This window comes from Carassius auratus, chromosome 15, assembly GCF_003368295.1.
Source record: "Carassius auratus strain Wakin chromosome 15, ASM336829v1, whole genome shotgun sequence".
Lineage (NCBI taxonomy): Eukaryota > Metazoa > Chordata > Actinopteri > Cypriniformes > Cyprinidae > Carassius > Carassius auratus.
In genome coordinates, this window is record NC_039257.1 from 390,369 (window position 1) to 678,726 (window position 288,358).

Consider the following 288,358-nt stretch of genomic DNA (forward strand, 5'->3'; position numbering starts at 1 on the left):
TTTCTGGACATTCTTATATTATTCCTGTCCTGTGTGTGTGTGTGTTGAGATGTGAAGTCTGCTGTAGCCTTTACACAAAGACAGGAAATACAGAAATCCGGCTGTGGTTGATATTAGCTGTGTGTGTGTGTGTGTGTGCGTGTGTGTGTGTGTGTGTGTGTGTGTGTGAGAGAGAGAGAGAGAGAGAGATAGATAGAAGGAGGGGCTCGCAGACTGAACTACATGAATAAGTCATTTATATCAGCAAACCATTGACACACACTTGGACTTCCTGCCTCAGTGTGTGTGTGTGTGTGTGTGTGTGTTTAGCGGATCCAGTTGTGCGAAACTCATAAACCCGTCATCAGGTCAGAGAAGTGACAGTCATCAGATCTGCATGTGTGAATGTTTTAAAGCCATTTAATTTAAGTCTAAACCCTAAGGGCAGTCTTTGTTTGTATAGATACATTCACTGGAACTTGAGGATCATTTTCTGCATGTTCTAAGTCTGTGCTCGGTAATAGAATTCCTAATGAAATTTGTGGGTGGAGCATATTCATATTCTGACCAATCACAGCGCTCGGTGCATATAAACAGGTGTTTACCTCATTCTGTCTAGCCACAGACGCCAACTTTAATTTCATAATGACATCCTTGAGTTAACTCCTTCAATTAGAGACAACTAAAAAAAATTCTGCTTATCATTTTCAAATTGCTTCCAAGTTCATTTGAACCAGTTTTGGGAGGTAAATTCTACAAAAGGACATACTATATTCTGTATACTTAAAATAAATAAAATAAAAATAGTATATGAAACAATATACAACTCTAAATGCTTTAAACGGTAGTACGTGGTCATTGTCACATGACCACAGTTTGTAGCATTTTTAATTCAACAAGCAACATGCAATTATGACCTTAGAATAAAGCGCTTAATCCAATTTGTAATAAAAAATTTACAAAATTGCAGTCAGATCAAATTATGAGTCAAAAACGACATTGTGATTGATATGCATAGAACATCAGTTAGAGCTGCAGTGCATTGTGGGAAATAATGTATCATATAACGCTCTAGTTGTGTACAGCACAAATTTTATACTGTATGAATGTAGGGAATACATTCTGCATTTCTAGCATGAATCGTGTGATATTTTGAAACATACCTTTACTTCACAAGCTCTGCTTTCCCAGCATGCACCTGGATCTGCAGACCTCCACATACAGATGTGTTTCTTACTCACTGAAGGCAGCCATCTGTGCCCTAAAGGTTCAGGATCGAGGTCAGCAAGGTCACTAGTTCAAATCCAGAGGTGATTGATGATTTCCATTGTTTTTTGCACAATAATTCAGTTGAAATAAAAGGTAAACAGTATCAAAATGCAACTAATTATTATATTTTACACTTTTTATATGCACATTTCTGTTCTTATTATTTTTGTCAAGTATATGCAGTTTTCTTTGGAAATATGTCACGTAATGGAAGTAAAATGGTTTGAGATATAGGATCATATCAAATGTACAGTAGTTAGATTTTTTAGATTAAAGGTCTCTTAATTATGTCTGATAAACAAACTAAACCACCAGCAGACAAAATTAACAACAATCATGTTCTTACTGACCCGTAGTGGAGGATTTCCTATTGATAGCATCAGAGACCACACACACACACACACACACACAGACACACACAGACAAAACTGCATAGCAACTCCCTTCCCATCTCCACAGAGACATTTCCTGTCTCCATTGTCCTGCTAGAGAACATACTGACCATAACACACACACAGACACACAACATACCCAGAGGGCACATTACACACACACACACACACACACTGCAACACAAATACTCTCCCACACACTGAATAACAACAGAGACACACACAATAGCGTGTGCACATGACTGCAGTTCAGACGTCTACACACAGTGGCAGTGTGTGTATTTTGAGATATGGCCGCATGTATAACGCCCCAGTGAGGGGGTGGAATTTGCACTCAGCAGAATAAAAACCTCTAAAACATCACATCGCTGAGCGTTAGTTGCTTAGTTAGTTCAGCGTACAATTTGCTAAACATTTAATCACACTCAGGCCCTCCAAGATTAAGATGAGTTTGTTTCTTCATCAGATTTAAAGAAATGTAGCATTGCATCAGTGTCTCATCAATGGATGCTCTGCAGTGAATGGGTGCCGTCAGAATGAGAGTCCGAACAGCTGATAAAAACACCACAATAATCCACAGCACTCCAGTCCAGCAGTTAACATCTGAAGAAGACAAAAGCTGAAACAAATCCAGCATTAAGATGTCTTAACTTTAAACCATTGCTAAAATAAATAGTCCATAATCCATAATAGCGCCCCCTCTGGTGAAAACGTGGTCTGGTTTTGAATCAGGAGAGAAATCTGCACAGATCAAGCACCGTTTACAAGCCAAAACAGCTCTAAACAAATATATTAGTGAATTTTGATGTGAAATACAACAGGACTCGGGAGATGGACATTTTCTCTGGAAGAAGCCATTTTTAGCCAGAAGTGGAGTTTTAAAATTAAAACGTTTTCATTATGGATTTGTTCTTACAAGCATGAAGCGTCTCCAGAAGTTACTGATGGACTTGGATTGGTGTGAATATTATTGTGAAGTGTTTATCAGCTGTTTGGACTCATTCACTGCAGAGTATCCATAGCTGAGCATTTAAAAAGATAAAAGCGTGCTTTTATTTTGTTACATCAATTCACCCTATTTAAACAGATACCGTTCCTTTAAATAGCTTCACTGTATTAAGCCAGCATTTGTGAAGAGCCTAGCGCTAAAAGTGCTGCTTGACTGTTTTTCAACTACTTTAAATTACGAGTAGCTTGTTGTTTGGCAAACTTCAGCTTCACACAGGCAGACCACACAAACCACACGACCAGCCAAAATCAAAGCAGCAGCCGAATTTCAATCATACAGAAACATTCCACTAATGTTTAAAAAAAAACTGCCTCTGTGTGAAGAGAGCGAGTGAGAGAGATGTTGTGGTTTTGTTGCTCTGAGACGCATGAACCCACAAGCAGCCCGGCAGCCTTCCCAGAAAACAACTATATTTCTGACAAGCACTCTAATGCAACCACAACAAAAACACACACACACACACACACACACACACTGGAGGCTTAAGGGTCTAAAGATATCTTTGGGTTGAGGGGGGTTAACTCGCCAACAAGCTCAGATTTATGATGTGTTTGAGCAGACGTTTATCAAACAGCCACTGACACACACACACACACACACACACACACACATTTAAATTGACTTGTTTAATTGGTTGATTTAAAGAAAATAATTGATTTGATTTGCTGACTGCTTGGCTTAATGATTTGTTTTAGTTTTTATCTTGAATCACAAGTAATTTCTCAATAAAGGAACGGTTGACCAAAAAATGAAAATTTGCTGAAAATGTCCTCACCATCAGGCCATCCGAGATCTATGTGAGTTTGTTTCTTCATCAGATTTGGAGAAATGTAGAATTGCATCAGTGTCTTATCAATGGATGCGCTGCAGTGAATGGGTGCCGTCAGAATGAGACTCAAAACATCTAATGAAAACATCACAATAATCCACAGCACTCCAGTCCAGCAGTTAACATCTTGAGCCAAAAGCTGTGTATTTGTAAGAAACAAATCCAATCAAAATATGGGTCCATTATCCATAATAATGCTACCTCCAGTGAAAAAGTCCATCTCCTGTGGTCTATCACATAAAAATACAGCCACATATTTGTTCAGAGCTGCTTTGGACCATTTTGGCTTGTAAACAGTGGATGATCTGTGCAGGTTTCTCTATTGAGTCAGACCAGACCACTTTTTTACTGAAAGAAGTTTTATTATGGATTATAGACTCATATTTTAGCAAAGGTTTCAAGTAAAAAATGCCTTAATGATGGACTTGTTTCTTACAAACACACTCTCAAGATGTTACATGTTGATCAGGAGTGCTGTGGATTATTGTGATGTTTTTAATCTTCTGTTTGGACTCTTATTCTGACGGCACCCATTCACTGCAGAGCATCCATTGATGAGAAACTGATGCAATGCTACATTTCTCCAAATCTGATGAAGTAACAAACTCATCTAGATCTTGGATGACCTGAGAGTGAGTACTTTTTCAACAAATATTCATTTTTGGTTCAACTACTCCTTTAAATCCTTTAAATCATAAATTGACTCATTTGTGCCTATTTCAGTTTCTCCTAATGAATCTGAAGTTAAAGATTAGACAGAAATATTCTAACAAGAACTCCATTAAAGACTTTTCTGTGCAATAAAGTTTTCAGTTATAATTCAACAGATCAATAAACCTGTTTAAAACAACAAAGTATTTGAAGTAAATAAGCTTCAGAGTTCGTGTCCATGACAACTTCAGATAAATTGTTGCCAGACCCTGTCGCCATGGTTATGCTTCTCGGACACCATACTAATTAAACGGGAAAGTTTTATACTGCTACAGCTTGTACACACACACACACACACTATACACACATTTCATTAAACACAATCCAAACACAGTTTTTTCTCCTGTTGATTCAAACGTTCCTTCTGTTTCAACTTGGATTCCATCCAGAGCAGCTGCTACACATGCATTTACTTATCTGAATGAGGACATACCACAGACGTCTATTGTTTTATTTACAGCTGATTATGACGACTGAATGTCCCAAACCCTCGGAGGAAAACTTTTGCATTAAAAAAATGTGCTCTTTCTCAACCTGGATCCAAACACTTACTGCATGCATTTGGGAGAACGACTGAATGAACGACCGGAAAAGCGTGCAATGGTGCAAGAGAAAATCAGATTAACTTTCCAAACATGCCATTTAAAACCTAATCATCACTGATTGCTAACAGTAACAACCCCTCTTGATATAAGTGCAATTATTTATTTAATTTTCACATTTAAATGGCACATTTAGAGCATTTATGGAAGTGCATCATTAACTCCTAATGACTCTGAATTAGTCTTTTGTGTTTCACACATCCAGACAGGCTCATTTAAAGTCATTATGGCTTCTCTAAACGACACTGAAGCACTAATGTCTCTCAGCAGCAATTCTCACATTATATTATCACAGCTATTGTGTTGTACACACTGCATACTGTGCATCATCATCATTCTACATCTATCTTGATTACTAAGAATATTCACGGACAATCAGCTGAAGCGATTGCTGGGATAGTCGTCCTGACAGCATTGCAGCACAATCTATCGGCTCATTACCATTTTAATAGCTGCTCCACGGATACCAGCCTGCTTGTCTCCTTTTTCCCAGTCTGTCGTTTAAAAACTGCTAATTACTGCTGACCTCCGCCCGTCGGGGTCACTGGAGGGGGCTGGGAGCAGGCCGGGTGTTGGGCGGGGGGTTTTATTCTGATAGTTAGTGACCAGTGAGGCGAAACAGAGGGAGGAGACGCATCAATCTAACGCTTGTAATCTGGGTTCAGACCCCCAAGTCTCCGTCCAAAAGAGAAGTTTCTTCACACGGATCACTTTAATCAGAGTTTGGATCCCTGCTGCACTAGACTCATAACTAGCTTTAAGAAAACACATCCAACAGGGAAAGTTCTCAGAATGTTCCAGTAAGGTTCTTTCAAAGTTTTGTTACACTTTTTAAATGTTGCTACTTTTGTCAGAATGGCGGGAGAACATTCAAAAGAAACATTCCCATAATGTTTGTAAAATTCTAAATTTGAATGTTCCGGTTTAACCAGGAGAAAAAAGAATCATTTTAAAAACTGAACGTTTTGAACACTAGAAGAACTTTTAAAAATAATGTTTTCATAACTTAATGTAAACATTAGTAAAACTTTTGCCGGGTATCTGCTTTTTTATTACAACAACAAAAATGTATAAATATAGATGCAGTACAACACACACACACACACACACACACACACACATATATATATATATATATATATATTGGAAATTCAGTTGTGTTAGAAGGTTAAGATACTATCATGGATTGTAAGACTTTAACACACACACACACACATATATGTTTATCACACCTAATAGACAATTAGTAGACATACATTCAAACATTTGGAAAATAAACCTTGATATTTATATTTAATACTAATATTCATTTAGGTCACCTAGTGTTTGACATGAAATCGGTTAATGATTTAAAAGTTATTTTTAAAACTAAGCAAAATTTTTACAAGAGTAAAACCAAAGTATTTATAGTATTTAAGCTGATTATCCAAATAATAAATAAAAAGTGTAAAAGTAGCATAATAAAAAAAGACGAATAAAATGGGGAATACTATAAATAAAAGAACATTGGCATAAGTCATATAGGCCTAGTTTAAGGGATAACGATGAAAAAAAGAAGACCGTCTCACTTTCTGTTTTATTGTTATGGCTATTTTAAGGCCCGCCCCCATTTTTGGAGCTAACGCTCTGATTGGCTGACGGGGCAGCTGTCCCGTTTCAGTCTAGACCTCAACCGGACAGAACCCGCGCGACTCAGCCACGGACGCACCGGAGCACGCAGAAGCCACGGATCGTTACTTGTAGACAGGACTCTAAGGAAGCTCTGAAGAACGGGACTAACAAAACACCGGGACGTTTCCAGCTTTAACGGACCCTCTATCGCTCTGGCACGAGACTGCGTCTGAAGTCAAGGTAAAAGCTCGCATTGGAATTCCGCCGATAGCGTCATGGCTCGGTTCGGCTTCGGGCTCGCGCTGCTGGCGCTCGCGATGGGGCTCGCGCACGCGTTCGGGGACGAGGATGAGATGAGCTGCGATCCGATCCGCATCTCTATGTGTCAGGATCTCGGATACAATGTGACCAAGATGCCGAACCTGGTGGGAAACGTGCTGCAGTCCGACGCCGAGCTGCAACTGACCACATTCACACCGTTAATACAGTACGGCTGCTCGAGCCAGCTGAAGGTGAGAGTTCACAACACACACACACACTGTAACCAGACCCTACACTGTACTCACCACACACACATTTTAAAATCTCGACATGATATGAAATCAACAACACAAGAAAAATAGAAAAATACATTACAAAAACAATCAATTACTATGACAAATTACAATATATCCTACTATAAATAACAAAATAATTATTAATCATTATTGTGACAAAGTAACAATTAATTAAATTAACGATTTATAGTAATATGTATATTCACAATAATAAAATAAAAAAAATTAAATAATGATTAATCATAAATCAAAATTTAATAACATTCAAAACAAATATATACAATTATTAAATATTTAAAATTATCGTGACAAGGGAAATAGACAAATAATGTCCCATAATAATATCAATATTTTTAAATATTTTTATGATAATAATACTAATCATTACTATTAATATTAAAGTGCCAGTTTTGTGTACAAACAATAATGTAAAACTCATAATTTAGAATTTTACCCATAATTTGTGCACACACACACACACACACACAGTACTCATGCACTACACATTTGTGTTTGTCTTATTATACTTGTGACGACCAGATTCCTGGAATTGTCCTCGTAAATGTCTTAAAACGAACTTTTGCTGGTCTGTATTAGTGAAAGGTGTTCATAAACTGGCCAAATTATTTCTTGATACACTAGGAGCTTTCTGTAAGTGTGTATATATATTATTTATCTTAATAAGCATGATTCCAAGTTGAGTAATTCGAGGACAGTGTAAACTCCTTGAAAGTATGTGTGTGAGGATTGAAGACAGAGGCAGTTGTTGTTTTATTGATTCAGCGCGGAGAAGAAACCCCCCACTCGGATTCCCGTGTGTGTTTGCTGGAGAATCTCGTGATTAAAGCTGCTTTAGATGCTGCCCAGTTATCACAAACATCTTAAAGCGAGAGCACTTCTGCCCAAAGCTGCTCTTGGATATGAAAATGGCATGTTTATCAGTCCACAATTGCTGATTTCTTGAAAATAATGTGACCACAGCACAAGTTTGTAGCTTCCTTTCTTATGAGAGCAGTCATCTGCATCACAGAATTTCCCTAGTTATACATACACACAGCAGGGAAACCCATAACATACACAACTCACAAATACTTGGAATAGACATGAAACATGTATAATGCAACAATCCAATGTTTTCTTATCTTTTAGAGCTTAAGTAAAAATTGAAAAGCCATAATTTGTGTCGTTTAGGCATGCAATGCATGCCATCTGCACACATATAATGGGACAAACTAGTGTCTTTCTCCTTCACCGCCTCAGAAAATGTGATACTAGAATCACAAGTTTGAAAAGCACTGATTTGTGACACTTAGACACGCAACTAGGGATGCACGATATTGGATTTTGGCCGATATTCGATATGCCGATATTTTCAAAATAATTTTGGCCGATGCCGATACCGATATCGATATATATACAAATATATACTGATATATTTAAACTTTAATTTTACTGAAGAGAAATCCATGTATCTCTTCTGTACTGATTCTACCATAAATTTATTATTTTACAAATGTAGACAGACATTCACATCTGAAAAACAGGTCAATTATTTCACTTGGAGAATATCGGTTTGGCTCATCGGCAGAAATATTCATATCGGCCGATACCGATAATGGTCATTTTAAGCTTTTATCGGCCGATACCGATATTGTGCCGATATTATCGTGCATCCCTACACGCAACACATGCCACCTGCACACATACAATGCAATAAATTGATGCTTTTCTTGTTTACACCATGCAATACAAGAAAACACATAGAAAAGCACAAATTTGGGCCAATTAGACATGCAACACATTTTTTTCAAAACATGCAATTCTAGTAAACACATTTGTTGTTGCACACATTATGTGATAAAGGCTATGTTTTTCTCCATTAGACCTTCTGAAAACATGCAATACTAGAAAAAATAGGGATGCATGATAGATATAGTCTGATATTTAATGCACATCTTGTCAGTAATGCTGGTTCTGTAAATGCGCAGCTTGTCATTGAACAATAGCTCGGTGTAGTAAATGCTGCTCCATGTGAAATCAAGCATGGTAGAGATTTACTGTTGATTGTAGAACAAGCATTACTGAAAAGATGCGCATTAAATATCAAGCGATGTTTATCGTGCATCCCTAAGAAAAACATTTGATGCTGCACACATTATGCAACAAAAACAATGTTTTTCTCCTGTTGAGGTTCTAAAAACATGCAATACTAGAAAAACTGCAGATGGGACGTGTTGCATCTCTATAATGCGAAAAACAAATGTTCTTCTCTATAAGTTTACAGCTTCTTAAAACATGCATTACTAGAAAACACATCTGAAAAGCACAAATTGGTGCATGTCTCAAGACTTGAGCTGCTTATGAGGATTTAGAAGCCCTCTTGATTTTCCAAGACATATTTTGTGTTTGCAAATATCTAATCCTCTCCCCGGCTTTGCTTTCTTGCAGTTCTTCCTATGCTCCGTCTATGTTCCCATGTGTACGGAGAAGGTTCCCATCCCAATCGGTCCGTGTGGCAGCATGTGCTTATCTGTAAAGAGGAAGTGTCTTCCAGTCCTGCAGGAGTTTGGTTTCGTGTGGCCGGAGCTCTTGAACTGCAGCTTGTTCCCGCCCACCAACGACCAGAACCACATGTGCATGGAGGGTCCAGGCGACGAGGACCCACCGTTCCACGCCGTCCGGCCGATGCCGCCGCAGGAGGAGGAGTGCATGGCGCTCGGCGCCGGCGTGGAGCAGTATGCATGGGTCAAGCGCAGCGGCAGCTGCTCGCTGCAGTGTGGATACGACACGGGATTGTACCGGCGACAGGCCAAAGTCTTTACCGATGTGTGGATGGCGGTGTGGGCGGTTCTCTGCTTCATCTCCACCACGTTCACCGTCCTGACCTTCCTAGTGGACTCCTCGCGGTTTTCCTACCCGGAACGGCCTATTATTTTCCTTAGCATGTGCTGCAATATTTACAGCGTGGCCTACATCGTGCGGCTGACCGTCGGTCGCGAACGCATCTCCTGCGACTTGGAAGAAGCGGCTGTGCCTGTGCTAGTGCACGAGGGTCTGAAGAACACAGGCTGTGCCATCGTCTTCCTCCTCACGTATTTCTTCGGCATGGCGAGTTCAATCTGGTGGGTGATCCTGACGCTCACGTGGTTCCTGGCGGCAGGGCTGAAGTGGGGTCACGAGGCCATCGAAATGCACAGTTCGTACTTCCACATCGCAGCTTGGGCCATTCCCGCCGTCAAGACCATCGTCATCCTTATCATGCGGCTGGTGGATGCTGACGACCTTTCTGGGATGTGTTATGTGGGCAACCAGAACTTAGATGCGCTCACCGGTTTCGTAGTCGCGCCGCTGTTTACGTACTTGGTAATCGGGACGCTGTTTATTGCCGCCGGCTTGGTTGCATTGTTCAAAATCCGCTCAAATTTGCAAAAGGACGGGACTAAGACGGACAAGCTAGAGCGGCTGATGGTTAAAATTGGTGTGTTTTCAGTGCTTTACACAGTGCCGGCCACTTGCGTCATTGCGTGCTACTTTTACGAAATCTCAAATTGGGCTGACTTTCGTCAGTCGGCGAGGGATTCGTACATGGCGGCGGAGATGCTGCGGATTTTTATGTCTCTGCTGGTGGGAATCACATCGGGAATGTGGGTTTGGTCCGCCAAAACGCTTCACACGTGGCAGCGATGTTCCCACCGACTCGTTCACACTGGGCGAAACAATCGCGTCAAACGGACCACCAACGGCTGGGTCAAACCGGGCAAAGGCAATGAGACGGTTGTGTAATAAAGAGACGGAGGCGCCCACGCCCATGTAGCACTATCGCTCGTTCACTTTTTCCTTCGCAAAATGTTCTTAAGATCTTACACTGGACAGACCTGGTGCAGCAGTTTTTCCGTGTAAATATGCACTACGTCAAACTCTCACTGAAGTGCCTTCATGTTTTTCGGACGAGCTATTCAACCGATTCTGGGAAAAGTAGTTCTTTACTCCTCAGCGATCAGCGCCGTTTACCTCGCAACACATCACAGCTGCCTGAATGCTTACGAGACTTGTTAATGCTATGTTGTATTTGAAATGAGAAATAATGAAGCGGGAAGTAAGTGTGCAGTGGCATATGTGTAGAGGTTGCTAACTAACTTTAACTGTTGACATTTAGCTGTCGTTTTACGTCTTGCACAACAACACACTTGCTCAAGTGAGTTTCTGTGAATGGTTTTTACAGGTCAAACTCAACAAAACATGAACACATATGCAGAGATTTCCTTCACTATGTAATTAGTCTATTTTTGATATGACACAGCTATGATGGGACTTTTGTTTTTGTGTTTTTTCACTCTGAATATGACATGTGACAATCACTGAGCGTCCCGTGGGGTCGATGAATGTATTGATCGATGATAAACTCTTAAACCTTTAAAAAGTGCCTCAAAAACTCACATGCAGTTGGTACAGTCCTGGATTTCATGAAGGACTTCTGGATTGGTTTGTACATAACCTGATGTTTGTAGTTGTAATACGTGTTATTTTTGTTATGAAATGCTAATTTATCTTTGTAAAAATTAAGAAAGTGGAAAAAAAATGAATTTATTTAAGAATGCTTTTGTATCAAATGAAAAATTAAACTTTGGAAATCAATTCCAGACTCGGTGTGCATCTTTTGTTTATAGACGAATAGTTCACTATTAAAACTCCCTCTGTAGGTTTACAACTTCAGACGTCTTGTGACTCTGGAATTAAAGGATTGTTTTGGGCATTAGGTAGCAAATCTCTCTTCGCAGAATTAAGAGGCTTGACTCTTTTTTAGATCTTTTTAAAATTCCTCCACTCTGAAATGATTTGGACAAAGATTTATCCTCGAGTCCAACTTTCCCCCTCGGGGTCACCACACCCGGCTCAGGGTTTCTTGTAAGACAATGTCAGATGGTTATAGCTGCTTCATGGGTGATTAGTCTTGAAATGCTTTAATATGCTGATTAAACCAAACATACAATATGCATTATCAATATGGGAACTTTAATTGATCACATGTTCATGGGCAAAAGCAGTTGCACAGTCAGTTAAATGGTAAGTTTAGAATAAATACCTGTTTTTGTCTAATGATTGTGGATTAAAATATTTTCCAAAATGTTTAAAGTCACATCAGCCCGTTTCTAATATGATGCTGCTCCCTACAGGTCATTTGAAGCACTACAGATGCACGCATCAGACTTTTGCTGTGACATGCAATGCAATGGCCATTATTTTTAGATGCTTTGCATCCCATTAAGAATGATCAGATGATTTGTTTTCTTTCTTTATATAATAATAAGCAATAAAGTAACATTTTAAAACACTAAACAGTTAGTTGTGGTGACGGTTGTCTGAGGTTTGAAAACATAACCTCCAGAAAATATGCTCCTTTTGAAATAAAGTCAACATGAAGAGGCATTTGCAAACCGTTCACTGTCATAATGTGAAACAAAAGAAAAACTGGTACTTGATTGCGTCAAACTGAGAAAAATTTCCAAAACTTGGCCATGATGACCTTTAATTTGGCCGATCATTTTCACTTGTTTTTTGTGAGAAAAAAAAAACATATTTGAAGCATATCTTCATTTCTAATACATCATTTAGTTTTAACATTTAATTTGATTATATTATAATATAGATGGATTTAGTAGTTCAGCTCACAGCCGTCTGTCAAGTTAGATTTTTGGCACTTTGTAGTAAAACTTATAAAAATAGAAAGTTAACATAAAGCCACATACACAAACTAAAAGCCTATAAAACCTAAAACTCAAAACGTAAAAAAAAAAAAAACTCAAAACTTTACGAAACTTAGTGAAATCATGTGTCAGATTTCTCTTAACAATCATGCAAAGTTTCATCAAGATCGGACCATAGGTGGCGCTATAACAATCACAAAGGTTTCAAAAACACAATATTTCTGTGATAAATTGCAAAAAAGAAAAGTGCTTATATATTCACACAAACACTGGGTCTGGATATCTTATGACATATCTCCTCATATTGTAAACAACTATGCCTCTAGTTTCACTGCTGTCAATCAAACTGTTCTTTAAGTATTTGAGATTATATAAAAAAAAACTTCTTTTGTGAACAAATTTTAAGTTTTTAACTCAAAATAAATAAATAAAAAACATCAGTCCAGTACTATTCTCTAGGCACTCTAGGTCAATTATTATATAAAAAAAACAACAACAACAAAAAAAACAAATGTTGAACCTTTGCTTTTGGACAAATATAAACCAGTCATTTTAAGAAATGCTTTAAATTGTGTACCCAAAACCCTATTAATACTAAGAGAAAGCTCATAAATTCTCAAAACTGTGTAAAATAATGCATCATTTTAAATTAAAGAGAGATTGTGTAAAAAAAAAAAACACTATAATAGGTATAAAGGTTAAAAACTGTGTTGCAATTTATAACCACTAATGGGCTTATTAAACTCTAAAACAGTACTGCTCATAGACTTACTTATGGATTCATGCTTAAACATTATAAAATCACTTTTAAAACAATTTACATCTCATTGAGATACATCATACAGACATATACATTTTTTAAATTTTGCCAGATTATAAGTTAAACCTGAAAATGACACATACACTCTTAAAAAGAGAAGACTTTCAATAAGTTTTGTGTCACCTATCACTTTAAAAAATAAAGCTTCAAATAAATCAGCTTCAAATGTGCCAGGACAGTCCAGCATTGCTCCGTCTGTCAGGCCCGGCCTCTATACAGAAGTCAAGCCACTTTAAAGACAGTGTTTAGCTGGACATATGCCGTATTTGTCCATCTGTGCTAAAGCACTTCCACTTAACAGAATGGCGCAAATCTCCTGAGTGTTTCGTCACCCTCTTTCAGATGCTGGAGCTGTGAATGGCAGTCGCTGGTTAGAAATACAGGAATTCCATTGGTTACTCCTGGTGTCAACGTTACATGACATCATTTGTGCATGAAAGGAACAGTTCAGCCAAAAAAATTTTTTTTATTACTTTCAAATGCAAATTCAAATGTCTTAGTGGCTATTATCCATGCAAAAACAGTGCCTTGATTTTTGTGAGTTCAATTTTTGTGTGCATCTCACACAAAGTTATCAAATGACTTTGAAGGTGTGTAATATAGTGCATTAGCTGTATGGACAAGTTCATTTATGTTTATGTTCTCATTTAATTTTTTTTATAAATAAAATAATTGTATTACATCAAGTTAAAAAAAATGAAAATGAAAAATATTGCCTTTTCAATGAACTAAAATAAATTTATTTAACATCAATTTTATTTCAAGCAATTCTTTTTATGGTTTTTATTTTGATTAACTATAATTATCCTGGTATGGATTATTTCTGTTGTGAGTTTCAGAACATGCTCATTGTAATTGCAGCAATATATCATGTATTTATTCAGATTTCTCATATATATTTGAAAGAAGATGAGAGTAAATGTAAAATAATTGTTGGGTTAACTACTGCTTTGATGATATGAGAATGTAGTGAGAAGATACCTACGCTAAAGAAACGTCAAAGTCAGCTTCCTCATATCCACGCTCTGTGGAAGATAGAAATGCAAAACATTTGTTTGAAGGGTTACTAATAACTCATGTAGTTTGGTGTCTCCTGATAATTCAGTGTGTGTGTGTGTGTGTGTGTGTGTGTGCTTGTGTACCTGAGGTTTGTCGTCCACAAAAGTAGTACTTCATCACCACGACAGAAATAAGTAACAGGAAAAACACAAGCACGACGGCGATAGCTGCAATCACCACAGATGGGAAGGATTCTGTTTCACCTGAAAAAAGACAACAAATAAACACTTGTATTTACCTTTTCCTTTTTAAAGAAATATTTGTGATGCACAAGTAGTAGTTATTGGGGTTTCCAAAATCTAAGTAAAAAATAAATAAATAAATAAATATATAAATAGATTAAAATAAATTATAATATTTTAAATTGGTATAATATACATTATACTAATTAAATTCTTATACTAATAATTGGTTCTTACGGAAGTTATATTCCATGCATTAGAAATTTTTTTCTTCTTGTTTTCTCGTTATAACAACTTAATTTTCTCTTTATCTCGAAATAATGAAAGTTGTTTTCTTGTTATAACGACTTAATTTTCTCGTTATCTCGACATAACAAAAGTTGTTTTCTCGTTATAACGACTTAAATTTGTCTTTATCTCGACATAACGAAAGTTTGTTTTCTCGTTATAACGACTTAATTTTCTCGTTATCTCGACAAACGAAAGTTGTTTTCTCGTTATAACGACTTAATTTTCTCGTTATCTCGACATAACAAAAGTTGTTTTCTCGTTATAACGACTTAAATTTGTCTTTATCTCGACATAACGAAAGTTTGTTTTCTCGTTATAACGACTTAATTTTCTCGTTATCTCGACAAACGAAAGTTGTTTTCTCGTTATAACGACTAAATTTTCTCGTTATCTCGACATAACGAAAGTTGTTTTCTCGTTATAACGACTTAATTTTCTCGTTATCTCGAAATAATGAAAGTTTGTTTTCGCGTTATCACGAAATGAACGTTTTTACTGTTGCTATAGTAACGAACTCCACTTTGACAGGCATCTGATGGACACCTATGCAGGAGCTCTTATTGTAGCCTATATCTCAGCAAATTTTGCTTCGCCTATAGGTAATAACATCTACAATATGTAAATAAAGGCTGATCAATCACTGTTGGTTGTATGTGTGTGTGTAGAAAAAAACGATTACAACATTATAAAACAAAACTGAATTAAATTAGCCTATGCACTTTACATATACATCACACTTCTCATCAATATGGTTAACAATAAAGATTAATAATAAGGAAAAGAAGCACATCACAAATAGCCTACATTGTTAAATCCCGTCCTACTGTAGATAAACAGAACATCTACACTTATTAACTAACAATCATGCGCCTTAAAGAAGCACAAATAAAGATATAGGTGCAAACAGAATACAGTGACATCAACCTTGGTTTTGATAAGCAGTTATTTTATGACAAAGAACGCATTGGTGAAACTTAATACACAAAAGAATCATATTTATTAATTCAAGCATTTAACATTTATGAATGAATTAAATGTCAGTAATGAACAATACTGCACAAATTATAGCAATCACGAGGAAGGTCCACGTACAGTAAAGTGGATAGTGTACAACACCCCACCAGTTATATTCAGGTCTATAGTGCCACCTGCTGGCGCAGTTTAGTAACTTCTTGGAGAACAACTTTTGTAAAGTCAAGATAAAGAGAAATTTAAGTCGTTATAACGAGAAAACGACTTTCATTATATTGAGATAATGAGAAAAAAATAAGTCGTTATAACGAGAAAAAAAACTTTCGTTATGTCGAGATACCGAGAAAATTAAGTTGTTATAACGAGAAAACAACTTTCATTATGTTGAGATAACGAGAAAAAAATAAGTCGTTATAACGAGAAAACAACTTTCGTTATGTTGAGATAACGAGAAAAAAATAAGTCGTTATAATGAGAAAACAACTTTCGTTATGTCGAGATAATGAGAAAATTAAGTCATTATAACGAGAAAACAACTTTCGTTATGTCAAGATAACGAGAAAAAAATTAGTCGTTATAACGAGAAAACAACTTTCATTATGTCGAGATAATGAGAAAATGAAGTCGTTATAACAAGAAAACAATAAGGAAAAAATTTTTAATGCATGGCTGCTTAGAACTTCCGAGGGTCTTTTATAATGTACAGCCTTTTACATTTAAAGATAGGGTCCCTCATCGCATGAGGATAACAGCAGAATAGTTTGCCCAAAAATGTCCATTAGTCTGATATTATTTATTCACCCACATCATTAATATTCATGAGGTACATTTTAAAGCAGCAAATGGGAAGGATTACAAGTGAACAATGACTTCAAATTAACTCTGTTCAACTGCAAAACCTAAAAAGACTGATTATTGGAGATGTGGCCACTATAAATCATAATTTTATTCAAGATTGATATTTAACAACTTTTGAGGGAGTTATGGAGCAAAATCCAACAACACACTCACATATGGTGATGGTGTGGGAAACAGCGCCCCCTACGGCACAGCTGATATTAGCAGGCTGGTCACAGTTGTGCGTGATGGTTTGGTTGATGGTCCATGTTTTGGACTCGTTATCTGCTGAACTCCGGTTGTAAATGACGTTAGTCAGACTTTGATTAAGCCCCGTCCACCTGACGGTGCTCTGTGGGTATCCACCCACCACCGAGCAGCTTAACTGACAGCTCTTTCCTGCGCCGCCATCACCCGGTTTACTGCAGTCTTTCATGATTGTTGGAACGCTGTACTCAGCTGTAAAAAGAGAGAGCAGTGGAATAAGCAACATGTTAGAGATTCTAGGGGAGGTTCCCCAATCAGTGTTTCACTTCCCCAAAACCCACGTCAAGACAAATATCCCAGAATCCTTAGTCAGCAGTGAGTTTCCAATGCGTACAAGCAAGCACCCCCCCCCCACAGACAGACCAACATACACAAATAAACCAACACACACACACAAATAGCCTATTTACGCATATTCACATGATATTTCTCTGAATGGCTTCATTACACACATGAACACACAAATACTGTAGGTGTTTATCAAATGGATAATGTGAATGACTCAAAAACTGAATTGCACTTGAATTTAAGTACCTAATGAGGTGCATTCAAATTCAGGATGTAAAAGAAAATTGAAAGTGATGTTTTAACAATCCACTTCATATTTCAGTATGAATTAAATTTAGACATAAATGCATGGGAACATTTAGAGGAATTTACAGAAATACATTTGCAAAAATGCTAAAACTTCTTCAATATAAATTCAACTTTTATGTTAAACAAAGCTGGAAAATTAAACCAATAAAAAAAAATTATAATATTAATAATTTTGTACTGACAGCTGTAATTGTTTTTTTAAATTATTGAACCTAGTGTGGCGGAATGGAAACTGGTCGCCACGTGATTTATTTCTTTTTGTTGACAAATCAGAACAGATTGATAATTAGGGACACACTATTTAAAGAGCATGACGGAAGTGCACGAAATCTCGCTGCTGTGGAGATGTGATGAGATGGGAGAAGCGATGGTGCGATGGTGTGAAAAGTGAGTCGGTTTGGAAGTAAGGGAGTGAGGTGATGGACGCGAACAGCATGCAATGCAATATTACCAGTCTTCTAGTCCGTGCTGTGAACGAAGCACTTGTTGTCCACCTGAACTCTTTATGCTCCAAGCCGAAGACCAGCTGTGCATGGTATAAGCACAACGCATACACTACACACACGCCATGTACCTTTTAATTTTTTTGAACGCTGACGTTCACGCATTACACACACACGCATGCTATTAATGTTATACAAACAAACCTGTTACACATATGCATACATCTGTTTTTGATATTTGTTAATTTGTAAAATAGGGGAAAGGGCAACTGGGTTGTAATATCTAATAGTTATAAGTTTGCTATTACCAAGTGATTTTTCTTTTCTCATGATGGGGTGTAGGGAGGGGATTCATTGTGTCTGAAACTCCAGGTTGCCTGGAAGCGAAATCTGCATTTTGAACTTTATCTCCACCCCCATATCGGGTGATTTACTGAAATGTAAAACTGACTCAACATGTCTTGACTGTATCAGATAATTCTGGTGTATTTGACCTTTGGTTTTCCGGGGAAATAAATTTGCATATGAAAAGTACTGTATGTTTAATCGGTATGATTCATTTTTCCTCTTCATGATCTTCATATGTACTTTGGTAGAGTTATCCAGAGTTTATTTATTGTCTGGTTTTAAATACCCTGTCTGGTGCCCAAACCAAAGCATTGCGTTTTCTTTTTTTTAACTCTTGGGCCCAACACTGTTAAACTAGTTTAAAGGAATATTTGATTACTGGAGATAAAATATATTCTACATATCAGGTAATAAATAGGCTTAGTTGACCAAAATGTATAACGTAATTATTTTTATTTATTATTACTGTTATTTTGTTTTGAATTTCTTTGAATTGTACTTCAGTGAATTCCTCTTTCTGTCATTCTGATTCAAATTCTAATGTAATATGCTTGTCTGGTCGATTTCACGCTCATTAACTGAATATGAGCCATTTCTTAGATTCTACATTTAACTCAAACCTGTTTTCATACCTGTGACTTCGAGGAGAATCTCTGAGATTTCAGGTGTGCTGTTAATGAAAACAACACATTGATACAATCCTTCATCAGAGACAGAGATGTTTCTCATCTCCATGCTGAGCTCCATTTCATTCATTTTGGTTCTGTCCTTGTACTCAGACCACACATCCATCGGTTGGCCTTTATAAAACCCGTTGATCAACTCGTCTGGTTTATCATTTTTAACTCTCTGTATGAACAAGCCTTCTACAGGAGTGCTGTGTTTTGAAGGACATCTGAATGTAACGCTGTGACCCAAAACAGCCGTGATGTTCTGCACTGCATCACTGTCACCTACACAAACACATAACAACAGAAAAACTCAGATTTTACAAGCATTTCAATCGACACTTATTATAACTGATGGCTTATACAATATATGGCAGGTGTATTAACGTGTAAATAGTATAGAGTTTCCCATACATTGATTTATTTGTGGCGGCCTGAACCAAATTTTTTATTTCAATTTCTTTTCATTTAGCATGTAATGTTTGATAAGGTAGCGTTTTTGAGCTCAGTGCTGCTTTAAAGTCGTTATCGGAGAAAATGTTATCTCTCCTGCTCTTAAAGCACCTCCTGCTGGCAGAAAATGAATGTGCATACACATATGTATATATTGGAGCGGGGGAGCGCTGCCTCAAATAGAGTGTAAGGTTGTGGGAAACACTTTTAGTAACATGTAACTGTAGAAATTGTATACAAAAACAAATTAGCATTACATATATTTTTTGCTGGTTGCACTGCACTTTTTGCCTCCGATACCGATTCCGATATCTAGGGTTCAGTATCGGCCGATACAGATACCGATCTGATACCAGTGAAGCTTTTTTCCCATTTAAATAAATGTACAATTGATATATCTCTCTGTGTGTGAAAATGATAATCATTCTTTCACAGTCTACTAGATACAGACTAAAATTAAATAAACAATAAATATGAAAAAATATGGGCCTATGCATATTCATAATCTATGACAAACTAGGTTAGAGGATAATTCGGCAGCAAAAGTTGTTGTTTAAATAACATTGAATAAAAGAATACATTGTTTAACAATACTATTGCACATTCATTAAAACTGTATTTATTACCACTGTTCTTACATTGCTGCTGTTCATAATTTTTATATAATCCTGCATTGCATTCCTATTTATATTCTGTACATACTATGATTAACACTGTATAAAGCAACTCGACTATACATTCTGTAAATCATAGCTTCACTTACTCTGCACTTTAATGTATATAAAAAACCCTATATTCTTCCACTTCTGGTTAGATGATAACTGCATTTCATTAGCTCTTGTAATCTTAATTTTAATGTATACCATTTTTTTTTTAAATAATAGAACAACATATGATAGATACAATAGGACCAAACAAATACAGTGCAGTACGAAGCATTTACAATGTACGTATCCGGAAGGGCTGTGCTATTTGGGGAAAATATCTAATTGCGATTTTACAGATATTGCGATTGTGATTTGATTTGCAAATTCAAGCTTCAGCTTAATATTGTCAATATTGTGCGGCACAGTAACTTATTGGCATTGCTGCTGAAAAAAAACAAACAAACAATAGAAACCATTACAGAAAGTTTTATGTTTTCCATTAAAACAATAATAAAATTCCTTTCCTTTCTCTTTAAATCTCCACATTTGGCACATTATTTTGATCACTAGTCCCACTTACCAGATGTAACTGTTAACAGCAGCAAGGTCACGACCGAGACCAAGCTAAAACACACACACACACAAGCAAGAGCAATCATTAGAGACACAAAACATGAACACTCACAATCATGTGAATTAGCATACCCCCCCCCCCCCAAAAAAACCCTCACTTCATAATACTTAAACACAAATAACTGCAGAATCCAGCCTTAATCACTAAACAACAGACTTGTAAGTGGTGTTGATTACTGATCTTCACTATTAAAAAGACATTATTATTTGCAATAACATCCATGGAATCTTTCCAAGGTTCTTTGGAATGTTCTTCATACTAAGAAAAATAAACTGCCCAAGGAAATTTTCTTTTTGGAACCCAAAATGGTTCTGCAAAAAAAACGGGAAGCTTTGGAAGCTTTATTTTTAAGTGTGCATGTGTGCAGCTCTTGCTGGTTTAATGTAACTAAGCAAACGGTTCAGCATCTCACTTCCTCATAAGTAAGCATACTTTGTTGTATAGGGTGAACTACTGTGAGCAACTGAAAGAGGATATATATCTTGTGCAGCAGAGATGGATTAACGGTTTCTGGTTTGTGGATTATTATAAGGTATAAATCAACATCAGTATGGCTAAATGTTGAACTGAAACAGGAGCTCTGAATATCTGACATTATCCTGAGTGACGGAAATATTTTCACGACCCTGAAAGCACCGGAGCGCATTTTTAACAAGCAATGACCGGGAACAAAATCCCTCTAAAACAAAAAACTGCAGCACAGTGCAATTCAAGCAAAAAAAAAAGAAAGACACCTGAAGAAAAATTATTCCCTGGTGTTCTTGGACTGATCTAAATATACAAATGCAAACACATCACACACACAAGCAGAGACACCCTGAAGTTCACTTCTCTCTTAGTTTAAAAAATAAGTAATCAATAAATAACATACACTCGCTTTTGCACACAAATAAACATCTTCCAGTATGATGTTTATCTCCTAAACCCTTAAACCAACCCTCAGAAATCCGTGCACATCTTTAGATTTAAATTTGATCATCTATGAGGCTTTAAAACTAGTGACAACACTAGATATCCTCACACACACACACACACACACAGAGAGAGAGAGAGCTGTATCTGTACCTGTGAGTGTATAAGCATCGCTGTTGTAAACTCATGCTGGTGGATGTGTGAACGGCAGAAACACTTACAGAGAGCAGACTGGCTTCATGTCCTCCTCTCTGTCTCAGTATTAAACAAAGACTCGGGAAACAGGAACTACGTCAGATGACTAAACAATGCTCAAGAAAAGAGAAAGACAAACAACAGAGACAGAGAAAGGAAAGCGATTGCTTTGTGCTGTAGACAGAGAAAAACAACTCATTTAAGTGTGCTGCTTCACTACAGAATTCATTAAATCCAAACTTGTACTGTTTCACTGCAGAGAGAGTCTAGACAAACTATCTACTTGAAATGAATCTACACTAAAGCTTTTTGTGCCATTATTTACTAAACTAAAATTGACATTATTTAAACAAGAGTAAAATAAACTAAACATGTTGTTTTACCATGAAAGACATTAATCTAATCAAACTACCCACACTATTTAAGTGTGTTGTTAGTATACTTGAAAAAAAGTATAGTTGTGGACTAGTTCTGTACCCAAAGTTTACTTCTGTTACACTATATAAGTATACGTACCAGTATTGTTAAAATGTACTTCAACTTATGCCAATTGACAAACTAAACTGTTAATGCTGCTATACTTAACTTTAAACTAAACTAAACTTGTCAGCACTTTGTGTACAATAAACTAGACTAAACTATCTAATTGTAATGTTTTACCACAGAGGGCACTAGACTGAATCAAACTGTGCCATTTTATTATTTTACTATACATATAATTTTAACTAAACTAAACTAGACTAAACTAAATGGGTTGCTTTACTGCAGACAGAACTAATATAAACTAAATTAACCTAAAAAAAAATAAAAATAAAAAAATAAAAAAATAAATAAAAAAGAAATTAAACAAAGTGTGTTGCTTTACCACAGAGGACATTAACCCTCTGGAGTGAACTAACACGAATACGCATTTTGTGGTTGATTCTCCTGATCTCCTGAACTTAAATTTTACTTTCAGTTTTGATCGTGCAGATCAATAAATCAATTTAATCTGTAAAGTGTCTACTTTTATTTGTATACACACATAATAACAAAAAATAAATCAAATATTCTGGTTCTGTGTGATCTTCATTTAGAAATGCATCATTAAAATGACCTGTAACTCAGCAAATACTCTGAGTGAACTGTAAGGTAAAAAAACAACAACAAAAAAAACATTATTTTCCATATAATGTACATTATACTTTCTCCTCTATGCCCCGCCTTCTGAAAAGCATCTATCTTTACAAAGCTCATCCCTCTGAAAAGCGAGGTGTGCTCTGATTGGCCAGCTATTCAGTGCATTGTAACTGGCCGAATGCCTCAAGCGTGTGACAGAAATGTTACGCTCCTCAACACACTGTGATGGCGTCTCCCAGCACCACGTGATTCAGTCCAGCCGCTCTGCTCGTGCACATCCCATCATCGTTTCTCTTTTAGCAGTTCAGTCAATGTACTGTTAGGAGTAACTGAATAGCTCGGGATATTGGTTTATTTCATGCCAGAGGGGGTGTAAGGTATGTTTATAAACCAAATAACTTAAGTTAAGTTATCGGACATCACTAGAGTTTGACTCCTAACCCTATGGTTGTGGGTTCGAGTCTCGGGCTGGCAATACCATGACTGAGGTGCCTTTGAGCAAGGCACTGAAACCCAAACTGCTCCAGGTGTGTGTTCATAGTTTGTGTGTGTTCACTGCTGTGTGTGTAAACTTTGGATGTGATAAATTCAGAGTGGATAAATTCTGAGTATGGGTCCCCATACTTGGCTGAATGTCGTTTCACTTTCATTTCTAGTCGTGTCCTCTTTTGGAGGTCCAAACAAAGTAGTTTCGCTTTCACAATGAAACACACAGGGAGTCCCCAACATAGGGACAGCGACAAAAGAGAGAATAAACTTTAAGCCTTCTTTCTTTGTGTGAACATTTGGGAAGTGTTTTGCAAATCTTCCCACATAGTGATGTAGAGATGTGGGGTGTGTTTAAACGAGGCTTTTTAGGAGGGTGTGGTTGACACTTAACTTTTATAAAGAATATCTCTTTGGATTTGAGACTTCAGTCTTTGCAAATTCACAGATCATCTTTATGCACCAAGAGCGTGTAACACTCCAAAGAGAAAGGAAAAATTTAAATTGCATCATATGACCCCATTAATATTATACTACAGGGGCTGTTGCATATCACTACATCAAAAGATGCATCGGAATCAGCATTTATAGACATTCTGAACATTCTGAACTGTCGAAATCACTCTAGATTTAATACTGTCACATGGAATTGATGTTGATAGTGTTGAAATTATGCAGCCAAGTGATGATATCTCAGATCATTATCTAGTTTTGTGCAAACTTCATATAGCCAAAATTGTAAATTTTACTTCTTGTTACAAGAATGGGAGAACCATCACTTCTACCACACAAGACTACTTTTTAGGTTATCTTCCTGATGTATCCATATTCCTTAGCATATCCAAAACCTCAGAACTACTTGATGATGTAACAGAAACTATGGACTCTCTATTTTCTAGCATTTTAAATACAGCTGCTCCTTTACGCTTAAAGAAGGTTAAGGCAACCAGTATGACACCATGGTATAATGAGCATACTCACACCCTAAAGAGAGCAGCCCAAAAAATGGAGCGCAGCTGGAGGAAAACAAAACCAGAGGTATTTCATATTGCTTGGCGGGAAAGTAACCTATCCTACAGAAAAGCATTAAAAACTGCTAGATCCGATTACTTTTCTTCTATTTTTGAAGAAAACAAACATAACCCCAGGTATTTATTAAACACAGTGGCCCCAAAGAACTAGTTAATTATAGACCAATCTCGAATCTCCCTTTTCTGTCCAAGATACTTGAAAAGGTGGTATCCTCACAATTATATTCCTTCTTAGAGAAAAATGGTGTATGTGAGGATTTCCAGTCAGGATTAAGTCAGTATCATAGTACTGAAACTGCTCTTCTTAGAGTTACAAATGACCTGCTCTTATCATCTGATCGTGGTTGTATCTCTCTTTTAGTTTTATTGGATCTTAGTGCTGTATTTGACACAATTGACCACAAAATTTTTTTGCATAGACTTGAACACTTTGTTGGCATTAATGGAAGTGCATTAGCATGGTTTAAATCGTACTAATATGACCACCATCAGTTCGTAGCAGTGAATGAAGATGTATCATATCGATCACAAGTGCAGTATGGAGTACCTCAAGGCTCAGTACTAGGGTCGCTACTCTTCACGCTTTATATGTTACCCTTGGGAGATATCATCAGGAAACATGGTGTTAGCTTTCACTGTTATGCTGATGATATTCAGCTCTATATTTCTTCGCGGCCCGGTGAAACACACCAATTTGAAAAACTAATAGAATACATAGTCGATATAAAAAACTGGACGACAAGTAATTTCTTACTGCTAAATTCTGAAAAAATAGAGGTGTTAATTATAGGACCTAAAAACTCTGCTTGTAATAACCTAGAACACTGTCTAAGATTTGATGGTTGCTCTGTTAATTCTTTGTCATCAGTTAGGAATCTAGGTGTGCTATTTGATCGCAATCTTTCCTTAGAAAGCCATGTTTCTAGCATTTGTAAAACTGCATTTTTCCATCTCAAAAATATATGTAAATTACGGCCTATGCTCTCAATGATTGAAATGCAGAAATGTTCATTCATGCATTTATGACCTCAAGGTTAGATTATTGTAATGCTTTATTGGGTGGTTGTTCTGCACGCTTAGTAAACAATCTATACAGCTAGTTCAAAATGCAGCAGCTAGAGTTCTTACTAGAACCAGGAAGTATGACCATATTAGCCCGGTCCTGTCCACACTGCACTGGCTCCCTATCAAACATCGTATAGATTTTAAAATGTTGCTTATTACTTATAAAGCTCTCAAAGCTCAGGCAATTTGATAATACCTAGAATATCAAAATCAACTGCAGGCGGCAGATCCTTTTCCTATTTGCCGCCTAAACTCTGGAATAACCTACCTAACATTGTTTGGGAGGCAGACACACTCTTGCAGTTTAAATCTAGATTAAAGACCCATCTCTTTAACCTGGCCTACACATAACATACTAATATGCTTTTAATATCCAAATCCGTTAAAGGATTTTTAGGCTGCATTAACTAGGTAAACCGGAAACGGGAACACTTCCCATACCACCCGATGTACTTGCTACATCATTAGAAGAATGGCATCTACGCTAATATTAGTCTGTTTCTCTCTTATTCAGAGGTAACCGAAGCCACGAGATCCAATCTGTGTCCAGATCAGAGGGTCACTGCAGTCACCCGGATCCAGTACGTATCCAGACCAGATGGTGGATCAGCAACTAGAAAGGACCTCTACATCCCTGAAAGACAGCGGAGACCACAGACCATGACAACTAGAGCCCCAGATACAGATCCCCTGTAAAGACCCTGTCTCTGATGACCATCAGGAAAAGACCACAGGAAACAGATGATTCTTCTGCACAATCTGACTTTGCTGCAGCCTGGAATTGAACTACTGGTTTCGCCTGGTCAGAGGAGAACTGCCCCCCGACTGAGCCTGGTTTCTCCCAAGGTTTTTTCTCCATTCTGTCACCGATGGAGTTTTGGTTCCTTGCCGGTGTCGCCTCTGGCTTGCTTAGTTGGGGTCAGTTCATCTACAGCAATATTGTTGACTTGATCGCAAATAAATGCACAGACACTATTTAAACTGAACAGAGATGACATAACTGAATTCAATGATGAACTGCCTTTAAATGTCATTTTGCATTATTGACACACTGTTTGGCTAATGGATATTGTTCAGTTGCTTTTAAGCAATGTATTTTGTTTAAACCGCTATACAAATAAAGGTTACTTGACTTGACATAGTTAACTGTAACAACATAAATTACAGAACTAATCAAAACAACATGACAGACGATTTTGCAAAAGGAAATGCACATCAATTACTCCTTACATAATGTTTTTCAAAATTGTACTCTATATTCTATTTGCCATATCAGTGTCATTCAGAAAGCTAAATAAATGGCAAATATCATTGTTTTTCCCAGGAGTTCCCTTGCACCCCCAAATTCCTTGTTTTCTTTCATCTTCCTTTTGCTTCCAGTTATCATCCCTGTCCCAACCTTCTGTTGTATTCTGCATAAATTTCTCCCTTTATTTCAACATATCTTTTGCTGGTGTCATGATCCGATCACTGTTAATTCACCACCAGAGGTCATCATCCACAACACAGACTCTCACACTACACAGTCCACCCTGGACTACATTTCCCATGCTCGATTGCACCAATCACATTCACCTGAAAACTATCACACACAGCTGCCACCAATTACACACACAAAGCACAGTCATCAAACACATTTTAAAAGCATTGGACTTCCTCTCACACTCTGCCGAGTATTGTTCTGCGTATATCCCTCTCCTAGTGATAGCTGCATACAAAAGCCTTTCCGTGTTAGTTCTCTTAGTCTTGTCTTAGTTTCTAGTTTTCTTAAGCCGAGTTCAGACTGCATGATTTTAGCCCAGTTTTGTTAGCTCATTGAAGACCCACGGTTGCCCTAGGATTATTCGTTTCTTGCCCCCATATACCTGTTTGCCAGTATTTGACCCATGCCTGTAATGACCACGTCTCTTTCTAATAAAAGCTTGCACAATGATCCGAACGTCTCACGACTCATCTGCCCCATTACAATGGCTTGTTTTGCCAAACCATCTACCATTTCATTTAACACCCACATGAGCTGGTACCCATGTAAATTTTAACTTTACCCCCAACTGAGAAATCCTTGTCTTGAAATAAACTTAACATCATCAAGAAATGTTTCTGAAAAGATCATTTAAGAACATCTTTGAGAAGCTACTTAGGTAGTCAGAGTCAGGGAACATTGACAAACAGATTTTTATTTAGTATCCTTTTTTTGTTGAGAAATTCACAAAATAATTTAGTCATAAATTACAGCCCTCTCAAGCAGTCAGAAAGCAAAGTGCATAAGATATTTCCACACGGAAACAGATTAATTTTAATTGAAAATTAAATATCCTGTTACTGTCACCTTGAGAACAATTTTAAAGTAAAAAAAAAACAATTCAGCATGTCAGTGCGGTGCTGTAGAAAAGTAAAAAAAGTCAGTACTAGTCTGCACACATGAACAAACAGATATGGACATATCGGCGTACATTAATGCAAACGTAAACATTGCATTTTGGGGAATGACCAGCAAAATCATGTAACAGTATTTGATTTTTAGGTATTATGTTTCTTTAGCTCGTCTGAGAACTGGCTTTAAAAAATAAAGCTTCAAATAAATCAGCTTCTAGAAGCAAATGAAATGTGCCAGCGTAAGACCATTTCAACATCATATTCTTATGAACATAGACAACAGTCATCAAGACTGTCTTGGTTATTTTATCAACCATACAACTGGCCCAAATAAGAATATTTACTTCAGTCTTTAAAAAAGTTCTGAAGTGGCACAATTTGAAACACTATATGGGATTGTGAAGTATACAGAGCAAATCTAGCCATAAAAACTTTGAATCTTTTCATAAGCACCTTTACAAATCCTTCTTCCGACAACATAAACTTGAAATGTCTCTGTGAATTGTCCACTGCATCTTCAGGACGCTGAAGAAAAGATGTGCTCTTCCATATGTGAATGTCTAGAGAAAGGAAGGTAGCGTTCTCAAAAGCTTGTTCAAATGTGCCAGGACAGTCCAGCATTGCTCCGTCAAAGCATCTGTCAGGCCCGGCCTCTATACAGAAGTCAAGCCACTTTAAAGACAGTGTTAAACTGGACAATCTGCCCTATTTGTCCATCTGTAGAGCTCTGGGTGCTAAAGCACTTCCGCTTGACAGAATGACGACAATCTCCTGAGTGTTTCATCACCATCTTTCAGACGCTGGAGCTGTAAATGGCAGTCGCTGGTTAGAAATACAGGAATTCCATTGGTTACTCTTGGTGTCAACATTACATGACATCATTTGTGTATGAAAGGAACAGTTCACCCAAAAATCAATTAATATTTTTTTTATTTTTAATTACTTTTAATTGCAAAATTCTAATTTCTTAGTGGCTATTTTCCATCCAAAAACAATGTAAGTGAGTTAAATTTCCGTCTGCATCTCACACAAGGTTATCAAATGACTTCAGAAGATTATTTTATTTTATTTCATTTTATTTCATTTTAATATATCTGTATTTTATTATTATAAAGCTAAACAAAATGAAAAAGAGAAATATTGCCTTGTCAATTAGCTAAAATATATATATTTTTTATGTTAAAAAATTAACATTATTATAAAGTAATTTTTTATGTTTTTAATTTTGATTTAACAATAATTATCCTGGTATGGTTTTTTTCTATTGTGAGTTTCAGAACATTGTAATTGCAGCAATATAGCATGTATTTATTCAGATTTCTCATACTGTTTGAATGAAGATGAGAGTAAATGTAAAGTAATTGTTGGGTGAACTACTGCTTTGATGATATGAGAATATAGTATATATAATATAGAGAAGATACCTACTTTGAAGAATCACCAAATTCCCCAGCTCCAGGTGCCTCATATCCAGTCACTGTGGAAGATAGAAATGCAAAACATGTTCAGATGTTTGATGAAGATTTGAAGGGTTACTAATAACTCATGTAGTTTGGTGTCTCCTGATAATTCAGTGTGCGTGTGTGTGTGTGTGTGTGTGTGTGTGTGCGTGTGTGTGCGTGCGTGCGTGTGTGTGAGTGTGTGTGTTGTTGTGTACCTGAGGTTTGTCGTCCTCTGAAGAAGTACTTCATCACCACAACAAAAATAAGTAATAGGAACAAAAAAACAAACACGACGGTGATAGCTGCGATCACCACAGATGGGAACGATTCTGTTTCACCTGCAAAAAGACAATAAAAATATTTGTATTTACATTTTCCTTAATAAATAAGGAAATTAATTAATTAATTTTCCAAATAAAACAAATTATATAATTAACAATTAGATTAAATTAAATAAGATTAGATTAAAGTAGCTTAAAATAACTAAAAAATAAATACATAAAACCTGGTTTAAAATAAATTATTTTTTGTAACAATAAAATAAAATAAAAATAAATAAAATAAAAACATAGAAAATACACCTAACAGTCCAATATTACAGTGAGTAGGGGAAAATATATATATTTATTCTCCAAATAATATTTGCATTTTGGTATAATATAAATTATACTAATTAAGTTCTAATACTAATAACTGGGTCTTTTATGTATGAAAATGTGCAGCCTTTTACATTTAAGGATAGAGTCCCTCATCGCATGAGGATAACACCAAAATAGTTTGCCCAAAAATGTCCACTAGTCTTATATTATTAATTCACCCACACATAATTTATGTATAACCTCATTAATATTCATAAGGTCCATTTAGAGCAGCAAAGGGAATGATTACTGGTATACTTCAAATTCACTCAATTGCAAAACCAAAGACTTGGTATATTGTGTATAGACTACTTTTTATGTTTTTGTGGAGATGTGGCCACTATAAATAGTAATTTTATTCAATATTGATATTTAACAACTTTTGAGTGAGTTATGGAGCAAAATCCAACAACACACTCACATATGGTGATGGTGTGGGAAACAGCGCCCCCTACGGCACAGCTGATATTAGCAGGCTGGTCACAGTTGTGCATGATGGTTTGGTTGATGGTCCATGTTTTGGACTCGTTATCTGCTGAACTCCGGTTGTAAATGACGTTAGTCAGACTTTGATTAAGCCCCGTCCACCTGACGGTGCTCTGTGGGTATCCACCCACCGCCGAGCAGCTTAACTGACAGCTCTTTCCTGCGCCGCCATCACCCGGTTTACTGCAGTCTTTCATGATTGTTGGAACGCTGTACTCAGCTGTAAAAAGAGAGAGCAGTGGAATAAGCAACATGTTAGAGATCCGGGGAGGTTCCCCCATCAGTGTTTCACTTCCCCAAAACCCACGTCAAGACAAATATCCCAGAATCCTTAGTCAGCAGTGAGTTTCCAATGCGTACAAGCATGCGCGCCCCCACAGACAGACCAACATACACAAATAAACCAACACAAACACACAAATAGCCTATTTACGCATACGCACATGATATTTCTCAGAATGGCTTCATTACACACATGAACACCCAAATACTGTAGGTGTTTATCAAGGTTATGCATCATTCAGAATTGAAATCAGAACTGCATTTGAATTGAAGTAACTAATGAGGTGCATTCAAATTGAGGACGTAAAAGAAAATTGAAAGTGACATTTTAACAATGCACTCCATATTTCAGTATGAATGAAATATAAACATATTCCCATTCATAACATTTAGAATATAAAAAATATAAATTCAACTTTTATGTTAAGCTTACTTGGATAAATTTGTGTGGCCAAAAAAAAAAAAAATTATCGTAGATTAATTGCTGTAATTGTTTTTTACAGTATTGAACCTAGTTTAAAGGAATATCTGATTATTTGAGATAAAATGTTTTTCTACATATCAGGTAATAAATAGGCATAGTTAACCAAAATGAATAATGCAATTATTTTTGTATTGTCTTTTTGAAATTACTGGTATTTTGTTTTGAATTTCTTTGGATTGTACTTCACTGAATTCCTCGTTCTGTCATTCTGATTCAAATTCTAATTCAATTCCTGTCTGGTCGATTTGATTCTAATACAATCTCATAAACTGAATATGAGTCGATTCTTCAATTCTGCATTTAACTCAACCCTGTTGTCATACCTGTGACTTTGAGGAGAATCATTGAGATTTTAGGTTTTTTGTTGATGATAACAACACATTTATACAATCCTTCGTCAGAGACAGAGATGTTTCTCATCTCCACGCTGAGCTCCGTTTCATTTACTTTGGTTCTGTCCCAGTACTCAGACGACACTGTAACCGGTCGGCCTATATAAAACCCGTTGATGAACTCGTCTGGTTTATCATTTTGAACTCTCTGTATGTACAAGCCGTCTACAGGGGTGCTGTGGTTCAAAGGACATCTGAATGTAACGCTGTGACCCAAAACAGCCGTGATGATGTTCTGCACTGCATCACTGTCACCTACACAAACACACAACAACAGAAAAACTCAGATTTTACAAGCATTTCAATCGACACTTATTATTATAGCTGATTATAATATGCCAGGTATACTAGCGTGTAAATAATAACATGTAACTGTAGAAATTGTATACAAAAACCAATTAGTATTATATTTTTGTTGTTGTTGTTGTTGTTGTTGGTTGCACTGAGAATAGCATTATGCTACTGTGTGGATAATTACATAATTGATCATTTCCAAGCAAAACTCGGTTAAACCTGTAATTCAACCGTTGCCGAAAGATGTCTGTAAAAGTTAGTATATATAGCACACACTATATAAATACACAAACTTAATAATAGTAATAGTAACTTAATATATAGTATTTACGTATACTTTGTTACACACAATAATATATGGTATATAATTGTTTGATTTTCTATTACATATAGTGCTGTAAATTGGGTAAATAAGTAACTATTTAATCATATTCTTTTCTGAAATTAATCATAATATACCATTTAAACATACAGAACTTATTATGTGCAATACATATACATACATACACACACAGACATTACTTTTTGTTTGTATATATATTATTTTTCACATTTTATTTTTGGTTTAATAGGGGTTCCCTTTTAAACAGGGGAAACTTTGATAGCAGTGATAATGTGTTCTACATTTACATAGGTCAGAAAGTCCTGACACTGTCATCTTTAGTAAAGATTGTGGGTACAAATTCCTTTTTAACTTTATTTACATATAATGAAAGTCTCTGGTGTGTTACCCTGTAGCTAAATGTGTGGGTTTGCTTGGGTGTTTGTTTGATTCAATCGGGGTGTGATATTCTATATGACATATTTCAGTGCTTTATAAGTCCTTTACTAACCGTCCGAGTTTTGCTTCCTTGTTCTGTTTAACTCATTATGGACGTGCATTTCCAAACTCCTACAGCTTCTAGTAATTCCTCCCTATCCAAACTTAACATTTCTCTTTCAGTGTCTACATATAGCACTTTGTTTTGATCTCTACTTCTGTTCAGATCACTAGCAGCTGTTTACAAAGGTGACTGCTTCTCTGGATTTTCAAACAAATTACCATTAAACACTAACTAACCAAAAATGTGAAATTCTACAAAATCCTTACCAGATGTAGCTGTTAACAGCAGCAAGGTCACGACCAAGACCAAGCTAAAAACACACACACACAAGCAAGAGCAAGAGTTAGAGACACAAACATGAACATTCACAATCATGTGAATTTGCATTTACCTCAAACAAAAAAATTCCCATGACTCACTTCATAAAGCTTAAACACAAATAACTGCAGCATCATTAAAAGCCGACTTGTACATGGCGTTGATTACTGATGTCCACTCTTAAAATAGCGTTCTTTATTGGAACGATGGTTCGAGGAAGAACATTTATCGGAATCTTTCTAAAGTTGTAGCGTTGAAAATATTTTTTTTGGAATGTTCTTCACACCAAGGAATAAAATAACAGCTCACAGAAATTTTCTTTTTGGAAACCAAAATGGTTCTACGAAAAGAGTGCATGTGTGCAACTCTTGCTGCGTGCGGTGAGGTTTATTAAAACTAAGCAAATGCTATGCATCTCACTTCCTCATAAGTAAGCATATCTGTGTACTATAAACTAATACTTTGAGTAACTCAAAAGAGGATATCATATCTCGTGCAGAAGAGATGCATTAAATGTTTCTGGGCTGTGGACTTTGCGGGTGCAACATTAAATCAAATGACGTATAAATCAACGTCAGTATGGCTAAATGTTGAACTGAAACAGGAGCTCTGAATATCTGACATTAGCTTGGGGGAAATATCTATTTTATCATTTAGACTGATCTGTTCATGACCCTGAAAGCACCGGAGTGCATTTTTAACATGCAGCGACCAGGAACAAAATCCCTCACAGTGTACAGTGCAATGCACTGTATAAAAAAAAAAAAAAAAAAAAAAAAAAAACGCCTGAAGACAAATTATTTCCTGGTGTTCTTGGTCTGATCTAAATCTATAAATGCAAACACATCACACACACAAGCAGAGACACCCTGAAGTTCACTTCTCTCTTAGTTTAAGAAATAAGCAATCAATAAACAACTAACACACACTTTCTCTTTTGTAGGCGACATAAATAAATAAAAAAGATCTAACAAACCACATTACTTTTTTTATTATATCAATGATGTTTATTATCTCCTAAACCCTTAAACCAACCCTCAGAAATCCGTGCACATCTTTAGATTTAAATACGATCATCTATGAGCCTTTAAAACGAATGACAACACTAGATATCCTCACACACACACACACACACACAGAGAGAGAGAGAGCTGTATCTGTACCTGTGAGTGTATAAGCAGCGCTGTTGTAAACTCATGCTGGTGGATGTGTGAACGGCAGAAACACTTACAGAGAGCAGACTGGCTTCATGTCCTCCTCTCTGTCTCAGCATTAAACATAGACTCTCGAAACAGGAACTACACGCCTACACGAAGAGAAAGGGAGAAAAGTGATGTCACCATGTTCATATCGATACTGTCAGAGGGAATTCCACAGAACACGCCCTCCATCAGACGACCAAACACTGCTCAAGAAAAGAGAAAGACGAACATGACAGCGACAGAGAAAGGAAAGCGATTGTTTTCTGTTATAGACAGAGAAAAACAACTCATTTAAGTGTGCTGCTTCACTACAGAATGCATTAAACCAAACTTGTGCTGTTTCACTGCAGAGAGAGTCTAGACAAACTAGTTCTGCTTTCCTGCAATTGTTATTACTCTACACGAAAGCTTGTTGTGCCATTATTTACTACACTAAACTTGACATTACTTACATTTAACAAGTGTAAAATAGACAATAAACCTGTGATTTTATTATACTGTGGAAATAAATTCGACTTCATAATTATATTCCCAAAGTTTACTTATATATAAGCATTCGTACTACCAGTATAATTAAAATATACTTAAACTTATTCTTCAGTATGCTTAATAAACTAAACTAAACTGATAATGCTGCTATACTTTAAACTGAATTTAAACTAATTGTGTTGTTTTACCACAGAAGAGGACATTAAACTGGAATAAACTGGCTGTGTCATTTTATGACCATGGACTAAAGTAACTTACTAAAGTAAAACTAATAGAGATACCATCTAAATGAATCTAAACTGGTGTTAAACCGCTTGTGATGCCTCACTGATTTTCTGATCTGCCCGAGATAGTTCAGAGTTCACGTGTGACACATTTACAGAGAAATCAAAGCGCTTCATAAATGATCCACTAAAACTGGAACTAATAAGGAAATAAACGCTTCTGTGGACTGATCACAGAACAAGCGCTTTCAAAAGGGAAGAGAAATAAAGAGAAACGCCAGCATAGCTACTCTTTATCCAGCATATGTGTGTGTGAGAGATGAAACCAAACACACTTCACAACACACAGTCAGAGTCAGACTAATCAGACCGTGTCCAGATCCACAGAAGCCTTCACGAGCGAAAGTCAAGTGTGTGTGAAGCAAGAGTGATCAAATGAAGAAAGGTGTCTGTGAAGAAGAGGATGAAATAAGAGAGCACTTACTAAGGTTTGTGGGGTTTCCTCCCAGGAGAGCGCAAGAGATGAAATGAAACACACATATAAAACGGTTCCTTAAGATGAGACAGAGAGTGTGAGAGTGAGTGAGCAAGAGAGAGAGAGAGAGAGAGAGAGAGAGAGAGGGAAGTGCTCTTTATGGGTGAGTAACTTCACATTAAGTTTCAGAGAACTGATACACAGAGAATGATCACAAATACTGCTGGAGATTAACTTTAATAATATAAGATTATTAAGAGCTATCAGAACTTGTCAAGAAAAGCGGAATTAATGTAAACATAAAGGGAAAGTTACACACACACACACACACACACACACACACAAACATAATATGAAGTATGCTGGTAACCAATGATTTGGGGTGACATTGACTTCAATGGTACGGAGTCAATGGGAGCCAAAACAGTTTGGTTCGAAATGATGACAGAATAATCATATTGGGTTAATCTCTTTAAATGACTATATACTGCACTAAACTGGGCTAAACTACAGTAATTTATTAAATAAAATAAAACTCACTGTAAAAAAAAAAAAAAAAAATATATATATATATTTTTCTTTTTTTTACAGTGAGTTTTATTTAATTTATATATATATATATATATATATATATTCCACAAAGGCTACTTTAACTAAAAAACGTTTACAACATGTAATAATGTATCATTATATTAAAGTATCATTTTTATTTTACTATATTTAAATATAATCAAATTGGGTGAAGTAATCTCAACTTAAAATATTTATCTGAATGATTGTTTTAATTAATTTATAATCATTAGCCATTCATTTATCATTTAATCTTTAATTTTTTTTTTACTATTTATTATTATTATGTTTTTATATTTGAAATTTTTCATTAAATTCTTTGCTTATATTGCTTTTCTATCATTGCCTAATGTGTGTGAGAGAGGTTTTGTTGTCGTGTTTACATGTTGTTTTATATTACAGCTTAGTTAATTGAATAACAATAAACACCAGAGGGAAATTCCTGCATGAAATGTGAGCAAATGTTTGTATTTGTGTGCATTCAGGTGAGACGGATTCATGGTAAGCTCATTCACAGCTGTGACGTCACATGACATGATCATTTATGTTTTCACACCTGAATGAATTATAGTTTGTTTGTTTGTTTGTTCTGTGGGGCTTAATAAGACCAGCTATTCTAAAGCCATCCGTGAAGAGCTTTAAAAACATATATCAAAAGCTTATATTGTATCCTAAATTGTACTGGTAACCATCCTAAAAGAGACAATAAGGCAGTAACATGATCTGATTTCCTAGCATTCATAAACAGCCTTGCAGCAGCATTTTGTACTAAATGCAAGCGAGCAACGTGTTTAGGACATGTCCCGACATGAAGAGCACTACAATAGTCTACACGGGGAAAAATATGAACATAGATAACTTTTTCCAGAATTATGAGAACAGTTCAGTGATCACACACATACACACACACACATCACATTATCTTCTGACTTCACATGAATTCAGCCTGAAGCCACCCACACAACAATGACCCGAGAAACTGGTAAACAACTACCGAGATGTGACACCGGATGCAAATATTTTACCTAGATTTTTTCATGGACTCACTCCGTTGCATTCCCTCAGAAGCGAACCCTGACCTTGGTGTTGCAAGTGTCACGCTCTACACTTTGTGCTGCAGTGAAAAAGTGCTACAAATGTAGATTTTCTGAGAATTTAAAGAGAAATGTTTGCTTTGACATTGAGAACCTTTTGGTTTCAGGTGTATTTCCAGTGCAAATGTTTGTTTGTTTTTCAGCACAAATATCTAAATATTCTTAAATCAAGATTAATTTACTCGAGAGGCAACATTGCATTTAATATTAAGATTTATTTTCTGAAAAATATGTTAAAAAATTAAGTGTTTTTGCTTGTTTACAAAAATATATATATATATCAATGAGGTCATAAAAATGATTGTTTTCCCTTTGAATTAACTTTGTTTTTCTGACCCGCATTGGCAGGTTTTTTTCCTTTTTAAGCATAACGCTACATGAAGCAGTTTTGATGTATTTTAAACCTGTTATCGTGCTTCTTGAATGTTACGATGTTTGTACTGGAAAACATTTTTTAAAGTGTTGTTACACTGTTGTTAGCACAGTTTGAGACATTGTTCCTCTTTTCAAACTCCAGAGAAGACACATGTGAGACTCCTGGGATCTTTATGTCACTAGAATCATTTCAAAACTTCGGACTTCGGTCCGAATCTTCATTCAGTGTTACAGTAGTGTCATGAATATCAGACTTTCTGTTCATCCTTCTCTTACGAGATGTGTTGTTGTCTGATTTCTAGAGTTATTTGAGAATGTCATTGTGGTCACAGCTCGATGTTAAAACGTGGTTAATAGATCTAGTGAATGCATTCACATAATGATGAGCTGAGGAACATGAAGCTGCTGTCATTTCTTTATGTCTAACCTGATTTGCTTCTATTCTCAATATCTCTAAATCTGAATAACTTGCTCAAAAATAACTAGTTCGTCCGTCATGTCACGGCAAACCTGTATGACTCATGTTTAGCAGAATATCAAGACTGCTCTTTTCTATAAAGCATTGACTAGGATCAGTAAAGCTCCAGAAATGTCAGACTCAAACAGTAGCATAATAATAATCAAGATAAGTTATTTGTGTAGCGTCTGGAGCAGTCAAGATATGCTATGAATTATCGGAGATATTCTCATATCAGCTGTGCTTCTGAAAATGATTGCTATAAGTTGTTCTGAATGAGGGTTTCTGGGTGGTTTAATAAAATATGGGTGAACGCTAGATAGTTCCAAGCAAAGGCATTGCAATGTAATAGCTAAATTATTTCGAGTGGTTGCGAGGTCATTTCTACAAGGAATTCCATTGATTGTTAGGTGGTTTCTTAATGTCTAAAATGAAAACACTCCACCATCAAGTCGCTGAGATTTCCACTCACTATATCGCTAATGCTAGCTAAGCCGTTTTATATCCATGATAACAGAGACACTTTCCGTAGTAAACATCACTAATGGTTTCAAGTTGCTCAGGAAGTCAATGGCATGTTACCAGCAACATGACAGGAGGCAGATTCTCTTCACCTGGTCACATGATTAGTCACCAGCAGCAGGACGACACACTTTACTGGAACACAGGAATTTTAGGGCATTTCCAACTCAGTTCTTCTCAGCTCTCCTTTTCCTTTTCTTGGTCGCTCACTTTCTATTCTAACTCCACCTTATTCCATGTCCCTCCTTTCCTGCTTCCCTCAATCCTAAAGCATGGTTCTTGTTATGTATGATTAATCCGGTCGGGGTTTATGACTCAGTAAGATGCCATTGATACAGTTTTTCCCTCTCACACACAAACACAAACACGACATCAGTTGTAGTTGATGCGTGTGTGTGCTCACCATTTCTCAGCTCGTGAATATTTTAGGGAAATTCTTCCTGGACTCCTTTAGGCCTCTCAGTGATAAGTCTTCATTTAGAAAAGGGAAGTAGAAAACACTTAAAAGAGGGATTTTTAAGAGTTACCGAGGACCGGCACACCCTGATATTTGAACACTAGAAAAGATTTTTAAAAATCAGCTTGCGATGTGCCTGTGTTTGTTGTTTTTTTAATGAGTTTTACTTCCTGTTACTCAATAAACATGACATCAGGCTGGACGGCGTTCCTGAGAACTGTTCAATTACAACCACAGCACACACCCATGTCTGCGGGTGAGTGTTTGTAAATGCCGAACTGTACTGTGTGGCCTGCTGCCAATGAATGACCATCAAACCAAAGCACATTTACATGAGCGGGAATTCTGGGAAGAGTCTGCCCTCTAGTGGCCAGAGAGAGCTCAGGCTTTGTTTGCAATGGCATACTAGCATACTACAGGCACTATTTCTTCAGTAAATAGAATGCATATAGAATGCACATTTAAAAGCATATATTATTCAGTAAGACACAATGCAAAAGCTTGAACTAAAATACATTTGAATATGCAATATATTTTTTACATCTGTGTTTTGGACTGTCAAAATGTTGGTTTTATAGCTGCTCATATTCATATTTTTTTATTATATTATATTATGTTGCATACTGAGAAGAGTGAGAAATTAGCCAGGACTCGGGCTAAATGCCACCAAAAGGTGAATATGTATTCATTTAGTTACTTAGTATATCCAAATCTGTATTCTTTTAATATTTTGAAGTATTCCATAAAAAGCTGTTTGGGCTTAGATAATTGTTCTAATTCAATATGCAGGACACTACATTTTTTAAAACATTAAATATATTTGAATATATTGAAAAAATTCATATTAATTGTTCAGATTGCCGGAAGTTAAAAAATGTAAATTAATAAAATAAAAAAATAAAAAAGTGACTGCATTTATTTATATATTACATTTTACAGCTGCATGCAACTTGTCATATTAAACATTCAACAGATTAAGGGCATGTAAATATATTTATCATAGTACATTATTATTGTTTCACTTACTTAAAATGTTATTCTAAGCCTAGATAATTATTCCAAATCTTTAGATATAAATGAACTGAAGCATTTGGCACTTTTCTGTCTAGAATAGCTTATCATCCCTTTTTGGTAGTTTACGCAGTATACAGTATGTGTAGAGTATGCAAAACATTTGCAGAAATATAGAAGGTGCATTACAGACAACCAGAGCTCAATGCATGGACAGTATACTACGGTTCGCAAATAAATCTCAGTTTCAGGTCTACAGGCTGACTTTCAGCAAATTATAAGTTTTGGGTCAACGATTCCTTTAAAGTAATGGCAAGCAGCATTGTGGTACACATATGAATGTCTTTTGAGCTTTCTGAATTGCCAATGGAAAAACTACTGACAAAACTATAGCGGCTGGAAACGCGTGCTTTCACGGTTTCAATATATTTTGACGTTTGTGGGGTTTTTCTTTCCAGAGAATAAGAACTAAGTTGTTCTGACTTCTCCAGACATTGAGAAACACACACTAAACCAGATTCACCAGGGAAAGACGGCTAGTGATTGGCTGAGGTTTTTTTCACTTCCTCCATTCACTGATGACTGAAGGGAAACACTTATGCAAACATTTCATCATCCGTGATTATGGGTGTAAACAATGAACACAGACGTCAGTTGCTGTCATGGGATGATCGGATTCAGTGTGAAATCATCTGGACATGATAAATGAAATAAATCAATGAAACTGATGTAAATGCAAAAATAAGCTATTATATATTAAAACAGTAAAAATGTGATCACAGAACATACCGGACATGACATGGACATATAAGATGAACTCAGTAATGCATGACATGAGAGTAAAATGCAATTGAATGAAAACAGCTGGAAGTTTGTTGTGCAGCATGAAAGAGGGAATTAATTATTATGAAATGCATTATGTTCAGCAGGATTTTGCCCTCTTGTGGCTGATGCTCAGTAACACACTTTACGCACAGTTAAGCATTTTCTAATGTAAGTCTATGAAGGAAGCCACAGTGTCCTGCTTTAGTTCACTATTTCAGGAGTCAGACACTGACAGAAGTGGCGTTTGGGTTTCACACCCCCTGCTGGTTCCTGAGGGAACTGCACAGGGTTTAAGAGTTGATAAGAAGCTAATAAATCATAATACTAATATTAAAATAAATAACTTTAAAATAAAACCCATCAAAATGACATAAAATATTATGCATTTGAATGTTTTTAGCTGCATGTTTTGTGATCATTAACTGACATCAGAGAACGGCAAATATACAATGTATTGGTAAATTATTGAAAATTTTACTTAAAAACTTAATGTGACTATTATAGGCTGAAAGGAGTTTGGCTGACAAAAAAGAAAAAAGAAAAGAAAATGGGGAACCCAAAACCATTTTTGTGAAAAATGCAGAGCCAGCTTGAGCCAGTTATAGATACACATTAATAAACACACACACACTCAGAAACACACCACACGAGTCATACACAAGAACATCATTAAGCAGTTTCAGAACTTGTTCTGCATTACAGTATCTGATCAACACTTCTTTCAGTTTGTTTTCACTTTTAGTTTACAATAATAGCAGACACATTCTTGCATTGTATGCAAATATGCATCTGTGTTCATGTACTTGCATAGAGCAGGTGTTCCCAAACTTTCCCCAAAAGTTAATATTTCAAGAATCTAACATCACCTTCAGATTTCACAGTTTTCTTATGTTGGTTAATGGTCATGTGACATGCAAATAAATATATCAATACATATAAGTAAATAGACAAAAAACAATGACTAATAAAAATGACAAAAAATACTAAAACTTCACTAAATGAAAAAACAACATATGTACATAATTAATAAAAACTACAATAATACCTCAGTGATAAAATAACACTGATCTGTCTTAGAAACAATCAGGCTGATGAAATCAAGGTACTTATCTTTAATAACTTATTAATAGCTTAAATTATTGATCAACTAGAAACATATTAAATATGAGTTCTGCAAGTATTTTTTATATATATCTAATATGTTAGGAGCTATACCTGTATGACTACAAATTGCTGTCCGCGTTTGTTCCCAACATGTCTTTAAATAAACTAACTAACCTTGAAAAGGACATTAGTTAGTGTTTTAACTGAATTTCATGGTGCAGTACGTATAAAACACAGAAAAACAATGAGAAAAACTATTGGAGTACATTTAGAAAAAATACATTTGAATAAAGAAAATTATGGGGATTTTGTGTTTGAACGTAGATAAGGCATAAAGTGAGTTATTATTATTATTATTATTATTATTATATAAACACCTATAAACACACACACACACACACATACATATATATATATATATATATATACACACACTATATAACATATTTATACATATACTATATAAAAGTCTATCAGGGATTGCCAAACTTTTTAGTATCATCAACAGAAACAGAAACAGGAACATAACCAAATATGGGCACAAGGAACTAATAAATGAATGAGAGAAAGAACAGGGTCAATGAACTCATGAAGAATAAAAAAACACAAAACATCCAAAGGAGTGTGACACTAACATACTAATATACTACTTTTTCCATTTTTTTGTTTATTAAAATAGGTTTAAATACGTTTATTTAAAAATAGTTTTAAAAAATAGTTTTTTTTAGAACTTAAACTAAGTTGTCTTTATAACTGAAAAAGTTACACTTTTTACAATTGTATTTTATTTCAGCTATTGTGTATTTTCTGGTTACTTAAGTCAACTTTTTAATTTTTTGTTTTAGTTTTAGTTAATGATAACATTGCTATCTGTCAGACCCCTTTGAAGTCCCCCTGAGATTGTAAGTTAATATTTAGATTTGTGTGTTCGTAGTTCTCTGATTTTCTTTATTGATCACATAACATGCAGAATAATATTTTCATTGCATATTTTTTATAATATTATGAAATCATTTTATAATATATTTAGTAATTTTGCATTAACACTCAAACGAGTTCCATATGCAAATTCCATGTCCTCACACAAAGGGTCATAAAACTCTCTCATATTTCCAACATTCCGCTTGGAATTTCAGCCTTTCTCATTGGACAAACTCATCCTGAAGGGCGTGAATCTTCTCAGGCCTTAAAAGCCTCACATCAGTGACCCGAGTCCAGTCTGCGCTTCTTTCAGATCCTAAGAGGATGAGGAGGATGAGCTTGAACTCTCTTGGACCCCTAAGCACGTGCCAGGCCTCGTGCCTTGACTTTCCGTTCACCAAAGATCCTAGGATCTTAGCAGATGTCTCTCTTAGCTCTTTTTCACTTTCCACTGGGAAGAAACTCCCAATCACCATCGAGTCAGAACATCTTTGGAATTCCTCACTCTTCAAACCCGGAAGAAGATGATCGTGACTCCTACACAACCGAAACCTCCAAACCTTCAAGACTTTCATCCAAGACTGCATCCCATTCTGAGCACTGTGATTGGTTGTTACTGTTCACAGTGCGTGGAATGGAACTCTTTGATTGGTTGAGTGGATATATCGCAGTGTTATCGCTTTTGTCGTGGTTTGGAAAAAAAGGAAGAAAACATGGCCTTAGAACTCTGCGATTATCGACTTTTCAATACCGACCAGATACAATACTGATTTTGACAGAAACTTTTTTTTTTTTTTTGCAATAGCATTTATCGCGTTTTAGAACCAAACTCTTCATATATATCTATGTTTTGTTGAGTATACGTAAGCTGAATTTAGTACAGGAGAGCACGTTGACCTGACCTGTGAAATGCAGTAGGAGGAAATCAGATAAAAATAGAGACATGGGTTATGGTTTTACATCAGTTAAGCAATCTACAAATATCATCTTGTAAATACCAGCTCAAGGAAAAGAACGTCTAGTGTGCTACCACAGGAAACGAAAATACATATTTAGCAAAACATCACTGCATATGAAATATTTCGCAGAGAGTAAGTTTCCAACATCCTGTCCAAAAATCTTTTAATCATAACAAGGTGTAACAAGGTGTAATAATACTTGAGTATATGAGTAACAAAAGACAGGAACATTTTATGTGGATTTTACTGTATAAATATGAAAAATAAGAAAATTATAATAACATTGAAAATTTTCATACACCACTCTCATTTGTAACAAAGCGTAGACATGATGTAAATAAAATTAAGTAAGTAAAATTCATTGTCATGTTTCTTAAATTATATATGGATTAATGTAGGCTGTTAACATCTATAGATAAACATCTATACAAAAGGGATTCAGTTTAATAAGGTTGCATTAATTTGTTAAAAATACAGTAAAAATAGAAAATTCACTATTTGAAAGAACTAGTTTCAATTTGAAAATATTTTATATATTTCATTATTTACTCCAGCTTTCAGTGTCACACAATCCTTCAGAAATCATGCTGATTGATGCTGAAGAACCATTTATTATTATTATTATAGCTATTAAATATCTGAATTTTATGCTACTCAAACAAATTATTTGAGGTGTTTCCATTTTTCAATGTGAATTATTTTAAATTATTTAAAATTGGCACATTTTGCATTTTTATTGCGTGTGTACAATGCAAGACAGGGAACATAACATCATAAGGCATACACTGGCATGCAGAAAAAACAAAATTTGATATTTAATGGACTATAACAAAGATAAAAGTCAGGACAGTATACTAAAATTGGTCTATTTTGGCAATGAGGGACATATGTTTGAAGTACGTTCGTTGAAGTATTTGAAAGCAAACCATATTCTCACAAAATCATGAAGAAATATATATGCTAATAGTCCTCATTATAAAAACAAAATAATAATCAACTTAGATAAACAATTAGATGAAATTAGGGGCAGTAGGGATCTGGATGACAGGTAGTGGGCGCTTGCCCAAAAACGGTTGAGAATCACTGGAATACAGACTACTTTTTTATGCTTTTTGGAGATGTGGCCTGTATAAATCGTCATTGTATGCAAAACTGAGATTCAGTTATGTAGTCACATATGGTGATGGTGTCTGAAACAGCGCCCCCTACAGCACAGCTGATATTAGTGGGCTGGTAACAGTCATACACAATGGTTTGGTTGATGGTCCAAGTTTTGGACTCGTTATCTGCTGAACTACCGTTGTAAACTATGCTCGTCTGGCTTGGTTTAAGTCCGGCCCATGTGACAAAGCTTTGTGGGTATCCGCCCGCTGCCGAGCAGTTCAACTGACAGCTCATTCCTGCGCTGGCACCGTCACGTTCAAGTTCAAGTTCAAGTTCACTGCAGTCTGTCATGATTGTGGGAATAATGTACTCGGCTGAAAAAAAGGAGAGAGCAGTGGAATAAATGACATTTAAAATAAAATAAATTTCACTGCCCCAAAACCCAAATCAATACAAGCATCCCAGAATCCTTAAGCATCGTTCAGACTGTCAGCAAAAATCTGAGTTTGTGCATGTCCAAATGAAATCCGGTATAGATGACTGACTGTCAACACAGTCTGTGAGTCTGCAATGTGAGCAAGCATGCATCCCCCTGCGGAGAGACTTACATACGCAAATAAACCAACCAACAAACCAACCCCTATATACGCATATTTAAATTATATTTCACAAAATTGCTTCAATATACACCCACACACACACATGAACACACTTTAAGAGTTTATAAACATTATGCATTATCCAGAAATGAAATGAGAATGGCTCAAAATCTGAATTGCATTTGAATTTAAGTAGCTAAGGGTGCATCAAAATTCAAGAACTAAAAGAAAAGTATAATTTTTAATTACATATATACATATATACACATGCATAACATATTGAGTAATTATATAAATAATAGGCCTATGTACTAATTTGCCATAATGCTCTAATTTCCCTAATAAAATAAAATAAAATAATTGTCCTATGTTAATATTATCTTAGCCAACATTAATATGTTATTATTTTTGTATTGTCATTTACAAATTTCTGTTATCAGGTGAAATTTATTTTTAAATTGCACTTTATTAAATTCCTCTTTCTATCATTCAGATTCAAATTCTAATTTAATATTCCTGTCTGGTCGATTTGACTCTCATAAACTGAATATGAGCCGATTCTTCAATTCTGCATTTAACTCAACCCTGTTGTCATACCTGTGACTTTGAGGAGAATCTCTGAGATTTTAGGTTTTTTGTTGATGATAACAAAACATTGATACAATCCTTCGTCAGAGACAGAGATGTTTCTCATCTCCATGCTGAGCTCCGTTTGATTCACTTTGGTTCTGTCCTTGTACTCAGACCACTCATCAGTCGGCCTCTATAAAACCCGTTGATGAACTCTACTTTATCTTTTTGAACTCTCTGTATGTACAAGGCTTCTGCAGGAGTGCTGTGTTTTGAAGGACATCTGAATGTAACGCTGTGTCCCAAAACAGCCGTGATGATGTTCTCCACTGCATCGCTGTCACCTACACAAACACACAACAACAGAAAAACTCAGACTTTATAAGCATTTCAGTCGACACTTATTATTATAGCTGATTACAAAATGGCAGGTATAACGTGTAAATAGTAACATGGGACTGTAGAAATTGTATGCAAAAACTAAATAATTCTTTTTTAACTCTGGTGTGAATAGCATTATGCTGCTAATTATACAGACAGATGATTTATCATTTCCAAACAGTTAAAAACTATAAGACATTTAATTCAATATCTGCAAAAGTTAGTATATATATATATATATATATATATATATATATATATATATATATATATATATATATATATATATATATATATATTATACAGCAATCTGGTCTTTATGGCGGTGTGACTCCTCTCCTCAGTAAAGACACATGAAAACACACTTAGAATTTGCATAAAGAAAAAAAAAAGAAACACCTAAAGGACCCTCAGTCTCTGAGAAACAATATTCTCTCTGATAAACTTTAATTCTAAGCATCATGTTTGAAGGAAACCAGCTTTGCAGAGCACCATCCCAAAAGTAAAGTGTGCTGGTAGCAGCCTCATGCTTTGGGAGTAGAAGAAACGGTGAATGCACCAAAATATTGAGAGTGTCTTAATGAAAACCCAGTCTAGATCATTCAGAAGCTCAGACTGTGCAGAAGGTTCATCTTCCAACATCAGAATGACCCTAAACACAGCTAGAGTGGCTTATAGACAACTCTGTGAGTGTCCTTGAGTGGCCAAGACACAGCCTGAGCTTAAACCCATTTGAATATTTCTGGAGAAACCAGAAAAAATCTGCCAGCCCCCATCCAACCTGACAGAGCTTGAGAGTTGAAGAGAAGAACGGCAGATAATTGCCAAATGATGATGAGCAAAGCTTGTCACATCAAAAAAAAAAAAAAAAAAAAAAAAACCTTAAGACTGTAAAAGTGCTTCAGCTAAATATTTACTTAAGGGTATGAATACTTATGCAATGTCCTTATTTCAGGGTTTTTTTTATTTATGGTTTTATAAATTTACGAAGTTGTGACAATTCGGTTTTTGCTTTGTCAGTATGGTGTATGAAGTGTAGATTATATATATATATATATAAATGTGTGTGTGTGTGTGTAATACAAGTACAGTATAAGCATTATTTGGTTAGCAGAAATTAATTAATTATTCTGTACCAGATTGACGCGAAGAAAAAAGTACGAAGAAGGCTTTAAACTGCTCATGATCCAAAGCATACAGCATCATCTGTGATATATATATATATATATATATATATATATATATATATATAAAAAATCACTAGTCCTATTCAAATCACTCGTAGCTGTTTACAAAGGTGGCTGGTTCAGTTAAGTTACCATTAAACACTAACTAACTGAAAATGTGAAATTCTACTAAATCCTTACCAGATGTAGCTGTTAACAGCAGCAAGGTCACGACCGAGACCAAGCTAAAACACACACACACACAAGCAAGAGCAACAGTTAGAGACACAAACATGAACACTCACAATCATGTGAATTTGCAATCACCTAAAAAAATTAAATAAATGTTTATTTTAAATACATAAAAATATTATAATCTTTAAATAAAAATAACTGCAGCATCAGGACTTAATCAAAGCTTTGTACTTGCTGTAATTCAAGGGGTTGAACAAAAATATAACATAACATTACAACCGTTTTATAGTTATCAAAGGAATAATTGCTTTTGTCACTTGTCACTTTAATCAGACTTGATAAGATATTCTTAATAAGTGATTTTTTGCACTAAAAAATCTTTTAACTGCACTATATCTGTCATTTACCTTGCGCTGCTTTATTTAACTTTATTTTTAACTTTATTTTTAATTTTTATTATATGTCTTTTTTTTATCATTCCCTTATTGTATAGTTGTATCTACATTTTATATTTGATCTAGTTATTTTTTAGGCTTTAATGTTAATGTTATCTGTATGCACCGGGGTCTGAGAGTAACGCAGTTTCGATTCTCTGTATGTATGTACTGTACATGTGGAAACTGACAATAAAGCGAACTTGAACTTGAAAAAATATTACCACAAAGATGTTAGAAACATTATTTTTCTATGAAACTAGAAGCTGCAACCAGTGTTGGGTATAGTTACTTTGGAAAGTAGTTAGTTAGGTTACAACGTTACCATCAATTAAAAGTAATCAGTTATGATACAGCGTTACCTATTCATAAAAGTAACGCGTTAGAGTACTCATGCGTTACCAAAAATTAAAAGCCGTTTGCAGTGGCTCACACATGACAGACACAGCCCCCGGCCCCTTTAAATGCACCTAGAAGTCGTGACTCCCGACAATGAATAACGTCAGTCATCCGACTAAATTAACACTGCAGGATAACAATAACAGGAAAGACAGTCAGCAATCGGCTATTCCACATGGCGTTTTATTTATTTATTATCACAGAACATATTATTAATCAAAATTCGCACCTACCCAGCCCGGGTAGCCTAGGCTACTGTATATTATGAGCACCACAAGAAAACTCCTGATTTTTCTTTAACTTTAAATAATGCAGTTATCAAAGTACAATTATGCTTACTTGTAAACACAACCTTAAACAGGCTTGCAGATTTAAATCCATTTAGAAATGATGAACAATCAGCCAGCCAACGATCTAACAGAAATTAACAGCTGCCTGTCAAACAAAAATGAAAACAAACCGAATTAAATCCTTCACCGCCACACAGGCAAATGACAAATCGCTTAATAGCCGAACTAATTATTATTAAAGTGTCACTCACAGTCACAAGCCTAAATTCACTTTAACACAGTCCTCTTACATTTACTCTTCAAACTAGTGATTAAAACGTAGCGTTAAATTTGAGGTAGAACTTTCGGCGGTCGACAGAAGCTTTTCACCAACGCAGTGTGCATTTTACCATTATGTTCTTTTCTTTTTCGTTGACAAATTGAAAATAATGTGCGTACTTCCATAAACCAAACGCTGTCCTCTCTGCCATCTTGCCGGGAGTTCGAAAAAAAAAAACCCACACACACACACACACAGGGTCAGGCGCAGGGCACAGACGCATCACAGCCATTGACTTTACGATCACAGAGCTTCGGCTCCGCTGATACATCCGCAGGTGGCACAGTAGACCTAGGACTACTGTCTGACAAAAAGCAGGCTGCAGTCGGGATTTTCCTTTCCTTAAAATAACGGATTACTTTTTTTAAAAAATAACGAAGTTACTGATTACTTACGCACGAAACTAACGCGTTAAGTTACACATTTCAGGAAAAAAGTAATTAGAGTACTCTAACGCGTTACTTTGTAACGCGTTACCCACAACACTGGCTGCAACCATGTTTAAAAAATACTAATGATTATTTAATTACAACAGCAAATAAGAAGATAAGATAAGAACCCAAAACTTTTAATACGCCTAACAGAAATTCTAACACTGTTTAGAGATATAATTATATCTATAAATTTATACACTGACATGAATACTCTCAGGCCTGATAATACATTTCTTATAGTACAGAGAGAGAGAGAGCTGTATCTGTACCTGTGAGTGTATAAGCAGCGCTGTTGTAAACTCATGCTGGTGGATGTGTGAACGGCAGAAACACTTACAGAGAGCAGACTGGCTTCATGTCCTCCTCTCTGTCTCAGCATTAAACATAGACTCTCAAAACAGGAACTACACGCCTACACAAAAAGAAAGGGAGAAAAGTGATATCACCTGCTTGATCGCTTCATTACCCCTGTTATTTCTCAAAAAAAACTTCTATAGACCTCAAACAGAAATAAAGTCAGTCTGGTTAGTTATATGTGAAGCTGGAAATGCTGTTTGTGGAGTTGTTTAATCCTCCTTTGCTGAGATCTCCAGAGATTTAATGTATTTTATCTTCAGTTGATTTCATGTAAGGCTGTGGCTGCTGGCAGTTACTGTGTTTCAGTTTTTTTTCTGTCTTCTTCTTTCCTTCAGTGGTTTTGCTTGTAAACAAGCTTAGAGTAGACAAGCTGAGAGGACTCTATAAATAACATATGACGATTTTGTGGCACGGATAAGGTCCAGTTTGGTTTATTTCTTTGCTCTTGGCCGACATGTGGCTTTGCTATGGCCTGCTTGTGGCCCAAATCTGGCAAACAGGAGCGGTCCGCCCAAGTGCCATCATTCCATGCTACGTGTGAACCAGATCATCATTCCTGGGAGGTGTGTGTCCCGTTACATCTGGCGTAAAACCAACACAGCCTTACATAAAAAGAACATAGCAACAGTCAAACATGGTGAAGGTAGTGTGATGGTCTGGGGTCAGTACCTGGACGGCTTGCCATTATTGATGAAAGCATGACTTCTGCGCTCTATCAGAAAATCCTGAAGAAGAATGTGCAGAAGTCAGTGTGTAACCTCAAGCTCTAACACACTTGGGTTCTGCAGCAGGAAAATGATCACAAACACACAAGCAAATCCAACTCTGAATGGCTCAAAGAAAAACTAAATTAAGGTTTTGGAGTTGCCAAGTCAAAGCCCAGACTTAAATCTCACTGAGATGCTGTGACATGACCTTAAACAGTCCATTCATGCTTGAAAACCCCCCAATGTGTCTGAATGAAAACAATTGTGCAGAGAAGAGTGCGATAACAGCGATGTTATCGCAAAATGCTTGATTGCAGTTGTTGCTGTAAAGGGTGACACAACCAGTTATTATATTTTAGGGGTCAATTTATTTTTTCATGTTGTGCCAGGCAGGTTTGGACAGCTTTTTTTCCTTAATAAATGAAATCATTATTTCAAAACTGCATTTTGTATTTAATCTGGTTATCTCTATGCGATATTAAAATGTGTTTGATCTGAATCTTTTAAGTGTGATAAAAATGCACACACAAAAAATCCAGAAGACTGCAAAAACCTTTTCACAGCACTGTATACTCTCAATCGAAACTAAACTAGTGTTAAACCGCCTGTAATGCCTCACTGATTTTCTGATCTGCCGCAGATAGTTCAGAGTTCATGTGTTACACATAATGAAATGAAGAAATGTGTCTGTAAAGAACAGGATGAAATAAGAGAGCACTTACTAAGGTTTCTTTCCTCCCAGCAGTGCGGAAGAGATTAAATAAACACAAATATAACAGATGGGTGAGAGGTAAGTGCTCTTGAGTAACCTCAGATCGAACATGAACACAAACACTGCTGAAACGGTTTCTGAACGGTTTGTAAATGTTGAATAATTAAACTAAGCTGCAACGTTTATTGCTTATAATTAGGATATTGGTACATTATAACATTACATTTCATGTTGGTATTATTTCAGAATGTAGCGTAATAACATTTGATTTAGGCTTATACGTACCTTTTTTCTCTCTCTCCTCTGGAGAAAACTCTTCTGTCCGTGTGTGCAAGGTTCCACATAACGTAAAAATCATAATTGGAGGCAATTGTGTGCTCATTACATAAATATATTTCACATTGTCGGGCCCTGAGCAGTGCTGACATACTATTTGGCAACTCTTTGGAATACTTTATCTCACAATGCAAGAACTTGACCCTAGTATTTTTTTTTTTTAAAGCTGCACATATTTTGGATATTTGATTATATTTTATAGTAAATTATTTATTGTTTTATATTATATTATATATTGAGCAGGTTAGAATTTGGCTTGTTGTAAAATGCCACCAAATGATGAGATTAATTATTGATTGAGTGATTGATTGCACATCCAAATCCTTTAGCAAAAGGACATAACTTGTCATAATAAACATGCAGTTTACAGTATATATTCTGTACTATACAGTGTGAAGCATGCCTGTGAAAAAAAATCTCAGTTCAAAGGTCAGCCTGATATTATTTAGTTTATTGTATTCATGGTCTGTGTTTACATATTACCTGAAAGCTATTGTGATCTCAACATTTCGTTCATAATATTTGTAATAGCTGTTTCGTTGTGCAGCAGTGTGAGTCAACAGTAAGTGGTTTGTAGCTCATTTGTCTGGTTGTTGTTGATTGGTTCACAAGGGCAAAGATCGTTCCCAGGGATGTCTCCGGGTTCAGTGTTGGAGTTGTGTGTGGCGTGAGGTATCGTCCCATTGGCTACAGGTTGATGCAGGTGTGTGTTCCAATGGGCAGCGATAACTCCGCCCCAAATTCGACGACTTTCCTGAAAGCTCACGCAGATTGCGCAGCCCCGCCCCTTTTGTTCACAGCTCCGCCCACTTCTGTCACGTACGCTCTGGTGTCTCATTCCGCTCCGCCCCCCTTTGCTACGTTGACTGAGCGAGACGGTCTGCGCATGTGTGTAACGTGTCGCGACAGACGCCAGGTCCGAATGGGAGGAAGTGCTATCGATGAGTCTTTTCCCGAGCGCAAGTGGTCGCAGAGGCAGCGCGAGCCGCAGAAGTTTCCAGAAGCGTGAGTTGGTTCGCTCGGAGCGCGTGTCGTGCCAGCGGATGGAGGTGGAGTTGTTGCGCAGTTGCGTGATGTCGCCGCAGGAGGCGCTAATCGTGCGTCGTCTCACAGTGATGATGGGAAAACGCGCCGCGTGATGCAGGTACAAACACAGACGACACTCCAGCAGACTGATGCTCTTCTCACACAAACAATCCGAGCTCAACACCACCAGCAGCCGCCGACACGCCTGCATACACCTGAGAACCGACTCCATCAGATCTGAGAGAGAGAGAAACACACACAACAGGTGCTGATTACACCTGCGCCTCCATCCATTAAAATAATCAAAAGTGACAGAAAAGTGTCTTTGACGATTCGAAACTTTGAGAGCTATCATTCTATATTCATGTGTTAAGTACAAAGTTTGTAATCCTTTGCTCACAAATATAAAGTATGTACTTCTCAAGAGGAGTTCTTATTATTTCATCTGAGCTGCAACAGTTGAGATTTAACTGGAGTCTTGTGTTCCCTTTTCGAACGTTCACTCCCGTTATGTGTGAGAAACAAATTTTTTCCTTTCTGCTGAAGCTTGATTTGTTCACGTTTGTGTAGCTGCACAAACCAATGGCGCTTCCCCCCACCAAAAGGGGCGGACCTGACCGCTATTGAGAGGAAAATGTGGGGTCCCGTTCTCGCCTCGGCCGGAACGCCTCCAAAAACAACTCCCCTTCACTCCTCACCTCTTTGAACACCTCTGAGAGATAGAGTTTCATTTTCAGCCGGTCACGTCCTGCAAATGCAGTGCATGCCTGAATATTTTACTGCTGTGATAGCGGACTGACATACTTTAAAGAGCAAAATTCCTCCTCCTTTTGGGTTTTGGAAACAATTTCATGAGGCTACTCACTGCAGTTCGCTCGCAGACCGCCCTTGCTTCAGAATCGTTGTTCAAACTTCTGTCCCAGACAACAAAGTTATTGTTCTCTGGCAGGAGGTGCAAGCACTGCTTTCAAAAGGCACTGTAGAAATAGTGCCCCCAGCGAACAGCAAGTCAGGCTTTTTCAGCCTCGTCCCAAAGAGAGTTGGCGGGCTCAGACCAAATCTAGATCTCAGACATCTGAACAGCTTGTTTATGCACCAGTCGTTCAAGATGATGATTGTCAAGAAAATTCATTTTTACCGTTGGATTTGAAAGATGCTTACATCCACATAGCCCCCTGCCACAGACTGTTCTTGAAATTCAAGTTTGAGGGAGTGGCCTATCAGTATACAGTCCTTCCTTTGGACTGTCCCTGGCCCCACGCACTTTTACGAAGTGCATAGACATGGCTGTGTCCCCTATCAGGCAGATACGGGAATCCGTTTATTGAACTGCAAGATCAGAACGGGAACTGAACGCTCACAAAGAGCTGATGCTCAGTCACTTAGAGCGCCTCGGGTTGGTCATCAACCCATGCAAGAACCAGTTGTTGCCCAGACTTTCTGGGAATGGTTCTAGACTCCGCCCTAATGCGGGCGTGGATCTAGCTGGATTGGTCCCTGTCGCCTCCTTCTCTGGGTACAGAAAGAACTCCTCTCACTAAGGGCAGTTCATGTGCCGGGAAAGATGAACCTGGAAGCGGACATGCTGTCCAGAGGCAAGGTAGCCCCAGGCGAAAGGCATGATTTGGCATCCCTGCCCAGAGCGTGCATGTCTGGTGCCCTGACGGGAGTCTGATAGGCTCCCAGCGAGAGTAAGCAAACCATTCTTAAGGCAAGGACGCCATCCACAAGAAGGCTCTATGGCCAAAAAGGGTCATTATTCCTCAATTGGTGCTCTGCAAGGCAAGTGGCAAGCTTGGGGAGAGATAATGCCTAAGTTCCTTAGGGCCCTCATAAAAGCTCTAACACTGGGCTTGCAGAGAAGCTTGTAATGGTTGCTCGTAGTGCGGTGGGATTGGATTAGTTCCCATACATAACAAGAGTGAACATTCGAAAGGGAAAGCTCTGGTTACTTAATGTAAACCTCAGTTCCATGAGATAAGGGAATGAGCATTATGTCACTTGCCACACTACAAGCTGCATGAATTGATGATCGTCACTTTAGTTGAATGATCTGATAAATTGGGCTACGGACTGACTTCTATAGCGGTCAGACTCGCCCTTTTTGGTGGGCTGAAGCACCATTGGTTTATGCAGCTACACAAACGTGAACAAATCAGGCTTCAGATGAAAGGAAAAGGGGAGTTTTCACATACATAACGCTCGTTCCCTTATCTCAGGAAACCGGGGTTACGTTAAGTAACCGAAGCATTTTGGGATGATCATTGCCACAATGTTTTTTTTTTTTTCCAGCTTTGCCGCATATACATATTTTACAAATGAACCATTCAATTAACAAAATTAAACATCACAATAATCCACACCACTCCAGTCCATCAGTTCACATCCTGAGAAGACAAAAACTTTGTGTTTGTAAAAAACTAATACATCATTAGGATGTTTTAACTTCAAACCATTGCTTTTAGCTAAAATATGAGTCCATAACACAGCACTTTTACATTTTTAGGTAAACTATATTCACATATGAATGCCTTTTGAACTTTTTGAATTGCCAATGGAAAAATTACTGACACGGTTTCAATATATTTTGACCTTTGTGGGGTTTTTCTTTCCAGAGAATAAGAACTGAGTTGTTCTGACTTCTCCAGACATTGAGAAACACACACTAAACCAGATTCACCAGGGAAAGACGGCTAGTGATTGGCTGAGGTTTTTTTCACTTCCTCCATTCACTGATGACTGAAGGGAAACACTTATGCAAACATTTCATCATCCGTGATTATGGGTGTAAACAATGAACACAGACGTCAGTTGCTGTCATGGGATGATCGGATTCAGTGTGAAATCATCTGGACATGATTGATGAAATAAATCAATGAAACTGATGTAAATGCTAAAATATTTTTTATTTATCAAATCAGTTAAAAAATGTGATCACAGAACATACCGGACATGACATGGTCATATAAGATGAACTCAGTGATGCGTGACATGAGAGTAAAATGCAACTGAATGAAAACAGCTGGAAGTTTGTTGTGCAGCATGAAAAGGGAATTAATTATTATGAATTGCATTATAGCCTCAGTAACACTCTTCACACCTCTGATCTGAACTGAGACTTCATCACCAACGATTTTCTAATGTAAGTCTATGGAGGAAGCCACAGTGTCCTTCTTTAGTTCACTATTTCAGGAGTCAGACACTGACAGAAGTGGCGTTTGTAATCTAGGTTACTAGATAAGTGCACTACAATCTTTTTAGCTGCATGTTATTTAATCATTCATGGCCATTAGAGAATGGAGAATATGAAATATGTTGGTAAATTTTTTTTTATATTAACCTAAAATTTTTGTGTATAATTAAAGTGAATATTTTAGCTCAAAAGGAGTTTGGCCGACAAAGGTTGGGAATCCCCAGTATTGTTACTGTTAACTAAAACTATTCAAATTAATTTTTGTTAATTAATTAACTGTCACCCGTCCCCTCTGTGGGACGCCTACAGTTACTTCATTATATTAAAATTAAATCTAATCTAATCTTGACAGACTATATATCGTTGGAAAGGTCTAAGACTCCCAAATATATATTTTACCAATATTTTTTGTTAAAAATTATGTAGGAAAAGTAATCGATTAATTTATGACAAGAGTGCACCCTCAAAAATCTAAATTATAACTGGAGTTTTGACCTTTGTTTAAAAAAAAAGATTTCTTTGTTGCCTTTTTCTCTATCACTTTTTAGAAATCATCAGAAATTATATATCGACTGAAAACTTAAAATCTCAAAATTCATCCTTTAAAACCCATTTTAAAATCAGACATTGCATTACCATGTAAATGGTACATCAATATCATGTTACAAAATATTTTCATTCATGAATTATAAAAATGTAAGTTTGGATTGTGTACTACAAAGTCAATGTTCAAAAATGTGAGTAACAGTTAAGGGGCTAAAAAGTTGAAATAAAATAAAATATATGTATTGCATGAAAATGAATATTACAAAATCTTTTTAAAATACTAAATTAACACTGTGAATCCCTAATGAAAGCTTAATAACATAAGTAACTTAGATGGAAATTAGATATGTTGCCTCCACAGCCAACAGAAATACTGAAATTGAAATAAAAAATGTGTGTGTGTGAGTATTAATTAAAAACACAAAACGACCAAAACCAAACATTAAAATGGAAACTAAAAATATAAAATTCAATATACGACTAAATACGATAATAGTAGAAATCTACACTGAAAATCCTATATGACATCCACTTTTTATTTTTTTCTGTAAAACTGCTTTGAAATGATGCATATTGTGAAAAGCACTTTACTAATAAAGGCTCACAGGATACGTATACTGGTTGTCTATAAGGCACTTGAAGAATAAGGATGGATGAGTTTCTCTTCTGCCTGACGTGTGTTTTGTGTGTCGGGTGTGTGTTGTGTGATGTCCTGTAGCGGGGTGTGTGTGTGTTGTGTGTCCCTCCTCATGGGCAGCTCGAGCTGCAGCTGTTTCCAGAAGCGTGAGGACAGAGGGGCTGATTTCTGGCCCTTCCAGCTTATGAGCGTCAGTGCCAGCCCGACTTGGCGCAGCTCTTTGAACCAGATCTTCCCCTTGAACGGTTTGAACTGGATCAGAACCACCCTGAGGCTGCGGCCGTGCATCATGTTGGTCCGCTCGAGCAGAGCCCGTGTCCCGCGGACAGCGCTGCACGGACTCGCAACCACCACCAGCCGGCGGCTCTGACCCACAAACCTCAGCGTATCAGCTGTTATAGCTACACACAGATACATACACACACACACACATGTCATCAAACAGTTTAACTAACTAGTTGTACATGACACTGATTTTTGTATCATTTATATAAAATGATAGTTTTCAGTACTAATCTTTACAATTACCTTTTATTTTTACAATTTCAAGTTTCATTTTATTTTGTTAAGGGCTGTTCTCATTGTTTTTAGCAAAACTACAAGTTACATTTAATTTATTTCAGTTTTAGAATAGTTTTTATTTCTTTTGTCTTATTAAGCTTTTATTTTGATGACAAAATTTTTGCCAATTTGTGCGCCCATCATTTTCATTAGTTTTGTAATATAATTATTTACATTTAATTTATTTGAGTTTTAGTTCTGTTTTGGGTTTTATTTCATTGCCTTATTATTTTATAATTTTTCTTTAAATATGACCATTTAGGTTACATTTATTTTGATTAGAGTTTTAGTTTTTATTAGTGCTGGCAATCACATTCCAAAATAAAAGTCCAAAATAACATGTATATATTTATATAATTTATGTATAATATATATATATATATATATATATATATATATATATATATATATATATATATATATATATATATATATATATATATAAATTTATGTATGATATATACATAATAAATATACACAGTTCACACACATAATACGTAAACAAAAACTTTTATTTTGAATGGGATTAATCATTTGAGGACACTAGTTTTTATTAAAAAAAATATTTATTTCTAATTTCCAATTAGTTTGTTGTTCATTTACTTATCTTTATTTTGTAGCATTTCAGCATTGTTTCATTAAAAAAAAAATATTAATATTAAATTTGAATGGTTTTAGCTATAATAACACTGACATGTACTTGTATTTTATCATGAATTGCAAATGTTTCTATAATCACGTACTTGTGTAGAGCAGGAATTCCCAAACTTTTAATATTTCCATAATTTAAAATCACATCTGGTTTTTAATGGTTCACAATGATTTTATAATTACTTTATTTTATGCATTTAGTTATAAATGTGAAATTGTACAATTTCAAATGTTCAGGTTTATTTTGGCAGGATATCTGTAAAATGCTGTAAACATCTGTCCACAAAAAGTGGTCAGTTTTGTAAATGTGAATTAATTAAAGGTATGTGTTCCCAAATGCATGTTAAACTCTCAGCACAGATGGAGTTTGCAGCTTGTTTACAGTGAATTTAGCCGCTTTGATGAACCTCTGTTCGGGAAGCCCTGCTCTACTGTAGTCATGAGATACTCACTTCCTCCAGGAAGACTGTCCCTGTCGAAGATGCAGACAGAGTAACCGAACTCAGTCTCCAGGACTCGACGCAGCGTGGACAGAACGAACTCCTCCTCCTCACTGTTGCGAGCGTATGAGATGTACACGTCATACTGCTTATCATCTGCAGACACAGACAGAGTTCAGTCAATATTAGTGTTAAACTTCAGTCTGATCTTTGAGAGCGAGAGCAATACAAAAATGTAGGTAGCTACACTATAAAATACTAACACAAGTATGTTACTATATTAAATTTATTGCAATAATGTATTTAATATAAATGCAATACTATGTATTTCCTTTGCGATCAGAGAGTGATAGTTAACTTCAACCATAAAAAAAAGTTACTTACAATTTATATAAAATTATGTATATAGGTACACTACCAGATTGTTTTGTTTTTAAAGGACTCTCCTCTGCTCCCCAAGCCTGCGTTTATTTGATCCAAAATACAGCAAATGCGGTAAAATTTTGAAATATTTTTTCTATTTAAAATAAATAGTTTTCTGTTTTCTATGTGAATATCTGTTAAACTGTCATTTATTCCTGTGATGCACAGCTGTATTTTCAGCATCATTCCTCCAGTCTTCAGTGTCACGTGATCTTCAGAAATCATTCTGATATATTGATTAGCTGCTCAAGAAACTTATTATTGTTATTATTACTATCATCAATATTTAAAACAGTTAAATAATTTTTCAGGATTCTCTGATGAATAGAAAGATCCAAAGATCAGCATATATCTGAAATATATCTGAAATAACATTTTACACTATACCATTCAAAAGCTTGGAGTCTATATATGGATATATCACTTTTTTTGGGGGGGGGGGGTAATAGAAATGTATAGGGTTGATGACCTTCAGCAAGGATGCATTAAGTTATCATTATAATTTAATTACAAAAATATATATATTTCAGATAATAATAACAAGAGATCAATCGAGATACCGATATTTTACCGATATTTGAGCATTTTTCCATAATCGCATATCGGTTTTATAATATCAGATTCACTGACAAACGTGCTATCTTGTGGGTGTTTTGAGAATTGCGTGCAGGATCACAATTACAGAGCGTCTGAGGGGAGACGAGACAACAACAATGGCATGCAGTTACTTTATTTGCTGTAGTTAGTCAACTTTATTTAGCATAACAGCCATTTATGCACAAATTAGATGCATTACATAAATGCTTTATATGTAGTTTATGCATCTTGGCTCTAATAAATAGAGACCAACTCACGGAGATATGTAAAATAAACTTTGCCTGAATTAAATAATATGCAGCCATTAATGAGAAATAAGAAATAAAAGCGAAATAATTGAATTCTCTCTCTTTTGTCTGTGATCATCATTTGTCTTGTGAATCCTCTTTCATATTGCTGTTCACTCAGCGGATTTATGTTCAGGAAATGCTCCAGCACGGCCACTGCATTGAAGTTTTAACAAGATTCACTCATTTAAAAACGCCCTAAATTGTATCAACATTTACTATATAACCATTATTTCGTTAATAAACATCTAAATAAATACAACTGTATATAATACAAAACTAATTTTCAACACATTTTTAAAAAGAAAGATGACTGAAAAGAGGAAGAACCAAAGGGAAGTATGTTCTTACTTCACTCAGTCATTTGTTTACTTTATAACAGTAAATAAATATTGGTTCTGCATATCGGTTATCGGGCACATAAACATGCAAATAATTGGTATCGGTAAAAAAAGTATCGGTATCGGTCAATCAATAACAATAACTATTACATATAATAACATTACAAAATCTTTAAAATCAACATGAACAGCAGTGAAGTATGACCACTGCTGACTGTAAAGGGGGTCGCACACCGGACGAGAAGCGCAGCGCCGCTTCGCGTCGCGCCACGTCTTTAAAATTCGAACACATTATTCTCTATGGTTGTACACACACCGGCGGCGCCATTCGGCATCTGTCCGCGGCGCCCAGCTACGACTCAGAACGCTGTTCAAATTTCTGCCGCGCCACAGAGCGCCATCCGCATAGTTTTATATTAAAAAACCCAGATGTTATAAACTGAAACTGAAATTAAAGTTCAGTACACTTGTTTCATTCAAATAAAACATTACAAAGTGTTTGGTTACGTTTTCAGCAGCACAGTTGCTTAGACAACAGATACAACAAAACAATAACAGACTTATTATAATAACACAGATTCTTTTCATTAATTAACGTTAAAAACTCAGCTTTTATCAATTAAAATCACATATTTAAAATTAAAATAATAGATGAAGTTAAAACTCTCCCATCTTGCTGCGAAATTGAGCTCACGCATATAGAATGTGCGCGTCCAGTGTGCGATACCTCGAGTTGTCCTACATGTGGCGCGACGCGACTCGGCGCGTCTCGTCCGGTGTGCGACCGCCTTAAGACCTTAGACTTCCATTAATGCATTCTATAAGTTTCATATATATATATATATATATATATATATATATATATATATATATATATATATGTTAGTAAATAGATAAATAAATAAATTGTACAAATATATTTCTTTAAACTGATTTATGTTTTTCAATATTTTTAGAAATTAAATAAATATCAATGTTCTTGATTCATCCTCATGAATGTGTACACAGCTATCAACTAGCCATGAAGCACAGAGTCATATACAGAAGACATAGTCAGGGTCAGTGAATATGTGACCCTGGTCCACAAAACCAGTCATGAGGGTCATCATCTGAAAGCTGACAAATAAGCTTTCCATTGATGTGTGGTTTGTTAGGAGGACAATAAACTATTTGAAAATCTGGATTCTGAGGCTGCAGTATTGAGAAAATCGCCTATAAATTTGTCCAAACTAAGTTCTTAGCAATGCATATTGCTAATCCAAAAATAATTTGTATTATATTTACGGTAGGGAATTTACTAAATATCTTCATGGATCATGATTTTAAATATATCCTAATGATTTTTGGCATAAAATAATAATTTTGACCCATACAATGTATTGTTGGCTATTGCTACCAGTATACCTGTGCTACTTATGACTGCTTTTGTGCTCCAGCCGGGTCATATATGTGTTTATGTGTATCTCTCACCTGTGTATCTCTCATCTGAGCCGAACCACGAGCGATAGAGCAGCAGCAGCTCGAGCCAGAACACGTGATAGATGACGAACATCATCAACATGAGCGCCAGCGTCACTCCTAAACCACAGCCCAGCTCTAGAGTCGGGACGTACGCTACACACACACACACACACACACACACACACACACAGAATCATTTTTCAAATGCATAATTGACATCTGCTCAAAAAAAATTTTTTTTAAACAAATTAAGTTCATAAATGACATTCTGAGAACATCTGCTTCCAAAATAAACATACGGGCATACAGGGTCCAAAACAACCATACTGTACAACAAGTGCCAAATGAATTGAAAAATGTTTTTGGCAAGTACAATAAATTAACTGATTTATTGTTTTAATGCCATATCAGCAGCATGTTTATGCTAAATTTAGAGTGGAAGAAACTAAATTGATTACAATAACAATGAAACTTAAATAAATGAAGAAAATGATATACAGCATTATTCTTACAACAATGTAAAAATATAGTTTTGGTTTTCAAAGAAAGTAAGCTGAATAAAAGTATAGGTGCATTAAATTTATTTAAAGCGACAGTAAAGACATGTGTAAAGTAACTAAATATTTCTATTTCAAATAAACGCTGATCATTTGAACTTTCTATTCATCACAGTATCCTGAAAAATAAAATAAGAAAAATATTTAATTCATGTTTATTAAGCATTTCTGATTTTTTTACAATGGTAACAATACTGTTTTTAAATATATTTGCAATTTTTCCCACATAAAATGTGTTTTTACAAATTAAATAGCTGCCTATATTTATTACTGCTATTTATCAACACTGATAATAATCAGAATTGTTTTTTTGAGGAGAAAATCAGCATTTTAGAATGATTTTTGAAGATCATGTGACACTGAAGACTGGAGGAATGATGCTGAAAATACAGCTGTGCATCACAGAAATAAATGAGATTTGAACACATTTGAGTATGCATGTGTGTGCTAGTCATGTTAGCGTGTATAGTTACGTTCGGCCTTCAGTACGGCTCGGCGGGTGTTGAACCCTTGGCTGTTTCTGACAGAGCAGTTAAACTCCCTCTGCAGGTCATCAGCTGAAAAATCCATCACATTCAGGACTCGTTCTTTCATCTCGTCACCGTACTCATATGACAGAAGCCTAGAAACACACACACACACAAGTCAGTAAAACAGAGATAGGGACAGATCAAAGAAGTGAGAAAAACACAAACATGTCGTACGTGGCCTCAGGTGAGCTGAATCGTGGGTCAGCGAGTTGCTCCAAGGTTTTTTTATCGATGGTCCACCAGATGTGGTGCTTTTCCTCGTACAGGTGAGGCAGATGCACACGACAGGACAGTGTCACTGTATCTCCTGCAATGCAGAGACGTTCACTGAAGCATACAGAAGAAAACACGGCAAAAACAGCAAAAAAAGATGATGATGATGATGCTCACCCAGAGTCACCGTGTAGATCTGATTACTCGCGGGATTCAGGATGATGGGAACTTTACTGCCAATATTAGGAACTACAGGAGAAAGATGTGTGAAAACCTTATGACAAGGTCAAATTAATTTATACGTTCTGCCACAAATAAAAAAACTGAAAAAGTTAGTTGCAATTTTTTTATCTCACAATTCTGCAAATGATTCTCCCAGTTGTGAGATATGTGAGAAAAAGTCAGAATTTTTTAGTGAAAGTCTGAATTGAGAGAAAAAGTCAGAATTGTGGGATGTGAACACAGAAAGGAGATTTAAACTCAATTGTGAGCTATTAATTTATAATAAAAAAGATATAAATTCAGGATTGTAAAATATGAATTCAGAATTGTGAGATATTAACTTAGAATTGAGATATAAATTCAAAATTATTATATAGAATTGTGAGATATGAATTCGAAATTGTGACATGAATTCAGAAATGTGAGATATTAACTCAGAATTGTGAGATGTGAATTCAGAATTGTGAGATATTAACTCAGAATTGTGAGATATGAATTCAGAATTGTGAGATATTAACTCAGAATTGTGAGATAGGAATTCAGAATTGTGAGATATTAACTCAGAATTGTGAGATAGGAATTCAGAATTGTGAGATATTCATTCAGAATTGTGAGATAATAATTCAGAACTGTGAGAAATAAACTCAGAATTGTAATCATTCAGAATTTTGAGACAAACTTGCGAGATATGAATTTAGAATTACAAGATATGAATTCAGAATCGCAAGATATAAGCTCAGAATTATTATATGAATTCAGAATCTTTAGTAAGATATTCAGAACTGTGAGGTATGAATTTAAAACTGCAAGACAATAATTCAGAACTGTGAGATGAACTCAGTTTTGTGAGATATTGAGAATTGCAAGATATAAGCTCAGAATGGTGAGATATGTGTGAGATATGAATTCAGAATTGCATGATATGAATTCAGAATTGCAAAAAAAAAATAGAATCACTAGATTTGCACTTCTGAGAAAAAAAGTCTGAATTGTGAGATAAAAAGTTGCAATGATATTTTTTAGGTTTTTATTCTGTATCAGAAACAAGCTTCCACACAAAAGAGATTAGATGAGACCAGAGAACCGTACCAACAGCAGTGACATTAATGTTGCGTGTGAACTGAAGCATGCGTCCGTTCATCTGATATGAAACCACACAGGTGTAGAGGCCTGTGTACGACTCCATCATCCAGTAGATCACCAGATCATCTCCTTTCAGCTTTCGGTGTCCTTGAAACAGATGAGTACTGCAGAACTACAGAGAAACAGACATGAGCCTGCATGACCTACACTGATCTAGATTCATGTTTCTTAAAGAAAGATGTCAGTCCTAAATATTATGCGTTTAATTAGTCTTTGTAGCATTTTCTGTTTTCATTTAGATTTTTTTTTTTTTACTTTTAGTTTTAGTCCTCTTATTATTAGTCCTCTTATTATTTAGTCCTCTTATTTATTTTTATTTGTCTCTTTTGTTTTTATATACTTTTATTTCAGTTTTGGTTATTTTAGAATTTAAACTTAATAAAAATCTTGGTTAATGTTTAAATTTTTTCTATTGGGTTTAGCTGACAGCGATTGTTAACTAAATCTAAAAGTTAACTGAAAATATTAAACATTTGGCTTTTTTCAGCTATAAAAGCCAGCAACTTTATTTATATAGCACATATTTTAAACAACAAACGCTGCCCAAAAGAGCTTTACAAAAATAACATTAAAATCATACAATAAGACAAACATACCTTATTCAAAAGCTAAACATTTAGTACATCAACATAAAATTAAAGTATTGAAATTATAAATTTTTTTTTATAATTTATTTAAACTAAACCATTTACTTAAACCAAGGGCTCCCAAACTCCCAAGTTATTTTAATAATTTCAGCTCTTTTTTTTGTCTTGTGGACTACATGTAAACATTTATATCTCATTTAGGGCAGTACTAACTGAAAAATAGCATGCATTTTGTATGATCTCTTATTTTATCTATACCCTGTCTACTTTTACATGCAAAACTCTTCATAAATTGCCACAAAAATTCAAAACGGTTTTCTCCACAAGCAACAGCTTTCTGTGTTTTATACGTATTGCACCATGAAAATGCAGTTAAAACACTGTCATTTGACTGAAATGACCTTTAACAAGCTGCACAAGGAATACAGATTTCTAGGTTGATCAGGGCACAATGTATTTGAAGCTGAATGCACACATCTCCAGTGCTGCTTTTATTTGCTGCATTTTCAAGGCGAATGATCTCATTCCCACAAGTGCCCCTGAAAACTAGTGCCTAGTAGTTAATGGCTCTTTTTTCTCTAAAGACCAAGCCTTGTACTCTGCAGGATCCCTAAATATTTTCTCTCAACTGCTGCTGCATTTCCTTTTGAAAGAAGAAGCGGTTGCAAGATTTGCTTCTAGTTTACAAAACATCTGTGAATACGCCACTTGAAAATATGACATCACCCACATTATTGATTCATTGATCCCAGAACTAAAATCTTTTCAATGTAAGTTTATTCAAAGGTATGTTGGGAACAAACTAAACTTTCAGTCATACAAGTATTAATTAAATACTAAAATCTAAAAAAAACCTTTAAACTTGTCCAAATGAAGTTCTTAGCCATGCATATTACTAATCAAAAATTAAGTTTTAATATATTTACAATAGGAAATTTACAAAATATATTCATGGAACATGATCTTTACCTAATATCCTACTGATTTTTGTCATTAAAGAAAAATCTATAATTTTGACCCATACAATGTTTTTTTTTTTTTTTTTTTTTTTTTTTTAATATACCCCAGAGACTTAACCCTTAACTGTCCCTCACATTTTTGAACATAGACTTTATAGTGCACGCTCCAAACTTACATTTTTATAATTCATGAATGAAAACATTTTGTAACATGATATTGATTTACCATGAACTGGTTTTGTGCTCCAGGGCAACATATAGTTAATGCATCTTTGTTCATATCGCCACAGTTCGTTTCTTGCATTATACGACTCTTTAAACAGACAAATTACCCATGCTAATTAGCATTTTTATAGTTTTGCTAACGCACAACCTTTAAACTGAATGATGCTGATTGTTTGAGTTGACGTCCTCTCAGTTCATTAGCTGTGCGACTCTGGAGATTAAGAAATTCATTTGCTTCATAACGGTTGGATGAGTTTTCAGCATCATATTTAATTATGATAGTCTGCGATGTTTATTCACACACACACATGGACTCACGTGGTACCAGCTGACGGAGTGTGTGCTGTTGGGCAGCGTGAGTGTGTTCAGGTCTGGACAGGTGAGGGTTCGCTCGCTCTGTATCGGGATGGTCACGTTCAGGTGAGGTCGAGCTCTCAGGTCACACTCTCCGTCTTTCTGAACCACCTCCAGCTTCACGCCGATCTTCACACACGAGGCAATGTTGCTGTCACACACACAAAACATGATCAAATAACCTGCACGACTGCTCACACGGTCATATTCAGATTTATATTATATATGTTATACTTATCTAACACTAACATGATGAAATAACCAGCATTATATATTATATTATATTATGAAATAACATACATGATTTGGTTACACATTTTTATTTAGATCTAAATAAAATGCATTTATATTTATATAAATTATTATATTAGATTAGATACATTTATATACTAACCTATACCTAATAATAAAATTAGATGCGTGATTTGGCTGCATACTAACATCCAAATATGTATTTTATTTTATTTATGTATTTATTTATTTATTTTTTATATCCTAACCTACTCCTTACATGATGGATTTGCTATTTTCTAAGTTTCTATTTACATCCAAATTTATTCACCCTATATTATATTATATTATATTATATTATATTATATTATATTATATTATATTATATTATATTATATTATATTATATTATATTATATTATATTATATTATATTATATTATATTATATTATAAACACAACATATTGAAATTACCTGAATTATCTGGTTGTATATTTTTATACATTTTTCACACGATATTATATTATAATACTATATCATACACTATCATATATCATTATGTGCATATGGTTATGTTTATATACATGTTTAAATAAAACATCTAAAATAAACAAATGAATAAACGAATAAATAAATAAACCATATACTTATACCTTTGTTTATTTATACTTTTATATTATTTTTATAGTCTTTCTTTCGTTCATTAGTTCATTCTTTCCTAACATGATTTAGTAATGCATTTATATTTAGAAATTATTTTAATTTAATTTATATTATTTACATTTTTTATGTCATTTATATTTTTGACATATATGGGATTTGAATAAATAATTCACATATATTATAGTACACCTGCTTTTGAAGCTTACAAGTACAAAATGCCACTGAAAGCTGATTTTATGAATTCATTACGGGTTGCAGGAATTAGTGATGATACTCAGGGCATTCACTAACCCATTACACTTCATAATGTGATGCACAGTATTTGTGTCCACTCTAAACCAGACTAATCCAGCTTTCTTAAGACTAGTTGTTTAATCAGTTTTGAATGCATGTGGCTGTGCACATCTCTACGCACAGTGTGAGTGTTTACCGGAGCATGCAGATGTAGAGTCCTGCGTCCTGCACCGAGGCCGGCTGTATCCACAGGTACTCGCGGTCTTTGTGCAGTGTGTGTAGTCTGAGGTTGATGGGCTGCTCCAGCTCGTGTGTGTGTGTGTGTCGGTACCACAGCAGAGACAGACTGCTGTTCTGAATCTGACTGTAGCTGTAGAGCGTGGGATAAGAGAAGAGCGGACAGTAGATATACGCCACCTCCCCGTCATACACCCGCACCGAACCCTCGCTCCACACGCCCCAGTCATGACACTGAAGCTCTGAAACACACAAACATCCTCAGAAACACACCTCCGTAATCTCATAGATTCAGATGCATGATCTCAAAGTCAACATCAAGTGATCTCAGCTGCTGTGTATTGATTTTATAACTCTGTTCTGCAACTATGTTTGTTTTTACTCTTCTCGTGTAATTTTAGGAGAAACTATGTTGATACACTATTAAAATGTCTGTTCTGCTTAAACAAGGCTGCGTTTAATTGATCAAAAACACAGTAAAAATTTTGAAATATAATTACAATTTAAAAGAACTGTTTTCTAAGTAATAATATTTTTAAAATGTAATTAATTCCTTGGATGCAATGCAGAATATACATAAATTGAATGCATCCTTGATGAATAAAATAATTCATATCTTTCTATTACGCCAAACTTTTGAATTATTTTCTGAAAAATATTGTGCACCACAAATGATTGCAACATTAATAATAATTAGAGATGTTTCTTGAGCAGTAAATCATCATATTTTCATGATTTCTGAAGATCATGTGACACTGAAGACTGGAGGAATGATGCTGAAAATACAGCTGTGCATCACAGAAATAAATTACTTTTTAATAGATATTCACACTGAAGATTATTTATTGGCATTATTAAAAAAAAATCATAATTATTCTAAACTTTTGACTGGTAATGCACTTCAACCAAACATAACTAATAACTCCATTACATCACCTGAGCTATGAAAGCGAAACATTTGAGCAATAAAATATCCTCTGCATGGTCTCAAACGTGACTTATACACTCAAACCCTTGCACACACACACACATGCACACATTATTGCGTGCAAATCAATATTAGGTAATTGAGCTATCAAATTTATGACATGAACATGGTGTAAAAGTTAAAACATTAAGAAAGGCCGACCCAATTACATCTTAAAACTCACACATCAGCAACTAATGCATCAATATGAAATTAATACCTAGGCATGCTCTTTCTTTCTTTCTTTCTCTCTCTCTCTCTCTTACACACACACTCACCATGCAAAGAGAAATACACTTACAGTATGCAAACGCAGTACAGTATAATAATGAAAGATGAGGTGATTTGTTTAAATGCTGAACCTGCTGAACGTCAAAAAGTCTATTTAAATAAATTGCCATCCCAAATCAAACTGACACTGCATAACAAACACTTAAACAGAACTAATATCAAAATTATAGATGGCAATCAGTGTTATTCACTTTGTTTTGTTTGTTTTTTTAACAGTACTGCCTTAATGGTTTGATGTTTTGTACAGTTTATTAAAATAAATCAATCAGAAAAAACTATTTTGATTCGAAGTCCGGAAATGATTCAAATGATTCAAATGATTCAAATGATTCAAATGATTCGCGAACTTCCGCTGAAGTTCCGATCTAAATCAAATGATTCGTGATACACGATCCGAATGGAGTGCTCCAAAACACTGAATCTTTTTGCGATGCAATGGTTTCACTGGGTCAGAGATACTAAAAGCTCGATTTATCCCATCACTACGTGCTTTTGAATATCATAACAAGCGATGTCAAAACTGAATGATCAAAGTCAGGATTTTGAATCAGTCAGAGCAGTTCGAACCTAAATGACTCTCTCAATTGAATTGGTTTGTCTGTTCCTCCACTTTTCACTTCTTAAGCCATGTTTACACGACACTGTTAGTTAACATATTTAAAAATCGAAAATTTAAATAAATGAAAAAAAAAAAAATAAAAAAATAAAAAAATATGGAATTATAAAAATCTAAGTTAAGGTCATCTGTTTGAGTTAAAATGCTGATATCAAAACATACAAAATTATTAAACTTGAAAGTACAAAAAAAGAAAGCTATATAGAAATATATAAAAAGACTAATAAAATTATAAAAGTGTAACAAAATTACTAAAACTATAATAAAAAACAAAAACATAAAATACAACTAAAATTACTAAAACTGAAGTTAAAGTCAAATAAAGCTATATAAAAAAAGTAAAAAAAAATTAAATAAAAACAATAAAAAAATGTAAATAAAAGCCAATTCAAGACATGTAAAACTACTATAGCAGCATATAAATAATGCTACAAAAAATACTGCATGCATCATCGTGGCATGCTTAATTTACACATGCTCCACGCAAACAAAAACACACTTATGAAAATGCAATTTCTGTAAAATAATGAAAGATAAGGTGCTCTGTTTGGGTTTAAATGCTGATCCTGCTAATGTCAAAAAGTCTATTTAAATAAATTACCATCCCAAATCAATGAAACTGCACACACACACACACACACACACACACAGATTCACATTCATATCACACACACACAGACAGGCAGGTGATGTCAAGATCTGTCTGTAGGCCGGCGGAGGGCGAGAACCAGCAGTGTGTGTGTGTGTGTGTGTGTAATTGCTCTGTCACTTTGTGACTGGGAGGGGATTAGTCTTCCTATTAAGAGTGTCTTAGTACAAGCGCTCACACACACCATGCACGCCGTTATAAATGACCCCCTTCTGGAACAATCCATTTCCTGTCCTGCAGCGGCAAGCGTTTTTAATTAACCCCTGCTTCCAGAGGTGCACCCGGCCCGTAATCTCATGACCGTGCTAATATTATGACATATAACAGCACATGTGATACAGCTGCTGCATGAAACATGAAAATAGCTGCTGTTGCATTATTCATGTATCAATACGAGGTCTCTGTGCTTTTTGGTTACTGCTGGAACTCGCTCGAATGTGTTCTAGCTCATTAGACGTAACGTTAAGGAGCTCGGAGAGCCGCTGTCTTTAAGGAGGCGCTTTTATACTTCACGCCGTCTGTCAAGACATCGACTCACTGGGCAACACCTTCGGTTTGAGACGCAGCCCACAAAACACACTCAGAGGGAAACGTCCGGTGCATCACTGAAATGTTTTTAGATGTTTAACCTCATTTTGGAAGATTGCACAAACGTATTGTCTGCTTTTATAATAATAATAATAAACTTTATTTTCTATAGCACCTTTTGAATGTTTAATGTTGTTTAAAAAGATTTTGTTAGAAACTTTTCACTCGATTTGGTTTTATTTTTTAATGAGGAAATCAATTCTCCATTAAGACATGCAACAAGCATCTGGCATTGTTTTTGTTTATTAAAACTAAAAAGATCGAAAACTTTTTTGAGTAGTTGAAATGAGGTTAAACATAAATATTTTTTGTAATATAAATATTAGATGAAAATCTTTGATATGATGAAAATATTAAATGAAAAAATTACAAGATAATTTAGAAATGCTGACTTGGCACATAACTGAAATTTAAGTAAATAAGTGAATATATTATATAAGCTATTTAGAAATATTAAAACAAACAGAAAAAAATAATAAAAATGACAAAAGCACAAAACTGATTTTGTTAAATGTTTTACTTAAATTAATATTTTATGTTTTAAAATTAAAATAAACTCCAAATCTAAAAATAAAAGGAAATTCAAAATGTAAATAAATACTACTACATTAATAATAATAGTAAAACAATACTGCATGTATGTTAACGTATTAAATTTAAATATTAATTTAGTATATTAGTATAATTTTTGTTAATATTTTGAATTAGATTTTATTTTTCAGATTTATTTATTTTTAGTTTTTGTCATTTTCAATCAATTTATTTTAAAACGTCTATAGTTTTTATAAAAACGTTTTATTATTTTTAGTCATTTCACTACTTCAGGTTAACCCTTTAACTGCCCCACCAAGAAAAAAGCATTTTTTGTTTGCATTTCTTATCTCCTTATGTCATTAGTTACCACACTCAATGTATTTTTTTTCCAACACGTCCCATAATTTTTAAAACATTAGCTTAGCTTTTCTACGTTTACCATAAAGTGACAAATCAACCATTTGGTTGAGCACGTTTTTGAAAAATTATTGAAAACATACTAAAGTTTTTTCATGGCACCAAGTAAAATAATTTTGTAAAGTTAGGGCTCTTACAGTGTAATATGTCAAAAAAATATGCTTACCTTGCAAAATTTCACCAAAAACAGTTTACATGGCAGGAGTGATTTCTTTCTCTCTGACATCCATCAAAGAAGAAATGTTGTGACAAATGCTGTTGATTTTTTTTGGCTTAACATACCTCTACCAGATGGTAGAGATGGCTCAATCAGCTTGAATTAAGTTAGGTACTCCTCAAAATGTGCTCAACCATTTGGTCGAGCGGCAGTTAAAGGGTTAAGCTAAATTAAAAAATGTTTTTGCCTTGGCTGAAATAAAATATTTATTTCAGTTTGTAATTTTTAGGTTTTGTTTAGTTTTTCTGGTTTTAGTTAACGAGCAGACAGCAGCAAATTATAAACCAAAAAAATATATATATTTGTCCCTCAAAATATGCAAAACAATCATCCTTAGATAATCAAAGCTTAAAAAATTGCTGGAAAACAACAGTTGCCATCAGCCTTAAAAACATTTACACCAGATTTAATAACCCGTTCTATTTTTTATTCATGTTTTGCATCATTCAGCACAATTTCTAGATGCAGATCTAACACACAGACCTCTGGAGACGCTCTTGCTGATTGGTGGGAAGATCTAATGTGATGCTGCTGAGGGGATCAATTATTCAAATGTGAGATCTGATTGGTTCCTGATAGATTAGGAGGATGGATATAGTCTCTGGGCAAGAGAGCAATAGAGGATTCATCCTTCACCAGTCACAGACCGACCAATCACAGCCGCTCAATCACTGGACTCTCACCTGATTGGACGGTGGGTTGAGTGACAGATGCTGAGAAGCCGCCCATCTTTAAAACACAGAGGCAGAGAAGTGTGAAGACCAACGGCATCCTGGACAGACAGAAAGAGAGAGAGAGAGAGAAAATGAGTCTGTGTTCAATCGGCTGCCTTCATTTCATCAGACGTTCACTCGGTTTATTATCAGACTCCATAAAACATTCCTGAAGGTGTTTTTACTACACGAGAGCTTTAAGATCACTAGAGGAGGAGGATGAATTAATGGAATAAGAAAGAAAAGCAAGATGCATGTGTTAAAACACGAGTGCAGATTCAGATGTTTTCATGTAGTTAAAGTTTAAGAACTGACTGAATCATTTCTACAAATCAAATCTAATTGCAGTAAAAACTAAATTCACAATATTACTGCATTGAAAATATCAGTTTAACAAAACAGGTCAAATTTGAAGTCATAATCGTGCAATAATTAGCAAATGGGTTGTTGACGTCGAGGATTTGAACAGAATAATTTATAAATGAATCATTCAGAGTCAGAGTCAATTATGTGAACTGGAACAACTGATTCATTAAAAAAAACACTTTCTTAAAAAATATTTAAATGCATATTGAAGTGTCATTCATTTAAAACATGTATTGTGTTGTTTTTGTTTATTAAAACTAAAACTATTAATAATAATTATTGAACTGAAATAAAAATTAAAGCTATAGAGATATAAAAACACAAAAACAATACAATTACATAAACTCAAACTAAAATAAAAATGAAAACTGAAAATATAAAAGTATTGATTTCTTCAAACATATTTAAATGCATATTTAAAATGCAATGTATTTAAAACATGCATCTTGTGTTGCTATTGTTAACTAAAACTATTAAAAATAGTTTTCAGTGACTGAAATGAAGTTAAAATAAAATATAAATATTAGATACAATATAAATAAAAATGTAAGTTCTAAAATTACTAAAACTGAAAAATCTATTGTTACAATGAAAACTGAATATATATAAAATAAAAGCTAAATTTTGAGTTGATTTCACATTTAAATGCATATTAAAATTGCATGCATTTAAAACAAAAGCTATATATACAGAAACTGTAGTTTAATATTCAGTTAAGATTTGTATTCGTGGGAAAATACTGACTAAAATACAGTTTCTAAACAAGAACAAATGACCAACAGTAAGTGGCACTGTACATGAACATATGGGCAAGCTTGATTGAATTTCAAATGTTAAAACCAAACCCTGCGCCCTTGAATGAATGAACCATCCTGTGCCAAGAGAGAGAGAGAGAGAGAGAGAGAGAGAGAGACGGAGAGAGAGAGATGGATGGTGTTGGACAGCAACCTTCTCTTCACTGTCAACCGGCAACATACATTACTGGCCTGTAATGGCACCACACACACACACACACACACACACACACTCACCTACCAACATCCGAGTAATCATTCACACACCCAACGATAAAAAATTCAAATGGTTTCACACACAGTGATTCATAATAAGAAATAAATGGGTTTGAAAAAAAAAGCCTTTAACTTAATGATTTATTAATGGCCTCATATCATATATTTATCATATTTATGCCAAGGCTGTAACCATGTCTTGAACACTGTGGGGAATCAAACTGCACCAGATTCATGACTATTAGATAATGGTCGCTTTTATCTAAAATAATATAGAGTTTAACAGAAGGCAGACAAGACAAGTTTATTTATACAGCACATTTCATACACAGTGGTAATTCAAAGTGCTTTACATAAAAGAAAGTCAAATAATCATGAAGAACAAAAATAAAACAAGCAATTTTATAACTTTGAAAATTATTTACAAATTGACTTATTTAAAATGATTTTAAAACAGTTAGAATTAAAGGCAATTAAAAAAGACACAAATCCATTATTAAGACGTTTTAACTTCAAGTCATTGATTGACCTTTTGCTTTAAAAGGACAAAAAAGGTAGCGTAGCCTTTGTCACTGGATATAATATGTCAGTCTTTTTACATTTCTGTGGTCACACAGTCAGATATTAAACATTTATTTATTATATTTAAGTGTAATTTCATTTTATTAAATGTTATTAATTATTATTTTATTAATTACTTTATGGCCCTGATCTATGCAGCGCTTAACTATTCCCACTGAACTCTGCTTTGATTATTTAGTTTAATAATTGCAATTTCCATAATAATTTTCTACCTCTTAGAATTAAAGGGACAGTTCACCCAAAGACATAAAAAAAATGTAAAAAAAAATAAAATAAAATAGTAATAAAAAACAATATATATATATATATATATACATATATCTATATATATATATATATATATATATATATATATATATATATATATATATATATATATATATATATATATATATATATATAAATAACTAAAATAAAAATGACCACTGAAAATATATTTAAAAAAACGTATTGATTTCCTCAAACAGATTTAAATGCATATTAAAAATGCAAGTATTTAAAACATGCATCTTGTGTTGCTATTGTTAACTAAAACTATTAAAAATAGTTTTCGGTGACTGAAATGAAGTTAAAATAAAATATAAATATTAGATAAAATATAAATTAAAATTAAAATTCTAAAATAACTAAAACTGAAAAAGATATTGTTACAATGAAAACTGAATATATAAAAATAAAAGCTAAATTGTGAGTTGATTTCACATTTAAATGCATTTTAAAATTGCATGCATTTAAAACAAAAGCTATATATATATATATATATATATATCTTTTTTTTTTTTTTTTTTTTTTTTTTTTTTTTGCATGTGCAATGAAAGACAATAGGGTCTGTTTGGATCCCCAATGTTCTTCATGTTCTTCATTCTTCTGCTGAAAATAAATTAATTATTAAATTAAACTGGCCTTTTAAATAAGCTGTGTGTCTTTAAAGCTTAAAAAAGTTGAATACTGTAAATGAACTAAGTAGTTTTGTTTGGATAAAGAAATGAATTACAATGTGAAACAACGCGCCACACACCAGCAGCAGCAGACGGACCCAAAATCTCAGCAGAGACTAAATAAAACGATCGAAAACCTAATTAGAGCAGTTAGTGTGATGAGTCTAAAATAACGACATCATCTCCAAACGCTGCAATTCAGATAAAATCTCCATCCTGCTTATGTGAGCGTCACAAATGTGCGTTTTAATTTCGCTGAGATGCATTAGGGCGAAATTAGTGCATCATGGGAATTCATTAGACTCATCTTTCAAAACCCACTTCATCGATTCGCACAGGTTTGAACGAATCACTAAATTACTTAAAAGGGTAAGCTCCAGAAACGCTTCATTATTTGTTTTGGGGGGAAATCGGATTATGTGTGATCGATGCCGTGCTCGTCCAGAGACAGACGCACGGACGGGGGACGAGACGGGCCTCAGGGGCCACAAGACCCCGGCACATAATCTATCGGCGGAGAGTAAGTGGCCAATTAGTCACGTAACTGTACACACACACACACACACGTCTGATTTTATATCATGGTGGGAATTCACCATACACTACTGAGCTCATTTGGGGATTTTTTCATATTATTTTGTTCCTGTGTTCCTCCAGTGTATGTTTTTCTGTTGTGGTGTCATAATTGTAAATACTTACATAACAGTGCAATTATAGTTTACTAAAAACTAAAACCATTATTTATTTTTAACTTTAATAAAATACACAATATGTAATTTTCTTTATTTTTTTTGCTAATGTTCAAGGCAATATTTATAATTCTCATGCACTTAATTTAACTTGATGTACTAAAATAACTTCAACTGAAAAATGTGTAAAGATATATTATATAGACATTTTGTAAAAAATATAAATAAATAAAAGAACATTTAAAAAAGACTAAAATGAAAAATAAATTATTCAAAATATGCTTAAAACTATTTTAGTATCTAAATGAATCTAAAATAACACTGATACATAAACATTAATTGATTACAATATCAACAAGATTATGAAAATGGATTTTAGTATCATAATATTACACTGTCCAACTCTATATATTAAAAATGTGATTGGAGTTATTGATCGTGATAGTCCAGAAAAAGATGCAGAACTTGAAAATGAGATCTAACAAAAAAAGATGAATCAACAAATAGTAAATGAGCAATTAGTCATGTAAAAGTGACTAACAGTGAGCAAAACACACCCAAAACATCTCAAACACACAAAACTATACATACACGATCAATTATATCTGTAGTCATACCTTAAAAATGATGAATAAAGGCTTTAGTATAATAAGATTACATGCAGACAGATTATATAGATATATATATGTGTGTGTGTGTGTGTGTGTGTGTGTGTGTGTGTGTGTGTGTGTGTGTGTGTGTTACATTACATTAATGTAAATAAAAAAAAATATTACATTTTATATATACACATTAATAATTATATTAATATATAATTACACATTTAATTCAAATATTTAAAATAATGTTTTTTAAAAACAATGTATAGCATTCATACAAATATTATACAAAATACTAATATATATATATATATATATATATATATATATAAAATTGTAAATACAAATTATATTGATATAGCATTACACATTCAATTGAAATATTTTATAGAATATATATATATTTAAATAAATTCTATATAATTCATAAAAACATTATACAAAACACAATAATTTTATGCATTTTAGTAAAGTGCAAATAATGCACAAAAGATCATTGTTGTGCAAAATGACAGGATATTAAAGTGGTCTATAAATGTGGTTGAGATTGAGAATAGCAACATATCCCACGTTTCTACGTTACTTTTATCAGTAATAAACATTGGAACCACAATGCATGCAAAACCTGAATGCCTTCATTTTTCAGCACAGATCCAGAAGCTGTGATGCTGTGATGCTGTGATGTTGAGATGTAAGATGTAAGATGGCTTTACTCACATGCTGCCGTCTCAGGTCCGGATCTTTCTGCAACAGAACCACAAACTTAGAGCAGAACAGACACAAACCATCCGTCTCCACTGATCTCTCTCTGTCTCTGTCTGCTGGTCTCTAACCCACTACACCTCCTCTCTCTCTCTCTCTCTCTCTCTCTCTCTCTCTCTGTCAGCCGGGACGGGGGATGATTTAACGGGCCCCTCTGCGCGTCACCGTAAATCGTTAAGGCAAACCGGCCGGACTCTCATCCAATCAACGCGATGCGCTCGAGCGCATATTTCACATCCATCTCACCTGAGAGTGGCGCTGGAATTACGAGTGTGTGTTCAGGTGTGATGAACGCTTGCATGCACAAGAATAAGTTAAACATGATTATGAATCAGGCAACATATGTGGAAACAATGCACTCATACTATGTCAGATGGAAATAACATGCTACTTTGATTTATATGGTACAAGGATGCTTTTATTTTCTCCCAAAACATTAAATTGCAACAGGACCGCCACAGCACTTTCACCAGTTTATTATTATGCACATAAGATTTCCAGCATATAATATTTCCAAGCTCTGTTTCCTGCATATTTTCCTGATCAAATGCAATAGTATGAGCTCAGTTCCTAAAATGGCATATTTCAAATTATCACACGTTTTTAAGATTTAATAACCTTCAACAAGCAACAACAGTAACTAAACAGAATGAAAGTATGTGTTTTGATATTGTGAGATGTCAGAAGTGTCCATTATGAAGTGCTTATTTTGATTAACTATTCATTTAAAAATGTTTTAATCACTAATCACTTATAAACATATGTTAAAAATATATCTATAATATATTTTATATATTTTAACATGTATAGATTTTTTTTTATTATAGAAAAACTTGAAGAGCTTATTTTAAGTAACTATTTATTTAAATGTATCAGTTATTTACAAATATGTTAGCATATTTAAAATATAAAGATATTTATATACTTTAGATATTTTAACATTTTATCAAATTGCACCTGCATAATAACAAAATAACAAAATATTATTATAATAAAATATATTTTATTGTTTATACACACATACATGTATATGTGTGTGTATGTATGTATGCATTTATATATTAAATGTGGGGCAGATTATTTTAAATCAAACAACCTTGTCAAAAAAAAAAATATATTATTCGCACACATTTTGTTCCCCCATCAATATTTAATACTTTAAAATATATTTTTCCATCATTATACACATCATCATCTGTCATATCTCAGCAATATATTAAGATAAACTATACACAGAAGTAAACATAGTTAGTTCCGAAGTTATCACAGAATGACTGAAGCAGTGGTCCTCGAGACACTTCTCTCTGAGACACTGAAGAGAGGAGGTGAAGCTCACAAAATGACCCTCAGGAAACAGCACGAATGAAATTAGAGAGACCCACCGGCTCGCGTCGCTCCGCTGCTGTTTCTGACCCGATTAAATCTTGACGCTTCTGCGCGCGACGAACGTTTCTGTGTTTCTCCATGTGAATGGAAACAAACGCGTCTCACATCAGACCGCATCAGTTCAGGCTCCGCCCACAAAAAAATCCGCGTCTGGCCGCGCGACGTGACGCGACGCGATGTGACGTTAAAATCACCGACGTCACTGCGCATGCTGCTGTTGAGTTACAAGCTCAGCTCATACATTTTTGCAACAAGATAACTTTGTTAATTTTCAAAAATAGGCTATATATTTTTTATATATAATAGTTTAATTTAATTTGGCATAAATGTTAAATGTGATTTAAATATTTAAAATAATAATTATTATTATTATTATTACTATTATTATTATTATTATTATTAAATAGGACTATATGAACTAAAATAAATATTTTTTTATAGTTTTTGTATAACAATTCCTATATGTATTATTTTCCTTTATTATTTTTATTTTATTATTTAATGCATTTTTATTTATTCTTATAGCCTATTGATTCATTCCAACATGTATTTAATTTAATATTCATCTTTACATATATTTATAATTTTTGCAGGCTCAGTTATGTGTCCTGCGTGGTAAATAAAATAACGAAAAAGAATATATAAATTGAAAATAATATATTATTATATAAATATTATATTATGTTATTAAACATAATGTGAAATTAATTATCTTTACTTTATTTTACCTATTTTAAAAAGTTGTAGTGTTTATATATTTTATAATTATAAATTATATATATTTTTAAAATAATATTTATTTATTCATTCATGCATTCTGTTATGTTCTGTTGTATTTCGTTCATTAGATCTCACACATCATTCCTGTGTTTTGAAGTGTTTTTCTATGTGACTGTATTTGTGTATTAGTGATCTAAGGGTTAAAGAGCCAGCGGGTTAGTTAGTGTTAGTTAGTTTTAGTTAGATTAGCTGTGTGATTGAGTGTGTGTTTGTGAATGAGGGTCCTGTGATACACTGCTTATAATGTTGTTCATGTGTGTGATTTACAGTTATGGATCTGCAATCTGCATCACATTTGTAAATCAAACCAGTACAGTTTATTTTATCGATATTTACCTCCAGCGCGTCCCTGACTCATGCATTTTTCTGTGAACTTTAATTAATAGAGTTTATGTGTGGGAGAATAATCAGAGCGTTGCTTTCCATGCTGATGTTTAATCTTAAATAGACACCACAGCAGTTCCTGAGCTTTTATATGATACTCATTAATATTTTTCTCTTATATGCAGTTCTTTGTCGATTGTATTGCAATAATATTTTATTTGCATTCATGTGTCTGGCAGATGCTTCAATTTAAGCACTTAGAGTATATTCAAAGTATACATTCTATTATAAAAGCAATTAATTTAGTCATTCTTTTATTTTTGTTTTTGTTTATTGTTCTATTTATATATCTCCATAAGTATTTTTAATTTATTTATTTATAAATGTATTTATTTAATTGTATTTATTTTTGGAGGAATATAATATTATTTTAGTTTTATGACTTAGACAATTTAATATCTTAATAAATAAATAAAATTACTTTTTATTTTGATTAAATGTATTACTTAATTTATCTCTATTTTATTATTTTCACTAATGATTTTAACTTTGTTTTTGTCATTTTTAAACTTCTTTTTTTATTGTAATATTTATTTATTCACATATGTATTTATTTCCATAATTGTTATTATTATTGCTTTATAACATAAATACAAATAATTAAAAAAAAATAATAATTTAAATTTAATTATTTTGTATTTATTTTCACATTTATTTATTCCTATTTTCCATGGAAAATTATTTCCATATTTATTTATTTATTCATGTTAAGTTTTTGCAAGTTTTGGTTTTCAATAGGTTCCAGATTTAGTTAACTGTCCACTGATAAAACGAGAACAATATTATTTATTAAAATTTAGTTATGGATAAATTTTTGGTCTACCTTTCATATATTTATTATTTTCCTTTTTCCCTTTATTGTCTTTATTTATTTATTTAAATTTTATATTTTTTTATTATTTATTGTATTTATATATTCCTAAATGTCTCCATTGTTATTGTTTTATTTATTTGATTTATTTGTCATTTTTGCAGCTGTAGTTGGTCCCGTGTGTTGTTGTTTGTGGTGCAATGCTGCCATCTAGCGGCGGATGTCAGTGTTGCGCCTGAATCCCGCAGATATACGCGCGCTGCGTCAGCACAATATCTGCTGCGCTCGAACATTTACAGGCGCTTTTACCTCGCTGTTAATCCTTTTAACGAGTAAAAACCTGGCGATTTATAAACCACGAGCGAGAAGGTGACCTTGCTCTTCATCTTCAGATTGATGCGACGTGAGTTTTGTTTACAGAATTTACAAACGCACGTGTGTCTGCGTATATTCTTCACTGCGGCGTCGCTGCACTCACAGCACATCACCAGCAGGAGGCGCCGTTTAATAGCGTAAAATTAATATTAAATATAATTTCAACACAAATTAAAACATTATTATAAAAGGAAACTTACATATAACTACATGCTATTAATAAATCTATGTAGATTTTTAAAAATAAGCATATAATAACTTGATAATATATATATTTACATATTCTTCTTTCCTTTTGTATATATGTTTTATATATATATATACATATATATGATAAAATATAAAGTTATAATAAATGTATTTAAAAACAGAAAAAGTAGAATAATAGCATATTATTAAAATGCAATCTACAGAGAACTACAGGATAAAATATAATTAAGAATAAATAATATTAGGCTGTATATTATCTAACATATACCATTTTATTTAGCTGAAATACTTTACAAAAATAATTGAGAAAGGAGATTATATAAACTAGTTATATTTACACATACTTTTATGCTTAAAAACAAAAAAAAACGTATTATTAAAATGCAATCTACACAGAAATGCAAGAAAAAAATGTATTTATAATAATATATATATATATATATATATATATATATATATATATATATATATATATGTATGTATGTATTTCAGCACAAAAGTACTTTAAAAACAATTAAAAATTAATACATGAAAATATAAAATAGACGTTTTTACATACATGCTATAATAAATCTATGTATATTTTAAAGATAGAAAAAATATTTAGTATTTTTGCAAAAGTCTTATTGCAATGTGGTCTACAAGAGGAAATTAATTTTAAATAAATTATATTTATTAGAATTTTTAATATAAAACACTGTAACACAGTGAAAAAAGAATCTGGTTTAACATAGCATGGCACGTGAAAGCATTTGCTTCAAATAAAGCGTGAACACATGAGTCTTCAGGAATCCTCTGGCAAGCAAACACCAGCTTTCAGAATAAACCAGCTGCTAATTTTAGCTGGATATAGTTTGCATTTCAAGCAGCGTCAAGATGAACACATCAGCCTTTAAAGCCTCTGGAGTTAAAGAGAAGAAAGGCTTCATTTAAAGCTTCTCCGTAAATCTGCTCCTCTGTGATTTTATAATTATTTATCCTTCAGCAAGTAAAACTGATTAGTCACACTGTTACCACACTGACAGCATCACTGCAGAAAAACTCAGAGAACTTAGAAACTTGCTATAATACTGCAGCATGCATTTCAAACCTTTACAAACTCTGTGCAAGTCAAATATAGGAGTTGACTACAAATGTAAATAAACTACTAGTGTTTTATTCATGAAGGATGCATTAAATTGATTAAAAGTGACAGAAAATACATCTATATTCTTGCAAATAAAGGCTTTTCTTTGGAACTTTCTATTCAGCTTTGAATGAAACGATGCTGAAAATTATGCTTTGTGTTACACACAGAAAAACTTTAATAATATTTCAGATATTTGACTGTAAAAATGAAGCTCTTAAAATATCTGAGGACGTTTAAGATCTCAGAGCGAGTCAGTGATCGTGAACACAACTCAAACCTCCTGCTTTATTTATTCACCAAAACTAAAAATATCTTTCAGAAAGCCTCGTGTCTCTGGAGAAAGCATCAGCGTACACACTTATTCTCCAAATTCTCCTAATATTGAACTTTATTTGAACCTTTTATAACTTTTGGGCTTCATGAGATTATGATCAGATCTTGTGCTAACGGTGTATTTGTGCTGATGGCAGAAAAAAAAACAGTGAAACCACACCAGATTTAATCTTTTTTTATTCTTATCATTATTCTTCTTATTATTGTTTAAATGATGTTTTCCTCCTGTGGCAGGTTCAATGCTCTTCTTTACATGATGAACGTGTTCAGGATTAAGGTGCAAACATCAGCAAACGCAAAAGATCTTCCTAAAGTCACTTCAGCATGGCAATAATCAGAACATCTGACCTTTGACCCCCTGGTTGATGCTGGTGCAGCTCCACTTATGGAAGACTTCTCATAAACCCAGCCGACAGCTGATTGGCCTTTACGTCGATGGATGTGACCAATGAACAGGTCGATCACATTTAAAGGGGAAGGACTCCAGTGACCAATCAGAAACGTGCTGAGCTATATCAGGGAACGTGGCTGTGTCCAGAATGTCATCCCTTGCACACTCACTATTTCTGCAGTATATAGTATGCATACAGTGCACAGTATGTTCTTATGCATGGCATTTACCTAAAGCTGAGCGGCTTATTTCTACACTACAGATCGCTTCAAAGCAGCTTCACTCACAGTAATAAACAAGAAAAGATAAGTCTTAAGGTCTTTGCACACCGAGTCGTAAAAAATACCGGATCTTCGATTTGATTTTCTGCGTTTTCTGCATTCATTTTGATAGAAAAGGATGACGACTACAGAAAATAAAATGCATGCAAAAATACCTATAATGTTGCACAATGCATCACATACGAAACGAATTTCAGTAGACAACAGTGTCATTATTTAGTGATGCTAATTCAGTCTAGTTCAATAACAGTGCCAATCTTGTTCAAGTACAACACAATCCCACAATGCAATGCGTTCAACCATCTATTTACAGTGCAAAAAAATCACCTACACTTTTTCTCCTCATTTAAAAAGACATCTCACACAAAGTTGGATTAAACATGCAAAACAAACGTATTTATTTCTGAATTAGACATGCAACACAGTGAGAACATAAAAAAAGTAGTACACTACTGATTGGAGCATTGCAAACGTTTCATCTACTAATGTTAAAAAACTATTTGTATTGAGTATATACTGTGCAGGAAGCAGTACGCTAGGACTCCATTCTGAACACAGCATGCGTTTAACAAGGAGTGCATTAAAAAACACTGAGGGAAGGAAAGCCGGGGCAGTAATTCCTCTGGTTTTAAGCGGTGTAGACCAGTTTAGTTACTCCGAGGGCAGTCTGTGCTTTTGGCAGGATAAAAATGAGAGCAAAATCTCAGATGCTGACATCCACTTGATTCTGAGCACACTCAAAACAGTTTTTTTCCTCGCTCTTTTTCAAATAAAAGAGTTCGTTGTGGATGTTTGTCAGAAATCGTCATGATTATGACATCACAACCATAAGCTCATTAACATATCACCGCCCACATTTCCACACCAGCCCCCGTTCAGCAGCCCGCCCCAGTAAACCACAGCAGTATACCGATGTTCACCGATCATAACAGTTCATTTACATACACTTAAGTCTTAAAGGTACAGTAGCAAGCCTGTTTCAGAGACACTGTAACATTATAAGAGGGGATTTAAAGTTAAATGCTACAGAAGTGGAGACTGCATGACAATTCATTCAGTGGAACGAGATTTCAGTCAGAGCAATTCCTGAACCCTCCAGCCAATCAGAGAGCAGTATTCACAAGCCCCTCCCCCTCAGAATAAAAAAACAGCAATGATTGGGGGACACAATCGATGAGAACATTCGATATTAATGAGGTGAGCGATGTACAGCGGTGAGTGAAAGTGCTTTTGGCATTCATAAATCAACGTGTGATCATCGAACATGGCTTTAAAGCTCAGACTCCCGAAAGAAAACACCCTGCGATGCAAACAGACTCTTGCCAGACTTTGCATAAAATGTAAAATCATGTCCTGATTTTAAGAGACTCCTAAAATATTTTCACAGGCAAGATTTCAGCTTTTTTAAATACTTTTTTTTTCTTTTTTTTTTATGTTACTTTTGTTTCGGGTGATGTTTGTCGATGCTGAAGTTGCTGTTGTTTGTTCAGGTGTAAGAAAGCATTCAGCTCCGGGGTTAACCGTGTGTGTGTGTCTGTGTATGTGTGTGTGTGTGTGTGTGTGTGTGTGTACATTTACAGGTCAGTGTGTGTGTGGCTATGAGCCTTCATGATTGGTAGAGTCCTGGTTTAACTCTTTCCTGGTCCCCATGGTGGGAGTTCCTGAGTTTTTCCTGGACCGCTGCTTCTCGTCAAGATCATGCAGCGACGGCTCCTTGTACATACACACTGAGACAGAGAAACAGATACATGCAACATCATTAACACACAGCAAGGGTTTTGAAACTAGTCATGCATTCATACAGTGAAGAATATACAATTTTGCATTATTTTCTAATTCATGTGTTTGTGTGTGTGTGTGTAGTTGTTTTGGTCACCAGAAGGATATTAAAACCTGAAATATTTGACATTGTCTTAAGCGTAAGCCTTTTGAAATTGAGAATTATACATCACCTGAAAACGGAATGAATAATATTTCCACTGATGCATGGTTTATTAGGATCAGACAATATTTGTCTGAGAAATAACTATTTGAAAATCTGGAATCTGAGGGTGCAAAAAAAAAAAAAAAAATCGAAATACTGAGAAAATCGCTTTTAAATGTTGTTCAAATGAGTTCTTAGCAATGCATATTACTAATCAAAAGTGAAGTTTTAATATATTTACGGTAGGAAATTTACAAAGTATCTTCATGGAACAGGATCTTTACTTAATATCCTAACGATTTGGGGCATTAAAGAAAAATCTATAATTCTGACACATGCAATGTTTTTTTTTTTGGTTATTGCTACAAAAATACCTGAAAAGTGTAACAATGCAAACAGGTTTTCGGTAAGGGGTAGCTTTAGGAGATATAAAATATTGTTTGGTCTGTATAAAAGGAATAAAGTCTGTGGAAAGTCCCCACAATGTACAGAAACAAACGTGTGTGAGTAATGTTAAAATATATTGTTAAAAGTATTGATCTTATGCATATGTATTTGTGTGTAGTTCTGGGTGATGTAGCTGAAATAACATTTAATATATTTTCTTAATATATTATTTAATATAATGGATTAAATAAAATTTTTTAAATGTATTTTATTATTTTTTTCATATTAAATTCTACCTATATATTATTTAAAAATGTATAGAATTTTTTTTCTTCCTCTCTATCTGTATATATTATGTTTCAAGCAAATATCCAATGATTTGAAATAGTTAATTACAGTAAAAATCTAGTTAAAATCATCTAATAATGATTTCTACTTTATTTCACTCAAATAATACAAGGAAGAAGTTGTATATAATTTCAGCTTCATTCATAGGTAACACATTTAATCTACATAGCCTTAATATTTTACTAAATGCAATTTAAACAAATGCCCCACAAGTAATGACCAAGGAATTCAGTTTGAATTTTGATTCATTAAAGCAAACAGTTTGAACGAACCGTGTCATGTAAATTATTCAAGCATTTGAATTGAGCAAGTCATGACTTAATAAAAGTCATAAAATAAAAATGATTAAACTGTAAATATTTCATGCATCAACCAAGCCCTACTTATGCATATATGTGTGTGTGTGTGTGTGTGTGTGTGTCTTCACCTTCAATGGGTCTGGGCACAAAGTGTGAGCACGGTTTAGTTTTCTTGACCCGGTTTCCCTTCATGATGATTCCTTCTTTATTGAGTCCGAGGAACCAGGCTCGTCCGCTCTCGTGCTGGCGGTACATCGTGGACGAGTAGATCACGTAATAATTCTCAAACACACTCTCCTTAAACTTACACTCCGCTGTGAACGCTTCCTACAGACAGACAGAGACAGAGAGAGATCGAGAGAGATGTTAAAACACAATTACAGCTCTCAGGTGAGTGTGTGTGTGTGTGTGTGTGTGTGTGTGTGTGCGTGTCTTTATAGAGTCTTTGTCCCAGTTTCTTTATAAAGTCTGTTGCATGCACAGGTGGAGACGGCCATAAACCAGAGCAGAAACCACCTCAGGTGAACACACACACACACACACACACACATTTGACACAATTTATGTTTTTGTGTATTTTACATACAGTGGGGTATAAAAAAACTGAGAGCACCAGGGAAAGTATTTATATTTTGCATCGGGAATTTAATAAATCTTTTTCACTGCAAATTATATTATTAGCATATGTGTGAAATCTTAAACTGAAAATGCATTAATTTGAGAACATGCATCTTAATATACTTCAGTGGAAGCAGGAAAATCTCTTATATTTGATTAATCACTAAACTCCTAATAGAGAGCTTGAGTAATCAAGGTTTTTGCTAAATATCATTTTCAAGATACTTAGACATTTTACTATGCAGCATAATTTACACACATGTAATATATGCACATATATTTGTTTATTAAATACAGTATATAGTCATTTTAAGTGAAAACAAATATGAAAGCTGTAAAAAAAAATCGGAACACAAATATGTTTATGTTTATGTAAGCGTAATACATTTTTGGACATTATATATCATGCACATTTATCCTAAAACCCATCAATAAATGTTAATAATGAAGTAAAAAAAGACGAAAGACATGCATTTATAGAAATTTTCAGATTTTTGTATAAACTGTATGTTCTTGCTAAAGTTGCATTCATTAATGAAATAAATATTGTTGACAAACATGGTTGCTGCATATAATATATCAAAATCATTGCATAGATAGTATTAACATATGCACATATACAAATATTTCTATAGGGTTTTATGTGTGTCATAAACTTATATCTACCCAGAGTATGTATGTATGTGGAAATTATATTTTGGTTACATATATGGCACTATCTCTCTGTGTTATTATGACAAAGATCATAATTGTGATTTAGTAACAATGACCAAATTTACATTGAATTATGTTTAAACGATTGTTTGAGGCAATTGCATGCTGTATTTTTTATGAAAATAAAGCTGAAAACACTCAAACTGAAAAACTTTGAATGCTTTTCTATAATCTTAAGCTTCAAGTGTCAGCTATACACTGGATTGGTTTCTTCTTTACATAATAAAGTAAATATATGAATGGTATTATAATGCTATAATGCAAAAAAATGGGAAAACCTTTATGATAATCTGTAGAAGAAAAAAAAATACATTTTAAGCATACAGAATAATTTAAGTGGACTTTTAACGATTAATTGTTGCATTAATATTTTACAAATGAATTGAAAAAGTGCATGATAAAAAGTGCATGGAAGGATCTAAAGAGAACCCATAAATTATTAGTCGTACCTGAGAAGGTATCTTTATTTTCAGATATCTGTCCATTTCCCATGTTTTAAATGCAGTCTCTCACCTTTGAACCCTACTGTAGGCTCTATCACACACACACACACACACACACACACACACACACACACAGGGAGATGTGCGCTCTTTGCCATCTCAGCATCTCAAAGCACTTTAACAGATTAAACGTCGCCACTAAATAACTGGTTTGAAAAGCTCACACACACATACAACCCTGATCTACAACATTCAGACAATAAAACTGCTGAACACACTCCGTAAAACACAAATTACAACACACCGATCTATCGGAGCATTTTCAGTGGAAGGCAATTCACAAACACAAGACATAAAACTCTCAAAGTTAATTCAAAATAAAAACAAATTCAGTAAAAACATGAAAATGACAACCGACTGTGATCACCATTATCAAATACTAATATTAGTGTTAATCTAGTACAAATGTTCAATGCATATGAATCAAAATACATTTACAAAAGTTATTTAATTAAACTTACACATAATGAGCACGGTTACAAAGAGTGCACATAAATATTGTTCTGCTGAATTAATCGTAAAAATGACTTAATATAGCTGCACAGCTGTATTATTACAGTTATTGAATTCATTTTCACACTGTCACACTTTGGCAGACATTCATTATCACACTAAAACTGAGTTAATTAACACTTTCTCACCCCAAAGATAGAAGAACATCCAGAACAGCTGATCTTGACACACATAGACATGTGTAATGTTACACAACACTACGTATAAACCTTCACTGATATGAATTTCTATAAGTTCGGTCTCTATGAGTCATAATGCATCAAAGATCAAGCTGCAACTGCACAACAATCATGCTGACCTTTTCTCCGATTTTCCAGAATGACTTGTTTTAAATCAAACCAGCTCTGAAATCATCTGAGCATTTGATTCAGTATGCAGCTTTTGTGTCTTTTATGCAGCTTTTTATTTAACACTGAAGCACAATTTATTACGAACAAACTTGAAATCACTTGTTTTGCCCATAAATTTTGGACTGTGAAATTAATTTAATGGAGATGAGAGTTCAAGTTTTTGGATTGCGGAAAACATCATCAAATCACATGAAATATTTAATAAAATCAACGTAAAATGTGCAGAACTTTGTAAAATGACACCCCTTTGGTTTTTTGAATCTGTCTGGGTTTTGTGTCAATGCACATTTACAATACAAGCACAATTTATTACAATTATGAAGAAACTTGAAAATGCATTTGTGTATGATTTTGACATATTATGTGCTGATGTTGAGATAAAATCAGCAAAATTCTGTGCAACAAATTAAAATATGGTAAACTGAGCTGAAACTACAAGAATGTAGTTGCTAGAAACATCAAATTAGCTAAAATAGTTAATAGACGAAGAGAAAATGTGCACAACTTTGTAAAATTAGAATCTTGAATCAGTCTAGGTTATGCATTTACAAATTAACAATTAAGTACAATCTATTATGAACAAACTTTAAATCACACTTACAAATACATTTTTTTTTCAATATTTTGTGCTGATGCAGATAAAAAATCTGCAAAAATCTTTAAAATAAATTTTAATTTGGTAAAATATTTAATGGAGCTGATAGCAGTAGACTCTTATATATTTCAAATGTTTAATAAATGAACAGAAAATGACTTTATAAATCAGTCTGGATTCTGGATCAGTTTGCATTTCTAACTTTACAATTAAGCACAATTTATAATGCAGAAACGCACTGGTTTTCCCCATATATTGTGCTGATGGTAAAATATACAATTCTGAAAGTTGAAATATTTAACAAGCGAACGGAAAAAGTGCTCAACTTTGTAAAAAAGACCCGCTTTCTTTCATGTACGCCCGGCTGGTGCTAAAATTGGTTTGCAATGGAGATTTGAAATGTCATTTTTACTTACAGATGGGTCATGAGAGCGACCCACAGTGCTGCCATGAGATTGAAAGTCCTTTCACACTGTTCACAGCAAACTGACAGCTGTGTGTGTGTGTGTGTGTGTGTCTAAAACTACACTGCTTGCTCTCTTTGTGAACCAATGTAGTTCAGGAGCTACACTTGAAATTTTAATAGAACAAGTCAGTGAATTATGAATGTAGACAGGAGCAGAGAGTCGCTCTCTCCATCACATGACCGCCGCTTCCAGAACCTTCCCGCTGTTGTGTTTTAGACTACATGAGAGAATGCTAGTGTTACAATCCTTCTTTCGACTTGTATTTTCGGCACTGAACACATACAGAAACATAAATGCTCAAAACTACAAGAAACCACACAAGTATCTCTACAACTTTTATAAAAATGAAGGCAAAATTCAAATAATTTTTACATTCAGTATCGCATTCAATTTCCAACATTTCTCTCAATTAACCAAAAACTTAAATACTAAAGTATTAAAATAGTCAAGCTGTTTTTACACCCTTCAGATGTACCATTAGAACAAATTGCATATTACTTCTGTTTACATTTTGTATCGCATTTTTCAGTATTTATATTGTGTAAACAAATAGCATAAATATTAAATATTGATAGATGCTATATTAAATGCATACAGGATCTACTAATATAGATAAAAACGACTTATCACACTTGTAAATATGGAGGACAAAACCTGCAAAATTTAAAAATAAGTAATTTTATAAATATAAATAAATGTATAAAAATGTACTTTAAAATAATAAAAATAAATACAGAAAAAAATAAACTTGCAAGTTTGGTTGATTTAAATTAAAAAAATTAATTTTATTTCATTTTATCAAGTCATTTATTTCTTTATTTTATTCTTGTTACTTTTAATGACTGAATGGATTAATTAATTATCTTTTACATTTTTGCTAGTTTGGTCCTCCATATGAAAATAGCAGTTGGCATTATTTTAAAATTCAATCATTTTAAATCACAGTATTGAAGCTCTGACCTGCAATTAAATCAATAAAACAGAAACCACACAATATTATTAACACACATAATATTACACACTTCAACCTGTAAAAACACACTGAAACACACAACATCACAACCGTAACACAATGACAGTGTGTCCTGATTTCCGAAACACACATACGCACAACAAAATACACACGCACTACACCAAAATTGCATAATAGTACATACCCCGACAAACGCTACAGAGAAAAGAAACAAAACAGATTGCGTGATCATAGGAAAAGCTGTGGATTTCAGACACACACACACACACACACACATAGAGAGAGATGTGAGGAGTGTGTTCTTACCGAAGAGTAAAGGAAACCCTCTCCGTTCATGGCCACGTAGAATCCGGCCTTCACGCCTTGTATGGCCACGACCCTCAAACCCACGGGGATCAGGTTAAACAGAGCTGAAACACAGCACAGCAACATCTCACTGCTCTGATGATGCTCTGAGCTCACACACTTTAGGAGATCCTAGATACGCTCTATCTAGAGGAAAATTTGTCTCACTATTTTCTCCTGAAACTCCTGGTGGGGAAATAAAAATATAAAGACATGCAGTATTTTGGTTGATATTTAGTTTTGTGCCATTTGCAATTTAATTAATTTCTTTTAAATAAATGAATCTGCACAGAGGTAGCAAACAGGATGCAGAATTACAATTCAGATTAAAAAAAAAACAAGAATGATAGATAGAACAATGGCTGGATGGATGGATGGATGGATAAAACGATGGATGGATGGATGGAGTGATGGAACGATGGATGGATGGATAGAATGATGGATGGATGGAGTGATGGAACGATGGATGGATGTGGTGATGGCACGATGGATGGATGGAATGATGGATGATGGATGGATGATGGATGGATGGAGTGATAGAACAATGGATGGATGGAGTGATAGATAGAACGATGGATGGATGGAGTGATGGAACGATGGATGGATGGATGGATGGATGGAGTGATGGAACGATGGATGGATGGAATGATGGATGGATGGATGGATGGATGGATGGATGGATAAAACGATGGATGGATGGATGGATGGAGTGATGGAACGATGGATGGATGGATAGAACGATGGATGGATGGAGTGATGGAACGATGGATGGATGTGGTGATGGCACGATGGATGGATGGAATGATGGATGATGGATGGATGATGGATGGATGGAGTGATAGAACAATGGATGGATGGAGTGATAGATAGAACGATGGATGGATGGAGTGATGGAACGATGGATGGATGGATGGATGGATGGAGTGATGGAACGATGGATGGATGGAATGATGGATGGATGGATGGATGATGGATGGATGGAGTGATAGAACAATGGATGGATGGAGTGATGGAACGATGGATGGATGGAACGATGGATGGATGGAGTGATGGAACGATGGATCGATGGATGGATAGAACGATGGATGGATGGATGGATGGATGGATGGAGTGATGGAACGATGGATGGATGGATGATGGATGGATGGAGTGATAGAACAATGGATGGATGGAGTGATAGATAGAACGATGGATGGATGGATGGAGTGATGGAACGATGGATGGATGGATAGAACGATGGATGGATGGAGTGATTGAACGATGGATGGATGGATAGAACGATGGATGGATGAAGTGATGGAACGATGGATGGATGGGGTGATGGCACGATGGATGGATGGAATGATGGATGGATGGATGATGGATGGATGGAGTGATAGAACAATGGATGGATGGATGGAGTGATGGAACGATGGATGGGTGGATGGATAGAACGATGGATGGATGGATGGATGGATGGAGTGATGGAACGATAGATGGATGGATGGAGTGATGGCACGATGGATGGATGGAATGATGGATAGAACGATGGATGGATGGATGGATGGATGGAGTGATAGAACAATGGATGGAATGGATGGAGTGATAGAACGATGGATGTATGGAGTGATAGATAGAACAATGGATGTATGATAGAACGATGGATGGATGGATGGATGGATGGAACAATGAATGGATGGATGGATGGATGGATGGATGGATGGATGGATTGATAAATAGAACGATGGATGGATGGATGGATGGATGGATGGATGGATGGATGGATTGATAAATAGAACGATGGATGGATGGATGAATGGATGGAGGGATTGATAAATAGAATGATCGATGGATGGATGGATGGATGGATGGATAAATAGAACGATGGATGGTTGGATGTATGGATGGATGGATGAAGTGATAGATAAAACAATGGATGTATGGAGTGATAGATAGAACGATGGATGATGGATGGATGAATGAATGGATGGATAGATGGAAAGAGAGAACAATGGATGGATAGAAGAATAGATAGAGCAATGGATGGATGACAGAATGATAGAATGAATAGATATGATGATAGACAGAGATAGATAGCTTCTCAAAGGACAGATGTTTCACATGACACAAAAGAATATTCAAAGAAGGAACGAGGGATGGAATGAAAAAGAGAGAAATAAATCCACTGAGTTTGAGAGGACGGTTTGCTCGTAACGCTGCTGCTGATTCAGTTCCAATCTGTAAAAATCGACAGGAGGGAAAAAACCCAGAGGAGAGAGAAAACCGGAGCAGCGGAGGAGTGCAGCAGGATACGGAGGGATGGAGGGGGAGGAGAGATCAGAGAACCAGAACCAGGGATGAGTGTTTGTGTGGGATTGAGAGCAGAATCTGAGAGAGATCTCATGTTTACAGCAGTATTCATGTGATGAGGAACATACCATAGACTTCACAACACATGAACATAAAACCCAACATTTGAATATCTGTTAAAATCTCATTTATTCCTCAGATCAAAGCTGAATGTTCAGCATCATTACTCCAGTCTTCAGAAATCAAATTCGCTCAAGAAACATTTCTGATTATAAATGCGCTGCTGAATATTTTAGTGAAAACGCTGCGATACTTTGTGATATACTGCCATTCGATTTTTTGAAAGAAATGAATACCTTTTATTCAGGATGCATTCAAATGTTTATACGTGACAGTAAAGACATTTATAAGGCTCAGAAAAGATTACTCTTTCAAACAAATGCTGTTCTTTTGAACTTTCTAATCATCAAAGAATCCTGAAAAATTAAATGCATCACGGTTACCACAAAAAACTTTGAGCAGTGCAAAGACTGGAGGAATGATGCTGAAAATGTATCTTTGATCTCAGGAATGAATTACAGAGATATACAGAGATGGACGGACATCTGCAGGAAACTGTTTTTGTCCGTTTGAGTTCTGAAGTTTGTTACTGTACAACTACAACATAACAACACGCTGAGCAAGAATTAATGCAACTCTGTTTCTCTCTGCTTCAGCATGTTCATCGGCTGTTCTTCGTTTTGCTGGAAGCCGACCAGATTCTGACCGTATTGTGTTTCAACTCTCCAGCTGATCGATATTCTCACTTTAGATGCAAACATGTTTGCCCACAGCTGTCGGATAAATGCGATCATGTCATATGAGAATTCCCGATGGCTTTGAAACAAAACGAAACTACAACAATCTGTCCTGAAACACAACGTGCCAAAAGTGATGCTATTTACTTCCTTAATCCACGCTCTTGTTTAAAAAAGGACTGCATGCTACAGTGCATGAAAAAGTGTTCATAATCGTTCATCAAAACTCAAATGGGTTGTGAAGTGCATTTCATTTGGACTTTAACACTGAATCTGAAGGGCTGAACACAGTAATGTGTGTCTCACGTGTGTCACACACAAAGGCTCGCTGTCTAAGCCTGTTGGACTCGCTAATGTGAGTTTAGCAGATAAGGAGGAAGCCTTTTGTGATTCAAAAGCATCTCACAGGAGATTCAAGACATGAGTGGGCACCAGAAAAACCACTGAGAGAATGCAGGAGCTGCAAGAGAGAGGGAACGCTCCAAAATCATGAGCTTTAGCAGTAAGACATCCCTCTCCAGCGCCCTGGGAGATGAGCTCAGAAATGTGTGTGTGTGTGTGTGTGTGTCCACACTCACTAATGCATATGCAGATCTGAGAAATACACACAAACTGCGAGATAAGGCGAGATCTCACACACACACACACACACACGTGATTAGGGTTCTCGGCTCTATCAAGAAAACATTCAAGTCATCCCAAGATCAAAGAACGAAATGATGAATCTTTTTGTTTAAATAATTAAAATGAGAAACGATGTCAACCCCAGGAACACGGAGATGTTTTGCATAACACATTTCCCCCTCACATTCTTATTAATGCAATGCATCTGGCCTCATTTTTTTTAATGTATAAAAACATGATAATAATGCAGTTATATATGCATGTTTTTAAAATGCTATCAATAAATGTATATTTAAAAATATATCAAAAGTTTGGGGACCTTAAAATGTTAAAATGCTCTTCTGTTCATCAAGACTGCATTTATTTGTTAACAAAAACAGTAAAAACAGCTATATTGTGAAATATTTTTAATATTTCAAATAATTGTTCCCTATTTGAATATATATTAAAGTGTAATTTATTTCTGTGATGCTCCGCTGTATTTTCAGCATCATTCCTCCAGTCTTCAGTGTCACATGATCTTCAGAAATCAGAATAATATGATGATTTTTCTGCTCAAGAAACATGTTGAAAACAGTCGTGCTACACAATATTTTTTATTAAAAAAACTGTGACAGATTTTTTTTCTCTGGATTTTTTTGAAGAATAGAAAGTTCAAAAGAACATTTACTTGAAATATAAATCTTTTGTTACATCATAAATGTCTTTACTGTCAAATTTCTAATGTAATAAAAAAAAGCAAAGCTTCTTATATTCTAGATTCATTGCACACAAACTGAAATATAAATAAATAAATATGTGTGTATATATATATGTATTTTAATTCTGATGGTTATGACTTACAGCTTAGGAGATTTTAAACTTCAGTATCATGAAAATTTGAATATTTTATAAATTACAAAACAGATTTGTTCATGATCTCCAAAGTAGGTTTAGTTCTGCACTCAATACTTGGTAAAAGCTCTTTTGCATGAATTACTGCTTCAATGCAGCATGGCATGGAGACTTCTAGCAAACTAAAAATATTTCAGTTTGTGTGCAATGAATCTAGAATCTGGTGCATCTTTTTTTTTTTTTTTTTTTTTATGCACCAGTATATGTCTATGCAAAAAAAAATATATTGTATATACATTAGGGATGTCCAGATCCAATCACGGGATCGGAAATCGGGCCTGATCAGGACTCGGAAATATATATATATAATAAAGGTGTGAATAAATATAGATTTAAACTAAAAGAGACAGGATATTCTGCGCAGGATCTGGTGTTTTATTCGGACCCAGAATAAGGCGAGATGAACATCACGGAGCGCTAAACACTCTCATGCAGTGTGTGTTTCATTCATACTCGAAGCCAGAGGGCGCTCTTGCGCAGAAAGTCATACCAGGAAATTCCTAATATGGGCAAAAGCGTCCAGCTATCACTGTATGAAAACAGTTATTTTCACATAAAAATAGAAACTTTTGGAAACACGAAGACATTAATATACGATCAAGACAAAAAAAATGCATTTATCTCCAGCAGGTGATAAGTATATAAACAATGCAGTACTGATTGACATAGCATTTATTACAGTATAGAAACTATTCTGCCTTATTATGTGATAAACAGTGTTTGTATTAAATAAACAAATCATTATTATTTGTTATCGTCCAGTAGTTATAGATTTCTAAGCCAATTAAAAGCTAGAAATCAGAGAAAAATTAAAGCTACCTATACGACCAGTCAGAAGTTTTTGAACAGTAAGCTTGTTAAAGTTTTTTTTTTTTTTTTTAAGAAGTCTCTTCTGTTCACCAAGCCTGCATTTATTTGATCAAAGTACAGCAAAACAGTAACATTTTGAAATATTTTTACTAGCCTATTTAAAATAGCCGTTTTCTATTTGAATATATTTCAAAATGTAATTTATTGAAAACATCCTGGATCTGTTTTTTCGCTCTTCTTTATTCTTTTTTTATAGATATCGGATCGGTAGAAGTATCGGATCGGGACTCGGTACCTGCAGATACTCAAAATCAAATGACTCAGACTCGAGGGCAATAAAAACCTGATCGGGACATCGCTAATATACATACATGTATGCAAAAGTGAAAAGTAAAGGGAACATTAAGATCTGCAGCAACACCCTTCAAGTCCAAATCATCTTTTATTTCCTTTTTGGATTTCAGAGTGAATCAGTTTCTATCACAGAGGGGAACAGAAAGAAAGAGAGACTCACTGTAGTCGCTGTTTTCGTCTTTGGTCCCGTTGACGGTTCCATCCGGCTGCATCTGCAAGTAGAAGCCCTGCTCGCTGAAGAGCCTGGTCACTATCCCCTTCAGCTGAGGCTCTGAAACACACGTCACAAACACACACACGTCACAAAAGCACAACCGCAAAACCTGCACACCATCAGCACTCTCACAAACGGCTTCAATGCTTCCTTGTAGCAGGCTTCTGAATTGAGCTGCATGGCTCTTTGGACATTATAAAGTCTCAGATGTTACTTTTCAGGTTCTTCTGATCTGATAATGGAGAGCTAGACAACATAACATGTTTTTACATGTTCTCACAATGCAAAACCCTTCTTTAAAACCTTTAAATAAACCACTCATGCACACAAACGAGCACAAGTTTCAAATGGGACGGAAGCATCATAATGCATGCTGGACTGTCATATAATGCTTAGTATTTTTCAAAATGCATGAATTAAAAAAGGAACCTGTCATGTTACCGAAACAGCAAGTGCTGCTAACCAATTAAAATGTGTTAATTGTTTCAGTACCTTGCTAATTATGTTAGTAAACCGGCTCCCCTTCTGCTCTGACATCTGTGACAATGTCTCGCTCCCAGCATGTTTTCAAGAGTTTCGCCGCAATATTTAGTTTTAAAAAAGGTCATGCGCTATAAAAAAGACCAATGAAATTTGAATTGCAGACAGACTTGTACTATATTTCTTGTTTTAGAAGAGCTCAGTCGACCAGCATGAATAGGAGAGAGGAGAAAAAGTAGTAAAAAAATTATACAGACATCATAAACAAACCAAGTTTGTCAGCTTTGATATGCATGTTTAATTTATAAAAGAATAGTTTCTCATTGTAACACTGAAATTTTCTGTGAAGCTGCTTTAAAGCAACATGTAAAAAAGTGCCAATGTGAGAAGTGTTATTAAAATGATCTTGAATTGAATTCATTTGAAATCAGAAATCATTCAGAATAAAGTTACATGCTGCAGTTCACGTCACACATTATAATGACATTTATTGATAACATTGTGCCATTATTTAATGATCATTACTGAAATGAAAAATGTAGTTCAAACTCAGTGCATATTTTAAATTATGTTCACATTTATCTGTTAAGCATTCAAATATTAATTCACTAATAGTAGTCAACATTTGAAGTGGATTAAAACCTTTTAAAGTGGTCATAAAACCAAAACAAATACCGTTCTTGTCTTTATAGCACAACTTTTATGAAATGTTTTGATCCACTTCACATGTTGACTAATTTATATTTAACTATATTAATGTCTAATATTGTATTACTATTCATACTTTCAATCTATATTAATATTTTGAAGTGTTTTTTTTGTGAAAGCTGACATAAAAAAATCATATGCAATGATATTAACAGACAAATATTTTATATCTAAACTTTGTTTTTATTATTTATCTTGATATTGTATATACACTTTTAATATTTTTAGGTATGTATTGTAATCTATCTATTTATCCATCTATCTATCGTTCATAAACTACTTGCTGAACAATATAATGCAATCAAAGTTATCAACAAAACAATCACATATAACCCTGCAGCATAAAAGCAGTCTTAAGTCTTGGGGTGTATTTGTAGCAATAGCCAAAAAATACATTGTATGGGTCAAAATTATACATTTTTCTTTTATGCCAAAAATCATTAGGCTATTGAGTCAAAATCATGTTCCATGAAGATATTTTGTAAATTTCCTACTGTAAATATATAAAAATTAAATTTTTGATTAGTAATATGCATTGCTAAGAAATCATTTGGACAATTTTAAAGATGATTTTCTTAATATTTAGATTTTTTTGCTCCCTCAGATTCCAGATTTTCAAATAGTTGTATCTCAGACAAATATTGTCCTCCGAACAAACCATACATACATCAATGGAGAGATGATTAATTCAGCTTTCAGATTTAATTGACGCTTATGAATGGTTCTGGGGTCCAGGGTCACATATTTGCATTTAGCGTGCATCAGTTTTGTATTATGAATGTCAATGCAGTCATCAAAGTATCCTAATCAATAAAACAATCAAGCGAAATCTAACGAGCAGTAACAGAGTGTAGCAGAATAAACAGCAGACGCTCATTAGCTGTTGTCTGCGCGCACAGGTGATCGTCACGCGCTGCGCACAGGTGTGAATGAACTGACCTGGTTTCCGGCGCACGGGTCGTTTTTTCCCGCTGCAGAACCGGACTTTACCGAAGAGTCCGAACAGGTGCCGGTCGCACAGTGAGCCTCGGCTGGAGGGCTCTTTACCGGGACTGGAGCGGCGCTTACCGGACGCCGCTCGGTCGTTGTTTGACTCGCGCGCCTGCCGTTTCTGTCGGATGAGTGAGCTGGCGAGCGCCGCGGCCATCTCACCGGAGAGCGAGGGACGCGGGTCCGGTGACGATCGTGCTTCGGTGCAGATTCACGTTGCAGAGCACCGGCGCGAGGGAGCGAGCGCGCGCGCGTCTCTCGTGCAGGCATGCACCGGAGCATGAGCGATACCGATAGACTCTGTGTTTCCTACCACGGAAAGCACTTAGAGTTACATAACCGCACAATTACACCACATAACACCGAGACCGTCCAAAAAACGAGAGTCGTCAGATATTCACGACATGAAGAGCTTCGACGCGCGCTGCTGAAATGACTGGCGACGGGTGTTCGCTTCTTAACTCCTCATCACTATTGTCCGGTTTGTCCTCCTCTCAACATGTTGATTTAACAGCTCTCATTCCCTCTCCGTTCACAGTCCGTTTCCGGCATCTTTCCTGAGATCCGGTGCAGAGAAAATCCTCAGAAAATCCAGGAGACTGATTTTCAGTTCAGAGATGCATCTAGTGTGATTCCAGCCGAGGAGATCAAGCTCAGAATCAGAATGATGCTGAGGGAACGAGAGACGGGGAGGAGGAGTTGTGTGTGTGTGTGTGTGTGTGTGTGTGTGGTCGGATGAAGGAGAGAGACTCGACTGGGAACAGAGGGGGGAAGGTCAAAAATACAGCTTTCCCAAAAAAATGACAGTCGCAGCAGGAGCACTAAGGCGGCGTGAACCAGAAACAAAACTAGATTGATCAACACTATTAAAAATAAAGGTTCTTTATTGGCACAGCCATGGAACTTTGCAAATGAAGGTTCTTTATAGTCGAAAAATTTCTTTCGATTTTTTAAATGTTTTTCAATGGTGCATCTCCTCATCTTTGAGGTATGGAAGCTTGGAAGTTTATGCCACAGGTAAAAAAATAAAAATAATAATAAAAAGGTAATTCTGACTTTTTTCTCCCTCCCAATTCAGATTTTTTTTATCTTGTAATTCTGCCTTTTTTTCAGGACTTTTCTCAGAATTGTGATATAAAATCTGAATTGCAAAACTGCAACACAAAGTCAGAATTTTTAGATGCAAATTTGCAATTGCGAGAAAAATTCAGAAATGTGACAAAAAATTTTTACCTTTAAAATAATATTTTTTATTAGGTGGTGGTAAAAAATAGTAAATAAATAAAAACGAAATTGTAAGATATAAACTCACAATTGCAAGAAAAATTCAGTCAGAATTGAGAGATATAAAGTCGTAATAACTATTAATAAAAAAAAGAGAGAGATTTGCTACATAAACTCAGAATTGTGACATGTAGACTAAACTTTGCAGAAAAATAGCAAATTGTAAATTTGTAATTGTAAGAAAAATATAATCCTGAGTTTATATCTTCATCAATTCAAAAGTTTTTTCTTAGAAGTGCATGAAAAAAAAAAAATTATCCTGTAGTGGCTACGCTATCTCACGGCCAATTCGTACGTATTTTACAAGGAGGCTTATTCGTACGAATTTGTACAACCTCACTCGTACGATTTTATATGATTTGTCTAAACCCCAGTGACGGTTAGGTTTAGGGGCCGGGTTAGGTGTAGGTCATTCATACAAATTCATACGAATTGTGCAACTCGTAAAATACATACGATTTGGCAACAGTAATAGAGTGTGATCGTACAAATTCGTATCAATAAGCCACCTTGTGAAAAATGTACGAATTAAAGTGAGATCGGATTGGTAGTGCTTATAAGAGTGCTTTAAACAGGATTTAACACAAACCAACAGTGCAAGTGTTGCTATCAATTAATATTAGACTTTAATTTCTACTATAAAGCAGCTGTCCAGTGTTTTTTGGTCTATTTAACCACAATGCATAGTCATAGAAGGCGGAGCCTCATAGCCACACCCACCTAATTACATAATCGCTACAGACCAATGGAAGTCTGAAAGTGTTTAACTGGAAATGTTTCTGAAAATGTACCAATTTTGCATTGTATTTTTTTGCCAGATTTTTTTTTTTTAAATGACGTCACACCTGTTCGTTCATCAATTTCACCTGAAGGGTATTGGAGAAAATGTCTCTCAAACAGCTCAGCTTTGAATAAAACGCCTAAAAGGTATTACTCGCAGGACATATTTCCATGGCAAAAAACATTGCAGAATCATTGCACAAAGGTCATTTCACTATGCTTGCAAGTTGCTGAGTACAAAACTAATGTTGCAAATAAATCATTACAATGCAGACCCTTCTAAACGAACAACAATTGTGAGTCAGTATCGTTACGACAACGTTTAATTAGGGCATTTCAAATGCAGTTGGATAATTACATTTATGGATGGTTTGGCTTCATGTGATTGCTTTTCATGATGAAGCGTGTTAATTTGCGCGGGGAGGTGAATTGAGACGCCCCGCGGTTCTGTGATGGAGCAGCTGTCACTGCTGCTGACTCAGGTACCGATATCGTATCGAATACGCAGAGCTGTCAGGTGCAGAGAGATGCTTTCTGAAGTCTCCAGTAAAGAGGCCAATCACTGTGACCCAGATACATCATTCAACCTTCATCACACAACACTGATTACTTTATCATGGGGAGAATGAGAGAGAGATGAAGAGAGAGAGAGAGAGAGAGAAGAGAGAGAGAAAGAGAGGATGTCTATCTATAGTCTCCATTGAGTAGGCCAATAGTACTTGTGCATGCTAGTTCACGCGCGCGCACACACGTGCACACACACACAGATTTGAGCTCCTTACAAGTAAAGCTTGAATGCATAGTGAATGCTTAGATCCACTAACTAATGCATCATTTTTAAGATATTTATATCTCTCGGTGCAATGAGTCTAAGTCGTGAAAAAAAAATCAATAAGTCATGGCACTATATTTTTCCATTACTTTAACTCATTAAAATATTTATCATATTTAATAATGTTTTTAATTATATTTTGCATTTACTGGATAAAAAAATACTAAAGAAACAAAACTGAAATACTATTTCAAACTTTTTTAAATGTTACAAAAAAATGTATTTAGAATGTTAATATATAACATTTATAATGTTACATTTTTAAGTTTTAGATGTAACATTGAACTTGATAAGTCACAAATTTTTGATTATGCAAACTGACTTTGCTTCATCTTATGTCTGAAAATGCTACATAAATAACATTTATTATTATTTCAAAATGTTCAAATAATATTTATTATTTTTAATGATAATTTGTTATTTGATAATTGGTCAAGAATGTGTTTTTTGTTGGCAAAAGTGAATTTAGAAAACATTATAAATGTACAATATGAAATATGAATAACTAATCATTTTGATATTAATAGTTCATGAGGTCAGACCTCCATTACAGGAGAGTGCTGTTCAAGAAATAGTGTGCTTAAACAGTTAAATCTTAATATAGTACTCTCCCTTTAAGTTAAGGCATTGCACGCTGAGTTCATATATGTTTTTTTCGTATTCTTCATCCTTTCGTATCAAAATGCTTGCTACGGATGTGAAAATGCAGAAAATCGAAACTGAATTTTTTTTTTTTATAATAGATGAAAGTTAAAGAAAATGTACTGTTATTTTATTTGATTTAAAATAAATAATTTAATAAATGTTTTGGTATATAAAATCAAAGCCATATTTCTAACCATGTTCCAAATTTGAAGTTGATATCACAAAAATGTAGGTTCCTATTAGATTTTGTTTAGATGCTATACCAAAAATAGCCAATGGGTGACACCCAAACACTATAGCATTTTTTTAAAGCATTTTCCTGTCACAAATTCATATTACTTATATCATAAAATGCATGCATACATAAAACATTGAGACCCAGACCTTTCCAACATTGTGTTATGTCAAGATTAGATTTGATTATAAAATATTGTAGTACATTGTGTAATGTGACACTTGACACTGTAGTCTCCTAAAGGGATTTTAAGTACCATTTTCATGATAGCGCACTGTCTGATTTCAAAATAGTTTTCATGGAATGAATTTTGGTTGTTTAACCCTTCGAATGATTTCAAATAGCATCTAATTTGGGATGATTACAAAAATATGTGATAGGTAAAGAAATAAAAAAGGCTATTAACAAAAGCACCAAGCCAGGTAACAGGTTAAATATCAAATGTCCAGAAGAGTTTTACTTTAGTATGATGATGACCTGTGGTGCTGTCTTGAGTCAGCACTAAATCAGTGACCTGTAAAGAACAGGATGAGAATAAGGAGGAAGAGGACGGCTGAACTTCATCAGATCCTCTGTGAAAGACGAGTGTGTGTGTTGACAATGACCCCTAATGATTTAGGAGTAGTATAACCCCATCTCAGCACTGCACGAGTGTGTGTATGTGTGTGTGTCCTGAGGAGTGCAACCTGCCCTCAAAACGGATCCCAAAATGAGTTTTTGTTTCAAAGACAGAGATCAGATTTGGAAAAATAAGAAAAGAGACGGAAACTGAAACTCTATAATCTGTATTAAGTGTCTGTGGGTTGGTGGGAGCTGTGCTCTGATTGGTTGGTTGACAAAGGAAATAACCAATGGCAGACCGGTGCTATCTGTCATTATTATGACCCCTGATGGAGCAGTTTGGAAATTGATTAGAAAACTCAAAACCAACACACACACACACACACACACACACACACACAGGTCATCAACAATTTTGAAGTTTCAATCAATATCTTTCTTAACCCCATCACATGGACACATACATATAAATAAAGCATTTCAAACATGGCATCAACGGACAGAATATATTTGTATAAATACATTCAGATATGCTGAAAATTCAGCTTTGTATTACAGAAATAAATTGCATCTGACAATACTTTCAAATAGAAAGCAGTCATTTTAAATTGTAATAATATTTTTCAATATTTTTACTGTATTTTTAAAACCAATAGTTACAGCCTTGGTAAGCATAATGATTCTGCACTAATTTTATGAGCAGATAAATGTATCAAATTTTTTTTTTTTTTAGAATGTTACAGATGTAGGTAAATGAGATAAAATTACTAAATACATTTTGAGACAAAGGTCAATTATGTTAATTTTTATTAGTCATTTTTATTGTCTTTTTATTATTATTGGCTGCTAATAAATTACCATATTTAAAATTAAATCATTATTTTAAAATGCATTCATCATATCATAAAAAATATAAAAAATTAGTCATTTTTCTTATTTTAATGAAAGGCATAATTATTTAAATAATTGTGTTTATTAGAAATAAATAGAAAATAGAGCAAACTTTTCTGAAGTGATTGTTTTGAACGAGTATTAACTTCTTAACTAACATATCAATAACGGGTGCCCTGAACATTTCTATGATTTTACAACAAAACAAACCACTTTTATGATTTATTTTCCCTCAAAATCTGTAGATTCATCCATTTTAAACAAATACATGTGTTTCATTCTGTAATAATACACTAATGGGAGTAGTGAAAAACCACTCAATGCATTGCATTCTGTCACTAAAATCTGAAAATAATCTGACAGATAATGCTGCATCAGACGACCTTTTGAAACAGACTTTGCCCTCATGATCCCTAAACAGTGCAGTCTAGTTAGGCAGCTCACTAGCTCTACGGTTCTATGCTGCCAGTTAGTGGTAACCGTCGTGAAGCACAGCCTTCATCACGATCCATTAGACACAGCAGCAGCAGCTCCACAGATAAACACTACAGAGGTCGTGATGAATGTTTCATGTGTGTATTTGCGTGATGCAATCGTTTATTCTGAGCGCCTGCATCATTTATGAGAAAGCTCGACCGTCTTCAAACCTCTCCGCCTGCACTCACATCAACATGCAGCTTTAAAACCAGCACTATCCAACAACTATATAACAATGTCTCTGAACAAACATGAACAGTCACTCATACAGACTGATAAATACCAGCAATGGAATGTTACTATTCGTCTCCATAGCAACCTCGGAATTCTTGATTTATGTTCCATGTATAATGTAACGCTCTTGATCTCTTACAGCAAACTTACAATCATGAGTAACAGTGATACACTCCTGTATGGCATCCTAATGCTCTTTTCTTTTCTTTGAGTTCGTATTTTGATTGAAAAAAGACAGAGTGTCTGGATGAACTCCACTAGAGGGCAGTGCTATACACACACACACACACACACACACACACACACACACACAAACTAAATATCCAGCTCCCATGCTTCACTCCCAGTGCTCCATAATAAGGACAGTTTTGGGTCTCTAAGTTATTTTTATTTTATTTTTTTTCTAGAGAAATTAATACGTATATTTATTGAGGATGCATTAAATTGCTCAAAAGTGACTGTAAAGACATTTATAATGGTACAAAAGTTCACAGAATCTTGACAAAAAAAAAATGTATAACAGTTTCCAAAACAATATTAAGCAGCACAACTGTTTTCAACATTGATAATAATCAGAAATGTTTCTTGAACGGCAAATCATCATATTATTCTGATTTCTGAAGATCATGTGACACTGAAGACTGAAGGAATGATGCAGAAAATACAGCGGAGCATCACAGGAATAAACTGCATTTTACAATACATTCACGAAGATAACAGTTCTTACTGTTTTTACTGTATTTTTGATCAAATAAATGCATCCCTGGTGAGCAGAAGAGACATCAAGTGAAAATATGGAAAACTTTAGCTTTCTTACTAACCCCAAACTTTCTACAAGCTAATATATCTTTTAGGGATGCACCGAAATGAAAATTCTTGGCCGAAACCGAAAACCGAAAAAGAGAAAACCAAGGCCGAAAACCGAAACCGAAACACCGAAATAAATTATGCCAATTATTAGTACCATTGCATTTATTGCTATGACCATGTACTAACTTTACTAAAATTAAGACATTGCAATTGCATAAATTAATATTAAAGTTTCAAAGATAATTACAATTACATAACTTATAAAAAAAAAAACATAAAAATACATAATTACAAATGATGCAAATATTTATTAAGCACATTGCAACAATGCACAGTATAAAATAAAATTCAAACTAAAAATGTATCCCACTCATGTGTATATTTAATAATAATGTACAGGCCTACTGGCCTTCAGAAAGGTTTTAAAATGAACAGTTCTCTCATAAAAACAAAGTGCATTTAGGTGAAGTGCATTTGAAATTTTTCTATGTAGGACTAGAAAGTGCATTACTTCTCCAGTTGGCAAGACTGTTATCACTTCTGGGGATGGGGACTTCAGACAGTTAACCATCTAGCTGTTGAGCAGTTGAGCTTGTCATCTGCCTGACATTTGAGAAATATTTGAGAGTGTATTTAAATAGGGCCAGGGCATAAATAAACATTTTTATCAAATTAAAGCAGAAATCTAGCAGAAAATCAAGCATAAATATGGCTACAATCTGATATTATGTATGTATATATGTTTGTGTGTGTATAAGAACAAAATAGCCAACGTATTATTATTATTTGAGGCACTTTCTTGCAGAATTCCACTGAACATATCAGACAACGATGGTGCATGCCACTCATCTGGTGCAGAGACCAGTCTTTTTTTCTGCGCTCTGATCTGTCTCCTGCGCTTGGCGCTTCTCCGTCTCCACGCGGGTTCTCCGCATCCAGCGCGGCCTGGATCATTTCTCGTGCGCGCTGCCTTATTTCCGCATCCAAGTAATGGTCTTTATAACGCGGATCAAGCACATTCGCGATGAGGTACAGAGGATCCGAAAAGATCTCAGTGAGACGTGTGCTAACAGACTCTATAAGACTGTACTTTTCTTTGTTTTCACTTCGTGGTCCGTCTTAATTTCTTTGTTAGGAGACGCTTTAGTGCTGCGAATAAAGGAATACGAAGAGAGAGAATGTTCTCACTGGTGTTAAGTGAATGTCGCGGGGAGCTCGTGGTCTTTGCTATGCAGGTGCACGTGCAGGTCGCGGTTTCTGTTTGCGTCATCACAACATTTCGGCCGTGTTGTTTCGGTGATAAAAGTCTATCGGCCGAAAACCGAAAAGGCCATTTTCGGCCGAAAATTTTCGGTGGCCGAAATTTCGGTGCATCCCTAATATCTTTATATATGTGTTTTTATACTTTAACGTAAAACAACCAACAATGCAACTTAAAACATTTGGATTTATGTGTTGTTTTGAAATTTTATCTTTTGTATCTTTTGAATACTCAACGAAGAGACATGAGAGAGATATCTATAGGAAGCTTGACATGTCTACTTTAAAACTAAACAAGTGCTGCTAACATATTCTGTGATAAAGTAATCCATATGAAAACAACGCGATGTCTGTTTTTCACGTCTCCCTTCATTATATCTAATGTGACCACGCCCCCGCGCTGAACGCGCTATTCAGATTCAAACTGAAGCGCGCGGCTTGAATACACCCACACAGAAGAAAAAGCAGCGAGACTGTTCAAGTTTTTTATTTTACTGTTTGCTTCGCGATGAGAGGAATAAGACATAATTCACCCCAAACAGATGCTAACGCATTGTTTACCGTGAAGTTGTGTGCGGAACGACCAATCAAACCTGACTATGTCAGTTGACCAATCGGAACACAGTATGCTACCGAAAGGAGGGGTTTAAGGAAACTGAATCTTCTGAACAGCTTCGCGCGAACCGTTTGGGGATCTCTGAGAATTGAGGTAATTTTAAAATGATATTTTGACAAAATGACAATGTTTTTTAACCTTGGATGGATTTAAACCTAATGTACAGGACTTATAAACAGTGATAGGAAGCTTACAATTTTCATCTTACTGGCTCTTTAAACGTTACAACATTTTTTTTTAAATCACAAAAAAAAAAAAAAATGGCTTGGAAACAAATTTCACTCAGAAATTTGTAAATAGAAACAAATGGCAGGGTAAACAGAAAACATGTTTTTATCATGTCCATATTTGACCTAGTGCTGGGTTGTATTTAACCCAGCATGTTTTACAGTGTGCATTAACTTAAACATTTTATTTATCTTATCTTTTTCTTTTCTAATGTGTATATGTCTAATAAAATATGAATGTATGATACATATAGTATTGGAAATATTAATGTAAATGTTTACCTAATATTGGATCTCAATATAAAAGAACATTTTAAATGATCATTTAATACACGTGCACTTCCTCTCTCTCTCTCGTTCTCATACACACAACAGACAGACAGAACTTCATAGAATAATAGTAAAATGTGTTACATGGCCACTCCGCAGTGAACTTTACATATGCAAATAAAGAAAGGTTCAAATGAAGACCAGCCATGCAAAAAAAACAATTCTGAGTCCTAAGCTCAGTTGAACTAGTCATGCATTCAACACACTGAGAATCCTGCAGATTAAATGCAGCATGCACTGACTGAATAACAACAGCTGCACTGAACTGCATATGCAAATTTCACAATGCACGGCTGACATCATCGTCACGCAAAGGCACCCCTGCAGTGACACAACAACTTTGAGGAGAGAACAGTTGCCATGGTAATGCAAAGTGTTGTAGCTATGGCAACACATCAATATGGGAAACGTGATTGGGTAATGCAGGTTTATTTGAGAGCGTCTGCTCGAGATGACGCGTGACATGACAGAACTATTACAGCGTTCAATGCAGTCAAACTGCGACTGTAAGAAAAATCAAGGTCAGGCTGCTATAAATAGCCCGATTCATGCATTATTTCTGCCGGAACATTACTGACAATGTTTCTCAGGTCTAAACGCATAAACAAGTACACCAAAAAAAAAAAAAAAAAGTGGAACACTGTTGCAAAATTAACCCCCCACCCCCATCACCCATCTCAATGATGCAATTCATTCACAGTCACACACGTGAGATATCTCAGGACTCTTTCGGATGGCATTGCGTGTGATTTGTGATCTTTAGCATGCATGAGTGTGAGTCTGGTTTATTTATGACATGCAGATCAGCGTTTAAATCCCTCCTTTGTGGTTCCTGGCAACATAACAGCAGCATTGTATGCTCTAATAACAGAACAAATAACAATAACCTCACAACAGTGCTGCAGCTTGTGTATGTTGAATTATATTTTAGCTAAAGCTTTAGTCATTTTGATGTGTTTTTGCCTTTTATTCGATATTTTTAATAGGTCTATATAGTTTATTATATGATGTATTTTTATTTATTAGTTTAAGGCAGGGCACTCCAAGTGAACAGAGTAAAAAAATTTACTAATACGGATTACATTAATTTGCATACATTTCCAGAACATTAATTTGAACATTGAATAAAGCCACATCCAAAATTCGTATTTCATTTTGTTGGCAGATTATTAAGGAATGGTAGCTCAAAGGTGTTTAGGTGTTATTTAATTAATTCTTCAATTTTGCTTCAAGTATATCAGGGTCTAGAAACAAACTCATTTTGTCAAAACAAACCTTTAATATTATATATATATATTCTAACTGAAACATACAAACAGAAAATATATAAAGTGCGTAATAAAATCATTTGAATGATAAACAAACCCTTCTATAAAATTCTTAAGAATATATAGATAGGATTAAAAATGTTACGTTTAATGCAAGTGCTGCTTAAGTGAATCTTTTTTTTTTTTTTTTTTGATGAAGCGCACTTTATAAACTGTAACAGAAACCTACAAATTCAAACAGATAAAGTGCAATAATAAAATTTTAAAAAAGTGAATGATGTATGAACAAACAACTCTATAAAAACCTTCAGAATGTATATATATATATATATGAATAAAAATGTTAAGCGTGCCAAAGTGGAGAAACAAACTTTTGAAAATTTTGAGAAAAACCTACAAATACAAATAGAAAAAGTGCAATAAAATAAACGCATGAAAAGTGTATCTTGGATGGTTTTCCCCATTATTCTGATTCTAATAGCCCAAAATCTAAACTTGGAAAAAATGTGTCTTGCCTAAAGTTTTTTAAAAATTTAATTATTTTACTACTTAAACTAAATCAAAACTAACTCAAATAATATATATGTTTTACTTCATGTTAGTTAACATTAATTTTAAGTAACAGAATAATTTTGGTTTTAGTTAACTATGATAACCCTCCCTCACATACATCTCTATTTCCACTAAACAGAAGAAAGTCATGTTTAGTTATAATACTGGCTTGAATCATTATCTGTAGTGATGTGGATCTGTAAAGCAGCAGCTCTGTCTGTAATGGCAGCAGTAATTGGATCTAGTGTGTGTGTGTGTGTGTGTGTGTGTGTGTCTGCATAAGAAGTCTGGTTATTGATTAAAAGCTGGGGCTGTTTTTTGCATTGTTGGAATCTGTGATCAGTCTCAGAGCCACTGGTGAGATCCCACAATGCACCTGTAGAGTCCAACAAGTTCTGATTTCTGTCCAATTCAATATTTGATTCCAATGAACCAGTTTCAAGAGCCGGAATTCTGTCCATGAAGGAACAAACATGCCTGTGAATTTATCAGATGTTTTTTTAATCAGACAATTTTCATCACAGATGTATCTCCACCTAACAATCAGAACTAAATAAGAATAAATTATGCATATGCAATACACTGTAGAAAATGATTGATCAAAGATGTAATAAAACATTTATAAGAGTATGTTTTACAAGAAAAAAAAAACTATTTCAGTTTTAAAGTTCGTCATTCAAAATTCTGAGAACAAAATATGTCCACACCAAAATATTTGAATCCTAAGTAGCATCAGTTTTGTGATGGTTTCAAACAAAATAGAAGCTGGCATGGAATTTGGTTGTTGAAGGAATTTTGCATAAGTTATTGTTGTTTTACAAGAAGATCCAGTTTGAGACATTTTGATTACAAATTATAAGCTAAAAAAATTTATTTACAATTAACAAAGGAAAATGCATGGAAGAATAATTTCACAATTAGATCTATAACATGCATTTAGAAAATAAATAGCCTGAATTTTAATTCCCCTAAAACTCTAATCTACTTTTCTAAAATATCTGATTTTGAATTTGTACTGAATTTGTCCTAATTTTCTCATGTTCAACGTTCAATTTATAAATCACTGTGAATATAAAATTAAAAAGTTTTAAATTCAAATTGCACACACCGCGTCAGATACGTTTCTGTCACATTATAAAATACAGAAAAGAAAGGTAAAGAATATTCTATAAAAATGTAACACTGATGTCTTTAATATTGACCGAGTAAGACCATGTCAAAGATTGATATCATGGTGAAATAAATGGTTGAAATCAAACTTTGATGCTTGTTAATTAGAGTTGATTTTGAGACTTTATGACTTCATGCACTACAGCAGAGATGTCAAATATCTGACTCAAAGCAGCCCTCTGTGACAAGATCATGATCTGCTCGTTCCTCAGAATAAACTGTCACCATTACAACACTGAGGCTTAAGATGTACAGAATAACTCAAACTCATGAGACGGGGCTGTGAGAAAACATTGCTTCCAAAGTACAAACAAAACAAGAACTGGGAACAAAATCCAGTCCAAACCTCACACAAATCTGCATCATGAAGGGCCAGAAGACTAAACTATGATTAAAACAATGTTCTGTGGAGTTAAACCATGAAGTACATATTATTTCTTCTTGATGAGCTTGACGTATGGATAAAAATACAAATGTTCCAGTTTTGACATGAGTGTATAAGTGTGAGTACAAAATTTTCCACAGAAGTTCGTTGTTAATAATAATAATAATAATAATTAACAAATATTTTTTTATTCTTGACTAGCTTGATATATAAAAAGAAAAACATTTTAAATATCCACAGAAGTTAGAAGTCAACTTTGTTGTTAATACTACTACTAATAATAATAAGTATTTTTGTAAAAAAAAAAAAAAAAAAGGTATTTTTAAACTGAAAATTAAACAAAAATGTATGTTTTATAGAAAAGTTTATTGAAAGATAATTTGTTGTTGTTTTTTTGTTCCAATTTAGACAAAGTCTTCCTTAAAGGGTGTTCACAATTGTAAAATAATAATGAATAAATAAATGAATACATACAAGTATTTTTATTATTGATTAACTTGATATAGCAAAATAAGTCTTTGTGTGTGTGTGTGTGTGTGTGTGTTCCCATTTAGACAAAACCTTCCTTAAAAGATGCCCAAAAAGGTAAATAATAAATGATTATTATTATTATCATTATTGTTGTTTTTGTTGTTGTTATTATTGATTAAGCATTGAATCAATCAAAATAATAATAAATAATCAAATCAAACATTATTATATTGTTATTACTACTACTATTATTATAAAACATTTGGGTTAGACTTTATTTTAAGGTGTCCTCGTTACGGTGTAATTATACATTTAAGTACTAAGTGATATTAATTAATTACATGTATTTACTATATGGTTAGAATTATGGTTATTTGTTTTATTATTATGTAATTATGCATAACTTATTGTTATTATAACAGTATGTAATATGTAATGTGTAACAGGGACACCTTAAAATAGTTACCTTTTTTTTTTTTTTTTTTTTTTGATTAGCTTGATATAGAATGTGTTCCCATTTCGTGTGTGTGTGTGTGTGTGTGTGTGTGTGTGTGAGTGTGTGTTCGTACAAAATTATCCACAGAAGTAAGCTAAATCTGACAAAATGTTCCTTAAATGATGTCTTAAAAAATCAAAAATGAATGAAATTTAGGTAAATATATAAATTAGCTTAATATAGAAAAGATGGAGAAGTTTGTATGATCTCATTCAGTGTGTGTGTGTGTGTGTGTCTCACCGGTGTCGGTGCTGTTCGGTTCGGTTCTCTGCGCACACAGACACCGCAGCATGTGCGCTCCTTTCTGCCGGAGCAGCCGCGCAATCCTCATCGCAAAATCAGTTCACAGAGACGCCTTCATCATCATCATCATCATCATCGTTCACGCGCTACGGTTCAGTCTCCGCGCGCCGCAGACAAAAGACTTCCATGCGCTACAGCGGCACATCCGACGCATCCTCACGGAGCTTCACACGGTAACCGACGCGAGCCGAGCCACAGAATCCGATAATCCTCCCGGTGAGCATCGTACTGAGCTAATGACCGCTATTCATCTCGTTATTCTGTGCGGTGCGCGAGGGAAGACGCTGCTGAACGCCACACTGGTGCGTAATCGTGGGCGGTGACGTCACGGGGGACTCGCTGACGTCACGTGCAGGGGCTTGTTGAAAGGAAAAATACATCTGCCATAAATCGCCTTTAAATGAAGCTAATTATATTCTATACGCGTAACCTTCACAGAAACATTAGATCTTAATTGAGACACAAGAATGGCAATGCATATATATATGTGTGTGTGTGTGTGCACAGAAGAACGGGGCTAGTTGTCACATATGCTTCGTCTACAAGGTGCAAAAAATACCAGTTCTCCAAATGCTTGCTTTCTCTTTTAGTGATTTGCATGCTGATTTCAAACATCTAGATTAATTAGAACATTATGTTTTGAACCTCAGACTAAGCTTTTAAATATCATCTTTCTAAGACATATTATTGGATATATAGTGATTCATTTTTTGTAAGTATCTGCTCAATCCGTCATAAAGATATCCATCATTTACATAACAAGCATCAGCATGTGCACCAAAATGCATATTTTTGCTCAGCTTGAGTCTCTGAATAAGATTTTAATAAGATATAATCACTATATCAGACTATATGAGAAATAAAAGCATGATATAGCAAATATGATACAAACATGTATGCATTTTTTTAGATTTTGTCAAAAGGTTCAATAAACTGTGCCATTTAAAAAATAAAATATATATATATATATAATATTTCATGCTTTAAATGTTTAAAATGGAGTTCTGGCATCATAGAAAGCATGCAACTGTAAATGTATGCCTATATTTGGCAGACATCTCTGGATTCAATGTGTAACTGAGGAAACCCATCTGATCTTTCTCTGACTGACAGATTCTACTCTCTAATCCAAACTGGTGATGTTAGTGTCTTTATAAAGCTGTGTTGGGTGTTTGGGCTGATGTCTGCAGAGGTGAGGATGCTTCGAGACACGTGGGGGCAGCAGAAGCCAGCAGAAACCCCTCGCCCCCAGCAGCTGTGACGCTCTCCTGTGATGTGTGTGGGTGATCGTGCATCCACCGCTATTCCCTGATTTCACCACAGTTATGTGTCATGGATAAAGATACACCGCCGTTACAGTGCATGTAGCCAAAAGTATGAGACAAATATAATAAAAATGCATATTTTACATCTAGATTTTAGCCTGTTTTAGGCTTAATTTGGTCATGTTTAAATTACTATCAAACTTGAATAATCTCTCTTTAATCAGCATCTATTAAATGCAATGCAAACAATGATGCAAATACTTTAAAAGTAAATTATTAAAATATATAATTTGTTTTACATTTCATGTAAGAAGTGAGGGAAAATGTGAATAGAAACAGAAATCCATCACTAATTTTAATATTTAAATTTTAGGTTTAACAGATTTATATTTATAAATGTATAATTACTATTTATTTCAAATTTTTGAAAACAAAAAATAGATAATATTGCATTTCCATATAGATTTGCATTTAATATTTTTACGTTTTTTTTTTATACTTTATACATTTAATCCTATTTTAGGAGCATTACGATTTTATTGATTTATTTCAAGGTGTATATTTTTACAGTAAACTCAGTATATTAAAATCAGCATGAATTAAATGCAGTACAAATATGGGAGCTGAGTATAAATACTTTGCAAGTAAAATAAAATTTGTTTTACATATCAAGTAAGAAATGTGAGGGAAAATAATAAAAAATTTAAATGCAATCATTCAGATTATCATTTAAGATTTTTAGGTTTAAGAGATTCATATTTATTTACTAATTAATTTATTTATTGTGGTTTTACAGTTTTTACCCTTTCCCCCCAATCTTGAATTTTTGGTTACATTGTATGAATAAAGTGCAAACTATTTCTGTTTCTTGTCTACAAAGTGTGCAAAGTCTTATATAAAGCATTTTCTCTCTCAGTTTCATTTACAAAGAGATGAAATATATGTGTCTGGGCTGAAATGAGAAAACACAGCTGGACACACAGATAATCATGCACAAAATAATAACCTGCTGAGTGATGAGATGAAAGATAAGTGTACACTGCACTCAGTTTCACTACAATATCAAGTTACAGAGCAACGCATCAACATGGAAGAGCTCGGTTTCCTTCAGGGCTGGAAAACTAAAAGTGCATTTCATGAAAACATATCAATATCACATTTCAACACACACACACACACACACAAATGCAGCCAATTTTAGCACTTTAAGTTTTTATGTTTAACGTTATTTTCTTACAGTAAAACACTGTTGAAATTTGCTCACCCTTAGGCCATCCAAGATTTAGAGGAGCTAAATGTAAGAAAAATGTAGCATTGCATCAGTGTCTCATCAATGGATGCTCTGCAGTGAATGGGTGCCGTCAGAATGAGAGTCTGATAAGAGCAGATTTCCTCATCTCCTGATGTTAGTTGATGGACAGGATTGCCTGTGGATTATTGTGATGTTTTTATCAGCTCTCATTCTGACGGCACCCATTCACTGCAGAGCATCCATTGATGAGACACTGATGCAATGCTACATTTCTCCAAACCTGATAAAGAAAGTAACTCATCCTGATCTTGGATGAACTGAGAGTAACTTTTTCATTTGTAGGTGAACAAGTCCTTTAAATGGCCTGAAAGTAAGCTTTATTGTCTGTGTGCAAAAACATGATTTTCAATTCTTCCTTTTGATTTTGTGGTGAAATATGACATTAATTTCAGACCTGTGCAAGTTCATACTCCAAGAACTGAAGCACAGACGGAAAGAGCGAGGAGGATGAACAGAAAAGATAAAGAAGGGTGCGAGAAACCTTCGAGTGGAATTGATATATTTATTAGAGTATTTTTATAAAGTGTTGAGCTTCTTTTACCTCTGCCATTTGCAGAGAGAGCAACACACACACTCGTGCTAATCCACACAAACACACACAAATCCCCTCTTCTTCATCATCATCATCATCATTATTTCGGTCTGTTGTGCTCATGTTTACCGCACAGGATCTGAGACGCACACGAAACAACACTAACAGAACGATACGGTTCAGTCCGGCACCCATTCAGACGAATAACAACACAGGCATCAACACAAATATAACACAATCACTGCTTAAAATGACAGTATTGATGAACCAACTTGACACTTCACAGAGCCTTTTGTCAAATGTGACGTGAACCGCTCTATTCCAGGCACAGTCAGTGACCCCAGTGCATTCTGGGAGCTTAATTAATTAATTTAGCACAAAGGTGAGAATAAAGCTGAACTCTCAGGGACCATGAAACTAAACTTGCTTTGCCTTTAGCAGAAGCTTTCATGCAAAAAATATATATATAACAATGATAGATAGATGCTTTACTAATCAGTTCATCAACATTTAACAACAACATGAAACAGCACTCACTTCTCACAACACCCTTCACACGACTCAAAAGTCTCTTATGCTCACCAAGGCTGCGTTTATTTGATCAAAAATACAGTAAAAAATGTGAAATATTATTACAGTTTAACAAAACTGTTTTCTGTGTGAATATATGTTCAAATGTATTTTATTGGTGTGATCAAAGCTGGATTTTTCAGATCTTCAGAAATCATTCTAATATACTGATTTAATGCTTAAGGAACATCTCTGATTATTATCAATGTTGAAAACAGTTGTGCTGCTCGATATTTTTGTGGAAACTGATGCATTTTATTTTTCATGAATCACAGATGAATAGAATGTAAACAAAAAAAAACATTATAAATGCCTTTCCTGTCACCTCTGATCAATATAATGCATCCTTCATGAATAAAAGTTATTAAAGAGGAAGTGATGTGGGCATTACATTACATCACATTATCCAGCATGATTTGATTAGACTGTGATCATAAGGCTGTGATATTATTGATTAACATTATACTCCACACCCACACAGCGATAATTACATCAGCAGAAAATAAAATCATTTCAGAGGCAGAGAAAGTCTGATACTTCTTTAGAAGAGCATGCACTGAACTCGCTGTCAGTGAGTCTGACACTAATGCAGCTCGTAAGACTTCAGAGAGACTGACCGGCTTCAGCGCTGACCGTCTTCACCGGGCCTTCCTCCTCATCCTCCTCCTCTCCTTTACTGCTGTGAGACAGCAGCCGGCGGAACAGACTACAGTAGCGTGTCATGGCCTTTCACACACGTCTGAGTGTGTGTGTGTGTGTGTGTGAACAGTGTGTTTAAAACTGCCAGACCTTTAAATGTGTGCCTGATCTATCAAAATGTGTCTCGAAGTCTCTCGCTGTCTATCTGTCTGTGTCTCTCTCTGTATGTGAGTGACCGTCTGTGTGCCCCTGATATTTGCCTGTGCAAATGTGTGTGTGTGTGTGTGTGTGTGTGTGTGCACGAGAGAAGGGTGTGTCTATCTGTAATAGAGACGTGTGTGTGTTCAGAATGCAACACTAATGCACTGCTTACTGCTCAATGCACTTACTTGCTTGAAGTAAATACTATATACTGCTTATTAACGGAAAAAAAATGGTGTTGAAACAATTTACAAATAAAAAATAATGCCAAGTAAAAAAAATTATATTTTCTTGTAAAAGTACAATAATATGGATTATATTTTTTACAGTATGCAACAATGAATATTACAGACAGTACTGTGATCTTAAATCATTTTAATCTCAGAAATCTTTCACCACAACCTTCATCACTTTCTGGGTAGATCCTACAAAGCATTAAATGTCATTGCTATTTAGCTAAATTATATTTTTATGCAATTTAAATAATACAATTGCATTTTTAATTATTATGAAAAATATTCTACAAACTATGTTGCATAATAAAATTATTCATCTATTATTTCGAAATCATTATTAATACTATGTGTCTTTATTAAAATCAGCAAAAATTAAATGCATGACAATGGCTAATAAATACTTCACATCATTATTTTCTTAAAATTTTATGTGAGAAATGTGAGGTAAAATGTGATTATAGCTTAAAACTTTTTTTTTTTATAAATGTATAAACGCAATTTCTAGATAAATCTTAAAAACCGTTAAAATATCAAAATGTAAGAAAATTATTATTTGCATTTTAATAAAAATGCATTGTTTTTTAATATTTAGTTGTAATATTTGAAAACAGCAAAAACATTGTAATATAAATTATCTTAATGAATATCAGCATAAATTAAATGCAGCACAAAAATAAAATTGCATAAAAAATGCAGCCTAGGACCATTTTATTTTAGGGTATCATTTTTCAAATGTATTAATTGTTTTAAGTCAGTATAAATTAAATGCAGCACAAATATCATGATGGTGTATAAAAACCTCAAAGTAAAATAACATATCATCTTTTGTTTCACATTTTATGTGAGGGAAAATGATTAAAATGATTTTTGAGCATCAAAGAATGAGTTATTAAGAAGGAGATGTTAATATCTAGTCCTGGTTATTCTCTTGCATGCATGACACTGGAAGTGAAATGTTAAATTTACTAGACGTTTTCCCTGTATTTTCTGTGTTTGTGTAAATATTAAGAGTAGTATGCATGTATGTTATTGTGAAAGCAGCCAATGTCTCTGTGCATCATTAGTCGAGTGTATTTTTATTATGACAAGCTGATCTTTAATAAATGTTACGTGCATCTGCCTGTGTCTCTATTATGGTGTGTGTGTTACCTTTAACACACAAGGACACTTGTCTCAAACCACAGTCTATCAAAAGTAATCAAGAAAGTCTGTAAGAAACACCGGCATGAGAAACGGGATCTGTGCATCCCGCAGGCGTCTATTCTGAGAGTGTAAGTTGGTGTCACTGAGAGCGAGAGCTATTTATAATGCTGTTTACAGACTTAAAGTGCAGTGCAGGAGGATTCTTCATAACACACACACACACACACACACACACACACACACACACATGGACAGAGAGCTCGAATGCACAAGAAGGGCAGGGTTAAACACAGCCGTAAACGTGTGTGTTTGCGAGAGAATGTGTGTTGTCATGGAATAGAGTTTGTAATTGTGTCTGTGTGCAAAATCAAACTATTAATGGAAGTTCGTGCTGTTGTTGTTGCTGTTGTTGACCAGCAGGGGGCGCTAAAATACTTGCGCTGAAGAAAAAACTACAAATGTTCCACTTTATGGGAGCTTTTGAGACAAAAATACACAGGAACAAATTATTTTCGGACATGGATTGCTTCAGTAAGATTTTATCTTAAGATATTACTAACAATGGCCAAGTTATTCTTATGTTTTAAGATTTAACAGCAAAAAAAGAGACGTGAAGCACCAGCTAAAGTGCAGTTATACTTAAAGATCTTTTCTTGATAATAAAAACTCTGAATTATCAAATAGATGACAAAAGACATGTAGTGTGTGATCGTGATCATTATTCAGACGCCTTCAAATTGTGCGTCAAATATGATGCAATTTATAGGGTTAATAAAGACAAAGTGTATTATTATTTTGTGTTACTATTTGAAAAAAAACTTTAAAATAAAAAGCCTAAAATAAAATTATCCTAAAATAAGATTTTTTGTTATGCAAAAAAAAAAAAACATTAAAATTAGACATTTAATGTTTTGTAAGATTCACAAAACAGAAATTTCGACACAAAACTTGACATAAGTTTTACAAGAAAAATACTATTTCAGTCTTTCTTCTTCACAATTTTATGATTAATTCAATGTGTAATTTAATCTATCGTATTTGTGAAATCTACTAACAATTTCTGTGTGGTAATTGTCTTAATCGTTTTCAGTAAGATTCACTTTCCCTCAGAAAATGCGAGTAAATTGTACAAAGTTAAAAAGAAATGTATCTACACCCACTGTTTTTTCCAGTGTACAGATTTCTTGCAAATTTTCCATTAGTAAAACTATTGATTAGTCATAGTATATACACATGCACCAAAAAAAATATAAATAAAATAAAAATAAAACAAAACTCAGAAATTGCTTGTAAATTTCAGAATCAATTAAAAAAGTAACACATTGAATTATGAAGATAAAAAAAATGAAATCGCATTTTCTTGCAAACAGTGCTCCTATAAACTCCAAAGTAATTTTTCACGGTGTAGTTTTACAGGACACTATGCTTTATTATGTTTCTGAAGGTGCATTCACTTTCCAAAACCAAGATATGTGAGATATAGTTTTAGTAGGTTGCATATAGACTTTGACAATCAACAAACCAATGAAACCGATGAGCTTATCACAAAACAACAAATACGTGAAAATAATGACAGAACAGCATAAAGCCAAACAAAAAGTAACCTTATAAATGATTCATGTTGCAATGCACTGTAGCCTTTATTAATTTATTGGCTGATTGATGCATTTTAAATCAAATCAACTAACAAATTATGAAGACAAAAATCTGAATGCATCAAGTTGCATTAAATCTATTATTTCTCTGTTAGTTCTTTTTTGTCCCGCAGGATCTTTCTGGAAAATATCTGAAGTTTAATATCTGATTTTTGACTAATGTTATTCCACCGTGGGCAGATATTTAAATGTTTCTCTGTGCATCGTTCAAGAGATGTGAGGGTTTCTCACACACAAGCATCATCTCACATGTGCTGAAGGGTTTAAATGACGCATGGGGCTTGCTTGAACGTCAGCAGATCAGAATCAGATCAAGAAACTCGACACAGTTTACGCTGCAGATTTTGGCGGCTGGAAAACCTGACAGCAGACTGAACCCCAAAGTGATCCGATTACTGCAATCTAACGCATCTTCCCAGGAATATTACTTGCATATGTGATCTGCAACAGGCAGCGAATGCATATTTATAAGCACAAATGAATCTGTGAGTTGGGAATTAAATGAGTCATTTGAGCACATGGCAACTGATGATAAACATTGCAAAAAGTCTCATGCATGTTGTTTATTTTTACCTTGTTTGCTATATTTCAAGCACTGTTGTTTTACAGGTATTTATATTTTACATATCTATTATAGTTTTTATAAATATTTTGAATGATGTTTATATTTAAGGTTTTTCTTTTAAACAATATTTAAATTATTTTGTTATGTGCTTTTGACATTTTTATTAACTATATAGCTTACATTATTATACAAGTTATACATACAAATTATATGGGTACACACACACACAAGTATATATACACATATTATTATTTAATTTTTAATTCCATTTGAGTAATTTTAGTACTTCAGCTTTAAATTAATTTCAGTTACTTGCCAAGATAATATTTCACATTTTCTGTTACTTTTTTTAACTAAGATTCCTGCATTTTATTTTATTTCAGCTTTATTTCAAGTGAAACTTATTTTTAATAATTGTAATTTTAGATTTAGTTAAACAATTACAACACTGATTCCAAATGGCCTGTATGTTCAAGAAATATAGTCAATGATATTAATTTCCAGTCACTTCTGGTGCAATAAACAACCTAAAGTCATTCTTCTTTTTATTGCCTTAACAAAAAAAAAAGGCATAAAAACCATACAGCAATTTAAAAAGCTTAAAGCTTTTCTAATTTAATTAGAAAAAAGGAAAACAAATGAATCATGGATAAAGATAGATAGATAGACAGATAGACAGATAGATAGACAGACAGACAGACAGACAGACAGACAGACAGACAGACAGACAGATAGATAGATAGATAGATAGATAGATAGATAGATAGATAGATAGATAGATAGATAGATAGATAGATAGATACGCCACCTGCTGATAGATTCATGCAAACACACCATAAAAATATACTACACTAAGAACTACATAAACAACGCTAGCTCTAAATACAGCCATGTGTTATATACACTACCATTCAAAACAATATTTTTATAAGAAATTAATACTTTTATCCATCAAGGATGCAATAAATTGATCAAACGTGAGCGTAAAGATATGTAAAATGTTAGAAAAGATTTCTATTTCAAATAAATGCTGTTCTTTTGCACTTTTTATTCATCTGTGAATTCTGGAAAATGAAAATGTGTCATATATTGTGCAGCACATCTGTTTTAATAATACAACATGTTTCTTGAGCAGCAAATAAAAAAATATCAGGAATTACAAAATTGTTTTTTCAAAATGACATTATAAAATATACTGAAAAGGAAAACAAGTTATTTGAAATTGTAACAATATTTCACTATATTCCTGCTGTATTTGTTGATCAAACTGTATTATTGAATGCTAGTGTATATATTGCTATATGTGACTCTGGAGCACAGAAGCAGTCTGAAGTCTCTGGGGTATATCTGTAGCAATAGACAAAAAATACATTGTACAGGTCAAAATTAGGGATTTTTCTTTTATGCCAAAAATCATTAAGATATTAAGTAAAGATCATGTTCCATGAAGATCCTTTGTAAATTTCATATCGTAAATATATCAAAACTTGATTTTTGATTACTAATATGCATTGCTAAGAATACACTTGGACAACTTTAAAGATGATTTTCTCAATATTTAGATTTTTTTGCACACTCATGTAAGGATGAAAGAACCTGAGATACTTTGATCTCCTGAGAAACAGACAATACAAACATGCACGGTCATCTTGGAGACACCCCACAGAGGAGACCTCCTCCCCTCCTGGCCATTTGTTTCATTATAAATCCCTTCATGCTTCCTTCTACTCAGTCTGATCACATGAAAATGTCAATGCAAGTGAACTAACACTCATGTCTAGTATCATGTCTCAGTGTAACTGGTATAATGCTCTCAGTCTTACAAAAGTATATTAAAAGATAATCCAGATCCTAAGAGTTAAGAGATGTTTGGCCTACGGTGATGGAAGTGTGCCCTTTCACAGGGTCCTCCATGTAAATTACCTCCTGTTCCCATTGAGTTGTAAACCATTCAGCTTTGAGACCTGAGTTAATGCAAATTCCAAGTGTTAGTTTCTGTCTCCATCTCGGGGGATGTTTGTCGTGGTGTGAGGTATTTAAACGATTGCAGCAAGAGGATCCACACACTTCATACTGTGTATTTCTCTAAAACTCAGGTATGCATCTTTTACTATTAGATTCTTCTTTGAGAATTTGATGTCTTGTATTGATTTGATATCTATGAATTGACTATGACTCACCTGACTGTTAATAAATTGTTTTATTTGGTTCTATTTGATTCTCAATGCACTGCTAAGGATATACAGCATGTTTGTGTTATAGATACGTTTTCAGATACTTGAAAGAATCTTTTTTGGTTCCTTTTCAGTGAACAGTTCTTAAAAAGAGCCATGTTTTTTCTTGTATGAAGATTTTAATAATCTGAAGAGCCTTTTTCGTGCAATGGAAAGCTGTGGATGTTACAGGTTCTTCATGAAACCATCATTCTCTATAAAGAGCCTGTTTTTAAGAGTGTAACTTGCTTCACACTAAAAAGTTAGGTGTACATAATGAAAGTAGTAACTTTATGCACTTTGAGGTATAACTTACTTCATACATTCACTAAAATCACTGCCACACAAATTAACTGATTTGAACATTTCAGTGCAAGAAGTTAGTTCTGAAAAATGATCAGCAGAATTAGTTTGCATGCTTTGTGTGTGTGTGTGTGCGCGGATCTAATTATCGAAATTCAAGCATTTTTGAGCACGACTTGCAATTTCAAGAGTGCACAAAAAACATTTTGGGTTCCACAAAGCATGTTTTCCTTGGTTAACAATTGCAAAAAAAAAAAAAAACGTTTTCCATTATAAAGAGCCTTTGGTGCAATGGAAACCTCCAAAAGTTCCCTGCAAAACCATAGGCGCCAATAAAGAAGATTTTTGAGAACCTATATAGGTTTTGGGGCCGCTGTATTTACAGCACATGCGAACAGCTACATATATCAGATTCAGACTGACCCAAATCCATTCATCAGCGCTGGATACTGGGATATAAAACACAGCAACATCACACTCAGGTGCAGGAACTAGACGGAGGCTTATACGATGCCACTAGGGCACATGTGAAGCATCCCTATATTTCCTCTGAACATTCGGCTGCAGGAAAGTGAAAGCACTAGCTGTCCTGAATGCTGATGACTGCATGGAAGAACCTCAACATATGCCAGCTGTACTTCAATAAACTGCTGCAAACAGACAGAAACAATCAGCAATACACACAAAAACAAGTTGTTTGATGCAGACAAGTGTCTCAACATGTGAGGAACTCGATGTTTCGACAGCTCGCTGCCACACACACACACACACACACAGGACTGGGATGAATGTGATGTGTGGAGCAGGACTGTCCGAACCCCATGCTAAAGGCACTTCTGCTGCATCAGGGATTTTTAACGCAACATCTGCAGATGAATAACACACACACGCGCGCGCGCGTGCCTGACATCTGATGAGCATCACATATGAACACACACACACACCCCACCCAGGACCCCGTCAGGATAGCAGACCTGAGTACCGCAAGCTACACAGAAACACACACACACTTACACTCATGTACACACACAATCACACACTCCCGAGTCCTGTAGGTGAAATGACGTCAGTCGCTCACCGGCGCTCTTGTCTTTGCTCTCCATCTCCCGTAGCGCTGCTGTCGGTCACGGAGGAAGAGGATGCCGATGATGAAGACACGTTGCTCGCTGCTTGGCGTCGGTTCCTGGCTCGACTCTCACGTGAGAGCAGCTGTCAGTCACTTCACGCGCCGTCCGGTGCTGAGGCAGCGGCGGAATCACGGGCGTGGCGGTGTTTGTTGACGCTGGAGCGCGTGAGTGTGCGTGCGTCTGACCTGGGCTCGTTCCGCGCGCCGTTATCCGGAGCTATCGCAGCTCCGCCGCTTTCAGACACACGGGCGTGACGTCACCGCAGGTGTCATGTGACACTTCAGAGTCCCGATGTGATCCTCAACCTCACCATGGTACAGGTATCAGACTGTATTATCACTCTGATGTTTTAATATTAATTCATATAGAGCAATTACACATATTTTAATAATACTGAGAACATTTTAAGATGTATATTTTTTACTTTCCATTAAAAATATATGTTATTCACACAAAACATAACTTTGTCGAGTGCTCTTAATAATATATTTTAGCATGAATTAATTTGTCAAAATGTACCTACTGAATGGCATAGCATGTGTTTGCATCTGCCATTTAATTTCATTCTGTAACCAACTTGTTCACAGACCATAATAATACTAGAGATTAAATGTTAAATTTTTAACATAAAAAAACAGTGTCATGGCGTAGACAATAAAAAACGTTTTTCTTCAAATGTGAAATTTTAAGTATTTTCTTGGATTGAGGCAACATCAATTGTAAAAAAAAAAAAAAAAAAAAAAAAAAAATTTCCAATTATAAAAATATACATTTATAATATGGCCAAACAGAAAATATATCTTGAAACATTATTTGAAATATAAATATATATATATATATATATATATATTTTTTTTTTTTTTACAGTGGGTTTAACATTTTTGTACAATAGGTTTTACAAGATTGCAAAAGCATGGTAGATTAAAAATCTTTTAACGTCAACAAACCAAAAACCTCTTTCACACACACACACACACACACACACACACAATGTGGCGAGGGGGGTAAGTCGCAGGTGGACAGACAGGTGCTGAGACGACAGGAAACATAAATAACCTGGCATGGCCTGCGCAAACTCACACACTCATATATAAAACGGAGCTGAATTATTTTGGTATTCAGCTGCTTAAGCAAAACTGAATGAGCAGGTGTGTCATATCTAAATGTGCGCAAAAGAGCTTGAAACTCTACCTTCCTCTGGTCAGCAAGATATAACAACAGCTCTCAGCATTTACACACACACACACACACACACAGTTTATCATCATCCTGAGCTGTACTTTACAAAGAGGCATTCTGTTGTCCTGATAAACTTCTCAGCAGTTACCTTTCTCACACACACATCTGTAATTCTCCTTCGCAGCACTTTAGCTGAGCGGAGCTCCTGGAGGAAAAACTCCATCCAAACATTTCTCCTACAGCCTCAATGCTTTTAATACAGTGGGAAAAAGAGCATTTAGCTGACAGCATGTGGGTTATGATCCCTGATGGTGCTCTCTAACTAAGTTGCTGGAGAAGCAGTAATATTACAATATATTTCAATTCAGTAGGAATCAAACACTGCGATTTTCAAAGAAACAGCAGGAGAAACAGGAGGTTAAATGCTTCAAATGGTTGCATGCAACAATTATGTCATTTTTGCAATCCAATTTGGTGCATAAATATAGAAGCTTTTGGCAGACTTATAACATAATGAGTCAAAGAAAGGGACGAAGTCAGTTGATATTGCGGTCTACTGATATAAGATCTCTTTTTTTTAGTGAGAAATTAATACTTTTTGTCAGTAAGAATGCATTTGGTGGCATTTATAACGCCACTCAAATAAATGCTGTTCTTCTGAACTTTCAATTCATTGAAGAATCCTGAAAATTAAAATGCATCACTGTTTCCTTAAAAATATTAAGCAACACAACTGTTTTCAACATCTGTCAAGCAGCAAATCAGCATATTATTATGATTTCTGAAGATCATGTGACACTGAAGAAAGAAGGAATGATGCTGAAAGTAAAGCTTTGATCACAGAAATAACAGTTATTTTAAAATGGTAATATTTTATAATTTACCGTTTTTACTGTATTTCTAATAAATAAATGCAGCATTGGTGAGCAGAAGAGTCTTCACAAACATTAAACAATCTTAAAACTTTTGAACCTCAAATATAGAAACTTAATTAGCTTTTTTTAAATACTGAAAACACATTTTTTAGGTTATTTGGAAAAAATGCAAAACAGAATAAACAAACTCTTGAGCACTTCTGTACAGCTTTATTTACCAAACACAAGTTTAAAATGCAATACAACACTGATCCAGAGCAGATATGTTATTTTGCTGAGGTGTCCATAAGCCTACTGGCATGTTAGATATTTATCAAGCATAATAATAACAACATGTACACACAATCCTCATGGACATTAGCCTAATGACAACAGTTCAAATAAATCAATGTTCGGTTTAGTTCTGATATGTCCTGAATTAGATAATAAGGAGGAACGCATGGTGAGGCTATTAAAGGGTCTTTAGGATCCCCTTAATCTGAATAAAAACATCCCACTGGTTTATTTTCTGTGATAAGGCATTACGATTGGTCCCTGTAGAACTTAAAGATTCATGTTTGGTCTGTTCTGATCCTTCCCTCCTACCAATAACATGCAAATATATGCATGTGTCAGTAATTAAATGAGACCACATCACGTAATTGGCGGAGGCTGATTGGTCTAACTGGGAGAAGTGGGCGGGGCTAATTACAGCAGTATGTACAGTTACAAAGCACATCATATATTGACCAAAATACACAAATTATTACAAAAACAAATGATTCAATGCACCGATCATATTTAGCAGCGCATATTATATATATATATATATATATATATATATATATATATATATATATATATATATATATATATATATATATATATATATATATATATATATATATAAACACAAATTAAGTTTTTGTTTAGAATTGTTCTTTCCAAGAGGTGAATCTCATGAAAGCAATTTAAAAGCATGTTTTAGCATCAAGATTTTTCATGACAAGCATTTTTTATCTTGCAATTCTCATTAAATGCAATGCAATAAAAGATATTTAAGCTAATTTAAACTGCAATATTAATTGATATACGATGTGTATATTTAATTTAGGCTTATTCATTTTTTTATGATTTTGAATTAGTGATTTTTTATTTACTAAAACTCCATTAAAATGGTCCATTTAGGGTTAAAATGTGTTTAAATGTCATGATTTTTTTTTGTCATAACGAAAACTAGTTCTAAAAGAGGCTTTTTTTTAATGCAACAATTACTCATAGCATTTTAGGGGGGGGGTAGAATGATATATGGAAATGTTTACATGAGATTCACCTAAAATGAAACAAAACCTCTATAGTCACAGGGAGTGTGTTTGTAATGTGCAGTTTGTGAGAATTAAGTTCTTCTGTAAGTGTGTTTGTGAAACGACGGTGTCTTAAACAGCTTGTTTACAGTATCATGTTACAGTGTACTTACAAGTAAAGCGTATAAACACATTTTGTCTAATTGCACTTCTGAGTGGAGTTATGGGTTTCCTGTTATCCACGTGAGCCAATCACAAACCGTCCTCCCCCCACATCCTTTCAGAAATCTCCTGCTCTCTCTCTATCTTTCCCGTAAAGGCCGAGCATCCGTAATGGGGAGGAACAGATATGAACAACTTCAAACTGGCAGCAGTGAAACAAGATCATGTCCATTTTTAACATCATATTCAGAGCCTGAAGCGTTTAACATCTCCAGCGCTGTGCAAAACACAAGGCTTACTGCTTCTGGGACTCTTAAAAAAAAAAATTCAGCGCCAATCAGATCAGAGAGCATGGCTTCAGAAGAATTTGTCATCAATGCGAAAGTGAGCTCGTCCCCAGTATGCACCCAATCAGATCAAGGGGCGTGGCTTCAGAATAAAAGGATCGATGCAAAAATTAATTCACATGAGGTCGCCTGCAGGCACCAACCAATCAGATCAGGGGGCGTGGTTTCAGAAAAATTTATCATGATGTAAAATTGAGCTTATCCCCAGTCAGCACCCAATTAGAGCAGAAGGTGTGGCTTCAGAATAATTTGTTATCAATTGAAATGTGAGGTCATCTGCAGGAAGCACCCAATCAGATCAGTGGGCGTGGCTTCAGAATAATTGGTCATCAGTAGAAATGTGAGGTCATCTGCATGAAGCACCCAATCAGATCAGTGGGCGTGGCTTCAGAAGAATTTGTCATCGATGCGAAAGTGAGGTCGCGTGACATCATCTGGGTTGATGAAGACTGAAATGGACTTCCCAGGATTCTCCGTGACCAGCTGCTGGAGTTTCTTCGCGAGCCGGTCGTCTGGTTGCTGATCGGATCCGGTTTCTAACAGAGGAGACGACAGGTTTGAGCTTCCTCCGCGCCACTGGAGCTCCATCGTGAGTCGCGACGCGGCTTTAGCGTGCTCTATTGCACTTCGCAGGTGTTCTGCTGGGTCGGAGCGAACAGACGACAACTTGCGCGCATGAAGCATGGCCGTGTCATCGCTGAGGTGCTCTAGCATGTTGCATTGCGGGATAAAGTAATTCGGGCAGGTTTTATTCACCAAGCAGTGCTGCAAGTCATCGATCAACCCAAGCAAAAAGTGCGCGGCGTAATCTTCCTGCGCCAAATACGTATGCGGCAGGCGGTCGCAGGCCCAAAGCATGAGCGAGCGCAGATGATACGGACTGATGGCTTTGGGTCGAGAGAGAAGCTTAATAATCAGAGCTTTACAAGCCTGGTACGCCTGCATGAGACTCGCAGAGATGCACTTCTTCAGCTGCACCTCGCTGCGCGCAAACGACAAGCGCCATTCGTTTTCCTTCTGGCCTGTAGAAGAGCACGCAGGCAGCAAATAAAACCCACTAATCACTTCCTCCTCCGTGATTTTCCCATCCCAAAAATGGTTTTCCATTAGCCAGCTTTGGGCAACCGCTGGCCATCCTTTGAACGAGACTACTGGAACCACATCGTACAGCATCCGACTGCCTCCGACGCCCAAAATGATGGAGATGATGGTTGCATTGCGCTCGACCTTCTCGACCCGAGGGACGCCGCGCTGAGGCTTCTTCTGAATCTCCGCTAGGACCATACTAATGGACTCGTAGAACCAGTCGGCCACCAGCGTGGGCGAGAAAAAGTAATTGGTGGCACCGTTAACATGGTCTACAACCGTGCAACAGTCCTTCCACTTGTTGATGGTTCCCTCGTCAAACAGACGCAGGCTGAGCCAGGAGTGGCAGAGCGCCGACTGACGCATGTCTAGCGTGACCGGCTGGTTTCTGTCGTGGAGTTTGAGCGCGGGAACCAGTAACGTGAAGTCCATGTCGTAATCGGCTCCCCGCGCAAATACGGTCAACTCGTCCAGATCCATATCAATCACACCTTCCCGTACCCCGCCGGACAACAGCAGGTACTCATTGGCAACCGGGAGCTTCTGGTCCAACTTCTGCACCATGCCTGAAAACAGAAAATTACATCGTTAGCAAATTACATAGTTACTTTAATTTAATTACTTTCCCTGGAAAGAGTAAAGTAAAGGATTGCTCTTATTTCTGTAATTTAATTACAGTTACATCTTGAACTTAATACAGTGTAGAACATTTCTGTGCAATACAATAATGGATTTAATATCAAAATGTAAAGTCTAACCTTAAAATGCATGCTTTTTATGTACCCTTCTAATGTTCCCTTGAGATGGGGAACTTACTGTCTTTAGAAAGGTTTAGATGGTGTTTTTTCTTTTCATCTTACCTCTGTATAATTCATATTAAGGTTAATAAGTGCAGCGCTGCTTTGTTTACGCTTGTGTTTGGAAACCGAGGAAATGCTAATGTTGCATGTATGCAGCATCTTTGTGTGGATGAGGATTAAAATGCAGTGGTTGCCTCTAAACTTAAATGGAAAGAGCACAGACAAAGCCTTATTTTATTTATACAAAATATTACTTTATTTGTGTTGTTTATTTGATTTGGGGCTTGTTTTAAAATGTCTATTTAGTTTTGTTATTTACATTTACTTTATATTTAAGTTTTGTTATTTAGCAGATGCTTTTATCCAAAGCGACTTACAAATGAGGACAACAGAATCAATCAAAACAAACAAAGGAGCAATAATAGGCAATTACAAGAGACTGTGTGTCAGGGTTCATGTTTATGTGTATTTCTAGAAGTCCTGATATGCAATGTGTGAGAGTAAAGTTCCTTTTTGAAAACAATAGTTTCTGAAACGTTTTTTAAAACCGTACAGGTTTGAAATGTGATGAAAACCTAAACTTCTCACACTTGGTTTTTGCTCTGCATGCAGTTTAAAATGCAGTTTTATTAAAGCTGATCAATGTTTTGCAGGAGAATAGAGAGGTGGATTAAATTTGCACCTGTATAACGTGACAAAATGGCATTGCAAAATAATACATTTTCAAGAATGCGAACATAAGCATAGCAATTAAGTTTCTTCAAATGAAAGCACTTCTGTGTCATGAGCGTTGCCACAAAAACTAACATTTTCCATGTTGTAACGTTGTTATTTCACAATTTCAGCAAGAGGTGAGCACAGCATTAGAGAGAAAGAAGGCATTGCTTCACAGAACAGAATTTAACAATAAAGCAATTGACATAAAGGTTAATCTATAACCACAAGAGCAACAGAGCACATGCAATAGAGACTATAAAACGATTCCTACACAAACACAAGAACATTCCAGACAAGACCCTCAGGAACAGCCAACTGACTTCTGAAGAAAATAATCCCAAATCACACCTGAGCTCAAGTGTACATGCACCAGCCAGTGACTCATGGGTATTAAAATCTCCCATCAGCAGCAGAAGAACCTCTAGAGATGCTCAGAAAAACCAAAACAACTTAGTGTGTGTGTGTGTGTGTTGGCCCTGAACACCCGTCACCCTCCTCCAGAGGCCACAGCGAGTCCAACATTCAGAAATACACCTTCAGGCCCACAATTTAAGCGTCTATCATAACAAGAGCACAGTAAACTCAGCTCAGCATGCAAGACAGTCTTTCTGTGTCACCTCAACTGAAAACATGGATTTTGATCATTTTTTGCTGTTGAAACAAGAACATAATGAAGAATAAAATGCTAAATATTAAATATCATTGATGTATTTCCACCAAGTAATCCACTATTTTGTAGAAGGGGATCAAAATGACAATTTGAAAATGTGTATAATTTAACAATTTGCACATCGCACTGAGATCACTAGGATTGAACCATATAAATGAAGATAGCAAAAGAGAAGTTTAGGAACCACGATGTGAAAGTATATTGAGATACTGTTAATATTTATTGAGTTACAGTCATGCAAACTCTGGAAAACTTTTATTTGTGGCTCTCGGATAGGTGTGTTACATGCAATCGTTTTGGCAGAGGGAAACCAGGTATATTTCCATCTTCAACATTGTGTGTTCTTCAGACATTTCTTTTTAAAGAAACTGGCACCAGCTGTATGCAAAGTGATTCATATTTGGTTTTTGACCACTGAAGATGTGTACAATTTAACAATTTACTCCTGGAGACCTGGATTAGGGCATTAAAAATGAAGTGTTAAAACCAAAATCGGTAACACTTCACAATAAGGTTCATTAGTTAACGTGAACCGAGAATGAACAATACTTCTACAACATTTATTAATATAAATGTTAATTTAAGCATTTACTAATGCATTATTAAAAATCACAAGTTGTGTTGGTTAACGCACTTGCGAATGAACAATGAAAAACTACATTTTTATTAACTAACATTAACAAGGATATAATAAATAATGTAATAAACGTAATGCATTAAGTAATGTTAACAAATGTAACCTTGTTGTAAAGTGTTACCCCCAAAACTGAAAGGATATTATATTTAATACTTCTTGAGCAACATGCATGCAAACCTTGGGAGGAAAACACTCAAAATGCTTTTTCACCCATTTTTCAAGGGCCACTGTTGGCATATAACATAACAAGTATTGCTAAAGTCAACAGATTTTACTATTATCTCAGTCTAAAAATAACACAATGATGCTACCATCTTTTTAAAGTCATTTCTTCACCCTGTAATTTGGCTCCGAATCTCAGGTGAAAATTTTACTTTTGGCTCTCCTCAACAAAATAGTGGATAACTCAGAAAATATAAATCTGTAACATTTAATATTCTTGTTTTTATCCCCATTTATGTTTGTCTTTCTTCAGAAAAAATACTAACAGATCCAAGTTTTAGCAGAGGAGGTTTCTGAAATTCAGTTGATTTATTGCACCCAATTTGACTTTCCTAATGTGACTTTTAAAGAAGTAATCACTGGCCGTTTTGATTTCATCCTGTCCTCAGATTGTTCTCTAGCACAGATGAGTGTGTGACTGGATGTCTGACAGTGAGTCCGTGCACAGACAGCATCACTGCATCGCCCTGAGGCTGAACTCATGCATCTGGACCGATCTCTTCTGCTTCACAATGCAGCACTTCTGCTCAGCGTCTCTGAGAATTCAACTCTTTTACAAATAAATGCAGCTTCTATGTTCTAGTCATGCTCTTTGTACTGGCGTCACTTATTCCCGCTGGTCTGGCTGAACATTGCATTTTTATTCTAATTCACAACCATTTCCACTCCAAAACATATTTAGACCTAAATGTACGTATATGAATTGCATATGGCATTTTCATGCATTTGAATTGCAGAGTTTTTAACAAACAAATCAAAATTAATGTCATGCATATTTTTCCATGTACATCAGATATAGGCCTATAAAGAGTTTCCAAAGAAGAATTTTGTTTTGTTCGCATGCTTTAGATGTGTTTATTATGTGTATATTTTTAAATGTATTTATTAATTAATTTATTGGCTTATTTTATTCACATTTGGCAATTTATTTAATTATAAAATGTAATTATTTATTTGCATGTTTTTTTTATTTTGCTATTCTCGTTTAATTGTATTTATTTTAGTTTACACATTTGCTTTTCCTCATGCTGTCTTTGCCTTTTTTTTTATCTCCTTCTAATAATTAAACCAAAAGAAATAAAAAATCTGTCATTATTTACTCAGCTACATGTCATGTAAAGATAAATGGTTTTTTAAAGGTTTTTTTTTTTTTTTGCTCTTTCCGGACCTCAAAAGCCACCGCTGACCTTCCACTTTCACTGAATGAAAACAGAAAGCAGAGAGGCTTGGAAATTGTACATCTTTTGTTTTCCAGAGAAGACGGAAAGACATCCAGCCGTAAACAAACGAGTAAACAAGGACAGAATGTGCATTGTTTGGCTGAGATGTTACTTCAACAGCAAGCAGATGACCTGATTTTGCCATCTCATGCAAATAAAGCATCAGAATAGCAGTGCAAACACGAGTTGGGGGTGTTGAAGCTGCAAACACACCCATCCGCTGCTTAATGCAGAACGAAGCGCAAAGACAAACAGACGCACTGAACGCGCAAAAACACACTTTCCCTTTCAAATGCATGCATGGATTCATGAGTTGCATTGTGTCAGAAGCAGAGCTCTTCCTCACCAAGCATGGAGAAGATGAAGTCCTTGGCCGTGTGGATCTCGAGCGCGCGCTGGTCGTCATACTCGCGCTGCTCGTGCTTGCTGAACTCGGCGATCAGCCGGTTGAGCTCCTCTATCCGGGCTCCGGACCTGAAGTCCAGCTCGGGGGCCTGCGGGACGTGTTTGGTGCTGCTCGGGGTGGCGGTGGGGCTGCTGCCAGCTGAACTAGCCCGGCTGGAGAGCGCAGGCGCCGCCATGTTCGCGAGGAGGAGACGGTGAACCGGGAGCCGCGGAGCGCACGCGCTGAACTGAAGCCGGAGGCGCGATGACGCGCAGCCGCGGACCAACACTGATTTATATAGTTTTACTATGGAGGCCAAATTACTCAAGATTAAATCATTAATCTTAGTACACAAGATTAGTACACAAATAATTAAATACATTAATATTTAATAGTTTTTTTATTGCTGTGTAAATTCGCCAATGTATTTATTCATTCATTAATTTAATTAATTATGACATTAGACATTTCATTTTCGGGAGTTTTGCACATTTGTTTTTATATTTTTATCAATTGTATGAATTTCTACTTTCGTCAGAATAAATTAATTTATTCTTTGCATGCTTTTGTTTATTTAGCTTTTTTAATTATTTGTATTATTTTACAATTATATTTAGTTTATTTCTTAACTTATTTATATATTTTTAAATATATATATTTTTGTAAACCCTGCGACATCATTAGTGAATAAAAAAATGAAGAAATTCCCAAACGTGCAAATATATAAATAAATTATATGAATTAAATAAATAAACTAATGTGCAAGTATGCAAATAAACAAAAATATTAATTCTGACAAAAATAGAAATTGATTCAATTAAAATAAAATATAGTAAAAACAAATGTGCAAACCCTGCCACATAATTAGTGAATTAAAAAATTACAAATGACCAAACGTGCAAATAAATAAATAAATAATATAAAATTAATAAACGTAGGCTAAATACGAATACAAACAAATGTGGCAACTCTGCCAAAATAATAAATTATAAAATTATAAAAAAAATTATAAAAATAAACAATTGTGAAAGCATGCAATTACTAAATTAAATGAGTGAGTCAAAATCTGCCACAAATGAGTAAACTAAACAACCGCAAATAAATTAATAAATTAACTCATAAATAGTAAAAGAGTAAACTGATATAAAAGTAAATGTATAAACACTTCCAAATATAAAACATCGATTAACACTGTTCTGCAAATAAGTTAGTAAAATTAGCGAATAAAAATAAACAAATGTGCAAACCTGCAAATAGGATAAATCTGCAAAATATATATATATATATATATATATATATATATATATATATATATATATATATAACTAGCTTGCTCTATTCTTTTTCTATTATATCTGTTTTCTTTTTATTTATTATATTATTTAAAAGCCCTTGCTACGTGTACTGTGTAAAGCTAACTGAGACTTATATATCATTACTTTTTTGTTGTTTTTGATTGCTTCCACTCTCCTCATTTGTAAGTCGCTTTGGATAAAATGTAAATATCTAAACTCTGACACAAGTTTGTAAATTAATTTAAAAAATAATAAGAATAATCGCAATGCCTGCCCAATAACATATGCATAGAAAAAAACAAATAGGCTATTTAAGCATGCAAATATATCAAAATCAGATTTTTGCAAGCTTTGTAAAAATGTCTAAATCTGCTTAATAAGAATTAGAATTAAAATGCATGTTACTTTTCTTTGATCGTGTCAGTGTGTCAGTGCGCGCGCTCCTCCAGCAAGCGCCGCTGTGTGCGCGCTCTGAGCCGGAAGCGGAAGTCCAAGCAGCAGCTGCATCACAGTCTCTCGTGGGGTCGCAGCAGCGATGATGGCGCTGAGGGCTTCAGTGTTCAGATGGGTTTCAGAGGACATCATCAGCACACACTACCTGACGAACAGGTAACACACACACTCCTCTGACTGCGTGTTTACATCCTGAGCACCTCGCATCACTCACAGCAGCTTCAGAGGCTTTAATCAGCTCACCAGTAAAGCTTCAGCTTACAGTATGTGTAATGCAATGAATATCACTATAAACATAATGGTAACGAGCAGCTGTTTAGATGTTAAACCTGTGCTTAGTTCTTTGTTATGATGACATTTATAGATATAAACATTAAGAGGAGCAGGGAACCGTTTCATTCCATCATTATTAGATTATAATGTAATATATTACATCTTAAATGTGACCCTGAAGCACAAAACCAGTCATAAGGGTCTTTTTTTTTTTAAGATTTAAATTTTATTTGATTATTGCACTCATAAAAACTTCATTAAATTATTGAAAATAAATGCATTACATTTATTGTTTTTATGTTCTCTCAAGGTTACTTTTATCAAACATGTATTTATAAATTTAGTTAAAAAAAAATTTTGGTTGCCGTTTTTATTTTATTTCCATGTTCCTCCTATTGAAAAATCTAAAACAATGCAATATTTGGTGGTTGTTTTGCCTGTAAATAGATTCACTCTTCAGACGCAGCAGAGGTGTGGCTTTCGCAAGGTAGCGAAGAAGGTGGAGCCTAAGAAGGGCGTGGCAGAAGAGGCGGAGCAAATTGAAATCCTTCACAAGAAGGGCGTGGCTCCTGCTCCAGACCCGCCCACCCCACACGCACCCACCAGGTCATTTGGCAGACTGGTCAAACCATTTGTCTTCACCATAGGGGTAGGTATATTCTGACACAATTCTGAAACAATTTCTGTGTAAATCCACATTTTTTATTATTATATTTAGTTATATTTAGTTTAGTGGGACAGTTACAATATAAAGGACCTGTTTTACTTAATAGGGCAAAGTAGCGCACGAGCGCAATTCCCAAAGAGCGCCGATGGGCTTGGACATTTCTGGGGGTGATTTATTAACAACGCGCAAATTAAAGAACATCGATGCAACATCTCATCTACATATTGACCAACACAATATACCAAACGCAGATCAAATTAGTGTAGTCGCAAATAAAGAACCACAGTACGTTGAAAAGAACCGGAGGCCAAAAAGTTAAGGTTTGCTAGAAGTTTTGATCAACCTTCCTAGTTGAGGGTTCGAAATAATCTTTTATTTCCTGAAGCAAGTTAAAAATAACATGGCTTGGCATTGTGTAATGTAATCTGAATTGTGATCAAGTTTTTGCAGTTATTTAATCTGGATTCTATTCTGGTTTATGCATTTATTTAATTCGAATTCTGATCTGGTTTATGCAGTTATTTATTCTGGATTCTATTCTGGTTTACTTGATTCTGATCTGCTTTATTGAGTTATTTAATCCAATTTCTGATCTGGTTTATACAATTATTTAATTCGAATTCTGATCTGGTTTATGCATTTATTTATTATGGATTCTGATCTGGTTTATGGATTTATTTAAATGATTCTAATCTGGTTTATGCAGTTATTTAATTCAAATTCTGATTTGCTTTATGCAGTTATTTAATCTGGATTATGATCTGACAATGTATTTTTCTTGCTTTAAATTAATACGTGTGGAAAAAATCCTCTCCCTTCTACCATGCACTTTCTCTTCTCTGCATTGCCTCCTCTTAACTACAGCCATTTAAAGTGCAAAATAGTTTGAGACCTAATTTATTTGAGCATTAAATAATGGTGCAAATACCAGTAATTTGACAAGCGCAAATGTAAGTGAAACGCATTGCATGATTAATTTGAATACTCTCCTCCCACAAATTTAGCATCGGAAAGGGAAACTTCTAGAAATGCATATTCAATAAGGTCAGGCAGAAAATCACTGTTTGCATGCCTTTTCAGCACAAATTCATCACTGTGCGTCTTTATTAAAACTTGATTTGCATATTCATTGCATATACATTTCATGAATAAAGTCCAATGTGTGTGTGTGGATTATAATCTTTTAGAATCTTGTAATAACTCCAGCTCAGTTTACAGGTTGTTCGTTCGGCGGAGCAGCGATATGGCAGTACGAAAGTCTCAAATCTCGTGTACAGAGTTATTTTGACGATGTCAAAGCTGACTGGCTGGAGAAGATCCGGCCTCAGAAACAAGGAGATTTGCGCAAGCAGGTGTGTGTCCCTTTAATGGACATTAATGTTTTCCCATGTGTGTTTTTAACAGACGTCTGTTGTTCTGCAGGTGAATCAGTGGTGGAACAGTTTAAGTGATGGGCAAAAAACAGTCACAGGTCAGTCTGAATGACACTAACTGAATTTAGGCATCCATATTACACAGATGAGCAGTTTAGATGCAGTTTTATTAAATAAACCGATACTGTCCATCTTTGTTTCATCTGAACAAATCTCTCTCTCAGGCATCATTGCAGCCAATGTGGTGGTGTTTTGTTGTTGGAGAGTTCCTTCTCTGCAGCGCTCCATGCTCAAGTACTTCACATCTGACCCCTCCTCCAGTGAGTACACTCATCTGTTTCACTTTCATAATGTGCTGCAACTGAATATCAAATTTGTCTCTTGATTACATCGCCTTAAAATGAGGAATTTTATGTTGGATTGAAAAGATCTGATTACACCTGGTCGGATAAGTTACACTTTTTTTTTTGTACAGTCTGGCATGTTTTCAGGTTTTGTTGGTATTTGAAAGTAAAATATAGATTTTCAAATTGATAATATTGAGTCATAAGCAAACAGAGAAGAAAAATGAATGTAATATATTAATTTTCATTATGCACAAAATGACTTGTGGTATATCAGCAACTGCAATTCAGAGTGCTATACTTGAAGATAAAATATTATGTTATTTAAAATAGTATGAAAAAAAAGAAAAGAAACTACAATTAAAAATAAAATAGAAATATTTTTAAAAACAAAAACTGATAAGAGAAATAACAAAATTACAACAACATAACATTAACTGCTTTATTTTGATTCTGATCTGGTTTGCAGTAACTTAATCTGCATTGTTATCTGGTTTGTACAGTTGTTTAATCTTGATTCTATTCTGGTTTATGCAGTTATTTATCTAATCTGAATTATTATCTAGTTTGTGCAGTTATTTAATCTGGATTGTAATCTGTTTTATGCAGCAATTTAATCTGAATTGTGATCTTTCCACTGTTATTTAATCAAAATTGTGATATTTGCACTGCTATTTAATCTGGATTGTGTTCTTTCCACTGTTATTTAATCTGGATTGTGATCTTGGCACTGTTATTTAATCAAAATTGTGATATTTGCACTGCTATTTAATCTGGATTGTGTTCTTTCCACTGTTATTTAATCTGGATTGTGATCTTGGCACTGTTATTTAATCAAAATTGTGATATTTGCACTGCTATTTAATCTGGATTGTGTTCTTTCCACTGTTATTTAATCTGGATTGTGATCTTTCCACTGTTATATAATCAAAATTGTGATCTTTCCACTGTTATATAATCAAAATTGTGATATTTGCACTGCTATTTAATCTGGATTGTGTTCTTTCCACTGTTATTTAATCTGAATTGTAATCTGGTTTATTCAGCAATTTAATCTGAATTGTTTTCTTTCCACTGTTATTTAATCTAGATAGTGATCTGGTTTACGCATTAAATTAATCTGAATTGTGATCTTGGCAGTGTTATTTAATCTGGATTGTGACCTGGTTTATGCAACAATTTAATCTGAATTGTGTTCTTTCCACTTTTATTTAATTTGGATTGAGATCTGGTTTGCACAGTCATTTAATATGGATTGTGACCTGCTTTATTCAGCAATTTAATCTGAATTTAGATTTTTGCACTGTTATTTAATATGGATTGAGATCTGGTTTGCACAGTAATTTAATCTGGATTGTGACCTGGTTTATTCAGTAATTTAATCTGAATTGTGTTCTTTCCACTTTTATTTAATTTGGATTGAGATCTGGTTTGCACAGTCATTTAATCTGGATTGTGACCTGGTTTATTCAGCAATTTAATCTGAATTTAAATTTTTGCACTTTTATTTAATCTGGATTGAGATCTGGTTTGCACAATAATTTAATCTGGATGTGACCTGGTTTATTCAGCAATTTAATCTGAATTTAGATTTTTGCACTGTTATTTAATCTGGATTGAGATCTGGTTTGCACAGTAATTTAATCTGGATTGTGATCTGGTTTCAGAGGTGCTGTGTTGGCCCATGCTGCTGTCCACATTCAGTCACTATTCTCTCTTTCACATGGCGGCCAACATGTACGTGCTCTGGAGTTTCTCTTCGAGCATCGTCAACATGATGGGCAAAGAGCAGTTCATGGCGCTCTACCTCTCCTCAGGTCTGGGTCATTTGAGAGTTTAAAGATTCCCAAAACCATCCTACGCTCCTTAAATTCATCAGTGTTTTTTGATTTCATCTTTCTGTGCCCGTGTTCTCAGGTGTGATTTCTACGTTTGTCAGTTATGCGAGTAAAACAGCGATGGGTCGGTTCGGTCCATCACTGGGGGCGGTGAGTGTGTTTTCAGATTAAACATGTCAGGATTTCACCAGTGTTCATGTGGATGTAGTGAACAGATTATTGCATTGTGTCAGTCAGGGGCCATCATGGCTGTCCTAGCAGCTGTTTGCACCAAAATGCCTGAAGCCAAACTGGCCATCATCTTCCTCCCCATGTACACCTTCACCGCCGGAAACGTGAGTCTCTGTGTGTGTGTGTGTGTGTGTGTGTGTGTGTGTGTGTGTGTGGGAGATGTTTGTTGTTGTTGTTTTAAGTAATGATAGACACATTCTAATGATCTTCTCTTGCCAACAGGCTCTCAAGGCCATCGTTGCCTTGGATACTGCAGGCTTGATTCTGGGATGGCGTTTTTTCGATCACGCAGCTCATTTAGGTGGAGCTTTATTCGGCATGTGGGTGATTTATCTCTGCCTTCGCTTACATTTAGATCAGTCTAGATGTTTTTGAAAGGAGAAAGTGTTGTTATTGTTAACAGGAGCTATTAAATATTGAGTTTATGAATTGAAATAAAGCTGAAATGAAATAAAATAAAATAAATATTAGAGGGAAAACTTGTAGTGAAAATTAGAAATGTAGCCTTTGCAACTAAAACGAGTAAAAAATGTATTTAAAGCTGAAGAAACAAATAAATATATATAAAACAGAAACTAATAAAAATGGCAAAACATATAATTAAATGACTAAAATTAAAATTAAACCCAAAAATACTAAAATATAATTATAGGTCAAAATATTAATACATATATAAATGATACTAATATAATGCTGGCAAATTACTTGTACCACTGTTAATTCAGAATCATTAATATACTATTAGAGTTTTTGTTATAATTTGATAATACAGTATATAATATTTGATTTATTAGATTTTTTATTATTTTCACTTTAATTTTAGTGAAAGGTTTAGTAAAACAAAATTGTAATTTATTTTTTGTTTTTTTTTATATAGTTTTCTTTAATTATTTGGATTTATTATTTTTATTTCATTTAGTTCGATTTTATTTTAGTACTTTTATTAAACAAACATGAAAAGCTGAAAAAGCTTAGTTAATTTTATTTTAATTATCTAAAAATAATTTTCATGCTTTCAGTTGAATATAATAACCCTGGTATGTAGTCACTCGTTTGACAAGCATTATAACAGCAGGTTAATAGATCTTTTTACCAGTTGTAAACATGTTAATTCTCTCTCTGTGTGTTTGATGTCTGTTTCTTCCTCTAGCTGGTACATCGTTTATGGTCACGAGCTGATTTGGAAGAACAGAGAGCCGCTGGTGAAGATGTGGCATGACTTCAGAACGAAAGGACCGGGCGCTGGCGGAACCGGCCCGATCTAGAGCCATGCATCATGGGTGACGTGAAGAACAAACTATTTGGAAAATGGACACAAAGACACAGATATTAATGCACTTGAAGCTCATATTCTGTTTTGTATTCTGTGGGAGAGTCATAGCGTGAGGTCTGCTTGAGTCACAGTGAGAATTACTGTGATGTCATTATGCCCCGCCTCCGATTTGAAATTCGAAACCAACAAACTCCACCCACTTGTTTAAAAATTCTAATTTATCAGGAGGGGCGGAGCTCTAGGGACACTATACGTCTCAGTGACATTCAGCATCATGTACAGAAACTAAAAAAGTTTAAATAGTCTGTAACTGTAATTTTGAAAAATAAAATGATTACTTAAAATTCTGTTGTCAAAAAAAAGTATTAGGTGCCAGCTTTTGTTTAATGTGCTATAATTGTGTTCTGCTTCCGTTTTGTTTATGTTCTGAGTTTCAGATGAGACTTTGGTCCTTGTTAAATGTGAATGATTAACCCTGTTTCTCTATAACACACACACACACACACACCTGTTCTATATGTCTCATCAGTAGAAACCGTTTCAGTGTTGTTTTCTCAGATAGACCAAAGTTCAGTAACAGTCATGGTATCATAATGGCTCATGAACAATGCGTCTGTTTTCCACTTCCTCATGTTTTCATGAAGTCACTGTATCGCTCGCCTCTTCCTGTTTCTCAGTTATCACTCCTTAACCTCTGTCGCATCACTCTTTTCTCTCCCATTGTCACTCATTTTGCAGTCTTTTAGTTTTTTTGGGTTTCTTGAAGGAACATCCAGCTCATATTTCACCCCAAATTCACAAGAAATCTAAAAATTAGGCAAAAAAACAAAACAAAGTGAAGCATAATCTTAGAGTTTTAGGTTTTTGTTTTTTCCTGTTGTCAAAAGCTTGTGGTCAGTAAGGTTTTTATTTTTTATAGATCAAAAGTGTCATTTAGAATGTAACAAAAGAGTTCTATTTCAAATCAATTGAAAGTTCTTTAGAACTTTCTAATTCATCTGTGAATCCTGGAAAATTAAATGCATCACTGTTTCCACAAAAATATTCATCAGCACAACTGTTTTCAACATTGATAATAATCAGAAATGTTTCTTTAGAAATGCACATCACAGAAATAAATTACACTTTACCACCTATTCCCACAGAAAACTTCTTTTAAATTAGAATTGTTCACTTTCGATCAAATGAAACGTCTTATAAAAGCACCCCAAACTTCTGGACATGAATGTCGTTTTAACTGATCTTTAAGCACTTGAGAGGAATAAAGCCTCTGGTTGTGTTTGTTGATCGTGGCGTGAGCAGTGTCCTGTGAAGTGTGTGAAACAGACGGATGACCCTGAATCAAGAGACGGCTCTCATCTGGACAGAAGGCCATCTCTCTGCCCCCTTTTTGTGTTTTGAAGAGGGTTATTGACCTAAAGCCAATATTAACTCAGTGACACTCGCCCATCACTGCTGTCTTACATATAGATGGAAAACCCTGCTCAAAAGCCACAATTTCAGGGGACACCTATCTAAATTATTCTTGATTATTAGATCACAGTCCGCTGGGAACCAAACAGGTGCGTGTTAAAATTCATTTTCAGCAATATAGTGATCAGTAGCAATTTCTGATTGTGCTTTGGGTATAAACTGATAAATATTTGTCAGATATTCTGTTAAACTATTTTTTTTTAATATAAGTGTGTCTTCTGTTTTAAGTACACTTTATTACTATTGTATAGATAACATATGAAGCATACAAAAAAACTTAAACTGATTTTATTTTAGATGCCAATGCAATATTTCTCATTTTCATTTTAACAATGTAAAACGATGGTAAATAAACCTATATAGTAATAAAAGTGACAAAATTACTAAAGCAACTAAAATAAAACCTAGTTTTAAAAATACAAATGAAACCGTAATAGTATTTCAATTATATTAAAATAGCATTGGTTCATGAAAGGCTTTGTACATCATCATCATAATGAGAGAAGCACATTTATATGCATGTTATCAGATTAATAAGTTCCTAAGTTAAGCCCTGCATGATTGTTTTTATTTCACAAGAGTTTGAAGTCAAACATTTGACAAGTCATGAAAAGAACACGTCTGATTGTCTCACAAATACTTAAAGTTCTTTAATGACATCAATAGTTCCATTTAGAACCTTTGTGCTGAAATAGTTCTCTTCAAGAGTTGATGGTTCTTTATTAAACTTTAAAGGGTCATGAAACCTTAAAACACAGTCCTGAGATGTTATGATTATTAAGAAAGTGTTTATTTTTTAAAAAAAATTAGAACTTCCACTGAATTGTGATGTGTAATATAATCAGTTATTAGAGAAATGTTCGGGGATTCATTAAAATTTCTATCAAACTTTGATATTTTACCCTTTTGCGTGCACCATATTAGCATTTTTAGATGGGTTTGTTCATTAATGTGTTTTTCCAGCCTGATGAATCTCCTTTTCTGGTTTTATTTGTGTTTTGGTGCTTCAAAGAACCTAGAATCCAATATACTGATGTGAAGAAGCATCTTCAAAAACAGCAAATTATGAGCCCTATAAAACTTAACCCAAGCACCATGGAAGATCCTTCATTTTGAGAGTACAGTTTCATTCAAAAGTTTGCACACACCTTGCAGAATCTGTAAAATGTTACTTGTTTAGTGAAAAAAAAAAAAACATTATTTTGTCCTGTCTTGAAAAAGAAATACTTAATACTGTGTTTTTGTATAGTGATGGTTTTTCTTGTGTCTTATTCCTGAGCAGTTGTACTAATTGCTGTTCTTCAGAAAAGTCCTTCAGCTCCCACAAATTCGTTGGTTTTCCAGCATCTTTTGTGTTTTTGAACCCTCTCCAGCAGTGACTGTATGATTTTGAGATCCATCTTTTCACACTGAGGACAGCTGAGGGACTCATACGCCTCTATTAAGATCCAGGGGGTGAAAGATCAGAGTAAGTTTGACTTATTTTGTGCTCTGGGAAATATTCAAGTGTCTGCCGAAAGCTCCCAGCTCTTAATGCATCTTCATGCATCAAATAAAAAAAATAACATGCATTTTATATGATCCCTTTGGTATAAAATAATGCACGTTTTTCAGATCTGCAAGGTGCATGTAAACATTTGAGCACAGAGTGAATAGTCTCAGAATCCCTGGCTCAGGATGGCATCAACGGTGTTTCAGCTGATGGGAATGTTTCTGGGAATCGTGGGCTGGTGTTTGGAGTCCAGTTCTATCAACTCAGCCGTGTGGAGGAAATCCAGTCACGGGGAGGCTGTGGTGACGGCCAGCTCTCAGTTTGAAGGCCTGTGGATGTCGTGTGCGTCTAACTCGCTCGGAGCCATTCACTGCCAGAGATTCAAGACCGTTCTGGGCCTTTCAGGTGAGACACACACACTCCACGTGGACTTCGCTCACATTACGTCACACTGCTGCTTGGTTTCAGTGATACAGTATCATGAGTGTTTTACTGGACGCTCTGGCTCAATCCTGTGACAAAACGAGGTTATACTAGTCATAAAAACTCATAAAACACCCACACCCACACCTTTACTCTAGAATACAGCACAGTTTTCTGCAGAAGTGTCTCAAATGAATCCTGCTTGCAGTTTAACTCAATTTAGGATTTTAGAATTGGTTTCTTTTAATTTATGGGTTTTAGATTTAAATTGGCAACAATCTACAGCAAGATAAACTGAAATTTGATTTACAGGAAGTGGATTTTCTTAAAAAAAAACAACCTTATAATAAAAGTAAAAATACTTTTTTTAACTAAAACTAAAATCATTTTCAGAAAGATAATTGAATAAAAAATAAAATAATAATAATAACTAAAAATTCAAATAACATGAAAATAAAACGGTAAAACGGTCGTAAATATTAAATAAAATACATAAGTTCAAGTACTAAAATTAAGATAAATAAATATAATTAACAAAATTACTAAAACCTTAACTAAAAATTAAATGAAAACTAAAAATATATAAAAAAAATCATTTTAAATATTAATTAATACTATAATTAGGGTTATTATAATAAAATAAAAATAAATACTTTCTTTGAGCTAGTTGCCAATGCAATGTTTATCTTTTTTTTACACATATTTTATAAAAATAAAAAACATGACAAAAAAAACTAAAGAGTAAGAGAAGTGAAAACAGAAAAATAAAGGCAAACTCACAATGTTAACAAAAACCCATTATGCTATATCAATGATACTAAAATAAAAGTATACACAAAAATATCAAACACATTAAAAAACCTGAACAAACTGATCTGGCTTCCTAAACATTCATGCAAGACTTTAAGCCTTCATTCAAAGTTCATCTTGATAACCCTTCCTCAGATACAAACGACCCCTGCTTCAGCTATGATTTGTATAAAATGTGTTCAGGCACACACAAAATCTATGGTTTGACTTTCTCATTCTTTAAGCCACACACACCTCGCCCCCAGTTTAAGCTCATTACAGGTGAAGGATTTTAGAGGCTATTATGGAGGTCAAATTCAAACTTTTCTCTATCGAGCGGAGTCACATGACTCTTCCTGTATTGACTGCCATGGTGTTATCTAGTGCAGGCCACACAGGAGGGACGATGGTTTATGGTTTTATGACTCTTATAACACACTGACACAGTCAAACGCATCTCATCCTGGTCCGGCGCTCTGTTGGGGATTGATTCTAGAGTTTACTGGATACTGTGTGGATTTGATCATGTCGACCGGGGTTGAGCTGTTGGGGTTTCTGATGTGTTTGGGAGGCTGGCTGCTCTCCTTCGTATCGTTGGTGAATGATTCGTGGCGCACGTCGTCGTTTGCGGATCAGTTGATCACGTCGGTGTGGTACTATCAGAACCTGTGGCAGTCGTGTACTGAGGCAAGCACCGGCATCACCAGCTGCAAGCAGTTTGAGTCCATGCTGTCTCTGTCCGGTAACACACACACACACACACCTCACACACACACTAACTAGGAAAAATGGACTGAGGGGATGAGGGGTCATGTGATTTGTCATTTTCAACATTGTTGGTATTTTGTAACAAATTTACAATGACAAAAAAAACATATTTAGAATTATTATTTACAAATATCATCATGGTATAACTATTTAATTTAGTACAATTTACTTTAAATAAAAATAAAAGAATAGGCTTCATTTCATATACTATAAAATGTTGTATTTCTTTTGTTTTATATATCATTACCGTATTTATATAGCACACTAGAATTGTTATTTCATTAATTTTGGGTCAGATTTAAAAAAAAAAGTCAACAAATAGTTTAAAAATAGTGAAATATTATTAGAATTTAAAATAGCTGTTATTTATGTGAATATGTGTTAAAGTGTAATTTATTTCTGTGACGCACTGATGAATTTTCAGCCTCATTTCTCCAGTCTTCAGTGTCACATGATCTTCAGAAATCATTTTAATACGCTGCTTTGGGGCTTAAGAAATATTTCTGATTATTATCAATGCTGAGTACGGTTGTGTGCTTCATATTTTTGTAGAAACTGTGATATATTTTATTTTTCGGGATTCACAGATGAACAGAAAGTTGAAAAGAACACTGTTTATTTTAAATAGAAATGATTTTTCACATTATAAATGTCTTTACTGTCACTTTTCATCAATTGAATTTGTCCTTAATGAATAAAAGTATTAATTTCTTGAATGAAAGTGTGCTTCAAAATTGTAGAAAAGTGTAAGCAATTATATTTTGCATTTTTGACAGTATTTTCAAAACAAAATGTGTTTTTTTAATCAGAATAAATGAAAATTAATTAAAGTCTATTATGATAATTTAAAAAATAAATTTAAATTAAAATAAAAAGCAAAGTCAGAATTAAAAGAACATTGTCTCAAGAACAGGCTTTACTTTCATGCAAAATATAATTAATTCATTATGAATAATATATTTTTCTTTCCCTTTTGGGGTGAAATATGATCTGGACTTTGATATTAATTTTACACTCTCAAAAAAAGGTACAAAAAGCTAAAAGATATGCTTTTGTACCTTATTTCCTTTTAAATGTTATATATTTGCCCCTTAATGGGTACATTAGTGTTTTAAAAGCACACATTAGTAGCTCAAGTGAACTTATTAGTACACTTTAAAAGCAGCTTTTATCTTTTTTATGAGAGAAAACCATGGCGTTGCCTCGTGGTAATGTTCAAAGATCATATGCATGTACTACAATCTTTATTACTCCCATGGTACATGCGCTCTTAGTCATTTATGTGTTTGCATGTCAATTATTGTGTGTGTGTTTTGTAGGATACATCCAGGCCTGTCGGGCTCTGATGATAATCGCTCTCATTCTGGGTTTGCTGGGTGTTATTCTGGCCGCGATGGGACTCAAGTGCACTAAACTGGGCAGCACATCTGAGGAGACGAAGGGCAAGATCAGCCTCACCGCCGGGATCATGTTCATCCTGTCAGGTCAGTGTAATAACACACACTCGGACTGAATGATCTGAGCAGTTTCACATGTTCTGTCTGTTCTCTCTGTCAGGTGTGTGTGTTATGGTAGCTGTGTCGTGGTACGCCGCTCGAGTCGTTCAGGAGTTCACTAATCCTTTTTACGGAGGAACAAAGTGAGTAAAATATGAGGTTATTTAACCTCCATGCTAAATATTAAAAAAAGAGTGCATATGTGTTTCTGTTGAATCTCATATTTGGTCCACATATAGTCTGATACAGTGAGATTATAGAGGGGGAAAAAAACTGTTCAGTTTTATCAACAGAATATGCAATTTGCTGCAGATTTTGATTTACATGAAGAAATCCTGAGAGCTTTATAACAGTGAGCAGATACTTATGAAAAGATCTAAATATCCAAGTTTATTGCTGGGGACAATATAGTAGTCGCTGGATATTGTTAGGGATGCATGTCCTTATAAATATCAGTCGTCACTCTATATCTCCAATAATATGTCTTAAAAGATTTTAAGAAATTATCAAAACATATAATGCAATGCAATCCAGTGCTGATTGAGAGAAGATCAGAAGATGTGAGATGTTCTGGAGGCTTGTGAAGATCATTCCTCCGCTGAGGAACAGTGAAAGTAAAGCTTCTGGAAACAAACGCTCCTCAAAAGATCCTGAGGATCAGATTTGAGACTCTAAAACATGATTGATGGAGAATCAAGCAAAGCTGAACTGCTTCAGTCCAGGAAGAGTTCATCTGGAAATCCCACTGGAGTTATTCTGACCTTTACTTGATCAAAATCAGTCAAGATCTGACAGCAGAAAGACTTATGAAGTGAGCTTTTACATGAGAAAAAGCACACTTTTGGACATTAGGCACCTTGGATTATCTTGTAAATGCTGTTTGAGATGAATAAACACGCTCGCATGCGTATGTTTCAGGTATGAGCTGGGAGCCGGTCTGTATCTGGGATGGGCGGCTGCAACTATGGCTATATTGGGCGGAGGAATCCTCTGTTCTTCCTTCAAGAGCTCAAGACCTGCACAAACACGGTGAGTCTCTTACCAGAGACAGATCACAGCTCGAAAACTCATCTGTGATGAATTCCTCTCTCTCTTTTTTTAGGGGTCACGACTATAAATACAGCTCCACACAGCCGCAGAAGATCTACATGCCAGCGCCAGCGTCAGAAAACAGCGCCTCTAAAGCTTACGTCTGAGCCTCTCGTTTTACCTTTCATTTTTTTTGTACATGGAAATGTGTATTTTTTTTTTATACATGCATTTCAGAAGTCAACAAACTGAGCTTATTTAATTAAATGAATGTATGTGCATTGTTCATTATTTCATAATCTTGCCTCAGAATGTATATAACTTTCTCCGCTTATATGAAAAGACTTCAGTTTTCAAGTTTCAATCAGCAAATGTTGGCAGTGTTTCAGATAAGATCCTGTTAGATCCTTTTTGTAATAATTCTCTGCATGCATGTAAAATATCAGCTTTGACTCAATTCTGATACAAAAAACGTACTTTACAGTAGAGTTATTTTTTTCAAAATCTTTTGTTACTTGAATGTTTTTTTTTTTTTACTTTTTAAAACTTTCATTTAGTTTAACTTGAAGTACTTAACTAAAACTGAAATAAAAATGTAGAAAAACTATTGAAACTAACACAAATTACAACAAAAATTACTTTCTTAAAAAAGAAATCAAAATATTAATCAAAACTTTCTTTACAGCATCACATCAATTCCCTGTACATTTGTTTCTCATTAAATCTCCCATTAACTTTATATATCATGTAAATTGTCATGCTATGGATCGATTTTAGTATGTTATATAAATGTTACATGGTCTGTTCTGGTGTTTTGAGAAGCTCATTATTTTCTGAAATTGCTAGTTTGTGTGTTTTGTCATTGTTTCTGTGAGTAAACCAATTCTGTGAAATTTTGGAAGTTTTACTGCAGTTTTCAGTTAAATCCCAGAGATTTATTTTATTTTCAGTTTATTGGAAATAGCGTGTAACATGCGCTCGTTTCCTTTGAAGACAACCTGTTATCGCGGGCCCGCTCTGAAGTCCGGATCTGACTCGACTCAAATGATTCGCGGACCCGCTCTGAAGTCCCGATCTGACTCGACTCAAATGATTCACGAACCCGCTCTGAAGTCCCGATCTGACTCGACTCAAATGATTCACGAACCCGCTCTGAAATTGTGATATGACTCAAATGATTCGCGGACCCGCTCTGATGTCCCGATCTGACTCGACTCAAATGATTCGCGGACCCGCTCTGAAGTCCCGATCTGACTCGACTCAAATGATTCGCGAACCCGCTCTAAGGTCGCGATATGACTCAAATTACTCAAATGATTCGTGGACCCGCTCTGAAGTCCCGATCTGACTCGACTCAAATGATTCACGAACCCGCTCTGAAATTGTGATATGACTCAAATGATTCGCGGACCCGCTCTGATGTCCCGATCTGACTCGACTCAAATGATTCACGAACCCGCTCTGAAATTGTGATATGACTCAAATGATTCGCGGACCCGCTCTGATGTCCCGATCTGACTCGACTCAAATGATTCACGAACCCGCTCTGAAATTGTGATATGACTCAAATGATTCGTGGACCCGCTCTGAAGTCCCGATCTGACTCGACTCAAATGATTCACGAACCCGCTCTGAAATTGTGATATGACTCAAATGATTCGCGGACCCGCTCTGATGTCCCGATCTGACTCGACTCAAATGATTCGCGGACACGCTCTGAAGTCGCGATCTGACTCAAACGATTCGCGGGTCCACTCTGAAGTCCCGATCTGACTCGACTCAAATGATTCGCCAACCCGCTCTGAAGTCCCGATCTGACTCGACTCAAATGATTCGCGAACCCGCTCTAAGGTCGCGATATGACTCAAATTACTCAAATGATTCGCGGGCCCGCTCTAAGGTCACGATATGACTCAAATGACTCAAATGATTCGCGGGCCCGCTCTGAAATCCCGATCTGACTCGGCTCAAATGATTCGCGGACCCGCTCTGAAGTCCCGATCTGACTCGGCTAAAATGATTCGCGGACCCTCTCTGAAGTGCCAATCTGACTCCCGAGGCCGCTCGTGATGCTTACTTATTAATTATTAGTTATTTATTTAATAACCTTGATGCTGATTTGCTACACAAGAAACATTTCTGATTATTACCAATGTAGAAAACCATTCATATTTTTGTGGAAACTGTGATACATTAAATTTTTCAGGATTCACTGATGAATAGTTCAGAACAACAGCTTTTATTCGAAATATAATTATTTTGTAAAACTATTTTTTTGTCAGTTTTGATCAATTTAATGCATCCTTGCTTAATAAAAGTATTAATTTCTTTAAACTAATTTGAAGTGTAGATATATGAAGTAATTTGTGAGATTTGGTTTATCTTGTACAAAATCAGACCTTGTTTACACAAACTTTAAAATAAAATACATTTTGGGAACTATTTAACACAATATCACAAATTTTACTGTTAATATAAAATAATTTTATTAGCACATTAGCATTTAGTCTAAGAAGCCTTCAGTCTAGATCTACAAAGAAAAGGCCAAGAACAATACACATCACAGGATATGGCACAAACATAGAAAGTAAAAGAAATGGACACAGCGACACCATTGGAACTCAATTGAGACAAGTGAAGCCCATTTTTAGCGTTTTTTAGCACTTCCGTTTCTGACGCGCAGACTCAAACTAAGCTTGATGACGTCAGCAACCTGTCTGACAGATGTAAATCTTGTAGTAGCTGTGCGTGCAAACTGCCATCGTTAATCTTGCAGAGACGGCGAGCTTGAGCGGGGAGTTCTTTGTCGTGAGTGAGCAGGAGTAAGTATTCTGATTAATTATTTTGTATAGTATTTTAAAATGTAATGCCAGTACGCCATATTAAGTTAATTGCCTGCGAGCTTCTCCTCCTGTCTGTACCGTAATGTGACAGAGAGTCGAGTGGTTATGACGCAATCGTTAGCCTATTTTTACAAAAACTGTTTATACGGGGCCATAATGTAACATAGAAGGTAATGGAGCCCTTTATACATTGTCGTGTATCTTTAGAAATAAATAATGGACAAACGGAGTCTTTAAATGCCTCAGATGTAAAGTTATTCGCTATCAAAGTGATGCCAAAATGAAAATGAAATGAAGTTGGTATATGTGGTTTATGGGGACTTTCCATAGGCGTAATTGGTTTTAATCTGTACAAACTGTATTTTCTATTTTGTATTGCCCTACCCCAACCCTACACCTAAACACCTACACCTAAACCTTTCAAAATAACTAATTCTGTATGATTTATAAGCGTTTTGAATTACGGGGACACTAAAAATGTCCTCATAAACCACCTCCTCATTGTAATACCTGTGTCATACCCATGTCATTATACAAATTTGTGTCCTCATTAACCACATAAACAAGCTCACACACCCCCACACCCCCACACACACACTCTCTCTCTCACACACACACACTCAGAGACATACACACACACACACACACACACTTACGCCGCTGGTCCTTCATGCTGCATGATCTTCAGGGCACAATCCATTGTGTTTTTATATTTATGAGCTTCCAAACCCTAAAAAAACACACTTTCATTAAAACTTAATTTCCAACAGAAGTTCTCTAGTACACACTTCACCTTAAAAACATTGTTATTTTATAATAGCAAGTTACAGTAATTACCAACATAGTGCTTCAATCTCAGCTGATTGAAAAAAAAGAACTGAAATTTGGGGCAAGAAACCATAAATATCAAGAGCTGATTATTTTATTTAGATTTTAATATGATATTGATTTGTTTTCTTGTTTCTTCTAATATTTTGTTTTCCTGTATATGTTTTTTTATTTATTTTATACAGCACGTTCTTATTTTTTTTAAGTGCTTTATAAATCAAAATTCTGAATACATTTTAAATAAATGTGAATTATAATCTTGATAACTGATCTGTGCACCTGCATTCTGGTCTTGATGACGTCCAGCGGCGTGTTTCCAAACACACTCACCGCTCCTGCGATCGCACCGAACGCTCCGGTGATGACGGGGTTGATGGATTTGTTGGGATTGTCACCTAAACCACATCCAGAAAACACCCAATGTGATCAGATGAGACTCTTTCTGAGTGTTTTATATTCAGTGTGATGCTGCAGACTCTCACCCTTGTACCAGTTCCTCAGAGAGGTCATGAGGAAGAACCGGATCGCCTGATTGGATCCCTGTTTGAGGACGGTCGCTGTGAGGCCTTGATACGTCCCTCTGATTCCTGAGAGACACATTCAGAACATCACTTACTACAAACACACATTATATACATCCCATCATATGCACTTTAAACTCTTTACAGTGAATTGCAGTTTACACCAAGAGTGACGAATCTGAGATGAACAAACATTTTATATTGTTTCCAATACTTACAATTACTCACATAAAACAAAAAAAAGTATATATATTTTTTTGTTTGAGAAAAGCATACTGGAATGATAGACTATGCCAAAATAATCCAAAACTTAAATACAACATACTATCATTTGTAAAGCAATTGCTTGGTAGAAGACTTTTTTTTTTTCATTTGATTTATTTGTAGCTCCTAATATAAAATTAAAGCCTGAAATGGTCCTGGCAAAATACAAGTAAAAATAAATAAATAAATGATGGTGAATTAAATTTATAGGAAATAAAATAAAATAAAAAGGATGCAAATAATAAAATGATGAAATGATTCGCGAATCCGCTCTGAAGTCGCGTTCTGACTCAAATGATTCGCGAAACCCGCTCTGAAGTCCCGATCTGACTCGACTCAAATGATTCGCGGGCCCGCTCTGAAGTCGCGATCTGACTCAAATGATTCGCGAACCCAATCTGAAGTCCCGATCTGACTCCAATTACTCAAATGATTCGCGAACCCGCTCTGAAGTCCCGATCTGACTCAAATGATTCGCGGGCCCGCTCTGAAGTCCCGATCTGACTCAAATGATTCGCGAACCCGATCTGAAGTCCCGATCTGACTCAAATGATTCGCGGGCCCGCTCTGAAGTCGTGATCTTATAATAATTAACTTGGTCCCTTCAGCTAAACACCTTGGATTGGAAATGACAATAAAGATTCATCAATACATTTCGAAACCTTATCTTGATATTTCTCGAAAATGCAAACACATCAGACAATAAAAAACAGATGATGTATCTATTTTTTTTTAACCAAAATGCTAAATGGGAACAGCATTTGCGATCGTTTGAAAAATTATTGTCTTATCTACGTAAATGTATATAAATGCTTCCAAACTGCACAAAAGAATAACCTAATTATAAATTACTCACCATATTATCCTGAAAATACTAATTATATTTGTTTTGAATATATATATATTTATTTTTTAATTTTTTTAATTTTAATTTTTTTTAGACAAAAAAAATATCGAGGCAAAACTTGGGAAGCCCGCGGCCATGACGTAGATCTCCAGCGACGGCGCAGCAGGAAACAGACGTCTGTTGAGCCAAAATGGCAACCGTGGTCCTACTGTCTGGAGTGGGTTAGCATGAAACCTATCCGATTAAACGTATTATGACACTGTTCGGCTTTTATTAGTCAGATTAATCCTTTTTATCATTAAAAAGAGTCCGTCTAAACAAGCGGAGACGCGTTCAGCTGCTGTGAGGTAAAGTAAACCTGCTATTTATCTAAAGTGAAAGTCAAGTGCAGCGATTAGCCGCTGCAGATCAGATAAATCGCATTAAAATAAGTCATTATTGTTTACATTTTCGCTTTAATCTGTTTGAATCTTGATGTATGTGTCGTCAGTCTTAAATGCCTCTGATTGAGGTTTATTTCCATCATGCAGCTGAAGTGACAAGGCAGATCTCATAATTTGACTGATATGAACCCTGTGTTATTGATTATTATTGATCGATACTAATATCTGATCAGTCACGTGTAATACGATTAATTCTGCTATGAAAGAAGATCAATATTACAAATGTGCACTAAAATATACAAGTATGTCATTTGAATGGGTGTTAGGTATTAATAAAAGCAGCCTAGTTTTTTTCCCCCAAATACAGTTAATTATCTAGGATCAGTGTGTTTCATTAATTTCGTTTTAAACATGTAATTCTGTTGTGTTTGGTCTTGCATCACTTCCTCCTGAGTAGAGGAGAGATGTTCCTCTTTTCCTCCTGGACTGAACCAGCACTGAATTAAGAAACACTCTACTCTGGGTTAATTGTGTTTGCTTTGAAAGACAGGTTCTCTCTCACTGTGTGTGTGTGTGTGTGTGTGTGTCTTTGTGTGTGTATCTCTCACTGTGTGTGTGTGTGTGTCTTTGTGTGTGTATCTCTCTGTGTGTGTGTGTGTGTGTGTGTGTGTGTGTGTGTGTCTCTCTCTGTCTGTTTGTCTGTTCCTGCGTCTCTCTCTGTGTGTTTCTTTGTGTGTGTGTGTGTGTGTGTGTGTGTCTGTCTCTGTCTGTTTGTCTGCGTCTGTGTCTCTCTCTCTCTCTCTCTCTGTGTGTGTGTGTGTGTGTGTGTGCGCGTGCAGGAGGAGATGGCGGGCCGTAGAGTCGAGTGTTTGTGGAAGCGTCACGTTATGGAGCAGCTGAAACAGAGAGACAGAGTTCAGCGTCAGGCCTTCGAGGAGATCATACACCAGTGTAAGATACATGCATCTTTATTTAGTTATTTTATGTTTTTAGTTTGTTATTGTTGTGTGAGATAAGATTATGTATTAGTAGTAGTAATATTAGTAAATTTGTAAATTGAAGTCTTCCTCCAATATGTTTTCTCTGATGACCTAAATGCAAAATACCAAATATAATATAATAATAACACATTCTTTGACATTATTCTCCTGTTAATACACAATTCCTCTATTTCTCGTTGTCTCCAGATAACCGGTTGTTGGAGAAGTCTGATCTTCAGGTTGTTTTTTCTGAACATCTCCATACTGAGAAATATGAGCAGCAGAACCGACACGACCTCAGGTGCTCATGGGAAAACTTTCTCCATCACTTCTGACTCAAACCACGGAATATAGAGCTCTGTGCCTGAAATATTGAGTTTAGTGACATCTTTTCTTATCCGTGTTAACGCAAAAAAAAAAAAAAGGAGATAGCATGTTAAGAGAAGAGCATTGTGTGAAGAGGGAACCAATGATGAATTATGGCATAGTGAATACAAAACATAACATGATGTGTGTGTGTGTGTGTAGTCCGGTCCTCGAGGGCGGTCGCAGTGATTCCCTGCAGCAGGAAATGGCTCAGATGAGAATTAAACATCAAGAGGAGCTGACGGAGCTGCACAAGAAACGAGGAGAGGTGAACACCAGCTCTGCTAAGCCACAGCACTCACACATTTACTCACACATCAGCCTCTTCAGCATTCAGAAGCATGACCCTTCCAAGATTTACATTCATCAGAGTGTTTAGATCAACTTCCAAAAACAATAATAGCATTACAATCAGTCATAATCTTTCGTCACAATTAGAAATTTCCTCTGTCTGGCATTTTTTTTGTCATTTAATCGTTTTTGTAAAAGCAGATTTAGGCAAGTATTTAATTTTATATATATATATATATATATAATAAAATGAAAAGTCTTTATTTTAAAAACAAATCTGTTAGGATATACTGAAACCAGAAGCATTTAAAAAATGCTTGAAATAAAATAAACTTTAATAAAAAAAAAATAAAAAAAAGATTTTTGTATAGTTTACCTTGAAGTACTAATAAAAAATAAGATTTTTTTTTAAACGCTAGTAAAATGACAGAACTGCTAAAACTTTAACCAGAAATAATTATTTTAATATTTCAAAATATTGACAACTGTTATTTAAGTATTGTTTATGTGCTATTATAATATACTCTACTGGTTTGAATTAGGTTTTAATTATATATTTTAAGTTTATTTATTTTTTAAAGAATTCTGTTATGTGCTTTTGTCATAATTACTCTTTTTTTTATATTTAGCTTTATACGTATTTATTTAAAACAAAAAGTCATAAAAATGACAAAAACAAGACTATTAACTTGATTAATTAAATTTAAAACATAAGATCTAAAAATCAAAAAGTTTATTCAAAATATAAACAGCAACTATAGTAGTATCTGAATAATGTTGCCAATGAAAATCTCCTGTCTTTGTGTTTGTGCAGTTGGCCCAGAGCGTGATTGAACTAAACAACCAGATTCAGCAGAAAGACAAAGAGATCCAGAGTAATGAAGCCAAGTGAGTTCAGTGTGTGTGTGTGTGTGTGTGTGCGTGTGTGTCTCCAGTGTGTGAATGTTTCATGTTTCTCGTGTGTGTGTTGTCAGGATGCAGGACTATCAGCAGCAGATCTCTCATCTAGAAGGAGAATGTCGCGATCTGCGCAACTCTCTGGCCGATCTGGAACGAGCCAATCAGACGCTTCGAGACGAGTACGATGCCCTGCAGATCACGTTCAGCGCCCTGGAAGGAGAAACTACGGAAAACCACAGAGGACAATCAGGAGCTGGTGACACGCTGGATGGCCGAGAAAGCACAGGAAGCCAACAAACTGAACGCTGAGAACGAGAAGGACTCCAGGTCAGCTTGATATTGCTCTGTTTGTGTCAATACAACACTCTTTCTCTTGCATCAGCTTTAACTTATGAACAACAGAAGCTCATCGTGTCTGTAAACGGCCCATATATGGGCATCGTTAACGGCTCATTTGTGTGTGAGCCTAACACTCCCCATCTTGCTGATTGAGTCTCCATGCAGAAATTAGCTCATTATAATCCTGATTGGTTGTTTGAAACGGTCTGAGAGGTTGATTAGAGTTTAATTGTGTGTAAACTGTTTAATTGATTGATGTGGTTGCAGGCGAAGACAGGCGAAGCTTCAGAAGGAGCTGGCGGACGCAGCGAAGGAACCTCTTCCAATAGAGCCGTGAGTTTTCTTGAGGTTTGAGATGATCAAGGCTTTTTAATTCAGGGTCTGTTGGTGGAAAACCTGGCAATTTTAACCTTTTGATTTACAATGATGGAAATTTCTGTCATAAAAGTATAGTGTTATTTTAGTGTCGTTTTATATGTTATTCAGTTTTAGTTCTTTCAGTTTTAAATGTAACTTTTTGTAGTACTTTAAGTTAGTTTACAAAGCCACATTTTCTTATTTTAAATTGGGTGTTTTTCCAGTTTTTTATTTATTTTTTTTTATTTATTTTTTTTAGTGCATTTTAATTTTACGATTTAACTTTTTGTTTTTAGAGTAACATTAGATTTTATTTTAGCCTTTTCAATTATAAAAATTTCTAAAAACCTGGCATAATTTTCTCTTCTATCTTTTTTTTTTTTTTTTTTTTTTTTTTTTTTTTTTTTTTTTTGGTGGGGGGTAGTTTTTATAGCTGTTTGGAGTCATGTTCAATTATTGTGAAATCTCACTGGGTGCTGTTTTCTGGCTGGTCTAGAGATGATGACATTGAGGTTCTCCCAGAGGATGCTGGGAAGGGAGCGGGTGGAGCAGGTGAAACGTCACCGAGCAGACCGAGGAGTCGAACACCCAGGTAAACACACACACCGTTACAGACGTCACCACACGTGCTCTTTTCTAAATGCAGTAGCTAACGTTGTGTGTGTTTCTCAGCAGACGAGTGTCTCAGCCTCTTCCTCCTGCTGCCGGACTCCTGGACTCCATCTCTAATATCTTCATGTACGTCTCAGTCTGTGTGTGTGGACACAAGGTTCCTTTCATCTTAATTTTGTGCACAACTTGTCTAGAACGTCTCCAGGTCATATTTAAGCTCAGAATCTTAAGAAAACCCCTCACTGATGCAGAACACTTATCCTAAGATGTGCATCTTGTGTGTGTGTGTGTGTGTGTGTGTGTGTGTCTCTCATTCTACACTCTCTCTGTGTCTGCAGCTTGTCTGATTCTGTCCAACCTGGTTTCGTCCCATCTGACTCCAGGTGATGCACACTGGTGTGTGTGTGTGTGTGTGTGTATGAAGTGAATCTGTGCTGATATGAACCCAGAAGCATGCTAACAGAATTATGTCAGTAAATCTGGCTAGAAATCCTGGATTGGTTTTTTGCCCTCTCAGCACACCTGTGTGAGAGCCTGTAGAACCAGGAAATATTGAATTGTCTCGCTAAACCTTGTTTCGATGTAAATGTTTGATCTTTGAGTTGGCGTCTTGCAGGTAAGTGGATCTTTGAGCTTCTTTGCTTCAAGTGAAGAGGTGACGTTATCTCTTGGTTCAGTTCGAGGCTGCATGTGTTGTATATTTGAGCGGAGAAACATCATCTGTTGTGCATCAGAGGTGGCCAAGCTTTAATTCGGGTGGCTCTGGTCACCCATGAGCACCACGTAGCTACGCCCCTGATTGTGGGTAACTGCTCTGAACACTTCCTGTTCCTCGTGTGTGTGATGGCCTGCAGGATGCTACTCTCTTTTTGGATAGTTGTGTGATCATTGCAGACTGCCTGTTGCTCTGTGTGTAGTTGTGTGTTAATTTTGGCTGGGTGGGTGGTTTGCCCGCTGAAATGGTCATCTGGTATGCATTGCTATGTATTTTGTTTTGCATTCACTAATTGAGCAAATTATTAGCACACTTCAGTAATTATATTTATATAAGGCTTTCAGTGTGACCCAATGTGGTCTTAAGCTAAAAAAATTGCATCGCAAACATGGAGACAAACCCTTTTTGTTAAATAAAACGTGCATGTATTTGCATTTAAAAATTGCAATTAATATATAATGCACAGTTATCAATATTTGAAGTTGATAAAAAAAAAAAAGGCGCATTTTGGTTTTAGGACAAATTTGAAATGTTGCTCCACCTCAAATTTTGATGTGTTTTTATTTATAGAAAGTTGGATGGATATAGAAAGTTTTATTGCATTTTACAAGAATTGTCTTTTTTTTTTTTTTTTCTTTCACTTATACAATAACATTTTAAAAGTCGCTTAAACTATATGTAGCTATGCTTTATTTTTAATGACTCAATTTAATTGCAATTTACTTAGTAGGTTTTTTTTTAAAGCACATTATCAAAATATGGACATTTCTGCTTTTTGTCATTTAAATTTTACATGCATAATTTATAAAAAAATAAAATAAAGAATTGACTTTTTTTAAATTGCCTTTATTTTTTGGTTTGTATTTTGCACATTATTAATATAAAATTTCTTAACCTTCATCCAACCACATTTTTGTGTCGACGATGAGTTTTTCATTTCTCAAATGTTGCCATGCTAAAACCAATGTCACAGTTTCAGTCATGCACGTCTGAATGCTTCAGTCCATGAATGACCCTCTTTATGAAGCTGGCCTGTTTTGCAAGAAACCGTTAGCTCCTCCATAACGAGTTCAGCTCAGTCCGGTGACCCATGCACTTTCTCTCCCTCAGAAGACGTCGCTCTGTGAACTCGTTCGGTTCGTCTCCAGAAAGTGCAGAGGTGCCGTCGGCCTGCACTGATGTCAGAGTTCCCTCCACTGCGCTGCACGTCTTCGTGAGTGTTACATATAACATTTTCCTTTCTTTTTTTTTTACTAGTTATCATTACTTACACACAAAGGATGTAGCGGTTTTAATTTCTCATATTTAGTTTTTAGTCTCCAGCAAGTTAGGATTTGATGAATTGCATGGGAGTCAGTGGGAGTCAATTTGACCCACAACACAAAACCCAGATTGTAAACGAGCCTGAAACCATGTTTAATTGAAGTCTCTAAAAGCAGAACCCGTAATGTATTTGTGTGTAGGATGCTCACGATGGAGAAGTGAACGCCGTGAGGTTCAGTCCTGGTTCCCGTCTGCTTGCCACGGGAGGAATGGACCGCAGGGTGAAGCTCTGGGAGGTCGTTTCTGGTACGGTATATCTATATCATGCACCGTTTCAGCAGGGTTCAAAGGTCAGTGATGAGATGTAAAAGGTCCGAAGCCTTCGTCTCCGTCCAGTCCTTCTGTTCCTCCCAGCAGCCTCTCTTCATCTTTCTCCGGCTTGCTCTAGTCGTGCATCGCTGGTTCGGTGTGGCCGCTGATATTATGGATGCCTCTGCTGTATATTTAAAGTCTTCTAGAGAGTAAGACGACTTGAAAACAGCCGTGTCAAACAGTAACCTCACACACAGGAGGGCCGGACTGAAGGAGAACGTCTGACAGGCTCATGATCTCAAGTTTTCAAGCTGAGACCTTCAGTCGTTTCAAAGAGGAAATTGACCAAGTTGTGCTTTATGCCAGCTCCGTTTCACAAGAAACCACAATTTCTGTGTCCTCCTGAAACAAATACGCAGTAGATGTTCAGGTGTGTCTTATGTGTGTCTGGTTTGAGGAAGACTTTATTTGTTTCTCCAGGGCGATGTGAACCTAAAGGTGCGCTGACGGGCAGTAATGCTGGAATCACCAGTATAGAGTTTGACAGTGCGGTGAGTTATTCTGTCTACATTACAATACGTAAACTTTAAATGAGGATGCAGTTACTAATAAGAGAGTAAGTCAGATAGTCTTAACCTAGAGTCCTATGATTTTTGGGATGCAGAAACCAGAAGGATTTAAGGGAACCCACTATTTACTGCATAAAAGTGAAGGAATTTGGTGTAGATTCATGTCCAGTTTTTATTATTTTTATGAATGAGTGTTCAAGCATTTCATTTAATTTGGTAAGAGTTTGTGTGTGTATTTAACATTTTATGTTTTTTACTAAAAACCAGCGACCAAGTTTGGTTTCAGCTTAATTATGCCAGAAAGTTCACTAAAGTTATTTTATTTTAAATTAAACATTATTCGGTTACCTTTTTTAAGGTGTCCTTGTTGCAGAGTAATTATGCATTGAAGAACTGAGTAGTATTAATTAACTGCATGTGTTTACTGTATGGTTTGGCTTAGTGTTGCTTGCACTATGCATAATTTATTATAATAGTAAATAGCTGTAGCGGAATTTATTATAATGGTAACAAGGACACCTTAAAATCAAGTGTTACCCAATATTCTCTTAATGGATAAGGGCTTTTTAAGTTTTCCCCTGATTTTACATTTTTAGTTTTTTTTTTTTTTTTTTTTTATTCAGTTGACTAGACATGGCTTGATTTCTTAATTTTTGTATCTCTAAAACAGAGCACAGAAAACAAATGGAAAACTGAATTTTGGAAATAATAAAAAGTATTTCATGGGGCCCTAGTAACCTCAGTAATTGACAATTTTATATATCTTTTATTTATGAATTTATTTTGTCATGGTTCATATATGGATGACCTCAAAGATATGATGGATATGAACTAAAAAGCCACAAATCCTTAAATTATTTGAGGTAGAAAGTCTGGCTATATCATGAACTACATGTAATGCACATCTTCCCAAATGTCCACCAGTGAAGAGTGTGTGTGTGTGTGTGTTCCTGTGGTGACTGACTGCAGTGTGTTTGTGCTCCGCAGGGCTCGTCTCTGTTGGCTGCGTCGAATGATTTTGCCAGCAGAATCTGGACGGTGGATGACTTCAGACTGCGGGTGAGGATTTCACTGAAGACACAGCCGTGCATGCACGAGTAGTTTAGTCTAAATGCACACTTTGCTGGAAATGTTATGACGGTTTAAAGTCACTGACCATCTCTTATTCATAGATTTAATTATTGATGGTTTTAGTCTTTAAATGCATAAGTTATCACATTTTACTAATTGCATGCATACAAGGTTTCTATGTTGGCTCCGAGGTCAGTGATGTGATGTAAAAGGGCTGATGTCCAGGTCTCCTCGTCCCTCCCAGCCAGCTCTTCTAATGCTCCCAGCATGCTCTAGTTGTGCAGCCCTGGTCTGATGTGGCGGCTGATATAATGGATGTTTCTGCTGAATAAGAGTCTCTTTAGAGAATCCAGTGAGACTCTGACAGAAACGTCCCACAGAAACACAAACCTAGAGGAGGGCCAGACTGAAGGAGCCTGGTCAGCTGATCTCAAAAATCATACTGAGACCTGAATCTGTGTTCAACTCCATCTCATTTACTGCTAGAAATGACTGGCCTCAGTTGCATGTGCATTAAATGAATTGTCTTCTTTATTTGTCAAGCACACCCTCACAGGACACAGCGGGAAGGTTTTATCCGCTCGGTTTCTCCTCGATAACACTCGGATTGTCTCTGGCAGCTACGATCGAACGCTCAAGCTCTGGGATTTACGCAGCAAAGTCTGTAAGAGACTCCAGTGCATGAATGAGATGCTCAATGGGGCTTGTAAAAGATCTTTGTACATTTCTGAGTGTCAAACTAAATATTAATGTTAGTGCTTAATTGAATTGTTTTTTTTTTTTTTTAAATATATATTTAGCTTTTCAACTTTCCAACAGGTGTTAACTTTAAACGCAACATGATTTTTAATCATTAAAAAAATCAAATTTGAGGAATGCTAGTTCATTTAATATTACATAGAATTAGGAATGTCAATGGTTAATTGGTGATCGAGCAGGACGGATACAAGCTTAATTAATTCTTACAACAAAATGAATTCATTCCAACAAATTATTAATTTGTTGTTGTCTGGAAAACCCATGATTTATTTAAAATCAGGGAACGAATTCTTAATTAATGGACAGAAAATGTTTTACCCGGGTAAGAGATACAAAAACGGTGATTTAAAAGTGTGTGACAAAATAAACGTGAAATTTGAAGGTGAGACAGTGAAGTCTTAGGGAAATATGGAAATATAAAAAAATCTGCTTATGGTTTTAAATGTTTCAGAATGACTCCAAAAGCATGGTCATGGTGTAACATAACTGCTAATATTATTTCTCTTCTAAACAAAGCTTTGTGTTTTAAAATGCATCATTGAGCACCGTGAAACCATTAAAAAAAAGTTGCGTTCAGCAGTTCCCATCACAGGATAGGAATGGGTGTAATGAACCCAAACATGACTACGGCGGGTACCCCTCATTTGAATTAACATTATTAGTTCATTTTTCCACCTTAAAGCTGCACTAGGGAACTCTGGTAAAAATATCTTTTTTACATATTTATTAAACCTGTCATTATGTCCTGACAGTAGAATATGAGACAGATAATCTGTGAATAAATCAAGCTCCTCTGGCTCCTCCCAGTGTCCTATTGCCATTTGCAGAAAGTCATGCGCTCCCGGTAAAAAACAACCAATCAGAGCTGCGGTCCGTAACTTTGTTTGTGTTCAAAATGTAGAAAAATGTATATAATAAGTGAGTACACCATGAATCCATTTTCCAAACCGTGTTTTTAGCTTGTCCTGAATCACTAGGGTACATCTATAATAAGTGTTTATATTCGGACTATTTTAGGAGTACCACGGCGGAGTAACCCAGTACCTTTGTGATTCTTCATAGACATAAACAGAGAGAAGTAGTTCCGGCTACGATGTTCCTCCGCAAGACGCAAGCAGTTCTGTTTATTAACCGCTAGAGCGTCAAAAGTTACCGACTGCAACTTTAATGCATCAGAATTTCAAATGAAAATTTTAAAGTTACTACATATTAAAATATTAATTATTTACCTTTTTTGTTTAATGTAGCTGTATTTTAATAACATTTTAAATATTACTTTATTTAATTTTATTTTAAGAGTTTAAAGTTTTTTTTTTTTTTTCTTTTTTTTTTTTTTTACTGATTTCAACTTTCAATGCATTTTCTAGTAAGATGTTAAATGACAAATTATTCATTTTAATTCAAATAAGTCATATTTAAGTTCCTATTGCATCAAGATTAGGTTTTAATATCTCCTATAATAAAACAATCAGTCAGCCGTCCTTGAACGATAATGTCTTTAAGAATTCTCTTAAAAAAAAAAAAAATCTTTCTACTCAAAATCTTTTGACTGGTAGTGTGTATAATATTAAATAACTACAATAACATTTACGTATTTATCATGTTATTTCTCAGAATTTAATAAAAGTTGCTTTTAAGCATCTCAACCTACTAAGCCTGCTAAATCAAACTCTTTCTCAGGCATGAAGACGGTGTTTGCTGGCTCTAGCTGTAATGACATCGTCTGCACGGAGCAGTGTGTGATGAGCGGACACTTCGATAAGAAAGTTCGTTTCTGGGACATCAGGTGAGTCCGGATTTGTCTGAGTTGGGTTGCACTGCTCCAGTTCTTCCGTCTCCGATCACTAATGTTTGTGGTGTTTAGGTCTGAGAGTATCGTTCATGAGCTGGAGCTGCTGGGACGTGTCACGTCTCTGGACCTCAATCACGACCGGACCGAGCTGCTGAGCTGCTCTCGTGACGATCTGGTGAAGATCATCGACCTGCGCTGTAATGCAGTGCGACAGACGTTTAAGTGCGTGGCTCACACTTTCACTTTATCATGCATTCAACTTGAAATGCACTGGTTTCTAATAAAAATGCTCGTGTTTGTATTACTCCTGTGCTTCTGCAGTGCTCAAGGTTTCAAGTGTGGTTCAGACTTCACCAGGGTCACGTTCAGGTGAGAGCAACAGTGCATTTTTATTTTTTTGACATGCAAATAAAGTTTGCAAAAAAGGAACAAACTGAGAGCGGCTGATAACTGCAATCGGAAGAGAACTAGATCAAATTTACCGTCCCTCCCATAGACTCTGTCTTTGAAACACCCTCGCATTTATGTTTATTTTTATTAAACATCAGTTTTATGAAAAGGATCCATTGCTTTTATTTTACTTTTAAAGATTCAAATCCACAAGCTTTTACTTTTGATGATGTCACAGTTGCATTTAAATAAGTTTCATCAGCTGAAGCCTCATTAATCACCAGACTGCATCGGTTGCGCTCCTTTCTGATCCGTGTGTGTGTTTTCAGTCCTGATGGGAGTTACGTAGCGGCGGGTTCTGCAGACGGTGTTCTGTACATCTGGAACGTTCTAACGGGGAAACTAGACAAAACCCTTGATAAGGGTCACAGGTGAGCAGGGCGCAGAATGAGCTGTGGTTGTGATGTAAAAGATGATGTCCTCTATATACTGCTTATCAATCTGAGTCCGATTGATGAAGAGGATCATGCTTTTGGGTTTATTACGGTGTAAATGGGGGAAACCATAAGTGCAGTGCATTGTGGGATACAATCACTTTTCAGGTTGTATACTGCACATTTTAGCAGGTGATCTGGGTATTATTACATGTACACAGCGAATTCACATACTGTGTCTCTGTGAGTCAAAAAGATCTTCGTTTTCTGGGATCCTTCACCCAAAAATGAGCATTCAGTCACTTGTCTCTTTAAAGTCATCAAATCATGGCATTAAGTGTTGCATGCACTTGAGCATTTTTTATTTTTTTTGGTACAAATCTAAAGTCTTTGATCAAAATTAATTTTGCTTGAGCTAGAAATTGAAGGTAGGAAGTTTTGTTTTGAGAAACTGAACAAAATGAAGTTTGAAGTTTTAAAAGCAAAATGCTTTTAAAACGTAAACCAATATCTGTCGGTGGGGACTGAGAACTAGTTTTACTTTGAATTAAATTGATCTCCGAGCTTGTTGGAAGAACTTTTGTTCAGTTTTAATCCTTAATTCACTCAATTTCTCAGTCTCCTTGTGCAGTTTTTTTTTTTTAACATTGTGTATATGCATAAATCAAAATGTACCAGTTTATGAACCATTTGCCAGTGCAATTCTATAAACGGTCTTTCTGTCCTGTTTGTAGTTCTGCCATAAATTCGGTGTCCTGGTCTCCGTCGGGCACGTTTGTGGCCAGCGTTGAGAAAGGCAGCAAGGCCGTGCTTTGGTCTGACATGTGACTCCACAGCGACTGGATGAAATAGACTGAAGACGGAAGGAAAGTCCCACTGGCCTCTTGAACTACCTTTCCCACAATGCCATCTGTTTGGCTATGGGTGTACGAGTGCTGCCTGCCTGTATGATCGCACAGCACCGTACACGTACATATTTATATCAGCTTTCATGTACTGTCCGTCTCTCACACACTCGATGTGAGATGGAAATTACACCGGGGACTCGTACGGTTTGTTTTAACATGGCTTTAAATAGTGTTTACTGTCAGAGTTTATGCTTTTGCCTTTATACATAAACAGGCCATTAAGGTGTGTGTGTGTGTGTGTGTGTGTGTGTGTGTGTGTGTGTGTGTGTGTGTGTGTGTTTTGAATGCTGCTCTATGGATGGCACTGGTTAATATTTTTCCTAGAGTTCTGGAAATCCCACATCTCCCCATGAATAAAACGCATGTATGTATTGAGCAGGAACCCAATTTTATTTTGGATTAATCTCACATTAATAATTATAATTAATCATTTTGTGATATTAACACGAATTGAACCCTCTTTTTTTATATTGCAGTGCAACAATGTCATTGTTGTGAATGGAAAAATTAGTTGGCGGTAAAAATAATCCTTTAAATGAAGTGTTTTATTAAAATCTGCATATATTAAAGCCAGTACAACTGCCATTTAAGTTATAACTTTTATTTTGATTTAAATTTATTTGATATTTCTTTCCATAAAGTAATTTCGAACGGCATCCATAATAAAAAATGTTGCTGGCAAATGTGATAAAAAAAATAATAATAAAATGCCCACGTGTTAAAATCTAAAGGTAAAAAGTTATTTCGCCATATAGAAAGTTTTCCAAAAACAGCCTTTAGTTTCTTTATGCAAAATGTAATTTATTTTTAATTTTGGGGTGAAATATCATTTAAACTTTTTGAGAGCTTTACCCGTCGACAGTCAGGAGAAATCCGCTTATTAATAGGTGTCTGTTCAGTAGAGAAAATAATTTATAAAGCCATAGTTCAGCTAGACACCATATTTAATTTTGCACAAATGAAAATGAGACTGTCAATTATTTTGGCCAATCACTGCACTCTTTGTCCTAAGCCCCTCCCCCTGGATCCAGGATGAGCATGTATGTGTGATGCTGAATGAATGCAGTAAGATAAGTGTGTTTTAGTGAAGAAAGCGATGCTCTGTTCTTTATTTTTATTTAATCCGCTGCACACAAGCTCATATCCTAACACTGTTTTCTCTGAGCATGAAGTCTGTTTCAAATACTGTATCAAACTCTACGCAGACACCCTTCTTGAGCTGTTTTGCACAGGAAAACTAATGCACTTTTGATTCATCCTGATGCAAGCAGCACATCCGGTGATGCTCGCACTTAAACAAAAAGACTGCAATGCACCATCATACTCATCCAAATACTAGAACTGGTGTTTAAGATCCTCGTGTCCCCTCGGAATCAACGCTGCAGTCTGTCGAGGTGCCTAACAAGTGCACTTGGTTTCAGATTTTGAGTGGAGGGGACTGCACTCTTTACAGATGACTTATGGGTGTGGCTGTTTAGCCCCACCCCTTTGATGCATTTGTGGGTGTGGCTGTTTAGCCCCACCCTCTCTGATGCGTTTGTGGGTGGGGTTAAGAGTGGGAGCCGGCTTAAACGGACTGTGGAAGATAATTGTTGCTGATGTATATGAGGTTTCTGTATATGTCTGCTTAAAGTTTGCACACCATAAAATGAATGGGACGTTACTTTACTGCATCTTTGTCTTTTTTAAACTGGAAAGCTGTGCATGAGTGACACATTTATCTTTTCTTAGCATCCTCAGAGACCTCTGTGTAAATGAGATGAGAACGATAAGAGGGTCTTTTCTCTGGGTGTATAATCCCAGGAGCTGACATCAGCTCTCAGACTGCTGAGATTGACAACACGCTCTTAAATCGCAGGCCACAGACACCTGCTGATGATCTTTCTTTAATCACCCGCAAACATGCATTATGTAATGGTTCGTTCCAATCCTGTGTTCTGATTGGTCCGTGCAGTGTACTGGTAAGAGACCAGCTAATAACCTTAGTTGACACCACTAGATCTAGTAAAAGATGCGGCACATCGGAATGATTCAAGGGTTAATGTTTTTTTTTATCATTTTCAGGGACATTTTAAGTCTGTGTTAAGATGAAATACGGGTAAAACCTTACAAGACTACAATAGTGAACAAATTATCAGTTAAAACACTTGAAGTTTTTATTACATGTTGCTTTAACATGGCTTTTGCATTTTGGCTTTAGTTTTGTTAAATAAATGTGGTATGTCATGTGTTGTTCATCTGAGGTATTATTTTTCCAAAGGTCAGATAATTGGTTATTTCCTGATACAGAAATGCATGGAGTTCAATAAAGTTATCCAAATTTTCTCGGCCACCACTGTATGCTACTTGAACTAGATTTGTAAACTAAGGTAAGGTCCACATTGAGAATCGTCTCTGTATCAACTGACCCTTCACCTTCAAAGAAACCTCCTTCAGTCCTCAGAGCCCACATAATCTGTGTAAGGTTATTATACTTAATAATAATAGCACGTGTGCTGGAAGAATGATGTTCCTGTCAGTGTCTTTATATGCGTGTGATTGGATTAGTTGTGCATCTTCATTACCTCTGCAAGCCAGAGACGCTAATCTCACTGACAGGAAAGAGTCGAACCGTGGGGAACGAACGGCGAGCAGTGGGCGGAGTCACAGCTTACAAATACTGGCCCTGGAAACCAGCGTCCACTCACAGTTTAACTGAAGCCACACACAACACTACAACAACAGACAGACAGACAGGTGAGTTACTTGTGTGTGTGTGTGTGTGTGTGTGTGTGTGTGTGTGGGGTGATGGATATTTTTTTTTTTTATAGTTTAATAAGTGAGTCTGCAGCCAATTTTTTTTTTACAATTGGACATTTAACATCTTATAGCAAATATATAGTATAGTAGTAACAGATAATATTATTATTTTGATTAAAGTCCTATAATTAATATATATAAGTATTTATGGGGAATGGTATTTCAGTATAAATATACATTAGATATGTTTATTATTATTATTATTACTACTTTTTTAATAGTTTTTAATAAAAATGAGTCTGCGGCCAATATTAGAATTTTCAATCAAATTGGATATTAGACATTTTATAAGTAACACATTTATAGAAGTAATTATGAAAATGATGATTATAGCTTTTTATAAAATGAATCTGCGATCAGTATTAGAATTTTAGAATTATATATAGTATTAGAAATACATAGTAGTAATTATGAATATTATTATTATTTGATTTATAGCTTTTTTTATCAAATTAATTTGCAGTCAGTTTTAGAATTTTAGAACTATATAGTATTAGATATTATTATTATTATTATTATTATTATTATGTTAGGTTAATTTGTTTTTTAATCTTATAACACATAGTAATATTATGTAGATAGACGGGAAGCTAGATATTATTATTATTATTATTATTATTATTATTATTAATTCATAATAGTTTTTAAGAATATTTATTAAAAGTAGTGTACATCTTAAATAATACTTATAACATAATGATGATTATATAAATGTAGTTATTATTATTATTATTAATAATAATAGTTATAGTATAGTAACTGGTGATAGATAGATTAGAGTAAAGCTGTGGTTGTGTTTGTGTTGAGCTGTTACTTTAGTGTTGAGTCATCGGCTCAGAGCTGAAACTGCTGATGTGTGTGTGTGTGTGTGTGTGTGTGTGAGATTACAGATACACATTCACTGCTCATAGCCACATGATTTCAACATTGAGAATATTCACATACACAGCCTTTCTGTAGCAGGTCATGGGAAAACAAGGACTGATCAAATGCAATGCATCTGTCAAATGCAGAAATGTATGAAGTGTGTTTTGATGATCGTTGTTTCTGTTTGTGCTCCAGCAGACAGAATGAGTCCCAAACGCGTCATCTACAAGAAACTCTCCAGAGACAAATCTGTGAGTGTCTGTCCGTCCGTTCGCTTTCGTTTGTGTTCATATTTCATGTCATTGTGTCCTTCTGTTCTGTTTTGTGTAATTTTGTGTCTGTGTTGTGTACATCATAAGTTAAATGTTAGTCATCAGTGATTGGTTAACGGTGTGTGATGTCATAGGTGGGCGTGTACATGGGGAAACGGGATTTCGTGGATCACTGTGATTTCGTTGATCCTGTTGGTGAGTCTTTTATTGGTCACATGACATGTATATGAAAATAGTTTTTAGTAAGCTGTTATTGTCTTGTGTGTGTGTGTGTGTGTGTGTGTGTTTTCATTTACTCATAAACCCCCAGTTGGTAGTGGAAACCATGTTTTTAGAAAGAAATAATAAAATCATATAATCAATGCCTTTTACCAAAATGCAAAACATTTTAAATGATTTTAACACTGTGAAGCCAGATATATGAAATGAGTCTGAAAAGGAAATTTTTTTGAAACTGAAGAATTTATTGAGCCTTTAGAAATATAATTTTCGTTAAGTATAACATTTGACCCATTATGACTCATATAATCTGATATAGTGAGAATAAAGAGGAAAAGCAGCTCACTTTTATTAAATAATATGCAATTTGCTGCAGAGGCTGATATTTATATGAACAAAAAGTGATGAAAAAAACTCTGAGATGCCCTAATTTGCATGATACCGTGGACTTTATTGGGTTAAATGGATCTAATTCTCTGTTGTGTGTGTCAGACGGTGTTGTGCTGGTGGACCCCGAGCAGGTGAAAGGAAAGAAAGGTGAGACAGGTTGACAGACAGATGTCAGTGTGCAGCTGTGTGGATGAGTTAGTCTGTATTCCTCTGATCTAGTGTATGTCATGCTGTCCTGTACGTTCCGGTACGGTCGGGAGGATATGGACGTGATGGGGATGGTGTTTCGCAGGGACATCTTCCTGTGCTCTCGACAGGTCTATCCTCCTCTGCAGGACAAGGAGCGAAGTGTTCATACCAAAGTACAGGAGAAGATCCTGCGCAAACTCGGAGACAACGCATACCCCTTCTTCTTTGAGGTGAGAGTCGTTCAGGGATGCTTTTAGAAATGAGAACAGCACAAGAGTTGTCCAGACGGACATTAACTTTTACTTTAAGTGTTGTGATTTCTCTCAGTTTCCAGATAACCTGCCGTGTTCAGTGTGTCTGCAGCCGGGGCCCACAGATGTAGGAAAGGTAGGGTTTTTTTCATTTATTTATATACATATAAAACTCAAACACATGCTTTTAGATATAGTTAACTGTAATAACTGTGTGATTAATTGGAAAATGTATAAATGTATGTATTTGTGCAGCATTGTGCAGTGGAGTTTGAGGTGAAGGCGTTTTGTGCAGAAAATCAAGATGAAAAAGCCCAAAAGAGGTTAGAAAATCCACAGGCACACACTGTTCTTTACCAGACCAACATAAGACCACCTAAAAGAGAAGAACCAGACCAGAACAAGACCAGGTCATTGCAAAATACAAACTGTATGACAGAGTCCGGCATTGTGGAAAAAAGTCTTACCTAATTGGGAGATAAAGAATTCAGCTTTTTCTAAATATTACATTTAAAGAATCATTATTATTATGAGTTTTTTCCACACAACCAATAGTTTCTCGGATGCAGTAAAACAACCACAAATGTGACAGAAAAGGTCTGACGTGCATTTGCATTTTCTTCTGTCTCTGGCCATAATTCTAGCATGAAATAATTTAATTCATTGGGCTGAGAATTAAACAAAGAGCTGCAATCTGGCTCAGAAGAAGCTTTTTTGCTGTTTAAAGGAAAATACAAGACAACTTCACTTTCTAAGCAAAAATGCCATACAATGCATCATTTTGTGAGAAAGTGTGACCTGCTCAAGTAATCAGCATCACACAGTTAGTAATAGACAAGTATTGTACTTAATTCGAGCGGTGTTATCTCTTTATATAGAGAAGTATGGCCAACTTCATCTGCATGCATGCAGCAGTACATCTAATGCAATATACTGTTTATGTAATGCAGTGTACTATATAGCAAATCTAAAATGATGATTTTTTTAAATTGTCACATAATGTGAACTATATCATCGCCCAGATCTAATCTGCTAAATGCAACTATAAAGCATGTAGATATTTGAAGCATTTACGTTGTGATGCTCTGTAAAGACGGTGTTGATGTGGTCTCGAGGGTCTCTCTACACGATGTGTTTCTGCAGGAGCTCGGTCCGGCTGGCCATCAGAAAGATCCAGTACGCTCCAGATACAGGAGGAGCGGCTCCATCGGCCGACACCACCTGTGAATTCATCATGTCTGATAAACCGCTGCACATGCGTGTCAGTCTGGAGAAAGAGGTGAGACGTCCTGCATCATATCTACAGCAATCACAACCATGAAGAAACATTCAAGAGATTCACTACTTTTATTAGTGGTATAAACGGTGAGATTGTCGATTGTTACAGACGTATTACCACGGAGAGGAGATCAACATCAGCGTGGACATCGACAACAGCTCCAACAGGAACGTGAAGGACTTGTCAGTCTCGGGTGCGTGAAGACTTGTCTCTCTAAAACGGATGAGAACGTGTGCTTTCAGTGACTTACAGAGTGTTTTCTGTTTCTCTGTGACAGTGGAGCAGGTCACCAATGTGGTGCTTTACTCAAATGACAAGTACGTCAAAACTGTGGCCTACGAGGACACCATGTGAGTACAAACACACCATTCTTATGAGCAGAGGCGGAGTCAGTGATGTCACAGTGATGTCACATGCTCTCGACATAATAAATGAGCATAGTGTATAGCGTAAGCATAAAAAATGTGTAAATAAACAAGAATAAAATGATATTCTAAAATATATTCAAATAGATAAAGTTCGAAATTGTAATAACGTTTCACAATATTGCACAATATTTTTTTGTGTGTATATATATATATATATAAATATATATATAATTACACATGCTACCATTCAAAAGGGGTCCAGATGATTTCTTAAAATGATTTAATACTTTCATCAAGGATGCATTCAAATCAAAAGTGTCAGTAAAGGCTTTTATAATGTTTTAAAAGATTTCTATCTCATATAAATGCTGTTCTTTTTGTGCTTTCTACTCATTTGTGGATCCTGAAAAATAGAAATCTATCACATTTTTCACAAAAATACTGAGCAGCACAACTGTGTTCAACATTGATAATAATCAGAAATGTTTCTTGAGCAGCAAATCTTCATATTAGAATGATTTCTAATGATCATGTGGCACTGAAAACTGTAATAATTTTGCAATGTTACAGTATTTACGGTGTCTGGTCAAATATATAATGGGCATTAGAGACTTCTCTCTTACTGCCAACAAATGCTTTTGACGTTGTGAAGCACATCTCTGATGTTTGAAAGTACTCACTAGGTTCAAATGTAACATCCTTTGTGATGTCACTGTCAGTTATGTATCATTGTTTTGTAACGTTTGTGTTCTGTTTCTGATGTCACAGGGACACTGTGCCGTCTGGGACGAGTCTGAAGAAGGTTTACACTCTCTGTCCTCTGCTGGACAATAACCGTGAGAGACTGGGACTCGCTCTGGATGGGAAACTAAAGCACGAGGACACTAACCTGGCCTCCTCCAGCGTGTGAGTGTGGATCATTCAGCTCCTATACACTAGAAACATTTCGTTTTCAAGGTTGTAATGAGCCCTTTCCACTTGAAAATGTCATGTTTCATTTAATGTGTGCCTACTTTCTAGCAGTTTTCTTTTTTAAATTACTTTTTTTGTTTTTATTGTACAGTACGTGGATGATCTAAGACCCTAAATATCCATAGAGGAAAAATTCACCCCAAAATTAACATTTGCTGAAAATCATCCAAGATGAGCGTGTTTCTTCATCAGATTTGGAGAAATGTAGCATTGCATCAATGGATGCTCTGCAATGAATGGGTGCCGTCAGATTGAGAGTCCAAACACTACAATAAACCACAAACATCTCAGTGCTCTGGATTATTGTGATGTTTTTATCAGCTGTTTGGACTCTCATTCTGACGGCACCCATTCACTGTAGCACATCCATTGTTGAGACACTGAAGCAATGCTACATTTCTCCAAAACTGATGAAGAAACAAACTTGAATGGCCTAATTTGAACTATTTCTTTAATATTCTGTGCAGTGTGAAGGATGAAGTGCTGAAGGAGATTCTGGGCATGTTGGTGGCTTATAGGGTGGTGGTGAAGTGTAATGCAGCCGGGTGAGTGAGCGTGAGCAGCTTTGAGTTTAGGTTATGCTAAGCTAACTCATATCTGGTTGTTAGAGAAGATGCTAATGTCTCTGTTTCTGCTCTCTTACAGCATCGTTGGATCCAGGTGAGTGTTGAATCCAGCAGAAGTTGTCTAGACTTTGTGAGTGTCTAGGTTTGTAAGATGTGATCGTGTGTGTTTTCAGTGAGGTTGCTGTGGAGGTTCCCTTTAAACTCATGCATCCCAAACCTGATCCAGGTGAGCTGATCACATTACCAAGTCTGATTATACAGCGCTTCTCTTTCATCACAGAACCTCGGTTTATAACATCAATTAAATTAAATGCACATACATAGCACTCACATAACCTACATTAATTAACATTAATTAATAACCAGATGTTCATCCACCTAGCACCTAATTCTGAACTCAGAAAAATCTATATAAGTGCTCATAACAATACCAGTGTTATATTAGTATAACTGAGCTATTACTATAGCTTTTTCATTGGGATTTTAATTAGTAAAAAATACTTTTTTGATTTGAGTTGATTCATTAGTATTTTCTATTTAAATTTTGTCTTAGTTTTAAAGTTTTAGAATTTTTTTTGTAGTTTTTATTCATTTTTATATCAGTATTAGTTATTTTAATGCATCAAGTTAAACTAGGTGAAAATGTGAGAAGCTGGCTTTGCAACAAGATGAAATCAAATGAATTCATTCAATTTTCAACAAAAAAAAATTAATTGAGATTTATACATCATCCGAAAGCTGATAAATAACCTTTCCGTTGATGTCTGGTTTGTTAGGAGGACAATATTTAGGAGAGGTACAACTATTTGTAAATCTGGAATCTGATGGAGCAAAAAAAAAAAAAAAATATTGAGGAAATCATCTTTAAATTTGTCCAAATGAAGTTCTTGGCAATGCATGATACTAATCAAAAATGAAGTTTTGTGATATTTACAGTAGGAAATTACAAAATATCTTCATGAAAATGATCTTTACTTAATATCCTAATGATTTTTGGCATAAAAGAAAAATTGATAATTTTGATGCAATGTATTGTAGACTGCTTCTGAGTCACATATAACACTGTTTTTTTTTTTATAACACTGTTATTTTCCTGCTTTGAAGCAATCTGTGTTGTATAAAGCACTATAGAAACAAATGTGACTCGACCTGATCTGATAAAAACTGAATGTTTTCTCTTTTCTCCCTGTTCTCCTCGTCCTAAAGAGAGGTAAGCCACAGTTATATTTTCCATTGTGATTGTGCATTATCTGGGTGTATATTCAGTGGGGTTCATGTGATCTTACACTGTATGTTCTGTTATATAGTAGCCTCGTGTTATATAGTCCTCGTGCCTCTGATTCCACGTGTTCGATGCACAATGTGTGGCGTTCACTTCCCTGTCTTTCATCTGCAACAACGCGCACACACTCTTGAGACGATAAAGGATCCGCTTTAGTTCAGGGAGGGAAAGATGAGAGCGTGAGGATCACTGATATCAGTGTCCCATCTCTTGTGTGGAGCGTTGTTCTTTCAGTAAATCTCTTGTTAGTGTTCAATAGAAACTGTACTCTCACATCAGAACAGGGGTGTGTGTCGTCGACATAAAACACCTTTGTTCCTGTTTTCTGCTTTACTGTTCCTCTTCCTCTTCACATCTGTGATTCTATAGGCATTGATCGAGTCTCTCGTCTGTCTTTTTGTGTGTTTAGTGAAGATACAGTTGACCTGGTGTTCGAGGAGTTTAAACGCTCGTATCTGAAAGGAGTCATCGGCGACGATGATGAATCTCCGGCTGAGCCTTGAGAGCCTTCTCTATGGAGTGTGCACATGTATAAAGATGCATGTTGAGAGTATGTAGATGTGCACTAATGTAAGCCAGGAGAGAAAAATCAATTGGCCAAATCAGCATATATTCATAATTATGTGTATTGTAGTAAACCTGAACAACGCTGCTAAATATTAGCATTTTGATTCAAAAGAACCAAAAAAAAGCTCTCCTAAAATGTATGAAATTATTATTCCATGTATGATCTTAGTTTAAAAGGCTGCTTCTTTGTATACTCAGATTATAACTAGATTTCAGTAAGGATAAACTGATAAATAGTGCATTTTATTTGTCACAAATGGATGTATTGCATAGAAATTTAGAGGCAAATTCTGTTATTTTCCCTGTAAATGCTTTGAAATAAAACACTTTGTGACAGCAGAACATCTGGGTTTACATGATCTCTGTACCAAAATTGCCCTGTAACATATAAAGTGGTAAAGTCTTTAGTTTAAATAACCATGGATTCTTATGACCTACTTAGCAGACTTCAGCATTTAGTGTGCTACTTCTTATGGCAGCAATCCAGAGATAAACTCAAACCTGTGTACCTTTAGTTATCTGAGTTTCAGTTGAGGAGTATTCCTTGTTCCTTTAACAATAATACATGTATTTTAAGGTTTGAGTATTGTGTTGTTTATATACTGTTTATTTCATTTTTATATATTTTAGTAATTATATTACTTCAACTCATTACAATCAAAATTTGTCACTTAAAAGGTGTTAAGTTCGGATGCTGCCTAAGTAGACACTAGAAGCAAGACGGCTCACTAGGTTTTGAAACTACTGTTGCATTTGAAAAATTCCAAATGGAATCTTCAAATAAAAATGGCTACATTGTTCACTGATATTTCCTGAGGGTCTTCCTGAGGGTCTGATCTGATTTGTTCAGATGGTTGGAAAACAGTCAAAAATAGGAGTCTGATTAGTAGTTTACAATTTATTGGAAATAGAAAGGTAATCAATACACAGAACATAAGCATGAACATGTTATGTTGTGTCATATTGTTACATGGTCTCTGCTAAAATTCACAGCACCTAGGACAACATTATTTTGGGTGGGTCCCCTCTTCCCCGGACACATATAGGCAACACCATGAGAGGTTTCCTAACATAATATTCTGCCTCTGAATAATCCATACTCAAAAAGATATAAGCCCAAAGTATGAGACTATTTTTCTCTCTCAAACAGGTGTTTAACATTTCAACCCCTCTCTTTCTTTACCTTTCAAATCCTTCTCTCTGCTCAGCTATCCTGAGACGCACGTACATGCACCGGCCCACCCAGTTTCCCTGTTCTCATTCTCATTTTCACTCTTATTCACAATGTGTGTCTACTGAATCGCTAGAAGGATGATTTAACAGCTGATTGGTGCATTCCTGTTCATTATTCAAACAAACATCCGGCTGAAAACATGTCTGCCAACCGGACTGATTCCTCTCGCTGTGAATTGTTGGGTCATAATACAGCAAATGCACTGTAAATAACCACCGCACATATCCACCTGGAGAACGAATTCATTCCAAGGATGAAAAAGAGAAGGCTCTGCTTTCAGCCGAAGGTTTGCTTCTACATACAAACTACATAAAGTTGCTTTAAAATAGAATCTACGTGAAATATGGAATATTATTGAAACAATAGAAGTTTTGGGGTTGAGGTTGAGAGGTGGATCATTTTAGACTTTGGTTAAGAGTTTAGGGTGTAGTTAGAAGTTTGGGTAAAAGTTAAGAATGTTGTGTGTAGGATAAAATTAGGGTGCAGGTCCAGGGAGTTTATAAAAGATTGGGTTTGGAATGTTGGGTGTAGGTCTGAAGTTTGGATGAAGTTTTAGAATGTTGAGTGGTTTAGACAGATTAGGGTGCAGGCCTAGGGAGTTGATAAAAGTTAAGGTTTAGAATTTGGGGAGGAGGTAACCGTTTAGGGAGTTAATTAAAAAAAATGTTGATTTAGAATGTTGTGTGTAAGCCTATGGTGTAGTAAAAGTTTGGGTGAATGTTAACAGATTAAGCCATAGCTTTCCCTATCCTTTCTTTTGGAGACTTGGAATAAACTGCGAATAAACTTTGCTCATAGTATACAAACGAACATGGAGCAATACATATATTAATTTCTGTTAACATTAGTTAATAAAAAGACAAAGAAAAATCATGTTTTTTTTGTTGCCGTTATATGACATAGCGGTGTCTGACTACGGGTGATGACATCATCATTTTCAACAATATACGGATTCGCTGTACACACAAAAACGCAAGGGCGTAGTTTTCAAATTTATCCACTCTGGGGCCTGGTTTAAAACACCATATCTGTGTGGACGAAACGCCTACGCGATAAAAAATGTATGCGTATACAGCTAACCAGGTTTAGGGAGTGGCTCTTTGGTGCAGTTAAACGTTTGAGTGAAGATTTAGAATGTTCAGTGTAGTATCAGTTTAGGTTGCATGTCTAAGAAGTAGACCTAGAGTAGAGTTTAGGTACAGAATGTTGGGTGTAAGTCAAGGGTGTAGATAAAAGTTTTGGTTGGAGGTTTAGAATGGCGAGTATTGGCCTAGGGAATAGGTGAAATTTTGGTTTATAATTCAGGGTGTAGATTAAGTGTTTAAGGCCAGGGGTCTCCATCCCTTCTTTTGGAGAGCTACCATCCTGCATTCTTCAGTTCTAACCCTGCTTCAACACAACCTGCATAACCTCAACATAACCTGCCTGTTACTTTGACGTAATCCGGAGCACTTTGATTAGCTGCTGTGTTTGAATAGGTTTGGAGCTCAAATCTGCAGGATGGTAGCCCTCCACAAGCGTGACTGGCGGCCTCTTGTCTGGGCTGTAGGTGGTGGTTTAGAATATAGGGGTTGGTTAAGGGTTTAAGGTATAGGTAAGTGGGTAAGGTATACATATGGATCTTTACAGACGTTACCAGGGAAGATCCCGGTCAGGGAACGTCGGAGCGGTTCCATTGTTAGCAGGGTTTACAGAGAAATCTCTTCCAAACATATCATTACATTTTTCTGGGTACAACAAATACCCGCTGAATGTGCTGCTGGACTCGGAGCCGGTGAACATGCCGTTAGTGGTGGTGTCTTTCACCTGCAGCCACACCCAGTCACCCTGGTTCAGACTCAGCATCACCTGGTGAGAGGCGGTGTTCATATCCACTGGCGTAGTTGTCTTCACTATGGCCTCAAAGTTGTGGAAGAGTCCGACCTTTAGCATACGGGTGGACACTTGCAGGTGGTAGCTAAACACGTAGGTTCCGTTAACCGGGGCGGTGAAGACTCCGTTATCAGGGTTGAACTGCAGGTTTGTGTTGTAGATGATACGTTTGAAAGGCACTGGCCGGCTCGGGATAGGATAGGAAGTGAGTAAGGCAGCAGAGAAAGCAGATTGCACAGAGGGTGAACAAGGTCCGGGCATCCCAGGCACTCCCGCATCTCCCTGATTACCTTTAGGTCCTGTGGCTCCAGATTGACCCGTCAGCCCTGTCGTACCCTGGTCTCCCTTCTGACCCTTTTCACCTGTTTGACCCTGGGCTCCTGGAGCCCCATCAGGACAATTGCACAGGCCCTGTGGACCTAAGTCACCCTTTTTTCCTGGTAAACCTGGAACGCCAGGCTCACCCACCACACCTGGATCACCCTTCAACCCTTTGGGACCAGGGTCTCCGTTAAGCCCAGGTAACCCCCGTGCACCTGCAGGGCCGGGAAGACCTGTCTCACCTGCCGGCCCTGGTAAGGGCACACAGGTTTCCGGGCACTGACCATCTTCTCCCTTTGGACCCTGTTCTCCCATAGAACCATCAAGACCAGGGTCACCCCTATCACCTGGGAAGCACATATATAATAACATGGTCACCGAGGCCTATGATAAACATTGCTTGTATGTAAATGGTGATAGATTAACAAAGATTCACTGACCTTTAAATCCCCGGTCTCCCTTTGGTCCTGAAACTCCGGGATGACCAATGTCACCCTTATCTCCGGCGTCACCTTTCTCACCTGTGGGTGTGTGAATTTCAATCGTTAGAAGATTGATTTAAATGAACACCTGTTTCGGAGAGAATCTAACTGACCATGGTCTCTATGATCTACTGTTTCCAAACATTTTGGGTGAAGGTTTAGAATGCTGGGTGTGGGTTAACACATTAGGGTGCAGGTTTAGCAAGTCAAAAAATATTTGGTTTAGTGTTGGGTGTAGTTAGAAGTTTGGTTAAAGGTTTGGAATGCTGGGTATAGGTCTAGGGAATAGGTAGGAGTTTAGGGTGTGGGTGTAAGTTAAGAGTTTGGGTTACAATACCCTGTAGATTTCAGGGTGTAAACTAAGAGTTTAAGGTCTAAGGCCAGGGGTCTCCAATTCTCATTTTGGAGAGGTACCTTCCTGTATTCTTCAGTTCCAACCCTACTTTAACGCTCCTGTCTGTTACTTTGACGTAATCCGTAAAAAGTGAAAATTGCCTTCATTTACTCACCTTCCACCTGTACGGGTTTCTTTATTCAGTTGTAGACAAAACAAGGTATTTTGAAGAATTTTGGTAACCAAACAGCTGCTGGCAACCATTGACTTATTGATATTTATATATATTTTTTTTTTGCACAATGGAAGTCAATGGCAACCAGCAACTGTTTGGTTACCAACATTCTTTAAATCATCTTTGCTTGAGTTTAACAGAAGAAAGAAACCCTTTAAGCTTACACTGGTTTTTGGAAATGCATCCAAAACAGTAACTTAAACCATTGGTTTCTTCACTATAAATGTTCAGATTGTTGCATGGGAAACTACAATTTTAAACAAGCCTCCCCAACATTGCTACGCACACATTCATACTGAATTAAAATCAGTGTGTCATACGAGACTTGTTGTTGAGTCTCACCCTTTATGCCGGGACGTCCTGTGAATCCTGGACGGCCTGGAAGCCCAGATAGGCCTCTTGGACCTGAACTACCAGGAACTCCTGTGAGTAACAGATGCAGTTAGTAAAACACTCGATGATAATAAACAGAGCATGTGTGAGAATATGCTGTGGAGTTTGTACCTGGCAGTCCACGGTCGCCTCTGTCTCCTTTCTTGCCTTGGTTTCCGGAGCAAGCGGAGCAGATGCAGAACCAAGGAACCTGGTCTGCTGTGGGTGGAACCGGAGCTTCCAGAATCATCTGACAATAGGATAAATCAGGCCCTACAAATCCTGTTGGTCCTTGCGTTAAGTTGTCAGGGGGAATTAACCCAAATTCTGTTCCACGGAATTCAGGAATCAAAGCACACTGTCCAAAAGATAAGCACACCAACACCCCCACGATATCCCTCATGTCCTGTAAACAAAATCACAGAGTTGAATCTAATTACAGAGCACCTTTCAAATATCATGTCACTGTCTCACATCAAGAAGATTCAAGAATATTTTCATTTGAATCATTGCTGGATTGCATGTTCTGACCGGTTGCAATAGCGACTTTGTTGCTTTAAATAAAAATGCATTTCACAAGAGAATGCCTTTTAAGATTTTTACTTTAAAATGTCACGTTTGATCAACTGTATACATTTGCGAAACTTCCAAGTGAAAAATAAGTGTCATTTTCATCAGTTACAGACATAAGGTAATTAAGACAGATACATTGATCACCCACCATGTTCCAGTGAAGCAGCGTCTTGCTCGTGAGAAAAAATCTCTGATGTTCTGACGCCCTGCATTTATATACCTGCACCTGCGCGAGTGTGTTTGTGTGTGTTTGACCTCTGGGACTTGGGATTTTTTTCTCTCTCTCCGTTCTCTGTGACCTCATTACGCCAGAATATCATGAGTAATAGTATAGCAGACAGAAAACAGGAGAAAGTTTCTGCCTTTGTGTGTGTGACACAGCAGTGTGAGAGCAGGCGCGGCTCCGTCAGGACTGTAACAGGAGAGAGCGGATGCGTCTCTGGAGATGATTTATAATACAGGGAAGGATGGGAACACGACAGGCCTCCGACCCGATCCAGATCAGATCTCACACAAACACACACTAATACACACACATACAGAGGATTCTCTTTCTCTAAGAGCCAGAGTAATACCTAGAATATCTTATCACGGATCTGTGAAGAGTATCCCATAATGCAGCAGTACATTTGTTATTTTAGTCTTTTATTTTGACAGCTATAGCGCCACACTGAATTTTTTGAAGAGTGAAGGCTGTGCTATTTATTTAAATCAGTTCTGACTGTCATTTTTATTTTTCACAGTTTATGATGCAGATCTTGTCTGCATATTATGACTTAAAGTATAGCTGAAAGTCGTTTGTTGAAAAAACGCGCTTTCAAAATATTTCACCGTTTGTTTGAGCATCTTGAGCAGGAACAAACAAGAAAATGGTGTTTGTTTACAGTAATGTGTAGCTTGTATTTTTTGCCCCACAAAGAAATATACAAATAGTTTGTTATTTGACAGTTTTGTTGATCATGTGGTTACGTTTCACGTTTTTATGAGAATAGCTTTTAAAAGGGCAAAATAACAATAACTGTCTTTTCCCTTTCTGTTATCCATATGTGCATCATGTGAATGTTTCAAAAAGTTTTTCCCACTGCAATCTTGACTTTCACTGTAAATGCTTTTATGCAAAGGCAATTAGCAGTTGTGCTCATAAGTTTATATAACTCTTGCAGAATCTGAAAATAATGGAATAATGAAAATCCCATGTTATTTATTTATTAAGTACTGTCCCCATTTAACCCCATTTAAAAGTTTACATACCCTTCAATTTTAATACTATGTGTCATTTATTTGATTTTTATAAATTCTGTTCATTAAACATCTATTATGTGAAATAGCTTATTCAGGACAGTACTAAATAAAAAATAACCTGCCGTTTTCATGATCCCCCTTATTTTGTTTCCATTATTAACATATTGCACATTCTGCGAGGGGTATGTAAACTTATGAGCACAACTGTATAGTATATATTATTATCAATATTGATCCTATAATTGATACTTTAACTGAACTGAGATGAATCAGAATTAAACTATATTGAGCTGAATGATGATACGATCTTGTAAAATCAACAAATAATAACAAATAATTGGCAATAATTCAAACAATGGATCATGCATGAAATTCGGAAGTAGAAAAACTGATTTTTTTACAACAAAAAAATACATATTTTTACAATGTAGTTACAATTACACACATTATGCAGGATCATTTACCATCTCAGTTTTCTTCACAGGGTAGCATGTAAAAAGAGTGAATTACTGTGAAAGGTGTGTGTTTTGTGTGTATTCGTGAAAGAGAATTAATGAGCGTGTTGCTGAAGTCAATGCTGTGTTGTTAGGAAAGATTGTGTTATTATTTGAAGGCAATGCATCCTGATGAGAGCTATAGTGTGTGTTATTGAGCAAGCATGCACTGGCAAGATGTGAAACACAGATGTGAAACTGAACACACAGATACAAACAAAGCCACGGCTGCTTCTTCACAGCACCGCCCAGCTCCTGACCCGGTTTGTACTGTCTTGCTCTTCTTTACACAGCCGTGCTGTCTTTATTGTTTTTATGAGGAATTCCATTATGGCTGTATGCGCTGCATAACCTCTCCAAAACTTATCAGGATCAAGTCTACAGTTACACACTCAGCAATCATTGCTGTATTTATTACATTAGTGTGTAAACACACACCCTCGCTATTATATTCTAGACTGTTCCATTATCTCTGTTAGAAGGCTGTTGTGATGCTATTGTGCTTTTAATGTCCACAGCTTTTTCTTGAAACATCCATCAATCATCTGAAGAAACAGCTGAAGTGGTCTTTTAATACTTTAAATTCGTGGAATAGTACATTATTCAACCGGGTTGTAAATGTAGCATTGCATCAGTGTCTCATCAATGGATGCTCTGCAGTGAATGGGTGCCGTCAGAATGAGAGCTGATAAAACATCACAATAATCCACAACACTCCAGTCCAACAGTAAACATCTGGAGAAGACAAAAGATGCTTGTTTGTTAGAAAAACAAAGTAAAGATGTTTTTAATTTAAGAATGTTGCTTCTGGTCACAAAATAAATAAAATAAAAGTCCATAATCCATAATACTTCATTCATTCATCAAAATGTGACTTTTGGCTTGAAAAAGGGTACTTGATCTGTGCACATTTCACTGATTCAGCTGTGTTTGGGGGATTTTTAGTTGGTGTGTGAAGTCATTTGAACTATGTTCCAATAATGTTTCATAAACAGAAAGTGGCTTTTATTTTAGACACTTTATCTATTCTTTTAACATTTAAAATGGTTTAACTTCTTTTTGACAAAGCAAGCTTCTAGTACCTTTAAAATATACTTAGTTTGATTTTTTATAATCGAATGCAATCCCAGTTTATAAATATATGTTCGAATGTTCCCATTATTTTATGAAAGCGTTATTTCTGAATGTTCACAAATGTTTTAAAAACTTTTTTTTTCTTGGTTGCATGAATGTTAAGGAAACATTCTATTTTATAATTTTGTGAACCATATGAAAAAGTTACCTTTGATTGCTCTCAGACAATTCTGAAACAAGTAACATGAAAAAAAAAATGCTAAATGAGTGTCCAAAAAGTTTCGGAACAGAAAAGTTCCATGAATGATGTATAAATAACATTTTTGTGCTAATTTTTTAAGAACAAATAATTTTGAACAAACATTCTAATAACATTACTAAAAAAAACATTGTTCACCACTTTCAGAATTAAAGGTATAGTTCACCCAAAAATGAACATGAATAACTGACATGAGTTACTCTCCCTCATATCATTCCATCCAAACCCGTAAGACCTTCGTTCATCTTCAGAACACAAATTAAGAAAGTTTTGATGGAATCTGAGAGCTCTCTGACCCTCCATAGACAACAATGTAACTGAAATGTTCCCAGACCCAGAAACGTAGCAAGAACATCGCTTCAACAGTCCATGAGACATCAGTGGGTCGATTTAAATTTTACAAGAATACTTTTGTGCCAGGTGCGCAGATGGGATTTTTTAACTGAGGGGGACCAAGCTTTCCAGCAGTCAAAGCAGCTCCTGCGATCGCACCAAACACTCCGGTGATGACGGGGTTGATGGATTTGTTGGGATTGTCACCTAAAACACATCCAGAAAACACCCAAAGTGATCAGATGAGACTCTTTCTGAGTGTTTTATATTCAGTGACTGTTTTATATTCAGACTCTTTCTGAGTGTTTTATATTTATATTCAGATGCTGCAGACCCTCACCCTTGTACCAGTTCCTTAGAGAGGTCATGACGAAGAACCGGATCGCCTGATTGGATCCCTGTTTGAGGACGGTCGCTGTGAGGCCTTGATATGTCCCTCTGATTCCTGAGAGACACATTCAGAACATCACTTACTACAAACACACATTATATACATCCCATCATATGCACTTTAAACTCTTTACAGAGTTGAGATGAACAAACATTTTATATTGTTTCCAATACTTACAATTATTCACTTACAACAACAACAAAAAAGCACCCTTGAATGATAGACTATGTCAAAATAATCCAAAACTTATAAACAACATACAATCAATTCTAAAGCAATTGCTTGCTAGAATACTTTTTTTTTTCATTTGACTTATTTGTAGCTCCTAATATAAAAGTAAAGCCTGAAATGGTCCTGGCAAAATACAAGTAAAAATAAATAAATAAATAAATAAATAAATAAATAAATAAATAAATAAATAAATGATGGTGAATTAAATGTAATGCATAATATTCAGACTGTCATGATGTGTATAAAGCATTGACAGAAAGACTGAAGTACAGAGCAGGAAATAAAATAAAATAAAATAAAAAGGATGCAAATAATAAAACGATGAAATGATTCGCGAACCCTCTCTGAAGTCGCGATCTGACTCAAATGATTCGCGAACCCGCGATCTGACTCGACTCAAATGATTCGCGGATCCGCTCTGAAGTCGCGATCTGACTCAAATGACTCAAATGATTCGCGAACCCGATCTGAAGTCCCGATCTGACTCAAATGACTCAAATGATTCTCGGACCCGCTTTGAAGTCGCGATCTGACTCGACTCAAATGATTCGCGAACCCGCACTGAAGTCCCGAACTGACTCAAATGACTCAAATGATTCGCTGGCCCGCTCTGAAGTCCCGATCTGAGTCAAATGATTCGTGGACCCGCTTTGAAGTCGCTATCTAAATGATTCGTGGACCCGCTCTGAAGTCCCGATCTGACTCGACTCAAATGATTCGCTGGCACGCTCTGAAGTCCCGATCTGACTCAAATGATTCGCGGAACCGCTCTAAAGTCGCTATCTAAATGATTCGCGGACCCGCTCTGAAGTTGCTATCTGACTCGACTCAAATGATTCGCGTACCCGCTCTGAAGTCCCGATCTGACTCAAATGATTCGCGGGCCGCTCTGAAGTCGCAATCTGACTCAAATGACTCAAATGATTCGCGGAACCGCTCTAAAGTCGCTATCTAAATGTTTCGCGGACCCGCTCTGAAGTTGCTATCTGACTCGACTCAAATGATTCGCGAACCCGCTCTGAAGTCGCGATATGACTCAAATGATTCGCGCACCCGCTATGAAGTCGCTATCTGACTCGACTCAAATGATTCGCGGACCCGCTCTGAAGTCCCGATCTGACTCGACTCAAATGATTCGCGGACCCGCTCTGAGGTCGCGATCTGACTCAAATGATTCGCGAACCCGATCTGAAGTCCCGATCTGAGAATTTGTGCACAAAGAAAACAAAAAATAAAATAATTTATTTATAAGTCTTTTCCCCGATTTAAGGTCTTTCACCATTTTGGAGAGTACCATGATGAATGCATAAATTTTCCCAGAAAGTAATCAGCATGGTTTATGTTCATCATGCGTGAGCTTTCTCCTGAATGTAAACTAAAGCATCTAGAAGGCAAGTCTGCAACCTTCAGCCAAAAAAGCATAACGGCAAACACTTCCGCTTCTGCTTTGGCATTTTATGGGAACAGAGACCAGATGCCGATTTCTGAATGGATGTCAATGGAGGAGTGACTTCACTATGCTTAATAAACAGCTTTTTAGAGGAAACGGCTTGCTACTAGTTTTAAGAACTGATAACGAACATTCTAATAATCTTTTCTTTTAGAAAACATTTACTTTTTAATAACATAACATTTAAAAACATTCCAAAGCATAATAAGGAATGTTTTATTGTACTACCTTTCACAATAAATACAATTTAATACTTAATTACATTAGAAATCTAGTACTCTCATAATTTTACTCAAGTAAAAGTAATTCAAAGTTTTACTTGAGGACAAGAAGGAACCACATTTTTGATGTTCTTAAGTATTAAAGGTTAAAAAAGAAAAAAAAATCTTTATTAATGAAACAAAACTAACACATTTTTCTAAGTTTAATCACAACATATAATCATTGCCGTTAACAGTGTTTACTGTCTGTTTGATGTCATTGACTAAGTGCACAAATTTTACTGTACATTTCTGTCATATATGGACATCAACTTCACAGTCACCACTGATAAGCTACTATTAAATATAATGTAGAAACAATAAAATAGAAACTTATGTTTTCTGTAAAGCTATACAAATAAACTTGAATTAAAAATGTAGTGCAGTAAAAAGTAAGACATTGCGCTTTGGAATATATATATATATATATATATATATATATATATATATATACTATAGTGAAGTAAAATTCTTCACACACAAAAAAACACTCTGATAAAGTACAGATAAATTTGTAATTAAATTGAAAACACTTCGCTACTGTCCACCTCTGTTTCTGAGTCTCTAAATATTTTTAGGCCACGCTCGTTTTGTACAGTATCTCGGTCACAGCTCCTCTGTCCGGTAGAGGGCGCTCTCGGCGGCAGTGCTTGGTCTGTCCGTGCGGGGGCGCTGTGAGGCCGGTCCCGCTGGAACAGAGCGTGAATCCCGGGGGCTGGAGCGCAGGATGGCGGCGGTCGGTGCTGCTGCTGCTGCTGAGGCCGAGTCTTCGGACAGCGAACCGGAGCAGGAGCACGGATCCCCGCAGAAACTCATACGGAAGGTCTCCACGTCTGGTCAGATCCGGAGCAAGGTAATACACCGCGTGCGTGTGTGTTTAGGTTGGGTTTGCAAATCGAAAATCGCCTCAGCTCAGAGCGAGCGGCCCGTCTGAGATCCGCGACATTTCCTGCGTGTCCAGAGCCTCCGGTTCCGACCGACACCGGTCACCGGTCGCTGAGACGAGAGCGTGTGGATATAACGGAACCGCGCGGGTCTGAGATGAGCGCACTGCGCGCGCGCGTGTTCTGCTGGATTGCAACATTGTAACTGTTTGTTTGGAATCTGTGAATTTGAAAATGAAACACTGTAACATCTGCAGCTCAGTGAAAGCGCGGCGGTTACATTCAAACGCTTAAAAAGGACCATACTTTCTGCAGCAGTTACAGTTATTTTACTATAGTAAAACTGTGCTAAAAATATATATATAATCATAAATAATCTTAAAAAGGAGGAAAATATAGAAAATAATGTATAAAAGCTTTTAAAGCTATTTTAAGGAAATTACATATTATCATATATAATATTCTAAACAATAGCCAAACACTTTGTTTCGATTGTCCCTTTAACACATTCTGTTGACTAAGTAAGGTTGCAGCTATGTATTTCCTAGCTCTCAATAGAGTGTTTGTAGAGTATTAGTATTAGTAGACTGGTGTTGTTAGGGCTAGAATAAGATGCAGAGTTATTGGAAGTCAGTGAATGTCTGATTGGAGTTAGTGGATATTAATCAGACAGTCTGCTAACACTATAATCATGAGAGTTTGGAGACGTCTAAGTGCAACGTTGCTTACTGCCAACAGAATGTTCAAAAGTGACCATCAAAATAAAATGTTGTTACCGCAAAATATGTTCAAAATATTTCTTAATTTGGTGGAAACTGTGGCTACCCGCATGTCTATCTCTCCGTCTATTTGTCTGTCGGCCAGTTTGTTTTACAAGTTCAAACCTTACAATTATACTCTCTGCTAGGCATAGGTTTATTCATACATCATAGATATCATTTATTATTATTTAGGGGTGGAACATTTCTAGCAAAACATTCCAGAAATATTGGATACTTTACTTCCTGGGATGTTTGGAAAGTTTCCAGAATTGTTGCAACCCTATTATTATTACTACAGTAAAACTGCGGTAACTTGGGTTTAGCCTCCACTATCATTAAAAACATAATTATGTAAAGCAAAATAAGGCTGGAGATTTCATGCATGTTTTGTATTAAAGCGGATGTTGTGTAGCCTACAGCTTTAAGATCTGAGCTGCTAAACCAAAGATCTGATCGCTATTCACACTTATTAAAAATCAGTAGTTACGATCAGAATCTTAGTAATAGTCTTGACATTTCATGCTTGTTCCGTTCCTGACAAACAGCTGAATGTAAGATAAAGTGATAAAGAATAAGAGAACATGTTCTTGCAGAATAGACTTCCTGAAAGCTTGATCTTGCCGTTTTGGCAGATTTCTTTGATTTAGTGCATTCCTGCAGTATGCTGGATCTGGTTTCATTAATGCGTAATCTATTCAAAAGACTCAAAAATAAACCATCAAAATCATATTTTTGCTATCTCTAAATATCAGTTGCTTTCTGTGTGAATTAGGTCTGGATTTATGGTTATGGTTAGGATAAAGTAACAGAGGCTCACAAACCTGTGCGTATGGTTAGTGAGATGAGATCACATTCTAGGTTTGTGAGATGATTCTCTGATGCTTTCACCTAGAAAATGAACCGCTGTTGTTTCTCATGACGAAGGGAAATTCACAGCCAGAGTCTTTTATTATATTTGAAAATGTATATATTTTTAAAATATGTTTTGTCAAAATGAGTTGTTTTTTCTCCACTTCGGCAGCACTTATAAACACCAGACTCATATCTAGGCCTATATTCTGAAGGATTTTACTGAGGGTTTGTTTATATGGAATTAATCTTAATTTCTATAAAATATTGTAACTGTATTTTATTTAATTGCATTTTTTATTTTTTATTTGGCTGTTGACTCTGCTAAAGTTATTCACAGATAAAAAGAGAAATGCCAAATGTCTTCCGTAAAAACGTTTGACTCTGATATTTCGACAATATTTAACAATTAAGATTTCTGTTTTGGACATTTATTCAAATTAGTATACACTTAATAAAAAAAATACCTAAATAGTGTATTTAACCAACATTTCAGAAAACCTGTAATACAAAAAAAAGAAGAAGTGTTTTTCTTAATGGAATCAACTGTAGAAGTTTAATGATTGTTTGGTGATGGCCATTTTTTCTGTATTGGCTTTTAAAAAGTTGAGCAAAAACTAAACTGAAACTGAATGCCACATGGGTGATTTTAGCATGACGTACCTGTTTGAATATGCACAGCCAAAAAATGTTGTCCATACTTTCATTAAAGCATTAATAATACAAAAAATGAATTCAGAAACACAAAAGGTCAAATTTAGCTCATTGTCCAGGAAAAGTTCGACGTCCCATTTTGGTGTTTGCATCAAATTTACAAAAGTGATTTAATTAAACAGAAACTGTCTACTTTAAGACACTTCAAAGTGTCTACTATAGACTGTCAAACAACTTTTGTGAAATAAATGTTCCATTCCATTGTCATTAAGTGTAAAATATTTATGTAAAAATTTAAACAATACTTATTCTGACCTGTACTTATATATATATATAAAAAAAAAAAAAAAAAAAAGATATATATATATATATATATATATATATATATATATATATATATATATATATATATATTTATTATTATTATTATTATATATTTTTTCATATATATATATATATATATATATATATATATATATATATATATATATATATATATATATATATATATATATATAAACTATTATTGTGCTGAATTACATAAATCATGGTATCTGAAAATTTAATTGTCATAACATAATTACTCAAAAAAAAAAAAAAAAAAAATTAAACCGGACACATCTAATGTATGGCTCAAAGTTTAAAAGCTGTGTTATACTTTGTTGCTTTTGATGCTTGGAAACCCCTTTTTGTCTTTGAGCAGACATGGACATGAGGGTGAATGATAAGGTTTGTTATTTTAAGTGCACTACTCCTTGAAGTCTAGCGAGGCATTAGTAAAGTTAACCTAACAGTAAAGCGTGGGTGGCCCGGGTGCAGCAGGGTCAGCCTGTAAACACCGCTGAATTCTGAGAAGCAGAAGCCGTGTCTCGTCTCTGTGCTGTCATCGTGTCTGTGTTCTGTGCTGCGCGTGGTGAGGAGGAGAAAGGTCACGCTTCAGATCGATCACGGGCACTTTGAGGCTCCTCAGACAGGGGTGAGATGAAAGCGTTACAGTAACCGCAGGCATCTGTCCACTGAAAGGTCACGTTTAACCAGGGGGCGCTCCGCTGATTCCAGCGCACTCGTTAGGAGTTAAATCCACGTTTTACTGAACAGCATCTTTGTGACTGTAAACACTATGCAGTACAGTTTTCACAGCTGTTGAACACTCGCTGTCGCACAGCTGCACGCTGTCAATCTAGAGGCTCTTGATGCGACTGTTTAATCATCTGTATTTATTTACATTTAAATGTCTTCATTTAGCAAACGCTGTGGATAAATGACTTCGTTCGCTCACCCTCTGGCTATTCAAAGATCAGGATGAGTTTGTTTCTTCATCAGGTTTGTAGAAATGTAGCATTGCATCAGTGTCTCGTCAATGGATGCTCTGCAGTGAATGGGTGCCGTCAGAATGAGAGCTGATCAAAACATCACAATAATGCACAGCACTCCAGTCCATCGGTGAACATCTGGAGAAGACAAAAGCTGCAACATATCCAGCATTAAGACAAACATATGAGATTTCTTTCTCTTCCAGTCCAAATAACTGTTATCTCACAAGTTTTGACATTGAACATTTGATAAAAAGCTCAAAAGTTATACAGTCAGTTTCAAGTAGTACAACAAAGCAGAATGTAAACGCCATCTGTTGATTGCAGTTTGGTGATGTTTGCGAAGTATATGTAAATATATTCCTTATATACTGTGTGTGTTATACTGCACGTGCTTGCTTTCTCTTTAGTATTTAATCAGTTTAGCAACACATACTAGTTTTTGTTCATATTTTGAATTAGATTTTTAATGTTCTGTTTTCGTTTTAATTTGGTGTTTATTTTTTAAAGTATGTCTATGTAGTTTTTTCTATTTATAATTAAATTATTTAGTATTAGTTATTTTAGTAAAACATGAACTGAGTGTTTTTATATTTTATTTCAGTTATTTCTTAATTAAAAGACTTACTTAATGATTTAAATAAATTAATAATATTTTGTACTGCTACCAGATGATTAATCACGATTAATCGCATCCAAAAAAGTTTTTGTTTATATAATATAGGCCTATGTGTGTACTATAATATTTGTCATGTACCATATATATAAATTTCACATGAATAGTATATATTTAGAAATCATGAACATGTATTTAGTTATATTTTTATGTTCAAATAATTTATATGATATATAAATATATTTTTCTTAAATATAAACATGCATGTGTTTCTGTTTATATATATGTAATAAATATACACAGTACACACACACATATATACAATGTAAACAAAAACATTTAATGTGATTAATCATTTGACGGCACTAATAGTTTGAATGAAATTTTATTGTTATATTTTTGGTTTCATTTTAATTTCTGTATAAATTTTTGGTGCATTTCTATTTTTGTTTTAAAATATTTTTTTATTTTATTAGTCATTAGTTGTAGTTTTTTTTTAGCACTTCAACATGAATTGTTGCATTGGCAACTAGCTGAAAAATAAGTTTGCATTTTTAAATATTTATTTTCATTATTTTCATGTAATGTTTATTTCATTTCAAGTATAGAACAAGTGTTTTAGTTAATAACCCTGATTAAAGCTGCATCAGACGCTCATGTCATTCATGCTTCAGCGCGTGCGGATGTAAAGATGTAAAGTTAGCGTGCGGTCAGGAAACGGCTCTATTATCTGCATCAAGGCTTGGAGTGAGCTATTTTGGTAGCTCTTGTCAAAGCCTGAGCGCTGCACAAGCGGGTCAAGCTTCCTGTGGGTTGATCGCTGTTGTGTGTTTCAGACTCCATCGCGTGTGTGTGTGTGTGTGAGCTGAAATGACAGGTGTCTTCAGTGGCAGAGAAAAGGGCATTTACTGTCAGCGGAAACCAGCATGAGTGAGAGTGTGTGTGTGTGTGTGTGTGTGTGAAAGCTTCATGTCAGTCAGAGGTTTCTTGCTCTGACCTGTGTCTCATGGATTGCACTAGGGGCCAGGTTAGTCTGTTACACTCTCCGAACATCCATCTGTGTTTGTGCTTGTGCTGCTTTATCTCACTAAATCATTTCTACTCCATACTGACTGTGCATGCATATTCAGTAAAACCAATCTGTACTTGCTTGTGATGCTGATATGGCAATGCATCTCAATAAACCCTGTTGTCTGCTGTGTTCTGTTAATTTGTAAAGCATTCAGATTGAGTTGCATTTGTCTCATTATGGTGCTGCAAATTCATGCGTGAAATGTTTGCATGCTTTTTTCTCGCTGTAGAAGCAAAGCGACCTTGACTTTTGAAGATATGATGCTTTATCAGCCTGTTTCTGCAGTAAGTCTGGTTTTGTAATGTGTTTTTAAAGTCTGAATGTTGCAGTATCCCGCGTCCGATTTCTTTAAGTGTGTGTTTGCTGTCGTACAGCACGATGAGATTGAATGTCTGTGGGATTTTTTTCAGTTGTCTGATCTAGCCGGTAAAAACAGTGTGTCTGATTACTCAGTGAATGAACACAACACACATGCTTTAAAGAGTTATTCATGTCTGGAGCTCAAACTCTGCAGGAATCAATCTCAAATGTGAACAATATTAATAGTTATGCTTACAAATCAGAAACCAGATGTCAGAGTGAAGTGTTGAGCTCTGCTGCTCCCTTCAGGTGCAACATGGAACTGCAGGCTGTGTGTGTGTGTGTGTGTGTGTGTGTGTTTCTGAGGTTGGAGTGAATGTGGTGTCTTGGTGTGAAAATATAATTCCATTACAGGTTTGTGGGAGATGTTATGATGTGTAAAGAGCCGCTCGAGGAGGATGATGATGCCATTTATTACGTAAATGAACGCGAGTGACTGGAACAAAATGAATTTTTTACATACCTCTCTCTCTCTCTCTTCTTCTAGACAATTTTAAAAGAAGGAAAGTTGATGAAACAGACTAATTTTCAGCGCTGGAAGAGACGTTACTTTAAACTGCGGGGAAGAACGCTGTACTACGCTCAGACGGCCAAGGTCTGTTAAAAACACACACACACACACTTTTAAGTAGCTGTGTAAATGAGAACATAGCCTATGCTATATTATTTATATTTAAAGCTATTTATAATTTGTACACACTAACCTAAACCCTAAAAGAGCATTTAAGTATATTATATTATAATAAAATTAAACATTAAATATATATATATATATATATATATATATATATATATATATATATATATATATATATATATATTTGTGAATGTATATTTTATCATAGATATGATTTATATTATACTGTCTGTGTGTGTGTGTGTGTTTTATTCAAATAACAAATATAATGTACATATGTATACCTTTGATGAGATCATCGGAGGAACGTTTTGTAAGCTTTAGTTTATTTCTGGAGACAATTTGTGTTTGCAGATATTTGTAGATGTGTGTAGAAGTAAACGTTATTGATGTTTGCTGATTTGTTTTCAGTCAATTATCTTTGATGAAGTGGATCTGACGGATGCCAGTGTCGCAGAATCAAGCACGAAGAACGTCAACAACAGCTTTACCGTGAGTTCACACACACACACACACACACACACACACACACACACACACGTGCACACACACACACACACACACACACACACACACACAATTGGTTCTGTTTATTACATTCATATGACATATACTTCCGTTCGACGGTCTGGGTTCAGTGTGATTTTAAAAATACAGTAAAATTGTAAAATATTACTATAATTAAAAATAACTGTTCTCTATTTGAATATACTGTAAACAGTAATTTATTTCTGTGTTTCACAGCTGTATTTTCAGCATCATTCCTCCAGTCTCCAGTGTCACATGATCTTCAGAAATCATTCTGATATGATGAACATTTCTGATTATTATCAATGTTGAAGACGGTTTTGTGGTTTCATATTTTTGTGGAAACGGTGATGAATTGTATTAATCGAGATTCTTTGATGATTAGAAAGTTCTGAAGAACAGCATTTATTTGAAGCATCATAAAAGTGTTCAGCGTCACTCTTACGTCTCTGTGATGTTCTGATCTGTAGATATGGGATAAAATCATAAGATTATTATTTTTTTGTTTATAATATAAAGTCTTAGTGCTAAACTTCACGGATAACCCCTAAAATAAAACGTACTAAACCTTTTTAAAGAGCTCTTTTTAGCTTTGAGAGTCTCTCTCTTAGGTCAGACTTCTGGAGACGCTTTGGTGCTAAAAGTGGAGTTGAGTAAACACACACTGGGTTTCTGTGACGTCGTTCTCAGCGAGGAAATGAAGCTTCTGAGAAAATTCTGGATCTGATAAACAGCGCGGCCTGAGATGTGCGTGTTCTGAAGTGTATTTATAGCTGACATTTGGACTGATTCAAGTTTAATTGCAGGGAGGAGCTCATGCTTTTCCATGCTCTGTCCGTTCTGGGCTGCGTGCGTGTGTGTGTGTGTGTGTGTGCGTGTGTGTGTGTTTTCATATGCATTTCTTCTGGCCGCTGCTGGCTTGTGGGAGGGTCTCTGAGTCATCGTGATGGAAACAGGGAGGAGTCTTTGAAAGAGAGAGGGAAGGAAAGAGACATGGATCAGCTGAGGAAGGAGAAGTAGGAATGATTTGCGGCTGAGCCGGTTCATGGATCTGATCAACCTACACAGACCGGAAACCAGAGAGCGATAGAGAGACTAAAGAAGAGCGTCTGGAGTTTGCCGGCAAATAAGTAAGAGGAAAGAATGTGTGGAATGAGAGAAAGAGAGAAAGAGAGCGAGCGTGTGCTTACTTAAAGGGATAGTTCACCTCAAAATCATCACCTCGTGTCTTTCAACGCTTCTTTCTTGAGCTAAAAACCGCAGTGTATGGATATAAAAAAAGCCAGATATCTTCTTTTTGTTCCACAGAAGAGTCGCAGGTTGGATTTGAATCATACTTTTGGTATACAGTTACTCACAGATGAGGGAAATCTGGCAAATATTTGCTTTGTGGATATCTGGCGATGTCTTTAGATGTGGAAATGATTCATGAAGTAAACTGATGTGTTTTTACTGTGTGCTCTTTTTTTAGGGCTAGGATTAGATTTTGGTCATCTGTTTTGGTCATCACCATAAATAGCTTTATATGTTAACAATTCAAGTCTGTCGTGTGTTTTTATTTAGATAGGGGTGTGTGTGTGTTTTGAACATTGTGTCCAGTGTTGTGTTTTGGCCTTGGGATCAGAATTACAGGAGCCTCTGTATATATATGTGTGTGTGTGTGTGTGTGTGTGTTTAGATTAGATCTGCATGTTAATAATACTTTATAGAGCAGGGCTGTCATTTGGTTAAAATATTTGCCAAATTAAGTAATATGCCATTAAATTGATCAAAATGAATTGCATACACCTCTGTTCAAAAGGTTAGGGTGGACAAGACTGTTATAAAGAAACTAATATTTTTCTTCATTAAGGATGCATTGAATTGATCAGAAGTGACAGTAAAGACATTTATAATGTTACAAAAGATCTTTATTTCAAATAAATGCTGTTCTTTTGAACTTTCTGTTCATCAAAGAATCCTGAAAAATAAAATGTAGCACAGTTTCCACTAAAATATGAACTGTTTTCAACATTGATGATAATCAGAGATGTTTCTTGAGCAGTAAATCATCATATTTTCATGATTTCTGAAGATCATGTGACACTGGAGACTGGAGGAATGATGCTGAAAATACATCGGAGCATCACAAAAATAAATTATAGTTTACAGTATATTCAAATAGAAAAAACTTATTTAAAACTGAAATAATATTACAAAATATTACTGCTTTTACTGTGTTTTTTATCAAATAAATGGTGAGCCTTATTTCAAAAATATAAAAAAAGATTTACTGACACAAAACTCTTGAATTGTTGTAATGCAATATTTCCGGAATAAAAGTGTTTCTTTTATTTTTATATATTTCCATAGCATTGAACACAAGTCTATGACTATCAATCTAGGTAAAGATGTAGACTGACGTCTTTGGCTTTTATTTAGTATTCAAGCTTGAATTACTAATAGGTGAGGAAAAATTCATTAACTTTGCATGCATTCATTCATTCAGCAGAAACTTTCCTCCAAAGCGTCTAGTAAATGTGGAAAACAACAGAGCTATTAATCTTACAGACGCAATAACAGAATACACTTTTATTAAAGGAATACACGACCGGAAAACAAATAGTTAAAAACTATTGTAGGATTTTAATGTGTGTAGGGTTAAAGAAACTGGAGAGAAATTGATCTGATAAATGTCACAAAAGTTCCTTCTGGTTCAAGAGCCGTTGACTCAAGTGTTTCTGTCTGATTTTGGAGCAGATCAGATTGATTTGGCTTGGACGGTCAGCTGGTTTTCCTCTCCGTGTGCTTCAGGACTCCGCGTGCTCTAACAGACGTCACTAGCTTGTGTTGTGCAAGAGTTGGGCTTTAAAGTGTTGAAGTCTAAAACTGAGGTGAAATGTTCGTGACTCACGAAGACTCATGTTCATGAAGAATTGCAACATTTAAAGCTTTCAAACCAGACTCTCAAACACTCTTCCTGCTTGCTCTGCCAATGGTTAGTCAGACAGATTGGTTAGTCCCGCCCCCAAACTCACGTCATTGGTTTATCAGAAGTTGCAGTGTACATTATGAATACCATTATAATGCATTACACACAGAGGCTTCAAGTGCGGTTTTAGCATATTTGTTAATCATGGGTTAATATTTTGGATTTGCTTGTTGTTTCATGCTTCGGACAGTAACGTGAAACCCAGTGCTACAGTGTGCCTTCATCGAGCTAGAGGAGATAATTCACCCCAAAATCTAAGTTACCTGAAATTTCTCCCTCTCACTGTATCCAAGAATGTGTTTCTACATCAGGTTTGAGGAAATGTAGCATTGCATCAGTTTCTCACCAGTGGATGCTCTGCAGTGAATGGGTGCCGTCAGAATGAGAGCTGATAAAAGCAACAGTTTGAGGTTAAAAACGTCTTAATGCTGGATGTGTTTCAGGTTTTGTCTTCTCCAGATGTTAACTGGTGGACTGGAGTGCTGTGGATTATTGTGATGTTTTTATCAGCTCTCATTCTGACGGCACCCATTCACTGCACAGCATCCATTGACGAGACACTGATGCAATGACACATGTCTCTGAACCTGATGAAGAAACAAACTCATCCTGATCTTGGATAGACTGAGTGAAGTACTTTACTATTGCTTTGAGCCAGGGTTAACTGTAGTGTATTTCACTAGGTGCTTTATGCTGTGTGTTAAAGTGTTAGAAACAGGATGTTTTCAGCTCTAACTGAATCCCTGAAGCTCTTTGAGTCGTATGACACGGTTCAGCTGGCGTTACGACAGCGCTGATAATGTGTGTTTGTCTAAGAGATAGAAGTGGCATCGAGATCTACATCAAAGACATTAACCAGACACACACTGACTCTGTGTGTGTGTGTGTGTCTTCCGCTGTGTCAGCTGATCCATGCGTCTGTATATTTTAGTTGGTTTTATGAGGCAGATTGTGTACTCCTCTGTGAAATGAATAATATGATCGGTTTGTATATATATGTGTGTGTGTGTGTGTGTGTGTGTGTGCTGGCGGAGGAAAGAGTTATTTTTAACTGTGTGGGAACAGAGGGTCTTTGTCAGCAGCTGGAGGAAACGGATTGGGAAGTTAGTGTACACACACACACACACACACAAGCGTTTGAATGCTTGATGGTTTGGCTGTCGTGATACAGCTGAAAGAGTTTGAGTTCCAGACGTTTGTGGCCACTAGTGAACATGATTCTACTTTGCATTCTGTTCTAATTTTATCACAAGTGGTGATTTCAGTGAGAACATCAGTTTGCATGAATGCCTTTGGTTTGTTTTGGGGCGTCTTTGGTCCTTTTACTTTACTGACAGAGCTGACATGAAGAAAACATCATCTTTCTGTCATCAAACTCCTCTAAAGCTTTTATTTTTAGGTTTAATTTGGTTTAACACTCACGTTTTTGAAGATAGACTTGAATGTGCATGAAACAAACCTACATTTGTATAATTCTTGACTGAAAACATTTTGTAACATGATTTTGATGTGCCATTTACATGGTAATGCAATGTCTGATTTTAAAATGGGTCTTGAAGGATGAATTTTGAGATTTGATGTTTTCAAGTTATATATAACTTCTGATGATTTCTAAAATGTGATAGAGAAAAAGGCAACGAGGAAGTCTTTTTTTTAAACAAAGGTCAAAGCTCCTTTTGTAATGTAGATTTCTGAGGGTGCACTCTTGTCATAAATTAATCTATTACTTTTCCTACATAATTTTAAACAAAACATATTGGTAAAATATATATTTGAGAGTCTTAGACCTTTCCAACGATATATAGTTTGTCAAGATTAGATTAGATTTGATTGTAATATAGTATAGTCAACGTAGGCGTACCGTATACGGGACGGGGTGACATTTAACAGGTTAAATTCCTGGTTTTTAATGTGCTCAGAAATTTTTAAGTATATCTTAATATTTTCCTTTTAATGATATTTGACATTTATGTACTTAATAACTTGAAAGCTTAAAATGGGATGCAAAAGAGATTCAAAATGTTGATGAAACTTACAATAAGGTTTAGTTTGCTAAAAAATAGTTAACATAATGAACAATATATTATTTATAATGAAAATATGTTTAAGTTCATTTCATTAATGCATTTTTTTTTAATTAAAAGTTGTCTTTTAACATTATCGACAATGAATAAACCCTTGTATTGTCCTTTAGTTCATGTTGACTAATGCTTTAACGGATGTTTACAAACAAGACCTTATAGAAAAGTGCATTTAAAATCTAGTTAGAAAAGAAGCGAGTCACTTTTATACACTAGTTGTCACTGAATATTTCATTTATATGCACCACTATAACGATGCATGAAGATACACACTGAAGCATGAAAAATACACGCCTCTGTGGACTTTTGTGAGTAATAATGCAACTTGTTTGATACTATTTATACATCTTTTAACGCATTCTCTTACTCATGAGTAGCTAAAAAAAATAACAATGTGAAACTAATCTAATCTTACAGTGTTAAGGTGAAATGAATGGCCTATAGCTTGTTAAAGATATAGTTCATCCAGAAATGAACGGTTCATGAAGATGTGCTCAACCTCATGTAATCCAACATTTAGGATGAGTTTGTTTCTTCATCAGGTTTTGGAGAAATGTAACATTGCATCAGTGTCTCATCAATGGATGTGCTGCAGTGAATGGGTGCCGTCAGAATGAGAGACAAACAGCTGATAAAAACATCACAATACACTGATGCAATGCTACATTTCTCCAAATCTGATGAGGAAACAAACTCACCTACATCTCAGATGGCCTGAGGGTGAGCACATTTACATCAAATTTTCATTTTGGGGTTGAACTATTCCTTTAAAATCTTTCCAATATTCTTCTTAGTGTTACTTAATCGTATCACGGCAGAATTATTGAAATATTTCCAGTCTGTCACCCAGCCCTAGTTGGCACCATACAATCTGGATAACAAGAGCTCTTTGGTGTGTGTGTGTGTGTGTGAGAAGTGGACAGTGTGTTCCTTGTTCCTGAACTTCGTTTGTGGTAGAAGCACATGTTTCTGGAGCCATGAGTGTTCACACACACACACACACACACACACACACTTAAGGTTACGTGTGGGTAAAGCAGCTTATGATACTTGAACTAATCTATTCTGATTTCTTCAGTTTCTCATGAGTTTTTTCTCTCTCTCTCTCCCTCTCTCTCTCTCCCTCTCTCTCTCTCTCTCTCTCTCTCCCTCTCTCTCCCCCGTCTCTCTCTCTCTCGCTCTCTCTCTCTGTCTCTCTCCCTCTCTCTCCCCCGTCTCTCTCTCTCTCTCTCTCTCTCCCTCTCTCTCCCCCGTCTCTCCCTCTCTCTCTCTCTCTCTCTCTCTCCCCCGTCTCTCCCTCTCTCTCTCTCTCTCTCTCTCTCCCTCTCTCCCGTCTCTCTCTCTCCCTCTCTCTCTCTCTCTCTCTCTGTAGGTGATCACTCCGTGTCGTCGGCTGGTTCTGTGTGCTGAAAACAGGAAAGAGATGGAGGAATGGATCGCAGCTCTGAAGAGTGTTCAGAACAGAGAACACTTTGAGGTGAGTTTTCTCCATTCTTAACAAGCAGTTGAGCTGAAAGCAGAGGAAAATCGAATCAGAATACGGTTTCATTTCTAGTTCGATAAGTTGCTCAAGGACAGATTACACTGGAATAAACCGCTGTCGAACAAATCAATAGTTGTAAGGAAAACAATATGAAAACTGTAGAAAATGTGTATATAATAAGTGGCTTGATTTTTCTATCCGTCCAAAAGTATTGCATGCACAGTAACTATTAACATTTGATTTGAATAATATATATATAACCATTCATCTCTGTTCCAGAGTTATGTTGGTATTATTATATATCCTTATTTTGAATGGGCTTTTATTTTAGTTTAGGTTTTAATTTATCTTGTTACATGCTTTTTTTGTTTGTTTTGAATTACTATTATCTTAGTTTTTTTTTTTTTTTTTTTTTTTTTAAGGTTTAAATGATTTTTATTTCAGTTTTTTTTTATTTCCGGTTACTAATTTTAGTGCTTCATATTAAACATATTATAGTTAGTTGCCAATTTCTAATTATCTTTTGGTTAAAACTTTCCATCTAATATTTTATTTTATTCAAATAGTTCAAATTTTCAAATGTTTGGGTTCAGTTAGATTTATTTAAAGTAGTCTCCTCTGCTCACTAAGGTTGCATTTATTTAAACAACAATACTGTCAGAATTGTGAAATATTATTTAAATTTATAATAACTGTTTTCTATTGTAATATCTGTTAAACAGTAATTTATTCATGTGATGCACAGCTGTATTTTCAGCATCATTCCTCCAGTCTCCAGTGTCACATGATCTTCAGAAATCATGACGTTATACTGTTGTTGTGTCTCTGCTGTAGTCCACTCAGTTCAGCATGGATCATTTCTCTGGGATGCATAACTGGTACGCCTGTTCTCACGCTCGCCCCACGTACTGTAACGTCTGTCGCGAGGCTCTGTCTGGAGTCACGTCTCACGGACTCTCCTGCGAAGGTCTGTCGCTCTTCATCATGCTCTCTGATTTGATATGCAATAACTAGATGTTCTGGTTCAGGCTGATTCTTATTGTATGTTTGAGTGTGTTCACTGGTCTGTGTTTGTTGTGCAGTGTGTAAGTTCAAGGCTCACAAGCGTTGTGCGGTCAGAGCCACTAATAACTGTAAATGGACGACACTGGCCTCTATCGGCAAAGACATCCTGGAGGATGAGGATGGGGTGAGTGCTGGTCAAATCCAGCTCTGTTGCACAACTATTATATTAGTGCTTGGATTATATATTTAAAGAATTATATTTATGTCCTTTTTTTGTTAAGTACTTTTTTTGTATGAATATTTATATTTTATATTTTATTTGTGTTTGTCTTCTGTTAATTATTTTAGTTCTAACTAATTTTTATTTTATTTTATTTCAGCTTTATATTAATAAAAAAATGATTTTATTTATAATAATTTTTTAAATAATTTTTATTTCAGTTTCAGCTTTAGTTTTGATTCATTTCCAGTCATTTTAATGCTTCAACTTTAGTTACAATATTTATTAATATATTTTATACTTTATATTTCATTACATTTTAATGTATTTTTTCTTACATTTTTTTATATATATATATATATATATATATATATATATATATATATATATATATATATATATTACTATTTTGGTTTAATTTTCAGTTTTTATTTTAGGTTTAGTTTTTGTTTTATTTTCAGTTAGTAATTTCATGCATGAACTTGTTTTATTTTTGTTCTATGATTGAGTTTTATTTCATCTAATGTTTTATTTTTATTTTATAATATCTTAAATAAATTTAACATTTGATAATAACCAAAACCAAAAGTTAGGCTATATTATTATTAATTATTATAATTTTTTTTTTTGTGCCAAAAAGACAGAATTACATGCATTGCAACAACATTACTGACCTCATTTAGTACTAAATATATACTTCAAATACTTCAGACGTATTAAAATGCAATGTATTTTTATGCCTATGTCAGAGCACTGAGCTGTTGCATGCAAACAGGTTCCTGATTGTGTGAGAATCTCAGTTAACATGTGAACTGGTGACTCCTCCTGTAATTAACTCTTTGTGAACTCTAGATCTCGATGCCTCATCAGTGGCTGGAGGGGAATCTGCCCGTCAGCGCCAAATGCACCGTGTGCGATAAAACCTGCGGCAGCGTCTTGAGACTGCAGGACTGTCGCTGTTTATGGTGCAAAGCCATGGTGAGTGCACGAAACCTCACTCTTTCTGACATTTGTTATGTTTTATTAATTTTACACTATATATTTATTAAAATACCCTACTGTTCTCCAGGTGCATGCTGGGTGTAAAGAGCAGCTCTCTCCGAAGTGCCCACTGGGACAGTGTAAAGTCTCTGTGATCCCACCCACCGCCCTCAACAGCATCGACTCAGACGGTGAGCGTCCAATCAGAACGCTTCCCCAGAGACGACCAATCAGAAAGAGCCATCTCATGGAAATATCCAATCAGAGCTCTGTGTCAGAAATAACTCCTCTCAGAAATCACCAAATATGGCATTATTGCAGAAATTGATAGACTGAAGACTCAAAGTGTTTCAGCGTTGATACTAAAATAATGCTCGCGCGAACAATTTTATTTTTGTCAGTCGTGGGGCGGGGCTTGCTGTTTTAGTTGTTATCTCAAATGTCATTGGTTATTCCCCTTTTCCTAAAGTCAGTATTCGACGCCTGTTAGAAAATGATTAATAATTCACTTGACTTGACCCATGACTTCATCAGTGGACCAGATACATATGAGTAATCATTTCTTTTGCTTGTTTAATTTATTTTTGTTTTTAATGTAATTTAATGCATTGTTTATAGAGTAGATCTTTTGTAGATACTTGATTAACTGGAATTCTTCTGATTGCTAGTGATTGCAGTCTTGTAATAAGAGATACACATATTTTACAGACTGTAATGATGCACACACACACACACACACACACACACACACACATACATACATATATATAAATCTAAATGAATGACAGTGAAGTGTTTAACAAGTGTTTTATCTTTAATCTTTTAAATAGATACATCGTAATATCTTTTGTGAAGAAGACTACACTTACAAAAGAGAAACTGGATGGCAGTTTATTTTAAGTTTTCAATTGACTAAAGATATAAGTTATTGTTACATTATGTTGTTAATAAAAGTTTTAAATTTGAAACTTTTTAAAAGTCTAGTTTGAAAAATGACAATCTGTGCTTTAAAAAGAATAAATGTAAAAATCGAGAATCGAATCGAACCGTGAGCTTAGAATCGAAAATGCAATCGAATCGAGGATTTGGAGAATCGTGACACCCCTAGTACTAAAGTACTAAAATGACTTAAACTTAAACTGAATTTAGATACGATGAAAATGAAATGAAAAGCTAAATAGAAATATATATATATATATATATATATATATATATATATATATATATATATATATATATATATAATATTTAAAAAAAATCAAAAACCAATACAACTTATAAAAGCACAATGAAATAAATTGCTAAAGCTGAAATAAAATGCTTGCTGGAAATATAAAAAAAAAGCTAATTTAAAATATTAATAAATATTATAATGATACTATGTAAATGGCAACACTTTACATAAAGTCCCAAATTCAAAAATAATAATAATGATAAAAGCACATAATACAAAATATTTAAATTACTTTTTTTTTTTAATTAAGATGAAAAAAAAATCCCAAAACAAAAATTTATAAAAATGTGAAAGCACATACAAATGACTAAAATGACTGAAAATGAAATAAAATAAAAGCTGAAAAATTAAAATAAAAGCTAATTCAAACATATTTATAAATAATAAAATAAATAATTTTATAGTAAACACCATTACATAACATTAGTTATTTGATACAGTATTTATTAATCTTTGTTAACATTAGTTAATAGTTCATGTTAGCTCAGGTATAATAAAAAGTATTAACGGATACCACTTTTGATTTAAAAGTGTATTTAATAGAATTTTTTTTTAAATAGTATATGTAATATTAGATTTAAAACTTTCAATTATATAAATGTATATGATATTACTAAATACTATCATTATATCTAAATGGTAACATTTTACCATAAAGTCCCAAAACTACAAACAATAAATCCATTAATAACAAATATCTAACAAGAAATAGAACCTTATTGTAAAGTGTTACCATATCAGTAAAACTAAAACAGCTGTGTTAAGAGCGTGTGTGTGTGTGTGTGTGTGTGTGTATAGGGTTCTGGAAGGCGACGTGTCCTCCGACCTGCACGAGTCCGCTGCTGGTGTTCGTGAACAGTAAAAGTGGAGATAATCAGGGCGTGAAGTTCCTGCGGCGCTTCAAGCAGCTGTTGAATCCTGCTCAAGTGTTCGATCTGATGAACGGAGGGCCACACCTGGGGTAAAACACACACCTGTCCACACACACACACACATGACCCTGGAGCACGAGACCCGTCATAAGGGAAAAATCGGACAATATTTGGCCAAGATGAAAATCTGGATAAAATCTAGATATTGAGGAAATGGATTCTTAGCAATGCACTTTACTAATCAAAAAATGAAGTTCATATTTGTTCAGTGACATCTTTACCTGTGTTTGTTTGTGTGTCTGCCGCAGCTTGCGTCTGTTTCAGAAGTTCGACACGTTTCGTATTCTGGTGTGTGGAGGAGACGGCAGCGTCGGGTGGGTTTTATCAGAGATAGACGCGCTGACTTTACACAAACAGGTACAGTTCATCACAGAAACACATTGATAATCAAACTAACAAACTACAGTGCAAAAAGAAAAAAGAGGTTTCCTCATGCTTTTTTTACATCTTGGCCAGGGGACTACACATTTAACCATGTTTGTTCATGTGTTTTATGAAATGGCACTGTCCCCTTTTAAATAAACCATTAAAACAAATCAAATTACTACCGCCTTCACTGCAACCTGTCAAAATAAAAGTTCATTTCAATTTGAAGAAATTGTGGCGGAAATGTATCGTGCTGAATGCACTTCTCAAATAACAATAATAAAATTATGAAAACTTTATTTTTAGGTAATATTACAGCATTTTTCTTCAATATTGTATCAATATTGTGCAGCAGCGTTTTACCCCAAAATAAAAGGAATTGATACAATTTGAAAAGATTAATTAAATTAATGTTTAAGCTTACATTTGATTTCTACAAATTTTTACTAAATAAATCGTGCTATTAAGCAATAAATCCAGACAAATGAAACTGATTAGACACTGAATTTGTGGAACAAATTAAATATTCCATTGATCCCTAATATTGTACAAATTGAAATAAATTATTAAATTGTCATTTTAGGTTGTAATAAACTATTAAACAGATTTAATAGTTCTAATAGTTCATCAAATATAAAATAAATTTTAATTGTTAAATAATAATGATACTTAATAATGATTAATAATAAATCAATTCTTACAAAATTAATAAACAATTCTAATAAAATTAATTGAAAAATGCAATTTGTTTAAAAATAACATGTATTAGTATATATAGGAGACAATAGAGTTTAAGACACAGTTTCTTTGCTTATGCTGCCTTCTGGTGGTGCATGTTTTGTGCATGGATGAAAATCAGCAGTGTGTTTATTAAAAGGTATTTTTACATGAATTTTGAAGCATTTAGGAAATGCATTTAAGGTTTTATGTTAACCCATCTTCATCCAAGCTAAACTGTTTGAGTTCCAGGTTTATGTCAGGAAGAGTGTTGAAGTGTGTTGTTTTGTGTGGGCCCTGCAGTGCCAGCTCGGCGTACTTCCTCTGGGAACAGGAAATGACCTGGCCAGGGTTTTGGGCTGGGGCTCGGCGTGTGACGATGACACACAGTTACCACAGATCCTGGAGAAGCTGGAGAGAGCCAGTACTAAGATGCTGGACAGGTCAGAGTCTGTCTGAAGTCACCGCCACGCTCTGATTCTCTCCTTCACAAACATTTAAGCACCTTTGTTTCTCTTAGATGGAGTATTATGGTATATGAGACCAAGTTACCACGGCAACACTCCAGCTCCACGGTAACAGAGGACTGTAGTGAGGACTCCGAGGTAACAGTGATGATGATTAATGCTAATTTTATTACATACAATAGAAAAAGCTAATAAGCATGTCAAAAGCACATCATAAAAATACTAAAATGTAAATATAACAATAAAAGCTAATTCATAATATGAATAAATTCTAGAATATTATATATATATAATAAAACAGAATTAATTTGTGCAGTTATTAAATTTCAAAGGCTGCATTTTAATTCAATGAATGCGTTTCAAAGTGAAATGCAGCACTGTGATCTTTTACTAAATTAAAGTTTGATGGTTTGATGTTTGAAAATTCAGAAGTTAAGACAGCCATAAATATAATTGTATAATTAAATATTTTAGTTGTACTTTAAAATAAATGTATTCATATATATTTTTGTTTTAAGGTGACATATTACAATAGTAATTTTTTATTTAGTACTAATAATTAAAATAAGAGTATATAAGTAAACATATAAGAAATATATTTTTTTAGTTACATATTTAAATTTAGTTATAATAATCATCATCATAATAAAAACATTAATTATTGTTACAGGCGTATTGATACATAATCACAATCTTAATCACTATCTATAAAGCAAATGGATGTTACTAGCAAATACTCATTGTTACTATTTGTCAAGGTTTCTGGCACCATAAACAGTTGCAATTTCGTTTTTCATAACCTTTTCCCACCCTTTATTTATTAAATAATTAGCATGTCAAATAGTATATAAAAATCTTGGATTTTAAAATAACTCCAGCTGTTCTGTTTCCTCTGTTCTGATTGGCTGTTCTGTGTTTCCTTTGCTCTGATTGGCTGTTCTGTGTTTTCTCTGTTCTGATTGGCTGTTTTGTGTCTCCTCTCTTCTGATTGGCCGTCTTGTTTCAGGTGCAGCACATTCTAACATATGAAGACTCAGTTGCTGCTCATCTCTCTAAAATCCTGACGTCCGATCAGCATTCGGTGGTCATTTCCTCTGCCAAGTATGTACTGGATATGTGAGCCTTTCTCTATATGTGTATTCTTGCTGGTGGTTTATCTAGAAGCTTGTTTTTCAGAGTCCTGTGTGAGACGGTGAAAGACTTTGTTGCGAAAGTCGGACGTGCTTACGAGAGAAACACCGAAAACTCAGAAGAATCTGAGGCCATGGCTAAAAAGGTCAGCTGTGACTGGCTATTGGACAGCTCACTGTTTTGTGATTGGCTGTTGGAAGGCCTGGAATGTTCTGTGATTGGCTGATGAATGACTCAAGATGTTCTGTGTGCAGTGTGGTGTGCTGAAAGAAAAGTTGGACTCGTTATTGAAAACGCTTAATGAGGAAGCCCAAGCCAGCAGTGTGTTGTCTGCACCACCGCCCACCATTGCTGAGGAGCAAGTGGATGGGGAGGGTGTGGTCCTGGCTCCGCCCCCTGCTCCGCCCACAGTCACAGCCCCTTGTTCGCCTCGACCGCCTGCCGCCATCTTCAAACCCCGAGAGCAGCTGATGCTTCGAGCCAATAGCCTGAAGAAAGCCATCAGACAAATCATCGAGCACACCGAGAAAGGTAGTGTATTTTGCTGGTAATTACATAGAAAAAAAAAATGAATATATAAACAATAAATAAATAATACAAGTTGTTATATTGGCATATTTCTGTGGTTGAAACACTGATTGATTGGTTACACGAGGCATGAATTTTTTCAGGAAGCTGTATGGTTTCTTTTAGCACCTTCTGATGTTCATTCATGTTTATTTCATGCTACAACTAGTAGTAAAGAGGAAGAGATGATCACAATCATACCACATTAAAGAGCTGCAAAACAACATTTTTTATGTATCAATTCTGTGATTAAAATAACCCGAACTTGAAAGCTTTGACTTTGTTGTCAAAAGTAACTAACACAAAGCTCATCACAATTATTGCATGGAAAGCTTTGTTCTTGCATCATCAAAACAGCATAGACTAAAAGATCAACCTTGGGTTTTAAGCATCGATATCATTAAAATAAAGACTGATTAATATTGCCCACCCACCCTACTTAACATTATAATTCAATAACTAAAGATTGCATATGATTATTATGATTTGGTGTTTCAGCGGTGGATGAACAGAACGCTCAAACAGAGGAGCGTTTGCCTTCGCTACCGGCAGAAGAAGAAGAGGAGGATGATGGTTCAGAAACACTGTCTCTGCAGTCGTCATACAGCAGCCGAGTGCGAGCCAGCAGACGAGGTGAGGCAACTCCTTACTAGTGCTCGACCGATATTGGGTTTTTGACAGCCGATATCTTGGAAAGCAAGAGGTCCGATATAAAGCAGATATATATATTTTTATATATATTTATATTTTTTTATTCATATTTAAGACATTTGAAATTATTTGACAATGGATTAAAAAAAAATGTGTAAAATAAAGATACTTGTACTTTTAGATGACAAAGTATTTTTCATAAATAAATGTTTACTAAAAATATTATTACCGTATTTTACGGACTATAGGTCGCACTTTTTTTCATAGTTTGGCTGGTCCTGCGACTTATAGTCAGGTGCGACTTATTTATCAAAATTAATTTGACATGAACTGAGAGAAATGAACCGAGAGAAATGAACCAATAGAAAAAATTACCGTCTTCAGCCGCGAGAGGGCGCTCTATGCTGCTCAGTGCTTCTGTAGTCTACACTGAAGACATAGAGCGCGGTAATGTTTTCTCTTGGGTCTAAATAAATGCGACTTATAGTCTAGTGCGACTGTTTTTTTCTCATCATGACGTATTTTTGGACTGATGGGACTTATACTCCGGTGCGACTTATAGCCCGAAAAATACGGTAAACAAGAAGTTTGATGACGGCAAATGAGAGAGTATTATAATGTTTGCCTTTCTATTACTAATAATATAACAGCAATCATTAGAATACATTTTGTATACATTAATTCCTTTAACAATTCTGTCTGACTATTAGACGGACTTTTATCCGTATTAGACAGAACTGTTAACAACGACAGTGAACAAGAGGGAGAATGTGAGCTGTGTGTGATCAGGCACTGCCTTTCTGCGTACTGTCAAAATAAAATCCCTCCTCGAATACATCGGCCAAGCAGAAAAACGTATCAACTGATGACAATATTTGAAAAATGCCAAATATCGGCCGATATATTAGACTTGCCGATATATCGGTTGACTACTACTTTTTACAAAGACTCCTTCCTGAAACACAGCGACACTCGTTCACAAATTTTCTCTCTCTATTGCAGCATCTAAGACGCCATGTGAGAAGCTCATCAGTAAAGGAAGCCTGTCCATAGGTAGCTCCGCCTCACTTCCTGCTCAGACAGGAAGTAGAGAGAACATGCCCATGCTGAACACTAAGATCCTGTACCCAAGTAAGAGTCTGTGTGGAAGCATTGGAGGTTTTGTTGTTGTTCAGAAGCTGATGTTGTGTTGTGTGTGTAGGTCTCAGGGCAGGTGTGGGGGGGTCTTTTAGCGGTTCGGTGATCACCAGGCTGCTGGTCAACGCTGATCCGTTCAACTATGATCCGGAGAACCTGTGAGTCGTCACTTATTTCTGTTCCTATGTCAAACGATCAAATGTATTTAAAAAAGGCTGATGGGAAGGTGATTCTCTGTGTGTTTCAGGGATCTGTTCACGGAGAAATGTGTGATGAATAATTATTTTGGAATCGGTCTGGATGCCAAGATCTCTCTGGACTTCAACAACAAACGTGACGAGCATCCAGAAAAATGCAGGTACATGAACACTTCAGAAATATAGTCGCAAACGTTTTTGAAAGAAGTCTCTTCTGCTCACCAAAGCTGCATTTATTTAATCAAAAATACAGCAAAAACTGGGAAATTGTGAAATATTTAAACTTTTTTGAATAGCTGTTTTCTCTGTGAATCTCTGTTAAACTGTAATTGATTTCTGTGTTGCACAGCTGTATTTTCAGCATCATTCCTCCAGTCTCCAGTGTCACATGATCTTCAGAAATCATTCTAACAAATTCTGAATAAATGCTGTTCTTTTGAACTTTTTATTCATCAAAGAATCTTGAAAAAAGTATCGCATTTTCCCCCCAACAAAAAAAATTGCCAGCATTGATAATTCTAATAACAAATCAGCATATTAGACTGGACTAATGGCTGATGGAAATTCAGCTTTGCGTCACAGAAATAAATTATATTTTAAAGCATATTAAAATAGAAACCATTTTTTTATATTGTAATAACATTTTGCAAGATTACTGTTTTTTTCTGTATTTTTTTAACAAATAAAATCAAACTTCAAACTTACTACAGTGGTACTGTAGTATGTGTGTGTGTGTGTGTTTGTGGTGTGTGTGTATATATATATATATATATATATATATATATATATATATATATATATATATATATATATATATATATATATATATATATTCACACACACACACAAACATACATACAAAAATCTTTCTTTTTTTCTCTGTTTAGAAGTCGCACTAAAAACATGATGTGGTATGGAGTCCTGGGAACTAAAGAACTTCTGCATAGAACATACAAGAACCTGGAACAGAGAGTTCTGCTGGAGGTGTGTGTGTGTGTGTACGTGTGTGTACATGTTATAAGGTTAATCAAACCTAACCCGTGTGTGTTTGTAGTGTGACGGGAGGCCGATCCCTCTTCCCAGTCTGCAGGGAATCGCTGTGCTGAATATTCCCAGTTACGCAGGAGGAACCAACTTCTGGGGCGGAACTAAAGAGGATGATGTACGTTTGTGCCACAACTTTCCTTGTGTTTGAGTGTGTAAGTGAAATATGGAAATGTGTGTTTGGGATGTAATGTGTGTTTGTTCGCAGACGTTCACGGCTCCGTCGTTTGACGATAAGATCCTGGAGGTGGTGGCTGTGTTCGGCAGCATGCAGATGGCTGTTTCTAGAGTTATTAATCTACAGCATCACCGTATCGCACAGGTACACACACACACAGAAAAAGTTTTTTTTTAATGTATTTGAAGTCTGTTCTGTTCCCCAAGGCTGCATTAATTTGATCAAAAAAAATTATTACAATTTAAAACAACTGTTTTCTATGTGACTATTGGTTTAAATGCAATTTATTAAAAAAAGTTATTTATCAAAGCTGTATTTTCAGCATCATTCCTCCAGTCTTCAGTGTCACATGATCTTCAGAAATCAGAATAATATACTGATTTACTGCTCAAGAAACATTTCTGATTATTATTAATGTTGAACACAGTTGTGCTGCACAATATTTTTGTGCAAACTGTGATGCATTTTATTTTTCAGTATCCACAGATGAATAGAAAGTTAAAAAGAACAGCATTTGAAATAAAAAATGTTGTAATGTTATATTTGTCTTTAACATAACTGTTGATCAATTGAATGCATCCTTTCTTATTTATATTTCTATCTTTTAAAAAACATTGCATTGACCCTACAATTTTAAATTAATATTTACATTTTAATGTGAATGTATAGACTATATATATATTATATATATTATATATATATATTGAAGACTTCTAGATATGTAAAGTTAATTATTGCAGAGACAAAAAATATATTGTATTTCTGTACTATTATAGTCCATCTACGTAATTTTTATTATTTTTTGGTTTTAATGATGTGAAAAAATGTTGGTTGAAATACAATGGTATGTGAATTCACATGATGATTTAAACATCTGTGTGTGTGTGTGTGTGTGTGTTCATCAGTGTCGGACAGTGAAGATCACTATTCTGGGAGATGAAGGCGTCCCTGTGCAGGTGGACGGGGAAGCCTGGATCCAACCGCCCGGATACATCCGGATCCTCCACAAGAACCGCACACAAACCCTCACCAGAGACCGGGTCAGTGCCGCACGCACGGCATTATGGGAAGTCGAGGTGAAGCTCTCAGATGAGTGAAACGCAGCTCACGTACGGCTGTTTTGCAGGCGTTCGAGAACACTCTGAAGTCGTGGGAGGACAAACAGAGAGGCGAGATTCCACGGCTGGTTTCCCAGCATGCATTGCAGCCGGAGATCGTTTCTGAAGAGGAAACTGCTCAGATCAGTCTGTTCGGACAGGCAGCCGGTGCACTTATACACTGGTACATAAATGCTTTTTAAAGAAATTAGTACTTTTATTCATAAAGGATGCATTAAACTGGTGAAAAATTACAGTAAAGACATGTAACAAAAGATTTGCAATTTCAAAAATATTCTTTAAAGTGTCCTGAAATATTAAATATATCACAGTTTCCACAACAATATTGTGCAGCACAACTGTTTTCAACACTGATAATAATCAGAAATGTTTCTTGAGCAGCAAATCATCATATTTTCATAATTTCTGAAGATCATGAGACACAAGACTGGAGGAATGATGCTGAAAATACAGCGGAGCATCACAGAAATAAATTACACTTTAACAGAGATTCACATAGAAAACAGATATTTGAAATTGCAATAATATTTAAAATTTTAACTGTATTTTTAATCAAACGAATGCAGCCTTCTACTGTATTTAAAGCTTGAACGTGCATGTTTGTGTGTTTAGTATCAGGGACGTGGCACAGTCTCATCACACGATCGAGCAGGAATTGGCTCATGCGGTCAACGCCAGCTCTAAAGCCATGGACCTGGTGTACGCAAACTCCAAAAGCAGCGGGGTGAGTTAGCGTATGGATTAGATATAACTGTTGTTTTGGTTCCTCATGGCATCCTTGACGCACGTCGTGTGTGTGTGTGTGTGTGTGTAGGGTTTGACCTGTAACGTGGTGATGGAGATGGTCAGTAACGTCAAAGCTCTGCACAGCGAGACCGAACTGCTGCTCGCGGGAAAGATGTGCCTGGTGAGCGAATCAGACAGAGGAATGTGTGTGTTTACTGTATCAGAGTTAATATTAGGGAGACAAATTAATTTGAGAAATCAGCCAAAGAAACACTCATGACATCAGACAAAGATAGAAAGAAAGTCACCAAATTTGTCAGACCGCCGGGGCCACGCCCCTTGACAAAAACTCAAGATCTTTGCGATGTAACATCATAAAGGTCTTATGATAACGCTCACCAATTGTGAAGAGGATCCATTTAAAAATGTAGGAGGAGCTCGTCAAAGTAAGATGCATGGAAATGGCAAAAAACTGCACATAAATCGTACACGTAATTCAAATTAACGTACTTCCTGTTAGGTTTTGGATTTTGTACCAAGAGGATTTGTTGTAGGTAATGGTGTATTACATATGTGTCTTGAATTTTATACATATACGTTAAACACAGCTCGAGGCGCACTCCGTTGAATGTGTACAGGTGGCGCTATCGAGCCATTTAGCCACGCCCACTTCTGAAACCCGTTTCAGTTGTACATATTCTACAGTTCTGACATGTGTGCAAAGTTAAAGTTTTTTGACAATGAGTTTTGGAGAATGTTTAGGCTCTTTGGAGAAGAAGAAGAAGAAGAAACAGAGCAATTCCAAAAGGGTCCTCACACCATCGGTGCTCGCGCCCTAATAACTAACACTTAAAGGAACTGAAAAATACAAAATATATATATTAAATATAAAAGACGCTTCAGTAGTATAGTAGCATATATCAATAATCTTAAAATATGTACTCTACACTATATCATTTTTTTTTATAAGCGAGTTGCATGCACTTTTTCCAGTTAATAATAAAAATAAGCAAACGTAAACGTAAAATTTTATAATAAATAATACAAATAATTTGAAATAAATAAGGGTTTAAAAAAAAACCGTTGTTACTTGAAATAAAAAAACGTTGACATAAAATAAAATATATTGCTTAAATATTAAATGTAAACATGTATATGAAATGTACATGTAAAAAATTTAAAATACATATTTTTCTTTTATATTAAACTTTATTTCAGCTAGTTGCCAGTGCATTCTTGTTTAGTTTGAGTATTAAAAATATCTAAAATTTTATGAAAACTATAGACATTTTTTAAAAGCTGATAAAAACTCAAACTTGAAAGCTACTAAAACTTGAACTAAAGTTAACATGAAAAAAAATAAAAAATAAATAAATAAATATATATATATATATAAACATAATTAGTGTATCACTGGTTTTAAAGTAAACTGCACGTAACAGTGTAGTGCTATAGTTTAGTACTGTATACTTATGTTTGTTCAGCGAGTGTGTTCATCTTCATGGCATGTAGCACTTAATATAAATTATTAAAGAATAATCCCGTGTGTGTGTGTGTGTGTGTCTGCAGCAGCTGGATGCTCCTCAGAGAGATCAGCTGAGCGCTGCGTTGAGTTCAGTCGCTCTGCAGTTACGCAGACTCACAGACATCAGCTGGATCAGTCAGCTCATCGAGCCGGCCGACGACGAGGTGCGTGGCGTCCAGCTGGTTTGGGGATGTTTCGGTGAGTGTGTTCCGGTCTGAAGTGTGTTTGTGTGCAGGGTCAGCTGTCCGATTTCTCCAAGCGCAGTCGCAGCGCTAAATTCCGCCTCGTGCCCAAATTCAAGAAAGACAAAAACAACAAAAACAAGGAGACGTGCGCCGCCTTCAACATGCCAGGTACGACCCGAGCTTTGACCTTTGACCTCTGACCTCGTGCATGAGTGTAACCCAGGTGTGTGTTGTGTGAGCAGTGAATACGTGGGGTGTGGAGGAAGTGGGCGTCTGGCTGGAGATGCTCTGTCTGTCCGAGTATAAGGAGATCTTCATCAGACATGATATCAGAGGACCAGAGCTGCTTCAGCTGGAGAGGAGAGACCTGAAGGTAAGAGCGCTCCAAGATGCACACATCTACTCCAGGACTTTTCCAGCAGGGCTGCAAGAATAACAGTGTAATAAATAAGATAAGAGTACACTTTTAAAATTTGATATAATTTACTAATAAATAAACCAATTTGATTAATTATTTTAATAGATTATTTCATTTTTATTATAAATAAAATAAGTAAATTTAATTTAATTTAAAATGACAAATAAATTAATTTTGTTCATAATAAACGAGAATTCATTTTGAATTAAAGAGTAGCAATTTGATTTAAATAAATAACAAAATGTATTAAATTCAAATAAATGAATACAGTTAAATTTAAATAGCTAATAAATACATTTGAGTAAAATGCAAAACTAATGATATATTAAAATAATGAATTGTTAAAAATAAAATTTTAGAAAAAAAGTAATAATAAATTAATTTGATCTAGATAAAGAAATTTATTTAAACAAATTAATAAATATATATATTTTTAAATTAATAAATAAAGCAATCTAAACAGGGTTATTATAATTAATTAAAACAGAACCCAAAAAAATACCCCCCCCCCAAAAAAAAAAAGTATATATTTATATATTATTTTTTATTTATTTTTTTCAGCAGTTGCCATTGTCTTTTGTGAAAAAAAGTACTGAACATTTAAACCTAAAACTTTAACTCTATAGAAAAAAACTAATGCAATTTACAAAAACACAATAAAATGTTTTTAATAGAATTGAAAGTGAAAATATCAAATAAAATCTCATTGAAAATATGAACAAAAACTATAGTGGTATATGAATAACTCTTCATTTAACAATATAATACTTTGACTAAAACAGAAATAATGATGAAACAATTTTTATAATGGACGCTAAATATTTTTGGATTGGTATTGTACACATTTATAATAGTAATTCTTTACAGTATTAATGAGGTCTTTACACATGAAAAGATATAACTGTCTTTTACATTTTAGTCCCTGGCATGGGGATGATCATATTCGGGCTACAGATCCCTGTAATTATCAAATGCATACTATTCTAGCCAAGAACTACAGACTTCAAGCATCTCGTGTGTGTGTGTGTGTGTGTGTGTCAGGATCTGGGAGTGACTAAAGTCGGCCACATGAAGCGGATCCTGCAGGGAATCAGGGATTTGAGTCGAAACAGCACAACCAGCGAAGCCTAGACGCTCCGCAGCCAATCAGACGCCTCGTTCGGACGTGACACAGCTTCACCCAGCCAATCAGATGCTCAGCCACGACTGGAAGCAGCCATACCTCCAACCAATCACAGTGCCTTCAGTTCTCCTCCTCTGTGACATCATCGCTTTGGGGGAAACTATTCGACCACCTGGAAGGGGGAGATTTATCAAGAGCCATCGGAGGGTCGAACCAATATCACAGACCCTGAAGAGCACAGGAGTGTTCAAGCATTCAGCCAAATGATATTCACTGAAGACAACCTGAAATCCAAGTTTATCCGGTTTTCTTTTAAATACTATAAGTAACAAATGTCTGTCAATAGTCTTAAACCCCATGTTTTACGATCCAATCAAATCCCGATGGATAACATTAGTCCCGCCCTCCATTATTTGTTGTTAAATATATTCAGTTTCATTCTAAAATGTCATTTTTCATAAGCTAAATGTGCTGGGAATGCAGTTTCATGTTGTCTTGAAGCTCTTTGGCTCTGTTCAAAACCTAGTGAGCTGTCTACATAGACAGCTGCCTTCTTAGCCACCAAAAACTCTCGAAAGTTCCTCAGATGAGCATAAGATTTAAAATGTATGCATTTGGCTGATGCTTTTATCCAAAGTGACTTGTATTGGATTTAAGAAATATTTCAAATGAAATGAAATGTTAAATAACATTAAATTAAATTAAAATAAAATGTTATAATAAATAATTTAATTAAATATTAAATTACATTCAATTTAATAAAATGTTATATTAATTATTAAATAATAATAATATTAATAAAATTATAAAATTGAATAAAGAGGAGTTGTAATGTGCAAATAATAAAGACTCCCACCCAAATATTTACATTTATGCATTTGGCAGACACTTTTATCCACTAACATTGCTTTCAAGAAATAAAATAAATATAAAATTAAATTAAATTAAAAACATAATTTGATTGAAAACAATAAATACAGTTAAAAAAAACTGTTGTAATGCACAAAAAAATTAAGTCTCACCCAAATATTTACATTTATGCATTTGGCAGAGTTTTATCCACTAACAATGAATTCAAGAAATAATATAAAATAAAGTCTAATTAAATAAAACCTATATTTGCTTGAAAACGATAATTTGCTAAATTAGTAAATACAACTATAAAATTAATTAAGGATGGATTGTAATGAGCAAAAAATTAAGTCTCCCACCTAAATATTTTTTAATATCTTTTTTAATTGTATTGAACTATTTTCATTGATTCATTCCAGCATTGAACGACTTTATCATACATGTGATGCTAGCTTAAAAAAGCTATTTTAAAAGTGTGTGATGCCTTAAAGTGCTGTCCGAGTAGGGAGCTCACTAGGTTTGGGAAGACCTTTAACTTTGTTGAGACAATCAGCTGTGTTGACTTATCAGACTCGACCAATCAAACGCTCCGCTTTGCCCCGTGCCTCCACTTCCTCTTCCTCTTCCTGGATGCCTTAACACTCAACCAGAAATCTGAGGAATCACATATCAGCCTCAAACACACGTCCATTCCTGTATTCTACAGCGGACCTGAGTGAAAGCATGAGCGGAGGAGCAGCGAAGTAAATGTTGATGCACACACTTAATGAGACGCAAACGTTCGACAGAGACTTTTAACATGAAACATTCCTTCAGAACAGATGCTTTACAGATATCTCTCGTATGCTGGCTTTAAAAGAGCATTGATGAAATACAGTCTTAACCAGGTGACATGATAAAAGTGCTGTTTTATGTGAATCAAAGTCTGCACTAGCTCCGCCCACTGTGAAATCTCATTGGTCAAAAACTACAGTCCGCATGATTTCATATCAGAGGGCTTCAAATTGCCTCAAAATAAAACAAAACAAGCATTAAAAAGGGCCCAAAAACTAAAAGCCAATGCATTTCATATTTTATTTCACATTTTAAGCAATTATTTGAAGAACAAAAGTTCCTGTAATCTTGGAAGAACCCGAACATATGAAGAAACTGGTTTCTAGACATGGAAAGTGAATGCAAAAAATGAAATGGAATAACTCTATAGGCATCCATAGGATGAAATACATTTTACCAAGTTTTTAACTTTTTGCATTTGGCCAATGGTTTTATCCAACGTGATTTATTTTTAATTTAAAATGTAATTTTCATAAATATAGGCTAATAAATCATTCAATGCCAAGCTGTAAAATATTTTATCAGGTTGAAATTGTAATTGTACTCTTGATCGTTATGCAGCAACTCAGAAAGATCTGGTAAAAGTTGTGCACAAGGTTGAGAACCACTGCTGTATTTTCGAAGTAAGATTGACTTTACAACTTTGAAATGATAAGTTCATGGCATTGGAAGTTGAACAAACGTAACTTTAGAAAGCGTAGACTCGAGTTGATCTGAATTCCAGCATTTTCTGTGTTCAGTGTTCATCTCCTGCACTTACTTTCTCTCTTCAAGGTCAACGAGTCATGAAGTATTGAAGTATATTTTCTGTGTGGACACAACATCAAATACTATTTCAAACGCCATACAAACTTACAATGTCACAGTCGCCTTGACAAAGCTAGAAATGTTTTCTAAATGCTTTTTTCTTCAAACTCTTCTGGTGTTGAACATCGACTGTGTCTGAGACAAACACTGTCTTAACCCTTTAACTGCTTTGCACACTTGTGTGTGTGAGTCTGCACAGTGTCTTGTTCAATGTAGATGTAAAGTGTGTGTTTCTCTCTCCTTCTCATCCGGTCTTACAGACTCGTATCAAGTCATTTTGGACTCCAGGGGCGTCCAATCTCTCTGACTGTTAAGTATTTATTTTATTGTTAAGTTATAACTTACATCCTTGTGACTCTGTCCATCTCTTGTTTCTGTTGTTTTATTTTTTGTATATATGCCATTACTAAGGATGTAAATAACTTGTTACTGTACAGTGAAACTGTCTGTATTAAAACAAGGTCTGTGCAACTCTGAACTGCTGTCTTTTGTGTCAAATTTCTTTTTTTTTTCTTTTTTTTTACTAAACAGAAGCAGAGTATTAACATTAAATAATGTCATTGTGCAGCACATTTTTGTTTTACAACTTTTATTATAAGAAAATGTTTATTATAGCATATTAACAGTAATTTCACATTGTACAGTGTCACTTTGAAGTATGTATATTTTTATACTTTTATAATAGTAATGTAAAAGCAATTTTTAAGACAAAATAAATTCATTTTAGAATATTAATTTTAAATGTATTTTTGTAAAAGCTATTTATTATTTTTATTTATTTATATATATTTATATAAAAATATACATTCGTTTCAGAATAGTGTTATAATTGTTATATTAATATTCATTAGCAATTTGTTATAAGTAATTCATTGTATACTAAACCATACATGTATTTTAGAATTAGTTTAAGAAAAATATATTCGTTTTAAAATGATTATTTAATTTATATATATATATATATATATATATATATATATATATATATATATATATATATATATATATATATATATGTAATTAAATAGCAATTTATAATACGTTATAAATTACATTGTGTAGTGTCATAATTATGTACATGTAATTTTATTTGTAATACAAATTTTCTTTTAGAATAATAATTTATAACTATTATTGTATAATCTTAATTTGAATATCTATCTATCTATCTATCTATCTATCTATCTATCTATCTATCTATCTATCTATCTATCTATCTATCATTTTTAGCTTTTATTTTACGTTATAGTTCATGCTTTTATTTTATAAATGTCGGACCGGACATCCTCTACGCGCTTGACTTCCGGCACCGGAAAAGCGACTCGCGTTAACATGAACAAACAGCTCCGCAGCTGTCAACACAGCTCGAGACATACTCAAACATCGCAAAGAACTCGAGTGATATGATTTAAAGAGTCGTGTGTGTTAGTGTGGTCCGTGTGCAGTGTGTGCAGGTTTGCTGTCAGTGAGTGTGCGGATGATGATCTGCACCGGAGACAGTGATGCGGGAGTCAGTCGTGTCTGGATCCAACTATAATCACAAACACTGAGTTCATAAAGACAGAGCAAGACATGGATACTTTGCTGGACTTTGAAGAGTGCATCAGAGACTCTCCTGCGTTCAGGTATTAATATCACGTTCATAACACACTGTATGTCTCCCCAGATTTGCGTATAGCAGAGCCGATATTAATATTAATATCACGTTCATAACACACTGTATGATTTCTCGGATGTGCATATAGCAGAGCCGATATTAATATTAATATCACGTTCATAACACACTGTATGATTCCTCGGATGTGCATATAGCAGAGCCGATATTAATATTAATATCACGTTCATAACACGCTGTATGACTCCCCGGATGTGCATATAGCAGAGCCGATATAGCAGAGCCGATATTAATATTAATATCACGTTCATAACACACTGTGTGATTCCCCGGATGTGCATATAGCAGAGCCGATATTAATATTAATATCACGTTCATAACACACTGTGTGATTCCCCGGATGTGCGTATAGCAGAACCGATATTAATATCACGTTCATAACACACTGTATGATTCCTCAGATGTGCGTATAGCAGAGCGGATATTAATATTAATATCACGCTAATAACACATTGTGTGATTCCTCGGATGTGCGTATAGCAGAACCGATATTAATATCACGTTCATAACACACTGTATGATTCCTCAGATGTGCGTATAGCAGAGCCGATATTAATATTAATATCACGTTCATAACACACTGTGTGATTCCTCGGATGTGCATATAGCAGAGCCGATATTAATATTAATATCACGTTCATTACACACTGTATGATTCCCCGGATGTGCATATTTCAGAGCCGATATTAATATTAATATCACGTTAATAACACATTGTGTGATTCCTCGGATGTGCGTATAGCAGAGCCGATATTAATATTAATATCACATTCATAACACACTGTATGATTCCTCAGATGTTCATATAAATTAAATTACTACAAAGTATACGTGTAATAATACATTTTTCACACTGCAAGTGTTGTACTGCAGCAAAAGAAGAAACAAAAATGTAAATAATTCAAAATGAAGAAAAACTTGAAATGACAAACAGTTGCTTATATTAATTAAGGAGATATCATTTGTGTTCTACCCATCATGCTCTTGGGCTGGATGGTGTATCTGCTGTCAGATTAATGTGTGTGTGCGTGTGTGCGTGTGTGTGTGTGTGTGTGTGTGTGTGTGTATGTGTATATGTGTGTGCAGGCGGTCTCTGGATAAATGTGAGAGTGATGTTGCAGAACTGGAGAGCCGCGTGGAGAAAGTAAGATGTCATAAACATTTTTAGAGCCTTTATTTTTTTCCGCTGAAAATGCCAGTGAACATTTTGGTGCCATAAATATTTGAATATTTTAATTTTAAATGTCAGTTTCTATTTTTAGATGTATTATAGTCCTGTGATTATATTTTTATTTTTAAATGTTACTATAGCCATGTTTTATGGTATATTTTTCTTTATATTTTTATATTTCATTATTTTGTATTATGTTTTATATAATATTTTACTTATATATTTTCTTTAGATTTCATTTTAGTCATGTTTTTTATATTATATTTTTATTATGGTGATGTTTTTTGTTAAATTTTAGTTTATATTTTTATAGTCATTTTATATGTATTATATTCATGTTTTATGGTATAATTTACTTTATATTTTTATATTTTATTATTTTGTATCTCATATAATATTTTACTCTACCAGATTTCATTATAGTAATGTTTCATATTATATTTTAGTATGTTTTTATATTATATTTTTATGATGGCGATGTTTTATATTAAATTGTTATGTATATTTTTATATTAGTCATGTTTTTTTATAATAATTTTACTTGTATATTACATATTTAATCATATTTTATATTTTTAGTTAATTGTTTTCTTTGATTTTTTTCATGTAATATTTTTCATAATCATATTTTTTATCATTATTATGTATTATCACAGCCATGTTTTCTATTATATTATTGTTAGACTTGATTTGTCATATTTTGTGGATGGTATAGTACATGAGCATGTGCACAGATGATCGTGTGTTGTGGTTGTTTTGATGCTGTGTGATGTGTGAAGTAGAGAGTACAGTGATTGACAGGTCTGTGTGCAGGTGATGAAGCTGTGCGCTCAGATGGTGGAGGCGGGTCAGAACTACACCTCCTGCAATCAGCTCTTTCTGTCCGGTCTGGCTGAGTTCACAGCGTATCATAAGAGCGACGGTGTTATTGTGGTGAGCGCTGATGTCTGACGGCTCCAGCTCTCTGATTAGACGGCACATGTTGACCTCTGATTGTGTGTGTTTCTGTAGAACTGTCTGCGTCAGTTCAACCAGGGCCTGCAGGAGATGATCCAGTTTCAGACGGTGAGTGTGTGTTAGACGCATCGTTCTCTTTGTGCCTGTGCAATGCATTTATACATCATCAGAAGCTGAATTAATCATCTTTCCATTGATGTACGGTTTGTTAGGAGGACAGTATTTATTTATATTGTTGTCTATTGCTACAAATACACCCCAGAGACTCAAGACTGCTTCTGTGCTCCAGAGTCACACATGTGCATTAAAAATGATGTGTTTCCTTGCAGATGCTGTTTGATCAGACTCAGAGAGCCATTACCCAGCAGCTCACAAACCTGCTTTCACAGTACGTCTCACACACACACACACACACACACACTTTCACTGCACTGAAACGTATGGGTTTGTTCTGTCGCAGGTTTCTGCCGCAGATTCGTGAAACTCGCCATGAGTTCACCCGGATCGGAGAAGATCTGGAAACCGCGGTGGTGAAAAACGCTCAGGTCAGTCGACTCAAACCCGCTGACGCTGAGCGAGCCACTCACCTGCTGCTCGCAACACGCAAATGTTACCAACACTTCGCCCTGGACTACTGCCTGCAGGTACATCTACATGTTCAGACGTGTGTGACCCTGGTCATAAGGGTCAATGTTTCGAAATTGAGATGTGTGCATCATCTGAAAGCTGAATAAATCATCTTTCCATTGATATATGGTTTGTTTGGAGGTAATAAATAGTTTTAATAAATAAGTTTTATCAGACATGCATATATACTTTTTATACATTTTTATTTATGTTTGAGTAATTTTAGCACATCAACTTAAACTGAACATTATATTTCCTTGCAGCTAGATGGGAAAATAAATAGAAGCTTTACAAATAGCTGTTTTTGCTATTGCTGTAATTTTTTTGTTTTTAGAAATATTTCTATATATTGTTTCAGTTTAGTACATCATCTTAAACTAAATTGAAACTGAGAAATTTTAATGTTTCTTGGACAATTAGATGGAAAAAAATAATTTAAGTTTTTTTTTAAGTTTTTATTTTACATATTTTCAATTTTTATTTTAATTTGAGTAAAAATATTAGTAATTTAGTTTTTTGGGTTTGCCAAATTAATTAATTTAATATTTTACAATTTATTTTATTTATATTTTCTAATTTAACTAAGGAGACATTTACCTTGAGAAATATCTTCAGAACAAAAAAATAATATATTATATATATATATATATATATATATATATATATATATATATATATATATATATATATATATATATATATATATATATATATTTTTTTTTTTTTTTTTTATAAAAAAATATTCCTGTATTTTTTTTGTTTTTTTAACTATTTAGGAAAACTGGGTTAAAGATTTTTTTTTTTAATTCATTCATTCGGTTTTATTTGCTTTGTAGGGAGAAACTAAATATTTAGTATTTATTTAATAAATTTGTAATTATTTTATTAGAGAGAAATTCACCCAGATAAATTCCCCTCGAGTAAAAAATAAATAAATAATTTATCTATCTTATTTATTAATTTCATTATTTTATCAGGGAGAATTTTCACCAGAGATAAATATTATTGTTTTTCTCCTTTTCTTGCAGCTGAATAATTTCAAGGTCCAACAGAAGTTGGATATTCTGAATTCGGTGAGCTGTCAATCACAAAACTGGGTTTGTAAATACAAAAACATCTCATAACCAGACTAAACTCATCGTCGTTGTCTCCCTCAGGTCTTCTCGTATTTTCACGCTCAGAACACGTTCTTCCATCAGGGATTCGATCTGCTGAGAGATCTAGAACCCATGATGAAGACGATGGCCTCACAGGTTCACGAACACATAATAAACACCTTACACACACACACACATACACACACACACACACACAGTGTTTAATATGAGTTATATCTTTGTGCAGCTCTCTCAGCTTTCATCTGACTGCTCTGCCAAGAGGAAAGACCTGGAGAACACACACCTGCTCGTCCAGCAGAGAGTGAGATCATAACCCTCCATTATAACCAGAAAAACAGACTTCAATATTAATAACATCATCTTACTTCAGTGGAATGAGAACTTCACCCGTACTGCAGGACATGATTTAATTACAATGCATTTTTCTCTTGTTTTCAGTTACAAATGTCTAAAAATGTTTCCATCGAGATGCATTTGCTTGAGAAGCAAGCAGTGCATTCGTGCGTTAGACAAGAACACAGATCGTGCAGTGAGGCGAGAAGAATAAACCTGATTCACAGAAAACAACAAGATGTTTTTCTGGCCCCACTGACACATTTATTCTTTTTTCTTCTTGTTTTAAGCATAAACTCTATTTTGAACAATTTATCACTATATAAGACTTGAATCAGCTTCTCAAGTAATTATCAAGTATCTTTTAAGTAATATTTTCAATTGGTTTAGATATTTGTAATAGAAAAAAAAGATAAAAATAGTTTTTGCAGTAATCTGATCTGGACCCACAGATATTGACTATTTAATGGCTTATTATTATTTTTATATATGTATATTTTCTTCCTATTTTTCCTAGTTAAGTATAAAAAGGTCCTAGTTAGTAAAATAAGATATGTTTATATATGTATGTGTGTGTGTGTGTGTGTGTGTAACTATTTTTTATATATATAATTATTTTTATATATAATTATTTTTTTCCTATTTTTCCTAATTAAGGTTTTTAAAATCCTAGTTAGTAAAATAATATTATATTTATTTATTTAATTTAACTTATATTATTTTACTAAATTTACATTTTTGTTTTACATTTCTCAACTTTAACTTTAAGTACTAAAATATATATTATATGATTATTAAATTTAAATTTAAGTACTAAAATATATATTATATGATTATTAAATTTAAATTTAATTACTAAAATATATATTATATGATTATTAAATTTAAATTTAAGTACTAAAAAAAATATGATTATTAAATTTAAATTTAAGTACTAAAATATATATTATATGATTATTAAATTTAAATTTAAGTACTAAAATAAAATATTATATGATTATTAAATTTAAATTGAAGTACTAAAATAAATCCGTAAAGGTGTAAATGTTAAATTTAATATAAAAAACCCCACAACGAAGTGACTAAAATTTGAATTAAATTGAAGTGAAAACAGAAAACGTAAAAACCCTTGAATATTGAACAAGAAGACGAAAGTAAATGCAAAGTGTTTTGCCGAAGAGTGTGTTTTCAGGAGTGTGTGTGTAATCTGTGTGTGTGTTTGTCAGGACGCGTCTGGAGAAGCACTGATCGTCTGTAACCCGTCTGACGGAGGAACCATTCAGGGTTACCTCTTCAAACGCTCGCGCAAGAAGAACAAGACCTGGAAGAGGTGACCCAAACCAGCACTGACAGCTTTCATTCACTTCTGCAATTTGTGCTACATTTGTTTGAACGTTGCAATATTAATTATTAGTTTTTAATAATTGTTTGTATTATTTTGATTAGTATTTTTTTTTTTTCAGTGTTAATTATTGGAGCTCGTCAGGTTAAATATGAAAGTGAGAAAAATTGCCCTTGCAGCTGAAATGAAATAAGTAAAAACAGTGTTGTGTATTTGATTTGAGTTTGTTAAGCGTCCTAACCCTGTTTATCAATGTTGAGTGTTTTTATCAATGGTTTGTGTCTGTCAGGTGCTGGTTTTACACTGAAAATAATCAGTTAATCTACTCCAAATCACACAAGGTAAAGCCTCCACATCAGTCTACAGCTGGCTCTTCATCTTACCTCTTTCTCTTTACAGTGTTTGAGTCTGTGTGTTTGTGTACGTGTGTGTTTTTTTGTGGCATGTGTGTGTGAGGTGTATATGATGTGTGTGTGTGTGTGTTTTTGTAACGTGTGTGTGTGTGTGTGCGTGTGTGTGTTTTTGTGACGTGTGTTTGTATGTGTGTGTGTTTGTGAACGTCTGTGTTTTTGTGACGTGTGTGTTTGTGAACGTGTGTGTGTTTTTGTGACAAGTGCGTGTGTGTGTGTTTGTGTGCGTGTGTGTTTGTGTGCGTGTGTGTGTGTGTTTGTGAATGTGTGTGTATGTGAATGTGTGTGTGTGTTCTTGTGACATGTGCATGTGTGTGTGTGCGTGTGTGTTTGTGTACGTGTGTGTGTTTTTGTGACGTGCATGTGTGTGTGTGTTTTTGTGATGTGTGTGTGTGTGCGTGTTTGGGTGTGTGTGTGTTTGTGAACATGTGTGTGTTTTTGTGACGTGTGTGTGTGTGTGATTGGGAACGTGTGTGTGTTCTTGTGACATGTGCGTGTGTGTGTTTTTGTGACGTGTGTGTTTGTGTGCGTGTGTGTGTGTGTTTGTGAATGTGTGTGTATGTGAATGTGTGTGTGTGTTCTTGTGACATGTGCATGTGTGTGTGTGCGTGTGTGTTTGTGTACGTGTGTGTGTTTTTGTGACGTGTGTGTGTGTGTGTTTGTGAACGTGTGTGTGTTCTTGTGACATGTGCATGTGTGTGTGTGTGTGTTTCAGGAGCTGCCAGTGGTTCTGTTCGATGATCTGCGTCTGTGTGCTGTGAAATCTCTGGATGTGATCGACCGGCGTTTCTGTTTTGAGCTGCTGTCAGTGCAGAAGTAAGACGATGCAACACACACACATCAGTGTGGCTCTGAACTCTGTCAAATGTGCTGAACTGATTCAGAGCTGAAAGTGTTCATTTGCAGTCCAGTCTTCTAGTTGAATGATGGCAGTTAATAGAGAAACTGTTAGCGGGTGTGTGTGTGTGTGTGTTAGTAATCATGTGTGTGTGTGTGTGTGTGCACAGGTGTTGTGTGTTACAGGCGGATTCGGAGGAGCTGAAGGTGGCGTGGATTAATGCTGTTCAGGGTTGTATAGACATGGCCTACCGTGACCAAGTAACAGAGCAAAACTCTCAGGTACAACACACACGTTTGAAAAGATATACTTTTTTGATGAATATCCTTTCATTGATCAACATGTTTGTTATTTGCATATTGTGTTTGTTTAGGTGAAGGAGAACTCCGCCCCCACAACTATTCCGGACCCGCCCCCTCACCCCCCCGCTCTGGGCGTGGCTCTCCGTGGCAACGGTAACCAGCGCTGCTGTGACTGTGGGGAGGCGGAGCCTCGCTGGGCCAGTGTTAACCTGGGCATCACCATGTGCATCGAGTGCTCGGGGATCCACAGGTGATGTCTGCTAGATACTCCTCCGTCGAGTGTGTGACTTATCTGATCATCCAACAACAGATTCTAGATGCTCTTTCTTTAGTATGTCACTAAAGCTGACAGTTGAGGTCACGAAGTGTTGTTTTTCAGTTAATCAAGTGCATCATTCAAGCATTTAAAGTGTACTTTTTCACTATTTATACTAACAATGGCATAGAAGTGTGAGAATTGGGATGCACCTTGAATTTTAAAGTCCAAAAAAACATAAAAACTGTTTTTGTCACTGGTAATTAAATAAACAATAAATGAAATAATATTTATTTTAACTTATATTTAACTTATTTCAGCTAGTTGCCAGGAAAACATTTCTAATTTCCATTCAGTTTATCTTGATGCACTAAAATAACTAAAATGAAAATGAGTAAAAACCGTATAGACGCATATTAAAAAATATAAAAACTAAATTACTAAAACATAAAATAACTAAAATTAAAAATGAGAAATATACATTTATACTTACCCCCCCCCAACAAATAATATTAAAAATTAAATTAAAATTAAATTATTATAAATAATTATTTTTAATTCAAATTAAAAATCTCTAACAATAAAAACTAATTCAAATCAATTTATAATGATATCTCAGTGGTCCTGGGAAGTGGTCCTTTCACAGTCTTTCATTTTGGTTAAACAATATTATATTAAATATAAAATGAATGTTTTTGTTGTGTATTAACAGGACACAGCATTCACAAATTAGAAAGTCTGTAAACACGGATCATTCGTAGTTTTATTAGTAGATACTGAATGGATTTATTTGGTTAAATGTGAGTTTGCTGGTTTGTGTCGACAGGAGTCTCGGCGTTCATCTGTCCAAAGTTCGATCGCTCACTCTTGACTCCTGGGAGCCGGAACAGTTAAAGGTTTGTCATCGTTTCAGATCTCTTAGCAAAATCTCCAAAAGCTAGTTACAGCAACTAGTGCCATTGGTTGATCTGCGCCTATAACTCCGCCCCCACAGCTGCTGTGTGTTCTGGGTAATGAAGTCATTAATGGCATTTATGAGCGTAACCCGGCGGATGGACTGCAGAAGCCCAGCGCAGACAGTCCACGGTACGAAACATGTATGTTGTTATAAATTAAGCGCTCTGAATGTGTACATGATCATGTTTACTGTCTCTCTCAGGCAGGATAAAGAAAAGTGGATCCGGTTTAAGTATGTGGAGAAAAGATTTGTGACACGTGATCCTGATGGTCACGATGCTGGTGAGTGTGTTTGTGTTTATCTTTAATTATCTGTAATAGTCTTTTAATATTATTTCAATATAAAACATCTCATATGCTTTCGATTAAATAATTATATTATATATGATATTATATTAAAATATATTTTATATTATTATAAATAAAAATAATTATATTATATATATTACATTATATAATATTAAAATATATATTTATATTATTATTAAAGAATATAATATATATAATATTACATAATATTAAAATTATAGTTTTGATTTAAAATTATAATTTTAATTATTAATTATTTTAGTATTATTAAAAAAATGTGTTAATGTTTAAAATGAATATATATAGTTAGATAATATTGCTTTGAATAAATTTTTTAATAATTGTAATTTAAATAATCTTTTACTATTAAAATACTGCATTTATTTAAAATAATTTAACATACTTTAAATATTAAAACTTATTTAAATTTTCTTTCGTTTTAATTAAATAAACATTGCAATTGTTAACTGGCGTATTGTTAAAATAAAATAAAATATCATTTAAAATACATTTATATTATTAACATGGTTCTATTGTCTTCGGTCACTCTAGATAAAAGCATTTGCTAAATGTAAATGTTAATATATAGCAAAATAAATTAAATCCATTAAAATAATATCTTATTAAAATAATACAGTTATTTTAATTTAAAATAATTAAATTAAAATATATAACATTTCATTTTAAAATAATTTTTAGTATAGTAATTGAATTCATTGTTGTCATAGAAACAGCAAAGCTACGGGCCGGTGAGAGGCTGTATCAGGCGTCGCTAAGCGGTGATCTTGTTGCCATGGCCACGGTGCTGGCCGAGGGGGCGGAGGTGAACTGGAGTAACCCTGAGCGGGAGGGACGGACGGCTCTGATTGGTTCAGCCATCGGGGTGAGTGACAGCCGAGAGTCTGCGCGCTGTTTGAAGTGTGCTAACGCTAACGGTGTTTCTAATGCAGCGTCTATGGGAGGGACAATAAATCGGACATCGTTCTCTCGTCCGACTGCAGTTACCAGCCGCTCTCAATCTCTCAAGTCATTAAAACACTGTCTATTTGAGCATGCAACAATATATTTGTGGTACTCTCCCATTGACTGCTCTCGAAGTAAACCCAACTATGACGACTTCTGCTGCTGAGAAACCCAGAAATGTACAAAGTATACAAAGTCAATGCTAAAGAGGCATTACAAGTAGGGATGCACCGATACCACTTTTTCTAGCATTTGGTCGATATTCCGATTTCCGATACCGATTAACGATATTTTCATAGCATTTGTAAAAAATAAAAAATAAATTCTTTGTTACTCCCACTGTTCTATTTTCTTGATCATATTTATTTTAATAGCATTCGAGATGCTTCATTATCCTGGATCAGTTCTTAAATCACACCTTTAGCTGTAATAGTGCAGCCATGAACCGTGATGAAAATATTTTCAGAAATATAAGTCGCTTTTTTTTCATCTGAAACGTGTTGCGATATTTTTTTTATTCCATAGCGACTCATATAATGTAGAAACACTCAACACAAGATGACCGTGAAGTTGGGTATAATTACGTTTGAGAATAAATGTTGTTTTAGTGAATGTCCCTATAAATGATATTAACTTTTTAGTTTTAATCTAAACGCTATGAAAGATGATCAGTGGGGTTTTTTCAGCTAAAACTTTACATACACACTCTGGGGACATCAGAGACCTATTTTTCATCTTTTTTAAAAGGGGAATTATAGGTCACATTTAATGTGTGTGATTATCAGCTTCAGTGATGGTGTGTGTGTGTGTTTTCTCTGGCAGGGCTCGCTGTTGGCATGTGAGTTTTTGTTGCAGAACGGCGCGAATGTGAATCACAGGGATCAGCACGGACAGGGAGCTCTGCACGCTGCTGCCACCTACGGACACACGGGGTACATCACCTGGATTATCAAAACCACTGTGCCACAAACATTTATTAAACAATAGGGATGTAACGATTCACTCAACTCACGATTCAATTTTCTCACGATTATTTTTTTTTATCAAAATGAGATTGAAGCTTTAAGTAAATGAAAAAGATGTCGTTTTATTATGCTATTGCTGCACGTTTCTTTGTGAAATTGAAATATAACAAAACTTAACTGAAATCTTAAAACAAACCCCAAATCAAATAAGCAATTTACACAAATCAAATAAATCTCTTTATATAAACAAACGAAGGCTTTGTCTGTGCTCTTCACATTTAAAATGAGAGACGAACACCGTATTTAAACATCAAACAAACAAAGATGCAGCAGGAGCAGTTTTTAATCGAAGTTAGACTGTATTTTTTTAAATGTGAAGCAAAAACAGAATGGTCTGACTTTAGTTTTGTGTAAAAATACATAAAACATATCTGAAGGAAACCACAGGCCAGCTCTGAATGAGACGCAGATTCTCTCTCTGCCAGCAGGTGGCGCTTATGAACAGCAGTGATACAGCGTTTCCTTGGTAACCACTGTAAACAAACCTTCCTTGGTAACTACTGTAAACAAACCATAGCTGTGCTTATGAACAGCAATGATACAGCGTTTCCTTGGTAACCACTGTAAACAAACCTTCCTTGGTAACTACTGTAAACAAACCATAGCTGTGCTTATGAACAGCAATGATACAGTGTTTCCTTGGTTACCACCGTAAACAAATTAGTTCGGTGCTTATGAACTCTACTTCAATATGCATCGTTCAGACACAGGATGAACAGAAATACCACATAAACTTTTCTAACGACGTCAGTTCCCCTCAGAGAAACACTTATATAAACTCCTGCTCCAATTGTGTCACGATTTGTTTTGCATCTCAGCCGATCACATATTGGAATCGATTTTCAACCAGCTCAGGGTTCATCGTTACGTCCTTATTAAGCAATTAAAATGAGTCAGTTTTCATTGGAGGTGATCTTTAATGTGATGCTGTTCTGTGATTGGTCGCTTCAGGCAGGTGTGTCTGCTGCTCAAGAGAGGAGCCAATCAGTATGCAGCTGATGAAAAGGGAAACGATCCACTCAGTATCGCCATTGAAACCGCGCACGCTGACATTGTCACTTTGTGAGTGATCAGAGTGTGTTTGTGTGTGCTGTGTGTGCTAGAAATCATAATTAATGTAGTGTGTGTGTGTGTGTGTGTGTTTCAGGTTGAGAATGGCTCGAATGAATGAGGAAATGAGGGATTCAGAGGGATTCTTCGGATCTGTTGGTAAGATGTTAGCTGTGTTTCCATCCACCCATTTTATGAGCATTTCGGAATATATCTTAATATTATAAACTCTTTATCCAATAAATGTGCATAAACTGCAGATGTTTTATGCTATATTCCAGTTTACACACATTTTAATTTGGATTTTTTCATGGCAACATAGCAATTGTTATTTCTTTATTCTATAAAATTTTGTTGTACTTTTTTATTCTATAAAATTTTGTTGTACGATCCAAAGTAACAAAACAAAATACAGAATCAACTTTCTCACACCAACATTCGTTTAAAAAAGATAATAATAGAATGAAAGAACAATAATTATATATATATATATATATATATGGTGAAAGCATTGTAATTCTGAAATAATTTTATTTAAATATCTTGATTGATTATATTAAAGAATAATTTTAATTAAAATTTTACATTTATTCATTGTAGAATTTAAAATAATTTATTTCTATTAAAAGTGAATTAATATAAAATCTATTTATAATATAAAATATTATTGTAATTACATAATTCTATATTAAAAAATGTACATTATTTTAATTACAAATATTTTGGTTAATAATTAAAACCAATGTTTTACATATATAAATTCAAACAAAAAATATGTAAAAATAATATTAATAATAGCAATAATAACAACAACACAAAATACAGAAAGATTACAACCTTACCATACCAACATATACTGTATAACCAAGTTTAAATAATAGTAATAATGGAATAAAAATCAATAAGTGTGTGTGTATATATATATGTGTGTGTGTGTGTGTGTGTGTGTGTGTATATATATATATATATATATATATATATATATATATATGGCAACAGCAGCCTAATCATTAAAATTAACTATATAAACCTTTATTATTTTACATTATTAAAATTATTTTGTTATTCAATACTATCATAAATACAAAGTTTTAACTGAAAACAATTATAGTGTTTTAATTACAAAATAAAATAAATTGTTTATTTATATATAGACACACACACAATTACTTTTTAATGTTTAAAAATTATTAAAGATAAAAAAATTAGTTATATTTATCAGAACAGTATCTGCTGTTGTTTAAAAAAAAATCAGTTTTCACATCATTCGTGTACAGCCTTCAATATTTAACATTCCAGGATTTTCTCATACTCTGATATTAAGCAGAAAACCACAATCAAACGTTCTGTTTACAGTGAAACTATCTAACAACAACAAGCACAAATCCTTCTGGTCTCTTTTCTTCAGGAGACGATGAAACATTTCAGGATATTTTCCGTGATTTCAGTAACATGGCATCACACGACCCGGAGAAACTCTCTCGCCGTCAGTTCCTCCGCGGCTCCGAGGATGAAGAGCGCGACAAAGAGGAGAAAAACTAGAGAGGGACCAGAAGGTCAGAGGTCAAGTGAGGTCAAGTGAGGTCACTATGAGATAAGGGAAAAAAGAGGGAAACCTTAATGTTGCAACTAGTTAAAAACTAAACGTCTGTTTAGCATCTCTGAAAGAGTATCTGGATGTAACACTGAGTGTATGACGGTTAATGTTTGTGTGTGTGTGTGTGTGTGTGTGTGTGTGTGTGTGTGTGGTGATCTGGTCCAGCTCATTTCATCCACACTGACTGTTCTCCTGATTTTAGGCTGTGCTGTTGGTTTTACTAAAGGCTTTTGACCTGTTTTTATATCGTGCTGCAGTAAAACACGCTTCTACACTGAACTATGAAGGAAATGCACACTTACGGTGAATATTTAGGATACCGAAGTCAACATGAAATCATAACTGACCGTTTACTTTCTTAATGCATGTTTCTGGTCTCACTGTGAACGATTCATCAGTGCATGCTATTCTTTATGCATTATCAAAATGTATTAACATCTTTCGTTTCAGCTCACTAGTCCTTATTTTTCAACTTTCTGTAATATAGAGACACTTCATTATCCACAGCTTCCTTGTGGATAAAATTAAACCGTTTGATGGACTTTACCTTGTTTTATTGAGTATGTGTCTGATTAAGAAAGTCAAATGGATTGGGAATGCAGTTTCGTGTTGACTTTAAATCCACACTTGAAAAAAAATAAATACATAAACATTTATAGCGGTTAATATCATGTGATGCACAATATATTACTATTATTGTTGATGTCTTAAAAGTCTGTGTCTTATTCTAACTAATGGATTAAAAGCTATTTAACTATGAAATCTGTGCAGTGTTGTTGTTTTATTAAATACAAACCCAAAACTACACTTTTGTTTGTTGCCCGGTCATTTTCAGTTTCATATTTTCATAATAAAAAAACATGTTCATCAAATAAAAAAATACAAAAAAATTTGTATTTGTTTATTTGTTAATATATTTATGTAATTTATTTAATATAAACAAGCATCTGAACTTATATTAATTAAATCCAATAATCAGGAATTTCAGTTTCCAAATTCCTAAAATGTTTTATATATATATATATATATATATATATATATATATATATATATATATATGAAGAGTTCAGATGCAAAAGCCTCTAAATGCCATCTGAAATTTTCATCTAAAATTAGGATTTTTATCAAGCTCCTATATTTATGTTCAGTTATTTCACTTTAATAGCCTGGAAAAGAACCTGCACATTGCCATTAAAGTAAAATGACTCAACCTAAGCATAGGAGCTTGACAAAAATCCTAATTTTTGATGAAAATTTCAGATGGCATTTAGAGGCTTTTGCATCTGAACTCTTCATATATATATATATATATATATATATATATAGTTATGAAAATTACATTGTAAAAGTATTGTAAATTATTTAAATTAAGTTATGTTATTCAAACTAAAATAATATAAATAATGTTATATTATTCATTAAATATATAATATATATTAATTACATTTGATTTTAAATGTTAAATTTTATTAATTAAATATTGTAAACACTGTAAATGTAATTAATTTACAATGTAATTTTCATAACTATAGTTATGAAAATGTAATTGTAAATGCATTTTATTTAAATTATTTAAATTAAGTTATATTATTCAAACTAAAATAATATAACTGTTTACATTTTTTTTTTATAATTGATAATATATATGACACAGCTCTGTTTTTTTTGTTGTTTTTTTTACATAGAATGAAGAATATATATATTTAATCACACAAACACACACACACACCCACACCCACACACTACATGTTTATGCAAACCTGATTTCTAAATGTGAAATTATTTGAATAAACTAGAGTATTTGGCCCCCGGCTGTTTGCGGAGCCCCGCCCCATATACACCGTCTATACCCCGCCCATTCAAATGACGCTGTTTTTACTGACGTAATATTAAAGCGTCGGCGCGTCTGCACGCATGCGTCCCAGAGCGGCGACGACACCATTTTAGAGGAAAGGAAAACAGGGACAAATACTGGCAAACAGTAACAATATATCAGCAGTTTAAGTGATAAGAGTTCATGTGTGTGCTGAGAAACCAGGACAGATAGAAGATCCCCGCTGATCCACAGAAGAGCCGGGTTCCGATATCAGCTCCGCGTCTGTTCGGGGGTGTGTGTGTGTGTGTGTTCGGTTCTGTTCTGTCCTCGGTCCAGATGGATGAAGACGAGGAGATCCACTCAGGTACCCTATAATTAAAGTACCATGATATTTCATGTTTTTTGAACAAACACTATGGTAATACCCAGGGCCATCGCTAATGAGGTGAACGGCGGTCACGGTTATAGGCCCCCGCGATCTCAGCCATCGGGATGAGGCCAATTTAAAAAGACGCTGAGACCGTTGACAAGCCACTACTGCGCGAGGTCACGAAACGAAATGATTCAAACACAAGACGCGGGAAAGTTCGACTGAGTGGGTTACGCGCGCGCAGAGAGAGCCGCGTCTCACGGGCAGCTCTCTGAACCCAGCTCTCTGCCTCTTCTTGATTTTTTTGTACCGACAAATACAGGCAAAATGTGTACTAAAACCCGTCTTGGAAAGTGTGTTCGAAAAAAACTATCGGTTATGTCTTAAGTGGAAGTAAATGGTTTAGAAATAAATCGGATGTTTATCATTATAATCGATGCATAGTCTCTTAAAGGGACCGCGCCTTTTTTACTAGCTCCTGTAATATTAACCCCATAAAATGAAAGAAAGAAAATCACTCACTGCTCTTGACTGAATTACTTTGTAGTTTATATAAGAATTTATCAACAGTCAAACTATAATACATTAATGTAAGTGAGTATAGCTAAATAAAAGCAAACTGTGACATATTATACCCCAAAAATACTTCATACAGTGGACGACTAGTTAAATTTATTAAAATTGGGGCCAAAACTTATTCCAACACTTTGACCTGACCATGTTTTGCTTTATTGTTTTTTTTTTTCTTTATTTTGCAACCTTTTCTCACCACAGACTGAACAAAATGAAGCATTGCTTTGTAATTGTTCAACAAAGTATTGTGTAAATATTGTCATGCTAACAGTTGTCTGAAGTTTTGGTTGATTGTAATTACATTACACACCTTTCTATCAAAGTTATCTGACATTATCAAGATAAATTTGTTCTGACAGTAACTCTGTTCTTGTCATATTTTATTACCATTTTCTAAACCATAGCAAATAAACTTTGATAATGTGAGAAATGTTGCAGGTGTCTGAATATGTTTAGGTTTGCTTTTATATGTAATTATTACAGTGTAGACTACATTTAATTATTCGGTTTCTGTACCTGGACACCTACAAACCTGAAAAAACCTAAACATTGTGTTAATAGTAAAAATAAATAAATAGACAATTAAAAATTAAACCATTTCAAACAGGACCCACTGGTACTAACGTCTGGTAATGGCATGTTTTTGGTCATTTACACTGGAAAATTGTGCTGTATAAATGGTGCACCATGTAAATACCACGGTGTAGGAGTCTGATAAACATGAGTTACCATATAATGCATCAAATAATCAAGGATTTGTCTTTGTTCAGATGATGGCAGCGCTACCCCAGTCCAGGACGAGCAGGAGGAGGCCAGACCCCGATCACCACCGTCTGAGGTCCGTCTGATGATTTGGGTTCAGTGCTTGACCTCAAGAAATCGTTCACCCAAAACTGAAAATATATTGGTCTTCCAAGGTCAACCAAGATTAGGATGAGTTTGTTTCTTCACAAGGTTTGGAGAAATGTAGCATTGCATCAGTGTCTCATCAATGGATGCTCTGCAGTGAATGGGTGCCGTCAGAATGAGAGTCCAAACAGCTGATAAAAACACCACAATAATCCACAGCACTCCAGTCCATCAGTGAACATCTGGAGAAGATAAAAGATGAAAGAAATCCACACAGATCAAGCAGCGTTTAAACGGCTCTAAGAGATATGTGTCTGGATTTTGATGTTAGAGACAACAAGAGACTTTTTCACTGGAGGAAGTGTTATTATGGATTATGGACTCGTATTTTAACCCTGGATTTGTTTCAGCTTTTGTCTTCTCCAGATGTTCACTGATGGACTGGAGTGCTGTGGTGTTTTTATCAGCTGTTTGGACTCTCATTCTGACGGCACCCATTCACTGCAGTGCATCCGTTGATCAAACATACATTTCTCACCAGATTTTTGTTTTAAATCTTAACTGGTTGATTGAAAATAGACTGGCTTCTTATCACAAGTGTTGAGATTTTTAGCATTTACGTTAGATATGTAGAACTGTTTATGGCGCAGATAAAATTACATTTATCTTTCTGACTCAACCTTTTATTAAGAAAAGATATGAATGATGATATTTTTATCATTTCATTAAAAAAAAATGGTCAAAGCTTTAATTGAAAATATTTTGTTGTTTAAAATATAACTGCATTTTTTCTTTTCACTATTTATGTAAACACAAAGTGGATAGTGCTGCTAATATTATTTGTTGGCTTTTCTCCTAAAACTTCACTAAATGATTTCAGCGTGTGTTTCAATACTTTTTTTTTTAATAGGTTTGCAAAAGTGTGAAACATTTCTGGAAAATCCTGGAAAGTTTCCAAAACTTTTTGGAATATTAACGAAATTTACTGGAAATGTTCCACCTTTATGCAACCCTACTTCCAGCACATATTTAAAAACGCTGTTTATAACCATTTGGATTGATGCAGTATTATATATATATATATAAAGAAGTATTGTATAACATTGGTAGCTCTCTGCTGCTTTCATTCTGTAAAAGTAGCTCCCGGATGATTTAAGGCTGGAGACCCCTGGTTGAATCGCTGTTTTCTGATTGTTGTACTTGTGCAGGATGAAGGCAGTGATAACGAGGACGCTGTTCACGACAGAAGGTCTGAGAACGCAGACAGCGGCTCGGACCATGAGGCTCATGGAGGAGGAGATGCAAGCGATTCGGAGCCTGAGCCGCCGCGGCCCGCAGACAGTGATGAGGATGAGGAGGGCAGCTCTCCTGTGAAGCGAAGAGCGAGTACATCGGACATTGAGGAGGAAGAGGAGGAGAAACCACTCCCAGCCAGCGACTCAGAGCCGGAGGAAACAGAGAAGAAACACAGCCCTAAATCAGACGCGGGCAGCGATTCAGACGAGGACCAACCCAAACAGAAAACTCTGAGAGACTCTGATGCAGAAGAAGAGGAGGAGGAGGAGGGAGGGAGGAAGGAGGAGGAGGGAAAATGGAAAGCTGTGATGAACTCAGACAGTGAAGAAGAAGAGGAGAAACCGAAACAGGAAAAACAGGAAGCAGGAAGTGATGAGGATGAAGGGCCTAAACGACGGGCTCTGGCCAGTGATGATGATGATGATGATGAAGATGAGAAGCCTGGTATGTTAGTTTACTCAGAATGAAAGCAGAAACGAGTATTATATAATTCTAAATGCTTAATTTTATTAAATTAATTTGAGATGTATATGTATAATATCATTTATTTAATTATAAAATTAATGTTTTGTGTGTGTGTGTGTCCATATGTATGTATTATATTTTGAATTATTATTAGTGATGTTAATTATATTCAGCAATATAATATGCTATTTTAAGTTGACTTAAATTTTAATAATGTTATATATTTTTAAGAATCACTACTCTGATTAAAAATTAGAAATTATTTTATATATATGTATTAGTTTTGCGTTTATATATTATAGTATACATTTATTATTATGATTATTATGGCTTATATTTTAATCTATATTTTAATCAGATTTAAATTTAGATTTCTTATTGTTAATCATGATGATAAAATGAAGTTTTTAGATGAACTTTCACTGGTTTTGGTTGTGAATTCTCTTTCAGTGAAGAGGAAGAAGGCTGTTCTGTCAGACAGTGATGAAGATGAGGAGAAAGGTAGAGTTACGGTTTGTCATGAACACTCGCTGTATGATGTCACCCGATGATGATGATGATGATGGTGCTTGTGTCTCTGCAGAGGTGAAGAAGAGCAGGCTGGTGTCTGATGAAGACTCCGGCAGTGATGAAGGCTCTGGAGCTCCTGATAAGAGTTTAGCAGCTAAACTGAAGGAGCTGGGCTCAGACAGCGAGGATGAGGAGGACGCGATGAAGAAGGACACAGGGAAGAAGGACGAGAAGGCTCTGTTCGGCAGTGGCAGTGACAGCGACTCCAGCGACGACGAGGAAGAGTGAGTCATCTGTCTGTCTGCCCGTGTGTGTGTGTGTGAGTGTGTGTGTAAACATCTCTTTCTGTTCCTCAGGAAAATGATCGCAGACATCTTCGGAGAATCCGGGGATGAGGAAGAGGAGGAGTTTACAGTAAGCACACGTTCTGCATTTGTCTGTCTCTCGCTGTCTGTCTGTCTCTGCCACATCACACACGTCACTTTCTCTTGACCTTTGACCCTGTGTGTGTTCAGGGCTTTAATCAAGAGGAGCTGGAGGCCGAGCGGCCGCAGTCTCAGGCGCCGGGACACAAGGGACTGGAGAACGACTCTGATTCAGATGAAGATGTGGACCGAGGAGGAAAAGAGTAATACCACACTCACAGCAAACAGGAAGTCAATGAAGAGACTCCTGCTGCTATAAAGCCTTGTGTCTTTACTAGGGATGTAACGATGAACCCTGAGCTGGTTGAAAATTGATTCAAATCGGCTGAGATGCAGAACAAATCATTATACAACTGGAGCAGGAGTTTATATAAGTGTATCTCTGAGGGGAACTGACGTCGTTAGATTTATGTGGTATTTTCTGTTCATCTTGCGTATGAACGATGCATATTAAAGTAGAGTTCACGAGTCCAACAATATATTTAAAATTCACAAAGAAAAATACAATAATGTCTTCAATCTCATTTTATTAAAATAAAAAAAAAAAGTGAGAAAATTGAGTTGTGAAATCAAAATCATGAATTGAATCGAATCTTGAGTTGTGAATCGTTACATCCCTAGTCTTTTCACATGCATGTTATAATCGTGTGTGTGTGTGTGTGTGTGTGTGTTTCAGCATGTCCTTCATGTCAGACTTCGAGATCATGTTGGCCCGTAAGAAAGCTCAGAGCGGCAAACGCAGACGCAATCGAGACGGAGGGACGTTCATCAGTGACGCCGATGATGTCGTGAGCGCCATGATCACCAAAATGACAGAAGCTGCAGAGGTGTGTGTGTGTGTTAGAGAGTCTGGGTTATATATAGCGGAGCGTCTGTGACAGCCTGCTGATTTATGAGGAGTTTGGTTACACTACCGTTCAAACGTTCAGGGGCAGAAATGAATGCTTTTATTCATCAAGGATGCATTCAATTAATCAGAAGTGACAGTAAATACATTTATAATGTTACAGAAGATTTCTACTTCAAATAAATGCTGTTCTTTTGAACTTTCTATTCATCTGTGAAGCCTGAAAACTAAAATGTATCACGGTTTCAACAAAAATATTGAGCAGCACAGCTATTTTCATTATTGATGATAATCAGAAATGTGTCTTGAGCAGAAAATCATCATTATTCTGATTTCTGAAGATCATGTGACACCGAAGACTGGAGGAATGATGCTGAAAATACAGCGGAGCATCACCGAAATAAATTACAGTTTACAATATTTTCACGCATAAAACAGTTATTTTAGCTTGTAAAATTATTTCACTATTTTTACTGTATTTTTGATCAAATAAATGCATCCTTGAGCAGAAGTATAATTTCTGTGATGTTGAAAACGTTTAATAAAATTGAGAAATTGAGTCTAGACATATTTAAATAGTTCAAATAGCAATATGGACTAGTGTCTGTGAATATTAAACCACAAAAAGTAAAATAAAATGAGATCTAGGGGGGAAAACTGGCCCTAAAAAGTTTAATTTGTTACAAATTTAGTAAATTGAGTTATAGAAGTTTCATGATATGAGTCAATTAGACATGCTTTCAACTACAATTTTAATTCAGAAATATCCTGATTTTAACGTGTGTGTGTGTGTGTGTGTTTCAGGAGGACCGGACTCTGAACAGTCAGAAGAAACCGGCTCTGAAGAAGCTCATGCTGCTGCCCACAGTGGTGATGCATTTAAAGAAGTGAGTGTTTCCTCTTCCTGTGGAAGGAGCAGCACAAGTGTGTTTCAGGACAAAAGCAAATCATCTCGATTGGTTTAAATGTGTGTGTGTGTGTGTGTGCAGGCAGGATCTGAAGGACACGTTCATAGACAGCGGTGTGATGATGGCCATAAAGGAGTGGATCAGTCCTCTCCCAGATAAGAGTCTCCCAGCGCTCAAGATACGAGAGGAGCTCCTCAAGATCCTGCAGGAAGTCCGTCTGCACTCCTTTGTTTTTAAATATATTTTTATTGCATTCTGTCTTTGTGTATTGGGATGTTGTTTTATTCATTTACTATTTTAAATAGTTTATTATTTCGAATTATTTATTATTATTATTATTATTATTATTTATTTTTAATTAGTTTTTTTTACATTCCATGATTGTGTATTACGTTTGGATAATTTTTTTATTTTATTTTTTTTACTAATTAGTATTGCCTTATTAGTATTATTATTACTAGTATTGTTTTATTATTATTATTATTATTATATTTAATACGTTTCTTAATTTTATTTGTCATGTTTTAATCAGAGGATATTTTTTTGTATTTAATTTTCTTTTGTTAAATATATTTATTATATTCTTTTTTTATTTATTTTTATTAGTTAGGTGGATATACTTTTATCTTTATACTTATGTACTTGTGTATTTTTTTTTTTTTAATCTCTGTTTTTTTTTCTATTACATTCTATGATGATGATGCTGATAATTAGCGTCATTTAATTGATATTTCTGACTCATTTGTGTGTTCCCAGCTGCCCAGCGTGAGTCAGGAAACACTGAAGCTCAGTGGAATCGGTCGAGCCGTCATGTACCTCTACAAACACCCGAAAGAGTCTCGACCGAACAAAGACCTCGCGCTCAAACTCATCAGTACGAACACTTTGGCTTTACCACGTCTGAATCTGTTTGAGTGTGTGTTCCTGCAGTGATTTGTGTGTGTTGTTCAGGAACAGAACCAGAAACCAAAATGAAATCAAATGTTATAGCTCCAAACAGAATCGTGAATTTGAAATGGCCATTAAGCGGTTAATAACGCGGTTCTGTCGTTCCATTTAATATTTTAGATTTGCTGTCAACAGAAACACTTGTGAACGGAGAAAACTGAATAAACTACTGGATTACATTAACAGGAGAAGCCTATATTAGCCTACACATGAATGTATTTCACTTAAATCATTCAAGAAAAAAAAAAGTCCTGGCTTTCAGTTTGTGACGCGATCCAAAGGTTACAGAAAGGAAAACGAGGCGGCGGAAAATAGTTTTATTTATTTAGCAAATCTTGACTGTTTTGAATGTTTTGCTTTTTTGAGTAGGAAATGCTGTACATTTATTATTATTATTATTATTATTATTATTATAGGCTAAGAAAAAGTTTTAAAAATAACGTTATTAACTGGTATTTTTTTCTATGCAAACTGGTTTCAGAACAATAATAATGCAGAGGAACGCAGGAACAGAATAGTTGAAATATCGATTCTGCTCTGAGTGAACAGGTTTTCAAGCCCTGGTTGTGTGTGTGTGTGTGTGTGTGTGCAGACGAGTGGTCACGGCCCATCTTCGGTTTATCATCCAACTACAAGGGAATGACGAGAGAAGAGAGAGAGCAGAGAGACCTGGACCAGCAGATCGCCCCGCGCAGACGCCTCAGGTAACACACACATACGTTCACACACATATGCTCACACACGCATGCACACACTCGATCTCACACATACACACACACACGCACACTGACATGCGCGCACACACTTGCTCAAACGCTCACACTCGCATACGCTCACACACACACACGTGCACAAACTCACTCATGCTCACACACACTCTCTCACACATACACACATGCTCTCCGTCTGTCAATCATCTGTCACTCCTCACTGTCATTCTGTCCCTCCTTCCTCTTCCTGTGGTGTGTGTAAGAGAGCCTCAGACGTCTGAGAGACAGGAAGAGCCAGACGTCTTTGCCCCGGCGCGCAGGTTCTGTGTGTGTGTGTGTGTGTTTGAGCACGAATCTTCTGGACCGTCTCAAGATCAGTAATGTTTCTAACACAGATGTGTGTGTGTGTGTGTGTGTGAAAGATAGAAACAATCATTCTATTCTTTTGTTTTATTGAATCAGATTCTGTTAGATCAGGTGATCTCGGTTCATATTTCATACAGTTAGAATCAGGGCTGTGTGATTAATTGAGAAACTGAAATTTTGGTTACGAGTAGTAAATAACCAATACATTTTGCTGGGAAAAGAAAATAATAAATATTATTATTATTATTATTATTATTATCCATAAATTCTATAAATATTTGTATTAAAACAAATAAACAAATAAAACACTACTACTACTAATAATAATTATTATTAAATAGTAGATTTTTCTGTGAAGTTGCAATATTTTTTATTCTAATAATTTTATATTTAATTCTTATTATAGCAAAAACAGTAATTATATTTAAGAATTAATAATTAATACAATTAATAAACATATTATTATTATTATTATTATAGTCATAAATGTTGTTTTTATTTTTAAAACCAAACTTTTTGAAATGTTACAGTATTTTAATATATAAGAATAATAATATTTATCTTAAATTGTTGGCCTTTTCTATGTTATGGTGTAACACATTTTTGTTAAATTTGTTTAATTATATAATGATGATGATAATAAAATTATATTTAATTTTATCTCAGTACAACTATTTTATTATAAGGATTATAATATTGTTTAAACCTTAAAGATTTTTTTGTTAGTTTTTTACCTCAGTTAAAATGTTATCAGTAAAATTGCTATTATGGATCAGATTCTATTCAGTCTGATTGGGTTTCATTACTCTACTGTAATTGATCAGTCTGTTCGTTTTGAATCAGATTCTTCTTCTGTCTTTCCATTTGTTCAGATTCTGTTCGGTCGGTCTCAATAGAGGAGAATGTCCTGACCTTTAACCCCAGACTCACCCTCTCCATCACCCCATTTTCATTCATTCTAATCTTAAGTGTGTTACTCACTGAAGGCCTGTGAGTCTCTGCACTGTGTGTGTGTGTGTGTGTGTGTGTGTTTGCTGCACTGTTTCAAACCCGGCCGATGTGGATCAGACGAGCAAACGCTGAGCAGACTGCATGTTTGCCTGAGAGCATGTGACGTGAGCGGATGCGTGTGATTGGCTCATTCTCAGTCTGCTTCCTCCCACAGCTCAGGTGGACAGACTCCTCGCAGAGATCTGGAGAAAGTGCTCACTGGAGAGGAGAAGTGAGTCTTAGTTATATTTCACTCAAGACATGTTTACAGAGACAGATCCCAAATAGATAATGATTATTTTTAATTGACTAAATTCCCTGTAATTTAACTGATTTGTTCTATAAATGTGCTTAATATTCTGAAAAAATTGCAGAAGATAATTGTATTTTATTTTTTTTACTATTTAAATATGTACTCTTTTTAATATATTTTGTTAATTATCATTTTATATTTTATTATAATGTATTTATTATTGTAATTTCAAAATCTATTATAGAATTGTCCAATTCATTATTCAACATTTTTATAAATGCTAATGAAAGTGATCACAAAATAAATTATCATAATTTTTTATATTTATGTAAATGTGTATGTGTGTTCAGAAATATACATTTATATATTTTATAAACATTTGTTTTAATAGTTTTTGTTAATCCTAATGAATGTAAATTTGTAATTGAATTATTATAAAACATGTATCATAATTGTATAATTTATTATTTATAAAATTATGATTTATTAATTATAATTTGAGTTAGTTATTTTTGAATTATAGTTTATTTTAATATTCTGTAATGTATTAATATATAATTTTATTTATTACAATGAAATGTGCTCACTATATTATAACTATATTGTAACTCCTTATAATACTTGTATGAATGCTAATTAATGAAAATGATGGATTTAATATTATTTTTAGGAAATCTATTATATTATAATTTATAAATGCATTATATAAATTGTGTAAATCATTATTTTTTTTTCTTTGGATGATCTGATCTAGTATTTGTGTTCCTCAGGGCGTTGCGGCCGGGTGACCCGGGGTTCTGTGCTCGAGCTCGTGTGCCCATGCCCTCTAATAAGGATTACGTGGTTCGTCCCAAGTGGAACGTGGATATGGAATCAAACAGAGTGAGTGGGTGGGGCATGTGAGTGGGCGGGGCTTAACTCTAGAGGAATGATTGACAAGTTTCTCATGCTCCGCTAAAGAGAGGGAGGAGCCTGCACAGGAAGCGTGAGGTAGCATAGAGAGAACAATGATGCGTAGGTTTTTTTCTCCTCGTGAGCTGATTGGTGGAGGAGATTTTACTGTTGTGTGATTGGTAGAGGGGCTTTAGGAAGGGCATCAGCCTGCTGGAGAAACACAAGCGGCGTTTTGCAGAGCAGAGGAAGCAGCGTCGGCCGCAGGGAGCTGTGAAAATCAGCATTGAGGGAAACCGGATGCCGCTGTAGTTACACGCTCCTGACTGAGGGGGCAGTAAGTGTCTGCATGACCCTGCACAAAGACCAACTAACAGCAGTCACACGGGGTCAATGACTGTAACGCAAACGTGCTGTGTGTGTGTGAACATTAGAGGGTCTGTGAAGGTCACATGACCACTAAACTCCAGGCTTCATGTTGTTGAGCTGTTGTCTCTGTAGCTTGGATGTGACGTGTAATAACAGCTCAGTGGGTTTTAGCTTGGCTTTGATTGAAGTGGTAGACATTTTTATTTTTTGCTTATAACTTTTATATATATATATTTCTGCATTTATTTGTTTTAAATAAATGCAGAAGTGCAATTTAACTGGCTTGTATTTGATTGGAGCAGTTTCCTCTTAATGCAGTTTTATTGTTTTTTTCTGAATTTAATACTTTTTTCTTTTTTTAACTGGTTTGTTTTGGGTTTATAGAAGCAAATATTTGTTTTCAAAGTGCATATTTTTATTTAACTTGATTTTTGATTTTAGTATTTTCCTTTTTTTTTTTTTATTCAGTTATTTATTTTTATTTGCTTCGTTTATAGCAGGTTTCAGTTTTTTTTATTTTTTTATTAGATACTAAAGCCTGTTTTAATGTTGTTGTTGTTTTGTTTTTTTATTGACTAAATTCCCTAAATTCTGAAGTTTATTTTATTAACATTTAAACATGTAGTATATAATTTATTCATTTTAATTGAATATTTTAATATAATTCAATGTATTTATTACCATAATTTCAAAATGTAATCTAGTATTGTGTAATTCATTTTTCATTTTTTTTTTTATTAATGCTAACTGATGAAAGTGATCATAATTTAATAGCAATTATTTTATTATAATTAATGAATTCTAGATCAATATTGTATAATTAATTTTATTTCATTGTAATTTATTATTTTATCATACTTATCATCTCTCTCTGTCTCAGGCTCCGCTGAAGAAAGGCATGTCGCGTGTGGATAAACAGATGCGGCGTTTCGCAGACATCAAGCGTTCGACGAAGACGGGTCACGCGGTGAAGATCAGTGTGGAGGGGAACCGCATGCCGCTCTGACCTCTGACTCCCAGAATGCCTTGTGTGTGTCTGTGCATGTGTTCAGAGCCCAGAGAGCTGCTCTGGGAATGTTTTGGTTCTGATGTTTCTTTCATAATAAAGAGTTTCCATGTCCGACATTTTACTCATGTTCTCCTGGCCTTTTGCTTTTTATTTGGTTGTTTTCTTATATTTTCCTAATTATTAAAAAAAGGTTTGGTTTATTGTGGATGGTGGTTTGATTCTTTTTTTGAAACTGTAACGTAATTTTATTCTGTAATAATGACTTTCCACTTAACAAGTGGAAAAATAGGACTTAATTACTCCAAAAGACATTTGTTGAATTTTTTTTATTGTACGAAATAACTTCGTCACTTAAAGAAAAATGTACATTTTATCACTTTTTTTTGAGTTATTTGATTTATTGCTTGATGCTTTGTAAGAAAAGTAAAAACATATGCATAAATAATTGAAAACACTTAAACAGATTCCAGTACTTCGCATTAATGAACTACATTAATTAGTTAATTTCAATTAGACTATAACTCAACACTGATTACTGTCACTTTCCAAATTCTTCATCACTTGAATTAAGATTATAATCCTTTAATTTTTTAAGCACAACCATCACAAAATCAGACTTTAACACCTTGTTTTCTTTGAGGCCACTCAAAGGGTTAAATACAGATTTAAAACCATAACCAGAAATAGTTTTGTAGCTATGATACTGTTTTTGAAATCAAATCTTTGCATAGACAAATGACAATATTATTAAATATTAGTTTTATATTAATATTATTCACAACACTTTGTTAATGAATGCTACAGCATACTGTATTGTTAACTGATAAACTGTGATAAATACTGTAGTATACTTTAGTTTTTTTCTATAGTAAACTTTAGTTTATTGTAGTATAATATATATTTGTAGAAAACTTAGTATTGTAAATTCATTTGATTATATAACTATAATTGTTATATTACCACAGCAACTATAGAATTACATCAAAAAATTAATTCAAGTACTTTACTATAGTATGGTTCAAAAACACTATAGTACAGACGGCTGGTGTGGTTTGGTTTGATCATAGACTGTTGGTTAGATGTGCAAGTTGGGTTGTCCAGTAAACTTTTTATGAAATGAGTGGGAGGAGTTTGTCATTATGTGGGTGTGGTTTGTATAATCAGCGTCTGTGAGGTGTGTGTGTATATATATATATATATATACATATACATACATATATATATATATATGTGTGTGTATGTATGTATGTATGTATGTATATATATAAAAATGTATATATATATATATATATATATATATAAATAAATGTATATATATATATATATATATAAATGTATATATATATATATATATATATATAAATGTATATATATATATATATAAATGTATATATATATATATAAATGTATATATATATATATATAAATGTATATATATATATATATATAAATGTATATATATATATATATAAAAATGTATATATATATATATATAAATGTATATATATATATATATATATATATATATATATATATATATATATATATAAACACACACACACACATATATGTATTTGTACACACAATCACATTTGTCTGCAGATTACTTCATTCACACATGGGTTAAAGCCACACAGATTCAGTTCCACACACAGTTAACCCCAGATCAATCTGTTTGTGTCACGAGTTTATTCAGAAACTGTTTCAGCCGACTGGCTTAAACTGAAATGGTTAAAGCTGTGCGGTAGGTAACTTTTGACGCTCTAGCGGTTAATAAACAGAACTGCTTGCGTCTTGCGGAAGAACATCGTAGCCGGATCTACTTCTCTCTGTTTATGTCTATGAAGAATCACAAAGGTACTGGGTTACTCCGCCGCGGTACCCCCGAAGCAATCTAAAATAGTCCCAATATAAACACTTATTATAGGTGCACCCTAGTGATTCAGGACAAGCCAAAAACATGGTTTGGAAAATGGATGGTGTACTCGCTTATTATATACATTTTTCTACATTTTGAACACAAACAAAGTTACGGACCGCAGCTCTGATTGGTTGTTTCTTAACGGGAGCCCATGACTTTCTGCAAATGGCAATAGGACACTGGGAGGAGCCAGAGGAGCTTGATTTTTTCACAGATTATCTGTCTCATATTCTACTGTCAGGACATAATGACAGGTTTAACAAATATGTAAAAATATATATTTTTACAAAAGTTATCTACTCCAGCTTTAAAGAAGAAAAGTCTCACTTTGATATTTGTAGCAGAACTCCATCTAACAGAACACCGGAGTATGAAAGTCTGACAACAATGATGTGGTTGTGTCCTAAAGAATGAAAGTTCCATTTAGAACTCCGGAGGTTTTTAAAAAGGTCTGACGTCACGGAAGAATCACTCAAAGATCTTTTCATTCTCCACTAGTTCTTCAGAAATCTATCGGTGTGTTCAGCTGCTTTAAAACAGTGATTCTCAACCAATCATTTAACCCCTTAAAGCCTGACATATGCAATACTAGTCATTTTATATATATATATTTTTAAGATTTTAAAATCTTTTTTTAAATTCATTGAACTTAAAAAAAAAAAAAAATAGAGTCTGCATTATTTTTTTTCTTTAGTGTCATATTTTGACCTCCAGGATTTTACGGCTCATACAGTCTGCAGAAACTGAGCAAAAATATTACCTTTGTTCTCTTGTTGATCTGATTGCTTCTATTGTACTCACTTGTAAGTTACTTTAAATAAAATCGTCTGAATTCTTTCAGTAATACGTCTTCGTTAGATGAGATTTAAATGTTCAGAACATATAATGCAAAGCAATATATTAGGCAAAGAAAAAGGAAAGTACTCACCCCAACTAACAATAACAACACCGCGGAACGAAATCATTAGAAGCACTTTCCTTTCCAGCTGAGGAACATTAGAAACACTGACAGCCAATCAGCTGTCGCACATTTAAAGCTGCAGAACGACAAAACAGCACTGTGCATTTACAATAAACACAACCGCGAACGTTCTTACAGTTTCACCTGTTGTTAAAATGTTGAGACTAAATGTTCCCACGCTGAATTAATGTCTATGGTAGTTCTTATATGATATTCATTCTAATAATGCTGAAAGAAAACATTCTTAGAACATTATTCTCGGAACGTTCTGGTGATGTTATTTTCTACTTGAGAGAAAACGTTCTGAAATCAGCTTTCTTAAAAGGCTTTTAAATTATTTGTACTTTAGTGACCTTTAAATAACATTCTAATCATGACGAGAAAACATTTGAACATCCTCAGTGTAAAAAACACAAATGTTCAAATGTTAAATTTGGAGTAAAAATGAAATTAGAACTTTTAAGGAAAAAAAGTCTAAATAACGTTTTCATCACAACAACAAAAACAAAAAAATGACATCAATGTTCTTATAAATAAACGTTCGGATAATGTTATATTTCGGGTGGAAATAAAGTTAGCAGAACATTGTAATAGTTACATAATGTTAGAACCCAAACAAGAAAACTTTTAGAAACATCTCAAAACAATGTTCCTCAAACAATACCTTTGTCACTTCCATCAACTCCTGTAACTGTGATCTGTTTCTCCCTAAAAATAATCTGATTACATAACCTGCATTACCCCAACACTCATTTAAAGAAAAAACACAAGCGAGATTTGGGCAAAAGAATGTTTTAATTCAAATTCTATTCTACAAGTAGTTACATTATGTACAGTATTTAAAAAACCACATCTGATCAGAATGAAGCTGGCTTCTGTCTGACAGAGAGCAGCACCCGACTGAAGGGACTCCATGATGAGAGCTACACTGTGGGTTAGACTCGATCTGTAGTGTTTTAGAGGTAGACTACGGCTCTAGTCAGTAGTGTCGAGTTAGGATTGTTAAGACAGATCAATGAAAGACTCCAAGGCCACAGTCACTTCAGCGTCAAACACTGCGGCCGGATCTGATCACACACACATATACAGTATATATACGTGTGGCCAAAATGATTACAACACTAGTATCTCCACTAGATAAATACGGGTTTGAGTCAGATATTTCTATTTTATGCTGTAGTGTGTCATGTGTAGAAAACGCCTCTAAGATGCTTAATAGAAGTTAACTGATAAGGAAAGAGATAGAAATATCAGATCGGACCAGCTGGTGGAAATACTAGTGTACGCCGATCATTTGTGCCACTACTCCAACTCTTTGATTCAGTGTTAGAAAGCAGTAAGCTGTATTCGAATCAAACGAAGCATCATGCACATTCAGATAGTTTCTCTGGAGGAGGTGAAGGGGTTGAGAAACAGGTGATTTCGGGGGCCTTGCAGTAAAATGAAGAAAGTAAGAAGCAAACAGGCATTATGAAAACCAGCGCAGGACGCAGAGCAGTTGGCATCAGCTGAACTCGGTTATAAAAGAGTTTTGTGGCATCATCAGACGAGTGACCCGGCTCTGCTCTGCGCCGGCACCATGACGGGGACGGCACCCATGCGCTCCAGCGTGGCTTGGCTCACGGCGTACGAGTGTGTGTGTGTGTGTGTGTGCTGCTGTCCGAGCGTGACGGCTGGCGTCGCGGAGGCTGGCGGGCGGAGGCTCAGAGAGCCGTTACTGCGGGCCATGACGGGCGGAGAGGGGGCGGAGTTTGTGGTGACCACCAGAGTCTTGGGCGGCGGCAGGGTGTGGCTGCCGTTAGCGTACGGAGCGCTCGCGCCGCTGAAGGTCTGCCGCGTGTCGCCGTTGTAGCGTGTGTAGGAGCCGGTGTCGTAGCTGGGTTTGGGGCTGTGCCAGTAGCGGCTGTTGTAGGTGTTGGTGGACGTCAGCGTGTCGTTCTCTGAAGACGAGGCGTCCGCTTGGAACGCTTTGACCGATGAGGATCTCTTTGGAGGGAGATCGTCCTCTCTGTGTGAGGAGGGAGGGACGGGAAGAGCTCAGTTCAGCAGAGATCACATTCCATACTCTTTAAAATGAGGACATTTCTGGGAAGAGTAGAAGCTAACAGCAACATTCACAACAACGGTTATTTGTTTACGTTAACATAATTAATGTTTATGGAACATTCTCACGTTATTAAGATTCGATATGTTCTCATATTGTTGAGAGGAAACATTCTTGTAATATTTGACCCTGAACCAGTCTTGAGTCTCTGAGGTGTTTTCGTAGCAATAGATAGCAATACATTGTATGGGTCAAAATTATACATTTTTATTTCATGCCAAAAATCATTAGGATATTAAGTAAAGATCATGTTCCATGAAGATATTTAGTAAATCTCCTATCGTAAATATATCAAAACCTAATTTTTGATTAGTAATATGCATTGCTAAGAATTCATTTGAACAACTTTAAAGATGATTTTTTTGCTCCCTCAGATTCCAGATTTTCAAATAGTTGCATCTCAGACAAATATTGTCTGATCCAAATAAACCACACATCAATGGAGAGATGATTTATTCAGCTTCTGATGATGTCAGAATTTTAGAAATGGACCCTTCTGACTTGTTTTGTGGTCCATGGTCACATATTATTCTTGTAATGTTCTCATGAACTAGTTTTTCTTTTATGAATGTTATGTATATGAGGTCAACATTCTTGGAATGTTCTCAAGAGGTTACTTGTATCTGATGAACATTCTAAAAACGCTTCTTGTAACCGTTTCATAACATTCTATTCACAAGGAAACCTGTTTAAAGAAATATACATTCAACTAGCATTACATTCAGGGTAAAAATAGAATTAGTAGAATGTTTAAAATAATCTAATTAAATAACATTATAACTGCAGAACAAAAACCTGGACATTTTAACATTCCTAGAATAATACAAATGAATGTTCACGTAAAAAAGTTAGTAGAATGTTTGTGTAACCTTTGAATAATGTTATAATCACATAAAAAAAGCACTTCAAAAACTTGATAATAAAAATGATAAGTGTTACCTTGGTAAAATAACTGAAATAAAACATTAAATTGCTGCTAACTGATATCCACATAAATGTTAATGTTAATAAAATCAGCATATAATTAGAGTTTTAAAATGTTTTTTACAGGCCTGTTAAGGTCATGTGAAATGTCTGGGAATATACAACTGTCACTGATGAATGAGGAGTCACCTGATCTCGTTGGGAATCTCCTCCTCCTCGTACTTGTTCTTGTTTCTCCAGTAGAAGAGCGTGACGAGCACCAGTGAAGAGCAGATGAGGAGCGCCAGGATGCCTGTGGCGATGGTTCCTGCGATCAGACCGACGCTCTGAGGCTGTGCTGTCACACAACACACACAGAGACACGGCTCTAATGAGGTTTACAACCACACACACTTCAACCGGATGATGAGCTCCTAAAACCACTGGACTTCCACAAAAAACACCGAATCCAGTCAGAAAAATGGAATTCACAGTATGATGTGGAATGGTAGAATTCAGCTGATTTTAGAGGAACACATCAAAGAAATAACATAGGGCTCTAGAAATATGATTTCAGTTAATTAGACATTCTTTTGGATTGCTTAAATTGAAATTGAATTGTGATATGTTTGCGAATAATAAACCACAAAATATAATCGTCAAAAACACACAGAAACTCAAAAAGCCATCAAAAAGTTCAGTTTAACTTATACTTATTACTAAAATACTAAAAAAATATTACTATTATACAGTGGAATACACTTAAAAATTACTAAAAGTTTATTTTCAAAGTAATATCATAATTTTTCCTTCCACGTTTTTGGTATTTAAATTGGAACTGTTTAATGTAGCAATTTTTTTGGCAAACAATTATTACAGTTTTATTTGATTACATTTTGAAAAGTAATCATTCATTTTATTTGAAAAGTTCATTTATTTTATGCCTTATAATATATATATATATATATATATATAATGTATGATGAAATAAATCAAAAGAAAAACCCTGAAATTAACGAAAAAAAAAAAAAAAAAAAAAGATTAATAAAATAAAATAAACATGCAAATTTAAGTCGGGTAATTATTGAGTAATTGTAAAGTAAAAAAAATGTATAAACTATTCAACTGCTAAATTTGCATGAATTCAATTGATCTGACATGTTTTTTGAATATTAAAACGTGATTAAACCAGTAACAAGAATTCACATTTAAATGGAAAACACTGCATGTTGGAGAAATGAAAAAGGAAAACCAGAATCTGTGTAAAACATGGAATGACTCACGTGCCACGACCTGCAGGTTGAGGACGCAGGTGCTCTTCCCGATGGCGTTCGATGATGTGCACTGATACAGTCCAGATGTGCTGGAGCTGATGTTCCTCAGCGTGACCGAACCCTGCATCTGATCTGAGCAGCACAAAACAACACACAACATCTCAATGACCGCTCACAGGTTTCCTGATGGGAGAATATTAACAGATGACAATGACAACATTAAAACAGCTGACAAAATGACATATTGAACAGATTGTGCTTAAATCATTTCAACCAATTAAGATTGACATGACCAGACATGTTCTTGGCTTCTTAAAATAAAGACTACAGTACTTTGTAGGATTGTGGAAGAAATCACACTCAGTACATAACACAGACATATATATATAAAAAATTATAATACAATAAATGTCATTAAAACGAGAAAAAGTGATTTTGCAGTTAAATGAATGGCCTCTAGGTGGCGGTATGATCGCAGTTTTGCACCAGAAAGTAAAAATGTCTCACAGCTGTGAAAGCTTTAGAGGCCAAAACTGATTGATTTATGAAGCATAAATATATAACAACCATCTTTAGAATAAGGCTACTGTGCTGTTATTACATTAAACTAACTTTCAGTATATTTTCATGATTTCTGAAGATCATGTGTTACACTGAAGACTGGAGGAATGATGCTGAAAATACAGCTGTGCATCACAAGAATAAATTACTATTTACTATATATTCACCTAAAAAAACTGTTCTTTTAAATAGTAAAAATATTTCACAATTTTAACTGTATTTTTAATCAAATAAATGCAGCCTTGATTAGCAGAAGAGGCTTCTTTCGAATCTATAAACACATTGCAATGACTGTAGCCGTGATCTAAAGCGTGGCGTATGGAGAGAGCGGGTCAGGTCATCTCACAGACACACACGGTGGACCGGGGAGGGCAAAGGTCACGCCACAGCAGGAGTCAAGAGCTGTGCATTTACCCGAGAACGTGGGGCAAAACGGGATTCCCACGGGCAGGGGTTTAGTACCTTGCATGGCATTGTGGGGCAGTTTGGGTACCGACTCCAGCTTCTCCCAGGCGTAGGTGGGCGTCGGGATGCCCTCGTCCGAACCACACAACAGCATCACATCACTGCCCACATCCAGCGACCCCTGAATCCGACAGGACGGGATGGACGGAGGAACTGCAGTGCACAGACAAGATCAGCTTCATATACATCAGCGCTCTTATAACCTGCAGAAGAGCTTGTGAACTAGACTTTATGCCAAAAGTGTGGTCCTGCGAGACAATGTCAATGTTTGAAGGTCACATGACAATGCCAACATCTAACATATTACATACATGCATACATGCATATAGAACAGCAGACGGGAAACTATGGCCAGATCTCTCACCCTTTACCGACAAATGATCCATTACAAGAATTAGACATCACTAGAGATCAGCAAGCCCTTTGTTGACGTTAAAAAATAATAATTAATGTTTTGTATAAACTGAAATAAAAAATGAAAATATAAAAGGCAATTCAAATTTAATCAATTAATAAACAGTAATAGTAAATAAGTAATACTGAAATAACACTAAAACAAAATAATAAATAAATAAAATAAAAAAAGATTTAACTAATAAAAAAAAAACTGTAGATATAAAAGAAAATTCAAAATATAAATATATATATATAATATAATTTAATAAAAAATAAATGAAACCTAAATACTAATACCTTAAAAAAAACAATGCAAAATCAGAAGAAAAAAACTCAAATTGAAAACTAAAAATATATATAAAAGCCCATTTAAAACATAAATAAAATTATAATCATATATGAATAATTAAATAACACTAAAACTGAATAAAAAAAAAATATAATTTTACATCATTTTAGATTTTATATGAACGAGTAATAGCTAAATAAATGATTTCTGAGTGGCATGTTTTTCTCTCTCTCTTTTTTCTCTTGTGTTACATAGTTTTGCTTTTGTAATAGAAGAAATATGCTTGTAATGGTATGTATATAATATGTTTTGTTTTACATATGTGACCCTGGTCTTCATACGTCTTCATTGTAGCAACGGCCAAAAAAAACATTGTATCGGTCAAAATTATAAATTTTTCTTTCATGCCAAAAATCATTAGGATATTAAGTAAAGATCATGTTCCATAAAGATATTTAGTAAATTTCCTATCGTAAATATATCAAAACTTAATTTTTAATTAGTAATATGCATTGCTAAGAATTCATTTGAACAACTTTAAAGATTCTTTTTTTTTTTCAATATTTAGATTTTTTTTGGCTCCCTCAGATTCCAGATTTTCAAATAGTTGTATCTCAGTCAAATATTGTCCTCCTCACAAACCACACATCAATAGAGAGATGATTTATTCAGCTTTCAGATGATGCACACATCTCAACTGAGCAAAAAAACCCTTTGTGTGAGAGACTGCTCACCCAGCACAGTGAGGCCGATGACGCCGATGTTGCGCCCCCCGCGGTCAGGAAGGTTGTTGACCAGACACTGGTACGTCCCTGTGTCCGACAGCTGTGTGTTATTGATGAAGATCGAGGCACTTGTGCTGGGCATGGTGGAGACGAAGCCCACGCGGCCGTTCATGTGATTGGCTAAACTGAAGACCTGGCCGCTCTGATAGATGATCACCTGCAACACAAACACAAACATAATCAGTTCATTTATGGGGATTCATTTTACATGCGCAAAAGGTAGCAGACAACAGAACATGGTCGTATAATATCTCATCAGAAATATATTTTTACTTTACTAATACATTTTATAAAACAAAAGAAAAACTGTGCAACGAGTAGCCTAGCATGCAGAGTTTCGGTTCACTTTTGTGCTGTGAATTTGTTTGTTATTTGTCTTTATTTTACAAAAGCACAAACATTTGTTTTTATTGTGAATGTACACAAATAAACGCAAACCTTTTACAATTCATTTTATATTTATGACTGAAAGGAGTAGTTGTTTCTATTGTTAGAAAAAAAAAAAAAGCATTGCTACCTTGACAATGAAGTTCACTATCATAATAAAATACTGTCAGTCAAACATGAAAAAAAAACACACTGTTCAGTTGAAATATGTAGTAAAATCTGTGCCGTTAAGAGTTATTACCATAGCGCTGTGATGTTATGTGGATATTGGAACTTGAGTGAACTACATAATAAATAATATTTTTGCATTGAAATGCAACGCGAGTACAGAAACATTTGATTTGGTGTCGAATGAGAGACGCAACGTTGGTTTCAGGTTCGTTTCAGCCTAAATGAATTCGTTTTGGCTTGATGTTAATATCTTCTTATATTTTTAATTCTTCTTCTTTTCTAAATAGGCTACAGTTAAACTGAAAGTTTGGGAGCTGAAATAGCCTAGCAATCTATACAGCGTTTATTATAATGTTCGTAAACATTTAACAGTGATACAATTACTTGAAATGAATTCGATTTTTATTACAGTTAATGAAATAATGAAGTTTGATTGTAATTTTAGTTAACAGTAATAAACCTGGGCAAAGCAAGTTTTTATTTATTTTAATGTGCAATGATGAATCAGCCCCAAAAAGACCAGGAACATGAATTTTTTCAAGTGAACAGAGTCGATTTTGATGCGTGATGTTAAAAAGGGAGTGTTAACAGGTTTAACAAGGATGCGTTTTATTTTCCTAATGATCAGTTATTAAAATTGTTTAATTATTCAGCATTTTGAGCAAAGCTTTGGTCAGTCTGAGTGTCAGCATGTCCATCAGATGCTCGTGTAGAAGAAGATCTGATGGAATATTCAACACACACACACACACACACACACACACACACACACAGAGTATAAAGCATTTTTAAAGGACTTTGATCTTTGTTAGAAGCTTCTGTGATCTGGCACATTAAAAGAAACCTGCTTCAGTGTGTGTGTGTGTGTGTGTGTGTGTGTGTGTGTGCGTGTGTGATCATGGGAGGGTTTCAGTGGCCTTCTAGAGACTGAATGATCACACACACACACACACACACCGTGTTTGAGCCTCAGTAAATGATGCTGTCATGGACTCTGAGATTCTTACACACAAAGGAACAGGCAGCACTTCAAGCCCCACAGCCAATGTGTGCGTGTGTGTGTGTGTGTGTGAGATATGAGCTGTGTAATAGGATAAGATGGGAGTGATAGGTATATATGTCAGAAAAAGAAAAATGGATGTTGCTCTAATGCACGTTATCAGCCGCCTAATTCTTCATCATAACGTCTCAAAAGTGCACATTATTGATGAGCTCTTATTAGTGCTGTTTGCTTAGCCATGCATCACTGGTGCTCACAGCAGCTTTAATATTTTCTGAGTATTAATGATCTTTTAAGCCCCAACTGGGCAAAGATGACAGCAACCAATCACAAACCAGTATGCAAATATGATAGATATGATCACTTGAAGCGATTTTGAAAGTGAAAACTTTAACAATGCAAATTCATTGGAAACTTTTCAAGTTTAAATCTAGTTTAAACTTTAATTTAAGTACATTTATTAAATTATGGATAAGCTTTTTCTTTTCTTTTTTTGTATGGAAGCCAATTTCCACCACAGATATAAAAGAAAAGAAAAAAAGAAAAAGAAAATGGAAATAGCTTATTTATTATTTTTATTTATTTACAGAATTTTTACTTAATTCAGAATGTAACCTCAGAATTTTTTTTTTCTTGCAATCCATAATTTATATCTCACAATTATGAGTTTTTCCCTCAGAATTGAGTTTGTTTCTTGCAATTCCAAGAAAAAATGTCAAAAATGCAGAATTGCAGTAAAAAAATCTATATATATTGTTATAATTAGATAAATAATAAAAAAAATGTAATCTTATTTATTTTTATTTTTTTTGCAAAACAGAAATCAAAATTTGTAAGTAAAATTAATTAATTATACTTACTATATGGTTAGGGCTTGCCTTAGGGTTACTTGCATGAAATCATGCCTAGTTTATTGTTATTACATGTAACACGTATAACAAGAACACCTTAATATAAAATGTTACCAAAATTAAAATAAAATAATTAAAAATATCAATAAAAAATGTAATAGTATCTCAGTGATACTGAAATAACTCTTCAGATCCAAAACTAAGCAGATTTCCACACACTGGCTTGCAGTGAGATGAAAGGAGGTCATCATGTGTGCAGATGGTCATCAGCGCTAAACTGACTTGGCTCTGGCCACATCACGAGCTGTCAATCATTAAGCCCCTCCCCCTGACATCTCCTCTGCTCCGCCCTCCATTCAGTCTCTTCACTGATTCAGTCACTTCATGACACGCTTGTGGAAAAACATGCATAAATATGACAGAATCAAATATTCTTATTAATAAAGTGTGCAAAGTAGTTTTACTAGGAATAAAAGCAGGCACTAGCTGAACTTGCAAAATGAACAAAACAGAAAGGATTTTGGGCTGAACCTGTACACACACATACATCTGCTGGACATCTTAATCTGCCGCTGAACGCAGAAGATTACAGCAAACACAGACGGACGTGAAGAGATGGTGATCTGATCAGAAGCAGGTCAGACGGCCGATAGCATGTGTCTTTATCATAAGCTCCACATATGCTAAAGATACGCCGCTGTAAATCCCTCACCTGAGCATGCTGGGATACAGCACACATGCCCATGCACTGCACTTGCTATTTTTGTCACATGACTTTGATTATGGGAAGAAAATTATATGAATTTGCCTTTTTAAATCCAATTTATCAAAAAAATTATTCATTTTTGGAAGCCAAATTACAAGATGAGTACACAGGAAACCATTAAAACACCTTTTCCTTCTTCACACTGGAACGGAGGGTCATGTTAAATGCAGTGCATTGTGGGATACAGTACTACAGTGTTAGATATACATATTAGATATACATATTAGTACATATTCGTATGCATTAGTCATATTAACCACTAAAAACATTTATATTCAGTAAATGAAAAAAAGCTAAAATATAAATATATCAGAAGAACTAATTAGAAAAACATTAGAAATATTGTCTTGGAAACTAACTAAAATACACTTTAATACAAAAATGACTAAAACTGCAATTAAAATAAATTAATAAATTAATTAATATAAATATAAAAAAAATGTTAAAACATATTTTTTCAAATATTTCTATAAAAATATATTGCCATTATATACGACAAAGCTGCTAAAACTTCAGCTTTATTAAAACAAAAAAATTAGAACAATAAAAGTAAAACAATAAAAACAATTCACATTACAAATGTACAAAAACTGGTTTAATAAAATAAAAAATAGAAAAATAAAGTAAAATATTCAAAATATTAATAAATACTAAATTACTATAGTATATAAATAATACTAAAGTAACATTTTAGCAACTAATAAGAAAAAAAAGGATGAAGTGGATTAGAAGTACAATAATGCTTTTTGAACTTGTCAGATAGCGTGTGCATGTGTAGCAGTATAATTCTGGTGTGTGTGTGTGTGTGTGTGTGTTTTGTGCTTGTGTAACGAGCAGCTGTTGTGTCCTGGCCTGTGCAGCTCTGGGTTAATTAGTGCAGAAGATTCGTTTGTTGTGCACTTTTTGTTGAAACAGTTGGAGGCAGGTGTGTGTGTGTGTGTGTGAGCGTGTTTAGGTCATATACAGAGATACAGATAGGTTAGTATATGTGCATGTTTTTGGGTTATCTTCACAGAGTTACACACAGGTAAGTGTGTGTGTGTGTGTGTGTGCAGCAGGTGAATGGGGTTTGGCCTGCAGTCATTCATGAAGATAAATCAGACGGAATCAAAGGCTGAGGCGATAAACCTGTGCTCTGTGTTCGAAGCCGTGCTAAAGCTCACACAACTCATGTCCGAGGCCGAGCTTTAACATGAGTGCATTACCCAGAAGGCAGTGCACAGATGTGTGTGTGTGGACGTTCCATTGTATCATTTTCCAAACATTACTGGAATATTAATGTTCAATGTTCTCTGAACATTCTGATACAAGTAGTTACATTTAAAAAAAACATTTAGATAACATTCAGACAAACACCTGCCAATGGACAGTGACTGGCCATAAATCATTTTCACCAACCATGAAACTGTACGTGTATTACTTTATTAAAATAACGGGCAGAACAAATTAGGAAAATGCATCTAATTGCTATTGTTGTTAAAAGTTTGTACATATTCATTTATTTTACACATTTTTTTATATTAAATACTTATAGTGATATTACTTTTGTTATTTCTATAATATAAATAACTAATAATCATAATAATTAATATTATTATTACTTATTAATAATAAATATATTATTATTAGTAGTTGTATTATTAATAATAGTAGTAGTGATAAAAAATAAGGGAATATAAAATAAGGTAGTATTTACTACTAATATTATTATAATATAAATATAATTATATCATATTATTTTAACAATAAAAATGTTTTAAATTGTACAATTTTACTTTATACATTAATAATAATTCATTTAATAATTACAATATTTATTACTAGTAGTATTATCCTTTTATATAACAACAGGACAATGTTTTTAGAATACTAATATTCAAATGCAAGTATTGTAATTGCATTGTTATTTTAAGTAAATAAATAAAAGATAAACAACAATAATAATGCATGCTCAGGCATTGTTAGAATAAATAAAAAAGTTACTGGCCAACTAGCAAGCAACACTTTTTCATATATATTTAAAAGCTCATCATGTTTCCTCGCATTTGGTGCTTGGCGAGTGTTCATTTTAAGCCTTGTGTGATTAAACCCGCTAGTTAAGTCATGCTACGTTATTCAGGTGTGAATTCTTGACCTTTCGTGTGTAAAATCAGTTCTAGCTCTGAATAACTATAATAGCAAACACGTGATGTACGAAACCGCTTGCAGAACTGGTCTCTAATTAGTTTTCAGAAAAATAAAGAAAAAGCTACAAACAACACTGTGCAGTTGCACTCGCATGTAATCAACCGTTCTCAACGAGGTAAGTCTCATTAGTCTGGTACTAATGAACAAGCTGCTTAATTATATTCTAATATAGTAGTCATAAACAAACAATCATTATAGCAGCCTGCAAAAATAATTACGTCCTTTTTCTGGTGCCGTGACCCGGGTTTACAGTTTCTCTTGATCTTATTTGTTTATTTGCCATTTCAGCATATATACTCCAGCAGTAAACATGGGAATGTTTGTGGTCATTCTGGTGCATGTTTACGGGGCGCTGAAATGCATCCATGCACAAAGTCAGATGACGTCATTTTTTAAGTAAATGAATCACTGTCTCTGTCCCAGCACCTGATCTACATCCTCATGATTTCTGCCCTTCTCTTCAGCTTTTTAAGTCTGTTAATGAACACAGGGAAGGTGCGAAATCTCAACAGGAAGTCTACAGTTGCATGCTGTCTTGAAAGAGAGACTATGAAATGTGAAAAAGATTGATTTAAGACTTACAAAATAACATAATTTCCATTCAAATCAAAGAACTCGCATTCAATCTAATGAATGTGTTAACAAGAAAGATTCTGGGTCAATTTTGACCCGAGAATCAACCGAGGCTTTATGCATAATGTTATTTAGACCTTTTGTACATCTATGGATCTACATTAATCTCAAGAATACTTCTGTAAATTATATTTAGCCTATTTCCCATAAATCACACACTTTTGGGACTTTTGATGAATATTGATGAACCACTGAAGCATAAAATTTTTATATTTTTCATCAGAAATTCCATGTATATGCAAGTAAAATTAATATATTTAGTTTGAAATCCTTTCAGAGTAATATTGATGTTGTTTTGTTAGAAAATTAATATGTAGGTTTCATAGTAATGCTTAGGAATAAGTGTAAAATAAATTTAAATAAATAATAGTCAATGGTAATTCTCATTTTATATCTTCATATAAATTTCATTTAATAATATATTCAAACACAATTTCTCACAAATATTCAAAATATGTTTTTCTTTCATCACACCAATTTTGAAAGAATTTCCAAAATTTGTAATAGTAAAAATGAAGGTTAATGTAGTAAACGCATGATAACACTGTAAAACATTTAAATCTTTGCACATTCACTTGCTGCTAAGAGGTTGTTAATAAGATGCAATATGGTTTTAGCTGAAAACACATTAAGTTATGAAGCTTACAGACAACTACGTCAAAAAAGTTGCATGCAGACTGTAAAATGCATTGGTAGGGTTAATCCTTATGGATATAATCAAGCACTTTCCTAAATTGTTTCCAGCTGAAGTCCAGAATGCAGCACAATATGGATGTTAAGTGCATGTGAGTGTGGTTAAGGTCAGTGTATCTGTGTGAGGTTTGGTTTATCACCTGCTCGGGCTGGTTGGCGTTGGCCAGCGGTGTGACCATCCATATGATGTAGAGATTATTGAGGGCGGCGCTGGTGGTGAATGTACAGGGCAGGACAGCCGCCTGACCTCTGGCCACCTGAACGCTGCTCTGACTCACCGTCACTTCCAGCGCACGCACACACACTGTGGAGAAAACACACACACATAAGTCAAAAAACTGTATAAAACACACCAAACACTGCCAAACGGGTAAAAAATACACTTAACTTAATTATTGAGAATGATAATGATATAAAAAATATACACTCAAACCAAAAAAATATTAATTATTTCTAAAAATATATATTTTTTTCTAGTAGGTGCAGGACACTTTTAATAATGTAGCATTAACTAAAATTAATAAATGTTAACACACAAAATCTTATTATATTTTTTTTCCCAAAAAACACTGAAATTGTAATTTTAAAAATGAAATTGAAACAACATTGCAGTATAAATGTAGATTAAATTTGCAAAAATACAAAAAGCATACGGAATGCACATACATAATTTTTCCCTGAGCCAATGGATAATTTTAAACTATTAAATTCAGAAATACCTGCTGGGTAAAAATACAACTAAAATTCACATCCTGTTTTGATGGTGTGATAAGGTCAAACTCAATCACCGTGTCAAATGATACACACTCATGAGCTAAACACATTAAACATCTTAAACTGGGTTACGTCCTCCGAGGTCTGCGGGTGTTATCTGAACTCAGGCTCATTATGAACAGCAAAGTATTTCATCTATAAACACGTGATTTTACCAGGTGCAGTTATTTATTTAATGCTATTTATGGTTACATTGTTTATTTAAAAAAAGCACATCCTCATTCATGAATTTGATTGGATTAGCATCTGCATGAACAGCACAATGCCTCTAATTAGGAGAGATGCCTCGTTTACACAATATCACATGATGATCATCCGGCCAATCACGTGGGAGGAAGACAGATCCTCACCAGCTGCAAGTCATCAGTGAGTGACAGCTCAGAATGAAATGCTAACAAACTGCACAGGATTAACTGTACTTAAAGAAATAGTTCACATAAAAAATCAGTGTGTTATCAATGGATGCTCTGGAGTGAATGGGTGCCGTCAGAATGAGAGTCTAAACAGCTGATAAAAACATCACAGCACTCCAGTCCATCAGTGAACATCTGGAGAAGACAAAAGCTGAAACAAATTCATTTGTCATTCTGACGGCACCCATTCACTGCAGAGCATCCATTGATGAGACACTAATGCAATGCTACATTTCTACAAACCTGATGAAGAAACAAACTCATCTACATCTTATGCATCTATTCCTTTAAGAGAAATGGAAGGTCAAGTCGAGTGCATTGCATTCTGGGATACAGCTTCTCATGCAGTCAGCCTGAACTCCATTGTGAACATAACTAATGCATTTCACAGATCCTAATTACAGTCAAGCTCAGATGAATCCACAAAGGATCCTCGCACACATAATCTCCGAGCTGTGGATCGTGTTGTAATCCTGTTTCATTCTCAGAAGCGTTCAAAGCCCAGCAGACTACTGCATTGTGTCCGTCAAATTAAACACTCGCAGTCCTCTCCTCACAAACAAAGACTGAGAAAACAGATTATGATTGAAAAACCTGCAACTTTTTTAAAAGCAGCATGTGAAACTGTATGCAGTATGCAAATGTAGTATATGTGCAACACTCACAAGATCTCATATGTTCATCTTTAATTCAGTGAAAGTCCAATAAACACCCGTGAAATAAAAACACTGAATGCAAAAAATGGCAAACTTTAAATTATTTTGTTAAAATGCATTTGCTAAAATACTAGTAAAAAAAAATCTAGAATTGTTTTAATTATCTAATCTTATTAAATTATTTTATTAATGATCACCTTTGAAATAAAAATGACAAATGCAAAAAAAAAAAAAAAAAAAAAAATAATAATATATATATTTTTATTTTTTATTTATTTATTTTTTTTCAGTGTAAAAAGTGGATTAACTTTGGCAGACTGCTCAAACACTGAGTCAAGACACTGATGTTAGACTGTAGCTGATGTTACACTGGAAGGTCACATGAAGTGCACTGCATTGTGGGACACAGTATCTCACACTGTGTTCTCTGTTTCAAATGTCATATTTTGGCAAACACAGAACATCATCTGGGTATTTATATCATGCATACACAAAAAGTGCACAGTATAGTCCTAGTATTGTTTTCCACATACTGTCCAGCCGCAGTGAGAAGTACTGTATTCTGCAGTGTGTGTGAGTGTGTTTCTAAACACACCATCCGTCTCTCTGCGGGCTGCTGGGAGTAAAAGAGCACTCTGACACCTGCTTACTGTGTTTCTGTATTTATGGAGAGGAGCTCCGTCTCCATCCCTTGCATTTAATTGGGAAAGTCACCTCGCTCGGCCTGGAGTCTCCTGCAGCCTTCACTCCACTAATGTCAACTTTTGTGTTTATTAATGAAGGAGAGAGAGAGAGAGAGAGAGAGAGAGAGAGAGAGGGAGAGAGAGAGGGAGAGAGGGGAGGGGTGGATCTGTCTATCCATCTCATTCTTATGAACTCTCTCTTTCATGAATGTGTTACAGGGAACAATTCAAGCACAAAATACTGTCAAAATCATCAGCCAGATCTCTTGCTCAAATATAGAATAAGAATAAATACAAACAAGATAAAATTAGAATAAATATAAATAAAATCTAAAATATAATAAAGAAGATATTAGATATAAATAAAATGCAAAAGAATAATTAAAGTTAAATATTTTATATTTTATGTATATTAACTATTATTTTAAAATAATAAAAATTTAATAAGAATAATTATAAATAAAATGTAAAGGAATAGTTCAGGTATTTTATATTTTATTTATATGAACAATTATTTTATAAGAATAAATCTAAAATAGATGGAAATAAAAATAAGTATTAAATAGAATGCTAAATAGAATAAATAATAATGTAAAATAAGTGTAAATGTAAATAAAATGTAAAACAGAATAAAGAGGGAATTAAACAATATAAATGAAATATAAAATAGTATAAAGATAAAATAAAAAAATATCTAAATAAAATGAAAAAAAAATTATTAAGGTATTTTATATTTTATTTATATGAACAATTCTTTTAGAAATAAAATTTTAAATAGATGGAAATAAAAATGAGTTAATAAAAAGTGCTAAACCAAATAAATAAGATGAATAAATAATAAAAATAAAATAAAAGTTATTTTAAATAACGTAAAATAAGTGTAAATATAAAGAATATGTAAAGTAGAATGAATAATGAATAAGAGTCAATATGAATGAAATATAAAATAGTATAAAGATAAAATAAGAATAAATATAAATATAAATAAAATGCAAAAGAATAATTAAGGTATTTTATATTTTGTTTATATTAACTACTATTTTAAAATAATAAATCTAAATAAAATTGATATAGGAATAAAATAAAATAAGAATAAATATAAATAAAATGAAAAATAATAATTAAGGCATTTCATATTTTATTTATTTGAACTATTATTTATAAGAATAAATCTAAATAAGTGGAAATTGGAATAAAGATAAAATAAGAATAAATATAAATATAAATAAAATATAAAAGAATGAAACAGAAATATAACAAATAAGAGTTAATATAAAGCGTTAATATAAATAAGATGTAAAACAGCTGACATCATTCTGATCTGAATCTTATTTCATAAATGAAGTGACATTTGACAGGCACTTTATTACTGTGACACATGAAGGAGTTCTTCTGAACGAATCACATGCAATTAAACAGAAAGAAGATTACAACCAAACAATCCATTCAAACGATGCTAATTTAATTCATCTGCATTGAATACATGATATTTATGAGGTTAAGAAATTTTACATAGCTAATGAATTTAGTTTTACATAATGCAACACGCAACTCGTTCGTCACACGCTCTGGGAATAAACGAGAGGAAGGAAGTGACTGTGAGGTGCCACTGGAAAAACAGAATAAAACTAATTAATATTAGTTACACATATATCCTGAGTCTGCCTCAGGACTCTCTCTCACACACACACACGCACACACACACACACACACACGCACGCACGCACGCACGCACACACACACACTTCAAAGCTCTGGGATTGTGTGTATTTTCTGCTACATTTGATCACCTGAGCAAAACACACACTCCTGATGAGAACAAACAGACCAAACCTTTTCATCCTCATGTTCTGTTTGAGGTCTGAGAGCTGGCATTTTTAACTTTAAAACACTTTAACTTTAGCTCTGTGCAATCTTTAATCATGTACCTAAAAAAAATTAAATGAGAAAAAAATGATACTGGTTTATAAAGATTGTGAAGCTATTAAAATAGAGAATGTAAAGATAAAAGTGACACGGAAAAAAACTCCTGCTCCCTTCAGAGGGTCGCTGGCACATATCACACACACACACACACACACACACACACACACACACAGCCCATGTTTACAGGATGCTGATCATAGCAAGAAGCCACCTGCTCACTTTGTATCATGAAGAGGAAATAAAAATATGGACAAAGCCAAACGACGTACAACACGATGAACACGACGGCTGTGTCTCAAAACCAAGCAAACTGCCTTCCTAGACATCCTTTTTAGGCATTTAATGGTTAAAGTTTCACACTTTAAATGAATCCTGAGGTGTCAGATTTCAAGATGTGACACTGTATATTAAAACCCATGAATAACACACACACACACACACACACAAGCTTTCAAACGTTTTTTTATTTTAAGAAATTAATACCTTTATTCATCAGTGGTGCATTAAACTGATCAAAAGTGCCAATAAAGACATTTATATCGTTTTAAATTATTTTTATTTCAAATAAATGCTGTTCTTTTGAATTTTCTATTTGTCTGTTAATACTAAAAAATAAAATGCATCCGTTTCCACAAAAATATTGAGCAGCACAACTGTTTTAATATTAATACTATATGTTTCTTGAGCAGTAAATCATCATATTTTCATGATTTCTGAAGATCATGTGACACTGAAGACTGGAGGAATGATGCTGAAAATACAGCGGAGCATCACAGAAATAAATTACACTTTAACAGAGATTCACACAGAAAACAGTTATTTTGAATTGTAATAATATTTCACAATTTCCTACAATTTTTTTGGTCAAATAAATGCAGCCTTGATGAGCAGAAGCACTGAAAAATCTTACTAACCCTATACTGTTGAGCACTAGTGTATAGTTTGTATTTGCGCACACACACACACACACACACACACACGCTCGGTCAGTCTTGGGTAGCATTGCATGCAACATTAGGAACATGACTATGATGCCAAGAAATGTTGCTTAGGTAGGCAGCTACTTTTTATCAGCCAGCGAAGCAGGAAATGATGTCACACTGTAAGTAAAGGTCAGTTCCATAAAGTTCAGTCTGTAACTGCTCCACTTCAGCAAAAACAGATTCAAAGATTATTCTTACACCTTTCCTTTAGTCAGCTAAAACAGGCAATGCTTCATCAGTCCCTCCCACACGGTGTTAAAAATACCCTCTGATCTGAGATCAGTTTAACTCATTAAAGACTCACACGCTCCGCCCCAGTGTGACCCAATGAGAGCACTTCATATCTCCACTGTGTCTGCAGAGAAATCTGATTAAATGGAGAGCAACTGATGTTTCTCCCGAGAAAAAGATCAACCGATAATCGGTTTTACTAAAATATTTTTCCGATATTCAGTTTCAGATCAGTTTCGCAAGCAAGACTCAATCCCAGATTTACGTCCAACATTAAATACACTTGGGTTTTCTTTTTATTTTTAGCATAATAAACAACATTTAAGGAGGAAATTCGAACATTTAAACCAAATGTAGTTTTTAACAAAAGGATGCAGTTGTTTTATATATTTTTTATAGTTTAATTATTTCATAAAGCAGACTTTAATTGACTTATAAAATTATAAAATTGTTAATTGTTGCTTAATTGTATTTTATTTTTAATATAAAACTGAAATATTATTAATATGATTGTTGATTTGTATAGTTAAACTTTTTTATATAAAACTAATATTTATAGTTTAATCATTTTTTTTTACTTCTTTCTTATAGTTAATTTTACAAAACTAAAATACTGTTAATATGTTTGCTGCTTTTATAATGTAATCTTTTTTATAAAACTGTAACATATTGTTAATATGATTGTTGATTTGTATAGTTTAATCCTTTTTATATAACTGTAACAAACTGTTAATATTATTTCCTTTTTAATTTTTTTGAATGAAAATGTAACATTGTTAGTATTTTTGTTGCTTTTTATTGGAATCTTTTTTTAAAACTGTAAAATATTGTTAATATTTTTTATTATTTTATTATTTGAATCTTTTTTTATAAAACTAATGTTGTTTTTTTATAGGTACATTTTTTTATAAAACTGTACAATATTATTAATAACGTTGCTGCTCTTGTTGGTTTTATTGTTGTGATACAAAATATACAGTAAAAAATGTAATATCGGTTCTGCATATCGGTTATCGTTCATTTTAACATACCGATAATCGGTATTGATACTGGTTATTAAAAAATCTGTCAAATCTCTCTTTGCTAAATATTTCAAAACTGCTCAGATACCAAATTCCGATTTGCTAAGAAACTTCGACAAACATCGTAAGTATTTTTATATCTTCTTAGTCTCAAACATTTCTCTTCCAATGACGCTCACTTGCATGTTTTCTCAAACACTGCAGTGCATGTCCTGAGCTTTGAAGGATCAGCGTCTGAGCGCTGGTGTGATGTGAGATCACTCCCGTTACCTGGCACCTCTACGCCGCATTTGGCCGTTATCCCAGGGTGCTTGGCAGGGCAACAATATTGTGAGGATAAAAATAGCCTCTCTCACTCATGGCACGTTCATTTTCGCGCTGATAAGAAGCTTCCCTCGGCTATCAGAAGGAGTGAGATCTCCCGCTGGACGAGGGCCTTCCTGCGACTGACTCACGATCGACTGGATCTCTGATGAGAACGAGACTGAGGAACCACTGAAAAAGTGTCAAATATGAGCTCTTTTGGTTAGTCGATGTCTGCACAATCATTTTCTGTGCTCTCTCTGATTAGTCAAAGTGAAAAACATTTACTTCCCTGTGTAGTAACTAAATTCAAAGAGAAAAAAATACAAATATAAATAAAAACTAACTAAAACAGGATTTGGTTGAAATCGAACTAGCCTTGGTTATGTCAGCACTAAAATAAAAACTCAAATATTAAGATTTTTCCCCCCCTGTAGAATAATGTACCTTTAATCTGATCACATTTAAAATTAATAAACAAAAGCAAAATTCAATTTTATTTTGTTACTTTAAACTTGTTTTTTTTCCTAGATTTTATTTTATGCATAATTATTATTATTTAAATTGATTTGGTGCACAAACACACTGTGATCAGAACAAACCATGTTTATATTTGCTGATGTGATCCTATATTTTATTTTGTTTTAAAAGGTTTGGGGTCGGTAAGATGTATTATGTTTTTTTAAGTCACCTCTGCACATCAAGGCCACATTTATTTGGTCAAAAATACTATAAAAACAGTTATATTGTGAAATACTATTACCATTTATAATAAGTGTTATTTTTTTACTGCAATATCTGTTAAACTATAATTTATTTCTGTGATGCTCCGCTGTATTTCCAGCATCATTCCTCCAGTCTTCAGTGTCACATGATCTTCAGAAATCATGAAAATATGATGATTTACTGCTCAAAAAACATTTTTTGATTATTATCAATGTTGAACACAGTTCATATTTTAGTGGACACTGTGATATATTTTATTTTTCAGGATTCTTTGGTAAATAGAAAGTTCAAAAGAAAAGCAGAAATCTTTTGTAACATTATAAATCTATTTATCAGTTTAATGCGTCTTCGCAAAATAAAAGTATTAATTTCTTAAAAATAAACTTCTGAACAGTATATATTCCTATCGTCCTATCTCCTAGACTCATTATGTATTCATAAATTCTGTAAAGTACACAAATAAATCCTCATAGTTGGCTGGTTGCAGTCGGTCAGCGTTTCTCATATCAAAGACTCTGCAAAGAGCCAATTAATGCTAAATCTGGATCTCAGGGTGGTTTATTTCTGGTTCAGACTAATGAAATACATCAGCACTTTCACTCTCAGGTGACCCCAGCCTAGCCCGAGGTCAGCAGAGGTCAAAGGTCGTGACCTGGCCAGGAATATGGAGACAGAATTTAGAACTGAAGCTTTTAATACAAACCAGCGAAATTTAAAATATAGATTATCGGAGTACATTTCATTTATTTTTTCTTGAACTTCATGCTTAATTTAATGTTACATGGCATTTCTTTGTAATCATTCAGACAATTTCTAAATGAAAAAAGTTTCAAAGTCAATTCTTTTTGTGTAGTCTATTGAAAATCCCAAGTATGAGTGAAAACCTAAAGAGTTTCTTGAGTTCTTAGTAAGGTGCAATAAAGAATTAACGACTACACAGAAACATCTAGCATGCAATAAATGTTATTTATGAGGATCCATTAGAAGTTTTTGATAAAGACAGATATAGATGTGTAGCGCTAGATCTTGGGCTCTTAGCCACGCGTCAGGATTTCTAATAAGGCTGTAATGGCAGCGCTGGGGAAGATTATTACTTTTTTATTAAAGAGAACTGCTGCAGTATTAAGAAGCATGTGCTCCGCTTTGATTTCTAAGAAACGGCCGTGCAAAAGTTTCTGGCACAGATCTGGAAGGCAGCTGCTCAAACCTTTGCAGAATTAGCATTTTTATCTTATTTGAATCGCAGCAAAGTGCGGTCTCTGCTGAAACGGCTCATGTTGGGCGCTGGAAAGCTTGTTTTGCTGTGTGTTATGAATGCGCTCTGTTTGCTCTGCTGCAGTGTGTAATGAGAGTCGTCCCAGAGCTTTGATTAATGACTTTCGTTTACCTAACTCCAATCGCAGTGGTAGACGCACTATAAAGCTGTCGAGTAGCAACAAGACAATATGCAAGAGCTGTGTTCCTGCAGACGCCAGACAGATGTACGTGTGCTTGTTCATGTCAATCAAAACTGTCCTTCACACTGAATTCACTGCAAACATCAGCACAAATATATAAGCATTCTTAAATCAAGATACATTTACTTCAGAAGCAAAATTACTTTTAATGCATTTTGTTTTCTGAAAACTTAAAAAAATAGTGTAATTATAAATAGTGTAAAATCCTTTTTTACTTTTGAATTAAGTTTATTTTTCTGACCCCCATGACAGATTAAAAAAATGTTTTGTTTCTTTTTTTTAAACTCACAAAATTTATAAAATTTTATTTCTTAAAAAAAAGAAAATTGTTATTATTGTTGGGAATTAATTATTTTTTTTTTTTTTTTTGTAGAAATACAAATGCTAACTGAGATAAAAAAAAATAAATAAAAAAAATAGCCAACGCTAAATTTATCAGATTTCATTTAATAAAAAAAAAGAAAAAAAAAGAAAACTGAAAAAAAAGTGATAAAAATTAAATATACATATTCAACGAAAAACAAAAACTATTAAAAAGGGTAAAACATTTTTTTTCTTTATATATCAACAAATTTATCAGAATATATAATATACACATTATTGTGTTTATATATATATATATATATATATATATATATATATATATATATATATATATAGATATAGATATATAAATTATTAATTGTATGCTGTTAAATGTTGATATTAAATATGATTAAATACTAATTCAGGATTATTATAGTTTATTAAAACTAAAACTATACTTTAAATAAAAAAAAAAGAACTGAAATAGTTAAAAAAAAATGTTTTTTAAAAAGCTAGTTAGCCAAGGTGACATTTCTCATTTTAATTTAGTTTAACGTGCATGTAAAATAACTAAAAATAACATAACATAAAATGAATAAATACATAAATATTGCTCAGGTAAAAACAGATGGCTTTCTACAGCGGACATTAAAACTAATGTTTTATTGTGAATATGAGACTGAGCTGAAGAATAAATGCTGTAATCAAACTACTTCTCATAATACTCTACACATAATACACAATTTAAAAAAAAAATTACAAAAGCACACACACAAAAAATAAAAAATACCAAAAGTTCACATTTACTAAGAAATTCAAATGAAATTCGTTCCAAACTACTGCAAGGAACATTAAATATCACAGTGTCTTGGTGAATAAGTCTTAATATTATGTCCATTCTTCACACACATATAATAAATGTTTTACTAATGAAAAACACACATGCTATAAACTGACTTCTGTTGAAATTGAGTAAATATCAGTCTGAAGTCGGCTGGGTCTCCGTCTGTCGAGCTCCTGTGAGCTGGATGAAGATCAATAAGTGACAGAAGAGGAGAAGGACTGGAATATAAAGAGAGCATCGATCCACACGAGTCACAGCAGGCTTTCAGAGCCACGAGAGACGGACGAGTTTCATCCAGAACACCACAGACTGCTCGAGAAACCCCTTCCTCTGGAAACCTCACACATACTGCAGGAGCTTTACACTATAACAAAATAAATATACACATACATTCAATCAAATATGTTCATATAGTGTTTGATTAGTATCATTGAGATAAGTTTTTAGATTTTATATCTATTTATCTTTTAGTACGTTTAATTATTTTTGTGTTTTAGTAATTTTAGTATTTTTATATATATATATATATATATATATGATTTCTTTGTGTGTGTGGTATTTTAGCAAATTTGGAGCGGACTTAATTTTTAATTGTTAGTAATTTTAAAGTTTTAGTAATTTTGTTCAGTGTTTTGTCTGAGTATATAGTCAATATTTAATTTTATTTGTAGTTATTTTAGTATATCAAACGAAACAAATTTACAACGAGAAATGTTCCCTTTTTATATTAGGTTTCAGATAATTTTTTTTTTATATATATAAATAAAAATATATATTTTTTATAATTAAATTTATTATAATAATTTATGGTTTAAGTTGCCCCTAATATTATTTATGTCAGCATACAGAATTATTAACACACATATATTTCATGTCAATATAATATAATATGATATTAAATATATGTATTTACATATAAAACAGTGACTTTAAAGGTGATTTTATCAGTGTTTTGATTTTTTTGCACCCTCAGATTACAGATTTCAAAATAGTTGTCTCTATAACGAATTTTATCACACATGCAAACATACATTAAATATGAAACTTAAGACCGAGCAAAGACGTTATGAATGAGGATGAAATCTGAAAATCATTACCACTGATTCATACTGATCCAATCAGAGAGATAAGCTCCAGGAAAATGAGCTTGCCTTATTCAGTTTCTGTGAAAATTATTCCATGATTTATATTCCAATAGTCCTTCCTCATAAATATTCATGAGAAATAATGCCTGGGAAAACTGGTCAGGAGTTTGCGGAGCTCCTTACATGATATTGTATTCGAAATAAACGACCAAAGCACAGATTTAATCAAAAATTACTCACTGCCAGAGTTACAGGCAAATAATGTCCTCAGTACGAACAGAGAAAGAGATAAGTAGAAGAATATATGAGTGCTTAAAGACATAACGATCAGAAAATGATCTGAATATTAAAGTGCATTATCTTAAACTAATGTGATTTCTTTGTTTGCACAGATTGACTCGTTCTAGAGCAAAGAGAGAAAAGCTTTCAAATAAACAAATATATAATAAAAGTAAGCTTAAATAAACAAATGAATAAAAAATAGATTAAAATAAGTTAATAAAAATCAACACTGATACATTTTAGTTCATCTAACGTTCCTCTAAAGTTTTTCAAACGTTGCTACAAATTTTAGAACATTCTGAGAATATTTAAAAGTAACATTCCCAAAATGTTGCTGAATTGAATGTTCCCTTAAGTTCACAAAACTAAAAAACTCTTTTTTTTTTTTAAGATTTGAGAAAAACTATGTTCTGCAAACATTCAGAAATAACTCTTTCATAATTTAATGGCAATGTTAGCAAAAACTTCTTAGAAAAAGTTTTGGTTTTGCATCATTTATCCTTCGCAGCTTGGATTGTAAAATGACTTAGAGGACCAATATCTGTCACGCAAACATAGCAAAGCCATTTTGATTTCTTAAATGTCATATTGTAAGTGACTGTCAATTATATTTCTGAAAATCTGATATCAACCGAGCTAACGGAACAAGTGTTAAGAGCAAAATGTTCTAATAACTTAATATTGAACATACGTTCTCATAACGTTAGAACAACATTCTCGGAAAGTACCTATGATGTTATTTGTTCTTGATAAACGTTCTCGTAATGTTGAGAAAACGTTAGCGGACCGATATTCTCAGGATGTTTTCATGATTTTATTTTCTAACAACATCAAGAAAACTGGACACTTTTAACGTCTGTATAACTTCATGTCTCTGGGTAAAAATAAAGAGCATAGAATGTTGCGAGAAACGTTTGTGCAACCTTTAAATAACGCTTCCAAAATAACTGAATCACACATGCTGAAGACAAGACACATGCGTATGCTTCTAGCACACAAGATGTTGGAGAGCATGCTGAAATACATCTCTGCCAGTGTTTAGCGCATTCCTCCACACATGTGAGCCACTCATGTCTTTCATCCCACCCACAGCCCTCCATCATGTCCTCCTCAATCAGACCAGCTATTCATCCCACAGCTTCATCTTTTCATCTCTTTATCTTTCCCAGGGCCCTGGGAAGAACGGGCTATATTCATTTCCTAATTGCCGTGCTCGAATTCAGCATTCAGCGCTCTATTTCTGTCACAGATGCTGAGGAGATCTTTGACATGTTGTGTGAGAGATGCCACGCTCAGGGAGAGGATCTGAGATTCCCAAAGAGCTCTGACAGGATCCTGACACGGTCTCGACCAAAGGGAGTCGATATATGGCAAGGATAGACTCGCTTTACACGCACAAAGAGAAAGAAATAAGGTCCAGACTTGGCTAACTGTGAAAGGTGATAACCTGCATGTTAAACTCCATCTAAAATGATTTTAAACAACATTTTAATGGATATATAATTCTTTGTATTTTATTCAATTTATTTTTTCAGTATCAAATTGCTTTAAACTGCATTTTTATAATCACTTTTATTTATTTTACAGTGTAAAATGCTATTCTCCGTCTAAAATGGTTGGAAATTTAATTTTTCATTTTTATTTTATTTTTATTTTATTGCTTGGTTTTATTTTACACTGTGATATGGTATACTCCACTTAAAATTATTTTAATCTACATTTTTATTTTATTATTTCTTTATTTTATTTAAGTCTCATCTACTATACTTCATCTAAAATTATTTTAAGCTACATTTTATAATGCTTGTAGAATGGTATAATTGCTATTTCTATAAAAAATTATTAATTTTATACTGTACTTGGTCTTATTTTATTTATAGTGTGACATACATAACTGATTTTTTTTTTTATTATTTTTTTTGCATCAATTAATGTCATTTGGTTGATTCAGTGATGTTAAGTAATACTTTTTTTTTTAAATAAAACCAGTTAATGAAGATGTTTACAATTTTAGGTCACTATTTAATTTATAACATGTTTATAACATGTGTGCTGTAAATTACACTTTTAACATTTACAGAATACAATTTAAGTCTCAAAGATACACTAGAAAAAAAGATAGATATATACAACAATGGATGGAGTGATAAAAGGATAGATAGAACAACAGATGGATGGATCTGCAGATTATTCTAAACTGCTGAATAAAACAATCTTTGCTTTGTGTTGGTATCCTAGTTATTGAATATTCATGTAGGTAAATAAATTCATGCATCTCTTTCTCTCGTTTAGGAGGGAAGCAGCATCCTCCTGTGAGAAACAGAACTTATTATGATATACATGCATAAAATATCCCAACAGAAGAGCTTTTCTCTGCCATCACACTAACACACTTACAGCTAGAATCAGTCCGCCTCGCTTTATACATCTATATATATAACAACACATAACTAATGGAAAAACTAAAGAAAAAAACATGAAAAAAGTAACAAATACTGAAAATATTAAAATAAGTAATAAAAATTGAATGACTAAATGAAATTAAATTAGTTGTACTATAAATAAGTCATTTGTTCCTTAATTACATATTCCTTAACATAGCATACGGTAAACTAAAACATAAACTATAGTGGATCGAACCCCGAAAAAAAGTAATTACATAATAATTAAATAAATGTACGTATAAATAAATAAAAATGGAAATAAATACCTGTGGGAAAAATAAATGAATGAATAAATAAACAAATTTAAGTTAAATATTAAAACATATATTTAAAAAATAACGGTTTAAAATAAATCATGAAAACAATAAATTAATCAAAAATGAATTAATGATTAAATTTAATTAAAATTAAGTGTATTTAATTTATTATACATTTCTTTATTCATTTTCCAACTTTTCTAACTGTTATAAATATTTAATTATTTGTTTATTTGTTTTACAAACAAACAAACAAACAGTTAAGTTTTATTTCACAGGTTTGGTCCTCCAGAATTGCATAAATAAATAAATAAATAAAATTGAAGTTCATTTTTGCAGGTTTGGTCCACCAAAAAATAAAATAATAAATACATGTATAAATAAATGAATGTGGGAATAAATAAATATAAAAAAATTAAGGCATTTTTTTTTTCAGGTTTGATCCTCCAAATATTTAAAAATAATAAATAAATGTCAAAATAAATATATGTGGGAATAAATAAAATATAAAAATAACTGCTTTTTTTATTCCTCCAGTTTCAGCAGGTAGCAACGGTTTTAAATGCATCTCTTAAATAGTGTTGTGTATGTGAGCTAACGATGTATAATGACACAATAAGCTTAAACGGCCCTTAAGGACGAGTGATAGAGCGGGACATCTGTGACTGTCACAGCCTGGAAAATAAAGCTCCTTCCACAATCGATTCTGCTCAGAAATCTTACTGTGACATTTTGGGGAATGATGAGAATATGTTCGTTATCAGTGAGCTCATGTTTTCCGGCTGGCGTGACACACGCTGCCATATTGTGTCTCCAGCTTTAACCGATATTTACTGTGTGTGCGCGGACCCTTAGCGAACACTGCAGCGACACCAACTTAGCCTCATGATTAATGCGAGTCTAAGCTGCTTAGCACGGACCCATCTGGATCTACTGTTTACGGCATGAGTCACAGAAGCCCCGCCCCCTGGAGGCGGAGTGAGAGTGAGGGGGCGGGGCTGTAAGAACAGATAATCCTCTGTAATCGGGTTTTATGCACTATTAAGGCCCAGTGGCCCATTGCGTAATTCGTTCGCTGTTGTGTGAGATGCTGATATGACAGCAGGGAAGCCCTGCATGCGAGGATCTGATGTATTATTGCAGTGGATGATTCGTCTACAGATACGAGCGGCCTGGGATTATGGGTAGTGATACGGGAGTGCAGGGGCCTGCAGGTGAACGGGTGAAAACACAACAGATCTGACATTTCGAAGATTTTGGGACTTTATGATTTTATTCACAAAGTTTGCCGAGAATACTTCCAGCTCATATTTCACCCTAAAATTAAAATTAAAAAAATTAGAAATTATATTTTGCATATTTTCATTTCCTATATTTGTGCAAAAATATTTTTATTTTTTTATATAAATAAAACCATAATGCTCTTTAAAAAATGACACACACAAACAATAAATACATGATAAAAATATTGTGTATAGCATTTATTTTTATAAATATTAGTTCTGTCAATCAATAAAAAAAAAAAAAATTAATCCCACATTTGATCGCGATTATTAAAGTTTTAAAGCAATAATTTCACATGCAACCTTCAAATTAATGTACAAACAACATAAAGACAGTATATTTGTAATATTTGTTCACTGATGCCTCCTCTATAGGTCTCTATAAAACATATATTATTAAGGTTGTTATATATTTTGTTAAGTTTGTATATAAGTTTTTCTTATCTAGTCACACTAGAAAATATAGAAATGCCTGGCGGAGGAAACTCAAACTGAATAGGCAGCTCACTAGACTTAAGAGTGATTTTCAGACTTAATTCATGCATTTCTGTCTCAGTGTGCTCATGCATACCGAGAAATACCAAAAATAGTGAACACCCCAGTTTCGTCAAAAAAAGAAGTAGCTAGAGGTTTCTAAATGATGCTCATTCGCTCCATCAGGAGTCAGATAATCAGATATAGAGTGGATAATTACAGCAATCAAGAGTCTGCTTTCAGTCCTGATATAACTCATCCACGTCATTCATGAAGACCCGTCCCACACACACCTGAATCCCACCGAAACCCTCTTCTAACCCATATCAGCATCCACATGCAGCTTATTTACTGGATGACGTAACCGTGACATAATTTGGGTTCTGTGTCACTCACAGGTGTTCACAGGTCTTCAGCTCATTCTAGATTAATTTTTTTTATTTATTTTTTTATATATATATATATCCCAACATTTTGCATAAAACATACACATTTTTTATAAATTATTATTTATTTATTTTTTTAGAAATGTAAAAATTATTGTACAATTATTTTAAAATCACTGAGAAGCTAGTTTCTTTTAATGCTTTAAGTATAGTAGTGCTCATTTTAAATATAGTTAAATTGTGTTCATTTTGTGATTTGTCTTTTTTTTTATATGTCTATAGTTTTTATTAGTTATTAATGACGTAACATATTGAGTATCCTTCATTCTGTGTCATTTGTGATTGAACATTATTCTCAATAAGGAAAAAAAGTGATTGTTTTGTGATTGTGATCCCAACATTTTGTATAAAACAAAAAATGACTTTAGAAATAATATATATTTTTAAAATTTATTTTAATAATCTAATAATTATTGTTATTTATATCACTGAGATACTATTACAGTTTTCATTAATATTATAAGTTTTTATTTGTATATTTTCATGTTCATTTTAAATAATCCTTAAAGTTTTACTATTGTACTAATTTTGTACTTAATTGTACAAACTTTGTTAATTTTTTTGTGATTTTTATCATTATTTTATTTATTTACTATATGTATATGTATATGTATATGTATATATATATATCTGTTGTTTTAATGATTTTTATTTTAGTACATGAAGGTGAACTGAATTTTATCCTGGAAAAAAAGCTAAATTAATTTAATATTTTTATATTCATTTAATATTAGATAATGTATGTTTGATATCTTTTTTTTATATATAACTAACTTTTTAATGGTTTTATCCGTAGTTCTGTACCTAATCTGTCTGGAATGCATGGGATGAGGCAGAAATCTCTTGCTAATTCAGATTCAGTTGTTTTCGTCAGAGATTCACCACAGATCCTCTGAGAGCCTGCATCATAAATCAGCTTTATTTGTTCCTGAAATAATGCGAATGAAGGTGTTTGGCTTATAGATGCCTGTGTTCAGAACTGCTGATGAGGCTAAAATAAAAGTGCAGTGATCAGGCCAGTGACAGCTGAAATATAGACTACACTAAAGCACACTTGTGTTCATGCTAATGTACTGCATAAAGACTTCAGTTAAATACATACCTTTGGAAAATCTTACAGTAGTTTCATAAAATACACAAATAATTAAATTAATATTTAAGCATTTAAATTATTAATTTAAATTATTTCATTGTCAGTTTTTTGTTATTATTATAAAATAATACTGATTTGACATCTTAAAACAAAAACATTTAACATAAAATGTAATATATGTTATTTTATTCTATTAACTATAAAATATATATATATATTTTTATAATACCTGTATAACCTTTTTATGTAAAACATAATGCAAAATGTATACATAATACAAAATGTATTAAATATTATATAAAAATATAAAGAAATATTATAGTGAAAGTTATACAATACTTAATATATATACAACTTCATAGTGAAACATTTTATAAAATATATATTTATTAAAACAATTATAACCTCAACAATTTATTATTTTTGTTATATTTAAATAATATTTGTCTGACTTTTTTATATGTTAAACATGTAATGCAAAATGTATATGTAATACAAAAAGTTATTATAAAATATTAAATATAATAAAAACTATGATTATTAGGACTAGTTAATAATAACTAAAAACTACAGTCATAAAAAATACATATTTATTGAAAAAAATAATTTATTAAAGCCTCAACAAGATGCGTTATATTTAGAATATTTAAATCTAAGTGAATAATTTTTATTTATTGATTTCTAATTAATATCTTAAAATAATAATGCACACACATATAGTAAAATATTCTTTATATATTTTATTTATGCATTTATGTATTTTATATATTTTTTACGTATTTAGCAGATATATATATATATAAACTATAAATAAAATAATCATTAAAAAAATATTATAAACTCAACAAGAAAAGTGTCAGAGGAAGCTAAAAAGTGGATAATGGAAATAAACATCTATCAACTGATGTTTTTGCTTTTAAAAGATAATTAATGATAAAATATTCTTCATAAGAGCCTCTTGGCAGAGTCGCAGCACCTTTAAAATTCAGCTTGGATAGTCAAGAATAGTTGTGCGAGTTCCCCTCGCCGCTTTAATAAAGCAGAGTTTGCTGGAGGCGTGTTTAAATGGCTTTAGAATATCAATTACTGCAGTCTGATCTGATATATTGAGACTCAAACAAGAACAGCTCCATTAGCTTCCCCAAACAGATCAGGAACCAAGACTAGCTTTGTTTGTTCAAACTCATTTCTCTTGTGCATAAAACGTTTCGGTGCTCAAATGGTTAAGAAAACGAATGCAACATGTGAAATGTGCTCTGAAATGTTATCTTACACAAACACATTCAGATATTATCCACATAACAGCATGAGAGTGTTTGTGAATGAAAATATTAGACTCCCAGCATGAAGTCGACGGATCTAGATCATAAAACTCCAGCCAAGCATTCAGGGCAGAATCTGTATGTATGAAATATGAATGTGAATGTGTTTCTCGACACAGGTGAAGAGCAGAAGGAGGCAGAGATCTGAGACGGGTATAATTTTAACCTTGCCTGCAAGATTTCACGCGTTTTCTGTGAAACATCACACTTTAGGGCCTCCGACGGGTGTGTGCTTAATTGGTTCTTGAACAAGATGCAGAAAGTGATCTTCATATTCTCTCACGTTCAGTCTCAGCACACAAAACTCCCAGAAAACATTCAACACGCTAGCGTCAGCTCATCACTGCTGATCACAAGAATATCTGGCTGGGAAAAGACACACACACACACACACACACACACACCAATATACATACATTAAAGTATTTTTAAAGCATTCAATTTAATAATGTATGTATATATCCAAACCACGACAAACGCCAGTCTCCTTTTTTAAAGAATGCGATATATCCATTCCCCGCACTGTAAACGGTAACAACCAATCACAACCCACCATTCCAACCACTGTAAACGGTAACAGCCAATCACAACGCACCATTCCACGCACTGTAAACGGTAACAACCAATCACAACGCACCATTCCCCGCACTGTAAACTGTAACAACCAATCACAACGCACCATTCCCCGCACTGTAAACGGTAACAACCAATCACAACGCACCATTCCCCGCACTGTAAACGGTATCAACCAATCACAACGCACCATTCCACGCACAGTAAACAGTAACAGCCAATCACAACGCACCATTCCACGCACAGTAAACAGTAACAGCCAATCACAACGCACAATTCCACGCACTGTAAACGGTAACAACCAATCACAACACAGTCACCTTCAGTGCATTTACTAAAAACTACAAAAACAACTCTCATTCACTAAAATTAATGATTATGACATCAATCATTTTAATTTTTTTTTCTTTAATTGATATTTTTTATATTACTTATTTTAAAATATATTAATAAAAACTTTATTCATATACATTTGTATGATACTTAATTTTTATTTATGCAATTATAAAATTAAACAGCATAAATTAAATAATGTATGTTGAGAACTTATTTTTATTTTTTTATTTTATCACAATCATATTTTACAAATTATATATATATATATATATATATGTATAATGTGTATTTATTTAATTTTATATTTGTATATTTTGTATGATGTTTTATGCTTAAAAATAATGCATATTCACATTAATTATATTTTTATAATATTTTGTACGACTTTGATTTGCATAACATTATAATTTATAAATCACATAAATTAATATTAAAATATAATAATAACTATTATAAATATTATAATAATTTTTTTACATTTAATATATATGTATATATTCATACAAACACAAGTAAACCTGGCTGAGCAAGCTAGTTAAAGAAAGTTAAATGAACTAGTTAAATAATAATGCAATGTGATGACAGTCATTTGAAGGCAAAGCCGTTATCAGTTAGCCAAAAGCTAATTAGTCTTACTTTTATGATTCAAATAGGGTCACTCTACCGGTCTGTAATCAACTTTATTAAGTTATGACCAGTCTTTAAGAAAACAATCTACATTTTAAAGACTAGTCTAAGCAGTTCATGCATTTGACCCCTGAGCTCTGATTGTATCTGCGGCAAAGTAACCATGTTTGGACACAGTCAGACGAGTCTCAGCGTCTGTCGGCTCGAAGCAGAGGTGAAAATAGCCAAGAAAGCTCCAGAGAGAGGCAGCGTCTCACAGCTCCGGAGACCAACACACCCTGCCGGCTTGGTATTCAGACATTACAAAGATGAAACCCAAAGCCAGACCCTGGAATAGACCTGCACTCAAGATCAAGAAACACGAGAGCGCCCCGCTCACCAGAGACAGGGACTCCTGAAGGCCCGAGTCACATACACACACACACACACACACACACTCAGGACACTAGCGTTATCCGGCGATTAGATCCGGGCCTGTTTACTGTCTCTGTAAATAACTGTTGACACAAATTTCACTCTTGCTTGTGAAATGTTGCAGCTGCCGCAGATTAAAAATAACCC

General features: G+C 34.8%; 16 protein-coding genes, 2 non-coding genes and 1 pseudogene across 32 annotated transcripts in view; 10 read left to right on the top strand and 9 right to left on the bottom strand.

The window, feature by feature from the left end:
- The first annotated feature begins 6,451 nt into the window (after positions 1-6,451).
- On the top strand, positions 6,452-13,522 carry LOC113114619 (frizzled-4-like). Its single transcript, XM_026281496.1, has 2 exons — positions 6,452-6,914; positions 9,408-13,522. Exons 1-2 carry the CDS (start codon positions 6,678-6,680, stop codon positions 10,740-10,742), a joined length of 1,572 nt encoding a protein of 523 aa, XP_026137281.1. The 5' UTR covers positions 6,452-6,677; the 3' UTR covers positions 10,743-13,522.
- LOC113114621 (T-lymphocyte activation antigen CD80-like) lies at positions 11,954-22,086 on the bottom strand. Its single transcript, XM_026281501.1, has 7 exons — positions 21,948-22,086; positions 20,829-20,872; positions 19,113-19,433; positions 17,000-17,284; positions 14,627-14,746; positions 14,470-14,509; positions 11,954-13,851 (listed from the first exon to the last, which is right to left on the bottom strand). The coding sequence occupies exons 1-7, from the start codon at positions 21,980-21,982 to the stop codon at positions 13,779-13,781; spliced, it is 918 nt and encodes a 305-aa protein (XP_026137286.1). The 5' UTR covers positions 21,983-22,086; the 3' UTR covers positions 11,954-13,778.
- Positions 22,087-27,849: 5,763 nt separating this feature from the next.
- On the bottom strand, positions 27,850-35,729 carry LOC113114620 (cell adhesion molecule 1-like). 4 transcript variants are annotated; one of them, XM_026281498.1, is made up of 8 exons: positions 35,626-35,729; positions 34,390-34,532; positions 33,175-33,218; positions 31,722-32,045; positions 30,568-30,852; positions 29,724-29,846; positions 29,495-29,543; positions 27,850-28,872 (listed from the first exon to the last, which is right to left on the bottom strand). In XM_026281498.1, exons 2-8 carry the CDS (start codon positions 34,497-34,499, stop codon positions 28,860-28,862), a joined length of 948 nt encoding a protein of 315 aa, XP_026137283.1. In that variant the 5' UTR covers positions 34,500-34,532; positions 35,626-35,729; the 3' UTR covers positions 27,850-28,859. The 4 variants fall into 4 exon arrangements, with proteins under 4 accessions (XP_026137283.1, XP_026137282.1, XP_026137285.1 ...); XM_026281497.1 differs by having other exon boundaries at positions 27,850-28,888; XM_026281500.1 differs by having other exon boundaries at positions 28,767-28,872; positions 29,491-29,543.
- Positions 35,730-52,353: 16,624 nt separating this feature from the next.
- On the bottom strand, positions 52,354-79,803 carry LOC113114622 (interleukin-1 receptor accessory protein-like). 3 transcript variants are annotated; one of them, XM_026281502.1, is made up of 12 exons: positions 79,552-79,803; positions 78,125-78,151; positions 73,194-73,282; positions 68,191-68,473; positions 66,832-67,018; positions 64,689-64,854; positions 63,555-63,626; positions 63,339-63,471; positions 63,108-63,256; positions 62,087-62,230; positions 58,981-59,124; positions 52,354-53,177 (listed from the first exon to the last, which is right to left on the bottom strand). In XM_026281502.1, coding segments are annotated over exons 2-12 (2,076 nt in total). In that variant the 5' UTR covers positions 78,127-78,151; positions 79,552-79,803; the 3' UTR covers positions 52,354-52,470. The 3 variants fall into 3 exon arrangements, with proteins under 3 accessions (XP_026137287.1, XP_026137288.1, XP_026137289.1); XM_026281504.1 differs by lacking the exon at positions 52,354-53,177 and adding an exon at positions 56,881-57,717; XM_026281503.1 differs by lacking the exon at positions 78,125-78,151.
- A 3,933-nt stretch (positions 79,804-83,736) lies between these two features.
- Positions 83,737-126,324, bottom strand: LOC113114632 (fibroblast growth factor 12-like). Of its 4 annotated transcripts, none has more exons than XM_026281519.1 (5): positions 125,985-126,324; positions 98,214-98,324; positions 92,247-92,350; positions 87,336-87,534; positions 83,737-85,976 (listed from the first exon to the last, which is right to left on the bottom strand). In XM_026281519.1, exons 1-5 carry the CDS (start codon positions 126,007-126,009, stop codon positions 85,846-85,848), a joined length of 570 nt encoding a protein of 189 aa, XP_026137304.1. In that variant the 5' UTR covers positions 126,010-126,324; the 3' UTR covers positions 83,737-85,845. The 4 variants fall into 4 exon arrangements, with proteins under 4 accessions (XP_026137304.1, XP_026137302.1, XP_026137303.1 ...); XM_026281517.1 differs by lacking the exon at positions 125,985-126,324 and adding an exon at positions 118,569-118,849; XM_026281518.1 differs by lacking the exon at positions 125,985-126,324 and adding an exon at positions 114,210-114,600.
- A 2,898-nt stretch (positions 126,325-129,222) lies between these two features.
- On the bottom strand, positions 129,223-135,951 carry LOC113114628 (protein MB21D2-like). The gene is made up of 2 exons (XM_026281512.1): positions 135,578-135,951; positions 129,223-131,531 (listed from the first exon to the last, which is right to left on the bottom strand). The coding sequence occupies exons 1-2, from the start codon at positions 135,810-135,812 to the stop codon at positions 130,267-130,269; spliced, it is 1,500 nt and encodes a 499-aa protein (XP_026137297.1). The 5' UTR covers positions 135,813-135,951; the 3' UTR covers positions 129,223-130,266.
- Positions 135,952-137,312: 1,361 nt separating this feature from the next.
- Positions 137,313-144,181, top strand: LOC113114634 (presenilins-associated rhomboid-like protein, mitochondrial). Its single transcript, XM_026281523.1, has 10 exons — positions 137,313-137,520; positions 138,098-138,286; positions 139,516-139,656; positions 139,727-139,775; positions 139,902-139,997; positions 141,689-141,838; positions 141,939-142,009; positions 142,093-142,194; positions 142,313-142,410; positions 143,241-144,181. Exons 1-10 carry the CDS (start codon positions 137,476-137,478, stop codon positions 143,353-143,355), a joined length of 1,056 nt encoding a protein of 351 aa, XP_026137308.1. The 5' UTR covers positions 137,313-137,475; the 3' UTR covers positions 143,356-144,181.
- Positions 144,182-144,818: 637 nt separating this feature from the next.
- On the top strand, positions 144,819-151,726 carry LOC113114633 (claudin-15-like). 2 transcript variants are annotated; one of them, XM_026281521.1, is made up of 7 exons: positions 144,819-144,925; positions 146,210-146,304; positions 146,451-146,733; positions 149,628-149,792; positions 149,866-149,947; positions 150,723-150,833; positions 150,907-151,726. In XM_026281521.1, exons 3-7 carry the CDS (start codon positions 146,514-146,516, stop codon positions 150,998-151,000), a joined length of 672 nt encoding a protein of 223 aa, XP_026137306.1. In that variant the 5' UTR covers positions 144,819-144,925; positions 146,210-146,304; positions 146,451-146,513; the 3' UTR covers positions 151,001-151,726. The 2 variants fall into 2 exon arrangements, with proteins under 2 accessions (XP_026137306.1, XP_026137307.1); XM_026281522.1 differs by lacking the exons at positions 144,819-144,925; positions 146,210-146,304; positions 146,451-146,733 and adding an exon at positions 147,644-148,282.
- A 2,569-nt stretch (positions 151,727-154,295) lies between these two features.
- Positions 154,296-155,211, bottom strand: LOC113114635 (tricarboxylate transport protein, mitochondrial-like). Its single transcript, XM_026281524.1, has 3 exons — positions 154,987-155,211; positions 154,784-154,899; positions 154,296-154,406 (listed from the first exon to the last, which is right to left on the bottom strand). Exons 1-3 carry the CDS (start codon positions 155,102-155,104, stop codon positions 154,329-154,331), a joined length of 312 nt encoding a protein of 103 aa, XP_026137309.1. The 5' UTR covers positions 155,105-155,211; the 3' UTR covers positions 154,296-154,328.
- Positions 155,212-156,301: 1,090 nt separating this feature from the next.
- On the top strand, positions 156,302-170,240 carry LOC113114627 (autophagy-related protein 16-1-like; annotated as a pseudogene).
- On the top strand, positions 162,692-162,973 carry LOC113115597 (small Cajal body-specific RNA 6). Its single transcript, XR_003293919.1, has one exon.
- LOC113115598 (small Cajal body-specific RNA 6) lies at positions 164,485-164,744 on the top strand. Its single transcript, XR_003293920.1, has one exon.
- Positions 170,241-171,090: 850 nt separating the features above from the next.
- On the top strand, positions 171,091-178,940 carry LOC113114630 (S-arrestin-like). 2 transcript variants are annotated; one of them, XM_026281514.1, is made up of 16 exons: positions 171,091-171,313; positions 172,439-172,494; positions 172,650-172,710; positions 173,227-173,271; positions 173,344-173,543; positions 173,641-173,700; positions 173,820-173,887; positions 174,708-174,843; positions 174,952-175,036; positions 175,121-175,193; positions 175,980-176,117; positions 176,651-176,728; positions 176,829-176,843; positions 176,923-176,975; positions 177,956-177,959; positions 178,441-178,940. In XM_026281514.1, the coding sequence occupies exons 1-16, from the start codon at positions 171,106-171,108 to the stop codon at positions 178,532-178,534; spliced, it is 1,374 nt and encodes a 457-aa protein (XP_026137299.1). In that variant the 5' UTR covers positions 171,091-171,105; the 3' UTR covers positions 178,535-178,940. The 2 variants fall into 2 exon arrangements, with proteins under 2 accessions (XP_026137299.1, XP_026137300.1); XM_026281515.1 differs by having other exon boundaries at positions 172,442-172,494.
- Positions 178,941-179,487: 547 nt separating this feature from the next.
- Positions 179,488-184,679, bottom strand: LOC113114629 (complement C1q and tumor necrosis factor-related protein 9-like). Its single transcript, XM_026281513.1, has 5 exons — positions 184,170-184,679; positions 183,581-183,854; positions 183,419-183,499; positions 182,466-182,546; positions 179,488-182,372 (listed from the first exon to the last, which is right to left on the bottom strand). Exons 1-5 carry the CDS (start codon positions 184,323-184,325, stop codon positions 181,465-181,467), a joined length of 1,500 nt encoding a protein of 499 aa, XP_026137298.1. The 5' UTR covers positions 184,326-184,679; the 3' UTR covers positions 179,488-181,464.
- A 2,764-nt stretch (positions 184,680-187,443) lies between these two features.
- Positions 187,444-187,915, bottom strand: LOC113114636 (tricarboxylate transport protein, mitochondrial-like). Its single transcript, XM_026281525.1, has 2 exons — positions 187,764-187,915; positions 187,444-187,630 (listed from the first exon to the last, which is right to left on the bottom strand). The coding sequence occupies exons 1-2, from the start codon at positions 187,879-187,881 to the stop codon at positions 187,488-187,490; spliced, it is 261 nt and encodes an 86-aa protein (XP_026137310.1). The 5' UTR covers positions 187,882-187,915; the 3' UTR covers positions 187,444-187,487.
- A 2,414-nt stretch (positions 187,916-190,329) lies between these two features.
- LOC113114624 (diacylglycerol kinase delta-like) lies at positions 190,330-220,552 on the top strand. 2 transcript variants are annotated; one of them, XM_026281505.1, is made up of 30 exons: positions 190,330-190,608; positions 196,752-196,859; positions 197,313-197,393; positions 203,854-203,958; positions 204,799-204,931; positions 205,047-205,153; positions 206,042-206,167; positions 206,259-206,361; positions 208,203-208,365; positions 208,585-208,693; positions 209,723-209,862; positions 209,940-210,024; positions 210,893-210,987; positions 211,063-211,162; positions 211,272-211,548; positions 212,083-212,217; positions 213,238-213,366; positions 213,437-213,530; positions 213,620-213,730; positions 214,457-214,553; positions 214,624-214,731; positions 214,822-214,935; positions 215,697-215,831; positions 215,918-216,072; positions 216,522-216,633; positions 216,724-216,816; positions 218,205-218,324; positions 218,396-218,513; positions 218,588-218,718; positions 219,805-220,552. In XM_026281505.1, exons 1-30 carry the CDS (start codon positions 190,483-190,485, stop codon positions 219,892-219,894), a joined length of 3,600 nt encoding a protein of 1,199 aa, XP_026137290.1. In that variant the 5' UTR covers positions 190,330-190,482; the 3' UTR covers positions 219,895-220,552. The 2 variants fall into 2 exon arrangements, with proteins under 2 accessions (XP_026137290.1, XP_026137291.1); XM_026281506.1 differs by lacking the exons at positions 190,330-190,608; positions 196,752-196,859; positions 197,313-197,393 and adding an exon at positions 198,175-198,559 and having other exon boundaries at positions 219,805-220,551.
- Positions 220,553-223,664: 3,112 nt separating this feature from the next.
- LOC113114625 (arf-GAP with coiled-coil, ANK repeat and PH domain-containing protein 2) lies at positions 223,665-238,071 on the top strand. Its single transcript, XM_026281507.1, has 22 exons — positions 223,665-224,004; positions 225,141-225,198; positions 226,039-226,158; positions 226,237-226,290; positions 226,512-226,570; positions 226,643-226,826; positions 227,838-227,882; positions 227,967-228,062; positions 228,154-228,228; positions 229,487-229,590; positions 229,892-229,943; positions 230,728-230,828; positions 231,020-231,131; positions 231,224-231,402; positions 232,235-232,304; positions 232,403-232,494; positions 232,568-232,647; positions 233,403-233,557; positions 234,460-234,569; positions 235,614-235,724; positions 235,810-235,871; positions 237,121-238,071. Exons 1-22 carry the CDS (start codon positions 223,952-223,954, stop codon positions 237,252-237,254), a joined length of 2,106 nt encoding a protein of 701 aa, XP_026137292.1. The 5' UTR covers positions 223,665-223,951; the 3' UTR covers positions 237,255-238,071.
- Positions 238,072-239,196: 1,125 nt separating this feature from the next.
- LOC113114626 (protein IWS1 homolog) lies at positions 239,197-251,025 on the top strand. Of its 3 annotated transcripts, XM_026281510.1 has the most exons (17): positions 239,197-239,489; positions 240,839-240,906; positions 242,126-242,657; positions 243,129-243,179; positions 243,262-243,472; positions 243,545-243,602; positions 243,704-243,816; positions 244,290-244,440; positions 245,265-245,347; positions 245,450-245,579; positions 246,125-246,242; positions 246,909-247,020; positions 247,290-247,346; positions 248,558-248,614; positions 249,406-249,517; positions 249,713-249,863; positions 250,776-251,025. In XM_026281510.1, exons 1-16 carry the CDS (start codon positions 239,462-239,464, stop codon positions 249,836-249,838), a joined length of 2,007 nt encoding a protein of 668 aa, XP_026137295.1. In that variant the 5' UTR covers positions 239,197-239,461; the 3' UTR covers positions 249,839-249,863; positions 250,776-251,025. The 3 variants fall into 3 exon arrangements, with proteins under 3 accessions (XP_026137295.1, XP_026137294.1, XP_026137296.1); XM_026281509.1 differs by lacking the exon at positions 249,713-249,863 and having other exon boundaries at positions 239,198-239,489; XM_026281511.1 differs by lacking the exons at positions 247,290-247,346; positions 249,713-249,863 and having other exon boundaries at positions 239,199-239,489.
- A 3,537-nt stretch (positions 251,026-254,562) lies between these two features.
- igsf11 (immunoglobulin superfamily member 11) overlaps positions 254,563-288,358 on the bottom strand; it is a 72,534-nt gene continuing 38,738 nt past the window's right edge. Inside the window, exons 2-7 of one of the 2 annotated variants that reach the window (XM_026281526.1) lie at positions 267,392-267,555; positions 260,513-260,720; positions 259,091-259,246; positions 258,077-258,199; positions 257,004-257,151; positions 254,563-255,794 (exon numbers count right to left, since the gene is read on the bottom strand). In XM_026281526.1, the coding sequence (XP_026137311.1) occupies positions 255,329-255,794; positions 257,004-257,151; positions 258,077-258,199; positions 259,091-259,246; positions 260,513-260,720; positions 267,392-267,555 (1,265 nt within the window). In that variant the 3' untranslated portion in view covers positions 254,563-255,328. The remainder of the gene's footprint in view (positions 255,795-257,003; positions 257,152-258,076; positions 258,200-259,090; positions 259,247-260,512; positions 260,721-267,391; positions 267,556-288,358) is intronic. The other variant, XM_026281527.1, reaches the window with a different exon arrangement.

Excerpts from the sequence above, each read along its gene's own strand:
- LOC113114619 (XM_026281496.1), top strand. The coding sequence starts at position 6,678 with ATGGCTCGGTTCGGCTTCGGGCTCGCGCTGCTGGCGCTCGCGATGGGG. Across the intron at positions 6,915-9,407 it reads GCTGCTCGAGCCAGCTGAAG|TTCTTCCTATGCTCCGTCTA; the intron begins GTGAGAGTTCAC and ends GCTTTCTTGCAG.
- LOC113114621 (XM_026281501.1), bottom strand. The coding sequence starts at position 21,982 with ATGAGTTTACAACAGCGATGCTTATACACTCACAG. Across the intron at positions 19,434-20,828 it reads GCTGTTAACAGTTACATCTG|GTGACAGTGATGCAGTGCAG; the intron begins GTAAGTGGGACT and ends GTGTTTGTGTAG. Across the intron at positions 14,510-14,626 it reads TTGTGGACGACAAACCTCAG|AGCGTGGATATGAGGAAGCT; the intron begins GTACACAAGCAC and ends TATCTTCCACAG.
- LOC113114620 (XM_026281497.1), bottom strand. The coding sequence starts at position 34,499 with ATGCTGAGACAGAGAGGAGGACATGAAGCCAGTCTGCTCTCTGTAAGT. Across the intron at positions 32,046-33,174 it reads GCTGTTAACAGCTACATCTG|GTGACAGTGATGCAGTGCAG; the intron begins GTAAGGATTTTG and ends GTGTTTGTGTAG. Across the intron at positions 29,544-29,723 it reads CAGAGGACGACAAACCTCAG|TGACTGGATATGAGGCACCT; the intron begins GTACACAACAAC and ends TATCTTCCACAG.
- LOC113114622 (XM_026281502.1), bottom strand. Across the intron at positions 63,257-63,338 it reads TTCAGCTCACCTGAGGCCAC|GCTTCTGTCATATGAGTACG; the intron begins GTACGACATGTT and ends GTGTGTTTCTAG. Across the intron at positions 53,178-58,980 it reads GGACAGTCTTCCTGGAGGAA|ATCTGATGGAGTCGGTTCTC; the intron begins GTGAGTATCTCA and ends TCTCTCTCTCAG.
- LOC113114632 (XM_026281516.1), bottom strand. The coding sequence starts at position 100,602 with ATGGCCGCGGCGCTCGCCAGCTCACTCATCCGACAGAAACGGCAGGCG. Across the intron at positions 92,351-98,213 it reads AGACGAAAACAGCGACTACA|CTCTGTTTAACCTGATCCCC; the intron begins GTGAGTCTCTCT and ends GCTGTGTTTCAG. Across the intron at positions 87,535-92,246 it reads AGGGTTTCCTTTACTCTTCG|GAAGCGTTCACAGCGGAGTG; the intron begins GTAAGAACACAC and ends GTCTGTCTGTAG.
- LOC113114628 (XM_026281512.1), bottom strand. The coding sequence starts at position 135,812 with ATGGCGGCGCCTGCGCTCTCCAGCCGGGCTAGTTCAGCTGGCAGCAGC. Across the intron at positions 131,532-135,577 it reads CTTCATCTTCTCCATGCTTG|GCATGGTGCAGAAGTTGGAC; the intron begins GTGAGGAAGAGC and ends TTCTGTTTTCAG.
- LOC113114634 (XM_026281523.1), top strand. The coding sequence starts at position 137,476 with ATGGGTTTCAGAGGACATCATCAGCACACACTACCTGACGAACAG. Across the intron at positions 142,010-142,092 it reads TCGGTCCATCACTGGGGGCG|TCAGGGGCCATCATGGCTGT; the intron begins GTGAGTGTGTTT and ends GCATTGTGTCAG. Across the intron at positions 142,195-142,312 it reads ACACCTTCACCGCCGGAAAC|GCTCTCAAGGCCATCGTTGC; the intron begins GTGAGTCTCTGT and ends TCTTGCCAACAG.
- LOC113114633 (XM_026281521.1), top strand. The coding sequence starts at position 146,514 with ATGGCATCAACGGTGTTTCAGCTGATGGGAATGTTTCTGGGAATCGTG. Across the intron at positions 146,734-149,627 it reads GACCGTTCTGGGCCTTTCAG|GATACATCCAGGCCTGTCGG; the intron begins GTGAGACACACA and ends TGTGTTTTGTAG. Across the intron at positions 150,834-150,906 it reads TCAAGACCTGCACAAACACG|GGGTCACGACTATAAATACA; the intron begins GTGAGTCTCTTA and ends CTCTTTTTTTAG.
- LOC113114635 (XM_026281524.1), bottom strand. The coding sequence starts at position 155,104 with ATGTGTCTCTCAGGAATCAGAGGGACGTATCAAGGCCTCACAGCGACC. Across the intron at positions 154,900-154,986 it reads TCTGAGGAACTGGTACAAGG|GTGACAATCCCAACAAATCC; the intron begins GTGAGAGTCTGC and ends GATGTGGTTTAG. Across the intron at positions 154,407-154,783 it reads TCATCAAGACCAGAATGCAG|GGTTTGGAAGCTCATAAATA; the intron begins GTGCACAGATCA and ends GTGTTTTTTTAG.
- LOC113114630 (XM_026281514.1), top strand. The coding sequence starts at position 171,106 with ATGCGTGTGATTGGATTAGTTGTGCATCTTCATTACCTCTGCAAGCCA. Across the intron at positions 171,314-172,438 it reads AACAACAGACAGACAGACAG|CAGACAGAATGAGTCCCAAA; the intron begins GTGAGTTACTTG and ends TTTGTGCTCCAG. Across the intron at positions 174,844-174,951 it reads GTGTCAGTCTGGAGAAAGAG|ACGTATTACCACGGAGAGGA; the intron begins GTGAGACGTCCT and ends CGATTGTTACAG.
- LOC113114629 (XM_026281513.1), bottom strand. The coding sequence starts at position 184,325 with ATGAGGTCACAGAGAACGGAGAGAGAGAAAAAAATCCCAAGTCCCAGA. Across the intron at positions 182,547-183,418 it reads AGGACGTCCCGGCATAAAGG|GTGAGAAAGGTGACGCCGGA; the intron begins GTGAGACTCAAC and ends ACACACCCACAG. Across the intron at positions 182,373-182,465 it reads GGGAGACCGGGGATTTAAAG|GTGATAGGGGTGACCCTGGT; the intron begins GTCAGTGAATCT and ends TGTGCTTCCCAG.
- LOC113114636 (XM_026281525.1), bottom strand. The coding sequence starts at position 187,881 with ATGTGTCTCTCAGGAATCAGAGGGACATATCAAGGCCTCACAGCGACC. Across the intron at positions 187,631-187,763 it reads TCTAAGGAACTGGTACAAGG|GTGACAATCCCAACAAATCC; the intron begins GTGAGGGTCTGC and ends GATGTGTTTTAG.
- LOC113114624 (XM_026281505.1), top strand. The coding sequence starts at position 190,483 with ATGGCGGCGGTCGGTGCTGCTGCTGCTGCTGAGGCCGAGTCTTCGGAC. Across the intron at positions 212,218-213,237 it reads AGTGCGAGCCAGCAGACGAG|CATCTAAGACGCCATGTGAG; the intron begins GTGAGGCAACTC and ends TCTCTATTGCAG. Across the intron at positions 216,817-218,204 it reads TCGCGGGAAAGATGTGCCTG|CAGCTGGATGCTCCTCAGAG; the intron begins GTGAGCGAATCA and ends GTGTGTCTGCAG.
- LOC113114625 (XM_026281507.1), top strand. The coding sequence starts at position 223,952 with ATGGATACTTTGCTGGACTTTGAAGAGTGCATCAGAGACTCTCCTGCG. Across the intron at positions 227,883-227,966 it reads AGTTGGATATTCTGAATTCG|GTCTTCTCGTATTTTCACGC; the intron begins GTGAGCTGTCAA and ends TGTCTCCCTCAG. Across the intron at positions 228,229-229,486 it reads ACCTGCTCGTCCAGCAGAGA|GACGCGTCTGGAGAAGCACT; the intron begins GTGAGATCATAA and ends TGTGTTTGTCAG.
- LOC113114626 (XM_026281510.1), top strand. The coding sequence starts at position 239,462 with ATGGATGAAGACGAGGAGATCCACTCAG. Across the intron at positions 245,348-245,449 it reads GTGGTGATGCATTTAAAGAA|GCAGGATCTGAAGGACACGT; the intron begins GTGAGTGTTTCC and ends GTGTGTGTGCAG. Across the intron at positions 248,615-249,405 it reads GTGCTCACTGGAGAGGAGAA|GGCGTTGCGGCCGGGTGACC; the intron begins GTGAGTCTTAGT and ends TGTGTTCCTCAG.